This window comes from Dreissena polymorpha, chromosome 5 (assembly GCF_020536995.1).
Source record: "Dreissena polymorpha isolate Duluth1 chromosome 5, UMN_Dpol_1.0, whole genome shotgun sequence".
NCBI lineage: Eukaryota > Metazoa > Mollusca > Bivalvia > Myida > Dreissenidae > Dreissena > Dreissena polymorpha.
Window position 1 is genome coordinate 5431705 of NC_068359.1, and position 253590 is coordinate 5685294.

At 36.4% G+C, this 253590-nt stretch overlaps 3 protein-coding genes and 1 long non-coding RNA gene across 12 annotated transcripts; 2 read left to right on the top strand and 2 right to left on the bottom strand.

Moving 5' to 3' along the window:
- The first annotated feature begins 23491 nt into the window (after positions 1-23491).
- On the top strand, positions 23492-138145 carry LOC127882338 (filamin-A-like). Of its 8 annotated transcripts, none has more exons than XM_052430908.1 (57): positions 23492-23879; positions 28159-28620; positions 45899-46150; positions 49932-50029; positions 61292-61558; positions 62523-62763; positions 63389-63409; positions 65631-65972; positions 66513-66776; positions 67431-67624; positions 67856-68113; positions 69264-69384; positions 70682-70906; positions 72398-72679; positions 72987-73301; positions 73665-73946; positions 74226-74513; positions 75059-75142; positions 75571-75852; positions 76061-76342; positions 76674-76952; positions 77352-77648; positions 79313-79609; positions 79859-80134; positions 80485-80769; positions 81164-81448; positions 81686-81970; positions 83812-84096; positions 84936-85220; positions 86561-86845; positions 86980-87561; positions 88963-89136; positions 89737-89900; positions 90165-90324; positions 91664-91834; positions 98105-98228; positions 98707-98863; positions 99407-99596; positions 100231-100475; positions 113108-113149; positions 115508-115631; positions 115897-116037; positions 118101-118229; positions 119485-119658; positions 122274-122429; positions 123989-124192; positions 126074-126226; positions 129162-129290; positions 131102-131143; positions 132088-132354; positions 132835-132972; positions 133149-133279; positions 133719-133839; positions 134213-134383; positions 134884-135099; positions 135629-135826; positions 136494-138145. In XM_052430908.1, the coding sequence occupies exons 2-57, from the start codon at positions 28287-28289 to the stop codon at positions 136679-136681; spliced, it is 11982 nt and encodes a 3993-aa protein (XP_052286868.1). In that variant the 5' UTR covers positions 23492-23879; positions 28159-28286; the 3' UTR covers positions 136682-138145. The 8 variants fall into 8 exon arrangements, with proteins under 8 accessions (XP_052286868.1, XP_052286871.1, XP_052286872.1 ...); XM_052430909.1 differs by lacking the exon at positions 23492-23879 and adding an exon at positions 24137-24261; XM_052430911.1 differs by lacking the exon at positions 131102-131143.
- Positions 101890-103954, bottom strand: LOC127882346 (uncharacterized). Its single transcript, XR_008050510.1, has 2 exons — positions 103738-103954; positions 101890-102315 (listed from the first exon to the last, which is right to left on the bottom strand). It is a non-coding gene; the product is annotated as an uncharacterized LOC127882346 (long non-coding RNA).
- A 17987-nt stretch (positions 138146-156132) lies between the features above and the next one.
- Positions 156133-171418, top strand: LOC127881329 (uncharacterized). The gene is made up of 3 exons (XM_052429088.1): positions 156133-156166; positions 169717-170700; positions 170838-171418. Exons 1-3 carry the CDS (start codon positions 156133-156135, stop codon positions 171416-171418), a joined length of 1599 nt encoding a protein of 532 aa, XP_052285048.1.
- Positions 171419-243958: 72540 nt separating this feature from the next.
- LOC127882345 (uncharacterized) lies at positions 243959-247475 on the bottom strand. 2 transcript variants are annotated; one of them, XM_052430927.1, is made up of 4 exons: positions 247381-247475; positions 247031-247156; positions 246672-246785; positions 243959-244268 (listed from the first exon to the last, which is right to left on the bottom strand). In XM_052430927.1, the coding sequence occupies exons 2-4, from the start codon at positions 247100-247102 to the stop codon at positions 244152-244154; spliced, it is 303 nt and encodes a 100-aa protein (XP_052286887.1). In that variant the 5' UTR covers positions 247103-247156; positions 247381-247475; the 3' UTR covers positions 243959-244151. The 2 variants fall into 2 exon arrangements, with proteins under 2 accessions (XP_052286887.1, XP_052286888.1); XM_052430928.1 differs by having other exon boundaries at positions 247404-247418.
- Between the last annotated feature and the right edge of the window lie 6115 nt (positions 247476-253590).

A 253590-nucleotide genomic window follows, 5' to 3' on the forward strand; every position in this document is an offset into this window, starting at 1 on the left:
TTTTAAGAAGCTCAAAACCACACATTTGGCCCAATTTTTTTTACACGGACTAGGTTATTCAATTAAATAGAAATATTTCAAAACTGGTAGTGTTTATTTTAATTTTGAACGCGATTATTAAAATCGTAGAGTTTTCTTCCACACTTACATAGCGTTTTTTCAATTCAATTACCGTTACGGAACGGTACACTTGTGTCCACAAGGTACGCACGTTCGGTAAATTCAAACAATGTTTCAACGTTTTAAAGAAAACTTTATCAACGCATAAGAAAACAATTCCCACACATTTGCATCCCTAATAAATAATCTATTGCAACACAATTATAAGTTTGGAAGTGTTATGTAAGTCATGATATAATCCTTAAAAATTACTAGTGTAGAAAATGATTTCTAATTATATAGATAGCCCCATAACTACAACCGCTCCCGTTGATGATTAGGTGCAAAAATCCCTGGTCGATTTTCAGTTGTACGCCATTCAAACATTATACAGATTTGAAAAATAAAGAGAGTGACTCAGATACATAACACGTGAAATTAATCAAAATAATACAGTAAAAACAAAGTGGATAAAACGTACTTATTTCCAGCGATAGACATGTTTTAGCCGAACCTCACAGTCACCCCAGAATCAATCGCAAACCAAACGCGCTACTAAAACGAGTTGATTATATGGAAACAATTAAACCATTTTGCACAATTTAAGGAAAAACTGGAAGAAAATTAGAACATTGTAAAACCTACGTTCAAAAGTTTTGACTGGCACATTCATTACGCTGGCGGTTTAATCGATTCATTAAACTGAAAGTAAGGCGCATTGACTTACCAAGTTATTAGTCTGGTGTTTGCTTCAGAAGGATTAGAGAGGGGTTAGGTCGTGAGCTATTTTATACAGAGGCCTATTAACAAACTCATTGTTTATTGATAGATCGTTGGTTATCGAGTATATTTTTGTGAATTGACCGTTTGTAAAATGTCGTCATCATCATTATCATCATTCTCTTTACCGGTCTGGTCGTTGGGGTGCCGCATGAGGAAAGACGACACAGTGACCCTCCGCCAGTATGGCCGTGGGCTGATGGGAGTATATCATCAATGGTGAGGGACATTAAGTCTTTCACATTGACAACACTGCTTTTTCTGACGACCTCGGCGGTGACTTCCTTCTAGAGTGCCCTGGAGCACAGTCTTGCGCAGAGAGTCGTGCCTGGTAACGGGTTTCTTGTGGGAAAACACGTGCTTTTGTGATGATTCGGACGCACTGGTTAATGTTGTGCTCTATGTAGCAGATGCGGAGCAGTCTTGGGAGACACTTGTGTTCAAAGGCCTGTATCCTGCGTTCTTTGTCAACATGAAGCGTTCATGCCTCGCAGCCATACAGTATGATGGAGACTACGAGGGACTTGTAGAGCCTGTACTTTGTAGGGAAGCTTATGAAGATGTATGTCCACAGCCTGCGAACGCTGGCCATTTCTGTCGCCATGGCATTTCTGATTCCTTTAAGAAAGTACCGTAGTCAATTAGTCAATTGACATGACATTTATTTTTTACAACCGACTCGTGGATGTAACTTTGATTTGACATTCCCATAATTTCCATTTTTACAAAGCCTTTTTTCATCAAAAGGTTTTATTAAATTGTTTTTTAGTTAAGGTTATAAATCGTGTTTCGTGCTTTTGTTTAGAACTTTGTATTTATAAGTAATGGTGTATCAGATAATTGTGTCTTTCAAATGTTGGTTGGTTCTAACGTCGAGCTCGTCTTGTCTTCACCTCTCATTCTCGCATCCGCCTTCTTTTACCCCCGGGCGGGTCTGATGGTTGGTTCTACGTCGGACTCGTCTTGTCTTCACCAATCATTCTCGCTTCCGCCTTCAAGTGTTCTCTTGGGCTGGCCTGATGGTTGGTTCTACCGTTGGGCTCGTAATTTTTGTCCCCTGTCAATCTCGCTTCTTCAATCACTGTCCTCGCGGGCGAACCTGCTGGTTGGTTCTACCGTTGGGCTCGTCATTTCTTCAAATTTCATCATCGCTTCCGTCTTCACTTTCCTTTCGGGCAGGCCTGATAGTTGGTTCTAACGTCGGGCTCGTCTTGTATTCACCTCGCATTCTCACATCCGCATTCTTTCCTCCCGTGCTGGCCTGATGGTTGGTTATACCGTTGGACCCGTTTTGTTTTCACCACTCATTCTCGCTTCCGCCTTCAGTTTACTTTTGGACGGGCCTGATGGTTGGTTCTACCTTTGGGCTCGTCATTTCTTCACCTCTCATTCTCGCTTCTACAATCACTTTCCTCGCGGGCGGGCATGATGGTTTGTTCTACCGTTGGACTCGTCATTTGTTCAAATCTCATCCTAGCTTCCGCCCTCACTTTCCCTCCGGGCGGGCCTGATGGTTGGTTCTAACGTCGGGTTCGTCTTGTTTCACCTCTCCTTTTCTGATGCGCCATCGTTCATCCCGGGCGGGCCTGATGGTTGGTTCTACCGTCGTGGCCGTCTAGTCTTCACCATTCATTCTCGCTTCCATCTTCAATTTCCTCTCGGGCTGGCCCAATGGTTGGATCTTCCGTCGGGCTCGTTTTTTCCTCGCTTCATATCCTCGCTTCCGCCTTCACTTTTCTTTCAGGCGGGCCTGAATTTTTGTTTAACCGTCAGGCTCTCATTGTCTTCACCTCTCATCCTCGCTTAGCCTTAAATTTTCTCCCGGGCAGGCAAACAAACAGTAGTTGGTTCTACTACGGGCTCGTCTTATTTTTACCTTTTATCTTCGAATCTGCATTCTTTCTGCACTGGTTTGTCTTCACCTTTCATCTTCGCTTCTGCCATCACTTTCCTGCCGGGCGGCCCCAATGGTTGGGTCTTCCGTCGGGCTCGTCTTGTCTTCACCTCTAATCCTCGCTTCCACCGTCATTTTCCTCCTCTGAGTGCCTGATTGTTGATAATACCGTTTGACTCGTCTTGCCTTCACCTCTCATCCGTTCTTCCGCCGTGAATTGCTTCCCGGGCGGGTCTTATGGTTGGTTCTACCGTCGGGCTCATCTTGTCTTCATCTCTCATCTTCGTTACCGTCGTTACTTTCTTCCCGGGCGTTCTAGACGGTTGGTTCTACCGTCTTGCTTGTCTTTTCTTCGCCTCTCATTCCCGCCTCCGTTTTTACTTTCCTCCCGCGCGGCCCAATGTTTGGTTCCACCGTCGGGCATGTCTTGTCTTCACCTTTCGTCCTCGCTTTCGCCTAAACTTTTACTCCTGGGCGGGCCTGTTGGATTGTTGTACCGTCCGGGTTCGTCTTGTCCTCACATCTCATCCTTTCGTCCGCCTTTAACTCACATTCCTCCCGGGCGGGCCTGATGGTTGATTCTACCATCGGGCTTGTTTTGTGTTAAACTCTCATTCTCGCTTCCACCTTCACTTTCCTACCAGGTGGGCATGATGGTTGGTTCTACCATCGAGCTTGTCTTGTCTTCACATCTAATCCTCGCTTTCGCTTTTATTTTCCATGCTGGCGGGTCTGATGGTTGATTGTGTCGTCGGGCTCGTCTTGTCTTCACCTTTCATCCTCGCTTCCGTCTTCATTATCCTCCTAAGGGGGCAAGATGGTTGGGCCAACCGTCGGCTTTTCTCGTCTTTACCCCTTATCTTCGAATCCGCTTTCACTTTCCTACCGGGCGGGCCTGATGGATGGGCCTACCGTCGGACTTTTCTTGTCGTCACATCTCCTCCTCGCTTCCGCCTTCACTTTCCTCCAGGGCGGCCTCATAGTTGGTTCTACCATCGGGCTTGTCTTTTCTTCACCTCTCATCCTTGCTTCCACCTACACTTTCCTCCCGCGCGGGCCGATGATTGGTTCTTCTGTCGGGCTCGTCTGATCTTCACCCTTCGTCCTCGCTTCGCCTTGACTTCCTCCCGGGCGGGCCTGATGGTTGGTTCTACCGTCGGGTTCGTCTTGTCCTCACATCGCATCCTCGCTTCCGCCTTTGCTTTCTTTCCATACGGGTCAGATTGTTGGTTCTACTGTCGGGCTCGTCGTTTTTCACCTCTAATCCGCGCTTCAGCCCTCACATTCCTCCCGGGCCGGCCTGATGGATGATTCTACCTTCGGGCTCGTCTTGTCTTTACCTTTCATCCTTCCTCGCTTCCGTCTTCACTTTTATCCCGGGCAGACCTGATGATTGGTTCTTCCGTCCTGATTGTATTGTCCCTCTTCAGTCTTCCCTTTCTCCCGGGCAGTCCTGATTCTTGGTTCTTCCGTCGAGCTCGTCTTTTCTAAAACTCAAATCCTCGCTTGCACCTTCGCTTTTCTGGAAGGCGGGCCTGCTGGTTGGGTCTACCGTCGTGCTCGTCTTGTCTTCACCATCATTCTGGCTTCCGCCGTCATTTTCCTCCTATGCGGGCCTGATGGTTGGTTCTAACGTTGGATTCGTCTTGCCTTCACCTCTCATGCATTCTTCCACCGTGACATTCTGATTGGTTCTACCGTCGGGCTCGTCTTGTCGTAATCTCTTATTTTCGTTACCGTCTTTACCTTTTTCCCGGGCGTTCTACCGTCGGACACGTCTCGTCTTCACAAGTCATCAGCGCATCCGCATTCACTTTCCTCCCAGGCGGGCCGATGGTTGGTTCTACCGTCGATATCGTCTTGTCTTCACCTGTCATCTTCGTTTCCGCCTTGACTTTCCATCGGGTGGGCATAATGGTTGGTTATACGGTCAGTGCCGTCTTGTTTTCCTCTCTTATGCTCGCTTTTGCCTAAACTCCCCTCCCGGATGGTCCTGATGGTTGATCCTACTGTCTGACTCGTCTTGTCTTCATCTTTTATCCTCGCTATAATCTTCACTTTTCTGCCTGGACAGTTTGATGGCTGGTTCTTCCGTCGGACTCGTCTTTTGTCTTCACCTCTCTTCCTTTCTTCCGTCTTCTTTTTCTTCCCAGGCGGGCAAGATGGTTGGTTTTACCGTCAGATTTGCCTTCTCTTCACCTCTCATTCTCGCTTCAGCCATAACTTTCCTCCCGGGCGGACCAGATGTTTGGTCCTATCGTCAGGCTTGTCTTGTTGTTATACTCGCTTTCACACTCACTTTCCTCGCAGGCGGGCCAGATGGTTGTTTTACCGTCGGGCTTGTCTTGCCTTAACCACTCATCCTCGCTTTCGCTTTCACTTTCGTCGCGGGTGTGCCTGATGATTGGTTCGACCGTTGGGCTCGTCTTGTGTTCACCTCTGATTCACGCTTCTGCCTTACCTTTCCATGAAAATAGATACAATGAGGATTTTATTTATAAGTTCGAAAGAAGAGCTTTCTTCTTCCGTCACATAGTCAGTAAGATGGTGCAAGTTATAATCCCGGAGTGTCCAATTGTAGTCTCTGAAATAGTTTTTATAATTTTGTATATATTAACGCTGACTTGTCGAGATTTTCTTGTTAATAAATTGTGTTTCCTTTTGGCTGTTAGCTTGTTTGCATTGGATAAGATGCTGTCACACAGATCTGGAATCTGTCTGCTCTTTTTGCAGAGAATGATTGAGGTATGATTGTATTGTTAAAAACTGTTAACAAAGATATAAATTGAGCGTTTATGTAACACTAAGAGCTTTCTTTTGTTGTCATACATTGTCCGTAAGATTGGGCAAGTCCTAATCCAAGAGTGTCTTAAGTGTAGTCTCTGGAATAGTATTCGTATTTTGTATTGATTTACGCGTACAAGTCAAGACATACTTTAAGCATCATAAGTATCTTTTCTTTGTGGCTATAAGATTTACTTTCAGCATAAATTGCTATTAGATGCAGGAATTGGATGCTAGCATATATACACGTAACCAATACATAAATACACAAGCATCACGAACAGCAACATCAACACAAACAACATTAGCAGCAACACCAACAACAAAACCAACAGCAACACCAACACAAACTGCAACACCAACAGCAATACCAGCAACAACATCCAACAGCATTCTATCGTCGGGCTCGTCTTGTCTATTTTTATCATCAGTACCAACTTCACTTTCCCCTCCGGGCGGGCCTGATTGTTGTTTCTTCAGTCGTGCTTGTCTTGTCTTCTCCTCTCATCATTGCTTCCGCATTCAATTTCCCCCATGGCGGGCATGATGGTTGGTTCTTCCGTTTGGCCTGCCTTGTCTTCACCTCTCATCCTCACTATCGCCTTCCCGTTTCCCCTGGGCGGGCCTGATGGTTGGTTCTACCATAGGGCTCGTCTTCATCTCTCATCCTCGCTCCGGACTTCACTTTTCTTCCAAGCGGGCCAGACGGTTGGTTCTTCCATCGGACTTGTCTTCACCTCTCATTACTGCTTCCGCCTTCACTTTCCTCCATGGCGGGCCTGATGGTTGGTTTTTCCGTCGTTCTCGTCTTGTCTTCACCTCTCATCCTCGCTTCCGCCTTCGCTTTCCTCCATGGCGGGCCTGATGGTTGGTTCTTCCGTCGGACTCGCCTTGTCTTCACCTCTCATCCTCACTATCGCCTTCACTTTTCTCCTGGGCGGGCCTTATGCTTTGTTCTACCATCGGGCTCGTATTGTCTTCTTCTCTCATGCTTGCTCCCGACTTCACTTTTCTTACAGGCGGGCCTGATGGTTGGTTCTTCCATCGGGCTCGTCTTGTCTTTACCTTTCATCATCGCTTCCGCATTCCCTCCCCAAGGCGAGTCTGATGGTTGGTTCTTCTGTCGGGCTCGTCTTGTCTTCACATCTTGTCCTCGCTTCCGCCTTCACTTCCCCCCTGACGGGCCTGATGGTTGGTTTTACCATCGGGTTCGTCTTGTCTGCACCTCTTTTCCTCGCTCCCGACTTCAATTTTCTCCCGGGCGGGCCTGATTGTTGGTTTTACTGTCGGGCACGTCTTGTCTTCACCTCTCATTCTCGCTCTCGCCTACACTTTCCTCAAAAAAGATATTATGAGCATTTTATGTAAGAGTTCTATTGAATGGCTTTCTTTTGTGGTCATATAATCTCTGAGATTGTGCAAGTCATAATCCTGCTTTGTTTTAGTGTAGAGTGTGGAATAGTAGTAGTATTTAGTTTATGTTTACGATTACAAGGCAATACTTAATTTTTAGCATATTATATGTCGTGTTTTTGGGGATTCTACATGCTAGTATGTTTTAAGCACTGGTTTCTACTAGATGCAGGAATTGGATGCTATAACACAGAACGTGAAGCTGTTTTCTGTGTTGATAGATAATGATAAGGGTAAATTATTTTGTGAACAATTGTAAACAAATAAATAAATTGAGCATTTTAGGTAAGAGTTCACATCAAAAAGCTTTTTTGTGGTCACATAGTCAGTTTAAGGGTTTACGTCATAATCCCGGAGTGTCTAAGTGTAGTCTATGGAAAATTACTAGTATTTTGTATATATTTACTATTATTTACGCTTAATAGTCGAGAAAATATTGTTCTTAAATTGTTTTTCCTTTTAACTGTAAGCTTATTTATGTGCATGTTTATATTAAGTGCAGTAATTAGATGTTATTACACAGATCGGGAACCAGTTTACTTTGCTGTGTTTACAGAGAATGATTAAGGTATAATTGTTTTGTAAATAACTGTGAACACACATATAAATTGAGCATTTTATTTGAAGAGTTCATATGTAAAGATTTCTTTTGAGGTTATTTATTGTACTTTAGATTGTTCAAGTCACAATCCTTGAGTTTTAATAGTGTGGTCTCTGAAATAGAATAAGTATTTTGTATATTAACGCTGACATATCAAGACTTCATTTTTGCATGCTCAATGATGCTTTTTGACAATGCTGCTTCAGCATCCAGATCAGCCTGCGGTCGCTTGAAAGCTGTTTGCTTTAAAGCGGTTTTCTGACAATAACAAATAGTTGAATTGGATACTGATTGGACTGCGCGTTGCCTGTGACCTGGCTCAAATAATAGAATTGTCATTAATCAAATGATTTACTTCGAACATTAATCAATTCAATGACTCCATCACTTTCCAGTTTAGAATTGAATACTGCTTAAGGCGATGCTAGGAGGCGTGAGAGATGTTGCACCTTCCATTATCGCTCGATTGTTCATTGTCGGCTCGGGTACTACTTACATGTACCCCGGGTACTCTTAAGTATACTTACATGTACCCCGGGTACGGTTAATATACTAAAACGTACCCGGGGAATTTGACGCTTAATCGGTCGTTGGTGGCTATTTTTTTATTCATTATATATTCACATTCATGTCAATTTTCTGTAAAATGGCCTCTATATTATCGGAACACATACTCAAAAAGCATGATGATGCAGTTTTTGTTTTAAAGAGAAGTTTGTTTAAGATAATAGGTTGCGCGTTTTACGACATCGGATTTTGGGCGGGAATAAAACTCGGGTACAGTCTAATATCGACCGAGTACGATAACGTATATTACCCGTACCCGGGGTACATGTAAGTATACTTTAGAGTACCCGGGGTACATGAAAGTAGTACCCGAGCCGACAATGACCAATCGAGCTCCATTATCTCTCATGAACCGACTCAATAAAACCGAATCGACAATATTTGACTAAATTTTAGGTTTGGTTGCTCTCGATGGATCGAACAGTTTCAGAATCTTCCTAAAAGCCTAGTGGTAGAGTGTCTACTTAGATTGCAGGAGGTTGCGCTGCGGGTTTGATACCCAGAAGCGACATTGGAAACTAGCCAACTTTGTTATCTAAAAGGCTGCTAAACCTGATATACTAAGATAATGTGGATTTTCTCTCACATGATAGTCATCAGTTATATTATATACAAACTCACAGCAGTAGTAAACAATTTGGGCAATAGTTAATAAACGCATCTTTCATTTGTCTTTGACACTTTGATTTTGACATGGCCTAGATTTAAATATGCGACTTGACTTTACCAGCACTCTTGTAACAGAGCTCAAGGTTCAATGTACCATTGACGATCACCTAAATCCAGATTTGCTATTAAAGAAGTGTGGAAAGTTTTAAGGGTGTGACACGTAAGCAAAAATGGGTCATTACCAAGAGGCCACAACTGATCTATGACTGTTTTTAAACAAGAAAATCAGTGCCTGATTTAGATTTCCTTACCTAGTTCAATAAAAACTAATTTTAGAAGCCTGGTAACATGTTAACGTTAATGTTACCAATGTGTCAGACCAGGGCCTTGATTTTTAAATCTAGGACATGCATGGTCAAGTCTTCATTAAATCAGGACAAAAAAAATGTATTTTAAGTCCTTAATTGACCTGGCTATAGTTCTCGGATTATTATAAGCTCAATCAGTATATTTATATCATTATTTATGCGTTGTGTATTGTAAACATATACACAATCATGCATTAACATGATAGCAATACATAATAAGAAAGCCACCCATACTATAAAAGGTCATTGACAACGCATATGGTCAAAATGTGAACACATTGAGTGTAATCGCCCTCTCGTGCCAGCAAAAACAACACGTTGACAGGTTGTCATTTTGACAGTTCTACTTTCACTTTTATTTTGTGATATCAAACTATTAACAAGTATGTGGCTGAGAAAAATATCGCCATTGCTTATTTAATATATTTTATGCACATTTCTTAAATTTTTTTTACATCAATACAAGATTTTCTTCGTTAATTCAAACATTCCCGACAGGCTACCGCTTTGTTTACATATTTCGCTTACATTTTGACGCGCGTAGGTAGGACCGCATTACCCTCTCCGAAATGTGTATTCATATTAATGCCTTCGAGGTTTTTGACGGAAAGGGCCGTAAATGTGCGATTGTGGGTCAAGTTCTCCACAGGTACCTCTTCCCCGTACCCCCAATTTTTGTTCCGTACCCAAAATTCTTCGTACCAAATTATTTTTCGTACACAAAAATATGTTTCATACCCATTTTTTTTTCGCATAATGTACCCAAAATTTGTGTACCCACATTTTTTTCGTACCAACATACACAATTGTGGTGATGTAGATAAACTTAAATTGATGCTTTTATATCCATCCTTTTCATACGCATCGTCACACCAGTACGGTCAGTACTTTGATTGGCTTCTACAAACGTCCTAATAGGTATATGAATTGGATGCTGTGACACAGATCGGGTTTGCAAAGAATGATTGAGGTATGATTGTTTTGTTAACAACTGTGAAAGCATATATACGTTGAGCGTTTATGTAAAAATGCGCATAAAGCGCCTTCCTTTGTTGTCACACTTAGTGCGTTAGATGGTTAAAAGTCACAATTCTGGACTGTATGTTTAATCTCTGGAAAAGTATTAGTATTTCGTATTTTTTACTCTGACAAGTCAAGACATAATTTAGCATGAAAAGTATCGTTTCTTTCTGGCAATACGATTTGTTTTCAGTTCACGTTTCTATAAGATGCAGGAATGGAATGCCATCATACACACACATAACCGATTAATATCTACATCCTCACCAGCACTATAAGCACCACAAGCAGCAACACCAACAGCAACACCAAAAGCAATGTTCAGCAACACCAACAACAACACTATCAACAACAACATCAACACCAATAGCAACACCAACAGCAAGACCAACAACAAAAACAACAGACGTTTGTGGCTTGTCTTGTCTTCACAGCTCATCCTCGCTTCCGCCTTCACTTTGCTCCTGGGCGGATCTGATGGTTGGTTCCACCGTCGGGCTTGTCTTGTCTTACTCTCTCATCCTCGCTTCCGCCTATACTTTCCTCCCGGGTGGACCTGATGGTTGGGTCTATTATCTAGTCGTCTTTACCTCTCCTCCTCACTTCCGCCGTCAATTTCTTCCCGGGCGAAACTGATGGTTGGTTCTACAATCGGACTCGTCTTGTTTTCACTTCTTATACTCGCTTTCCTCATCCTCGATTCCACCTTCACTTCCCCCCCCCCCCCCCGGGCGGGCCTGATGGTTGGTTCTTCTCTCGAGCTCGTCCTGTCTTCATCTCTCACCCTCGCTTTCGCCTTCACTTTCCTCCCGGGCGGACCTGATGGTTGGGTCTTCCGTTAGTATTCCCGCCAACTATAATAGCACATGATAAATACAGCAGTAAAATAATATATAATTCACACACATTAACTATTTAGAGGCCCATGTGCAATGCTTTTTGCTGATTTTACAGATTGCCATTTGCTGCAGTATAGTTTCTCATTGCCAAATGACAATTGCTGATAGCGAATTGTTACTTGCTGATTGAGAATTGATGATTGCTATTTGTCACACACGGAAGTTACTTAATGGCATTGCTGATTTCAGACTTTTCTTTGATTATTGACAATGGCTAGTTGCTATTTTTCTCATGCCCATTGTTTATTTCCAAATGACATTTGCTGAGTGCTGATTTTCTTCGACGTTTGACAATTGCTAGTTGTTATTTGCCACATACCAGTTGCTAGTTACCAAACGACATTTGCTGATTCGTATGATGTTTGCTGATAATTATTTGATAGTGGCAAAATGTCAGTTGCTAATAGCAGTTAATTCTTAAATTAGCAATAAGTAACTGGCATATAATAATTTGCCTTTAGCAACTGGTCTTTAGCAACTGGCATTTAGCAACAAGAACTTAGCAACTATATTGACCCACCGGCTTTCCGTAATAAAAACATAAAATTATCATTTATCGCCCGGAGTGATGATCTTAGGTTTAGAATTGTTCTACCTCAATCCATGTAAAATTGTAATGTTTGTTAATTTTATCAACTCGCAGTTCACCTTATGGCTAAACAAATGTAAGTGCTATTCTCATATACGATCAGTATATAATTAACATTTTGAGACGCATAATTTACAAAAATGTATTTCTCGCCTGATAATTAAAGTAAAGGTTGTTATAGTGAAACATTTAAATTCTACAGTTTCATAATATATCATGTAATCGTTTGCCGGACCTGATTGCACATATAATTAGCCGAAATCAGTTTCCGCATTTACTTCATTTGACGCTAGTTTACATTGAAGTTATCGCAATTTCACATAAGTAATTATGGCGAAAATTTCAAATAAGGGTGGATACAGAATGGTTAAAGAAGTTTGATAAGAAGGCGGGGAATATGTGTATTTGTTTACTGAAGTCTTTCTATGGGTACAGAATCATAGATAGTCGCGTTGGTGGGGTAAAAGTGACCAAACTGAGGTAAAGCAAAGCTGAGATGAATTCGATTATTGTTACAGTATAATAAATGGCTGTACTCTAGTGAAAGTCACAGTGTCTAAAATCTGTATACGCTCTGTCATGGATAATCTTGTGAAATTGTGCGTGTTATGATTTTTAAGAGTTTTATTGAAATATTTCGACTTTAAGAGCTAAATATCTCAACCGAATCTATATAACGTTCCGGTGTACACTCGGAGATTCATCTAACGTGACTGACGACTGAACAGTTTCAACTTGAGAGGTACGTCTCCTTTACAGGCTCACTATGGCATATGGTCATGGATGATTGTACGAGTTTTTTTTTCAAACCATGTATAATATTTGTCATTTTGATCCAGTCCAAAGTAGTACCATGGATTCTCTTCTAAGCAAATGGATGTAACATGGTCAGATGAAACGAGTTAACGGATTGGGAGACCATTTCATTGTGAACATTATGAAATTCTAAACATATGCGCACGTTCAGGGCAACGGTAATATGCATCCATAATACGCGTAACAATATGTGTCGCGTTCTGAGAAAACTGGGCATAATGCATGTGCGTAAAGTGTCGTCCCAGATTAGAATGTGCAGTTCGCACAGACTAACCAGGGACGACACTTTCCGCCTTAACTTGATTTTCGGTTAGAAGAGACTTTCTTGAAACGAAAAATATCATAAAAGCGGAAAGTGTCGTCCCTGATTAGCCTGTGCGGATTGCACAGGCTAATCTGGGACGACACTTTACGCACATGCATTATGCCCAGTTTTCTCAGAACACGACTCATATTTGAAGCGAGATACTAGTATATGCCTACGCATATTAATCATTCGATGCGCCCGTGCACACTGATAATAGCATACATTCATGCATATTCAGTAAAATATCAGAACATTCACATTAAGGGAACATGAATATTAATTCTTACACATGTTTCTATCCGTTCAAATTTTAAGACATTCATTTATTCACGGCTATTACTACGATATACGTTTACTTCAATTTGCAGTGTGAATTAACGGATCATATATGCAAATATTGACGATAGTTTGTTCTTGCTTTGAATGAAAGAATTATTAAAAATCCGTGTAGATTTAACATAAACTGCATAATTACGCACATTACAAACATTGATAAAATGTATGCGTCTATGCACAGCTATAATTAATAGCGCCCCATGCACATGTTTACTGGTATTCTTTAGTATAATTAATATATATATATATATATATATATACCAATATATAGTGCCAGTTACGCGGTCTCGGTAGTTTTCAGACTGTACTTACGAGGTCAATATAAAAAACGGGGTCTATATACAACCCCGCATTCTAGGCTCCTTTAATTACTATGAGGGGGGTGTAGGGGAGGTAATGCAATCAAATCTCACAATAAGGTCTTAAATCGAAAACCACAATCACGTCTGAAATTGAAATTGTATATACCTCGCAAATAAGTTCGCTATATATTTCCTTGTATAAGACGTTAAATAAATGACGTATTTATATACAATAATATAGTAGGTACCCCTATATACCTTAATTCGTGTTTATATCGGATAAAAAAGGGTATGCAGATACATGTATTTAAAGTGGGAACCCCATAACCTATTTCTAAATCAGAGACCCCGTAACTGGCCATATGTGTGAATATATATATATATATATATATATATATATATATATATATATATATATATATATATATATATATATATATATATATATATATATATGTGTCTTTCCCATTCAGTTTTGCGATAACATGCGATAATGTGCAGACACATGCGTCGTAAACAATATGCTGTAAGATTTCTTGAATTCGATATGCAAAAAAAAACCCGCCGCCAACAAGTTGAATCATAAGAACTGCATATTTGTGTTTTTCTAATTAACGAATACCTCTTATCTGGTATAGGAAGTATGCATTACAGGTTGCCAGAGAAACTCTGAATAGAGAATTCGATGACTCCACGGGAGACAACTCATGACTATAACGTAAAGCAGCTATATACATTTGTATTTTCTATGTACAGTTGAAGACCATTAAACTAATATTGGATTGTCGAACTGTTTGTTCTTTCCCTGTAAATTAAGGACGCCAAGCCTTTAGTTCTTATTATCTTAATATATACTAAAACATCGGTGTGTATTTGCAGATAAACAACTATATTCCGGAACAAGAAATATCTTTAAAAAAGATATACGGCGTTGATTGTGGTCGATGTTTATGAACGATCAAAAGTTATCTCTATGAGATAAAAAGTAGCGGATGCCTTTTTTCTGCGCAGTTGTTAGCTACATCATAAGCAAATCAATTACGGGGTGTTGCGCCAGATTTCGTGGCTTATTTTGCTTTATGTGATATTATTACTCAGATATCTATATTTACAGAATAGAAAAACACAAGAAACATGAATATAAACGAGTGCATATAGGTCAGCCGGCAATACTCGAATCTTATTTAATTGCATAATTATAGTATAGCGAATTATTGTGGTCATGCTTAATAAACTGGTCTAAATGGATAAATATTTCTAATTAATTTTATCAAAATTGGTCCTTATCATGCAAATTTTGAAACCATATTAAAAATCGATGATTGACATACCACAATAATATCGCCGAATATCTTTATTTAGTATCTTTCTGATCAAAACAGACTTCAAGTGCACAAAGTTTACGAGACGGCGTTTATATAAAGATTTCTGCAACTGACCGCAAACTGACCTTGATACCTTGCGGATTGGAATGCAATGCATTACAGTCACTACGTTATTGTCAGTAAGACACAATGATCGCAACCCCTTTTGCGAACTCCGGTGATGAACTGTATATAAACTCTGACTTTCACAAAATGACCGCGTATTGACCCGAAACCTCGCGGGTTGAAATGCAATGCAAGTAAGTACTAAATATGACAACATAGCCTTTAGTTAAACGCTTTTGCGCTGGTAATTCTCTGAAAATAAAAGGTGAACGCACAAACTGTATTTATGTCGAAAATTGATTGTAAAACTGTTTTATCTATTGGGCCTTTTCATTAGAGATAAAATTGTTTCATGCAGTAAAACAGTGTTACAAAGACGCGGATATGTTTCCAATGTTCTGGTGTTATACTCAAATCAGCCAATGGAATAAATGAAGTGTATTCATTCGTACCTAGCCGCGGGAAATTTTATTTGAGTATTATTGGACACTAACAAAGGTCAAGTCAGGGTGAAAAGCTGGCTTATTCAGCTTACGCCGAAAAAAAGCTCTATATAAATTGACCTGATAATAACATCCATTGGATTTCGGAGAGTTAACTACATCACCTTTTATCTGTGGGCATTTCGGATAATGTATGTTAGTCTTTAAAGAAATGGCAAGTTCGTTCGGCTCATGGCTCCGTTACCTTACGTCTCATTCTGACCTAGTGTACCGAACCTCAATCATGTATATGCTCTAGTCTAAGTGGTAATTCTGGCTTCTCAGTGAATTACAGCAAAAAAAATAAACACGCAAAGTATGCTCTAAGAGCGAAAAGTGCGTTTCTTACACTATGTGCTAACAAACCGGTCGATATGGAAACCCAGAATATTCTACTACCTACCAACTATTTGATTGATGGGCGAGAAATGATATTGGGCAATAAAAAAGACAGCCCCCGCACAGAGACAGTCAAAATATGCGTATATACATACATTTATGTACATAGAATCCGAATAATAGTATCGGTGCTTTTTGTTTTGTACGTAAAAAGATATTCGAATATGCTTTTTTTCTTTGATCTATTGTTTTGTTTTGTTTCACCGTTTGCAACAGCTAGTCTGCCATATCGCGGCGGTAAGTTCACCAACTCGTGCATTTCCTGGGTAAGCTGGTTTAGTTACTGACAACTCCGCTACATGAGACAGAGGTATGCGGAAACGGCCGTAGAAAGGATTTAATGACGAATCCAAAGACAAGTTATGTGCCTTAACCCGGTATCGAACCCGCTATCATCCAACTACGCTAGCGGGCCCGACAATCATGTTAATTCAATTTAATTTATTTCACGAGGTCCGATGAATTCTCTTTTTTCTATGTTCCATTTTTTAAATATATTAGTAACTTAGTAAAAATAATTCATTTTATTAAGGTTTGAGACAAAAAGAAAACCACGCAAATCGTGTAAAAAGTCTTGTTTAAGAACGATAGCATTAATTGCTAATTCAAACTCACATTTGTGAAAGTTCAGTTACCAATCTCTTAAGTGTTAATGAAGCAGAAGAAGTTTTCAATCAGTCTGTATGTATCAATTAGTCTCAGGACACATCTATCTCAACAAATGTTCATTTTATTAGCCATTCAAAAATAATATATTCCCCGATGTACTCCTCGCGACCGGTCAACAACATTGGGAGCTGAAATAAAAAAAGTAAATAACTCAGTTTAGACGTACGTAGTACAAATCGTTAATTGAAAGACCGCAAAGACTTCAGCACACGCACACTAAGGCTTATCAGCTTATCTGGCCCTCGACGTCATATAAGCCTCACGTGCATGTATGATCGTGTGATACAAATTATAAACAGTTGTATTTATGTTTTGTTGTACATTTAAACCTCTCAACAAACATGATTACGTGTAAACATTAGAAACACGAATAAACAACTGACTTTGTGAAACAAATTACATGTATTGCTAAAAATGTGTGCCCTGCGTTCAGATATTTAGCAATACAAGTGTTAGTATTTAGCAATACAAGTGCAAGTATAGCAATACAAGTGTTAGTATAGCAATACATGTGTTAGTATTTAATAAACCTTAATATGTATCCTCATAATTAATGGCAATTAAATTGCATAATACAGCAATTAACGTACATATATGTCACGCATTATTTATTTAAAAAATCAAGAGCAACTCGATGTTTTTATTGCCAGGGAATATATGACAATAAGTTGCATTATATAATTTTAATAAGTAGTCAATATAGGAAGAAATGTTAAATTTATACTGGCAATTAATACGCTGTCGATTATTATTGTATTACTTTAATATGTGATTTTTGCCGTTTTATGCACTGTTTTTCAGAGGGGCGGGGGGGCATTTTTATGATTTCAGTTTTAAGATAAAATGGAATGTGGTGTCATATGTGTCGGAACAACACCTATTTAGTTGAAACTATATCCAGAATTTTCTTTAGGTATTTAAGTGCAATGCTCGAGGAGATAAATCTTCCGGCGTACCACAAGATTCGCCCATTAACATAGTACAGTGATTTATTATCTCCCTTCCTCTCCTCCACATAATTCCGTAATCTAGACGACCCGTGACTGACTGTGATAATTTATTCTGATAATTGTTTATAGCAACATCAATAAAATTGGCCAGCAGGCCTGTGCCTCATTAAAAATACATGCATAATTTGTATCGTCCCTTTATCTATGAATAATAGTACATTTCTAAGTAGAAGGAGACGTTACGATAATCTTTTAAATAAGTTCAATTTCAAATAAACAACTTTTAATTAAAGTAACTATAACTATATATAATGTAAATCGGCTTCTTTAGAAGTTTCTTTGGAATTGAATGATATGCATCTAACAAAGTACATAACTATGACATGTATGTGAAAATCCAATGACCAATTGGGTAATACATCGTCGGGCAAGTTAAGTTTCCGCATTTTAAGCTGCAAACATTCGAAATATGTAAACAATTGAAGTTTATTGTCTTGTAACATTTAAAAGGTTGCACATTTTGAATGACAAATCGTGGTTAATATATGCAACGTATGTTTTGGAAATTCTGTAAAAAAAACGTTTTTGAAATATGGCTTTGCATGCGAAGGTGCAGACTGTTTAACTTGTGGCTTCATCCATCCCCACCCCTTTCCCAAACGACACGTTGGAACCTCAGCCACTCTCTGACCCACTACCGGGTATATAGCCTTGAAAGTTGACAGCTATGAATTGAATCTCATAATCAACTACTGGAACAGGACGCTGTTTAACCCTTTACCACTCAGAAACGCACTTTGAAACATTTGATCGAAGTCCTTTAGAAAATCAAATTAAATTTAAGTTCTTTTTTAATATATTCAAGTTTGAAAAATTTCTTTTCCAACCCTAAGATACTGATGAGTAGCAAACAACATAAAACCTGAACAGACTGTGAGTTACTCGCAGGCTGTTCTGCATGGTTTTATGCTGTTTGCACATAGCCATTTTCACTTTGCTTCTGATTGGGAAAGGGTTAATTCGATTACATTTCGGTTCACTTGTTAAAAACTGTTTCTTGGAAACAAAACAGGGGTTTGTGTTTGTGTGCATACGGTAAGCTTATAAAAAAAAAACGTATGTTATAAGTACATTTTGAATGGTGATCTCGCTTTAAACCAATCGTTTTGCTCTTAACACTCGCTGCAAATGTTTGACTTGTGATTGTGATCGCATACAGGGGCGCGGTATGTGGTGGTCATGCATTCCAGCATGCCCCTCACACACACAGTGCAGATGTTTTGGTGGGTGTAGTGCATATTGCAGATACGCCTGTTTGTATTCTTAATTCTTTATTAACACTCCTCTCCACTTCTCTTCACTTACGCATTCTACTTCAGCATTATGCCTGTCATGGAATGTTTTTGACTATTTAGATCATTAAGGCACGTTGGTTTAAATAAATCGCACAATGCTGTTATAACTTAATTACAACATACATACTTAACTAGTATTTCACGGCGAAACGGTATTTGTTCGGCGTTTAATTTTGCTAAGCTGCTGTTATGCATAGACCGCTGCATACAAATAAACATAATGACGCTATATACATATTTTATAATAAATAAATTGTCTAGTACACGTTCATTTAAAAGAAAACCAACCATAGTTAAATGTTCAAACGAAAATTATAACTATTACATAAAAGAAGTTATGTACGGCCAAAAGGAAAATGCCATAAATATTGCTTCTATATCTTAACGTGTTGTGTTTTTCATTTACCTTACGATTTCCCAGAATAAATAAGAATGAGTGCATTTCGAAGTTTATGAGGTTTTTCCGCGTCTGGGCTGCATTACGTATCGATTACCCAGAGTGTGTCCTAGCACTCCTACATAATTAATTATTTGACATACGAAAATTGTGAAGCATTTGGAATTAAAACAGCAACTTCCAGGCATTTGTTCACTGAGATTATTTATATTTTCGGTGTGGTCTTGTGCTGGTTGGAGAAGCCGGAGTATGCGGGCAATACCCCATCTTTTCGGTATGGTGATCAATAACCAAACTCGCATGTTTCCGTGAACGGGGATTGAACACTGGTCACTTAAGTGAGAAGCGCGTGTACCGGTCAGGTACGGTAATAACCCTATGCAATCATATACAGAATTATCTTACCAACACCTATTTAACATTCTTATTTAAGCCTTTTTGATAGCAATTTAGATAAGTTAGGGAATAGGATCGAATGTAGTAAAAATGTTCGCAAGATTCATATTTAATTAGTTAATGTGAAAAAATTAAGCCAAAATGATCGAAAACACATCATTGAATACCAGTAATTGTAACGTTGTCGTGGGCATAACAAAATAAGATCGATCTGATTTGTGGAAACAAATTACTGGGTTGACGCCTTATGCAAGGGCGAAGCAAGTAAATAGAAACAAACGTAGAGCTTTCAATTATGTTTCCAACTGACAACGTTTAAGTGATTAATTGTATTTTTAGAATTGTTTGTCAAAAATTGACTATTGAATTAAGTTCCATTTATGCAACCAGTTTAAAATGTAAAAATCAACATAAAAAAACTTGTGAAAATGCGATGTTTTAACTATGTTGATGGAAGCTTTTGTGCATGTCAAAATATTAACTCCAATAATGTATGATTTTTTTTATTCAGTTTGATTGACATACTATTGAATATAAGGCTTGACCGGAAAGAGTACTGATCATGTACGTCTCTTATCCTGTCAACTGTAATCATGGCATTCCAGCGCTAATTAGAACACTAATTTTCAGAATTATAATTGGCGTATAATTTTCATCAAAACCATTTTTTACACACATTCTGGTTTCCTAATGTATTAGTTTTGGAACCATTTACAAATTCGAAATGTATCCATAAAGGGAAAACCATGAAACTTTGGCTGAGGAGAACTTACATATTTCTAGAAAATATTTATTCATAATCAATTCTGATAATAATAGCAATGACGTGTATAGGTATAAACATGAGTCGTGTTCTGAGAAAACTGGGCATAATGCATGTGCGTAAAGTGTCGTCCCAGATTAGCCTGTGCAGTCCGCACAGGCTTATCAGGGACGACACTTTCCGCTTAAATTGGATTTTTGCTAAGAAGAGACTTCATTTAAACGAAAAATGTCATGCAAGCGGAAAATTGCGGATTGCACAGGCTAATCTGGGACGACACTTTACGCACATGCATTATGCCCAGTTTTCTCAGAACACGACTCATATAATTTGTAATTCAATACTGTGATAAATCGTTTAAGTTTCTTTTCGTCGCATGGTCGGATTTAAAGGGACCTGTTAACAGTATGGTAAATTGACAGCATTGAAAAAATGGTTTCAGATTTGTATTTTTACGTTGAAGATATGTTATTTGCGAGGAAACAATAATTCTGAACATTTAGCACGCTCTAAAATATCCATTATATCCATCTTTTGACGATTTAAAAACCTGAAAATTATAAAAGCGTTACATACGCGAAATGATTGAATAATTTGGAGAGTTCTGATGTTATTGTAATCTTTTGTGACACTACCTGGATTATGTATACAGTTATCAAGTAAAAAAAATCAGCTTGATGTATATCAGCACGGATGGCCGAGTGGTTTCAAATAGACCTTTACTCAAAGGTCAGTGGTTCGAGCCCGGGTTTCGATAACTTTTTGTTCTCTTTAGACCTATATTTTTCGTGTGTTATGCTGGCCCTTTTTAGTTCCGATGTTTACATTTATCAATTTAAAGCTTCTTATTACAAACTTAAAAAACTTTCCAAAATCTATTAACAAGTCCCATGAAGAGATCTAGGTACTAGTATTTTGCTTAATATGGTAATTAGTGATCATGCATCAATCACCAAAATTTCGCCGCGAAATCAAATGGCGGAATAAGAATCAATAATCATTAACTGTGAAACCATGACGTACATACGTTTAAGTAAATGGGTTATACACAATTTGTCTGGGGTGAATGAACGTTTCTTTTATAATGCTCGCGGACCCCATTTCCGTAATACAAATCACAATAAACACGGGCGCCATGTTACCAAAACGTTTTATAAATGCATGTTTTATACCATGAAACATTACTTCTTACAAGTTTATGACAATTTCATTTGTCAGATTACGCTCACAAAATGTAAAAAATAATAATTTAAAAATGTAAATGTATGCGTCGAACGTGTGGCTTGTTATTGAATTTTGTAATCACAATCGTTGTGCATGTCTCCTCCCGCATGATTCTTGATTGCGGTTCTCGCCTGCATTTCGCGGATCAAGATCATCACATAATTATGTCCATAGACAATCCATATTAAATCAGCGCTCTTATGCCTTCAGTCATCATTATATCTAATGCTGATAAGCCTGCGGTTAATCACAAAAATAAAGCGGCCGCCAGATGCTTGATATGTACCCCTGGATGAGTCAGATCTGGTGATAACCAGGTGCATGCATCACAATCAACGTGATCAGCATCACTACCACAACAACAACTACTACTACTGCTACTGCTCATGTTGGTGCTGATACTGCTGCTGCCTCTGCTTCTGCTGCTGCTACTGCCTCTTGTAACTGCCTCTTGCTACTGCTACTGCTGCTGATACTGCCTTTTACTACTGTTGCTGCTACTGCTATTGCTGCTACTACTGCATCTTGCTACTGCTACTGCTGCTGCTACAGCTACTGCTACAGCTACTGCTACAGCTACTGCTACAGCTACTGCTACAGCTACTGCTACAGCTACTGCTACAGCTACTTACTATTGCTACAGCTACTTCTACTTCTACAGCTACTTCTACTGATACTCCTAAAGCAATTGTTACTGCTACTTCTACTTCTACTACTACTACTGCTACTACTCCTTCTACTGCTACTACTACTGCTACTACTACTGCTGCTGCTGTTGCTGCCGCCCTCGGTTCGCAACCACCAACGACCCTACCGCCGCATCCCCCCCCCCACACACACTACTATGATGACCATTACAGCGATTACTGCTTCTACTTCTTTTTCCACCACAAGTTGCAACAGCAAAAGTAAAAGTGATTTATGTATATGCTTATACCGAATGACTGTTCAGTATCAGTCTTGAGCGTTTTCAATGCATCCTTGACTTTTCCTATGAATACATTCTGAGTAATAAACGTTTAGTAGCATCAGTAGACAGAAGGAATGACGTGTGGAATTATGTGATCATGTCTGACCTTGGTGCTTTAACTGAATCACCAGATAACAGACAGGGAAACTTGTTTATCTACATATAAATTCTGTCCATTTATCATCCGCTACTTACCTATTTAAAGTTTAAAAACATCTTATTGTCAAGCCATGCTTTGGCAGGATTTTTTTTGTCTGTCCTTGGTGCCTTAACTGTTTCTCCAGATAACAGACAAGGAAACCTTTTTATATCTGCATATAGTTGCTGTCCATGTATCAACCACTTTGTAAAGTTTGAAAAAATAACACTTGTTGTCAATCCATTTTTGTCTGACATTAACAGTTTTTTCTCAGTTTATAATAAATGAAAAAGGTCAAATAAAAGGAAATGCGTTGGCTGGTACTAATAATGCGATATGCACGTATAAGTCTAACAAAACACTCATATTTAATTATTAAATTTCAGGGCAATATAACTTATTTTTATTGATGAAATTTATGCATTTTAAAATATTTTTTTTATACATACATATTATATATGAATGTATTTTATAAAACATAACATGCATTACAAACTCTTCATACATTTTAAAAATATTTGTCATGCGAGTTAAATATCCGTGTACGTGTATTTCGAGCATTAAGTCTGCTTTCGGCTTAGTTTGAAAATAAGACAAATGAATGTCGTAATTATATTGTTTTAATTGATCAAGGTCCGTCTTACTAATAACTACCGCATCACTCCATAACATCTTCACCTTGTCCTTTTTGTATCAATTCCAAACAAACTGTTGTTAATTAATCTATCATCGATAAAAATGGTTACCAATTACCATATATTATTACCTATTATCTGCAAATCCCCGATCCCTAGTCATTCACGCTTACGGTTCGGGTCCATAACTGATACCACATGTACTGACCACATGATGCACGACACGTGGCGCGTTTCCCAGTGGAAGCACGCGCTAGTAGTTCATAAATACGGGCAGTACCTTAGCACCATGCAAACACCGAAAGTTATTGGGTCGATGCAGTAGGCAGCGACACTACATCGGAACGGATATCGGCTTTCAGGGATCTTCCAAATTTGGAGTACCATCTCCCGTGAATCGGATAACTCAGCCCACATCGCCCGTTGAACAAGCCTACTGGCTTATCAGCCAAATATCTAGGTGGAAAGCAGACTGGTTATGACTGTTCGCATTTCCAGGTGAAAGCCCGTACTGAAAACAAATAATTTATGTAACCAGTCTACTGAATATTAAGCACCGATAGTAAACTGTGTTCAGGAAACTTCCTCTGGAGTTTAACTGTGCCCCGGAACTGCAGGACGGCATATTTCGAGATAAGGAACTAAGCTGGGATTGAAAATTAAAATTTAAGGAGCGATTATTACAGGTAGACTCAAGATTGTATTTATCTTTATTTAATGTGAGAAATGTGAATTGTATACGTGCGATGATTTAAGGGTTTAATGCTTCGTTTATAAATATATCTAAATTTCTGTGTAAATAAGCTTTTTCTTTCTCGTCGACTTGTGCTTCGTTCGGTATCGTTACGTTTAAATACATTGTGGTATTCCGCATTAGCCATGCGTGCTAATTAGTTTAAACCACTTGTTGCATGTGCGCGTGCATTCTTTACGTAAGTGTCTGGAGAGGTTAAGGCGAGTATATAAGAGTGCTGTATGATTTCATTTGATAAAATAGTTTCCTAAGTACCTTAGGAAATAAGGGACATAAGTTTGTGTTTGATTCACGGCGTTTCCGAAGTTTAAACCGTGAGTATGTTTTGTTTAAGTAATAGTATTGCGAAGATCCACAGCGCTTAAATTTAATAAATTGTGTCTTATTGCATAAAGCATAATTTATCATGGTGGTGTTTTCATCAATTTTGACGTTCCTTACACATTTTTTATAACAAAGATTGTAGTTTGTCGATACTTTTCCCTTAACTTTCACCGAGAATGGAAATATGGTATCCATGTATTAAGGGAGGTAACTTTACACATATATGCTGTTGATAACTTTAATTATTGCATGAGTTGTTTTTCTTCTTTTTGCTAGAAAAGCGCGTCGCGTTGTGGTGTTTATGAAAATATATATTATGTTCATCCATATATTTTTCAAATAAAAGTGTCTTCGAACATTGGAGAAAAGTGGCAAAACATTACTTGAATCGCCAAACTTTTCGGCAACCATCGTTATCATGTTTAGGTTCTCGTCCGCTTGCAAGACACATGTTTACGTAACTTATAATTTGCAGGATTCATTAAGACAAACTCTAAATCTGTTCTCTATTTAATCTGAAAAGAAAACAATCATTAAAAACACTAAGCAATGGTTGAACGTGCTATTGGTTTCCAGTAGGACAACAGGCGGAAGTTGGATGTGCATGAGTGAAATATGTTGATGGCATTTACCTGTAGCGATATAACCACCCGCCGACACTCTCACTAATCTAAACACGGACTTTCTCACTGCAATATGTTGGCACATGCACAAGACGGTGCATTATTTGTATTCCTTCCTTGAAACTTTCAGTACTGCTGACTCTGCTCATCATTAAATAAACGTATCTTTCCTAGCAACACATCATAATTCTTTATTAATTCGGAGGTTTGTTTTACAGCTCATCAACAATTATTGTTTGTTTCACTTCTGTAAAAAAAAGCCCAGCTCAAATGTGCAACGAACGACACAGAACAAAATAGGGGGTTCGCATGTGCAGTAGTGGCTGGTCTTAGAAATGTTGAATGGTTGTTGACATGTATTAAGCTACGTATTAGCAATTGTTAACCGAATCGTATTGATTTCAACCAGTGATATATTTGAGTCGCGTTCTGACAAAACTGGGCATAATGCATGTGCGTAAAGTGTCGTGCATTATGCCCAGTTTTCTCAGAACACGACTCATTTTACCCATTTATGCCTAGTGGACTCTCCCATCCTTCTAAATTGGATCAATTTATTTCCAAAATTAGGGATGTCTAGTATATTTATTTCTATATTTAGAATATTTCTTACAGAAATTCCTTTAAGCAAACAGCGCAGACCCTGATGAGACGCTGCATCATGCGGCGTCTCATTTGGGTCTATGCTGTTTGCCAATGCCTTTTTTCTAGACGCTAGGCATAAATGGGTTAATGATCGTTGTTCCATCCTGCCTCTCGTTACCGACGCTAACTACGTTGGTGCGACCGGCAAGTCCCTGACTCGATCACCAGCTCGACAGCTTTCCAAAGATCTTTCAAAATAAATTAAGTACAGGATCGTCTCATGAAACAAACTCGAGTGTGTCTCTGTGTTAGCCAAAGGTTTTCGATGTAGTTAAAATGAATGTAAACTAGTCAGTATCATTAAAAAAAGCCATTCATATTGCATATTGACACCGTTCTATACACTGGTTCATAATACACCTTTCTACCAGATATTTTATCCAGCAAAACACGCATTTGTTTATCTCGAGTTTCAGGTTCTGTCGCTTAGTCATATTAAGATCTCACACTTTGATCTACGCAACGTTTTTTTTTAAAGAATCGTTTCCTGTCAGTTAAAAACCCATTGCCCAATACCCCCTCTGCGATCGATTTGTTAATATAAATTATAATGCTTATATGTGTTGTGAATGATGATGTTGGTGGCGATGATTGTGATAGCTTCGATGATGATCCTAATGATGATGATGATGATGAGAAGGAGGAGGAGGTCGACAACGACGACGAAAACGACGACGACAATGTGATCAGATGATGATGATGTTGATGATGGTGATGACGACGATGATGGTGGCGGTGGTGATGGAGATAATGATGATTGTGATGATGATGATGATGATGATGATGATGATGATGATGATGATGATGATGATGACGACGACGACGATGACGATGATGATGATGATGATGATGATGATGATGATGATGATGATGTTTGTAGTGATGGAGATTATGGTTCTGCTGATGATGACGATGAGGATGGTGTTGGTTATCATGAAAGATAGCAGTGAATTTCAAAACATAGATGACGATGGCCATTGTTTAATAGGTGTAAGACCGTTAGACTGATGCTAATCACCTCATCCGGATAGTGAGAAATGTTTCGGCTACAGCGGATTCCATATGTGCTGTTTTACTGACAAACGCTGGTAAAAATGTCAAAAACTATCGTTAGCAATAATGTTGTTAATTTGCGGCCTACCTTGCATTTAGTAAATATACCGTTTTATGAGTTTTCATGAGTAAATTATTCACTATATACCTAAAAATGTATTAGCAAGATATGGCAAATAAGTTCTTCTAATAGTTTAGTTTTGCGTATACATGATGTTCGGTTTTCAATATTACGGTAACGGCATAAAGCTTTTTAGAGATAAATGGAATTTTCTAGTACAGTTTTACTAAGCTGCGACACATATGACCCGCGTCATGCGATTATGGGTCTTATGCCATATGCGGCCAGCGTAGCTCAAAACACGCTTGCGCAAAAGCGCAGTCTGGTCAGGAGCTACACTGTCTGATACTTAGTCACGCAAGAGTTAGTGGTCTCAATAGCGGATACCGGAGCCACTGACTTGTCTGCGCGATTTCGCAGGCTGGTCTAGAGCTACGCTGGCCAAATAGGATAGAAGACCCATTTTCGTATGATGCGGGTCACATGAATCATATTAACTTAGAATTCGCATAACATTGAACTGACCTCTAATAAATCTCTTAGCACAAAAAGTGTTCCGTCTGATTTTAAGTATAACGCCTTCTGTCGCTTAAATGTATGGCGTGTTGAAGAAAGAGACCGAAACAATGCACTACGAAATATAACTCATTAAAATATTTATTGTTTCTAAGAACGTTCTTGTTTTTATAATTACCCATTAAATAATTTTAAAAGGTTGTATATAAAGTATATACAGTCTCATTAGGATCTTTTTCTAAGAGAAAAGGCACATGAGTTCCTTACAACGTTTTAAACTCGGCTTAAAGGTCGCAGTGTTGTAGTAGATATGGTGTCCGCCTAGCGATATAGAGGTCACGGGTTCGATCCCCACTGTGGGGCGTTCTTTCGATTTCCCCATAGACACCAAGTGCCGGTCTTAGTCCCAGAAAACGGACTCGAGAGCGTTTCAAATAAGCCTTATGCTTTCTATGCAATCGAGCTAAACAATAAATAAATAAGTTTAAACTAAACTAAATTAAACTCGGCTTTCATGTCATGTCTTCCGATCCGTCACTTTACTTTCATGCTCGGATTTTTTTTGCCGGCAACGATCTAAATAAGAGATCTTTTAGCAAGAGTAAAGTATATATTTGTTTAGTTCATCAATCAAATATGTGCGCACGTGCGCGCTTGTTGAGACACCTATGCCTACGTGTGAGTGTGTCAGATGATTTTCTTAAAAATAAAGTTTGAAAAGGTTATGCGAATTTGTGTTTCTGTATGATGAATGAATGTTTGAATAACTTTTCAGTGCCGATGGTCAATGTCAAATTTATTTGTGCAAATGTCAACAACAACGCTACTCCACACGTACGGCCTATTTGCACTCAGATTTCGTGGTTAATATGTACAATACATGTAAACGACTTCATGCATTAATGATTACAAATAACAATGCTGCACCTCAAATTATATTTTAGTTATGTATAATTTTCATATTTATACTTAAACATTATATTTTTCAGGTACAAATCGCACATCTAGTAGGTGTAGGTGCAACTTTAGAACCACCGCCATCCATTCATTAAAGTAGAACGACCGCTGATTGGTCAGTTAAATTTACATCGGTTGACACGCCCACTTAACCGTAAACATGAGTGCATTCGACGACGAGTTTTTGGACGAGGAGGAGGAAATGGCGCTGAAGGAAAGAGATTTAGCAGACGACGCTCAATGGAAGATTATCCAAAAGAATACATTCACAAGATGGGCGAATGAGCATTTAAAGACTGTCAACAAAACGATCGCTGACTTGGAGAATGATTTTAGCGATGGTTTGAGGCTGGTGGCACTCGTCGAAGTGTTGTCTGGAAAAAAATTCAAGTCTGTAAACAAGCGACCAAATTTTCGCACACAGAAGCTAGAAAATGTCACAATGGCGCTGGAATTCCTGGAAAGAGACGAAGGAATTAAAATTGTCAATATCGGTAAGTCAAAGAAATGTTTTGAGCAATTAATTAACGTTGTCACACCTGTCAAAGGTGCATAACGTGCGTCGACTGTAGTACTTATTCGGACAGGTATATGATTCGGACAACAGCTTTTTTTGACGCATGGGTTTGTAAAAATTCAGCGAATATCGTTTATCAGTGTCACGGTAGTATAAGACATGGGCGAAAACACAATAGGAATGATAACTAAGTACATACAATGTGTTTTATTAAATTTAAACAGAACATTTATGCCATTTAAATTTAACGTTTTTTACAAACCATCAAGAGTGTTTGCTCTTTCTATAAACTAAAACGACAAAAACACTTTAAAAAACGTAGGTCATGTTGCTACAGCAAAATCAAATCACAGTGTTTCACAACTCACTCCATCTGATTGACCTAATTAGGGCATGCACACACTTAGGAAAATGTGTATTGATCCATTGCCATAACCCTACTATCAACTGCAGTGTTTATCCATAATACAGGTGAAACAGCAGCTATTTACCTTTAAGCTTTTAAAAGGTGTGTAATGAACTTTTAATAGTATTCATTGAAACATAGCCAAAATATGCATTTTAAAAACTAAGCTATTGAAATTTCAATATAGTGCTGTATCTTATTCTTTCTTGCAACAATGTGAACAACTTATATATTTGCTGTGGTAATTACAGTTTGTGCTAAATAGTTTAATATTATGCTTTGCAGCACTATAAGTATGATAAAGAAAACTTAACACTGTCAACTTTTTTATGCTGTTAACTTTTGTTTGAATAAAGTTGATGCAAACAGATTTTCCGTTTCAAGGAAAAATATCACCTCAGCTTGGGGCAGTCTTTATGGTCACTGTAATGAAAGGGTGTAGTACCATTATCAGTGATGCACCGCTGTGTTATTACTTCACTTCCCATACTTGGGTAAATCTATTTACAGTGTGTTAATTAATGGTTCTGAATGAAGATGAAAAAGGTAGAAGAAATATTTTGTAGATTTGGACGATGCATTATCAGGCTAGCGTTAAAACTTTTAACTTAAACAGGAGTTATTGTTATATATCATTAATATATGGCTCTTTTGGTAGTAACTAGCATTATAATGAAAAACAATTCTCAGCAAATACTTGAAAATAAAAACTTATACCAAATTCTTAAATGTAGACTGTACGGCTAAATTTCTGCACTACTCAATTCATTGTAGAATAACATGTACTTTTGTGCCTCGTTTATTGAGTTAAGACATTTTCTTGTAAACATTGCTATTTGAAAGGAAACTTAATCATTTACCCGGGAATTTAATGTGCAAAATTAACCTTGCAACAGTTCTTCTCAACAGAGGTCTCCCTCCCCATTGCAGGCCCCCCTGTCCCTTTTCAGGCCCCCTCCTGCCCATTTTCACACCCCTTACCATGACAAATGAAGATTGTTAACATTTTTATCCAAGATCAACATCATCTGATTTTTGTGATTTAATCCAAACCATAAATGTAGAATAAAGTCTTAATACCATTTCTCTTGTAACTTAAATATGGTTTAAGAAAACTTACGAAAACCTCTTTGAACAGAGTGAGGTAGTTTACTATTGTAGTATTTATCTTCCTGGGTGGTATTATTGACATCATTACCAATTTGAATACCCATTGAGCTTGATTTGATGGCTTGAGAAGTGACAATTTCATCACTTAGTTGACCTAATGGACCCTATGCTATACACCATATTTGCATGAGCAGGAAAATATATTGTATCAGATGTGCATACAATACTGTATAACCCCTAATAAGACAATTTCTGGTCATTAATTTTAGCAATTTAAGGTAACCACAAGCTTGGGAGTGTGTAAATCGAGGTCTTTATTATTTTCAAAAGACTGATTTAACTCAATTAAACTTATAAAGTTAAACTTCTATGATAATCTGTTCCTGACTAATAGTGTATGCTAATGCCAGTGAAAGAAGTCATTTTAATGTTAAATAGGGGTTTCTTGAAAATTAGTTTCTGGCCTTGGTCTTACAGTGCAATTGTTAATTTGATAAAAAATGTATCATAATTGCATGTCAAGTAATTAGGGTTGAAACTATTCAATACATACCAGTAGTCTCATCTATAGAAACCTTTAACATCCACAGGTATGTTGCAAGTCACAAATAATTAATCACTTGCGTACTGAGTCATTGCTTTAGACAGAAAAGTCATTTTTCAAACATTTTGTAGTATTTTCTTCTACCAAGTGCTTGAGCTTTCTCATCTTTCAAATAACCACAGGGATATTGTTTGCTTAAACTCTCACAATGCCTGCTATGTTTCTTTAATCAAGTTTAATTTCATGGCAAATCTCACCTGATTAGACTCATTATTATGACCAAAGGTGTGCTTGATGCAATATGATACATGTACTAAAATGTCAACCACACACAACATGCTGTATACTGCAGTTCTGTTGATGGATGGATCAAGTTTTCATGTTTTATGTTGAAATGTTAGAGATAGAATCAATACTTTTGCATCTATTTTAATGGAGATTACATTATTTTTGAAACTGTTTACTAAATTTAATACTGCATGTCCAGGCAACTGTATCTTTGAAATTGCAATTTAAATGGTTTTGACAGTCAGGTTTAAAATTTATAATCATGAATGTAATAAAAGAATTGATCTCATTTTAAGCAATAAAGTCATGAACAAAATTTACTTAAATTTTAGCAATTGACAAAAAATATTGACTGTTTGAAAACGAAAACATTTCTTCCATTGTGTTAAAAAAAACAGTGGACATGACAATAACACTTGCACTAAAACTTTGTTATTGGAAGAATGATTTATTGTTAAAGAAATGCCATTCCCAAATTGCTTCAGTTGACATAATGTTATTCATATAGCATAATTACTTATTGCCTCTAATAATTTTATTGTTACTGTTTCTTTGTGTTATGATGTACAATCAATGTATAAATGATCAAATGAGTAATTATTGGTAGATCATTGACACACAAACAATTTCATGTATTACACAAGACTGATGGACTAGATTCATTACAAAAACACATAAATCATGGTCATTGATCTTACCTGCTTTGTGCGTACCTAATCTTTCCTTATTATAAGGTATGTATTATTATTATTATGTATGAATTATTTGGCATTTCTAATTTGTGTGCGCCCTCTTACCCACTTTCTGGCAGAACATTGATGCAAGGTTCCCGCTCTGTAACCAATTGGGAATTGGGAAGGAGCAACAGTATATTTAAATTAGATTTAAAAGACATATTTCAAGAACACCTTAGTGGAAGAGAACACCTTAGTGGAAGCACATTAACAGACCATCATTCTGCAAACTTTCTGAATGCTGCATCATCACTTTAAGGCCTGCATTGAGGTTTGGGCATAGAACTATTGTATCATATGTAGTAGAACTGTTAACTCTTACAGTGCTGGAACCGAATTTTGAAAGCCTTTGCAAACAGTTTGGATCCAGATGAGACGCCACAGAACGTGGCGTCTCATCAGGATCCAAACTGTTTGCTATTCTGGTAGTATTCTTTGAAAAAAATCAAAGAAAATGCTAATTTTAGAAATTCAGCAGACAACATTTTAGCAGCCGACAAATTTCCCAGCATGCAAAGGGGTTAACCCAGATACAACAATATTAGGCTAGGTTTGTGTCCAGAAAGGAGGACAGTGACTGCAAGTGTAGGGTACAGATGATGACATGAAGGTTGCTAAATTGTAAGGATGATTACTCAGTCTGCTAGCTTTATAACATGTTGGTTTTATTATCCTTGAGATAAAATAATTTATTTAATTTAGAATAAGAAGGTATTTAGCAGCTGTAAGAACATGATTTATGTGATGCTAAATGTTGTTTTTCCATGTGTTTAGTTAATCGTCTTTCCTTCTTTGCCTTGTTTAAAACCATACATCACAAATACAGTGGATTTTAGTGTTATGTGAAACTTAAATAAAAATGTAGAAAGAAGTAAACATAAAGATTTTAAGTGGGGATTATTATAATTTCCCATTCATACAAATAACTTTGGCATACATGCTAATAATAAGATTTAAATTGGCATACATGCTAATAATAAGAATTAAAATGTAATCATTTATTGGCATGTAAACATTAAAAGGAAGGTATTTTATTCATATGAAGAAGTTCTAACTGCAACATGTTCACAGTTTATTTTCTCTTATTTAAAAAGTCCTGATGTCCAGAACTGGTAGCACCTATGTTTGTGGTAACTTGAGTTATTGTCTGAACATTCTGATGTATTGGAAGCTATTAATTTTCATATTTTTGACTCACTATCAAAGGCATTTCTGTACAGCAATTAGATACCATTATAAATCACTTACAAAGGAACACATGCTGGTATAAGTAGTGGTATAATCAAATCCCCCACCCACACATAAATGCTTTCTTGAGTAGCCAGAAGATAAGAAGGAAATTGTTGATGAATTCGGAAAACTTGTGTGACCTTTCGGGATTGGGATCTATGTAATTCCCTACTGTACAAATTGCATGCCAAACTTGAATGGAACTTTTAACAGAAATACTTGCCCAAACAAATGCAATAGATGATAAATCAGGAGGGTTCTGGAAAACGTCAAAGCCAAGCAAATACCTGGGATATCAGTTGAGCACTTGCACAGTTTATTCAAGAAAGATAACTTATCTAATTGTAGCACTTATCTTTGCAGATACAAGTTGTTTGTTGAGTTATTTGCCTCATTTAACACATGCCATCATGCAGTCCCTATCTTGCTTATGCTTCTAAAATAAGAAATAACATGCTTTGCTGATATTTAGACTAATCTGAAATCAAGTCAATACCTGGTGGAAATTGCTGTCTTTAAAAACTGACCATATAAACCAACTTGATTTGTCAATGTGGTCTCAAATTACCTGCTGGAGTTAAACTTAACATCTTGTAAGAATTACAAGTCAATGAAGTGATGCTTGTTATGGGCCTACAGAAGGTGTGTAGCTGTGTATGTTAGGCTGATCTGCTCTCCCACACCAGGAAATGGGTTTGATAAGGGGCTTGAGGTTGTTAATTACTAACTGGGGATTATATCATGCAGTGTCCCTATTGAAAGTTGACCACTCAGGGGTTGGGGTCAATGGCAACCTGTTAGCCAAGTGTGGGTAGGTGACTTGTTTTGTGTGGGAAATGAAGCATCTTACATTTCATGAAGCAGCTAATATTTATCATGTTGGTTGTTGAATAAACCCCATTGGTGCAAAACGATACCATGTGACATTGCAATCATAAGGCACATGCTACCTTTTTGAACCAATAAGGTGATATGGTCTAAAAGAGGGTTAAACAAATAGAAATCAAAGTGATTAAGATTGCGCCATCTTTGTCAATTCTTACATTTTTCATATTTGCCAAAAACATCAACAAACATGAACCTTGTAATTAATGTAGTAAATAGCACTGTCTTTCAGATACCTGAAATACAATTTTGGTTATCCTTGGGATTTTGGTTATCCTTGGGATTTTGGTTATCCTTGGGATTTTGGTTATCTTTGGGATTTTGGTTATCCTTGGGATTTTGGTTATCCTTGGGATTTTGGTTATCCTTGGGATTTTGGGATTTTGGTTATCCTTGGGATTCTGGTTATCCTTGCAAGTTTAGTTGTAATGAGTTTGCTATTATAGTGGACAGATATAAAGGTCAGTTTGGTCATTTGTATGGCTTTAATAGCAGGGGAGGATTGTCCTTAATTGATTATCATGATGATACAAATGTACCCTATCAGTATGGCTCAAGGCTGGATGGTGTAGTACAGTCTGTTAATCTTTGTTGCCACATCTCTGTTTGTCAACTGTCTGTTTTGATGTGGCCTGAATCCTCCCATGAAAGGGAAAGCAATTTTTCTTTAATGGACTAAATATTTTAACTTAGTTTTAGATCTTCGTTTAGATATATCAATTATGTCATAGTAACACAATTTTCATAATCTGGTAGTTGAATAAAGCATACATGAACAACCTGAAAAGAGCTTAAAAGTTCTACAAAAAATAAGGTGTTAATTGAAGAAGTCTGATAAAGACCATGTCAACTAGCATTCATAAATGGTATCATTTAACACATTCTAGTACTTTATTTAGAAGAGCACCTGTCAGGAAGGTTTTTTATATGGAGATTGATAGATGGCTTGTAATTTCTGCCAGGAAATTCAACTTTTCTCGAGTGAGAAAATGATTTCATCAATAAATTCCACATTTATTGATCTGATTGCAATCAATATGTGGAATACCAGTATGTTTGGTATGTTTTCGCTGTTTCATCTTAAGAAGAAAAGCACCCCTGTTCATAATGAATCACCTTTGGTGAAGTTGGTGTCGGAGAACACAAAACAATTCAACTTATATTCTTAGTGGCCTTGTGTGATGTGACACAATCATTAATTTAACGAAAAACTATACCACTTTTCAATGCAGAGCCATATTGCATAATTGTATATACCATCAGATGTCCTTGCCTGTCATATCAGAGTTTTTGTAGCCATTTTTTGTATTCCTGTAGCTTTTCTTCTTTTGTTTTGCTATTTATTTTTGTAATGAATTATTTTCTCATTATCTCATCTCTAAGTCCATTTATTTTCATGGTTCTGGAGTACTTTTTATGTTCTGAATATTACCTGTTGATACTTACTGTTTTTATCTCGATTCACACTGTGTGATTCACTGAAGCATTAGATCATGTACATCTGCATCCATTAACTTTAATGGATAACATTAACTTGTACACATTCAGGGCTTTTTCTGGCTCAATTTGTTTTAACCAAATGTGCAGCACTTGAGCAGAATTCTTCTAAACTTGTTATTTATGAAGATAAAAGTTGTAACCAAATATAATTTTTATAAGCTCTGCGTTTTCGGAGAAAACCCGTGGTATTTTCATAGCCAGCTCGTCGTCTGCCGTCCGACGTCCGCGTCGTGCTAAAACCTTAACATTTTGTTTAGGTTTTGAACATTGGCTCTAAAATCAAATTGCTTCCACCTACAACTTTGAAACTTCATATGAAGACGCATCTTGATGAGTTCTACACGCCACACCCACTTTTGGGTCACTGTACAAAGGTCAAGGTCACTTTGACCTTTAAAAAAAATAATTCTGACAAGCTTTCATTTATTCAAAAATGCACCCGTAGCCGAGCGTGGCACCCGTTATGCGGTGCTCTTGTTTAGCCAAATATGTTGGTTTATAGCTTTTGTCTAATATGGAGAATGAAAGAGTAAGCCCTGCCATTTTGGAATGCACATTTAAGGCTTGAATTTCGTTAACATTTGGTTCAATCTTTAGATTGTTGTGCTTTTTATAATGTTTAAACATTAAAAACACACAATTTAAAAGTGAACAAAAATTACTGGTGTTGTTTATTTTGATAACATGTTTAAATGTTTAGGCTTAAGCTTTCTGTTTTATAGGTCTATGAAATACTCATGCACATTAAAAACAATGGGGGTGAGAAAATAGTGGATAAATTAAATGGAGATTTATTGTTTTAAACTGATAAAAACCTAGCATTTAAAGACAGACAGACAGACAGACATTTTATTTGACTTGCACAATGTACATGATGTCATCAACACATGTGGTTGGTATTGATATATGTCAACATGTATATGCGCAGAAAACAAGTGTCAACAAACATGAATATTTACAAAACAAATATATACAGAAGTACAGAGGATGAACAATTTGAAAATTAAGTTATACGATTTAACAAATTTAATCTAATACTCAACGAATCCTTAACAAATAAACAAAGTTTTATTATTTCAGATCTATTGGTTCAGAAGCAATTGCACATATATACTTCATAACAGATGGATTATTATAGTAATATTTTTTAATGTATTTCTTTCTTATATCAACAAATGTTGAACAAATACATAAAAAAAGAAATTCGTCCTCAATATCCGTGGCATTAAAACAAAGACAATATCGTTCTTTAAAACTGAGGGGGTTCCCTATATTGTTTACTCAAAATACACTCCCAACTCATTGATAAAACTGCACTTTTTCCATCAATATCACCATATAAGGAGACGGTTGGTTAAGATTGAATTTCGCTGATCTTGTATAAACCATACACCCTTCATTGTAAATTGTAGTTGCGTTTTCAGAGGTTACTCATGCATATCCATAGACGATGAAGAAGCCATTAAATTTGCATTAAACCACATACGGTAGTAAATGTATATGGCCGGGACTGATTCATTGAAAGAATATTTTGCCAACAGTCCTTGATTTGTTTGTATTTCAAGTTTATGTGGGCAGGTTGTTTTCGTCAAAATATTTGTCTAGTAATTTCTTTTGCACACAGTTTCAAATTTCATAATTTATTATCAGCAGGTAGTGAATAAATTACACAATTATTTGTCAACATAATTTCATAGATTTCAAGAATATTAACATAAGTTTTCAGTTATTGTCATTGCTGTTGACCATACTGTTTTCTGATACAATGGTGAACACAGACAATATTAATGTGTTGTTGCACTGGTTTCAAGTAAACATGATGATACAATGGTGAACACAGACAATATTAATCTGTTGTTGCACTGGTCTCAAGTAATCATGAATGTAACCCCTGTGGTGTGAAAAATGACCTCTTCCATGTACTTACTTATATGCAAGGAGTGTAAAATTACTTTTTACATGAATGAAAGAGAATCAACTTACCATCAAGTGAATCAAATGAACCCAAAGTAAAAGCCTCACAACAATGAAGTATTGAGACCAGCAGGCAGTTAACAGGGTACACTGCAATAACGAACATCTATTAAAGAAGCCAGTCATTGTGTGGCCGTGTGATGGAGGAAATGGTAGTGGACATACCACAAGAAACACTTTCGCTTTTTCATCATTCAAGTTTTACAAGCAGTCCATACCTAATTCAACCTCTCAGAAACCACAGAGTGTAAGCATTTTCTGTTGATAAGAAAGAAACAAACTATAATTTTAGCTGAATTGGCAGGCAATATATGAACGTTTTCTTTCGCAGGAATATTATCTGAACTGTTTACTGCAGAACTATTGCCATCATAGAAGAAACTTTTAATGCATCTAAATTGTACCTCCCACAGAATCTTGCCATGATGTCTCAGGGACAACTGTTTGGCTGCTGTTATCATTTCTCAAAGGTTCATTCTGATCTCACATTAAAGTGCAGAATTCATTTTAATCAATACCACTGCTTTATTCATTGCAGATAAGAACTGCTGATAAAAAGTTTTGTACTGTGAACAGGCAAACACTAGGAGTCACCCCCTCCCACACAAATACCTGTTGATAAATATGAGTAGAATATGGTTTACAGTGCAATTCATCTAACAGGTGAAATCATTTAATGATTAAAATCATGTATAAATATTTAACAGATACTGTAATACACATAACTACAAGATTTTGCTCATCCAATTTCTTTGCATCACTGATTAGATTGTCAATACAGATTCCTTTGGTTACAAACCTAACAATAAATAACTATGGCCTTACTTGTAATTAATCGCACCTATCCTCATACCGGTGTCTGCAAAATTACTTGTACATAAATATATGCAAAATTCATAAGAATAAATATTTGGCACAGCAGGTGGGTGGGTGTGAATTACAGAAACACATTCTCGAATACTAAAGGTAGCCTCAATATATGTGTCAGACCTCTTAGTTACTTGACACGCTGTACTACTCATCAAATATTTATTTTTGATCATACCATATGCCTTAAGTCTTCTCCCATATTATAACTTTGAATCACTGATTGGTTTTATAATGCAGATTTCTTTGGTTACAAAACTAAAAATAAATAACTATGGCCTTACTTGTAATTAAGTGCACCTATCCTCATACCGGTGTCTGCAAAATTACTTGTACATAAATATATGCATAATTCATAAGAATAAATATCTGGCACAGTGAGTGGGGGTGCGGGAATTACAGAAACACATTCTCGAATACTAAAGGTAGCCTCAATCTATGTGTCAGACCTCTTATACTTGACACACTGTACTACTCATCAAATATTTATTTTTGATCATACCATATGCCTCAAGTCTTCTCCCATATTATAACTTTGTATCATTTTGTACACATTTTGCTGAGCTAAATATGTGCTGTTGGCATCCATTCAAGAGAAAAGTGTTAAAACATTTTTCTTTCTCTCATGCATAAGTTTTATTCAGTTGTAGTGTTTTATAAACGATAAACTGTGGTTTGTGTTATGTTGATGTGTAATTAATATGCATATTAGTATAGCAATCAATGCAATTTATTTAATATAAATGGAATATTTGTTGTTGTAACATTGTTTTCACTCTTTGGCAGTAATCACAACTCATGGTAGGTTGTTAGGAATTTACCTGTCTTTCTCTCAAGCCTTAAATGAATAACCATAGCAACTTAGTGTAGTGAAATTGCTTTGTTTTGTCTGGGATTGGATAATGCACACATAAATGTAGAACTATAACTATATATTCATATGTGTCTAATTTCACTGTGACGAAACTGCTGGTGAGGGGGGCTACACATTGAGTGATTGCATCATAGGTCTAACTAGAAATTGTCAGATTTTTCTGAAAAGTGATGCTCACTTTGATCATTTAAGTTGCCATTGTGGTTGAGTGTGTATAAAGGACCATTCCATGTTAGAGTTGAGCTTTGACAGCAGTTTTATCACTCGGCTGCAGTCATTATAGCTGCTTATTAAAAATATATGCACTGGACAGTGTTTTTAAGAGCAATATATAAGAGCTAAACACTTTAAAGACGCCCTGCAGGGTATTTCTAAGTCAGACTTGAAGTACACTGGGACTTGGGTGTTAAAGCAGCCTTGGGAATGCTTTGATTGGAAATACAGTCAATCTTGTGCTTGCGACCACTTAAATTAAGCGACTTTTGTCTTATGCGACCACTTTAAATCCCGCCCGAGCGTTTTACCTATATTTTCATATTGTATTAAGCGACTTTTGTCTTACACGACCAGAGACCGCTGATTTTAGTGTATTTTGATGCCCGAGTCTTGAATTAAGCGACCGCTTTAAGGTAATGGTAAATCTGTTGACCGTTCAGGGACAAATCAGTGTTGATTGTTTATCTAAGCCGATAGCATGAACGTTGACACCTTTGTTGTGATTTCACACCAGCCATTTTCCTTTGTTTCGATGACCGGTTTTGACCGGTGTTAATGCTGACTGTGTATCAATTTTTGGTGTCAAATAATACAGTGAGGTATTGCCAACAGTGTACGGGTTAAAGAGTTTACTATCTGGGACGTTAAGTGACAAATTTGATCGCCAATTTTATTGCAGAAACAATGCGCCGACGCGACAAACATTCTCACAGTGTTCTCGAGAGGTGTAAAAAATAAACTTTTAATCGGTAATATGTAGCGAAATCTGTTCATTAAAAAATGTAATTGTTATTATGCTAATTAGTTTGTGTTAGCAAATTTTCCAATCAGGCGTGTTTATTTAGTTTTCAATCAAGGTGTTTTATTTATTTCCCCATGTACCATAATCGAGTCAGATATATATAAGCTAACATGCAGAAATTAAAATGTCAAAACGGAATGTATTAACGTTAAATGAGAAAATTCGGGTATTGGAAGTGTTGAAGAGTAAAAGTGTGCTTAAATTTAATCGGTAATGAGTTTGGAGTCGGAAAAACCCATTTTCCGTGCAAACCATTTACATTCTATTTAGAATTAGAGAGAACAAATACAACTTATTTTAAGTAAAAAATTGTTTTATTCATTTTATTTATATTAAGATTCATTTGATTACAAAAGCAGAAATCGCTGTGTCAAAAAGAGATAATCCGATATCTGGATTTAATATCAAATCCGCATTCATCACAAATGGCCTTTTTTTAATTTAAAGACCATTTTATTAAGAGACCACTTTTGGTTACTCCCTTTAGTTGTCTCTAAATACAAGATTGACTGTACTATAATTATTCTGTTTTTAAGTGAAGGCATATGTTTTTAGTCCCCTACCGGTTTCACCGCAGAGGACTTATGGTTTTCGCTCTGTGTGTCCGTCAGTCTGTCACACTTTCTGGATCCTGTGATAACTTTAATCGTTCTTAATATTTTTTCATGAAACTTGGAACATGGATAAGTGGCAATATGGACATTATGCATGTCATTTCATTTTGTTCCTACGTCAAAAATTATGGTTGCTATGGCAACAAATAGACTAGAAATACTGCTGAAAATTGTGTTTTTTCTGGGTAACCTTAAGGTCACCTAAGGTCAAAAGTGACGTTAATCAGCTACGCCGAAAAAATATTCTGACAAAAGTGGAGCCGGTAGGGGACTTTTATTGCTTGGCAATAGTCTTGTTGTTTTTGTTTTATATATACAGTAGACTCTCTGTAAACCGGACGGTCTCGGGACCGGCCTGATCGTCCGGTTTTCAGAGAGTTCCGGTTTACCAAGAGTTTCATATTGCCGAAATATACATGGTATGCTTTGTGTACAGAATCACATAAAAATAAAACAAACCATATACATTTACATGTACCATGTGATAACTGTACGCAGGTACTGATGACGTTAATTGCATTCTTTAAAAATGTGTTTTTAATCGATTAAAAGCCAAAAAAAAATCCGTACCGACTTGTTTTGATTAATCCCAAAGTGAGCGTGGTGCTTTATACATGTACGTACCTGGCATTTGTCATATAGGCGAGTGCCGACACAAATAAGATTGTTGTAGATACACGATTTATTATTCAATACATAAATGTACCACATTTCATAAAACATACACAGAAGCAAAAAATAGCGTCATAATTATTTTTTAAGATATTCATACTCTCAAAACCTACTAATTCTTGAAGTTTACGATTTCACGAAAAAGTCCAAGATCTCTCTGTGCTTGAAAGCACATTTCTCCTTTACGATCTTATTAGTTGGAGGCTGCGACATTTTAGATTCGTTCGAAATTAGTAAACGGCAATGAATGAATTTGCATACAGATGGATGGATATTTAACAGTCATATTTCTAACAGTTTATCTGACAAACAAACAAACAACCATTTCAGCGTTAAAAACATGGCTATAAGATCGTTTAAAATACCCTAGAAGATCACAAGAAAGTGATCGTCGCAACGGCATGCATTAATTTTTTAATAAAATTGTTTATCATAGGCGATAATAAATAATTAATAAAACGATCGAGTCAATCACTTTTTGGTGTTACCGCACGTCTATTATAGACATTCACAGTTTGTTTTACATTACTTAATCGGACTCCAATAGCGCGGTAACGACTTGACACCTTTATGGTATGTTTAATCCGATTATCGATAATTGCGCGAGCAAAATGTGTGACACCGCACTCGCTGTGCTGACTAGGTATTGTTATTTTCACGCCTCGGGCATCTTGAGAATTTAGACCGTCCGGTATACTCAATGTATTTTACGTTGAAAATGACCAAATTTACGGAGATACCCGTCCGGTTTCCGGTTTTCAGAGAGTTCGTTTTATTCAACATTTTTTAACAAAGAAATAGAAGGAGAAAATACGGGACTGGCCCGACCGTCCGGAATCGGGAGAGTTCCGGTATTCAGAGAGTCCGGTATTGGCAGAGTCTACTGTATTGCCTTAAAGTCCAATACAAACTGCTAGCAACTGTGCCATATAGTAATGTTGAAAGACAAACAATTTATAATAATGTTATCAATAAAATGTTTACTGTGATACACATGTAATAATGATGATAAATTGACAGTTTGATTTGCTATTATAAACTGTTCATTAAATTACATACTACCCAAAACAGCGGGGCAAAAAGGCTGAAAAACAAGGTCAAGGCTACAGAAAAAAAACTTGCTTTTGTAGGTATAAGAAGATATATACTATAAAGTGCTAAAGACTACAGCATGTTCGACAAGAGTTTGCTTGTTTAACTGGCCCAGCTTCTGCTTGTTTTGCAATTTTGAAAACACTTATTGATGGGTGGATATCAGAGATAAGATCCTACAGCAGCACACATGTTTTTTTGGTTGTTAGATGTTCGAGTGGATTTTTGTGTGTACACTTCACATGTGGAGAACTTGCATCCTCAGTACATAAATGTTTTCCCGCTTTGTAGCATTTGGAATGCTTAGCTGTATTTCATTTCAAAACAATTTTCTGTTGACCATTTTTTATATTCTCATCTCTTGACAGCACATACTCAGGGACATACTTAGGGGATGGATGAGCGACATGACGGGTTGCTGTCAGCTCAGTCTTACAGTTGTCATCGAAATGTTCACTAAAATTTTAATCACCAAGCACTGACTGGCAATGTTTAACCCATTTATGCTTAGTGGACTCTCCCATCCTTCTAAATTGGATCAATTTATTTCCAAAATTAGGGATGTCTAGTATACGTATTTCTATATTTAGAATATTTTCTTACAGAAATTCCTTCAAGCAAACAGCGCAGACTCCGGTTGATTAGACGTGGCATCATGCGGCGTCTCATCTGGGTCTGCGCTGTTTGCCAAGGCCTTTTCACTAGACGCTAGGCATAAATAGGTTAACAACATAAAATGGAGTCCTTGTAAGATAACCAGCCTGTGCACACCAGGAAATTAAAGATTATTTCAATTGTGACAATTTAAGAATCCAAAATTCTGTGTCTCCACTCTTTCTGAAAGAGTTTTTATGCCCCCAGATCAAATGATCAGGGGTATACTGTTTTTGGCCTGTCTCTCTGTCTGTCTGTCATTCTGTCTGTCTGTCATTCTGTCCCAAAACTTTAACCTCTGTTAAAGTCAAGGTTAAAGATTTGCAATAAATTTTGAAATATTGAAGATAGTAACTTGATATTTGGCATGCATGTGTACTTCATGAAGCTGCACATTTTGAGTAGTGAAAGGTCAAGGTCATCCTTCAAGGTCAAATATATGGCTTCAAAGCGGCGCAATAGGGGGCATTGTGTTTCTGACAAACACATCTCTTGTTTTAGAATGTTGAACACCAAACTTTATGGTAACGTGTGTTTACATGAAATTGGGGCCAATGTTGATAACCAGCCAAATCGTACATTGGACATCAGAGTTATTGGCCTTTGTTTACACACAAAAATTAAAATTATCCTTTTTGCTCTGTTATTCATACATTTTTTATCAAATCTTCATCATGCTTTCTTCAAATGTTTGTGAACATAAAATTAGCGTCATGCAAAAATGGGCCTTATGACATATAATAAAATTATGAACAATGTAGCTGCACATATGTCTCTGCGTCAGCATTCTCTGAGGAATCATAATGTCCGCTGATGAGATTGCAACTCTGTGTGTGACTTTATTGCCTAATTACACTTGATTGGTCATTGTCGGCTCAGGTACTACTTACATGTACCCCGGGTACTCTTTAGTATACTTACATACATATACCCAGGGTACGGTAAATATACTTAATCGTACCCGGTTGATATTAGACTGTACCCGAGTTGTATTCCTGCCTAAAATCCGATGCAGTAAAACGCGCTACTGATTATCTTCTCTTTAAAAAAAACTGCGTCAACATGCTTTGTGAGTATGAGTTTCGATAATATAGAGACCATTTTACAGAAAATTGACAAAAATGTTAATATAATTAATTAAAAAAAAATAGTCGACAACGACCGATTTAGTGTTAAATTTTCCGGGTACGTTTAGTATATTTACCGTACCCGGGGTACATGTAAGTATACTCAAGAGTACCCAGGGTACATGTAACTAGTACTGGAGCCGACAATGACCAATCGAGCCCTACTTACCAGACTGCGCAGACTGGCAATATGGCATTAAATCAACTCATGCTGCTGAAATTGAGGCCAAGTTGGATTACCAGCCAAATTGCGCCTGGCACTTCAGATATGTTTGTTCCCTTAAAATTTAAGTCAGATTTGTTAACCAGCAAAATATATTGCATTTCATGGTGTCCATATGTTTATGACAGGCGTATATTTTTGACCATGACCTTGTTCTTGGTGTAATTACATTAACTGACTCGTGATATTTAGTATAATTTAAGTTCTAACACAATGCTATTGTTCTCAGTTTCTTGTAATGTAACCATAGTTCTAAATTAATATCATATATATTAACTTAATTAAGCTTGGAATGTTCTTTGTCAAAATACATAATAACTTCAGTCATGTGAACAATTGTCCAAATTTCACAGGCACAAATCTTGTTCCCATGTAAAATGTACACACACAATCGTAATTAACTTCCTCATAATTTTTCTGCCAAAATTTGAATTGAAACCTGTAGAAAAAGCATTAACACTTCTTTTTGCTCTTGTCTGATCTTCTAGGAATGTGATGGCCAATGGTGAATGATATATTTGGCATGCAACAATGTAATTAGGAAATTAAGGCTGGGCAATGGCTGGTAGAGATTGTTCCACATCTTGTTTTCGTGGGCATAATAATGTACACTTTGTGTGCAAGTAAAGTTTATGTGGTCATAGCAAAAGTCTTGTGAAACTAAACACAATCAGTATCATTTTCTGGAAACAAATACACCATTCACAAACTTATGTCTATCACTAATACTATATCAAACATGCATTATATTCTCATTTCAAGTGCTTTATAGACTAATTGCAAAAGTTACAGATAAGAATAAGGGTTAAGTTGGCAAAAAAGGTCATATCAGTACTACCTATTTATCTCAAAAACATAGTGGATTGCAGCTACATTGTTTTAGGAGACAAGGTTTTGATTTTAATTAATACAAAGTGAACCATGAGAGAGCAAATTTAATCTTAGGGCCTTACATTTTATGGCAAGGAAACATTTAGCTAAGGATGAGACAAATAACAAAGGTACAAGTAGACAAAAAACACACATACACAACAAACACACAAAAATGAACAAAACTGGGATCAACCCCTTTAAACAGTCAATGCAAAGAATCGGGGGTTTAAACCAATTTTAAAAGCACCAAACCTTAGGCTTGGTCCAGAATTATAAATAAAACATTTAAATGTTGTTTTATTTATTCCAAGATATACTCTAAAATTGATGATTAAAGTGTTTTCCGTTTTATTTTACTTAGCTTTATCTAATAGAGCTTGAAAAGGGAACTTAACTAAATGTTGCTATTACATTAATACAAAAAATGTTTGTTTTTATCTTTCAAGTGAAAAAGTTTGCAATTAATTTAGGAAATATATATACTGTGTGAGACTCTGAATGTGGCATAATTTCAGCCAGAAATGTCACCCAAAACTCGCCATTTTTCATATATATCGTAATTCTCTGCAGATTCTGGAGACATCGTGGACAGCAAGCTGAAGCTGATCCTGGGCCTGATATGGACCCTCATTTTGCACTACTCCATCTCCATGCCAATGTGGGAGGGGGAGGAGCCCCAGCCCCAGGAGGGTGGACCCACGCCCAAGCAGCGACTGCTGAACTGGATCCAGGGCAAGGTGCCCGACCTGCCCATCAAGAACTTCACCTCCGACTGGAACGACGGCAAGGCCATCGGAGCCCTTGTTGATGCTCTTGCTCCAGGTAAGAGACATGTGGTGTTACTTTGTGAATCAAACATGCTTATAGATTTGTCAAATATTTGTGCTCTTCTAACGGATTTAGCACCTGGGGAAAAGTGTCCATAAGGCTTCAAAGAAAATCTTATCTCAAGCCATTTTAATAAAGTTTTTGTATGGAATATAATTTTGTCAAAATACATGTTTTGAATTTCAAGAGTGATAAAACACATGATTTTTTTACTTACGATAATAAAGCCTTGGATTGAAAATTTACAGTAAATAACTGGATCACATTCTTAGGTTATTTACTTATGGACTTTTATATCTGATCCTTGAGAGAGTAAGTGCCAATCCATTGGCCAATTACAATAATAGGAATAACAAACAACAACAAAAAACACACAAGTGTGATGGGTTTAATCGAATATTTATGATATCACTGCTGTAATTTTAGGTATTTGTTGTTAGATAAAGGGAGCTGTGTCAGTCTCTGCCAAACTTGACCAGATCCATAGCAATGTCTTATACAAAATTGTGGGGTCACGTCTGTTGGTCTAATATACACAACCATTTTTCGGGTAAAGAATTGACTACGAATTGTTTGGTTTTTAACGTCTGTGAATGTAAAGTCAACATCTTGCAAAATTTTTGATTGCGTCTGTATACACACTTTTACAAAATTCAGGGTTCTCAATAACTTTTGAGCCATTAAGAGGCCAAAATGTGAAACCAACATGCCTTTTAGGGGGGTCTGGGGGCATGCTCCTCAGGTAAATTTTAAAATTGAGCACTTGATTTCCTGCATTTTGGGCCATTTTATGGCTATTTTAATGGTCAGCCTGGCATTTAAATTTGAGCATTTTTTTCCATCAATAAATTCAAGTTTCTTTAATAAAATTCTGATTGTCTAGTTAGTTTCCAACAAAGGATTGCCCTAATTCATTAAAAATATGAATGTTCACAAATTAAGTGTATCATAATTCGGATAAATACAGCTTTTGGATACGTAATTGCACTCGATTTTTAGGGTCAATGTTTATGATTTTGACGTTTTTATTTGTGCATGTTTGGGACATTTTATTCTGATTAGGAAAAAACTTTGATTTTGGATTTGGAATGGGGCTGAAATTCGGCTGTACAGGAATGGGCAGAATGTACAGGCCTGATTGTCCGTCTACCGTGCACATTTTGCGTGACTCTTAGTTTGAAATGTAACTGAATTAAAACAAACTTTCACAACAACAAAAACTTTGCATTAACACAAAAAAACACAAGCACTCGGGAACAAAAATTCACCATGTTATGAAAAGAACATCAAAACATTTGACTGCTTTTTGACCGATTCCAATTTGCGCCTTTTCATTGTTGTTGTTGTTGTAATGCGTTAAGGGAGATTATCAAGCGACGTATTTGCTTAATAGCAAAAAGGAGCAAAATTACTGAAAAGACACATTTTCTAAAGTCAATTGCCGATTTTCCTAATCTGAGAGATTTTCAACCAATCATAATCTGATTTCAAACAGCCGATTATGCCGGCGGCCGGCTCTTATTGAGAACCCTGAGAATTTTCCAAGGGCAACTGAATGGTCCATTTTTGTGCATCATTATTATTTGATACATGCTGGACAAGATGGTACAAATCATTGACGGCCTTGTCGCTTAGCAAGATGATCACATTATTAAGGGATACATATATAAATCTGTGTGTTTTGAATCGCAATAGTAATTTATTATAATGCTCATCGTCATTTGCATCATCATTATCTCGGCTGTATTTCTCTAGACACGAAAAAGGCTCAGTTGTCATTTATCTAGGCCGTCATCGGTTTAGGACATCTTAACCAGACTCCTATCTGACATGCTTTAGTATCAGCCACTTGCATTTTTGGAATGCTGACATATACTAAATAGATACATATTTAGGTAATTATTATACTGGTAGGAAACCAGGTTATTTAAAAAAGGAGGAGGTACTGTATTTGTGCCCATTTTACAGGACCTTTTGTCATTTATAAATTTGCCTAGTTAGGAATTTACTGCATAATACCACCAAGCTATTAAAATATGCTGGGTTTCTAACGTTTGTTCAATTATTAAATGCTGGTTTATTTAGATTGGATTGTTAAATGCCCATGCAGCTGTTCATGCAATAAAACAAATACATGGTATAGTATCTTTGTCACAACAATCAATGGAAATGTGAAATAAATTGTCATGTAGGATACTCTGTACTTAAGATATGGCTTTTTTAAGGGCAATTTTTGTAAAATAATTCATATAATGCCAGAACTATTTGTGACCAGACTATTATGCACATTTTGACTCTGGTGATTATCGATAAATGGTTGCAAATAGTTGACACTTGAAATGGTAAGAGGCAGAAACTAGACACATACTTGACACTTACAAATAAACAGCAATTGTATGTTTAAGTATATTGTGGTAAGTAGCCTGCCTGTTTGCCTCACCTAGACTTGAACTGGTAAACAAAATAATTTTGCTTCACTCAATTACTTAGCTAGGATTGCCACAAATGTGTCAAACAAGGCGTAAGTATCACTGGAATGTGTCTTTTGACTGACAGCTTATTAAAAAATTAACAAGGAGCAATTATGCCCATGTCTTTTAAAAGGCCTTTGTCAATATAATCTTGCCAAAAGAATTTTATGCACAACTTTATGAATATTTCTAAAAGTGCTTTGATTTTGTTGATTCGCTAATTTATAAAACTTCCCAGTCCCAGTAAAAGGATGTTCAATATTTAAAAGTTTTGCTTGATGATGAAAAATTACACGTCCATCACTAGTTTGACTGCTGTTTTCAGTTGAACTGTTAACAGTTATGTAATGAATTTGTGGTGACATGGTATGTCAACAAGATATGATACATGCAGCTAATCTGGATTTAAAGCTCATATAGTATGCATGGACTTACTTAATGGTAGCCATTGTAACACCCGAGGGTGATTTCAGCACACGTTTCTTTTTCACCTATTACACTGATTGTCAATCCTTTTTCTTGTTTCATTGTATCAAGTTGATTTGTTTGGGAGAGGTAAAGGATACTTTCTTAAGCAAGGTCAAAATAAACATCACTTTATACAATCAGGAAATTTGGAGAAAACTTATTATAATAAATTCAATACATGTCAGAATTGACTGTTTCAGTTTGTTATATGCCCTTTATAAATGATTGTTTTTAGTTTTGTGGCTATGCTTACATATATGATTACCCTTAAGTTACATCTATGATTGTAACAGTAACATGTTTGGTTCATTATTATGGTTATGTGTGTTTTTGCTATAGGTACATAATGTATGGTTGCTATGGTTAATTTAATGTTGCTATGATTACATAATTATGGTTTAGCTTTTTATGGTTACATCTATGGTTTCTATGATTACACATACAGTTGCTATGGTTAAATACATGGTAGATATAACGGTTTCTTGTATGGTTGCTATGGTTATCTGTAGATATAATGGTTAAATGTATGGTTGATATGAATACATGTATTGAAGCTATGATGGTAACATGAATGATTGCTATGGTTCCTTGTTCAATTGCTATGGGTGCATGTATGGTAGCTATGATGGTAACATGTATGGTTGCTATGATTACTTGTACAGTTGCTATTGTTTCATGTATGGTAGCTATTATGACTACATGTATGGTAGCTATAATGTTAACATGTTGGGATGCTATGGCTACATGTGTGCTGGCTAGTACAGTTACATGTATGGTAGCTATAATGTTAACATTTATGGATGCTATGGTTACATGTATGGCTGCTATGGTTACAGGTCTGTGCCCAGACTGGGAGGACTGGGACCCCAAGAAGGCCAAGCAGAATGCCAAGGAGGCCATGGATGCTGCTGAGAAATGGCTCGACGTGCCACAGGTAGGATTAATGCTCACGTTGATTATATGAGCTTTGCTCTGGAAAAACTGGGCCAAATGCATGTGTGTAATGTGTTGACCCGGATTTGACTGTGCAATTTGCACAGGCTAATGAGTGAAGACACTCTCTGCCTAAACAGTATTTTTTAGCTAGAAGATATTTCTTTTAAACAAAAAATATCCGTAAAAGTGGAAAGTGTTGTCCTTTATTAGCCTGTGTGGACTGCAAAGGCAAATAGGCAAAGGCTTACTAAGCCATCAAGCTACAGTAAATATATTGAATGTAAATTCAGGATAATATTCAGGAAGCTTCTTAACTTATTTTTTAAATGATTGGCACCGATCTGTAAACCCCACATTAGTCAATTTTGAGGTTAACTTGCTTGATAACTCAATTTCATACAGACATACCTGGGATGTTGATTCAAAGTTAAAATTTATGGAGGGTAAGAATGAGAATTAAGAGACCATAAGTATGATGTGTGACAAGTGTCAGCTGTAGTTTAGGCTTATAATTTGATTCTTGACATATCCATCAATGATGGCATAACAGATGACAAGAATGTTTCTGAATTGTTCAGTGTGTATAGAGAGGAGTCAAATGAATGAAGAGTGCATGAAATATGAACCAAAATGATACATGAATGTTACATGTAGGAAAGCTGAACATACCAAAAACAGATAACATGTTGTCCCATGACCTTTATAAATGAGTTTGTAGTTCAAAGGGATGCTCCCTTTAAATCCCTCCCTTTTACTGTCTGTCAAAAATGTAATTATGAGATAAGAGTTCACCATGGCTCACTTATATAAACATTAAGTGACAGTCTGACAATGCATGTAAGATAATGTTAGAAAGATGATCTGGATGCTTGGATGGCCTCATTCTGTGATGAAATAATTAATGTTGAAAAGCCCACTATGGGACATAAGACTGCTGGTTGGCAGAGTGAAATTTATCAAATCTTACAGGTAGTAAATTTATGACATGGAGTGTAACTTTAAAAGGGGATAGCCTAAGAATGCATCTTGCCAAATATTGATGGGGTTAAGTTAGGTCACCTGGTTAGCAAACCTTTTGACTAGGTTTTTAAATTGATTCTTTTTTTGCTCACTGGTAGCATTTATTTGCATATCATTTAAAACTCGTAGACTGAAAAGATCTTTAATCCAAAACATAAATACTGAAAACTGGATTGTCAGGCTTTGGTGATTTTCAATGCAGTTGCAAGCTAATGCTTTATTGATAAAACTGCATAACTTGTTTGGACTGTTTATTTTATTGAAATTAAATATAGCTGTATCAGTGATCCACCATGATGAATATCTTGAAAGGGTCTGAAAATTATCTGTAAATACATGTCCAATTAAACTGATGCAGACCTTTTAAGAACTTTAACATTGAAGCCGAATGAACATGCATTCAAAATATGTATTGACATTACATTCATTAAAGGGGCCTTTTCACAGATTTTGGCATTTTTTAACTTATTCATTAAATGCTTTATATTGATAAATGTAAACATTGGATCGAAAAAGCGCCAGTAAAAAATCAAGAATAAAATTAAAAAAAGGAAAAGAACATTGCCCGGAGCAGGTTTCGAACCAGTGACCCCTGGAGTCCTGCCAGAATCCTGAAGTAAAAACGCTATAGCCTACTGAGCTATTCCGCCGAGTACACGTACTTGAAGTATTTTATACCTTATATAAGCAATCTTCGTAGTTGCACACAATTTAACGACAAAAACAGAACTCTCCAAATTATTCAATCGTTTCGCGTTGCAACGCTTTATAATTTTTTGGTTTTAAAATCGTCAAAAGATGCATATAATGGCTATATTAGAGCACGGTAAATGTTCAGTATTACTGTTTCCTCACTTATATCATAACTAAAACGAAAATTTGCGAATCTGAAACAACTTTTTTCAATTTTGTTAATTTACCAAAGCGTGAAAAGATCCCTTTAAATGATCATTAGGAAAGCAAGGATTTGTCAAGCTTTAAATGTGTTAAAATGAGCTTATGTAACTAAGTTTGGTTTGGAACAATATTTGTTCCCTGTTTAACTTGTAATTTTAACATTTATGAGAATTCAAAAAGTAGTTTAAATACACTTTGACATTTTATTTAAGAATTGTAGGTTAAATTTGAATGTCATTTTGGTACTTGCTAGCTATAAATAACATCAGAAAACAGAAACTCTACATCATGTGTTTGATGGAATGAAGATTACACAAATGAAAAAATCACCTGAAATAGTTCTTGGACACGTGTCATTAATTATAGACTGCTGTTACTGTACACAGGGTATGATTATAGAGCAAATGGATACATGCTATTACATGTACTTGTCTTCCCATGGCTTTGTCTTTTGCTATCAATCATTGGCACTATTATACCATCTTGGCTACAGAGGGTAGAAATTAGCATAAAAATGCTTTTACCATGCATATAGCAAAGAATTTTTCACAGTGCTTACCTAAGAACTGTAAGTGCTTAATATCTGTCCTCATTTTGATAAATACTTTGCAAACATGATAGTCTGTTTTCTATTGTGTTATTTACATCCTGGAAAAAAGGAGTCCATGATACTATTTATAATTATTATACACATTATAATCACATCAAGCAAGCAACCTTGTTTACTCATACTATGATTCATTTATTGAAAGTTTGTGAAAAGTTAACAATTTAGATGGGTGCTTGTTAAATAAGGTCATTATAATAATGATTAAATAATTTAATCTTTTCAATGTTTGTAGTGGAGAAATATCCATTTAATATGTATTTTGAAAGCTGCATCGTAGCAAGTTAACCACAGAAAAATGGGACTGAACTTTAATAAGCAAGGATTTGTAACATTTTAAACCTTTACTGCTGGTGAAAGCAATGTGATCACCTGTATACAGATAGCTTACAGTCAGGTCATCAATGTAGCCACTATTTTAGTCATGCGTGTGCAACCAACCCAGTTTTCAAGGCCATGAAATCTGTTTAAAAGTTGGTTTTGCAGGCTTTGCTGCATTTCTCAAGCAATGTTATGATAAGATTCACCTTGAAAGATGCATTTATGTAGGATGCCAAAACATTTTTTATGTCCCCCACTATAGTAGTGGGGGACATATTGTTTTTGCCCTGTCTGTCTGTCTGTTGGTCTGTTGGTCTGTTGGTCTGTTGGTCTGTTTGCGCCAACTTTAACATTTTGCAATAACTTTTGCTATATTGAAGATAGCAACTTCATATTTGGCATGCATGTGTATCTCATGAAGCTGCACATTTTGAGTGGTGAAAGGTCAAGGTCATCCTTCAAGGTCAGAGGTCAAATATATGTGGCCAAAATCGCTCATTTTATGAATACTTTTGCAATATTGAAGATAGCAACTTGATATTTGGCATGCATGTGTATCTCATGGAGCTGCACATTTTGAGTGGTGAAAGGTCAAGGTCAAGGTCATCCTTCAAGGTCAGAGGTCAAATATATGTGGCCCAAATCGCTTATTTTATAAATACTTTTGCAATATTGAAGATAGCAACTTGATATTTGGCATGCATGTGCATCTCATGGAGCTGCACATTTTGAGTGGTGAAAGGTCAAGGTCAAGGTCATCCTTCAAGGTCAGAGGTCAAATATATGTGGCCCAAATCGCTTATTTTATAAATACTTTTGCAATATTGAAGATAGCAACTTGATATTTGGCATGCATGTGCATCTCATGGAGCTGCACATTTTGAGTGGTGAAAGGTCAAGGTCAAGGTCATCCTTCAAGGTAAGAGGTCAAATATATGTGGCCCAAATCGCTTATTTTATGAATACTTTTGCAATATTGAAGATAGTAACTTGATATTTGGCATGCATGTGTATCTCATGGAGCTGCACATTTTGAGTGGTGAAAGGTCAAGGTCATCCTTCACAAGGTCAAGGTCATCCTACAAGGTCAAACATCGTATAGGGGGACATTGTGTTTCACAAACACATCTTGTTTTCAGAAGTTTCCTTTACTTTTTATACCTGGTAATCAAATAATTCCGTAAAAAAAGTTAGTAATGGTATCTGTTTCTGTCTCCATGCCTTTCCAACAAATAGTGCTAATGTTTTGGGCAGAAATGAACATCTATTATTATCTTAAACTAAAACAGCAGTGTTTGATGAAAAAAGTATAATGACAGTCAAATATCTTTCATTTTCAAAAGTATTTCCATGATCAAATATCTTTCCTTGGTGTTTTCCCTGCTAGCAACCAGTGTGATTGGATCTGAGATGCAAACCCTGATCTGCTAGTTATCTCAAAATTTATTGCAGGTATCATTACATATGCCAGGTTAGAAAATTAATAAATAGATGCTCTGTCTTTGATTATTGCAACTTGATCAAATGTTGCATTGCATACAACTGATAATATGATTTGGAGGCTGATAAATCCATGAAATATGTGTTTATATTCATGTCTCTAAGTACAAGTTTTTGAATACAAAATTTTTGTTGCTTATAATCTGATCTTGCATGCTTAAACTCTTTTAAGTATACTTATAATGCTTTAAATTGAATTAACTATACTTATAATGCTTTAAATTGAATAAACTATAATTATAATGCTTAAATTGAATTAACTATAATTATAATGCTTTAAATTGAAATAACTATACTTATAATGCTTGAAATTGAATTAACTATAATTATAATGCTTAAATTGAATTAACTATAATTATAATGCTTTAAATTGAAATAACTATACTTATAATGCTTTATATTGAATTAACTATAATTATAATGCTTTAAATTGAATTAACTATAATTATAATGCTTTAAATTGAATTAAATATAATTATAATGCTTTAAATTGAATAAACTATAATTATAATGCTTTAAACTGTATTAACTATAATTATAATGCTTTAAATTGAATTAACTATACTTATAATGCTTTAAATTGAATTAACTATACTTATAATGCTTCAAATTGAATTAACTATAATTATTATGCTTTAAATTGATGTTATGTTCAAAATGATTAACAAGCCATCAGGCGCAAGCGTCTTACATTGTAAACATGCAAATAACATTAGTGGTAAAAAAATGTTTAAGTTTACACATCGCCTTTTGTATGGTTCAGTAAGTAAGTAGAAAATGTGCATTACACACATGCGTGTTTTGTTCGGTCTCTTATTAACTTTAAAGCCACAGAGTTTCCTATTACAACAAAATTACACATTGTAAGTTTACATCCCTTCATAATATATACATTAAAGAGTGATAAAAATGCAAAATCTAAAAAATTAAAAGGTATCATTATCAGTACAAGAAACTTGATACAAACCAAAAATCTTTGACCCTATGAGTGATGGAGGGTCTTTGGTAAGATGAGTTATAAATAAAGAAATAAAAGTCGAGTGAAGTGGGAGGGGAGATTCCTTTTTGTACACCCATTTTTCAGTCACCAAAGAGGGTCATTTGTGACTATGTAGGGATCAAATTTGACACTTTGTCTGGTTGCCATGTCAGCATTAATATTTTTATCAGTAATCACTTATACAAAAATCCCTATGAAAATACACTGAAAATGATGAATAGCAGTCCACTCTTAAATAGATTAGCTTGGTGACCTCAGGTGATCTGTTTGAACTCTGTTAAACAGCTATGCATGGTCCTTGTTAATTGCCTCGCAAATGAGTGGCAAGATGCTAATAAAAGAAGACAGGTGATTGGTTAATTACTAATATTTCCATGTAAAACCAGGCTATAAATCCATTAAATACATGATAAGGACTTGATTTAAATGTCTTGAAATGAGTATCAGATGCATTCCTACACCCATGAAGTCTTTCAACTTCCAGAATGTATATCTTTAGTAGGGACCTCATAGCAAGTCTGGACTGTCCATAAATATTTTAAAACTGGCCTGCACATGATAAGCAAAACTTTCTGTGTGTGTGTGGACAATCAAAACATCCATCAACTAAAAACCTTTTCACCTTTCTGCAGTTGTGTGCAGTAAATAATGTGGCATTTTAGTAACAAACTATAACATATAGTTGTGAAAAAATCATGTATCAAAACAACAACAAAATGTTCTTCTGACCTTGTATTCATAATTCAGAACTGAGATGGAAAACACCAGTTCATTGTTTACACATTTGTCTAGCAACTGTACCTTAGCTTGCTAATGAATGTCTATAATCTGTGCAGGTATACACTACACTGTTCAATTTATAAAACAGCTGAGAAGTTGAGAGGGCTGTTGTGATTTAAACATTTCATGTTAAGGGAGAGAAATCATAAAACATTTATGTTTTACAACATACCAATGCAGAGTTGTCTTTCTTGGAATATACCCTGCCTTCTAGTGAACACCTGAGTGGTGAGTCACACCTACAAGAATGAGAAAAACACAGCTTGATTAACTTAGGAGTTACATTAAATCATCACAATAATGAGATTGTTGTTCCTTTAGACCATACCATGAAAGTAAGGGGTTGGAATTCCATCCCTGCTGAATTACTCATACACATAGTATTTCCAGTGATGCAAATAATCAGTTTACTTGTAGAAATACTTAGTTTATGAGGCACATCATGCCAAAATGGGTCTTATGCCATTTGCAGCCAGCATAGCTTCATACCAGCCTGCACAGTCACACAGACTGGTCAGGAGCTAATATGCCTGCTAATAATAATATAAAACCTGACTTTACAGCGGAAAGTGTAGCTCCTGACAAGACTGGGTGATTACGAAGGCAGGTCTTGTATGCTGTATGGCATAAACCCCATATTTTCTGATGTGTTCATGCGTTACGACTTGGATGTGTTTCCTTGTATTGTATATTCCACTCAAATTATTTAACTAGAAAATGCAGTGATGTCAATTACCACAAGCTTCCAAGCCTAGCTTTGGTACATTTTAAACAAGGCTTACACCTATTTCAGTTTCATATAGATTTGTTACATTTTCTTGGTCATTTTAATAGTATGAGACTTCAGGCTTGCTTATCTACTTACTACATAATTGTATAATGTTTGTGTTTTGATCATAGAACCTATTCGCTGCTGTACCTTCTTCTTGTAAGATGTCATCCCATTCAATAAGGCTACACCCATATGATGCATGTTGTGTTATCAGCAGCAGATTCATCAATATCATTTTTGACCTGCCTTTCAAACTGCAAGCATTTAAATAACAATTAAACACCGATTTGGTTAATGAGCTGAACAATTATATTTAAAAAGAGACACAAAATGAAATATTGAAGAAGTACACATTTAAGTGGGCATGAACAGTTAAAAAAAAATTGCTTGACTAGTACATGAATTGTTGAAGAACATTTGTAGAATGTTCATGATTTATAAATGAGGCAAAACAGAAAACAACAGGAAACATTCACGAATAACAAAATCATAGATAGGTCAAGAATTATGGATAAAATATTGTGCTCAATAAGTTGGTAAACGGTTAATTAACAGTTCATTAACTTTCAGAAAAAAAATTAACAAGTTTATTATTACAATTCATGCACAGGTCATGAACTGCTGATTCAAGAACCGGCCGGCCATTTTGAGGTGTTATTTGGTTGTTTTTCGGAGCTGTTACCTGTAGCACCAATTCGATTGCAATCCTCTGGTTCCATAGGACAATGGCAGGTTCCTAATTACAAGAGATGTTAGTGGTCCCCTCACCAATTCTTTCTTGGAATGTTACATGCTACCTGTCTGATCTAGCGGTATGTCTTTACTGGAATTCTGCTGATAGAGGCATTCTAGACATAACCATCATATATAGATTGGAAGATTTCGTATATACCTTGGCAGATTTCGCCAATGCAAGGTTTTTTGCTTGAAGGATTTTTTTGCAAGTTTTTTTGCAAAAAGGAAGCAGGAATCATTCATTATAAAATGTTTGTCTGTTTTGCGGTATGGATGTTCATTTTTAAGCGAGGCCTTTATCGGAGAAAACCTGAGCTATTGTCATAGCCTGCTAGTCGTCTGCCGGCCCCCGTCCACCGTAGGCATCGTGCTAAAACCTTAACATTGGCTCTAAAATCAAAGTGCTTCCACCTACAACTTTCAAACTTAATATGTAGATGCACCTTGATGAGTTCTACACGCCACACCCATTTTTGGGTCACTAGGTCAAAGGTCAAGGTCACTGTGACCTCTAATATCAAACTTTAACATAGGCTCTATAATCAAAGTGCTTCCACCTACAACTTTGAAACTTCATATGTAGATGCACCTTGATGAGTTCTACACGCCACATCCATTTTTGGGTCACTAGGTCAAAGGTCAAGGTCTTTGTGACCTATAATATAAAACTTAAAGCAAAAACCATAACATTGCCTCTAAAATCAAAGTGCTTCCACCTACAACTTTGAAACTTCATATGTAGATGCACCTTGATGAGTTCCACACGCCACACCCATTTTGGGTCACTAAGTCAAAGGTCAAGGTCACTGTGACCTCTAAAAAAATTAAAAAATTCTGACAAGCTTTCGCAGCCGAGCGTGGCACCCGTTATGAGGTGCTCTTGTTTAAGCAACTTACACAAGCCTACTTGTAATTATATTTCTGTCTTCACAATTATATTTTCCACTGCAATGGTTGTTTGCTTTTTAAGATAGCAAACTAGTCAGATAGATATGGTAAATAATGTTTGAAACTTCTCAGATTATGTTTGTTTATACCTGGACCCTGTTTTCAACCAAGTTTATATCACATACATATTTATGAAACATGTTCTGCCTCTGATGTTATCAAATATACATATCTTGATGTTGAAAGCGCATTAATTCCTGGTATACTGAGAAACCATCTGTTGAATATAGACCGCCACTAGCTTACTTGTTTGTTTTAACGTAAATGGGAACATTTGATTCTGATTGTCTTATTTAAATCAACAAACGTTTCAAAGATGCAATCTTAGACGTTTAATTTCAATTTTCATTTATGTTAAAGCCTTTTCATATTGCGTCTTTTATTTTGCATTTATTTCCAATTGTACATTTTGTAAATTTCAAGCTTTTTAAGATCAAATGCAAACCATGGTTGATGTTTGTCTCACAATGCAAATGCAGTAACATTTTGTTGGTCAGTCATAACAAAAAACATAAAAAATGAAATAAAGCAAAACATATATATTACCGTAAGTTAACGCTCATTTTAAATAAGGTGTGCTTTTCAAGCACTTCCCAAGTCTTTCTTTGGTAGAATGTTCACATGTTTCAATTTTTCTGCAAATAAATGGATTTATGCATTATTAAGTGCATGAAGTTTTGCACTGGGTCCTTGATATGAAACCTAACGTTTTTAGTAATATGTACTTGATAAACCCGGCTTCACCACAAGTTTGTTGGAGTCATGATGGCATGTGTGAGATAGGTGATCTTGGGTAGGGTTGCACTTTCACTAGGCGGTATCAACTCAACCAAATCATTAACCCTTTGCATGCTGGGAAATTTGTCGTCTGCTAAAATGTTGTCTGCTGAATTTTTAATTTAGCATTTTCTTGGATTTTTTTCAAAGAATACTATCAGAATAGCAAACAGTTTGGATCCAGATGAGACGTCACGTTCTGTGGCGTCTCATCTGGATCCAAACTGTTTGCAAAGGCCTTCAAAATTCGGTTCCAGCACTGTAAGGGTTAAGGTTATTTCACAAAATCATTGAAACAAGTTTACCAAATCATTGAAGGCAGTTTACCATGATGGCAGTTTACCAAATCATTGAAGGCAGTGTACCAAGTTATTGATGTCAGTTTACCAAATCATTGAAGGCAGTTTATGAAATCGTTGAAGGCAGAATAAATTCCACTTTAATATGCACTGCAGTAAAGATGCAGATTCAGGTACAATGTATAAAAAAGTGCACACACTTATGTTTTATGGTCAGGCAGCAGCTTCCTAAGTTCTTTTAATAAAAGAGACCAGATGCAATAAACTTAAGTGTATGTAGTACATGTTTTTTAGTTTCCTGAAAAAAAAAATACTAAAAAAAGCTGTATGCCTGTGTCGGTTAATCCCCTAGTCTAACCTTGACGGCAATGCTTTACCAAAAATAATTTTTTTATCAGCCAATGAAAATTAGTTGTTAAAGTAATTGTTGGACGATGACAGGAACATGCCACCAAACAGACCATCACACAGCAACCAAATAATATCTATTTATATAAAGAATGGATATTATGTGTAACATATATACATGTATATAGCCTAGGCCTTTTGAAATATTTTGATCTCAGAAACTACATTGGTTTACTAATATAAATTTTAATGTTCTAAACAAAATCTCAGGAAATTTTATAAATTTACTTTTTTTGCATGTATCAGAACAAAGCAGAAAAAAGTAATAATATGATGAAATTTTGAATTATTGACTTGAAAATGTCTATAAAAAATCCTGATTAATGAAATTGATAATTTTTTAGATTTTAAAAGTGCTGACTTAATGAAACATAGATTTATTAAGTTGTGTGTAACTTAATATATATCACTACTGACAGGTTTTATCAGCTATTTGTACACAAACCGTTTATTTCTTTATTGTGATTATTTGTTCAATATATCGAACCAAGGCTTGAAAGGATCATGTTACTAAACATTTTAACAGTTCAATGTTGTAAAGTCTTATATGATGTTCATAAAACCATGAATAATACTCTGTACATTTGCAAAATTTATGGTGCCCAATTTATTTGAGGGATATTTTTGTTGAAAAGTGGATGTGAATTATAAGAAATTATTTAGGATAAACTAAAATGGATAATGCAGAAGTGCCTGAGGATTCTGCTAGTGGGGTATGCTTATAATATTGTTTTAAAGCAATCGCATACTATGTATTTCTAATACTACAACCAGGATCCTACAGCATTACTGTGTTAAACAAGTATGATATCAGCTGATATACTAATACTCTTTGCTATAGACAGTGATCTTTGATAGGGTCTATACCATATAGGGAACTAGTGTATTAAATGGACCTCATAACTTCATTACTTCTTGGAATGCTTACATGGATGATCATATGAAATTGACTGTAATTGAATGCCTAGAAAGTGTGACCAACAAAAATTGTTTTCATAGCACTAATTTGCAAAATCAGAAGTTAGGTTTGAACACAACTTATAAATAAATGCCACTTGTTACACATTAACCTTAGCATAATTTTCTTCTTAGTCAGTATTAACTTAATTTGAACAATGACTGAATCTTTAGCATTGTTAGTGACCAAAGCTTTCCTCCAATATCACCTGTTACCATGGTTTCCTCCACTTTCACAGCTGATCAAGCCAGACGAGATGACCAACCCCAAGGTGGATGACCTCAGTATGATGACCTACTTATCCCAGTTCCCCCAGGCCAAGCTCAAGCCTGGAGCTCCACTCCGACCCAAGCTCAACCCCAACAGGGTGCGCGCCTGGGGGCCGGGTCTCGAGCCCAAGGGTAACACCGTGGGAGCACCTGCAAAGTTCACAGTGGAAACTTTCAGCGCAGGAAAGGGCAGCTTGGAGATCATGGTTCTGGACCCGAAAGGAAAGCAAGCAACTGTAAGTCGGAACTAGTACTTCAAAGTTGATGAAAGTGGAAGTGGTGCAGATTCTTTGAATGTTTAAATTGTTCATCAGATAAAATCAGATTTTATGTATTCCAACCTGCCTGAAAGAAACTGTGATCAATGTGGCTCATTTGATAATTTTAAAGATTGTTAAGTGTTGCAGCATACTAAATTGAATTTTGTTTAAGAAGTGTGCAAATGAAATGTTAATTTCTCTCTTCCATTAAAAAACAATAATAAATTAAAGAAAGAAAAAAAGTTATCCAAAACTTGGCTTGAACCACTAACCCTTAGAGTAAAAGTCTAACACTTAAACTACTCAGCCGACTGTGCTATTACAATAAGTGCTGTATTTTATACTTTATATAAGCAATTCTAGTAATTTCACATAATATAACGATAACAACAGAACTACCCAAATTATTCAATTGTTTCAAGTTGGTAACGCTTTATAATTATTATGTTTTTAAATCTTCAAAAGATGCATGTAATAGATATTTTAGAGCATGGTAACTGTTCAGTTTTACTATTTCCTTGCAAATACCATAACTACAACGAAATTGTTTGAATCTTAAACATTTTTTTTTCAATGTTGTCAATTTACCAAAATATAAAAAGGTCCCTTTAATTATGTAAGACAATACATTTCCTGGTTTCATTCTGTAATGAATTTTTAACTGACATTGTATTAATTAATTTTTTGATGAACTGTAATGGTTTATATTGGTAGATAGGTACAAGATACCTTCAGACCATTAAATTTCACATAAAACTATTTAAATAATATTTTACAATGAGGGCAATTAAATCTTTTTTGAATCTATATTAAATATTTTATTATTTATTTAATATTATGAATCTTCGGCATTTGTTATATTTGTACAATGCAATTTCTTTTGCAATCTTTATAACAAAACCATGACAATTCAAAACAACCTTATGCCGATATTTTTTAGTGCGAAAGCGTGTTCAACAATGACCGTACGATGACATACTCCTGCCAGTACGTGCCCACAATGGAGGGCGAATATCGTGTCATCATCAAGTGGAGTGAGAAGGAGATTGCTAAGTCCCCGTTCAAGGTTCTTGTAGAGGGAGCAGCAGGCGATGCTAGCAAGGTCACGGCTGCAGGACCCGGTCTTGAGAAAACTGGGGTCACAGTGAATAAGAAGACATACTTTGAGGTGTTTACAAAGGGTAAGTGTTTTTTGTATGTATTTTCATGTCGCAGTACTAACACTTACTGTATAGAATATTATACTTTATACTTAAAATTGAGAGAATATTGTTCTGTATAATTTACTATATTCCTAAATATGACATCATATTTCACTTTATCCTTTTGTATATGACAAATACTGAGGCAGGGCTTTTTTTGATTCTTGGGCATAAGGACCTTGGCCATTGTTATAAGGGGAAAATGATTTTATTACGCGCTTTCGGGGAAACAATATCATGGCAGGGGTATGAACAACGTTTTGAGATGAATCGTTTGAGGGAAATATTGAGGGTGATGTCATCATAATTCTCTGTTTTAGAAGGAAAAAAAATTTTTTTAATTAAAACAGAATGAACCAATGTTTTCATGTGCTTGTATATCAGAATAATGAGTAGTGTTCATAAAGTAGTTTTGAAAGGGTATATGCTGAAATATGTATGCATATTTATGTAGAATATACTATATACATATTTCAACACAATCAAGAAGTATTTATTTTGCAAAAATGTATAACTGTAGTATTACAAGGCAAATATGTGCAAGTTACTTATATGTAGAACTTTATTTAAATATTTATATTTTACTTCTACATCAAAACTATAGAAACTGAATCATTCACAATCGGTAAGCGTAAGCATGTTATTTCTAAATATAGAGTTGAAGATAAACATATACAACATTTTCATTCATATTCATTTATATAGAACAAATGATCAAGGATATATTCATTGTATACACTGTGATTTATTGCTATCAACACAATATTATACTGTTTTGTCAAACCCATCTAAGCCAACTGATAATGTGTTGTAATAATTCAACCTTTAATTGTCGTTAAATTCAGTAAAATGGTATGTGCAACTTTATCTTTTGCAATATTAATTTTTTTAAGTGTAATTTTTATGAAGTTAAAGGGCTTTGTACATTATGATAGTAAGCTAAAACATTAAAGCTGAAATGTCATTCTTCATCATGAGTCATAAACCTTGTTGTTTTGAAAGGTATCCTATGGAATGTGAAATCAGCTTTCATATGGTTTACTATGGAGTTTTGCTTTAAAAAAAGAAGCCGGTCTTTGAAAAAACTGGACTTAATTCGTGTTGTATAAAGTATTGTGCCAGATTAACGCTCCTTTGGTCATTGTCGGCTTGGGTATTACTTACACGTTCTCCGGATACGGTAAATATACTAAAAGTACCCGGTAATTTTAACGCTTAATCAGTCGTTGTCGGCTATGTTGACATTTATGTCAATTTTCTGTTAAATGGCCTCTATATACTCAGGTACAGTCTAATATCGACCGGGTATGTTTAAGTATATTTACCGAACCGGGGGTACATGTAAGTATACTTAAGAGTACCTGGGGTAAGTAGTACCCGAGCCGACAATGACCAATCAAGCCAGATTAATCTGTTCAGTCTACGACATTACTTTACACACATGCATTAAGCCCTGTTTTTACAGAGACCAGCTAGTATATATTTAAAAAGGAGCTCAGACAAATGTATCATACTGTTCGGCATGAAATATGATTTCAAGATTGTAGATGCACTCTATGGAAGTTTCAATATTTTGTGTAGTCAATATACAATTGGAAGCATGCTGTAGACATCATGTAACATTCCTTAAACATTTTGTATTGGTATTTTGATTTAACATATTCAGTGCTTGCCTGTGTTTCTCCAAGTCAAGTTAATTTACCATATTCAGATATAAATGTTGAAATGCTTTTTGGCTACTGTAGTCTGTCCAATGTGTTAAAACATTGTTGAATAAATTACTGATGATAAAAAACAACTGAAATACAAGCGATATGTGTGAAACTTTCAAGATGCATTTGTATGCAGTAGTTTTAAATGGCTTTTAGGATGCATCTTGTGTAATAGCAGCTAAGAAGTTAAGTAGTGTATGTTAACCTGCAATGTTATTTTAATTGCTATGGTAACCAGGTCCACCAGTGAAAGGTCGGCTACCAACCAGTAAAATGGAGGTTGTTGGTAAGATAGAAACACATCATGAGACAGTTAACCTTGACCTAAAACCTTTACTCCATTCATGTTGTGCCTTCAATTTCCAAGACTCACGGGGCTTTGAATATCTAAACATTTTGCCCTTGACAAGAATATATGACCCACTTCGGTGTGACACTGTTGAGTCTGATTTTCTCTTGAAAACAATTAATTTACACTCAGTCTTAATAGTTTGCTTATCTTTTTAATTTGTACTAAATACGTTAAGAAAAATAATTAATGCATGGAAATAATTATATCATTTGGAACATTGCTTATTGCTATATTGACCAGTCCATGAGTTTTGGAACGTACAGAATGCTAAATTATAACCCTAGATGTTGTGTACAGTTTAACAGGGTTGATTTCCCAATATGCAGGGACTGGACATCAACAAAAGCATGGCAGATGAAATCTCATCTTTGCTATGTGAAGATACCCCTTGTAGTAAATACCGCATCAAATGCATGCAATAGATATTGGACTTCATGATTCCCTGCCTTTTAAATTGCTCCTTAGCCTGTAGCCCATATGAGGAAAAAAAAGTAAAATTATTGTTGCTTTATATATTGTGGCTTAACAGTAAACCATTCTTTCACACCATGCAACAACATACCTAAACCAATAAACTTCAAACAGAAAGAAAACATTAAATTATTCTTTTTCATTTAATAAAAAATTAAGCTGCCCTTCTTAGCAGTTTTATTAAACATTGTAAGGACAAAAAAAGGTATGAATAGGCTATTGAAAATGATACAAATTGAAAAAAAATTAAGGACTGTTCTTTGAAATTTATGAAGATCTATTAATACTTACCATTCTTCACTTTACTTCAGATGCAGGTCGGGGCACAGTTGAGGTCACCATCCTGGACCCCTCAGGTCACCGCGACAAGGTCAAGCCTACCATTGCGCCAGTCAACAAGGATGGCGTGTATCTCGTAGAATACACTGCCACTGAGGTTGGTCTCCACTCGATCACCATAACCTTCAGTGGTGTAGCAATCCAGCAGAGCCCATACGGGGTGAATGTTGGCCCAGCAATGAATGCTAAGGCTGTGTATGCCACCGGGCGGGGCATTCAGCCCAAGGGTGTCCGCGTGAAGCAAAACGCTGAGTTCAAAGTGCACACGAAAGATGCTGGAGTTGCAGAGGTCAAAGTTCAGATCATTGGACCAGGTATGTTTATCTGTATTCATCAGCATGTATTGACATTTTATAGCAGTGGATGAACAATAGAAGTGTTTACAGAACAGTATACTTTTTAGTTTTATAAAACAATTAGAAAAAATAATGCACGTTTCTTTATGTGATGAAATAGAAAATTTAGAAATAAATTGAGAACCAAACATACTTGAAATTATAGTGTTACAAATATTCCTCTGATTGTTGTTTTGTAACACAATTTAGTAGCACCTATTTTTTGACTCTACTAATTGAACAATTTCAAGGTTTACTCTGACATTTTCCAAATAATCCATTTTATGTGGCTATAGAAAATCTTTTTTTTTTTATAGAAAATCCTATTTTGGCCACAACTTTTTCTAAATTTAAAATTGCAAAATGGCAAAAATGAAAACAAAATTACCATTGCAATTTTAATTGACTGAGAACATTTTGATCCAGGAGAAGCCATGAATTGAGTAACCTCATTTTATTTGCTTATAGAGCTTGATAGAACAATATATGATAAATAGCAGCACATGTTTTCTTTTAAAGGTGGTGCCAACGTCACCTGCAAGTGTGTCCCATCAAAGACAGAGGAAGGCGTGTATGAGTGCGTGTACGTCCCTCCCAAGGTGGGCCAGTACGTTATAAACATCACGTTCGGTGGCCAGAACATCACCAAGAGCCCCTTTAGGGTGGACGTAGGACCAGAGAAGTTCTCAAAGGTGGTGGCCTATGGGCCGGGTCTGGAGGGGGGCGTGGTCAACCAGCCGGCATGCTTCACTGTGGAAACCAACGGCGAGGTTGGAGCTCTAGGTAGGGCAGTAGGTTAAAATAAAATAAGTAATCAGAATTTGTAACTTGAGCAGTGTTATCGCCTATTTTACATGTAAAATAGTAGCAAATGGGCTTGTGTAATAATAGGGTGTTGAGATATATTATACAAATTTTGTTTCAATACTTTTGTGAAAGTTAAATCCTGTCTCTAATAAAACACATAATTATGCCCAAATAACATAACAAGATGGTCGATATTTTTTTATAATTTACATATACTTTCAAAAAAAGTTAAACAAATGTTTAAAAATAGTATTTTTAAGCCCCCGAAGGTTGGCATATAGTGATCGCATTTCCATCCATCTGTCTTTCAGTCTGTTTGTCTGTCTGAAAGTCCGTCACACTTTGCGTTTAGGTTTCGAAAATTGCTCATAACTTCTATGTCCTTTCAGATGTAACCTTCATATTTGGTATGCATGTGTATATGGACAACACCTTTCCATACGCACACAAATTTTGACCCCTTTGACCTTTACCTTGAACTTGGGGCCCGCGTTAAGGTTTCGAAATCTGTGTTTAGGTTTTGAAAAAGGGTTTTTCAGGGGCATATTTCATCCCATGGTGACAGCTTTAGTTCTGGAATTGTTTTAATACTTGTTTATGTTAAACTGAAGTTTCACCTGTTCTTTCAAGGGTTCTCAATTGAGGGCCCATCACAGGCTAAGATTGACTGCAAAGACAACGGTGATGGTTCGGCAGACGTCACTTACTGGCCAACCATGCCAGGCGAGTACGCAGTTCACATCCTGTGCAATGAGGAAGACATCCCACAGGCTCCATACATGGCCCAGATTCAACCAGCCACCAGTGCCTTTGACGCATCCAAGGTATGACGTTTGCTTCGTAATAGTTATTATGATATTTTTTTAGTGGGTGATTTTTCGCTAGCCAAAGGGACTTGTTCATAAGAATCATGTACACAATTTGTTGATTTCTAAAGAATGGAAATTTATCATTAACAAAAGCATGGGAAACAGGTAATTAAAATTGTGTGTGGCTAAATAATAAATCTGTAGTCTTAAGCGAACTTCTATCTTTGTTGTTCCGGTTTGTACCAGGTGATTGCTAAGGGCCCTGGCCTGGAGAAGGACGGAGTGACCGTGGGTCAGCCTGCGGAGTTCACAGTGGATGCCAAGAAGGCCGGCAAGGCTCCTCTCAACATCACGTGCATCGACGCCACCTACAAGCCTGTAGAGGTTAGCGTGAAAGACAACAAGGACGGGACGTTCTCGTGCGTCTACCACCCCAAGAACCCTGTACGACACACCATCATCATCACCTGGGGAACTGTGGGCATTCCCAAGAGTCCATTCAGGGTGAGAGTTGAGACGAGAATAGAGTTTGTTAGTCCCCTACCGGTTTCACTGGAGGGGACTTATGGTTTTGTCTCCGTCCGTCAGTCCGTCCGTCACACTTTTCTGGATCCTGCGATAACTTTGTAAGTTTTTAATATTTTTTCATGAAACTTTTAACATGGATAGATGGCAATATGGACATTACGCACGTCATTTCATTTTGTTCCTACGTCAAAAATTGTGGTTGCTATGGCAACAAATAGACTAGAAATAGTGCTGAAAATGGTGTTTTTTCTGGATCCTGCGATAACTTTAAAAATTCTTAATATTTGTTCATGAAACTTGGAACATGGATAGATGGCAATATGGACATTATGCACGTCATTTCATTTTGTTTCTGCGTCGAAAATTGTGGTTGCTATGGCAACAAATAATAAAAATATTCTGACAATGGTGAAATTTCTGACAATGGTGGAGCCGGTAGGGGACTTTTCTTGCTTGGCAATAGTCTTGTTGGACCTATAATTTCAATACTTTTTTTTCTGATTCATTTTGCTTGTATAATGTTTTATGTGTTTGTCACCTGCAAAATGTTAAAATGATTCTAATACGGCACATTTTTTCATTTATCAGGGTCCACTTTAAGAGCCTTTCTACAAAAAAACTTCTTTAAAATGATGCAATTTTGCCCAAATTTCAACTTCACCAAGCAAACTTTTTTCCACTTTTACAGTTTGTTTGATAAATTATTCGTCAAACGTATACCCATATCAATAAAAAGACGCCCCTTTTTTAGGTCGCAGTGGTATCGTGAATATGGTGTCCGCCTAACGATCGGGAGGTCATGGGTTCGATCCCCACTATGGGAGCATTCTTTAGATCTCCCCTATAGACACCAAGTACTGGTTCTAGTCCCAGGAAAAGGACTCGAGAGCGTTTCGAATAGGCCTTAGTCTTTCTATGCAATCGAGCTAAAATAAATAGGTTTAAACTAAAAAGACACCCTGACGTAAATAATGTTGTGCCATATTATTTAACAAGTGGTGAGGCTGTTCCTGAATTTGTAATACAAAAAATGTCCAAATGCATGTGAATTATATCAAGATAAAAACCATTGCAAATTCTTTACACAGAAGTCTTTAAACACTGCTTAAACACCTGATGTTTGCAGGTGAACGTGAGTCAGCCTTGCAAGCCTGGCAATGTGAAGGTTTACGGACCTGGTGTGGAGAAGGGAGTGAAGACCTTTGTCAAGACACACTTCACGGTGGACTGCAGGAGCGCTGGACCCGGTAAGGGGCTGTGTGTGTTCATTCAAGGGTTTATTTGAGACTCATTTTGGGAAGACTGATCTAAATGCATGTGTTTAACCCTTTCAGTGCGGGAACCAAATTTTAAAGGCCTTTACAAACAGTTTGGATCCAGATGAGACGCCACATAATGTGGCGTCTCATCAGGATCCAAACTGTTTGCTATTCTGATAGTATTCTTTGAAAAAAATAGAAGAAAATGCAAATTTTAGAAATTCTGCAGACGACATTTTAGAAGACGACACATTTCCCAGCATGCAAAGGGTTAAGTATCAGCCCTAATCAGTTACTACACTTACGCATTTTATAGTATTTTTTAGCGAAAATCCAATTTAGGCTGAAAGTGGTGTCTATGATTTGCTTGTATTAACCCTTTGCATGCTGGGAAATTTGTCTTCTGCTAAAATGTCGTCTGCTGAATTTCTAAAATTAGCATATTCTTCGATTTTTTTCAAAGAATACTATCACAATAGCAAACAGTTTGGATCCTGATGAGACGCCACGTTCTGTTTCATCTGGATCCAAACTGTTTGCAAAGGCCTTCAAAATTCGGTTCCCGCACTGAAAGAGTTAAAGTATCAGCCCTAATCAGTTACTACACTTTCTGCATTTTATAGTATTTTTCTAGCGAAAATCCAGTTTAGGCTGAAAGTGGTGTCTATGATTTGCTTGTATTAACCCTTTCAGTGCGGGAACCGAATTTTGAAGGCCTTTGCAAACAGTTTGGATCCAGATGAGACGCTACAAAACGTGGCGTCTCATCAGGATCCAAACTGCTTGCTATTCTGATAGTATTCTTTGAAAAAAATCGAAGAAAATGCTAATTATAGAAATTCAGCTGACGACATTTTAGCAGAAGACAAATTTCCCAGCATGCAAAGGGTTAAGTCTAGGTTTCCTATAACGAGGCTGATATTGTCTTTCTGCCAAGATTCAAGCATTTTATAAAAGGGGTATGTTTTAAAGAGCTGCTTAGGATATATGTCACTAACTTAAATGTTTTTGTTGGTTTAAATAAATTGTATTTCATTTACTTATACTTATGAGTGTTTTTTTTAAATTGATAATTAGGGAAGAATAGGTGAACTTGTCTGAATGACTAGAGATTTAATTCCATTGTCCTTTTATCTGAATTTTAAATTTGATTGTCCTTTCATCTGAATTGTGCCTTAAAGATTTCAATGTTTGCATACCTAAAGAGCTGCAATTTGTCATAATATTAAGCCGTGTAATAACCAGAACGTAAAGTTATTGTAAAACTCCATGAATTCTCATAAAGGTGATGTTGCCATTGCCTTGGTTGATGAGCGTGGGAAAGACGTCCCATGTAGCACCATTGACAACAAGGATGGAACGTTCACTATCGAGTACGAGCCCAAGACGCCCGGCACATATACCATTCAGGTCTACTTTGCCACAAAGGAAGTGCCTAAGTCTCCCATCAACGTCACCGTTGAATCCAGCATTGACCTTAGCAAGGTCACCGTGAAGGGCCTTGAGACTGGTAAGTTAAGAATATCGCTCTTAGTGAAGTGGGATTATCTGTTGCTACATCGGGCACATTTTTAATGACAGATTTAGAGAAGATTGAGAGAGTATTTTTGGAAGCTTCAAAAGCACATTAAATGACTTATAATCAAATTGAAATTAAAACATTCCATCATACTAAATTGACTAAAATAAAGTTTTGATTGTATGTGTAAAAGACACATTTGCTGTGAACAGCTAATGATCCCCAATTGTTACACTGTACCACTGTCTGTTCATATATATATTTTATATGTTTTATACATATCACATTTTTGTTATATATTGATATAAATTATTTTTCAGAAAAAATAATAGAATCGTTTATGTCTAAATATAATTGCAATACATACATCTGTTTTCAACTTTTGTGTTACAGGTAACTGTTATTTTTGTGCAAAAACATTTTGTTTGTATTATCTAGTTAGTTTGGTGTTTGATGTGTGTGTTGTAATGTCGTGTTTAGTTCAACCTATGATGTATTCATGTATGTTTTATTCCTCCTTGAAAATAGCGATAAAGATAACAGAGACCAGGACCATCTATGTTGTAACCACACATGTTCAAAAGAAAGATGCGCCCTGCACAATCACCATAGAAATGCCCTCGGGCAAAAGGCTTGAGTTGACTTTGACCCTAACGGTTGAAGGTTACACGGCCCATTTCACTCCTACTGAGCTTGGTGAACACAAAGTGTATGTCACGTACGCTGAGCAATCCATACCTAGCTCTCCCATAAAGGTCATGGTAGAGATTGTCATTGACGTGTCTCGCGTGATAGTCAGAGGATTAGAGACCCGTAAGTAATGTGCAGCATTCCGTCCTGTATCCCACGAGCGTTCTGCTAGGTTGCGCCTCATAACGAGTTTACCACCAATACTGATAAAAACTTGGCTCCTGCTTCAGTTGTATATATAGCGCAGCCCTCACATTGAACACTCTATGTATCTCATGTTGCCACCTTGCTTTTTGGATATGTTCCAATCACTTGTATTACCACTTTGTATTAAATATAATAACCTTTAAATTCATTATTTACCAAACTTTTCATTTTTCAGCCTTAGTTAATGTGTGTTATTGTTGTTTAAAAATAATGTTTGACTTGCAAAGAGAAATGTCTATCAGATCTTTAAATTGAAAAGAACATTTTTATAAAAAAAAATTGTTTTTATTTTCATGTCCCAGAAATTTTTGCAAGTCACAATTATTTTTGGATAGCATGTAGTTAATAGCTTAATGCTGCCTTATAACATTTATTCACCATGAGTTTCTTTCCAGCAACACACGGCAGATAACTGTAAACAACGAGTTCAGTGTTGTATTTATTCAGTATCTGGTATTTGTCTTGTTGTTTGTGTGTAAACCATGTATGCTATTTTCTGGTCCGGTCAGTTTGTCACAAATTTCCAAAATCAGAGGTTTTGTAGTGTACTGGTAATCAGATATGTCACCGAGTGTCTTTATTTAGCCATTCTTCTCGGGGAGACGCGAAAGATAAGCATTATAACCACCCAGGAGCGTAAAAAGGACCTGCTATGTGTTGTTACTGTGACAACACCAAAGAAGAAAACCGTTGAATTGAAAGTTGACAAAGTTTCGGATGGATACACCTGCGATTTTAAACCCACTGATGAGGGCCCTCACCAGGTCACAGTGGTTTATGATAAGAAACCTGCTCCTGGATCGCCGTTCGACGTGGACGTTGTCGGAAAGTTGGGACCTCAAGTCCTGGTCAAGGGACTTGATGAGCGTAAGTTTGCGTGTTGTTGTGGGAAGAAGCAGGGTTTTTTTCTTTTAATTACTTGGTTTCAGTGCTTTTGCGGCTAGATTTTCACCATCGTCTAAAAAAGGTCAGTCTTTGTTATAAATTTACAAATGTGTAGATATTTTAATCTTTAAATATCTTTCATAATCAGAATAATACAAAATAATTAAAACTGATAAGATATTTGTCATTATTTGAAGATATTTGTTCTTCATAATTTGCTGAAGAGAATACTGTGTAACAAAATTCTGCAATTCTTTAAATAATACCAGGTTCACTTCTTTATGAACAGCCATTGAAGTTGGAGAAATGAGACCTATTGAAATTATCACGTCTTCTATGCCAAAGAAGGATGCCCCTTGCAAGGCAACCTGCACCTCCCCAAAAGGAAAAACTGTAGAATTGCCGCTTAAAAAAGGTCCCGAGGGCTACACTACATCTCTTACACCTACGGAGAAAGGTCCACATACAGTTACAATTGAGTTTGACAAAAAACCTGTTCCGAAATCTCCGTTCACGGTTGAAGTGTTCCCCAAAGGTGCTAAGCCCACATCAAAGAAGGATGATGAACCTAAAGGAGAAATTACCGTAATGGGACTTGATACTCGTAAGTTTAGATTTTCTTTGAAACAGAATATAGCCAAGAATTTTGTAAAATTTTCAAAAGCTTTAATTTTTGTTGCTTTTGGAATTTGTCCATGTATATATAATAATGTTCTAAGTTCATGTACAATAGCCATGTTACAAAAAAAAAAACAATTCACAAATAGTTTTAAGCAGCAAAGTGTATTATCCTGTTTTCACCAAAGACTTTTGAAAATTGTCATTTTTAAATGCTTTGCTTACATATTTAATAACATGTACTGCTGACCAATTTTATAAAATGTTATGTTTACAAATTTGTTGTGGCTTGAGCCTTATTTATATGCAAAACACTTCTTAGATAATAATTGCCGTGGCCTTTCTTCAGCTATTCAGACAGGGGAAAAGAGAACTATCACCGTCATTACCCATAAAATGGCCAAGAAAGATGCACCATGTGCCATTACTATTCTAAATCCAAAAGGTAAAAGTACCAACCTGAAACCCACCCCCTCAAAGGAAGGTTATGAGGCTGTGTTTTCACCATGGGATACCGGAGTTCACAAGGTCAAGGTTGAATATGATGGATCAGAGGTCCCGGGGTCGCCTTTTGATGTGCAAGTGTTTAAGATTAACCTGGCTGCCATTGTTGTCAAGGGCCTGGATAAACGTAAGTTTTTTCGCTGATAATTACAAAACATGACCAAAAAATCATGAATGTATTTCATCATTATTTAACTGCATTGCAATCAGTTATATCTGTATCAACTTGACAGTCACACATTTGAGCATGGTTATACAAATTCTTGATGGCAAAATCTTTTTGTATGATATTTATACATTGAATATATAATTAAGATGCAATTCCCAGGAAGTGGATTAAACTCAAGAGAAACAATTCAGTCAGTCTGCATGCAATATATTATATCTCTATATTTACTTGTTTCAGCCATTCCTCTGGGTGAAACAAGGAAGATCAGCATCATTACGAAGGAGTGTGGCAAGGCTGACCTCCCTTGTCAAGTCACGGTGACCAGCCCTCAAGGCAAAACCACAGACCTCCCAACCAAGCCAAACCCCGACGGCTACGAGTGCGATTTCACGCCTGAACAGCCAGGAGAATACAAGGTCAAGGTTGAATATGCAACCAAGGAGGTGCCAAAGTCGCCTTTCACAGTTTCCGTCGAAGTGTCTGAAAAAGTGCCATCAAAGTTGGCTAAACCAGCTGAGCAGACACGTATGTTTCTTTTGAAGTCACTTTTGAAGAAGACAATGTTAAAATTCAAAAATGAGTTAACATATATAACAATTAACTGAATGTTGTGTAAATTAATGTTTTACTAGATGGAGACGTTGATAAAAACTGTTTATGAAATATAAATCATATCAATTAAGTGAATTTTGATGTTTGTTATAGAGAAGATGTTGATGAAAAAGGCTCTTACTTCATTCATGCTCAACCTTGTATGCATTTTGTTGCTTTGTCAATGATATTATGAAATTCCATAAGATATGAAGCATAACAAATTGACTTACAGGTTTACAAAGACACTTTATAACAAGATTTTAAAGCTTGCTCTAAAAGCCTTTGGTTGTTGGATGCTATGGAACATTTTAAGCGGATGATACATTTTTTTTTCACCTTGGTGCAATAAGTGATTATCTGCAGTGTAAAATCACCTTGTTAATTGTATAACTGACTTTCTTAATTGGAGAATACCTAATAAGTTCTTTGCCTCAGGTGATGCCATATAATAATTCATTATTGCATAAATCTTTCAGCATCCAAGATAGAGCCCTCAAAGGCAGCTCCCTCCCAGGCGGCCCCTGGGTCAGGACCTGTGACAGTGAGGGGACTAGAGACCCGTAAGTGACACACGAATTGATAGGGGCTTATATGTTGGGTGAAAGCAAGGAACAAGCATGTGTTTGTGTGTGTGGGATAATGTACGCTCAATGTGTATTTAACCATTTTAAGAAGTGATACAGGCTGATTCATATAATGATACTGACACAAAAGTTGATTGGTCTATGCAAATATTGTCTTGAAAAAAAGATTTTGTAATAATTTTATTTAAAAACACAAGAATATGGTTATACTAATGCAAACACGGGGTCTATAAGCTCACTTGTAAGAAAATGGTTCTCAATTTTAAAAACAATTAATATTCATTATATTGACAAGGTATGAATAAATGTAGTATAATGCTTTGTTATGTATTAAGTATGCAATATTATAAGAATATATGGTGTTATGACTTTTATTTTATATTCAATGTTGTTTCTTTTAAAAGCTGTGAGTCCTGGGGAGAAAAGGCCAGTCACCGTGGATACCACAAAGGCTCCAAAGAAGGACGCACCAGTGAAGCTGTCAATGACAAATCCCAAGGGCCGTACGGTCGAACTGAAGACAAAGCCCATCCCTGAGGGATTTGAGACGACCTTTGCATCCTGGGATAAGGGACCTCACTCGGTGAAAGTGGAATATGACGGAAAGGAGATCCCAGAATCCCCTTTCACTGTCATGGTTGAAAAAATTGATGTCTCAAAAGTGGTAGTCAAGGGGCTTGAGAAGCGTAAGTTGTAATAATTTCTTTTTTAAATTAAAAATGTTTTGATTTATTTACTGATTTATACCTGTAAGGTCAACAAACTTCCATTCTTTTACACGTATCATGATCAATGCAAAACCATAAAATATACAAACTGATGAAGGTATTTTTACGATTGACACATTTTTAACATTAACAAAAAAATATTATATCTCTGTTAATTTTACCACAGCTATTCCATTGGGAGAATCAAGAAAGGTGACAGTGTTGACCCATGAGACTGGAACAGCAGATGCACCGTGTGGCGTTGTGGCAACCTCACCAAAAGGTGTTACACAAGATATACCTGTTTCCAAAATACCCGAGGGATATGAGTTGACCTTTACCCCGAAGGAGGGTGGTGATCACAAGGTCAAAATCACATATGCTGGACAGGAGGTGCCAGACTCACCATTCAGTGTCAAGGTGGAAACACTGGATGTGTCTGGAGTAGTTGTGAAAGGCTTGGAAAAATGTGAGTTTGCTTGAAATTATAAAAAAAAACACTGAATATTTTGTTGTCTTGCATACTCATCATAAAATACTGTTTGTTTTATATTCTTGAAATGAAGATTCATTCAAATGGTATATATACAAATGGTAAACACACGTTTTTGTGATATAGTGGTCTTAACTGCAAAAATTGCATTATTGTGCATTTCTAAATTTGTTTGACACAGATTATCAGAGTTTGCTTTTGTTTTAAATTGTATATTCATCGTCCCTATATTTCACTGCACAAAGTTTTCAATTGCGCTTAAGATGTCTTTTATGTTTTCTAAAAATAATTATTATGTTCTTTTTAGCAATCATGGTTGGTGAAACGAGAAAGATTTCGATTATAACAACCAAAGTTGGCAAAAAGGATCTTCCTTGCAAAGTTTACTTCACCAATCCCAGAGGCGTGGTCACTGAACTCTTCACAACCACAACCGCAGAGGGTCACGAGACCTTCTTTACCCCAACTGACCTCGGCACTCACAAAGTCAAGGTTGAGGTCGCAGGTCAAGAGGTGCCAGGGTCAGAGTTCACTGTCAATGTGACCAAGTTTGAACAGAGAGTGGACATCGAAGGACTTGACATGCGTAAGTTTGCTATTTATGTGATTTTTCTTCCGGTCTAATTTTGTGCTTAATTATGGTATATAATATAACATCAAATTTTGATTAAACAAAAATCATAAGCATATTCTGAACATGATTTCTTTTCAATTGTAATTACTAATACTGTGAAACTTAGTACCAATATTTTAGCAGACCACTTATTTGTAACAAAAAATCATTTCATTGAAATCAATACTATTAATGTTATAAACAAATATGATCTTTGCAACATGCGTTTAATAATATATAGAATCATTCAATTTTATTTTAAGTGGAAAAAAATATTGGGTTAACAATATCAGCTCTAGGATAGTTCCTTCCCAACCCTTTTTCATACCATAATTATAATATTAATAATAATATTAACACAATTGATTTCAGCGATGACTATGGGAGAAAAGCGAATAATTAGAGCTTTGGTAACTGCACCAGCCAAGCCAAACAAATTTGCTCCTGAACCGACCTGCAAGATCACAGTAACCAATCCAAAGGGCCGAAACTTTGAACCCAAAGTGGACAAAATACCGACAGGTTTTGAGACGTTTTTCACGTCCAATGAAGCCGGTCCCCATGTTTTCAAGATTGAGTATAATGGCAAGGAGGTTCCTGATTCCCCAATAACCTGTGAGGTGGAGAAATTAGAGACCAGAAAGGTTGAGGTCAAGGGGCTTGATACACGTAAGTGGAATTGAATGATTTTTGAGAACGTTTAATTACTGCGCTGTCTGATTCTCAAATTTATTATGCCCCCCTATAAAGAAGAGGGGGTATATTGTTTTGAACATGTCGGTCCGTCCGTCCGTCAACCAGATGGTTTTGGATGATAACTCAAGAACGCTTAGGCCTAGGACCATGAAACTTCATAGGTACATTGATCATGACTTGTAGATGACCCCTTTTGATTTTGAGGTCACTAGGTCAAAGGTCAAGGTCACAGTGACTCGAAGTAGTAAAATGGTTTTCGGATGATAACTTAAGAATGCATATGCCTAGGATTATGAAACTTCATAGGTACATTGATCATGACTCGCAGACGACCCCTATTGTTTTTTTAGGTCACTAGGTCAAAGGTCAAGGTCACAGTGACTTGAAATAGAAAAATGGTTTCTGGATGATAACTCAAGAACGCTTACGCCTAGGATCATGAAACTTCATAGGTACATTGATCATGACTGGCAGATGACCCCTATTGATTTTCAGCTCACTTGGTCAAAGGTCAAGGTCACAGTGACTCGGAACAGTAAAATGGTTTCCTGATGATAACTCAAGAATAATTAGGCCTAGCATCATGAAACTTAATAGTTACATCGATCATGACTGGCAGATGACCCCTATTGACTTTCAGGTCACTAGGTCAAAGGTCAAGGTCACAGTGACAAAAAACGTATTCACACAATGGCTGCCACTACAACTTACAGGCCATATGGGGGGCATGCATGTTTTACAAACTTCCCTTGTTAATTTAAGGTGCGTGTTATATGTGAAACAATTGAATTGTAACGTTTCTACTCAGAAGTAAATATCCTTACATTGAGGGTATAATTATTTTCAGTCAAAGAATTGTTCTTATTGGAAGCATGTTGTTGAACTGATACTCTGTTATGTCTTAAAATATTGCCTTTGTTATGTCTTAAACATTTACTTTTAGCATTACATGTTAAACAAACCAATGATAGTTAATTAAGGTCATGTTCAATGACAGTTTTTACATAGCATGGTGTTAATTTTCAGACATTCAGTTTTGGAAACTGCAGCAAGTGAAATTAAAAAGTATATATATTTCAACATTAAAGTGATATTATGGGCATGTTTCACTGTTGAATTGAGCTGAAAAGAATTAACAGGTCAAAAGAGTTAGTTAAAATGTGGTTACTGACCAATTATCTCCTACTCATCTTGCTACCAGTTGTTTATAAAAATATATTTTATATTCGATATTTTACGTGACTGGTGAGTCCTTTAAGCCGAAATGATAGGTAATTTTTTTTTATGTCTTTGTGTCGTATGAACGAATCTGCACTAAAACTTAATTTAGTATCACATCGTACATGCATGATCAGTTGTCAAACGAAAGTAAGGTTGATATTCAAATGCATTATTTTTTTCTTTCCGGGATATTATTTTAGTATGTTGATGCTGCATTAACAAATATATGTGTATATGAAGTGAAAACACCAAAAATAAACAACGGTTGCGATAGACACCTATAAACTGTTAGATGCCCATAATATCACTTAAAAGTTTTGGTATTCCTGTTTCATCAAATGTTGGTATTTATTGTAGCTATTCAAGCTATTACAACTGATAAAGACCAGACATTTAATTTTGGTATTTTATTGCAGCTATTGAAGTTGGGGAAGTCAGACCCATTGAAATCGACACAACACAGGCTGGCAAGACTGATGCCCCGTGTCAGGTGACAGCTATCGGACCCAAGGGAGATAAGAAGGATCTTCCCACCAAGAAAGTCCCCAAAGGCTATGAAACAACATACGCTCCTTTGGAAGTGGGACCACACCAGGTCAAGGTTGAATACGGCAACAAGGAGGTGCCCAAGTCACCATTTTCTGTGGATGTTCAGCCTAAGTCTAAGGATAAACCTAAACTGGCACCCATTGAAGTCAAGGGTCTGGAAACACGTAAGATATTTTGAGTTGCCTTTATTTGTATTTGTGTGTGTGAGTGAGATAATGCTTTTGAAGTTACCAACAATATATTAAACCTGATAGTGATATAAATTTCATTGGTTTAAATAAATGATATGTTAACAGTCATAGAGATATATTTGGTATTTTTGTGAAGCAAGACCTAGAGAAATGAAAAAAACAATAAAAAAACAATAAATTTACATGTGAAACCAAATTTCAAAGACCAATCTTTCTTTTCAGCTGTCACTGTTGGTGAAAAGCGTCCCATAACAGTGACCTCACCTAACCCGGACACCCCCAAAATCACAACGACAAATCCAAAAGGCAAACCAAGTGACCTACCAACCAAGAAAGTCAAGGATGGGTTTGAGGCCTTGTTTGCTCCGCTGGAAGAGGGACCATACAAGATCCGGGTTGAACAGCCGGCGGGCAAGGATGTGCCAGGCTCCCCGTTCAGTGTGGAGGTCACACCGAAAACTGATGTTACCAAAGTGGAAGTCAAGGGCTTGGAAACACGTAGGTTTATTGGATTTAACCTTTCTCCTGTTCGGATTGATAATGATATAGCCATATTTTTGTTATGAATAATTAAAATTAGCAATTTGTGGTTATGATTGATTATACTATAAGCATTGTTTTATTATTATGGATTATACTGTATTTTTTTGGTTACAATTGATTGTAATGCTACCATTTGTCATATATTGTTTAAAATATATATTTACAATTAAAAGAACTCAAGCTTATGTTATTTTTATTAAAAAGTACATGTACAGATTGAACAAAAATTTCTACAACCTATGTTAAGTTGTACATGACTTGTTTCTTATATCAAATATATGATACGTCTACTCTCTTCTGAACAGCCATTAGGCCCGGGGAGAAGCGACAGATCTTCATCATTACCAAGGGAACCAAAACCCCCAGTGCCCCCTGCGGTGTGCAGGTCACCAGTCCCAAGGGCAAACCCACCGACCTTCCCACAAAGAAAACGAGCGAAGGATATGAGGCCATTTTTGCTCCTCTGGAGACTGGCCCGCATGTTGTCCGGGTGAATTTCGATAACAAGGAAGTCCCGCAGTCACCCTTCAAGGTCGATGTTGTGGCCCCTGCAGATGTGGCCAAGGTCGAAATCAGGGGTCTGGAGAAACGTAAGATTTTGTTTATTTTTGTTGAAATAACGTTTTTTTATTATGATTCCTTTCAATTGTTGAGATGACTTTTGTTTGTTAAGGGGACTCTCCATACTTCTAAATTAAAAAAAAAATAGTCTTCATATTTTTGTGAAGTCTTGATTAGGTTTTGTGACATATTGCAAGAAATACATAAGTCTCATTTTTCAGCGAATCTGAATTATAATTCTTTGCCACCATGCAAACTTTTGTGAAATATTTAAGAAAATTCATTTAATTTATCTTTAAATGAAAAGTTCCTAAGACACCACGTATTGGTTATTCCAAGATAGTATCTGTAAGGCTTAAGTTTTTTTCATGCAATCATGCTAAAATATTAGGTTAAAGCTAGAATACTGGATTGTTTTTCTAGCTATTGAAGTGGATGAAACAAGGCCCATTACAATTGTTACCAAGGCAACAGGCAATGAGGATGCCCCATGTAAAACCACAGCAACCACGCCAGACGGGAAAACAATGTTCTTACCCACAAAGAAAGTACCTGGAGGATATGAAAGCACTTTTAGTCCCAAACAGACGGGTCCACACAAGATACAAGTGGAAGTTGATGGAAAAGAAGTGCCAAAATCGCCAGTCACTGTAAACGTGGAAGATAAATTAGATATCAAAAAGTTACTGGTGAAAGGGCTGGAGAAGCGTAAGTTTGTGACTCCCCCTCCCAAAGTGATGTTATTGTGTGTAACGTATTCAATTATATCATGTTTGCTGTTGAGAATCATAATTTGTGTTTTTATTTTGATTTTGTTTCAAGAATGTACCCACTTAAAGTCCTCAATACATAAAAAAAATTGTGATTTCAACAAGATGTGTTCAAATGTTAATCTTATAAGTTAAAGAAGAAAAAATAAGATAGTCCTGTAATGTTTTCATTCAGCAATCAAGCTTGGAGAAACAAGGCCTATCACCATAGTAACAAAGCCAACAGGAAAGCCCGATCTTCCTTGTCAAGTCTTTGCCAAAGGTCCTACAACTCCTTATAAAGAACTCCCTCTTAAAAAGGTCCCAGACGGTTATGAATGTGTGTACACCCCTCAGGAAGGCGGTGACAACTATGTTAAAGTTGAATTTGCGGGTAAAGAGGTCCCTAAATCTCCATACCACGTTCAGGTGGAGAGCCCTGTCGATGTAACTAAAGTTGAAATCAAGGGTCTTGAGACTCGTAAGTTTGCATCTAGTATTGTCAACGGAACGCGCACTGCAGTTTGTCATTTTCATTTCTGTGCTTATTGCTGAGCAGTCTGCTTATTAAATGTTGTTATTTTTTCCTTTTTAAGACAAAGAAAATATTTTTTGTTTAAAGAAGCATGTGAATTTGTTACTGAAACACTAATAAATATACAATTATTAGCCCATGATTGCGTTTTAGTGCATTTTTCAGAGATTTTTTTCTGGCTATCATGAGGTGTTCCAAACATAATATTGGCATATTGTTCTGTTTTGTGGTAAATATTGAATAACAAAAATAACACAGGATCTTTGGCAAGACTGATGAAGCACAAGGTAAATAGAAGGTAAAATCTTCGTAATTTTTCCCTTATTTCCCTTGTAAACCCAAATTTATTTTTCATAAACAGCATACATGATAATATTTTGAGTATTCAGAAAATAAAAGAAATCAAATTTTCCTGAGTTTGTTATATATATTCTAAGCAAGTCTTGTGTTTTTGTGACAAATGGACCAATCAGAAAGAAGCATACTTGTGCAAACAAGTCATCAATGCCAAAGATTTCAAATTTACTAAAATATTTAAGTGTTTGGGAAATTTTGTGAAGTTTGCATCTCTGGAAACAACCTATAGGTTGTGATGCGCATAACTAGTTGTTTGCAGTAAGAAGTATGCTTTCTTTTCCTTTTCAACTGTGTGCTTTGATCGTGTTTATAACTAACAATTTCAGAATTTCAGGTTCAATGAAATAAAAAACAATTCCATTTCAGGTTATATGGTTACGTGTAGAATTGCTAATCCACAACTGTAGCATTTACAATTTACACTTAAACACACTAGTATTATTCTGAACCCCAATTTTAATTACCAGCAATTGAAGTGGGTGAACCAAGGCCTGTAACAATCAACACATTATCCACCGGCAAACCCGACGCCCCTTGTGTTGCAACAGTGACAACGCCCAAGGGCATGACCTTTGAACTGCCAACTGAGCGCATTTCTGAGGGTTATGGGACCGTTTTTGCCCCTATTGAGCCTGGGCCCCATCAAGTTAACATATATTTTGCGGGAACGGAAATCCCCCGATCTCCCTTCCCCGTAAGAGTAGAACCCCGCGCTAATGTCGGGGCAGTCCGAGTAATGGGATTGGAAACTCGTAAGTTTCCGCATGTTGATGTCAGTGGAATGAATATTCTTAATGTTGTGTTAACTTGCAAGCTAGTCAAGTGTGAGATATGGACAGTGGGATGTGTAAGGGTTTGGTTGATAGTCCACTAAAATCAGCATGTTTAGAGCAATAGTTGCCTTTTCTGAGATAAATATTCTAATTTTATTATTTGATCATTTTACAGTCATGTTCTTATATTCTCTTATTTTTGTTTATCTTTAAGTGTATAATATATATTTTTTATTTTCATATAGGTTTTAATTATTTTTTGTGAATTAGCATGTATGTATAACATACTTATATAAAATAACTAAGTTATATAAAAGTGTGATTTAAATTGTATAATTATATACAAGTTTACAAACACTGTCAATAACGGTAAAGAAACTATTGCACTTTATTGGGATTGTAATGTTGTACATATAACAGTAACAAGTTTGAGTTTGTAAGAGATTTCAGATTTGAAAGTATTTTGTTGTTTTGATGTGTAACAATTTAACTTGTCTAGTTGAGCGTAAGTGACAAATGTGTTGGCACAATGTAAATAAAAGGAACTAAAAAATTGTAAGTCACCACGTTTGATCAATTTACGTCTCAAAAGCTGACAGTGGTTAAATTGTGTTTGACTCTTGATGGTTTGGTCACTGGCCTGCTTTTATTCATCAGCAATTGAAGTTGGCGAGAACCGACCAATAACAATTGACACCTCATCCACTGGAAAACCGGATGCACCTTGTAAAGTGTCTGTCACTAACCCCAAGGGTAAAACCATTGAACTTCCAACAAAAACAAAGCCTGAAGGCTATGAAACTGTGTTTGCACCTCTGGAACCTGGACCACATAAGGTCAACGTTGAGTTTGCGGGACAGCCTGTCCCTGATTCTCCTTTCAAGGTCGACGTTAAACCCGCAGTGGAGGTCGGCTCTGTTCAAGTTGTGGGATTAGAGACCCGTAAGTGACGAGACTGCACGGAACCTGGCACTTGAAGCCATACACTGGTTGCTGCTCACTTTTCGGCCTTGGCTTTTTTGTGTTCTTATATAGTGTAGCAGTGTGAATTGATATGTTGAAAGATTGGCCTCAAAGAGAGTAGAGTTTACTTTGTTCTCTTAAGGTTGTACTGTTGCTTATTGTGTCACTTTTTTTTGCAATTTGTGTTTAATGTGTGTGTTTAATAAGACTGATTTGGTAGTTCTTGTTATAGCTCTTAACATGTTTTTGTATAATACATGTGTGGCATGTAGACTAGAAACTTATCCAGAACATTTGTTGCAATAATTTATCTTTCAGTTGAAGAATATTTTCCCTTTTTATCCAAATGCTTAAAACATGCTTAGTTTGAAATTTTGAATGATGCAAAAAAAAAATTGACAGAAAATTGCTTATTTTGGTGTGTCATATGGCTAAGTAAAGTAACATTAATCAGGCTTTTTGTTTGCAGATTTGCAGTCTTTTGTTTTTGCACGCTTTGCAAACATAAATATAGATGAAGATAATTTAGACATTAATCTTTGGTCATTATTAATAGTATTGTTTATTTATCTGATCACTACATATTTTGAAATTTTTATCAAATGTTAAAAAAACAACAGAAAAAATGCAGATACAATCTGCAAACTGGCTTTGACAGCTAACTATGGGAACTATGGTTGTGTTTGATGATTTTTTAACAACTTTTACAGGGGCATTCTTAGCGATTTGGTTTGTTGATTGTGATGTTGCTTAACACGATTAATACTGATTGATGTGGCAGGCCTAAAATTTGCAAGACACAACTGTTCTGCTTATAGCGATTGAAGTGGGAGAGATACGCCCAGTACAGATAAACACTTCCAAGACTGGAAAGCCTGACGCCCCCTGCCGTGTCACCGCCACTAACCCGCAGGGGCAGACGGCTGAACTCCCAACACAGCAGACCCCAGAGGGTTACCAGACAGTGTTTGCCCCGCTTGAGGAAGGCCCACATAAAGTGAATGTTGTCTTTGCTGACAAGGAGATCCCGAAGTCGCCGTTCAATGTCAAGGTCGAGCCAAGAGTTGACGTCGGTGCTGTGCAAGTGTTGGGACTGGAAGAGCGTAAGTAGCAAGCAGCCTTCATCCTGCCATCGGAATGAACAACCAAGTAGAGCTCTCCTAGAAGCAGATGTCTGCTTTTTCTTAAAATCTTTCTCAACTGCTGCATGGCTTTGGCTGCTTTGAAGAGAATTCTGAAAACAAATCAGGACTTTGCTTTGTGACAACCACCCAAGCTTGCTCTTGATCTGGAGGAATAGTTTTCCAAGAGCTGCATGAACTTGGATGATTAAAAGAGAGACCTGAAGACCTGAGCTTGCGCTTGATGTTAATGAATAGTTTTCCAAGAGTTGCATGACCTAGTGTGACTAGAAGAGGGATCTGACAACCTGTAATCAGAAATGCATGATATTTGTTCTTCGATCTGGAAGATTGAAATATCAGTATCAGGTGCATCTGTAGTGATGCATGAAATGAATTTGTGTATTGCGATTTGCATGATTGAGCAGAAATCACTGTTGGAATGAAGAATTATGACAACTTTGTTTTGCTTTTACATTAATCTTGGAATTTTGTTGGAACAGATTGTGGTTGGTAAGACCAATCTCTGACTCTCGCTTCTGTTTGGAGTCTTGTATTATGCAGATATGTACTGTGGTCCAGATTGAAAACACTATCAAACATCTTCCTCAATTATCATAGACCATTTCATCCATTTTTTCTCATCCATTTTTCTTTCTTAAGTTTAATTATCAGCTTTGAGCAAAGCACATTTGTGGCATGTTAACTGCTAAGAGATGGAGATGACAAAAACTATGTTTTTTTCTGCATGATATTTCAACTTTCTGATCTTACCAAATCTTATGTAATGGAGATTGGCCATGTTAAATAAGCTTTGTCACACCATGTTCATTTTCATATGGCCTTGTCCTTTGTCCTATGGCATTTTCTAATCATTCAATGTTTGACATATTTTGTTTGTGTAGAACTTACTTGTAGATAGCCTGTGTGTGCCTGTTGTTTGTGAGTACAGAGAATGCTTGAGGATGCTGTGCTTGAACTGGTTTTCAAGTTCTATCCTTGTTCCAATCATGGGCATTAAATAATATAACAAGCATGGAATTCTCTTTTGATGTGCCATTTATTATTGAAAACTATTAATTGTTGACACCAGTAAAATGTTTTATTATCTTGCTTTTACTGTTATTATTTTAAGTATCTGCAATTAAGAGGAGAATTTTTATGATAAATTCCATAATTGTTTGGATATTTTGTATGATAAATTCCATAATTGTTTGGATATTTTGTATGATAAATTCCATAATTGTTTGGATATTTTGTATGATAAATTCCATAATTGTTTGGATATTTTCCCATTATGACATTGGCATGTGAATTTGTAGCAATCAAGGTCGGTGAACCACGCCCTATCACTATTATGACCTCCACCACCGGCAAACCTGACGCACCTTGCAAGGTCAAGGTCACCAACCCTAGGGGTCAAACAATTGAATTGCCCACCAAGAAGATCCCCGAGGGTTACACTGCTACCCTTGCCCCACAGGAAGTTGGACCTCACCGTGTCAACGTTGATTTCAACGGAAAGGAAGTTCCCAAGTCGCCATTCAATGTTATGGCTGAACCTGCCATTGATTTTAGCAAGGTCAAGGTCACTGGACTTGAATCTCGTAAGTTTTAAGTTTCAGTGTTTATGTTACAGGATATATTTATCAAAAAAGACACGATTGTATTGCTTTTTTCCATCATCTTTGTAAATAAAGAGTTAAACATGTCCTTCATTATTTATCGAATTGTTTTTCAGCTGTTGAGGTAGGAGAAATCCGTCCAATCACCATAGATACAGCAGAGACTGGTGTTGTGGACGCCCCATGCCAGGTGATCTCCACCAACCCTGCGGGTCAGGTCAGGGAACTCCCAGTGAAACCAACTGGAAGGGGATACCAGGCACAGTTTGCTCCGTTGGAAGATGGGCCGCACATGGTGGCCGTCAAGTATGCCGGAAAAGAGGTGCCAAAGTCGCCTTTCTCAGTGAAAGCCATCCCACAGGGGCCGCCAGCTTCAAAGGTGAAGGTTTATGGACCAGGTCTGGACAGCGGAAAGGCCACAGAGCCAGCAAAATTCACCATTGATACAAGAGAGGTTACTCAGCCTGGAGGAATCGGCGTCACCGTCGAAGGACCTGCAGAGAGCAAGATAGAATGCGTTGACAACCAGGATGGAACTTGCGACGTCACTTACTATCCTGAGGTTCCAGGGGAATACAGCATCAATGTCACATACGCAGATGAGCATGTACCAAAGTCGCCATTCAAAGCGAAGATTACCCCAAGTGGTAAAATTGACCTTAGCCGTGTCAGGGTCTATGGACCAGGATTGGAACGCGGTAATTATTGTGTGCAACCCCCTGCATGAATTACCCAGAATGCCTTCTTGAATTGTTTGTCTAGTTAATACAAAAAATAAATAAATACAATATTAGTTTCTCTGTGTCTAACATGTACCATCGCATGATGTTTACTGCTGTTTTTTACAGATTAACATAGAAATAAATTTTATGGAAAGTTGAATGCCATTGTTTGCCTTGTATTTTATACAAACATCTTATTCTCTTTCTTTCATTTTTCTCAACTATAGAAATAACCTTTTAATTTTATTTCCTGTTTTGAAAAGCTAGCTTTCCCTTTTCCTGTTATGATTTCATTTTATCAATTTAGTTTTTTATTGGATGTTCTTTGTATATATGATATGCAAGCCCTCCTATGTGATGTACTTAACATTGAATGCAATTTATAAGTTTTTAGCTGATCTCTAGGAAAAACCAGGCTTAATGTAGGTGCGTAAAGTATTGTCCACTCCCAGATTAGCCTTTGCAGTGACATTAAGTTTGCACAGGCTAATTAGTGACAACATTTTCCCCTAGATTGGAGTTTCGATGAATAGAGACTTCTTTAAACAAAAAATTCCATAAAAGACAAGTGTTGGTCCTTATTTGCTAGTGAGAACTAGCAGTCACTTCACAGGTTTATCTCGGTAAATACTTTCAGTGCGGGAACCGAATTTTAAAGGCCTTTGCAAACAGTTTGGATCCAGATGAGACGCCACAGAACATTGTGTCTCATCAGGATCCAAACTGTTTGCTTTTCTGATAGTATTCTTTGAAAGAAATAGAAGAAAATGCCAATTTTTGAAATTCTGCAAACAACATTTTAGCAGACGACGAATTTCCCAGCATGCAAAGGGTTAATACTTTACACATTTGCATTAAGCTCTATTTTCCTGAGCATTGTATGATGTAGATAGTATTTGACGGTAATGAAGGATGTTACTGTGAAAAAAAACCTGTACTAACTTAGCCCTGCTTACAGATGCAGCAGCATACATTTACGAGAGTTGCTTTTTAACATTTTTTGTGACATGTATTAATATTTACATTTAATTCCAGAATATAAACTTTCTTTTTGAAACAAAAATTATTTAACATGCTATCATTCCTGTTTAGTTAGGTGTGATTTCCTGTGTTTATGCAAATCCAATGTGCAATAGCTGTGAAAAAGAGTGCTTAGATGTTCAATCTCACTGTGATGTCACTACAATTGTACCGGTATTATATTAATTGCAAACACGATTCATTATTTTTATACTGTTAACATTTTTTTGTGCTCATGTTCTATCTATTTCAGTCGTACTTTTGTACTTGCAGACTGTTTTGACACATTTTACAGGTGTTCTTTTTTATGGTATTCCAGACTGGTCAAACTAAGTTCTGACTGGTGTTCTATTTCAGATGTCTTTTTGGAGTCTCCGACTGGTTTCACTGTTGATGCAAAGTCTGTGACGCCAGTTGGCGAGGGCAAGGTGCGTGCGATAGTAACCAGTCCGTCTGGTCAGCGTACTGAGAGTCTTGTGAAGAACAACAAAGACGGAACATATGATGTTCTCTACACTCCGTATGAACAGGGTTGGTAGCAATGCCTCAATCTATTTTAGCTTATTCATAATAATTATAAGGCTTGTATATGCTGCAGCAATTATGTGTAATTTATTGTTTTGTATTATTTATTATTACTTAATTATTAATTTAAATGTATAACATTGTCATTTAATGAATGATTTGATAAAAATCATATTTTGAAATTTATTAAATATTTTTCATAAAACATTTGTTGTATAAATCTATCTGTATTTAGAAAAGTCTACTACATAGATGTTGTTTGTGTGTGTGTGTGTGTTTATACTACAAAAGATTTTAGATTTTGTTTGAGGAAATAAGATTTTGGTTAAAAATTACCAACATTGATTAACATTTTATGTAAGGGCCAAGAATGGTGTAAATATTCACATTAAATCAGCATTTCTTTGTTAAACAGTTTAAATGAAGATATAAGTAATCAATTATATCAAAACTATTGTTAAATGCTTTGTTTTCCTTAATCAAAATCATGACTGAACAGATTCGTGGAAAAAACCTGGCACAATCAACGTTTGCTGGTGTAAAATATATTTTATAAGTGGCTGGATATACATTTTAAGAGAACTATGTATTTGTCTTTTCATGTAGGCCCGAATACCATCGATGTAACATATGAGAACTGCCCGATTCCCCAGAGCCCGATCAAGGTCAGCGCAACCCCTGGTTGCGATGCCAGCAGGGTCAAGGCATACGGTGATGGCCTTACGGGAGGATATACAGATGTCAAGCAGGTCTTTACTGTTGACGTCAGGGTAAGTCAACGGGAAATGCATAAATAATTAAAGTACTCAAAATTATGTTTTTTAGTTGGCTCTAATGTAGTCACAGATTTTTTTTCCAGTTGAATTTTGTTAGTCGGTGTCAAACAAAGCGATCATGTAAAGCATCATTTTAAAAGATTGGTTGTTATCAAATAAATTAAGCATAATTTATTGTATAAATTGTCTTTCTTGTCCATAACCTAAATTACATGTGCCCATAACCAGCTTCACATGCCTGTCAATGTTCCTCTCTAGGGAGCCGGTCAAGGTGGCCTGGCCCTGGCCATTGATGGCCCCGCGGAGACCCAGATCAACTGCAAAGACAATCGCGATGGCACCTGCGAGGTTGAGTACATCCCCATCAAGAAGGGAGACTATGACATCACAGTCAAGTTTGCTGATCAGCACATCAGAGGTCAGTGAACCTGGTGATAATACATAACTAAAACGAAAATTTGGGATCTGAAACAACTTTTTTCAATTTTGTCAATTTACCAAAACGTGAAAAGGCCCCTTTAAAGCCTGATGGGAATTTATCTGCACATCCCTGGTCAGTTATTTCAAACATATTTATGAGTGTAATTCTTAGGAGAGATGTTAAGTACTAGTACAACGTGCTCAGTTTACCATCAAACAACTTTTCACAAAAGAAGTCATACTTCCCCATTTCACACACCCCTGGCATTTTTCTAGTCCGGCTTAATCACTACAATGATATTTTATGAGATGTAAGAGTTTTACAATGATATTTTATGAGATGTAAGAGTTTAATTGCTTGAAGTAGGGCATACTTTCAAGTACATTAAGTGCATCTTAGCAAGCCTGCGCTGAGTGAGGTATTCAGATCTAAGGGCAATATCTAATTTACTCAGTTTCTTTATTAATAATGGATTGTGAGTATTTTCCATCCACAAAGCATACACCAAGACCTTATTGTTTGGTTTGGACAATAAACTTCATACTTCATGAACAAACCCTCCAGGCCAGTTTATTCAGCTATTTGCACATAAAATGGTATATTAAGTGTTATTACCTCCATGTTTATCTTTCTTTGTAATTTGACCTGTAACTGAAAATAATTACAGCAATGTAATTGTATATGTAAAAAACACACTGTTTTTGTTAGGGTTATTTTTCTTGATATTTGATACTTAATTATACACCATCATGAATACATGGTATCTTGTAGCTGTTACTATACTTTATACTGTGAGTAAACTTAACAAAAATCTGACTTTAAGGATATGAAAGGCATTTTGAACTGTTTTGCTGCAAGAATTTACTTTCTTTTTCAATTTTACTTTATATAGGCCTCAATGTTTGTGAAATTGCATGGATACATGTATAAGGATTATTGTGAAAAAAACCAATATAGTTTTATTTTTGTTGGTGAAACATTTCATAAATGTGATCTGATTATTAATACCAAATCAACTCATTTGTCATAGGAAATATAATTGTAAAAAATGCAGTAATGGATAATAATTTTCTGCTGTATATGTTTAAAAACAAGTGGAGGGTTTCCATAAACTGAAACTGAATAAAGCAAACAACAATGGAAAAATTGGAGTGCACATGTGAAAAATGTGGGAAAAAGTCCTCTCAATTCCCCAAATGTTTTCGTTGGTGTGGACCTTACAGGCACCAAGAGCAATGTTCATGTATACAGAAGCTTGTAAAACAACCCTCTAAGAGACACCTGTCACCACCAAGGGACACAACTAAATCTCATGACTCTCCCTCCGGGTTTCCAGGTTCCCCATTCAATGTGCCCATCGCTCCGACTGTGAATGCTTCCAAGGTCAGGTGCTACGGCCCAGGGCTCGACTCAAGGGAGGTCACCGCTGGCAAGCCGGCAACGTTCATCGTTGACACCACGGAGACTGGCGAGGCTCCTCTTGATGTGACGTTCACTGACTCTACTGGTGAGTTGTGGTCTGACTCTTGATGTGACGTTCACTGACTACTGGTGAGTTGTGGTCTTACTCTTGATGTGACGTTCACTGACTACTGGTGAGTTGTGGTCTTACTCTTGATGTGACGTTCACTGACTCTACTGGTGAGTTGTGGTCTTACTCTTGATGTGACCTTCACTGACTCTACTGGTGAGTTGTGGTCTTACTCTTGATGTGACCTTCACTGACTCTACTGGTGAGTTGTGGTCTGACTCTTGATGTGATGTTCACTGACTCTACTGGTGAGTTGTGGTCTTACTCTTGATGTGACGTTCACTGACTCTACTGGTGAGATGTGGTCTTACTCTTGATGTGACGTTCACTGACTACTGGTGAGTTGTGGTCTTACTCTTGATGTGACCTTCACTGACTCTACTGGTGAGTTGTGGTCTTACTCTTGATGTGACGTTCACTGACTCTACTGGTGAGTTGTGGTCTTACTCTTAATGTGACGTTCACTGACTCTACTGGTGAGTTGTGGTCTTACTCTTGATGTGACGTTCACTGACTCTACTGGTGAGTTGTGGTCTTACTCTTGATGTGACGTTCACTGACTCTACTGGTGAGATGTGGTCTTACTCTTGATGTGACGTTCACTGACTCTACTGGTGAGTTGTGGTCTTACTCTTAATGTGACGTTCACTGACTCTACTGGTGAGTTGTGGTCTTACTCTTGATGTGATGTTCACTGACACTACTGGTGAGTTGTGGTCTTACTCTTAATGTGACGTTCACTGACTCTACTGGTGAGTTGTGGTCTTACTCTTGATGTGACGTTCACTGACTCTACTGGTGAGTTGTGGTCTTACTCTTGATGTGACGTTCACTGACTCTACTGGTGAGTTGTGGTCTTACTCTTAATGTGACGTTCACTGACTCTACTGGTGAGTTGTGGTCTTACTCTTGATGTGACGTTCACTGACTCTACTGGTGAGTTGTGGTCTTACTCTTGATGTGATGTTCACTGACTACTGGTGAGTTGTGGTCTTACTCTTGATGTGATGTTCACTGACACTACTGGTGAGTTGTGGTCTTACTCTTGATGTGATGTTCACTGACTACTGGTGAGTTGTGGTCTTACTCTTGATGTGACGTTCACTGACTACTGGTGAGTTGTGGTCTTACTCTTGATGTGACGTTCACTGACTCTACTGGTGAGTTGTGGTCTGACTCTTGATGTGATGTTCACTGACTCTACTGGTGAGTTGTGGTCTTACTCTTGATGTGACGTTCACTGACTCTACTGGTGAGATGTGGTCTTACTCTTGATGTGACGTTCACTGACTACTGGTGAGTTGTGGTCTTACTCTTGATGTGACGTTCACTGACTACTGGTGAGTTGTGGTCTTACTCTTGATGTGACGTTTACTGACTACTGGTGAGTTGTGGTCTTACTCTTGATGTGACGTTCACTGACTCTACTGGTGAGTTGTGGTCTGACTCTTGATGTGACGTTCACTGACTCTACTGGTGAGTTGTGGTCTGACTCTTGATGTGACGTTCACTGACTCTACTGGTGAGTTGTGGTCTTACTCTTGATGTGACGTTCACTGACTACTGGTGAGTTGTGGTCTTACTCTTGATGTGACGTTCACTGACTACTGGTGAGTTGTGGTCTTACTCTTGATGTGACGTTCACTGACTCTACTGGTGAGTTGTGGTCTTCCTCTTGATGTTACGTTCACTGACTCTACTGGTGAGTTGTGGTCTTACTCTTGATGTGACGTTCACTGACTCTACTGGTGAGTTGTGGTCTTACTCTTGATGTGACCTTCACTGACTCTACTGGTGAGTTGTGGTCTGACTCTTGATGTGACGTTCACTGACTCTACTGGTGAGTTGTGGTCTGACTCTTGATGTGACGTTCACTGACTCTACTGGTGAGTTGTGGTCTGACTCTTGATGTGACGTTCACTGACTCTACTGGTGAGTTGTGGTCTTACTCTTGATGTGACGTTCACTGACTCTACTGGTGAGTTGTGGTCTGACTCTTGATGTGACGTTCACTGACTACTGGTGAGTTGTGGTCTTACTCTTGATGTGATGTTCACTGACTCTACTGGTGAGTTGTGGTCTTACTCTTGATGTGACGTTCACTGACTCTACTGGTGAGTTGTGGTCTGACTCTTGATGTGACGTTCACTGACTACTGGTGAGTTGTGGTCTTACTCTTGATGTGACCTTCACTGACTACTGGTGAGTTGTGGTCTTACTCTTGATGTGACGTTCACTGACTACTGGTGAGTTGTGGTCTTACTCTTGATGTGACCTTCACTGACTCTACTGGTGAGTTGTGGTCTTACTCTTAATGTGACGTTCACTGACTCTACTGGTGAGTTGTGGTCTTACTCTTGATGTGACGTTCACTGACTCTACTGGTGAGATGTGGTCTTACTCTTGATGTGACGTTCACTGACTCTACTGGTGAGTTGTGGTCTTACTCTTGATGTGACCTTCACTGACTCTACTGGTGAGTTGTGGTCTGACTCTTGATGTGATGTTCACTGACTCTACTGGTGAGTTGTGGTCTGACTCTTGATGTGACGTTCACTGACTCTACTGGTGAGTTGTGGTCTTACTCTTGATGTGATGTTAACTGACTCTACTGGTGAGTTGTGGTCTTACTCTTGATGTGACCTTCACTGACTCTACTGGTGAGTTGTGGTCTGACTCTTGATGTGATGTTCACTGACTCTACTGGTGAGTTGTTGTCTGACTCTTGATGTGACGTTCACTGACTCTACTGGTGAGTTGTGGTCTTACTCTTGATGTGACCTTCACTGACTCTACTGGTGAGTTGTGGTCTGACTCTTGATGTGACGTTCACTGACTCTACTGGTGAGTTGTGGTCTTACTCTTGATGTGACGTTCACTGACTCTACTGGTGAGTTGTGGTCTTATTTTTGATGTGACGTTCACTGACTACTGGTGAGTTGTGGTCTTACTCTTGATGTGACGTTCACTGACTACTGGTGAGTTGTGGTCTTACTCCTGATGTGACGTTCACTGACTCTACTGGTGAGTTGTGGTCTTCCTCTTGATGTGACGTTCACTGACTCTACTGGTGAGTTGTGGTCTTACTCTTGATGTGACGTTCACTGACTCTACTGGTGAGTTGTGGTCTGACTCTTGATATGACGTTCACTGACTACTGGTGAGTTGTGGTCTTACTCTTGATGTGACGTTCACTGACTCTACTGGTGAGTTGTGGTCTTACTCTTGATGTGATGTTCACTGACTCTACTGGTGAGTTGTGGTCTTACTCTTGATGTGACGTTCACTGACTCTACTGGTGAGTTGTGGTCTTACTCTTGATGTGACGTTCACTGACTCTACTGGTGAGATGTGGACTTACTCTTGATGTGACGTTCACTGACTCTACTGGTGAGTTGTGGTCTTACTCTTGATGTGACGTTCACTGACTCTACTGGTGAGTTGTGGTCTTACTCTTGATGTGACCTTCACTGACTCTACTGGTGAGTTGTGGTCTTACTCTTGATGTGACGTTCACTGACTCTACTGGTGAGTTGTGGTCTTACTCTTGATGTGATGTTCACTGACTCTACTGGTGAGTTGTGGTCTTACTCTTGATGTGACGTTCACTGACTCTACTGGTGAGTTGTGGTCTGACTCTTGATGTGACGTTCACTGACTCTACTGGTGAGTTGTGGTCTTACTCTTGATGTGACGTTCACTGACTCTACTGGTGAGTTGTGGTCTGACTCTTGATGTGACGTTCACTGACTCTACTGGTGAGTTGTGGTCTTACTCTTGATGTGACGTTCACTGACTCTACTGGTGAGTTGTTGTCTGACTCTTGATGTGACGTTCACTGACTCTACTGGTGAGTTGTGGTCTTACTCTTGATGTGACGTTCACTGACTACTGGTGAGTTGTGGTCTTACTCTTGATGTGACGTTCACTGACTACTTGTGAGTTGTGGTCTGACTCTTGATGTGATGTTCACTGACTCTACTGGTGAGTTGTGGTCTTACTCTTGATGTGACGTTCACTGACTCTACTGGTGAGTTGTGGTCTTACTCTTGATGTGACGTTCACTGACTCTACTGGTGAGTTGTGGTCTGACTCTTGATGTGACGTTCACTGACTCTACTGGTGAGTTGTGGTCTTACTCTTGATGTGACGTTCACTGACTCTACTGGTGAGTTGTTGTCTGACTCTTGATGTGACGTTCACTGACTCTACTGGTGAGTTGTGGTCTTACTCTTGATGTGACGTTCACTGACTACTGGTGAGTTGTGGTCTTACTCTTGATGTGACGTTCACTGACTACTTGTGAGTTGTGGTCTGACTCTTGATGTGATGTTCACTGACTCTACTGGTGAGTTGTGGTCTTACTCTTGATGTGACGTTCACTGACTCTACTGGTGAGTTGTGGTCTTACTCTTGATGTGACGTTCACTGACTGCTGGTGAGTTGTGGTCTTACTCTTGATGTGACGTTCACTGACTCTACTGGTGAGTTGTGGTCTTACTCTTGATGTGACGTTCACTGACTCTACTGGTGAGTTGTGGTCTTACTCTTGATGTGATGTTCACTGACACTACTGGTGAGTTGTGGTCTTACTCTTGATGTGAAGTTCACTGACTCTACTGGTGAGTTGTGGTCTTACTCTTGATGTGATGTTCACTGACACTACTGGTGAGTTGTGGTCTTACTCTTGATGTGAAGTTCACTGACTCTACTGGTGAGTTGTGGTCTTACTCTTGATGTGACGTTCACTGACTACTGGTGAGTTGTGGTCTGACTCTTGATGTGATGTTCACTGACTCTACTGGTGAGTTGTGGTCTTACTCTTGATGTGACGTTCACTGACTACTGGTGAGTTGTGGTCTTACTCTTGATGTGACGTTCACTGACTACTGGTGAGTTGTGGTCTTACTCTTGATGTGACGTTCACTGACTACTGGTGAGTTGTGGTCTTACTCTTGATGTGACGTTCACTGACTCTACTGGTGAGTTGTGGTCTTACTCTTGATGTGACGTTCACTGACTCTACTGGTGAGTTGTGGTCTGACTCTTGATGTGACCTTCACTGACTCTACTGGTGAGTTGTGGTCTGACTCTTGATGTGACGTTCACTGACTCTACTGGTGAGTTGTGGTCTGACTCTTGATGTGACGTTCACTGACTACTGGTGAGTTGTGGTCTTACTCTTGATGTGATGTTCACTGACTCTACTGGTGAGTTGTGGTCTTACTCTTGATGTGACGTTCACTGACTCTACTGGTGAGTTGTGGTCTTACTCTTGATGTGATGTTCACTGACTCTACTGGTGAGTTGTGGTCTTACTCTTGATGTGATGTTCACTGACTCTACTGGTGAGTTGTGGTCTTACTCTTGATGTGACGTTCACTGACTCTACTGGTGAGTTGTGGTCTTACTCTTGATGTGACGTTCACTGACTCTACTGGTGAGATGTGGTCTTACTCTTGATGTGACGTTCACTGACTCTACTGGTGAGTTGTGGTCTCACTCTTGATGTGACGTTCACTGACTCTACTGGTGAGTTGTGGTCTTACTCTTGATGTGACGATCACTGACTCTACTGGTGAGTTGTGGTCTGACTCTTGATGTGACGTTCACTGACTCTACTGGTGAGTTGTGGTCTTACTCTTGATGTGACGTTCACTGACTCTACTGGTGAGTTGTGGTCTGACTCTTGATGTGACGTTCACTGACTCTACTGGTGAGTTGTGGTCTTACTCTTGATGTGACGTTCACTGACTCTACTGGTGAGTTGTGGTCTTTAGTTGTTGTTGTTTTGAATCCTTGAAATTATCCTCACATATATGAGGGTAATTAAAATAATGAAACGCCAGAAGCATGATAGACGGAGAAATTTTTGTTAACATACTTAACTCTTTAGTCTTTATTTAATGGCATAAAACTGATTGCGTTTACAATGAGGACCAATGCATCACAATATTGAAAATAAAAAAAAAGAGGAATGCTTGAGTGACCAACTTGAAATGAACAATACAAAGCATTTTGTATTTAAAAAAAAAGTCAGAAAAACAGAAGATTATATCCTGTTTGCATTTACTGCTTTTATTTATCATGAAATAATTTTTGTTTCTAACATGAGTTATGAAGTAATTAAACTATTTTGTGTGTGCAGCATTTTAACATTTCAACTGTTATGCAAATTTAATGCGAGACATTTTAAAACATTAAATATCACATATACATCGTAGTTATTTGCTTTATCATGTTTAGGTACACGCCAGCCAGCTGACATTATTCCAGTGGCCGAGGGCAAGTTTGAATGCACATACTACCCAGTGGATGAGGGCAAATGCACTGTGGATGTCAAATATAACAACCAGGCAGTGCCAAACAGGTTTGTACTTGCAGCGTAGCATTCATGGAAATAAGGGTAACAGGTTTGTACTTGCTGCATAGCATTCATGGAAATAAGGGTTGGCGCAAATGTTGAATGCATTTCTTTAGAACTAAATACGATACCAAGCTCACCTGTACAAAACTTAAAATCTGTGCAAGGCCTTTTAAATTTTCACCATGGTGCAGCATGTGCTAATTTTGATAGAACATTTTTTCCATGAGAATCAGCATTATTTTCTGCTCACAATTTATTTTAATGTTAGTTTAGTTTGATAAAAAAAATTGCTTTCACAAAAGTTTGTATTTAATGACAAGGCAGATTATAATTATCCCTGATGAATTGCTTTATTTATGCTCGATATCCAGGTACTCTTTAGGTTAATTTGACAAAATCACTTTTATTTCCTAACAAGAATAGAAATCCAGTTTAGTTGAAATCAATTCAATACATTCGTAAATTTCCAACTGTATTTCAGCCCATTCAAGGTAGTCGCTCAGCCAGGCTCCCCTGCAGACAAGGTTCGAGTCTCGGGAGACGGTATCAAGCCCACGGTACTGGCCAGTATGCCAGTACAGTTTGTCATCGACACCCGCGACGCTGGGGTACCTGCTGACGTTGATGTTGTCATTCAGGTAGTGTGACCTTTTGATTTGTATGCAGAGAGGTTGTGAAAAAAATCCTTAGTTCATAAGTACTGTAACAAAACTTGGTCTGCCATTTTAAATTTGCATGCTCATCTTGAAAACTGTGGTTTTTAAATGGAATATTACATAACTGTAATATAATGTTGGCTTATTTTGCTTAAATATGTATTTAACAGTGATGAACATTCATTTAGTATTCCATTTGTTACAAACAATGTGACACTATACATCATTTAGTATCCCATTTCTTACAAACACTGTGACACTATACACCAAAACACACAAATATTCATAGATAAACCAATAAAATAATAAAAATATCTTGTTAAAGAAAGCACAAGAGTTAGTCTAATAAACACCAATGACAAATTCAAATTCATGTATATCATTGCCATTATGCCTTGTTTGTTTGTCAGGGTACCTCAAGATTGCCTTCCAATACAAATATGTTTTGCTACAAGAGTATAAAGCAGCTTTTTTATTGACAAAAGTATCTAACCAATTGTGTAATTATATCCAATGTCTCTCCAGAGGCCAGATGGCACCTTTATTCGTCCGATGATCCAAGACAATGGCGACGGAACATTCACGGTCCAGTACACGCCAGAGGACTGTGGCCCATACATCATCAGCATCACGTACGGAGGTGAACCAGTGAGGGGGGTACCATTCAAGACCACCGCCATTCCCACGGGAGATGCATCCAAGTGCAAGATCACTGGTATGTGATGCTTACTCATTAATAATCATAATACTTGTCAAAATTATGGTTATAGGTTTATAAATATTGTTATCATACTGCATGCACTTAAATGTTTCCACATGTGTCATTGGCCTTCTGAAATTGTTGTAAATAAATCTGAAAATCTTTTATTCAGATTCAGAGATATTTGAATCTGTTACTTGAAATACATTTTCTGACAATTCTTACTATTCTCAGAATTCATTTTTTATCTAACGAAATGTTACTTTCTTTGTAATGAACAAATTCATATAGATAAAAATTGAAATACTTCTTGAGGAAAATCCACTTTAGGCGGAAAGTGTAATCTCTGGTTATCCAGTGTGAACTGCACAGGCTTATCTGGGATGATACTTAACCCTTTCAGTGCGGGAACCGAATTTTGAAGACCTTTGCAAACAGTTTGGATCCAGATGAGACGCCACAGAACCTGGCGTCTCATCAGGATCCAAACTGTTTGCTATAATGATAGTATTCTTTGAAAAAAAAATCGAAGAAAATGCTAATTTTAGAAATTTAGCAGACAACATTTTAGCAGACGACAAATTTCCCAGCATGCAAAGGGTTAACACTGTTTTCTCAGAGTATGACTTAATTTCTGTTTTGGTTGCAGACGGTCTGCAACAGACAATACCAGTTGCCAAGGAGACAGTCATCACTGTTGACGCGTCACAGGCTGGAACAGGCAAGGTGACCTGCCGTATCCGCAGCCCGACAGGCGCTGAGATCGACATCGATATCATCGAGAACACCGACGGCACCTTCAGCATCAACTTCACCCCCGCTTTCCAGGGTGACTACAGCATCAGCATAAAGTTTGGTGGCCAGAGCATCCCGATGGGAGACTACATCATTCAGGTGAGAGTACTCTCCCTTGCATTCGCATGGTATTTATATAAACTTGTTCTGGGAAAACGGTGCTTTATGCATGTGTGAAAAGTTTTATTCCATATTATCCTGTGCACCAGCCTATCTGGGACGACACTTTCCGCTTTAATGGAAATTTTTGTGTTAAGGAGGTCTGTTTTAAATGAAAATTCAGTGTAGGCGAAAAGTGGTGTCCCTGATAAGCCTATGCGGAGTGCACAGGCTAATCCTGAATGACACTTAACGCGCATGCATAAACCCCAATTTTCCCAGAACAAGTCTTATATGTATAAATACATTGTCTCTCTTGTGTATCATGTGTATCTCTCTTGTGTATCATGTGTATCTCTCTTGTGTATCATCATTCAGATCTGGCTTCTTTCCCTTGCAATTCCATCAGCAAGGTAGATTTATCTTTCTTGCCTTTTATAATGGCAAGATTTCCTTCCCTTCCTTGAAATGCATTTACTTTGTCAGTAGTAAGAGCTATCTTTCATCATATGTACAAGTAGTAAGAGTTGTTGATCATTAAATAGGTATGAGTTCTCGCTAATACATCCATTACATATTGGTTATTTTTAAGTCTTGCATATGTGCATGTCTTACATTGTGTAGCACTTTGCTTCACAGGATTTATATCAAAACTAACTCATTAATTCTTAGTCAAATATGCTGAGATATTTAGCTCTATGTGAGTTGTTTTTGCATAATGGTATGATTTACATAATACATTTATAAGAAGATGAAAATGCTATTACTGAGAATTTTATGATCTGGTGCTATTTAAAGCATATTTGCGATGTATTGATAGGAAGAATATCTTGTGTAATGTGAAGCGCTCTTTTCTTATTACATTTTGAGAGATGAATGATGTGAAATCTCTAGGAAGGGCTCTTGAGATCTTATTTTAAAGACTCCTGGTTTCCTGTTCTAAGTACAGTTTCCTGTTCTAAGTACAGCAGATTATGAATACATTTGCACCTGCACAAAATACGCATAGATCAGTTTGCATGTTCTGTTTAATATATGCATGAACATTATACTTCTTTTATTAGAGTTGTATAATTAGTGCTGTAGAAGCTTGATAAATAATATGAAATGATATGTTTTTTTAAATTAATATACCTATACCTGGTTTTTTACCTATCCAGAAAATGATACAAGGATTGTATTCAGTATTTTCCGAAAGCATGACATGATATTTTATACATATAGCTTACTCATTTAATTATACAAGGCTATCAACAATAACAAAGATGTTAACAAATGATATGTTATTTATGATACTTGAAAAAAAATTCTGCATGATATAAAAGCAACAAGTAAGTTTGGCAGACTTGATTGCATCATTTTTTGCAATTATTTTAAGACATAAATGCATAGTAAGAAAGAACACAAAACAAAATTAAAAGTACACAGTCATTTTATTCATGTTTGTATGAATACTGTTAAATAACATGTATTGGTAATTTAGTGTAATATTTTGGCAGTTTATTGACCGCAGTAAAAGATAGTTAGAATTCCACTGGTTTTCAAGAGTTGCCACATGGAATTTTTGAAAAATCTAGGCATCAATGACAGGATGGTGTCACGCTTGCTTAAAGTAATTACAATTTATTATTATTATTATTTTACATATGTACCACGCATAATCTAGTATATATATAGCTCCATATATACTATATCCAACCTCCATTGAAAATATCAATACTCCTCAGTATATATATATCTCCATATATACTGTCCAATCTCCATGTATTATACTCCTGAGTATATATATAGCTCCATATATACTGTGTATAATACTCCTCGTATATACTCCATGTATATACTTATCTCCATAAATCCGCTTCGGGTCGCCTTTGTCCGAGCAGACCCAAAGCATCTAAATGCAAACTTAAGAATGAACATTTTGAAATGAAATTTTGTGAAATGTGCCAAATATAGGATGGCTTCCCTCCAAAACTGATTATCTCCAAAAGGAGCCATATTAAGGAGAGGAGAACCACCCATACCTATATAAAATATTGTTAACTTGTGAAATAATGTATAATTGTTGACAGTGACACCATCCCATCATGAGCGGCCTAGAATTTTCCGTGGATATGTAACTGCGGCACCTAACAAAGATTAGAATATATAAAATAGTAACCTTTTATATGAACAAGCATTTAATAGAAGCAAACACAGTTTCTACATTCATCTTTAGCATTTGATATTAGCAAACACATGATCTCCATAAAACACAGACAGTTCTCCAAAGAAATTTTGGTAGTGATGGAGTCTTTGCAACAGTGAAGTCAGTGTTCAGATCCAATCGTCACCAGGTCTGCTGCAGAGGTTTGAGCAACACTTGCATCTCAGCAGCGTCTAGGTTTTTTGATGTTTTTGGTGACCATCTGGAACTGTTGCCTGTGCATGGAGCCATGGCATGTTTTCTGAAACATAAATCTCAAGCGCAGAGAAAGTAGGATTCATACAAAGCATCCAACAAAACAATATTTTTTCTGGAATAAGTATGAAATTCAACAATATCATGAATGGGTGTGGCGGGTGGGTTTTTAAAAAATTTCAGTTTTTTCTGTAGGTTGAAGCCTTGGAATCCAATGCCAGGAAGGAAGTGATCTCAGAACTATTTATAGAATGGGCATTAACTCTTTTTAATCAGGAAAGAGAACTCTAGTTCATCAACATATAGTATGCCCAAGATACTCTCCCTTGAAGGGTCCACATTTCTGCTAAAATAAACTGGGTTTTATTGTTTAATACAATAACCCACATTATTTTAAGACATAAATGCATAGTAAGAAAGAACACAAAACAAAATTAAAAGTACACAGTCATTTTATTCATGTTTGTATGAATACTGTTAAATAACATGTATTGGTAATTTAGTGTAATATTTTGGCAGTTTATTGACCGCAGTAAAAGATAGTTAGAATTCCACTGGTTTTCAAGAGTTGCCACATGGAATTTTTGAAAAATCTAGGCATCAATGACAGGATGGTGTCACGCTTGCTTAAAGTAATTACAATTTATTATTATTATTATTTTACATATGTACCACGCATAATCTAGTATATATATAGCTCCATATATACTATATCCAACCTCCATTGAAAATATCAATACTCCTCAGTATATATATATCTCCATATATACTGTCCAATCTCCATGTATTATACTCCTGAGTATATATATAGCTCCATATATACTGTGTATAATACTCCTCGTATATACTCCATGTATATACTTATCTCCATAAATCCGCTTCGGGTCGCCTTTGTCCGAGCAGACCCAAAGCATCTAAATGCAAACTTAAGAATGAACATTTTGAAATGAAATTTTGTGAAATGTGCCAAATATAGGATGGCTTCCCTCCAAAACTGATTATCTCCAAAAGGAGCCATATTAAGGAGAGGAGAACCACCCATACCTATATAAAATATTGTTAACTTGTGAAATAATGTATAATTCAGGGCTCGAAATTAACACTCGCACACTCGCAAAATGCAAGTGAAAAATACCGATTGCGAGTTAAGTTTTAAGCCACTCGTATTTTTTTGCGAGTAAAGAAATAGTGAAAAAATAGTAATATTCAGGGCTCGAAATTAACACTCGCACACTCGCAAAATGCGAGTGAAAAATACCGATTGTGAGTTAAGTTTTAAGCCACTCGTATTTTTTTGCGAGTAAAGAAATAGTGAAAAAATAGTAATATTGCTTAATGCGTTCGACGTCATGAACGCTAAACCGTATGTCAATTTATAGAACGTCCGAATACCCGTATGCTTAAGCGCGCACCTTGTATGTAGACTGGTATAATATAGTACAGATACACAGATGGTATTGGTACATAGAACGTGAAACATTCGATTATTCACACGTGTTCATTGAACTTGAACAGCCATGGCGTTGAAGCGAAAAATAACTTGTTTCTTTTTGCCCACAGACGGAAATAACAATATAAGTAATAAGATAAAGCAACGTTAACCGTTGAGTAAAAAAACCCAGAAATTAAATCCTTCTACGAAAACATTAAAAAAGTGGGAAAAAGAACTTAATAAATAACAAATATTTGCAAGAATGTTTTTGATTTTGCGAGTTAGTATTAAAGCTGCTCGCAATGTTTTGCAAGTAGAAAAAAAAGTTAAATTCGAGCCCTGAATATTGCTTAATGCGTTCGACGTCATGAACGCTAAACCGTATGTCAATTTATAGAACGTCCGAATACCCGTATGCTTAAGCGCGCACCTTGTATGTAGACTGGTATACTATAGTACAGATACACAGATGGTATTGGTACATAGAACGTGAAACATTCGATTATTCACACGTGTTCATTGAACTTGAACAGCCATGGTGTTGAAGCAGAAAATAACTTGTTTCTTTTTGCCCACAGACGGAAATAACAATATAAGTAATAAGATAAAGCAAAGTTAACAGTTGAGTAAAAAAAACCAGAAATTAAATCCTTCTACGAAAACATTAAAAAAGTGGGAAAAAGAACTTAATAAATAACAAATATTTGCAAGAATGTTTTTGATTTTGCGAGTTAGTATTAAAGCTGCTCGCAATGTTATGCAAGTAGAAAAAAAAGTTAAATTCGAGCCCTGTAATTGTTGACAGTGACACCATCCCATCATGAGCGGCCTAGAATTTTCCGCCACTGCAAATTGGTTACAATTTGTCCCCCAAAATTATAGGCCTTAGCATTTAATAAACTTAATGTCGCTGCCAAGAAAGCTTGCGATTGCTTCACCTATACTGAAGATGAATAGTTCATTGCCAACATCTGACAAATGGACTTTATCAACATGGAACATTCCTGGGGTACTCAAATCAATTGATTCTATCAAAATTGCCCTTCCCCTAGCAAAAGATAACACATAATTTGAAATTGTGCGATTGATTTTTTGACGTTTGGAATTCATTTTCTTTTGATAAGAATTGTCAACCACTTCCCTAGTCCAAGATAATCTGGGAAGAATGAATACCCAAACAATCAATGAGTTAGGAAATATATCGAAAAGATACTGCAACTCAGATTTAATTATTCTTATAGTTTTACATTGATTTGTACTTGTGATGTTATTTCCCCCAACATGAAGGAAAATAATTTCAGGAGTTCGGCCTTTAATCATACCAAGTTGGATTACTGGATGCAAATCTTCAACTCTCAAACCACTCTGACCATCCCAGGAAATGGTGAAATTTTTAAACGTGTCCCTGTGTCTTGAATGGAAGCGTTCCCCTGCCCATCGAATATGTGAATCCCCTACCAGCCAAACTGCTCTTTTGTTGGTATTTTCTGATTTGTCAGAAGCCAGCAGTTGGATAAATTCTGGCACATCATGGTCAGATGGAACTTCATCTCTTTGCCTTTTTTCCTCATTTTCTGTCAGGTTTGTCTGAGCTTTTCTTTTTCTTCCAGCAGGTTTTCCTCTTCCAGACATTTTGAGATGTTTTTGTAATATAACTAATTATATCTCTGCAGATGAATGTAGATTTTTAAAAAATTTCAGTTTTTTCTGTAGGTTGAAGCCTTGGAATCCAATGCCAGGAAGGAAGTGATCTCAGAACTATTTATAGAATGGGCATTAACTCTTTTTAATCAGGAAAGAGAACTCTAGTTCATCAACATATAGTATGCCCAAGATACTCTCCCTTGAAGGGTCCACATTTCTGCTAAAATAAACTGGGTTTTATTGTTTAATACAATAACCCACATTATGTCAAATCTGAATATTCTGTTCTCTGTTAACCCTTTCAGTGCGGGAACCGAATTTTGAAGGCCTTTGCAAACAGTTTGGATCCAGATGAGACGCCACAGAACGTGGCGTCTCATCTGGATCCAAACTGTTTGCTATTCTGATAGTATTCTTTGAAAAAAAATCAAAGAAAATGCTAATTTTAGAAATTCAGCAGACTGCATTTTAGCAGACGACAAATTACCCAGCATGCAAAGGGTTAAAGTTTATGAATTTTTCATTGGCCACAATTATACGTTCCAACAGATTTTTAATGAGTAACCCACTGAACTATCATTCCACTCTATATATCTACTTGCACACTGATAAGTTACTGTGGGATATCATGCAACCACCAAGTAATTACCTATTTGGTTATGAAATGGTCAGAGGGATATCAACTGGCATGGCCTATCAGTGGTGTTTTTATCAGGTTATACCTATGGGTATGGGCCACTATGGAAGGCATTGCTAGAAAGAATGGAATACCAATGAAGTTTGGAATTTAGATCATCAGGTTAATGCTTGATTTTATGATTTTCTTGTTGCTAAAGAAACACTTGCATTGACCAATAAACTAGTTTATTGCTTTCTTATCATTGAACCACTGTGTAAACTGGCATTAATGCCAAATTCATGATCAATTAGAATTTTTAAATGATTTTTGTAGCTCCATTTGTTTTGCTTTTAGTTGTAAAGATTCATTAGAAACTGGGTCAGTCAGTAAGTTTGAAAGAGAAATTTTGTAAAAGAATATTAAGAAACAAAATCTGCATTAAAAACTGAAGACAATATTCATTCTATTAGAGAGTTATAACGTAATATAAAGAGTCACAATAAAATAAAAAAATCAAGTAACATAAAACATGAAGAAATGCATTTGGAAAGAATCTTGTATAGTATTGAAGGAACTCTTTCACAAACGAACAAAATCCATATCATAAATTAACAGATATTTGTTGGTTTTCGGTTTCACTGTTTAATTATAAGACGCACAAGTCCCTTAGACAGCAAAATTAGTATAAAAATATGAATTTAATGAGATTTTTTTTCTTTTGAATTTTAATTTTAAACTTAACTCGGGATCCTTTTAGACATAAAAAGTTCTTAAGCTATGTCATTTAATCTTTTGGAGATCCTGCTCTTATTCTTGTTTTATCAAGTATTAATGGGATAGACTGAGAGCTGATTTATGAAATGAAGTATACAGATTCCTTTTGTCTGTAAAATTTCATAATTAATTTTATTTTGTGAATTTGAATAGTTTTGGAAATGAGTTGAAACAAAAATACTTACATGTGTTTTCAGTAAATATCAAGCCTGTCAAGTATTGCTATACACAAATTCTGCTATGTAATTTCTACAATTTTCCTGAACATCTATCAACAAATTGTTTTAGTCTGCCAGTTTTTGTGGGGTTGAAAATTCTTTGAAATGAATGAGTTACAATTATGAATAACATGTGCAGTGCTTAGTTTTTGTCACTAAAATATGCAATCTACCGGTATATGAAATGCTGTTAATAAGTCTAGTTACTCAATCATCACATAAATTTATCATTTCTGTCAGTTTTCCTGAATGACACATGAGTGAAGAATTTTCATCACATGGCTAGACTTTGCATTTAAAAAAAATGCTTACACATTGGTAGTAAAAAAACCGTCTCTCACTATTGGCTTGCGATTAATTATTTTAATGATTGGAAGACCTGCTAACAAAAAATGCAACTAATGAAGTAAAATTGATTAATATGCCACCTAAAAATAAAATTGCTTTCTACCACCTAAGAATACCAAAAATTAGCATCCCTCTCAGAAGGAATATTAAAACAAAAACAAAGGCTACATTGCACTAAGAATCCCATGATCCTCTATGCCGTATTCCAACACAGGTATTGCATCGACTTCTTAGGTAAATTTCTTTTGAATGAATATTTGCTGAAAACTTCTTGAAATTGAATATCTGACATATGGACTAGTCTGGTGATACTACAGAAAAAAAACTTAATGTAGAATGAAAGAAAGGATTATATAATAGGATTATATAATTTTATTATTAACTTTGATTGCCTCAACTTTTTGTTTTAAATACATTCTTCAACAAAGTAATACTGAAGCTTAGAGGATTTATTAATCATAAAGGTATAGAAGGTGTTGTTGTGTTTTTCTTTTCTCTTTGAGATGCAACTTTTAATTTGTTACCTTTTCATGGATTATTAAATTATTTATTACTGATAGCGTGTTCAAATTCTTTAATTGAAAGTTCTTTAATTGAAATGCATTAATAGTAACAAGTATTTTCAGTATAAGTTTGTCATGTGTTTCAGGGTTTAAAATGGAAATTATTCAGATTTTCAAAATCATACTTTAGATTTTTACCAAAAGATATTAAATTAATGTACTTTTTAACTATACAATGCTGATGATCTTTTTCAATTACAATATAATTTTTTTGAATGTATCTCTTCGTACATTTAAAGCAAAGCGAAATATAATGTACACGAAGACCTCTTGTCATGAACATCTCAAAATGCAGTAGGAAGTCTATACTATTAACATTTGTGTTTATGAAATTTAAAGCTTCTTAAATTTTTTTTTTTTGGCTGTGCTTTAGTTTGAGTACCGGGTAAGACGTTCAGAAGTTATTCATTGCACATCCTGCAGGCTTTAGAATAAGGGTTTTAAAAGTTCTTTCAATTTGTATTCATCAAAGTCTTCAGTATTTAATTGCTTAAAAATTTGAGTAATTATAGAAAACTAAGTTTGTTTGTTTAATGAATGTCCTATGAGTTTAGAATTGGAATTATTATGTATTCAAGGCAGGTTTGTTCAGCAATTATTGTTTTCATACAACTGTTTGTAAGCATGCAACATTTGAGTTTTCCATTTAAGATCTAGATTTTTTAGTAATGACAATATTCATTTAGATAAGCACTAAACAGCAGATAGATTAGCTACAATTTGTAATGCTTTTACATCCTCATGTTCAAAGAAATTTGCAATAAGTTTAGAATTGCGATTAAGATAACTATTGCAGGCAATATATGCAGTATGGAAGGGTGTGCTTCTGACGCCAGTTTTGTGATTAAAATGGTATTACATCATGCCCCAAGATCTACAGGTTTTAAGTGCCCATGTTTATCAGCTATCAGTTTGCAACATAGAATTTTTGATAAAGTTGTCTGAGGTAACATTAAATCCAGAAATCATGTTGGATTTCCTACTTAGCAAGGATAATGCAGTCAGCATGGTACCAAGTTGAAAGATAACAAATGGTGCTGTTTTCGCCAAATGTTTTGCGATTTTAAATTAAGATTTCATAATGTATTTCACCAAAGAGCTGTTATAAAAATGCACAGTTTTAATGTAAGGTATAAATTGATAATAAAATTGAAGTTCTCCTGAAGGAACATCCGTAAGGGCATAATCCACTTGTGCACCAGACGGTGTTTTGGTTCTACAGGTTTTGTGTAAATAGATAATATATATTTAGTGTTGACTGTAAAACTTTTGTATATGATACAAAAATAGTATTAATTTAGTTAATAAAAGCAACAGTTTTTACACTAAAGTCACAGTATATGCCAATAATACAAATTACTTTAGGAAAGAAATGAATAAAATAAATGAAATAATGCGATGATCATTTTTTTGCACAAATTTTAATATTTTAATTCATTTTATGTATTATTTACAATTCTTATTACATCTTTTGCTTTGTTTGGTATCTTAGGGTTCCTTTATGGTAAGTGTGGTTTCTTTGGCCTCTTTAAGTCAGTTTGAAGCCTTCATTCAACTTTCTGTTATTCCATGGTCTCCTCTTATTGTCATCCATCGTACAAGTATACATGTATATTTGCATTATGATAACTGTTCTTGCTCACATGGTGTTTCCACTTAAATTTTGTCAAGTATTGAGCCCTCACTTATGTCTTTCATTTTGTTCATACTCAGATGAGCAACCATTTTCAGGAGATGATAATTTATTGACATGTCCAGTTATTTTCAAGTTATTATTGTATTCCTTGTACAGTTAATTGTTCAGGGTTTTTTCTTCGCATGTTGTTCTAATACCTTGGAATTGTGGCGAAGATTTTTGTGTGATTTGTGTGTGTGCATTATTTTTTCTTGCATAGTGCTTTCTCTCAAATTTTTATATGAAGTTTAATACTACATGTTGAAAGGTGAATACGGTGATACAATTCCCAGAAAGAATGGAAGGTACAAAAATCTTTAATGGCCAACTTAGCAATTTTTTTTCTCAGAAGTGTTTTCTAATTGTTATTTCCTGGGTCTATAAATTGTTTGGAATGTTAAGAAAACAAAAAAGTGAGCTAAAAAATAGACTAAAATATATTTAATTATCTCTGTTATAAATAAACACTTACTGCTCTTGATGTTTAAAATATCAAAGGTAACAAATCCCAGACACACAGGAGTTTTCTATCCATTTGAAATTGGGTTCCATTCGAAATTAAAACCTATTTGCAGCCTATAATGTTAATACAGTTGGCATAGTGCATTCAGGAAATATTACATGAATTGAAAGAGTTTAAAAAGAATTATTGTACAATAACTGCACCCATTATTTAATGATAAATATTGTTTGAATTGTTTCCTATCATTCGTGAATAAAAATGCATCATTATCTCTGGAAAATAAAATTATTTATATGTTATATTTCTAATTCGCTTTCTAAGTAATAATGGACTGAATGAAAAATAAAAACATTATGAAAATATTAAAAAGGATAAGTGTAAGATTTGCACATTAATGAATAGTGTGTATTATTCCTAACATTTTGTAATATTTTGAGTACCAATTAACCTGTGGCATCTTGACATGTAATTGGGATATGCTTGAATTTTTTGTAAATATCAAATGCAAATATAATCATCCAACTTTGAACAGGTATAGCTATGAATTCATAATAACCACATATCCTGGGATGTTATGTATGGAAAAAAAATACAAGAATGTTCTAAACCAAGATTAGACGATTTTATCTTTTACTTTATGTATGCATGTGTGCAAAGAGAAGTTTGAAGATCATTAAAATAAATGTTGTGGTGTTTAAGGTATATTTACAGAAAAATGTCTCTTAGTCCAATGATACAGTTATATCACTTTTGACCTTGTATTGTAAAACATTTAACAAATATAAACACCTGTCTGTCTGACCTTGGATATTGGGTTACAGAGTTAGATTCCTACCATAAGGTAACACATTTATAGTGAAAAAGTAACAATGTATTTTTTCCTTACAAGCACACATACAGATGAACTCTGATCAATGCCCGATCTTTCAAGTTGTTAGTTACATTTTGTGTATGCCTAGCAAATATGCTTTTGTGGCAAATTATACATAAATAATGATGATATTAGTTTGTTTGCCAATTGAGTGTCATGTAGCCTCCATCTTCATCTTTCCTCGTAATCTCGTGCTGAATGAGCATCTTTAGCAGCGTTTAGACTGGTACCTGGAATCTTCTCCAAGCAGTCTCGATTTTGCATCAAAATGTCAGAAATATTTCTGTGAGATGCTTGAAAATGTGAAATCTATTGCCACTCTTTCTTGATGAATCGCTGCACAGTGGCATTAATTGTAGTGAACTCTTTTGTGTCTGACAGGAGCATTGGTGCCAACTTGTAAGTTATTTTGACAGTGATGAAGAGCCGTGTTGAAATAGGGAATTCATAGCAGTGCTTAAGATATTTCGCAATCAATTATATGCTTTTCGGATAAATTCTTAATTTTTTGGATTTAAATTTTAATGATGGAATCATCGTCTAATTGGATGTATGTGAAGAAAACTGTTAGGACATCTACAGTAAGTGCTTGATTAGCTGGGTTGCCAGTCTAAGCTATTAAATATGTTGCTTATATGAAACTATTTTGAGACAGTGTTCATGACTAAATTATTTGAAGACATAATTTTTGTATCTTAAAATTATTTCTTAAATTATTATATCAATCCAACTGTTTATAAATTCTAATTGCCTGCGTCATTATTAAAGCCAGGAGTACAGTTTTGAAAAAAATATTTAAAACAAAATAATGTTAACAAACCCAGCATTAATAAATATAATGTTCACCATGACTGTCTTCAATTTCGTTGGGTTGATTGTTACATAATTTATTTTTCATCAAGATGGTTCTGTAACATAAGGTTTCTGTTTTGAGATTTTTACTGCTTCCACAATGGTGATAAGTAACTAAGATAACTGAGTAGTCCTATCTTGATGTGATTTCCCCATCTTTCAAGAAGGTATTTATCATTCTAGCAGACACTTAATTTCTTTGGGATGAGATGGTAAAGTTGTGTTCATTTTCATAGTCTTTCATGTTCTTGGTTTACTTCTTCCACTTGATGAATATGACCTTATATATAAATTCATGATGACATTTTGAACTTTTCCACAATGCCTCTGGTCAACCATTCTCCTCCCACAGTTTTGACTGTTCACATTGTTGAGGAAATTACTGTATATTGTTATTTCATAACAATGAAATGTTAATCTAGATTTGTAAAAACTCATTTGGTACCCCATACTGTGTGTTATAAATGGCTTTGTAAAGATTAATTATTGTAAAAATTAAAAAAATTACCAAAAAGTCTTTTCTAGTGTTGCAGTAGTTAGTATCAGTAATTAGTCTTGGATGATAACAATCTCTTCAAGTTAGACAAAAGTGATGTGCCTACAACTTTTGTAAATTATTTACAAAATATAAAGCAAATAGGACAGTTTCACACTCAGTGTTGACACTAACAACATAAACTTTTTATTTTAGATATGCATTTTACCCCAGCATTGCATTAGGTGCATGTTGCATGGATGTGTCTATATGTGTGCATCTTTTTGCATGTTCTAGGCGCTTGATGATGCCCAGTGGCAAGACAGGGGGATGCCTGAGGTATGTGTGGAATTCTTACATAGCCTATATATAGCTCAACACATTTCCTTACTCAGAAAAGAACTGAAAATGACTATATCTCTTTCAGTGCTGGAACCGAATTTTGAAGGCCTTTGCAAACAGTTTGGATCCAGATGAGACGCCACAGAACGTTTATCTGTGGCGTCTCATCTGGATCCAAACTGTTTGCTATTCTGATAGTATTCTTTGAAAAAAATCGAAGAAAATGCTAATTTTAGAAATTCAGCAGACAACATTTTAGCAGACGACAAATTTCCCAGCATGCAAGGGATATGCCAACAGCATGAAACCAGAACTGTAGGTAACTTGCAGACTGTTCAGGTTTTATGCTGTTTGCTGCTTAATTATCAGTATCTTAGGTTTGTGAATGAGTAATAAAAAAATGTATCTAGTAACATAGGTCTTTAATTTTATTTTTTTACAAAGGGACTACAAATAGGTAAAAGTGTGTATCTGAGAAGGAAAGGGTTTAATACTTCTTTACTAAAATTGCTGAAATCTTATTCAGGCGTCAAGTTGCATTGTTGAGTTTCACAATAATTCTTTTTGAAAGCAGCTTCAAAGAGAACCAGTCCTTTGTTTTTAATAAGTGTAAATGATGCTTTTAGAACTTTAGTGAATGAAGACTACTGTTTTTGTTATTCAAAGTATCTTGAGTGATTGCATGCAAGTGTGGGTTTCATTCTAATAACTTGTAAAAAAATATAGGAAAATTGAACTCCTGAAAATTTATCTGGATAGAAATTGTAACCATCTGCAAGTCTTTGATATAAGGCAAGTGACCAATTGCCTAAATGATTAAGCCATGCTGATATATATTTGCGTGATTGAGACCATTTTAACATCTTGCCATAGATCAGGACGCACACATTCTGCTACATGCTTATGAAGTCATAAAAGTGTCTATTATGTAATCATTCATATCACTGTTACTCAAAAGATGGCATTTTTTATTCCGTGGCTGTCAGAATGAGGAATCTCATAGAAGAAGGAAGATTGTATGGGGGTCTGTTATAGACTCAGCAAAACACCTTGCAATATTATCCCTCCATCAAGGCTGCCTGGTAAACTAACATCATGTATACTGGGGCTTATCAGTTGGAAGCTGGGCAGCCCTTTTGACATGTTGATGCTGCTTTCAATAGCTTGAACCCAAAACATAATGTTGTAATTCTTTAGTAACACTATTTTGTGGGCATCAATATCATCACTGTATTAATTCATGTTTGAACGCTTCTATTCCTCTCATGTTGGAAAGCCTCAATTCCTGACTCATGTTGACACGATGTGATAAGATTCGTTGTCTTGATATAACCAAACTGCTTTTGGCATTCAATCTTGTACTGCATGTTTTAACATTCCATAACACTTTCTTTGCAAGTAATTTACAACTTGATATATATTTTTTTATTAATACGTATAAGATTTTCTTACTCTTCATTTCACCAATTATATGCCCTGTTTCAATATTGCAGGATAATTAACTACTTTGCTGGTTCAATGTAACAGAGACTCAATTGTAAAGTATCTCACAGGTTTTTCTTGGATATTGAACAAAACCTTACCCTGGAACTGGATTGCATGATACCATTTCTTAATGACTTGTCAATTTACTTGTTCATTATAAGTTAAGTTTATAGATGCATCTTCAATGTTCAAGTTACACATTATGCAGCAAAGTGGAAGGTCTTGGTGTATTAGTTGATCTCATATTCTATTAGTTGCCCTTAGTAAATGTAAATGTAACAAGTCTTACTGTATAAGGAGACACATATACTCTTTGAGCCACCCATAGGACTCATAGTTTACACTTAAGTAAGTTTCACATATGAGCAGAGTCAGGTTAAATGGGTCATGCCAGACCAGCATAGCTCCAAATCAGCCTGGGTCCAGTCAGAAGCTATGCTGTCTGTTTTGAAGTCATGCAGGGTTTTGTGGACTCAATTTTGACGGGGATGTCTGATGCGCAGACTGGTCTGCAGCTAAACTGGCTGCATTTGGCATAAGACCTATTTTCTCAACATGCCGCTCACATATAAGACCATTAGACCTGTCGCTGCTTTACCTCTATAATGAAACTGATGTGTTAAGTGCTTTATGCTCTTGTGATTCCAGCAATTATATTTGCCCAATTGTCATACTGAGGAATGTATTTGTAGATTATGTACGAAAGTATCAGTTAATGTCGATGTGACACTTGTCAGGGTACCAAATTTACCTGTGATTTATGATTTGCTATGTGAGCGGCCCAGTTAATTAGCTTACACCTGAGTTCCCTTGGTGGAGCACTCGCCTTGATTGAGTGAGGCGGTTACACTGTATTGTCCATGTCTGCAGGTTGGTGACGACCTGATCACACAAGACCACATTGACAGCGTACACTCAGCCGCCCCAGGAGCAGGCCTCTATCAGCCACAGGAGTTCCGTATCCCAGTTGGACCCATCTTCAACTTTGTCACTGGTACGTGTTGCTTACTGTGCATGCACACTTTGTTTTAAAGATTTCAAAAATATTGTTTTAGTTTCTTCTTTTCTCTTACTGTTTCAATTGAATCATTATACTATTCAACCCATTTGACCATTGTGCAAAAGCTTATTTTATGTATTATTCATATACAAAAGCTTTCAAGATAACAGCAAGAGATGACAATAAAGTTTCTACAAAGATGAAGCTTAGTAAATGATATAATTATACATATTTAAGGCTTATTTCTTGTGTTTCATAGCTTATGTGATCATGCCGTCTGGAAAGAAGGCCTACCCAAAGATCGAGGACAACAAAGATGGCACGGTTACAGTTAGATACCAGCCCCAGGAGACTGGACTGCATGAGCTGCACTTGTGCTACAACCAGCAGGAAATACCAGGTATGGGGCTTTACCCTACAAGTGTGAGATACACACTAAACGTTTGGGCTACATGCTACTATTTTTGGGATTACATACCATTAAGTATAGGGCTACACTCTACCAGGTATGGGGTGATACGCTAGTGGTATGGCCCACACCACTGAATTTGTGGTTATACTGTACTAGATGTGGGGTTTGATAGTAGTCTGAATGGAGATGGGTCAATGGTTAGTGGATGTATAACTTGGCCTTCTAAATTTAATAAATAAATTGAACAACTTTTTTTCCATCAAACAATTAAGACCTTGCTTTTCAACATTAGGCATATTTTCATAAATTGGTGAATGGAGTCAACTTGTAGAATGATGTCCACCTTAATTATTTACAAACTTTAAATTCAATGTATTGATATTCATTTTCCCTTTATGAACATTTAATGCTTCAGATATTTTTTTCTATACAAAATTTCATTCTTTTATCTCCACAAATTTTATTAGATTCATAAAATGGCATGAAACCATGATTCATGTTCAAGTGTGTCTTTCAATAAAATGGAAGATCCATCCATCATATTTATTTTTGGAAATTATATGGTTTTCATAAAAATGCAACCGACTTTCTGTGAAGTAGATAATATCTAATTTTTGTACAACCTGGAAACAGAAGAAACTATATAAAGAACGTTTTTAATTTTTTACAATGAGAAATACACTATCTTGTACTATAAACTGTATGGCATGCCTGGTGAGCCATTGATACATGATACATGGATGGTTCCTGACAGTTTCCGCTCATAAGCAACTTCCTGAAAGTGTAAGGCATTCTGCACAAGCTTCTAAATATTGATTAGACATGATCTTATCATTGCACATACCTGTAGTCAAAATATCTCATTACCTGGCAGTGCAATATGCCATTAACTGAACAGAATTTGTTTGAGGGATGGTGTGTTTTTTAACCAAAGGGCAAAATCAGAGATAAACATTTTCTGGAATGCTGCATATTCCTACTCTTTGATCAAAGGTTACAAGTTGGCCAAACAGATCATTTTATCAGTCCTTATCAATTTTCTTTTCTACCTCCCAATTTCCAACATATATTCGAAATGAAGAAGACCTGGTTAACATGAATGATTGTGGGGGCGAGTTTCCTGAAATTCCTCACTAGTCTGATTTTTTTTAGCAAGAATATTTCTTAATAGGCTTGTTCACAATAGTGAAGGATGCTTACAATTTCAGTTAGTAAGTATGCTTGAAATAATACTGATTGGGAAAATTAATTGAGCCACGCTCTGAGAAAACTGGGCATAATGCATGTGCGCAAAGTGTCCCAGATTAGCCTGTGCAATCCCCACAGGCTAATCAGGGAGGACACTTTGTGCCTAAACTTGATTTTCGGTAAGGCGGGACTTTCTTGAAGCTATAAATACCATAAAAGTGGAAAGTGTCGTCCCTGATTTGCCTGTGCGGACTGCAACAGCTTATCTGGGACAACACTTTACGCACATGCATTATGACCAATTTTCTCAGAACACAACTCATATTTGTGAAGATGTGTTTTACTTACATTCTTATTTTTATGTTAAATTTCAAATAAACAATAAATTATTAATACTTATGATAAGTTTTATGAAATGTATGTTATTTTAAGTATAATTTGTTACTACATGTATATCTGATTTTGGATTTAAAAAAGATTCAACTGATTATTATATCTTAGAATTAATTAATTTATCACTTTCCGTAAATCATTTCACAATTTATTAAATTCGTTCTTCCTGTCACTTGTTTTATCCGAGGAGTGCTTATCCCAAAAACTGTGGTTATGATTTTTGTACTAAATGCAATTAGTTTTCAAATCAGTGTATAATAATCCTGTATGACAACATTTGTGAAATATAAAGCTGACAATTTATTTCTGTATGTTATTATATTGGGATTATCTCCTTCTGTTTACTTCTTTTTAACAGAATGTGCTAATGTAAGCTTATGCATGATATTTTATGTTGCCTGGCACCCTACCCTTAGGTTTTTCAATTCGCTCCTTACCTACCTAATGCACATATATTGTTGTGTTTACAGGCAGCCCCTTCCAGTTCCATGTGGATGCAGTCAACAGTGGTTTTGTGACCGCCTATGGTCCAGGCTTGAGCCATGGTGTGGTCAATGTACCGTGTGAGTTCACCATCGTTACCAAGGATGCAGGAGCAGGTTGGTGTTGCTATGGATTACTGTTACCTAAGGGAGTGAAGTAAAATTATGGAGTGGTTCAAGTAGGAGAAGAACCATGGTTGGTCAATCTATCATGTGAGTTTTTTCCATTCTTAACAAGAATGCAAGAGCAGTTATGTGTTGCTATGAGTTACTGTTGTTAGGGAGAGAGTCACCTAGGTGTTGCCCATTGAGATAATGTTGCATTTGTTCTGAACTAGTCAGTTACATATAGCCTTTAATTGATATATGTATGATGAGTATTTGCAGTATTTGTTTTACTTAAACTTTCTAAGTTTGTCATATCTTCATATTCCTGGCAGCATCAATCTAATATTTAATAAATCAAGATTGCAATTTAATTAAATGTATATCACTCTTCTAAGAAATTCATAGATCATTAAAAGTTAATTATTTTAATTATGCAACGATGCTATCCAGAACCTATTCACTTGAATAAACAGGCACATACCAATACTAGAAATTGGTTCCAGTTTGCTGTTGTTTATTGAAATGGTTAAGTGTCAAGCTTTCAGCCAAATATCTTTTTACTTCCTTTAAATCTTCAAGGGCTTTTGTCTGAAGTTGTAATAAACAATCGCAGACTTGATGCACATACAAACTTTGATTTTTACGGAAAAACAGAATGAACAACTCGAGTACCGTTCAGCAAAGGCTCTGGGTAATGAGTTAACTCTTAATGTTTGTGTTTCATGTTACATGCCAGTGCAGTTTTTGATGAGTTGGTTGATTAAGACTTATGTTCATTTTATTTCTTGTGCCTTTATTGGCATTTTACATAAAACTTAATGGTTTGAAGTTTAATCTGTTGAAAGTTTAAATTCGGTCAAAGATGGCTTATTATTACACGTGTTCTTACACAAAATATGCTGGAATGCAGTTAATGAAGGGATAATGTCTTTGTGTGAAGAATTTTCATTACAAATAAACAAAGTACATTTATTATTTTATTTGTATTTGTCTGTAATTTATGCAATAGTTTTGTTGTTTATTGTTTTAACACCAGTTACTTGTTTGTTTCCACAAGTTTTTAAGCTCTTCCCACGATCTACTAAGTTGTTGGAACATGATAAAATGGTATGCACATATCACATCAGTACTGCCATAGCTCTCAGATGCACACACAATACTATTATCCATTTATTTGCCATAACTTCTTAGCACGGCTCAGATACTATTATCCATTGATTTGCCCTTACCTCTTGGATTACTTAAGCAACTCAATGTCGTGTAGGTGGCCTTGCGCTGGCTATTGAGGGTCCCTCCAAGACCGAGATCAAGTGTAAGGACAATGAGGACGGGACTTGCACAGTCACCTACCTGCCAACCGCCCCCGGCGAGTACAACATCACTGTCAAGTTTGCAGACAAGAACATCTCTGGCTCACCTTTTGTCGCTAAAGTCACAGGTAATGTTGAAAAAATGTGTTCATTTACTGTCAGTGTGTTACAGATAAATACATTAGTGAAGATTAGTTTGTAACAAATGAGTGGAAAGTCAATTGTAGATGAGAACATTCCCCAAAATTGCTTTTGTTTTGAAAATCTTACCTACTGTTTAAGGGTCTTACAGGTCAATTCTTAAGTAATACAAAATAGATGCCAAAGTGAACAAGGTTTTCTTTACAGCCATTAACTACATTTCTTCAATGTTCTAGTGTTAAGTTAAAAAAAAAAACATATAACATTTCTGGCAATCAACAATAACATGGTGATTTTAATGGATGTAGTCTATATGAATTTAATTCGCAAAGGAACCATAAAGATTAGAAACAACGCCCGAAATATTTGTTTGTTGGCAACATTCTGAGCGTGAATGTTAAATATTGATAAGTTATCATGTGCACACTTGTGCATGCACAGTTGTATCTTGGGTTACTTGGGGAATATCTAAAAAAATTTGGGGGGGGGGGTGCAAAGAGGAAGGTTGCCATACTAAAAAATCTTGCAACACAATTTATGCACTGAAATTATGTTGCAGTAAAAGTTGCCTTTCATTTGTATTATAAGTTTGTGATCAGACAGTAATTAAATAATGCCTTAAAGGGATCTTTTCACGCTTTGGTAAATTGACAAAATTGAAAGAAGTTGTTTCAGATTCGTAAGTTTTTGTTTTAGTTATGATATTTGTGAGGAAACAGTAATACTGAACATTAACCATGCTCTAATATAGCCATTATATGCATCTTTTGACGATTTTAAAACCTAAAAATTATAAAGCGTTGCAACGCGAAACGATTGAATAATTTGGAGAGTTCTGTTTTTGTCGTTAAATTTTGTGAAACTACGAAGATTGCTTATATAAGGTATAAAATACGTCAAGAATGTGTACTCGGCGGAATAGCTCAGTAGGTTAAAGCGTTTTTACTTCAGGACTCTGGCAGGACTCCAGGGGTCACTGGTTCGAAACCTGCTCCGGGCAATGTTCTTTTCCTTTTTTAAATTTTTTTCTTGATTTTTTACTGGAGCTTTTATGATCCAATGTTTACATTTATCAATATAAAGCATTTAATGAATAAGTTAAAAAAATGCCAAAATCTGTGAAAAGGCCCCTTTAATAACAGAACTGTGGTAATTTCTTGAATTTACTATAATTGGTGTATTCCAAACTGTTGGGCAGACAAAGGAATATATAGCTAAAGCTGCTGTTGAAAACTTAACCAATGTAACATATAAACGGCTCAATTTGTATCTTTTAATTGACAAGGAAAAAGTTTAATATCATTTACATTTATAATTGTCGAAAGTTAAATGCTAATCAGTAGTATTCAGTAATGCGTCATGAGAAACCTAAAATAACACAATTATATTTGAAGGGTATAACTATAATGTTATATTTTAATACAATTTTATATCAAATGTCACAGAAAATGTGTACATGTATTTCACTTCTTTATATATAAATGTTAGTAAATACCAGAATACATGTAATCTCTGTAAATATAATGAAAAATTGCAAGAAACTTTTAGCATTGTCAAACAAAGATATGCATCGGAATATCAAAATCACATATTTTGTAATTTAGGAAGGTTTTCTCATGATGAAACACAATTCTATTCTTCATGTAAATGTTAACACTTTCAATGGCATGTTTTTTACTGTGGCTATTTTCGCTAAAAACATAATAAACAAATGCATTTATATAAACGTATTTATTTCAATTTATAATTACTAATTTTATGGAGTTTAACTTTCATTTTCCGATAAGCCCAAAGGGGTGTGTATAAAGATTGTAATTATGGTAAAGAATGTCTAAAAACTATTAAAAACTTCAAAATTCAATTTTCTTCACCTGAGTTGTTGTGGAAGGAGAAGATACTTCACAACTGTTAATGTGTAGATAAAAACTGTCTGGAATTTCTAAAATGTTGGCATGAAATACTGATTGACATGGTATTTTTGAGAGTTTTTTCCCCAGCAAAATATTTTGATAAAGATGTTGTATTTTACCTGTATTTTACACACAGAAATCAATTTATGTATATTAACGAATTCTCTAACAACCAATATTTTTGGAAATAATTGTGATAATTTTGTTAATAAATAATGTCCTTTCTAAGAACCAATCAAAAGCTGCATACTTTTCAATAATGATTTGAAATGACTAATGAACTTGATGCACAAAATAATTGCATCCTTCATTTATGACTTCAATGTACTCGTAATCTAAGTATTGTGATTAAATCTGAGTCTGTATTTAAATACGTGTTATGGACCAGTTAATCGAATATCTCATATGAAATTACCAATGTAGAAGAGGTACATGTTTCCCCTGCAACAAAATGATGCCATCAAATCAATAACACATAACACAAACAATCAGGTTTGTTTAGAGTAAAACATAATTAAAACATAATTAATTTATTACAAAATACATTTATATTTGAAAAAAAAAAAAGAACAGCAAAATGATGCAATCTTGAAATTATCAGAACAAAACATGGACAATATATTTTTAAATGAAATATTTGATAGTTAAATAATATGAAATCAAGTAACCAAACCAATTAATTGTCACTTCAGCTGGAGAGCCTAAGCAGAGGGCCCAGATTGGTCGCAGCAGTGAGGTCTCTCTGAAGGTGACAGAGACGGACATTGCCAACCTGACTGCTTCCATCAGGTCTCCATCTGGCCACGAGGAACCATGCATGCTCAAACGCCTCCCGAATGGACATCTTGGTATGTACAGCATTTGAGCCTGCTTCTGCGGACTGCACGGGCTAATCTGGGACGACACTTTACCTCCATGTATTAGACCCCATTATTCCAGAACGAGGGTGGTTACATTTACAACATGTTCTGATAGGGCCATCTTTGTATGTTATTGAATATATGTGTCTTGTTCTGAGAAAACTGGGCATAATGCATGTGCGTAAAGTGTCGTCCCAGATTAGCCGGTGAAGTCCGCAAATGCTAATCAGGGACGACACTTTTCGCTTAAACTAGATTTTCGGTAAAAAGGGACTTCCTTTAAACGAAAAATACCACTAAAGCGGAAAGTGTCGTCCCTGATTAGCCTGTGTAGACACTTTACGCACAAGCATTATGCCCAGTTTTCTCAGAACGCGACTCATATAATGGACGTATTGGTTCCCTCATCATAACTCAGCAGGGAAGAGGTATATTTCAGTTGCACTGTCAGGTGGTCTATTAGCATAAGATGTTAAAGTTTGTGCAGGGAATTACTTTCACATTTCTCATAGGATTCAATCAAAATATAAAATATATGAACATCATGAAGTGAAGATTTTTAAGATGCATTGTTAATTCCCGATGATCACACATTTCTTTGTAATTTTCCCTTGATCAGGAAATGGGTTGCAGCTGTATTAGTCACATTTGTGACAGAGCTATAGCTAATTTAGGAAGGACTTAAATGGCCATTTTATTCTGTCATGAATAAGAAAATAACAGATTGAACATTTCTTATAGAGCCTAATCATACCTGTTCAGGAAATATAAAGGTTCAATATACCCCCACAAACGAAGTTTAGGGGGGTATTTAGGAGTGAACTTGTCTGTCGGTTGGTTGGTCGGTCTGTCGGTCTGTCTGTCAGTCCGTATTAAGTGACCGCGCTCTAATTCAAGTAGTTTTCATCCGATCTTCACCAAACTTGGTTAGAAGTAGTATCTACATGATGTCTAGGCCAAGTTCGAACATGGGCCTTGCCGGGTCAAAAACTAGGTCACAGGGTCACTTAGTGCGTTTTAAACATTCAGCATGTTGTCCGCTCTCTAATTCAAGTAGTTTTCATCCGATCTTCACCAAACTTGGTCAGAAGTTGTATCTAGATGATCTGAAGGCCAAGTTTGAACATGGGCCTTGCCGGGTCAAAAAACTAGGTCACGGGGTCACTTAGTGCGTTTTTTAACATTCAGCATGGTGTCCGCTCTCTAATTCAAGTAGTTTACGTCCGATCTTCACCAAACTTGGTCAGAAGTTTTATGGAGATGATCTCAAGGCCAAGTTAGAACATGGGCCTTTCTGGGTCAAAAACTAGGTCAAGGGGTCACTTAGTGCGTTTTAAAAATTGAGCATGGTGTCAGCTGTTTTTTGTGAAGACGACATGCAAAATATCATGTGTCAATGCGGCATGTGGGGGTATTCGTCACGTCTGTGACAAAGCTCTAGTTCCTTCTGCTTATAAAAATGAAAAGTAATGCACACAAAAGGACATTGTTGAACAATACAGTTTTTAGGCTATGCTCATGGCATACCTGTAATTTGCAAATTTCAGGAATCTCATTCACGCCACGTGAGGTTGGGGAGCACCTTGTGAATGTCTACCGCAATGGACAGCACATCGCCAACAGCCCATTCAAGATCACCGTGGGAGAGACGGAGCTGGGCAATGCTGACAAGGTCAAGGTCTACGGCAAGGGATTAGAGGAGGGCATGGCACACGAGATCAACGAGTTTATTGTTGACACCAGGGAGGCAGGTGAGTGGGCACCGTTACCTAGATTATAACTGCGTGATACTTGCTGATACTAATTGAAGTTCCTTTAACGTTTTAATGTTTGCGGATAATTTATGAAATAGAAGGGTATTTATGTTTATTAGTCCCCTACTAGTGAAACCGGAGAGGGACTTATGGTTTGCGCTCTGTGTGTCTGTCAGTCTGTCACACTTTTCTTGATCCTGCTATTACTTAAAAAGTTCTTCATATTTTTTCATGAAACATGAAACATAGACAGATGGCGATATGGAGATTATGCACGTCATTTCATTTTGTTCCTACGTCAAGACTTCTGGTTGCTATGGCAACAAATAGAAAAGAATAATTGCTGAAATGGGGGATCCTGTGATAACTTAAAAAAGTTCTTCATATTTTTTCATGAAACATGAAACATAGACAGATGGCAATATGGAGATTATGCACGTCATTTCATTTTGTTCCTATGTCAAGAATTCTGGTTGCTTTGGCAACAACTAGACTAGAAATATTGCTGAAAATGGTTGATCCTGCAATAGCTTTAAAAGTTCTGCATATTTTTTCATGAAACTTGAAACATGGCCAGATGGCAATATGGAGGTTATGCACATCATTTCATTTGTCATTTAGACATGAATAATTAACAAGTAAACTACAGTCTTTTAATTAAATTTAACAAAGACAATCTCTCTAAAATAGCTACAGGTTAGGTGACTTTATTTTTTGGCAATAGTCTTGTTTTTACAATAGCTCTAAAGTGGCCATGTCTTGTTTAAAACTTTGGTTTAATAAAGTAGCCTGATTCAACTGTGATTTACCGGCATTAAGATTTTTATTAAAACTGGAGTTATCTTAAGACAACAAACACAGTTATTATTTAAACTCCCTTCCTGAAACTGCAATATGTCGTAGATCCAGTTGTACAGGAGTGTCAATTTTCCGGATTATTCCGGAAATCCGGATTTCAGCCGACCAGGGTCGATTTTGAGATGAATGAAAATTCTATTAGATATTTTTTTAATTGGGGAGGGGGGGGGGGTAGGGGAAATTCGTTTGAAAGCGCGATAAATTGAGAACGAAATTAATATTTTGTTAAAGCTTCATCGTCTTTGCGCTCGGTACCGACTTTGCCCAGTATTTTATTTATTCATTTCTGATTAGCTAGCCGATGGCACGGACATAAACGATAACTGACAGTATATCGTCGCTACTTTCTGAAGTTATTACAAGTCAACGAAATGTTGCACATGTCCACTATCATGAAATATTCTAAGTGATCAATTAGCCAAGTTAAACAGCTCAATAGCATATTGTAAAGCAATATGTTTACCCAATTATATTTTGATTACGTATTTCTGAGGTAAATGGTTTTTATTTTTTGGCATTTAAACAATATGCACATTTTATTTCATGTGCAAAACACATACATTTTTCGGATTGTCGTTTTCTGATACATTTTTCGCTGATATAATTTATTTTTTATGTCCATTATAAACAAACCTATAATGACGAATACACATGCAGTGATATGGACGCTCTGATGGATAGTATTTCGCATAGTGTTCACCAGAAATTGCAACTAGAAAAACAATAAAATAGTACAATTAGAGAATCAACATTATTGTTTCAGTGTCATTGTTTTTTGGCTCATAAACAACTCATTTTAATTTTTGGTTTAATCAATATTCTTAAGATGTACACTTTTGTTTATTGCTACCATTAAAACAATTATTAAACAAGTATGTAAATAAAAAACTTACCTATTTTATTGTTCCTGAACTTTCCAGCTTTAATAAAATATGTAAGGATGATAGAAAGGCATAATAAGACAACAGTACATTTAAAAGCAAGAAATGCCACTGATTCCCTGTTCCCTGTATTCCCTAGGTTACGGAGGTTTGAGCCTGTCCATCGAGGGCCCCAGCAAGGCTGACATTGAGTGCCATGACAACGAGGACGGTACCTGCAGGGTCACATACAAACCCACCGAGCCGGGAACCTACATCATCAACATCAAGTTTGCCGATGAACACGTCAACAGTAAGTTTACGGGCAAGGGTGGTTGTAACTGGTTCTGACAATGGTTGATATCTCAGACAAAGCTAACAGACCTTTAAGGGAAAACTGGGCTTAATGCATGTGCCTAACGTGTCATTCCAGATTAGCCTGTGCAGTTGTTTAGAAGAGACCTCCATTAACCCTTTGCATGCTGGGAAATTTGTCGTCTGCTAAAATGTCGTCTGCTGAATTTCTAAAATTAGCATTTTCTTCAATTTATTTCAAAGAATACTATCAGAATAGCAAACAGTTTGGATCCTGATGAGACGCCACGTTTTGTGGCGTCTCATCTGGATCCAAACTGTTTGCAAAGGCCTTCAAAATTCGGTTCCAGCACTGAAAGGGTTATCTGGTATAATCTGCACAGGTCAAACAGGGACAGCACTTTCTGCTTTTATTGAGTTTTTTGTTTAAATTATGTATTTTCTAAACTAAATGATCAGGTCTGCACAGGCTAATCTAGGACGACACATTTTTGTTCATGCATCAAGCCAAGTTTCTCCAGACCGCTGCTCACTGGTTCTAACATTGGTTGATATCTCAGACACTGGTTCTAACATTGGTTGATATCTCAGACACTGGTTCTAACATTGGTTGATATCTCAGACACTGGTTCTAACATTGGTTGATATCTCAGACACTGGTTCTAACATTGGTTGATATCTCAGACACTGGTTCTAACATTGGTTGATATCTCAAACACTGGTTCTAACATTGGTTGATATCTCAGATACTGGTTCTAACATTGGTTGATATCTCAGACACTGGTTCTAACATTGGTTGATATCTCAGACACTGGTTCTAACATTGGTTGATATCTCAGACACTGGTTTTTACATTGGTTGATATCTCAGACCAAGCTTAAAGTCCTATTAAGACTAAGAAACAAGAGTTTTGTTTTTGGTGCCCTGACCTTCTTTACTGCAATTAAATGTTTTTGTTAAATGTTAAACTAAAATTGCTCATTTACATGCATTTTAAAGCTCCCTAGAAATCTCAAAACAAAACTGTTAAAACAAAGATGTTAGATATTACATTTACACATTTGTTTTTAACTGATTTGAAACTTCCACTGAGAATACAAAAATCATTTGATAATCTTGTAATCAAGAACACAATACATTAAATATAGGATAGTGTCCAAATTGGAAATGTGGTTATGCAAGAAGAACATAATGTTCTATTATCAGAACAAAATCTAATATATTGAGCATCTCAACATGTGGCTATCACTTTGTCTATAATAGCTTGGAGGGTAGTGTGATACAGCATCATCCCATGTTTGCTAAAATTGATGTGAACTCATGTTTTGTATCAGTACAACATTGATATATGTATATATACACTACTTCTACACTGATACTGCATTGAGTCTATATCTTAAGATTCTCTATGGAATCCAGGTAGAGGTGTTATATATGTAGAACACTGGATTATCTGATATAATTCAATCTTTGGAATGTTCTCAGTCCTTATCTTGATTACAGTGCCAATATTCAGTTGCCTACAGCAATCTTGAAAATTAGTTGAAGTATAATTTGTGAATCTTGTAGTTACACTGTAAATCCAATATAAGGCGCTCTGGTACAACGCTGAATCCAATAAAAAGCAAATGGGTCTTGTCTTCCATTTTTATCCAACCTACCGTTCTTGTCTTAAGTATTTTTTTAATTCACTTAATATGGCGCAGTTAATTGAGCTGATATATAGTCTATAGTATAGGCTATAGTATATTTCATGAGGCTTTCCCATGCTCGAGCATTACAGATCAAGTGTAATAATCTATTGTTTGATGCAAATAAAGGTGTGAAAAATAGCATGTGTTTATATGTGTTGCGCGTGCTGTTTCTATTTATGTCCTATCGATCTTTTGAATTATGGACAGGTCTGACAAGTTTATCTAGGCATATTTCATTTCATTGTTAATAGTAGACAATAATTATTTAAATACTGTCTGCTTGTAATGCAATGGAAAAACCTAACAAGCAAAAAGATATTAAATTCGTATTTTATTTTCTCCCTGTCTTCAGATAATAATTTGAACATGTTGCACCTTATCTAAATTTGAATTCCCTTATTTATTGCCTGTTAAAATTAATTGTTAGAAGTGTCTGATGTGTGCACATTTCATTTTTTTGATTTGCATATGTTCAATGTAAAAAAAATCCTGTCTCATAATTAACTGTACAATAAACACTTCTTAAAAATAATGCATGTCTGTGTTTATGAAATTCCTTAAGACATTTATCGTCAAAAGTGGCCTGACTTGTTATTTCTTAAATTATGGGATTATCAGATATAAATACACTCAAAAATGGGTATGAATCCAGTACTTGATGTGATAGGGTTTATATGCATAATGGGTATATTGGTTAATGAAAATCCACCATGGCAAAAAAAAAGAATAGAATATGCAAAGCAGTCAGTTTATAACCTGGGTTTGCGGCTTGGATATCTATCTTGGAGTTTCAATGTATATCAACTTTTGAAGCTTTGCAAATAATAATTGCATGTAAATAGCTTCTTTTAAATGGAATAAAGAGCAGAAAGTATAAATAAAGTGATGTTTGTATAAAAGCAGGTTGTAAAAGGCAGACCTCTGTTTGACAGTTTTTCCACAATAATGGGCCTTTACCCCTTCTCTGTATATGTAACTTTGTCTTTAGTGACACAATAATACATGTATTTTGTCTTTGTTTTGCAATAAGAATGTTGTTTATTCAAGGAAAGTGTACCGGTTGGCGAAAGCATATTGAGATACTTTTACAAGACATGAGTTATTGGCGCTATGACGTTAAAAAACACACAATTGAAATAAAATTACATGTGTAAAACAACAGCAACAATAAAAAACAAAAGCAATCGTGAACTAAAATTTTACTTCAAGAAAGAGACACATTATTTCATTGTACTACAGAGAGTCCATTCAAGGTGAAGATAGGAGGCGAGCCATCAGAGCGTATCACTGAGCGAATCATGCGTCACCGTGAGGCTGTGGATATAACCCACGTGGGCAGCGAGTGTGAACTCAGCCTCAAGATTCCAGGTATGTCTCTCATATTTCCCACAATTGAGTCGCATTCTGAGAAAACTGGGCATAATGCATGTGCGTGAAGTGTCGTCCCAGATTAGCCTATGTAGTCCGCACAGGCCAATCAGTGACTACACTTTCCGCTTTTATGACATTTTTCGTTTAAATGAAATCTCTTCTTAGCAAAAATCCAATTTAGGCGGAAAGTGTTGTCCCTGATTAGCCTGTGCGGTCTGCACAGGCTAATCTGGGACGACACTTTACGCACATGCATTATGCCCATTTTTCTCAGAACACCACTCAATATATTGTCAAGGGCATCATGATGTTGCTGTAGTGACTGAAGGGCATGTAATCATTGGGTCAAATTAGAAACCGCGGTATCTGTTGATTTTATACGAGCCAATCTTGTGCGTAAAGTATCGTCCCAGCATTTCCTGTGCAGTCTGCACAGACTAAACAGGGACAACCCTTTCTGCTTTTGTTGAATTTGTAGTGTAAACAAAATCTCTTTTAAACAAAAATACAGGCTCGGCTGAAATCTGGAAAATACTTTATGCACATGCATTAAGCCCAGTATTCCCAGAGCAGGCCTCATGTATATTAATTGCTGTAGTCTCACACTCAGGCCTTGGTCAACATGCTTTAAGTTGTTAATTATTTTCAATATTGCATCGTTAATGATTTTTTCGGAACTTCAATCACATTTACATCATTCTATTCTAGTCAAGATTGACAAAACTTGTTGACTGTAAAATTGATTTCATAAGAATAATTGTAAAACATGAAAGGCATTATACACTCAATGTTGCATGTGATATTACTTGTAGGGGCACAACAAATGAGTTACTAGACTTTAGTGATAAAAAATTTAAACAAATGATTGCAAACTTCATTCAATGTTTTAATGTAAATATATTTCCTAGGAAGCATGGAATGTAGTTAGTGCTCATTAAAATACACTCCATCTCCTCTGATCAGGCCTCCAACAGTTTAATGCTTGTATTAGCTCGGCCATTTGATGGGGTTATCACTTAGCAAATGTTTCAGCATATTTATTCTTGTGTTTTTGTTTTGGTCAGTTTTTGAAAATTATATTTAGTTTTTAATTTAATAAATGAAAGTAGTGATATACATTTGGAATTGAATTGGACGTAAAGAATTAAAAATGTATCTTGATAGGTTATTTTCGTCTGAATTTGTAAATTTGTTCAAAGAATTTATTGGTAAGAATGCTTGCTTATTTATGTATTGATTATTATTATTCTGTGAAGCATACATGTGGAATTGGAATAATAACAGTAAGTTGAGATACTTCCATACACAATGCATGCATGAAGTTGCTTTATACATGAATTTCTGTTGATAAGGATTTTTTCTTGCAAAAGGAAATATTTCCATTTAGGAAATATTTTATGTTGATTACAATAAGGAATACACTGCTGACATTTTTTTGTAGCGGAGTACCTTAAATTTAATGCCTCAATAGATGCTTGGTTTTTAAAGTTTGATTTTCATTCTCTATCTACTCAAACTTTTGAGTTGCCCAATCAATCAGTTGACTTCTCTGTGTGTATTGTACCAGTATTATGATTTTCTGCTCCACAATCAGATTCATCATTTATTTGCACCTTGTTTAGTGTGTTTTGTAGCTATAGTTATGATAAGTGTTATAATATAAATATGAATAGATCTTATTTTCCTTTCATGTACACACACACAAAAAATCTAATCATGTGGTGGTCGTAAGATTGAAAAGGTTCTTCTCAAAATTGCTAATTTCTCAGGCAGGTCTTTGAAAAGTTGCTGTTTGACTCTCATTTTAGTTGCATTCCTGACTGGGTATAAATCAGCCCAGCCTGAACCAGGTTTGTAGAGGGAATGCCCTTGACCTGACCCAGTTTTATGTCCTTTACCAATATTGACCTTTACCCTCATTTATTTGTCATGATGTTTCAACTTACAAGAAAAAACAAACTTAAGCAAGTTTGTACTACTGAGAGTTTGCTTTATTTTCAATAACAATGTTCTTTATTATTGTTTAATTTTTTTCTGTAAAGATTTTTGCTGTGACTTACAATTGGAAAGTGAATGTTTAAGTAATATAATTTTATCTGATTGTAAGCCAAATGGTTGTTGGAGATATCAATCACATGGTATGTGCTTTAAAGATTAGCTGTAAAACAATGTATATCTAGTCAACAATGTTTAATATACAAACAAAACATGTCATATTGGGCAGATTTTTTTTTACCAATTAAGGGATGCTTTAAGTAATGAAAACATTGAACCTGTAGGCATTCTGCAAAGACTTAAAAACTGATAGTATGACTGCTCCAGTTATATTTAAAAGAAACAAAGAAACCACCCAAGGTTAGCCATGTACCATCCTGAAATATTTGATGTTGTCACCCCATGCTTGCCATTCCTCTTTATTTGTGTATCAATAAAACTTCCATTCCACCTTTTGTAAAGTTGTACTCAATTTTCTTTTTTTAAGGTTCATTTTAATGTTGATTAAACTTTTATTGATTAGTAATGTGCAATTAAACATTGATTAATTATCTATTTTTTTGTGATCATACAAACATATGCAACTCAATGATTGAAAAGACATTTGTATCTTTATTTTTGACACACATATTTATTTCTATGTCTCACAAAGATTACTGAAATTCTAAAGTAAAGAATTGTAATTGTTTACATGTCCAGATGTTTTTCATCACATGATATGAATACAGATTCAACTGAACCCAGCTCCTCCCCAATTCAAAGAATAACCAAACCTCTCATAATTTGTCTCAATTCACAGGCACAAGCCCGTTTGACATGACGGCGTCAGTTACAAGCCCGTCAGGTGTGACAGAGCTGTGTGACGTGGTGAGCCTGGATGACAGCCACTACAGCATCAAGTTCGTGCCCAAGGAGATGGGTGTGCACACTGTGAGCGTCAAGCACAAGGACATGCACATCCCCGGCAGCCCCTTCCAGTTCACCGTGGGGCCCATTGCGGGTGGAGGCGCTCACAAGGTGCACGCTGCAGGGCTGGGTCTAATACGTGGAGAGGTTGATATGCCGAGTAAGTGGCCTGGATTTTGATTGAATTAAGTTGAGCAAATGAATCTCCTTCTCTATGGTTTTTGTTAAAATATTAGTTAACTGCATATTGAATATGTTTGATATCAAAGAAAATATATTGTTATAAGCCTTTGGGGTATTAATTCTGTTTGCTGAAATCTGAATACTTGGCACACATTAAAACTGTGATTTATGTAAGTAACTGTGTTAAGATTATATTTGAATTATTTAAATAGGTAACTGTTGTGATATTATTCTAATAATTTATTTTAACAAATGAAAAAATAACAATGTTAAACTTATAATAACCAATGGCAATGATAAGTAGCAGCTTAAAATAGCATGTGTGTAATGTGTATTAGGCTTATATATATTTATCTGGGAGTAGATTGTAAACAAATTGTGTTGTTTTTTTATATTTAAATTTTCAATATAAAAAATGATATCATTAAAACATGAACACCCTTTATTTCCTTTTCAGATGAGTTCAACATCTACACACGTGAGGCTGGAGCTGGTGGTCTGTCCATTGCCGTGGAGGGACCTTCGAAAGCAGAGGTGGACTTTGAGGACAGAAAAGACGGGTCTTGTGGCGTCACGTACAGCGTCAGTGAACCAGGTAACAACATTTATTTGTTTCTAATATCATGTATTATCACTGCGTTATGTCTTTATTTCTGAAACATTCATGTACTATGTTTAAATATTTAGCAAATGATGATGTCAAGAGCATAAAGTATACATTTTCTCGGAAGTAGGAATTTCTCAGTTACATTTTTGTCACTCTGTTCACAGGCGAGTATCTGATATCAGTCAAGTTCAATGATGAACACATCCCAGAGTCTCCGTTCCGCATACCAATCACCCCAAGCATCGGGGACGCAAGGAAAATCTCCGTCAGCGCTCTCCAGCACAAGGGACTGACAGTGAGTTTGGGGGCTTAGTTTATTGCAATATGTAGTAAAAAAGATAAGGATTGTGCTCTGAGCATGCGACTTATTAAGGGTGCTAATGTTTGAATTTACCCGGAAGATTAATGAAAGGGTAAGAACGTTGCATTAGATATCATACAAGTAAAAGTGAGTCGTTTATCTTGGCAAACCTGTACAAATGTTTATATTTTTCAACACATTGAATCAACTTATTTGCAAATCATATGTTTTCTCATGAATGGCTAGCTGAAAAGCAAGTTTAGTTTGTTTAGTTCTATAGAGGCAATGATTATAAACAATGTGATTGTAATTTAGAATACTAAATATTTCACAGGATTAATATCTTTCAGATTTAAAAAAAAATCATAGGTCTTGTTATCAGTCTTGTAAGAGAAGAAGTATGAACCATGACCTTGTCTCGGTATGGTTTCAGATTGGCAAGCCCTGCTCGTTTGTGGTGAACTTCAACGGCGCCCCTCGCGGCCGTCTGCAGGCCCGTGTGGTGTGCCCCTCGGGAGCAGAGGACGATGCTCTGGTTCAGGAAATTGATGAAGGTACAATGGAGTGTATGTAGATGGAGATTATATTGGGATTGAAGGCGTTTAGTGGTAGTTGGTGTTGCTCGTAAGTGCTGAATCTTTACAAGTTGTTCACATTTTCGTGCTAATCAAATCAACTTATTTTATTGAATTACTTTGGAATATCACATTTGTTTTTTAAAGTTTAAAAAGTATGGTTAGTAATGAACAATAAATAGAAATATAACATGACTTTTGAAACAACAAAATGTTGCAAGAGATTAGTGACATTTAGAAAGAATTTCTTTTGTCAATACAATTTAAAAATCCTTCCAAAAAACTATATATATATGTTTCACAATATAATTCTTCATGTGTGATTACATAAGGCTGTATGGTTGTCTCTCAGGCGAGTATGCAGTTCGCTTCATCCCCCGTGAGAACGGCCCCCACCTTGTGTATGTGTCGTTTGATGGGTGTCAGATCCCTGACAGCCCCTTCAGGATCCAGGTGGGAACCGTGCACGCTGATCCCGGCATGGTGCAGGCTTATGGAGACGGACTCAAGACTGGAAAAACTGGTATGAGTCTGGCAGCGATGGTGGCGTTATGGTGTCGATTCTGCTGCTAAAAAAATATTCTGGGCAATATTCAGGCATTATAAGTTGAAATAACAGTGTTAATTGGGTGATCATGTTTTAAACTGATGCACACGAGTATTCAGGGATTATTTGGTGCAGTGATGAGAACAACTTTTACCTTTAACAATGATGATAATTTTACTGAAATTATTCATTATGGTCTTATAATTGTTACCTGTCAACATGCATGCAACTATTGGTCTAAAATATTGTGAGTTCCCATTTCTACTAACGAAAACTTTTCAAGTTTTGAAATTGAAATTGGTAAAATAACAATTACTAATCATAAACTGATGAAATTCTGCCCTAATGCAAAAAGGTAATTTTATTTAGGCTGCCTTGCCTTGTTTCTCTAAGGAAAACATACAATCCTTTCTTAGCATTATACAGTTCTGTTTCTCAGAAAGAAGTTTTCAGCTCTTCTGTTCTCTGTTTTCCAGATCAGACAGCCAAGTTCATTGTGAACACAGTGAATGCTGGCTCAGGAGCGTTGTCTGTGACAGTGGAAGGCCCCTCGAAGGTGAAGCTGGAGTGCCGCGAGGTGGAAGATGGCTATGAGTTCTCCTACACACCCACCGCCCCTGGAGACTACCTTATCTCCATCAAGTACGCTGGAACAAACATTGCCGGCAGTCCATTCAAGGCTCGAATTGAAGGTTTGCACAACATGCTTTATGGAAAACTGAATTTTTCTTCAATTGTACTATAGTTACTAGCTATATTCTGTATTATTGACCAGGATTGAAATATACAAAGATTGAAGTATAATTTATTGTTAAATTTGTATGCCCCCCTTCGAAGAAAAGAGGGTATATTGTTTTGCACATGTCGGTCCGTCTGTCCGTCGGTCGGTATGTCGGTCCGTCCACCAGATGGTTTCCGGATGATAACTCAAGAACGCTTACGCCTAGGATCATGAAACTTCATAGGTACATTGATCATGACTGGCAGACTATTGATTTTCAGGTCACTAGGTCAAAGGTCAAGGTCACAGTGACAAAAAACGTAATCACACAATGGCTGCCACTACAACTGACAGCCCATATGGGGGGCATGCATGTTTTACAAACAGCCGTTGTTTATGTAATAAATTAATGTAAAAGCATATATTAATGATATGGTTTAATTATGAAGGAAATAATTCATGAAGTACTTGTAAAAGAAGTATTTAATTTTATTTTCAAGGTAAAGGTAAACCAAGTGGATTCCAAGAGCAGGCTTCAGTTGTCGTGGAAACTGTTACCAAGACAAGCTCAATGAGCAAGTTTGCCTCGTTTGCTCCATTTGTGTCTGATGCCTCAAAGGTTACGGTGGAGGGCAATGCCTTGAAACGAGGCTACAGGAACAAGCAGTGCGTGTTCAGCGTGGACACATCTAATGCTGGTATGTGAACATCATGTATTTTACAATTAAATCAAGAAGTTTTGAGATCTATATTGAATGTGCAATAGCATTACTTCTTAGGAATCAGTAGATATCAGTCGGTATATTTATCAATAATTTGGTGCACTTGCATTCTTATTATTAAAATATTCTTACTTATATCCTGGTTTATCACTTGATTTGAAAAAAAGTTTATAGACATGTTTACCCAGTATGGCTTTCCATTTCACTTGATTGTGTGTTGCTCTCACTCACTGTTTATTGTTGTTTGTAAGTAATTCTATTTACATATTTGACAACATCTAAGACAATAACATGCTGTTTATCATATTTCTTATACAATTAAATGCTTTTCATCATATTTCTAAGACAATGACATAATTCTTGAGTAATAACATGCTGATAATAATCTGTTTTGTCTCTCAAGTTATAAAAATCTGTTAATATTTATGACACACTGTCAATAATATTTTTTAATCAGGCATAACATGCTTTTCATGAATGTGAAACACTGTTCATCATACTTCTTTATAACGCATTTCATGCTGTTGATCATTTAATTTCTCTGAGGGCTACAATATGCTGTACATCATATTTTTAAGACTGTAACATACCGTCATAATATTTCTTAAGACAATAACACGCTGTTAATCCAATGTCTCTCCAGGCAACAACATGCTGTTCATCGGTATGATTGGACCTAAGGGCCCCTGTGAGGAACTCTGCGTGAAGCACTACCCCGGCCAGCCCTACAAGATCAACTACCTGGTCAAGGAAAGGGGCGACTACATGCTTGCAATCAAGTGGGGAGAGGAGCACATCCCTGGCTCGCCTTTCTACGTGAAAGTGGAATAAATAATTGAACATAATCAAAACTCAAAACTATGATTTTTTTCCCATAATATTGTTGTTCATATCTTGTTTCTGGGTTATATTTGTTATATTTGTAGTGTGAGAAAGGGATATTTGGATACTTTTTATAGACTGATAGACACAATCATTTAGTTGATTGGAGAGCTAAAAATGTATGTGGAGAGGATAATACAATGATGTGCATTAAATGATTGTGTACTTTTTATAATTGGTGCTTCCCCCATGAACCTACTTTGTATGCCCATGAGGATTCATGAAGATTATATAATTTTTCAAATGCTTTTATTCTGTTGGAAAAGTGTTTGTAGTTACTGTTGCACTATGCAATGAGAACTATTGGTAATTTTTTTAGGTTTGTTTTTAGGAAATATGTAAGTTAGTTTTTGCGTAGGAATTATACATTAACATGATATAAATATATTCCATATGGGGCGTTTAATGCTGCTGCGTGGTTGAATCTCTTATTTGTTTATATGATGTGATTTATGTTTAGAAAACTTATTTCACTTTGTGCTTTTTATATCGGCCAGTGCAATGTAAAGGACACTTGTTAGGTCATTTAATAAATTTACAACAAAAATGTTCACTATTACATTATTTGCTATACTTAATGCCGATGTCGTGCGTATATATCTTTATGAACATTATGTGTTTTGTTTTTTTGTATTTGAATTGTTTTGTATTTTGTTTTGTTATGTATTTAACATTTTTGCTATTACATTTCATATGTTTTTTTAGGTATTCATTGTAAGGCTGTATAATATTGCTCATGACGTCATAAATTATGCAGAATTTCACAGGAACAAATCCTAAGGTCAAGGTTGCTGAAAAAAATACTGAAGAATGTTATGATAAATAATAGAAATTAAGTGTGTTTTAAAAATGCAAATAACACATTGCATATAGATGATGGTTAAACGAATGAACCATAAACACATAGCTTTTATACAGCTGGGTTGACCTTGACCTAGGGTCTGTAGCTTCTTTATTCATGTATTTGTATATAAATATTAAGGACTGTTCTAATATTTTTGTTTGAAATGTTTGCAACTTGTTACCCTTCCAGCTTATACTAGGTGAATGTATTTGTAACGGCAACTCCCCAAGATGTGTCCACTTGTTCATATCATTATTAGATATTTCACGTTCCCTAAATTTCTGATACTCAGAATATCGTTTTTATGAATAGAATAGGGTAGGCGTTTTTTGCTAAATATTTGCTGCATTCAGTAAATATTCTTCTTAACTAGCAGTGCGGGACTTGATGTTGTGTTTGGACTTTGGACTGACAATAAAAACCTGGCACAAATTTGAGACTAAGTGTCGAACAGAGCTATCTGTATTCAATATAAATGCTAGTGTAAGAATATTTACTCATGTATTCAGCCAAGAAGCTTATTTAGAGCAATTTATATGTTACATTTGTCAATAAAAAGTGTAAAGTTAGTAACAGTTTTTTTTGCGCAACATTCGCGCGTTGTGGCCACATTATATCTTTACATATACGCACATGGCTGTCTGGAAAGTCCGAACGATGTGTTTTTCTGTTAGTCCACCAACACGACTTTTATACATTTATTCCGACACGTATGTATGCAGTGATAATGGGAAACACGATGAGTGTATCATCTGTATTCTGATGGTCGACCGGTGCCGGCTTGACCAACATTTAATAGTTTGCAAATCACTTTGCTGCATGTTTTGGGGGATTTGTTTACTTTAAAAAAATTATAATCTTCAAATAAATTTACAACTTAAACTGTCACAATTGAATAGTTTTCAGTACTTGATTTATAATGGAAAAAGATACAATAATACATCATGTACCTATTCAATGGTTCGAACCCGGGACCTCTCGACGCGAAAACTAACGACACCGCGCAGGCTTTTAAAGTTGAAGGGTAGTTATAACACTTTGTCGGTAATACACGTGGGGAGCGTTACAAACGCTTTATTCCTGAATTCCGATTTATGACAATTACTAAAAAAATCTAATCTCAAACGGTAGTGTAATTTTACGTGCATGATTTTAAAGCACACGTTCTTTATTGATTATGGCTTTTTAAAATTATAATTGTTCCAAAACTGTGAACAAGCCTTTTTAAACCGTTATGTACAAGATCATGTTCACTAGTTTAAAATCCCACTTAACAATCTTACAAAGTGCGCCTGTCGATTGTATAGGAATTGTGTAAATAACATTCAGTGAGATATTTTCTCACGCGCATGTACCGAAAAATGTAAGCGCGATGAGCGTTTTCCTCTTTATTTATTTTATTTTACGAGGTCCTGAGATCCATCTAAAAAGTACTGGTACATTCAGCTTATTTGGTACTTGTACAAAATTTAACTTGCAACATACAAAATGTGCATAGGGAATATACTTTTACTATACTCGCCGGAACAGTTTGATATGAATTTATCCATTTTACTTCAGCCGTTAGATTTTTATATTACCGGTAATTTTAAAATGATACTTCATTAAGAAACTTAAGTAAAATTACAGTTTAAGGCTAGGGTAGATATGGACTTTTCAATAAGAAAAGTATGCCAGGGCCTGAAATCTTTCAAAGTTTCTGTACTGAATATCTTCTGAACTACTTCAGTTAAAATCGCTAAATTTTCTTTCGGCTATAGCTTTTCAAATTACCTCTAAATATTAAAAAATGAAATCTTAATTTAGAAATACATGTAGTGAAGTTTAGGGCAAAGGCAGAACTTTTTCAATAACAAAATATGCATCGGCCTGAAATGTTACAAATTAAGATTCGCTCGTGAATATCTCAAAGACTATTCACGTTAAAATAAAAAAGTTTCGTAGCCGTCTACAATTTTATATTACCTTTAAAATTATACGTAAATCAGAAGTACTTATAAAGAAGCAATACAGTTTTAGGCAAAAGCGAAAATATACTTTTCAATAAGAACATCTGCATCGCCATGAAATGTTACAAAGATTCGCTAATGAATATATTTGAGACTATTCACGTTAAAACCAAAACGTTTTCGTAGCCGTGTACATTTTTATATTACTTTTAATATGATATGTAAATCAGAAGTACTATTTATAAAGAAACAATGCAGTTTTAGGCAAAGAGTATACGTACTTTTCGATAAGAAAATCTGCATCGGCCTGAATTTTACAAAGATTCGCTGATGAATATCTCCGAGACCATTCACATTGCAATCAAACAGTTTTCGTAGATTTGTACATTTTATATAACGTTTAAAATAATACGTTAGTCAGAAGTATTTATAATGAAACAATACAGTTTTAGGCACAGGCGTATATATATTTTTCAATAGTCTAACTCGGCATGATTTCTCTCAAAGTTTTGTTATACCTACGAAAACATTAAAGTTAAAAGCACAAAGTTATAGACTATCTTTGAGTCTCCGGCAGATGCCCAAATGGTCTTGGAAGCGTCCCAGACTGTCTTGGAGTCTCCCGCAGGCTCACCGACGGTCTCGGAAACTGTCTTGCACCGTGGTAGACTGTATGAGAGTCTTCTGCAGGTGCCCAGACGGGCTTGACACCGTCGCAGACTGTCTAGGAGTCTCCTACAGGTGCCCAACGCTCTGGGAGACTGTCTTGCACCGTCGTAGAATATGCGAGAGTCGAATGCAGGTGTTCAGACGGTCTTTTAAACGTCGAAGACAGTCTGGGAGTCCCCAGCAGGAACCCAGGCTGTCATGGTAACGTCGTAGACAGCCTGTGATTCTTCTGCAGGTGCCCTGACAGTCTGTGATACTGTCTGGCACCGTCTGGGAGTCTCTTGCAGGTGCACCGACGGTCTGGGAAACTGTCTGGCACCGTTTGTGGGTCTCTTGCTGGTGCCCCAACGGTCTGGGAGACTTTCTGGAACAGTCTGGGAGTTTCCTGCAGGTGCCCAGACGTTCATAATACCGTCGCAGACTGTTTGACAGTCTCCTGCTGGTACCCTGACGGTCTTGGATACTGTCTGGCACGGTCTTGGAGTCTCCTGCCTTCGTCAGACGGTGTTGGCATCGTATCAGACCGTCTGGGAGTCTCCTGCGTATGGGAGAATGTCTGGCAATGTCGGAAAGTCTCCTACCGGTGCCCAGACGCTCATGGCACTGTCGCAAACTCTCCTGGAGTCTCCTACAGGTGTCCCGACGGTCTGTGAGACTGTCTTGCACCGTCCGGGAGTCTCATGCATGTCCCCAGACGGCCTTCGCACCGTCGAAGACCGTCTGTGAGTGTCCTGCAGGTGCGACGACGGTCTGGGAGACTGGAAACATCTTGGAGTCTGCTGCAGGTGCCCCCACGGTATGGTAGACTGTCTGGCGCCGCCTGGGAGTCTCCTACAGGTGCTCAGACGGTCATGGTACTGTCGCAGACTGTCCTGTCTTTGAGTCTCCTGCTGGTGCCCAGACGGTGTGGGAGACTGTCTGGCACCATCAGAGAATTTCCTGAGAAGTTGTTATGGTCTTGGCATCGTCGCAGATTTTTTGGGAGTCTCTTGCTGGTGCCCCGAATGTGTAGGAGACTGTCTGGCACCGTCTGGGAGTCTTCTACAGGTGCCCAGAAGATCATGACACTGTCACAGACTGTATCCTGTTGGCATCGTCGCAGACCGTCTTTGAATCTCCTGCAAGTGCTCCAACGGTCTTGGCATCGACGCAGACAGTCTGGGAGTGTCCTGCAGGTGTCCCGACGGTCTAAGAGACTGTCTGGCACCGTCTGGGAGTCTCCTGCAGCTGTCCCGACGGTCTTGGCACCGTCGCAGACAGTCTGGGAGTGTTCTGCAGGAGTCCCGACGGTCTAAGAGACTGTCTGGCACCGTGTGGAAATGTCCTGCAGGTTCTCAGATATTCTTCGTACCCGCGCATCTTCGGGAATCTTACGCAGGTGCCCCAAAGGTCTTCGAGACTGTCTGGCACCGACTGGGAGTCTTCTGCAGGTGCCCTGACGGTCTGGGAGACTGTCTGGTACCATGTAAGAGTCTCCTGCAGGTGAACAAACGGTATTGGCACTGTCGCAGAATGTCTGGGAGTCTCCTCCAGATAAACCGAAGGTCTGGTCGACTGTCCGAAACCGTCTGGCAGTCTCCTAATGGTTCCCCGACGGGTTTGTAATCTGTCTGGCACCGTCAGGGCGTGTCCTGTAGGTGAACAGACGGTCTTGGCACCGTCACAGACAGTCTGGGAGTCTCCTGCAGGTGCCACGACTGTCTGGGATACTTTCTGGCACCGTCTGCAGGTGCACAGACGTTCTTGAAGACTTTCTGTCTGGAAGTCTCCTGCATGTGCCCAGACGGGCTAGGAAACTGTCTGGCATTGTATGGGAGTCTCCTGCAGGTGCCAAGATGGACACGCATGCGCAAGGTTCGATGGCCAGTTTCGGTGCCGTCGTTTCCGGTGAAAGTGTCGCCGAAGATTCGCAATACGCCCTTTATTGGCCCCGTTACCTAAAATGGGAGCCTTATAACTCATTTATGAGTCCGAGTCTGTGTCCGAGAGCGACGAAACTTGGCAGACTTGTGAGTCCCAGTGGGCCACGCTTGCGCCAAGTTCGAACGCCCGCCTCGGTGCCGTCGTTTCTGGTTAAAGTGTCGCCGAAGGTTCGCTATACGCCTCGTATCTGCTCCGTTACCCTAAAATGGGATACTTATAACGCACTTATGTGTCCGAGCATGTGTCTGAGAGCGACGAAACTTGGCAGACTTGTGTGTCCCAATGAGTCACACATGCGCCAACTTCGACCGCCCGTCACGGTGCCATCGTTTCCGGTGAAAGTGTCGCAGAAGGTTCGCTATCCGCCCCGTCTTCGCTCCGTTATCCTTTAATGGGAGCCTTATAACGCACTCATTTGTCCGAGTATGTGTCCGTGAGCGACGAAACTTGGCAGACTTGTGTGTCCCAGTAGGCTACTCATGCGCCAAGATCGACCGCCCGCCACGGTGCCGTCGTTTCTGGTGAAAGTGACGCCGAAGGTTCGCTATACGCTCAATATATTTTCGCTTCGATACCCTATCATGGGAGCCTTATAAGTTATGACGCAATTATGTGTCCCAGTATGTGTCCGTATTCGCTCCGTTACCCTAAAATGTAGGGCTGATCACAAATATCCGGATATCCGAATACTGGTCAAGTATCCTGATAATAAAAGGGAATCCGAACACTTGATAAAATGAAAATATCCTCGTTGTATACAAATTATTCTGCTTGAAGTGATCCTTAATCTGTATACATGTACCAGAAATCGTTGACAAACGGTCAAAAAATCTTTTAGTTAGTTTTTGCTCAGTGGGTGCTTGTAACAGTATAACCCCCATCACCTTGGTGATAATGACTTTGTTGCCTAATTGCCCAATTGTACCCGCGTGTTTTGTTTTATGGTCTTTTCTTCCAGATAATTGACATCAAGTGTTTGTTTTTTGTTTCGATAAACGAGTGAATAAGTGTGAAAACATGTGCTTCACACCGTATTACGCGTCACGTCGATGACAGAGTGTGTCGTCGAAGACAGACAGTTGGACTCGACCGCGAACAATAGGTACTTTATAAATTCTGTCGGTATTATAATATCACGCAAGTAAGGCCAAAATCATTGCTACGAACATATTGTAAATTGACTGATGACGCCACTAGGTAATTTTGGACTCGTTTTTCAAGTTTTTAAAGAAATGTGAACGAGTAAAAGTGACAGTTTCCGAAATATCATTGAAAATTACTGTTTTTTGTTCACAATATCTCAAGTTTGAAATACATGACTTTGACATAAATGACTGGATTTTGTGTTATATACTTACGCATTTATCCCTTGGGGATACATGGGCCAAATATCCGTCCATTGAGTTGTTTCATGAACATGTCACAGGCGTCCAAACTGACCCCGTCGAAAAAAAAGATGCCGTAGTAGGCAGATATGTATTTTAAATGATGCCAATGATGGCAGATACGCTGTAGAAGATGCCTACGAGGATGACAGATTGTCATCTCTTATGTAAAAATAATTTAAACAAAACAACGTATAAATGCGTTATATTTTTTATTATGATGTTAAAAGTGCTAAATAACGTTTCGATGTGTTGTGTTGTTGGTAGTAATGTTGGTAGTAATGTTGGTAGTGGTCGTTTGTAAGTAACTTTGAAAAGTATACGGATATCCGGATATATTTGGATACTAGATACGGTTATCTGAATACCGATTTATGATACAATGACCATCCCTAGTCATTTTATGTACTTCACAAATTTATTATATATACATTTGGTACCTTATTAAAGGTAAAACGTCAATTAACTAACTAATGACTTGGTGTTATTGCGTTTTTATGAGTGATCGATGTAGCCATAAGTTACAAATTTGCCAACTGTGACCCGATCGAGAACATGGCATTATGTCAACACAATATTTACAGTTTTAACAATCACTTTGAAGTTTAAAGTACAATTGACCATAGAACCCACATTACATCGACGTTAATCAAATGAGTGTAGTTCAAATCGAATGCATGTCGTCGCCATTGACAGACGGGTGACTCAATAACATAATTTATAATGCGTAAGTCCTGTTACGTTTGGAACTGCAATACAAGTGGAGGTGTGCTGCCCTGAAGTATTGCACAGGTGTTCTTCCCACGTTAAACAGTCATGTTTATTATAATCGTGACTAACCCAATCGAGTTTAATCATTATTGCTATCAGCGGCACGATGAAACCAGAAGTGTCCGGCCAAATAAATGTATTTGCCGATTACGAAGGTCGTAACAAATTTGCACGGACAAGTGATTATAATAAATAATAGAAGCGATACACGCCACAGTGGACGTTGTTGCAAAGGTGCCACTTTGTCATCGTCACAGACACCCTTGACTCCAGACTAGCGTTATTCTTTTTTTAACAACAATACGACTCTGTGCTTCGTTGAACAATATTGTGTTTATGAAACCACATATGATGCAAAGGTTTCGTAAAGCAATTTTTAACGGAAAATATCAAGCTTGTATTATGCAAAAAAATAAAGTATAATTATTCCTAGTTCAAAATTTATACCGATGCTAATGTACTATGAATTATTCCAATTGAAACAGCCAAAGTATAATTATTCCTTGTTCAACATTTACACATTGTTTACCTACTATGAATTATTCCAATTTTATTTTATTCACTTTTTGCAAATTAAAGGTTGAAAAGTATAAAGCACCAACTTCAACTGTGTTCAAAAGCAGCCCTGCAACCTTCCCCAGCCCGCAACCCGAAATAAGGTTTTAACATCTCTTAAATGTTTCACTGCGCAAGAAGGGATTATTGTGAGAAAGATGCCATTTTCAACAGGGAATACCATTTCGTATGGAAGGGAATATCCGCCAGTCCATGCATGATGTGAAATGACATTCTCATTTTAACTTCTGCCATACGCTTTCTGATACATGGTCTTTGCATTTTGCCTAGTTACATTTGCTATGAAAACATTTCATCTTAATGTCGCATGTTGATAAGTTTATAATTACTTCATATATATCTTTACTTCGTGTGTGTTATTGACAACTGCAGTTGAACTTTTGGAATTTGTATTAAAGGGATCTTTTCACGCTTTGGTAAATTGACAAAATTGAAAAAAGTTGTTTCAGATTCGCAAATTTTCGTTTGAGTTATGATAATTGTGAGGAAACAGTAATACTGAACATTTACTATGGTCTAATATAGCCATTATATGCATCTTTTGACGATTTTAAAACCTAAAAATTATAAAGCGTTGCAACGCGAAACGATTGAATAATTTGGAGAGTTCTGTTTTTGTCGTTAAATTTTGTGAAACTACGAAGATTGCTTATATAAGGTATAAAATACGTCAACTACGTGTACTCGGCGGAATAGCTCAGTAGGGTAGAGCGTTTTTACTTCAGGACTCTGGCAGGACTCCAGGGGTCACTGGTTCGAAACCTGTTCCGGGCAATGTTCTTTTCCTTTTTTTAATTTTATTCTTGATTTTTTACTGGAGCTTTTACAATCCAATGTTTACATTTATCGATATAAAGCATTTAATGAATAAGTTAAAAAATGCCAAAATCTGTGAAAAGGCCCCTTTAATGCTTATTCTAACGGCGTTCTTTGTTTAACTATGTGCATTTGGCTATGTTGCTACTAAATTTAACAAGCTGTTAATATCTGTGTTGATCTATATTACTTCTTAAGTCGATTGCTAGTGCGTCTTTGATTAAGAATTAGTCTTCGGTTTTGCATATTACTAGTTCACAATCCGAAAAGGGGAACCAGTATTAAAAAACCTAATTCCAGCGCAAATTGCAGCGTAAATTACTATTGCCGGGAGATCACTCTTAACATCAAAATCAAAGTCTCCGGTATCAACCGTGATTTCTGGAATCCTTCGTAAAAAGCGGTGATAGAGTAAACAAGAAATATCTTTAAAAAAGATATACGGCGTTGATAGTTCAATGAATGAGATAAAGGATAGCGAATGTCTTTTTTCTGTGCAGTTCTTAGCTGCATCACACGCAGTACGGGATGTTACGCGGAGTTTTCGCGGCTTATTTTACATTATTACATATTGCTGGTCATAAACCTATAGATACAAAACAGAAAACCAAAACAAGAATGGAAGTGAAATTAAAACATACGAGTCAACCGGCCACACGAGAAGTATCCGTATTTATAGGCGCGTTCTTCAAACAAATCGGTTTCAGTGGTTTGTCGGGTATTGCTATTTGATTCGATTATTAACAGTATCGATAATCATCGCGCTCATGCTTAATACATTGGTCAATATGGTGGAATAATTATTGTTAAATTAATCAAAAACAAGGGCTGTTTGTAAAACATGCATGCCCCCAATATGGGCTGTCCGTTGTAGTGGCAGCCATTGTGTAAATACGTTTTTTGTCACTGTGACCTTGACCTTTGACCTAGTGACCTGAAAATCAATAGGGGTCATCTGCGAGTCACGATCAATGTACCTATGAAGTGTCATGATCCTAGGCAAAAGCGTTCTTGATTTATCATTCGAAAACTATTTTACTATTTCGGGTCACCGTGACCTTGACCTTTGACCTAGTGACCTCAAAATCAATAGGGGTCATCTGCGAGTCATGATCAATCTACCCATGAAGTTTCATGATCCTAGGCATATGCATTCTTGAGTAATCATCCGGAAACCATTTTACTATTTCAGGTCACCGTGACCTTGACCTTTGACCTAGTGACCTCAAAATCAATAGGGGTCATCTGCGAGTCATGATCAATCTACCCATGAAGTTTCATGATCCTAGGCGTATGCATTCTTGATTTATCATCCGGAAACCATTTTACTATTTCGGGTCACTGTGACCTTGACCTTTGACCTAGTGACCTCAAAATGAATAGGGGTCATCTGCGAGTCATGATCAATGTACCTATGAAGTTTCATGATCCTAGGCCCAAGCATTCTTGAGTTATCATCTGACAACCACCTGGTGGACGGACCGACAGACCGACCGACAGACCGACAGACCGACCGACATGAGCAAAGCAACATACCCTCTCTTCTCCGAAGGGGGGCATAATAATATTTATAATTGTATTGTTGAAAACACATTAAGAATCTACATATTTCTGGTCTAAAGAAAATTCCAGGTCACCTAGTTCACGGATAGCGTATTTATTATATAACTATTATTTTACTTGCCGCGAACTCCGGTGATGACCTGTATATAAACTCTGACATTCATACACTGGCCGCGAATTGACCCGGGTTGAAATGCAATGTATTAAAGTGAGGCCTCGCTTCCACTGCTCTTTTATACTTTTACATGTTAACATGTTGACAAGAATATGGAAGTAAGTACTAAATATGAGAACATAGCCTTTAAATATAAACGCGTTGCGCTGGTAATTCTCTGAAAATAAAAAGTGCACGCACAAACTGCATTGATGTCGAGAATTGAGTGTAAAACTGTTCTATCTATTAAGCCTTTTCATTAGAAATAAAATTGTTTCATGCAGTAAAACAGTGTTACAAAGACGCGGATATGTTTCCAATGTTCTGGTGGAATACACAAATCATCCAATGGAATAAATGAAGTGTATTCATTCGTACCTAGCCGCGGGAAATTTTATTTGAATTTTATTGGACACTTACAAAGGTCAGGAGAGGTGAAAAGCTGGCTTAATACAGCTTACGCCGAAAAACTTGCCCGTCGACATAATGCCTATTGCTTGGATTCCCACTATCGACACCTTATTGCTGTTGTAAACGCTTTGAGAAAAATGGTGCAACGCTTTGAGAAAAATAATGCCCTGGTAAGTTCTACTTTTTGTGATTTATTTACGCTATAAAAGGAATTAAAAGCTTAACGTGTCTCTTTTGTAACTAGCTAAAGAAACTTCAGCGTACAGTTTATTTAGTATTGACAGACCTGACAGACAGACAGACAGGCCAAAAACAATATACTGTGAAACCATTATTATTCGTCACACATTCATTTTCGTTTTTTCTTCCTTCGACCGATGGACGAATTCAAGATCCTAACGAACAATCATGTCACATATTTGAAACAAATAAGACTGAATTACCGTAGGCATGAGGCATTTAAATCCAGCGTAATCCACGCATATACACAGGGCTCGAAATTAACACTCGCACACTCGCAAAATGTGAGTAAAAAAAGATTCCAAGGTAAGTTATAAGCCACTAGTATTTTTTGCAAGTAAAGAAATAGTGACAAAAACGAGTTATATTGCTAAATGCGTTCGACGGCGTGAACGCTAAACCGTAGGTAAATTTTTTGAACGTCCGAATACCCATATGCGGAAGCGCGCACCTTGTTTGTAGACTGGTATACTTAAAGTACAGATACCCGGATGGTATTGATACAAAGAACATGAAAAAGTCGACTATTCACACTCAAGTTAAATCCGGTTTTGACACAAAGGGATGTACATTATACAGTGTACTGACAACTGACATTTCCTGTAAAACGCGAATGCAATAAGTCTGTATCGAACGCGTCGACTTCGTTTAGGTAGAATAGTGTTGATTAGCGCTAATTGTTAACAACTTTATTACCCATTGTGTGTATTGTGTTTTTCAGGGGTGTTGCAGATTATACAGTCAACACGCGGCGAATCCGGATTAAAGACAATACTATTAAACGCAATTAAAATATGACGATGTGTGATCAACACCTGACTGAAATATATTCTGCGCTTTTATTACAAATTAATAAAGAACATATTGATTTGTGTTTGGCTGTTTGGTTTGGTTGGATCAAATATTTACGATGCAAAACGCTTGAAACTTTAATGAAATATGACCAAAATAATGTGCTTACGCTAATTATAACCCATAATGTTCGCACCTTCTCTAATTGGCGCCGATAAAGGTAAGATTGTAATCAGTTTGACCGTGATAGTAATGGAAAAAGACTAATTGGCAATTGGCTTCGTTGTTTAAAACACTTACGGTTATTCAGTCCCACTTATCCGCTAATCATAACAAAGAACGTGTCAATGACATAAAATAATAAGGGACAGTTACTATCACCTGAAATAACAGACTTGTTAATTGGCATATGCCAAACTAGGCCCACCTCCTGCAAGTGACTACCAAGTGTCACCCCTCCTTCCCCAGCACGATTTTTTCGCAACCGCGTATTATATGTATTACAAACATAACAAACAAATCGGAGGCTTTTTTTTTCAAAACCAGAAATGGACGAATTTAAGTGCTGACGAAATAGTCATTTTTTTTAAAAGGACGAAATTTCGTGCCGACGAAAATAAATGGTTTCACAGTACCCCCGATCATTCGATCCTGGGGCATAAAAATGAGGTACTATGCGACATGTTTAAATTTGAACAAGTGCATAAAGTGAATTAATCATTCAAGTATTGTTTCTTTGTCCCTTTAACATGAATGAAAGACATTGAAGAGATGAGTAAATTATATATATATAGTCATGTTCTTGCGTAAGTGTGAATGCCATCAAAAATCCATATGTCTGCTGTGTAATTGCAGGTCCGGCTGTGTTCAATGCTGCTTGCCAAGGTTCTAAACATGCGTTTAGGGCGATGCTGATCTTCTAAAATGTTAAACCAAGGCCCTGGTGTCGTTTAGGGGGCTCCATCCAGCAATCACTCCAATGGTGGATTCAGGACACCCTTTATGACCAAGGGGAGTGCATATCTTGTATGTGTGTTTGTTTTTAAAGTTTTGTCATGACAATGCGGCATTGAGTGAGGATCACCTAAGTAAGCATTCAAGATACAACTGCAATAATCAGAACATCCGCATCCAGCTATTCTTGTGAAAACAATAATGTTAAAATGGATCTATAGACTAGCCCTTAATCATTTTACGAACGATTCCTCTGTTATTAGTGCATCTGATTTTATTTTTTTTTGTATTTTTTGGTTTATTTTCCGTTTAATAGTATATTCTACCACATTTCAAACAAGTTATAAACAATATATACCAGCTTGTTATCTTTGAGATTTTGATCACAAAAAATGTCTAAAGGAGAAATTTACTTCAGAAGCTCATGCAAAAATGGGTCTTAGGACATATCAGCGCGGTGCTGCAGATATGCCTCTGCCATCCGTACACTCTGATAAGGAGTCATAATGCCCCCTTATGAGACCACGAAACCTTACGTGACTTTATGGCAGACAGGTAGGCAGATGCACAGGCTGGTCTGCAGTTTTTCAGGTCGCATCTGTTGACAAGGCTCATAAACATTAATGTTCAACATTGTAGGACCTGGGTCTTGCTCAAAACGAAGTGATGGCAGTGAAGTGACCGACACCATATGGATCTCTTTCTCATCAGATTCACCGCATCATGACTAATCACGGGTTTGGTGGAAAAGACATCTCGTCTGCTTTTAAATTATTGCTTGATTAGAACAAGCAAAAGACAGGATAAATAACATCATTATGTACTATTATTATTTTCTAAATGTATACACTAAAAATCATGTAATTACATGAATGAACATTTATTAGAAAACTATTGTGAATGATTCAAGAAATTTGAAAAATGATTTTAAAATGATTTTTTTTATATAGATTATACAAGATTTTGTACACTTGAGGTAATGATTTTGTAAAAAAACAACAACAACCTTTCCTAAGATATAACTTACATAATTGTTGATATTTACCTGGTGGAATATGTTTTTATGCCCCCGGTAGGGTGGCAAGGTAGGTGAAGGACAAGGTCATCCTTCAAGGTCAAATTTCAAATATATGGCGTCTGTCTGTCCGTCCGAAAACTTGAACATTGGCCATAACTTTTTCAATATTGAAGATAGCAACTTTATATTTGGCGCTGCACATTTTGAGTGGTGAAAGGTGAAGGTCAAGGTCATCCTTCAAGGTCAAAGGTCAAATTTTGTAATATTGAAGATAGCAACTTGATAGTTGGCATGCATGTGTATCTCATGGAGCTGCAAATTTTGAGTGGTGAAAGGTCAAGGTCATCCTTCAAGGTCAAAGGTCAAATTTTGCAAAATTGAAGATAACAGCTGATATGTGGCATGCATGCGTATCTCATGGAGCTGCAAATTTTAAGTGGTGAAAGGTCAAAGTCAAGGTCATCCTTCAAGGTCAAGGTCAAAGGTCAAAATTTTGCAATATTGAAGATAGCAACTTGATATTTGGCATTCGTGTGTATCTCATGGAGCTGCACATTTTGAGTGATGAAAAGTCAAGGTCATCCTTCAAGGTCAAGGTCAAATTTGCAGTATTGAAGATAGCAACTCGATATTTGTCATGCATGCCTATCTCACGGAGCTGAACATTTTGAGTGGTGAAAGGTCAATGTCATCCTTCAAGGTCAAGGTCAAATTTTGCAATATTGAAGTTAGCAACTCCATATTTGGCATGCATGCGTATCTCATGGAGCTGCACATTTTGAGTGGTGAAAGGTCAAGGTCATCCATAAAGTCAAATATATGGCTTCAAGGCGGCGCAGTAGGGGGCATTGTGTTTCACGAACACAGCTCTTGTTTGTTATAAAAAGCTTTTGTTCAGCCATAAATGTCTTAGATAAAATAATATTTTTATGTAATTTTCAAACTGTATAAAGGGTGTTTCAGCAGATAATCAGAAATCAGACTGCATGTCACCGGTTGTTACATCAGTATGAGTTTGTGTTTATTTTGTATGTATCAATATATTTTGAAGGAGTCGAAGAGGTACTGTAATTTTCTATCTTGATTACTAAAAAACGTTCATTTTAAGAAAAAGCTTTGTACGACAGTGCCTCTTTAAAAGTCAACATTTTGTTTCCATGATAGGTTGTGTTTTGAAATAGCATTTAAAAAACTTGTTCCTTTTAAAAGATGCAAATGGGAATGTCGTTTATGGTAGTTGTTGTTGAAATCAATATGAATTTCTATTAATAGAATAGTGAGAACTGTATGTGCTTCTTTAGTATGGTATTGTTTATAATAAATACCAGTTTAATTTATCATATAGTGTGAATAGCCTTTTAAAGTTTACAAGAAATGCCAATTGTGTTGTTGTTATGGAAAGATGATTGCATCTTGTTGTTAATAATGAATAATGAATTATTATTAATTATTAATAATGAATACATCTTTTTTATTTGAACAATTATGAGATTTTCAATAAATTGCAAACCACTATTGCTGCTCTTCATTGAATATAAATTTTAATAGTGCATTGCTTTAACATTTGAGTCTGGCTCTGGGAAAATTGAACTCAATGCATGTGTTCAAAATGTTTTCTCAGATTAGCCTGTACCATCAGCACAGGCTTATCAGGGACGACACTTTCTGCCAGAGACTTTTTTATCGAACAATTCCATTTAGGTAAAATGTCAGCGCTGATTTGCCCTGATTAACACTTGACACACATGCATTAAGACCCATTTTCCCAGACCTTGGCTCAATTACGTTGTTGCTGTGTGTCTTGCAATGACTGTGGATGAAGCCATCCATCATGAAATAGCGTGTCAACATAATCTTAATACTGAATAACGTTTTTGTTAAATTTAATTAGGAAATATATGTATTACATGGCATACTGGTTAAATAAATATTAGGATGAAACACACATTACATAAACATCATCTGAAAACAAAATGATCACTCTGGTCCTGTTGCTAGTGTATCCCACACATACTGCTTATGACAAGACATATGCAACTTTAACATGATCATACAATTGTTTTCAAAACAATCTATACACTGGTGCAATATAAGTTAAAAACCTACATATACATGTGAGATTGCACTACTGTCTGGTTATATGTATATGCCTGGATGAACATTAAATAAACTGATTTATATTTGTTAATTACATATACTTCATCATGGTTTTAAAATTTATGTAAAATAAATGCATAGAATCACAAAGAAATTAATACCCATCATTTTGTTTGCCAAACTTTTTTTTTACACATGTTAACTTCTTTCATGTAAAAGAAGTAATATATATGGAAAACATTTTTGGTAGCAAATTATATTGTTGCTAGTGTTCACCTTTTGTTTATAAAAGACATAGAATTAGTGTGGAAAAGCACATAACCTCATTAAATGCTAGAATTCAGGGCCCTGTCTTAATAAAGATCTTAGACACTTTGGTTATACCTGAATATTCAGCATACAATAAATAGGCATTTAGAATCTGTATGATCCTAAAATAAAGGGCATGTAAATACTGAAAGGAAATAAATACAATTGACCCTTGCTTTTGGGAAAATGGGGTTTAATGCATGTTCCTAGGGTGTTGTCGCAGATTAACTTGTACGGTCCGCACAGGCTTACCAGGGAAGACACTTTCTGGTTTTATGAGATTTTTTGTTCAAAGAAAGTAATTTAAAAAAGAAAATCCAGTCTAGGCCGAAAGTGTTGTCCCAGATAAGCATGTGTGGACCACATAAGCTAATCTGGGACGACATTTCACACACATGCATAAAGCCAATTTCCCCAGAAAGCGGTTCAATTTGATTGAATACATGTACCAGATCTTTAACCTAGCTAGGCTGTTTACTGCAAAAAAATTATAACTAATGTCTAAATGTCAGCACCACACAATAGAAAGGCAAGACATTTTTACTAAAAAAACTACACCATTGAAATCTAGCAAGAACATATCTGCTTACCAATGTACAAGATGTGTGAAAAAGATGCTTGAAAAATTATTGCAAGATAAGTAAAATAATGTAAAATAAATCAATTTCTCTTATATTATGTTGAGCTTAAGCATGCCAAATGATCAAATGGCAAACAACAAATTTCTGCATGATTAAATAAACAGTTCAATATGTTCCAGCAGAATATTTCTTATTAAGATTGGCCTTATTATTTTCTAAATCTTAATAAAATACCACTTTAGATATTGGATACAGAGTAGCCAAAATTCTTAGCAATAAACCACATAACACACTATTATCATTATCAGAACATTTAGACTGGTCCCTGAAGGTTTTTCTTAAGCTGCTTGTAGCTCCAGTTACTCTGATTCACCTTTGTGCTGGTGTCTCTCCCTGGTAACATCTAGCTCCTTCAACAGGTGGTCATTAGTTGTAACCAGGAACCTGCATTTACAGTAGGGAAGTGAATGCAACACATTTGTCTTGTTAAGGTTGAAATCATTTAATATTTAGCTTGATTTATGCAAGAGCTTAGGCCTTATTAAGAAACGTTAAGTATATGCAATTGTATAACTGATAACTTATTATAGTTATTTACATTGGATTTTACAGGCAAAAAACATTTTAATTCTATAACTGATACCACCAGAGTTACCGGTATAAACTGTGCAGTTTCAACATGACTCAACTTGATACACATGTTAATTTGTATACAGTACTTATAAGTGCCGTGATGTGGAATCTGATTTTCTGTATTGCAGCGATGTCTTTGCCCAATTGGAAAAAGGACGGTACACATGGGAATTATTTTTTGTAAATTCAAAAGTTTTTTAAATATCCTAAACTATGGAACTCATTCCATAAACCTTTTTAGAGTTAGCTGCTAAAAGCATTTTTCCTAATCATTAATTATGTACTGTAGGGACTTTCAAGAAAAATTGAAAGTACAGGAAGGTCTTGTAAACAATAATTAGGAAGTACTGTATTCAATAATAAATGACTTCGATTTGATTAGATAAATGACAGTGTTACGAAGATATGCGATGAAAACAGAATGAAATCAATAGTTAAATTCAAACAAGCCAACAGTTAGACGTTTTGATCATCATAACCCACTTTCGTTACAACAAATGGGACGTTTGACGTGTTTACAAATGAAAACAAGATTACGACCATTAACTTCAAATAGACCTTAATCACAAACCAAATGACAACTCAACGTTCGAAATGGGGATTACAATCGTATGCTATTTACCTAATAAACAAGTACACTAAACAAGTATCCCGGTGTGACCCAAATTCGACGATATAACGGTTACATAAAGCAATATTTAGCAAATAATGAAAGAACTTATATAGCACAAAATAATAATTTTGAACTCGGCTATAATACTTTTGAAATGATTCCAAGACAATAGTCATCCATTTAAATTTAAATCGATAAAAATAGAACATCGTCGAATTAAGGTGTCGTCGAATTTGGATTACGGTAGGATAACCTTTACCTGAACAAGAACAGTGGAAAATACGTTCGAAACGACGCGGTAGAGTAATTCATCTGATATATAATACAACACCGTTCTAACTATTAACCTTTTACGAAAACTACCGTAAACGACCGACAACTCTGGTTCTCCGTCGTGTATGAATTCAGTATTACTAATGCATTCGTCTTAATGCATTCGGCATTAGGCTTACTTCATGTGAGCTGCTGCCCTGTGCTTATTTATTTCGATTAGTAGAACTTACAAAATATGCCATTTTCTAGCAATACTAGGTATTGAAATGATAGTATTTCAGCAACAAGAAGATAGCCACATGAACAATTTAACAGAAATAATTAATTTGTCATTTACTCGAGCGAGAGAATACATGATAAACAAACATCGAGTAAACATTAAAACGAAGCATGCAATCAATATTTCACTAACTGATAGAAACAAGCGTAAAGACGTAAGGAAGACACAATTATTTTGTAACAAATAAAATAAAGCAAAATACAATTGTAATTTAGCAGTGTGCAATTGTCATTTAGCAGTATGCAATTGTAAATTAGCGGAGACGTAGATCTAGTAATTCTATATATGTTCGACAAAATGATAGAAAGTGCATCCCCGTCATGTTCCTACGGTTTCACAGGCTTGCCGTCCACGTAGAGGGTAACATAAACGATCCAAGACCGCTTACCCTCTTTTTTGCATTCTTCATTTTGGGCACTAATTTCCGACGTTTCTCCAGCACATCCGGTGAGAACTGTTCAAAACTTGACGACAGGTTCCTGACATGATTTTCCATTGTCTACGAACCATCTCCCGGTCCTTAAAAGTAGACATTAAAATTTGACAACGATGTTGCGTATCTTACCGGAAACTGGCTGTCCAGGTGAGCGATGGACGCGCTCAAAGCGGATCGTGTCTGCAATGTCCTTTGCAATTTTAAAGGTGTCTTGTAAATGTTTCCGTAACTGTATTTCCGTTATTTCCGTCGTCTCTTTGCCGCCTGAGTTGTCTGTCTTCTTGCACATTGGTGAACACTAAATTGCGACTTTGGTACGCAACATCCCGTTGCTCCTCCCGCTGTTTCTCTAACATACCATCGTCTCGGCCATCTGCGCCGCCACCGACGTCTGCGGACCCACTCTCTCTTCTAGCGACAACACTCGCGCGTCGATGCGTTTAACGCGGTCGTCAAGCGCTGACCAAATTTGCTTTAGCTCTTTATCAAAGTCCATAAATTTCCTCTCCAGGTTTTCAAGAACGCTCAATTTACGTTCCATGCATCCTAATCTAATGCCTAATGCGCTCATGGAGTCCATCAAATCTTTGTTCGTCGGCTCGAGGCCTCCGTCCGCCAAATTGAAGCAATCAATTTGTTCAGATTTAGAGTTAGAGTTATTATCTGATATCAAAACTGAAGTGCTATTACATGACGCGTCCGAACCAGGAAATAATACAGCGCTAGCCTTACTGGCTTGGTAGCTTTGTTTACTTTTCCACTCGCACTCCCGCTACTATTTCGAGCTTTTCACTTTCTTGTCATATTTTATCATCGCTTTTTGGTGAAATGAACTTGCTTACTAAATAAATTGTCACATATAACTTTTCACACTAACTCCAATATAAATTTTAGCACTTAACAATCTTAAAACTTAAACAATATCCAAAATACACACCCTAATTTAAAGTACGTCTTTCCGGGCCATAACACGTGACCGATCAGTATATGACTATGTCAGTTTCTACTGTCTCTCGTGCATAGGGATGTTAGTTGTGTCCGTTCCCAACATGAAAGCACAGTCCGTCTCGTGCATCTCGTTTCCGGTCCGGAAAAGGGTGCCGTCGTTTGTTCGCCAGTCAGAGTGGTTTCTACGACACCAAAAGCACTTCACCGTAACGCCTAATCCCGTGTAAAAAAAACCCGCTTGGGCCATTCTTAATCCAGATACATTTGCACACTGAGGAAATGCTGAAAATGAAATAAATCTCTGAAGTTCAAAGCGCATATCACGGTCATCCGCATCTCGTGGTGCCAGAGGAAACACCATCTTCTCAAATCAAGTCTTCACTCTTTTCGCAAAAACTTGTTAAAAAATCTCTTAAAAATATTTCCAGCCCTTTCCTCAAAATTTATTTATATTAAATTATGCTCACTGATTTGAATTATTAATAATATTATATTGACTACATTTAAATAATTAGATTTATTGCAACCAGGTTAACAATTTATGCATAATTGTTATGTTACAATCATACATTAAACCGATGCGATTTCTATTTTGCATATAACAAAAGTCTAGTTTATAAGCAAAGCACAACAAACCTTTAACATGGGTGATTGAAGTTTAATGAAGCAAAGCACAAAGAACAAACCTTTAACCTTTCTCTGCCGATATTCTACTTGGGTTCCCAATTGTAATGAGTAATGAACTTCGGGCAATATCGCCTAATTTTGTACATATCCGTCACTCCGATTTCCAGTTTGAAATCAAAGCGCCGTAGGCACTGAAGGCCTGGGGCTAGATTTAGGGTGCTTGGAAAGAAGTGTAGTGACTAAACTGAAGTAAATGTAAACGGATCCACGCTATTTTGCTGCCAGATACAGTGTACATATATGCTGATGTTATGAAGTTGAAGGTTTAATATGTTACTCGTGCTTAATATGTCTATCTAGTTTTAAACACTTCGACCTTTAAGCTAAGGTCATTCAATGGTCAAGGTCATCATAAAATAGGTCAGTGGAAAGGTCTTGTCCAAAGGGGAGTTATGGACAAAAATAAAGTAAATCCAATCATGAACCACAAAGTTATGGTGAATGTTAAGTTATTGGGTGCTTTGACTTTTGAGTTCAAGGGCCAAGGTCATCAAGAAATATGTCCGTGGGAAGGTGTTGATCAAAGAAGAGTTGTGTACAAATATCAAGTGAAAAAATTATTCTGTAGTATGGAAGTTATGGCAAAAGTATAATTTTTCGGACAGACAGTTCAGAAACCATATGCCTGTCTTTGGGGCATAAAAACAATGTATGTATGAACAAGTTTAAATTAAATACAGTATTAGATTTATGGTTGTATTTAACAGACAAACATTTTCAAGAGATGAAGAGGAAGATTCATAAGTAAGGCTAGATTTCTTTAACTGAAGTGTTAATCGGATGTCAAGTTTCTCATTTATACTCTGGACAAGCAGTATCAAGTGTTGACAAGAGCACTGCAAACGGGTGCAGGACGCTGGAATACAAGTACTTGACACAGACTAAGTTTCAAATCCAAAAAGAGGAATAGTTTCCTCATGTCAATAGAAGAAGGTCATCACATAATCATTCTACAAGAGTGTTGAATTTCAAGTTGAAAGCTTTTAATGATTGAGAAATTGAAGTCGGAAAAGGGGAATAACTCTTACAAAATGGTGAATAGTTGTCTTCTGTTGTCAGTAGATGAAGGTGTTGATATTCTACAAGTGCATAGACTTCGAAGTTGAAAGCTTCGATAGTGTTTGAGAAATTGCAAGTTGGTAATAACAAGGGCTGTTTGTAAAACATGCATGCCCCCCATATGGGCTGTCCGTTGTAGTGGCAGCCATTGTGTGAATACGTTTTTTGTCACTGTGACCTTGACCTTTGACCTAGTGACCTGCAAATCAATAGGGGTCATCTGCGAGTCATGATCAATGTACCTATGAAGTGTCATGATCCTAGGCAAAAGCGTTCTTGAGTTATCATCCGGAAACAATTTTACTGTTTCGGGTCACCGTGACCTTGAACTTTGACCTAGTGACCTGAAAATCAATATGGGTCATCTGCGAGTCATGATCAATGTACCTATGAAGTTTCATGATCCTAGGCGTAAATGTTCTTGAGTTATCATCCAGAAACCATTTTTACTATTTCGGGTCACTGTGACCTTGACCTTTGACCTAGTGACCTGAAAATCAATAGGGGTCATCTGCGAGTCATGATCAATGTACCTATGAAGCTTCATGATCCTAGGCCCAAGCGTTCTTGAGTAATCATCCGGAAACAAGCTGGTGGACGGACCGACCGACAGACCGACCGACCGACATGTGCAAAGCAATATACCCCCTCTTCTTCGAAGGGGGGCATAATAAATGAACAAGTACGTAGATCAATTTAATGAACAGAATGTATCAACAACCTGTAGGACATGGAAGGTTATTGTTTTTAACGTCAAAGCGTGATATAATTTTGCATAATTTAGAATTAACAAATAATCTAGCTCTACAAAATGATTTTAAAATGTTAGAAACAAGAAAAGTGGCATGTATTTCTCCTCCTTTTGTATGAATATTAACATATGTACTCTAAATGTAAAAGGGCTAAATAACAAAGACAAACACACTTAAATTTTCAAATGGTTAGACGTAAAAAAGTCTTTTACAGGAAAATCACATCACACATACCTTCGCACAAACATTGAAAAGTGCATGGGACGGAGATATTTATCTTAGCGGACAACATACAAATAAACAAGGCATCACTTTACTGATCAAAAGTAATACAGGAATAACAGTGGATAACTTGAAAGAAATAATAATTGTCAGACAAGCAAGTATAGATATAACAAGCAAATTTGTTGAATTGATATCCCCCGCCAATATGCTTCTGGACACAAAAGTGTTATATTTGACACTCAAAAAAGCATTTTTTCAAGATAAAAAGGGCCATAACTCCATTATTAACAGATAATGTACAATGCCATTTGGCGTGCATTATTATCTTATCAATATATATACTCATTCCAAGTTTCAATGAAATCCGCCAAAGCACTTCCAAGATATGGCTGCCAACACGCAAACAAATGCATTTTTTCAAGATACAAAGGGCCATAACTCCGTTATTAACAGATAGTGTACAATGCCATTTGGCGTGCATCATCCTCTTATCCATATATATACTCATACCAAGTTTCAATGAAAACCGCCAAAGCACTTCCAAGATATGGCTCCGGACACAAAAGTACCTATAGTAAAAAGCATTTTTTCAAGATACAAAGGGCCATAACTCTGTTTTTTTACAGATAGATGGTATACAATGCCATTTGGCGTGCATCATCCTCTTATGCATATATATATACTCATACCAAGTTTCAATGAAATCCGCCGAAGCACTTCCAAGATATGGCTCCGGACACAAAAGTGCCTATAGTAAAAAGCATTTTTTTCAAGATACAAAAGGCCTTAACTCTGTTTTTAACAGAGGGTGTACGATGCCATTTGGAGTGCATCATCCTGTTATGCATATATATACACCCAAGTTTCAATGAAATCCGCCAAAGCACTTCCACGATATGGCTCCGGACACAAAAGTGCCTATAGTAAAAAGCATTTGTTCAAGATACAAAGGGCCATAACTCTGTTTTTAACAGATGGTGTACAATGCCATTTGGCGTGCATCATCCTCTTATGCATATATATACTCATACGAAGTTTCAATGAAATCCGCCAAAGCACTTCCAAGATATGGCTCCGGACACAAAAGTGCCGGACGGACGGACAGCTGGACGGACGGACAACGCCAAAACAATATCCCTCCGCCTCTGGCGGGGGATAATAATACACGAAACACAATTAACATTAATAAACGTTTACGGCCTGAATATAGATGAATCCAAATTTTATGAAACATTACATTCCAATAAAATAAATAACAAAGATAAAAACATTTTAGTTGGAGGTGTTTTCAATATTGTTCTTTATGGATAATTAGAGATAAAAATAATGGAAATCTTTATACTCACTCCAAAAATAGGAACATTTTGAATATCATAGTTGAAAACTACAATTTGATGGCATAATACTTCGTGCACGGGCACAGCATGTTGAACACAATGAAAACAATACGAAATACTTTGCAAACAATAAAAAACTTACAAACGAACAAAAAACTATAAAGAAACTAGTAGTTGATGGCAAAGACATTACAAATAGAAGTCAAATACTAGAAGAACGCATATTTTTTAAACGATCTATAAACAAAAATGTTGAAAATAACACCCTCTTAAGAAATACACATCATGCTTTAATTGAAGAGGAACACACAATAATTTGATGTGCCTGCACTTCCAGCTTGTTAAGTGAACAATCAATCGTGTCACATGTTATCTCACATGATGACTCGAATAAACAGCCTCAGACAATGTACAGGAGCAAAATTTAAGTGTACAATTTCGAGTATTGAAAGTCTCATTCTTTAATCAACCATAATCTAATCTAGAAGTAAAAGTGCACTTTTGCCTTTCATAGATAAACTTTCAAAAGGACTTTTCGGCACTACAACAATGGATCAGGTCAATTTCCTTGCTTATCACATGAATAAACTAACCATTTATAAGAATGGACAACTGCATGTCAGGTATTAAATATAACATGCTACCAAACAAATTTATTGGCTGTGGATTGCATTCAACATCCTCATACATGCACCAAGTCATTGATTATATTACAAGTATTCTTATGGATCAAATAAGAGAAACCAGTAGCATACATGATGAATTAGAAGAATTTAAGTTAGGAGTTCCAGATTTAATCAATGGAAAGACATGTACTCAATGAATGATTTTCTGTTTGCAAGAAATGAATCAAGCTTGTTTGTAACTTTAAAACTTCCAATTTTATAACTGAAAGATCCTTTGCATTAATACAAGGTCGAGTCTTTTCCTGTACCTATAAATCCTACATCTCATGATCTGTAGATGAAACTCAAATATTAAATCTTCTTGCTTTTTTATTGATAACTAATGAGTGGCTAGATCCAATTAAACTGAATGTGTAGGGTCCAGCCTCAAGTATTGTAAAAATAATTTTGCCTAATTACTTCTCCATGTTGTATATTGGCAATCTTTGCAACTGACAAAATCAGGCAATTATATGCGTAATTTCAGGTATGTTAAAAATGCCATTATACCTACAGCAAACACAACTATATTTAAAACACTATGAATACATGTATACATATCCAGGTGACATCAAATTAACAAAACCAAATATTTTTTTTGCCCATTAAAAGTTTTTAAGAGTTGTTACTTGAAAAAGAACAAGGGCTGTTTTTAAACATGTATGCCCCCCATATGGGCTGTCAGTTGTAGTGGCAGCCATTGTGTGAATACGTTTTTTGTCACTGTGGTGGTAGTGGAGGTGGTGATGGTTTCATGATACCAGGCGTAAGCCTTCTTGAGTTGTCATCCAGGAACCATTTTCCTATTTCCAGTCAACCATTTTACTGCCTCATTTCACTGTGACCTTTGACCTAGTGACCTGAAAATCAATAAGAGTCATCTGCCAGTCATGATCAATGCCCCTATGAGGTTTCATGATCCCAGGCGTAAGCGTTCTTGAGTTATCATCCGGAAACCATTTTCCTATTTCCAGTCAACCATTTTACTCTTTCAGGTCCCTGTGACCTTGACCTTTGACATATTGACCTGAAAATCAGTAGGGGTCATTTGCTGGTCATGACCAATGTCCCTATTAAGTTTCATGATCCTAGGCGTAAGCATTCTTGAGCTATCATCCGGAAACCATTTTACTGTTCCGAGTCACTGTGCCCTTGACCTTTGACTTAGTGACCTGAAAATCAATCGGGGTCATCTGCCAGTCATGATCAATGTACCTATGAAGTTTCATGATCCTAAGCGTAAGCATTATTGGGTTATCATCCTGAAACCATTTTACTGTTTCGAGTCACTGTGACATTGACCTTTGACCTAGCGACCTGAAAATCAATAGGGTTCATCTGCTAGTCATGATCAATGTTCCAATGAAGTTTCATGATCCTAGGCCTTAGCATTCTTGACTTATCATCCGGAAACCATTTTACTATTTGGAGTCACTGTGACCTTTACCTTTGACCAAGTGACCTGAAAATCAATAGGGGTCATCTGCCAGTCATGATCAATGTACCTGTGAAGTTTCATGATCCTAGATCTAAGCGTTCTTGAGTTATCATCCGGAAACCATCTGGTGGACGGACCGACCGACGGACCGACCTACATGTGCAAAACAATATACCCCTTCTTCTTCGAAGGGGGGGGGGGCATAAAAATTAACAAACAAGTGATGTCATCATCCTTCGAAAACGAGAAAAATTGCCATATCTAGTCACGAGTCTTTTTTTAAATAAATTGTCAAACAAGAGCTGTCACCATAGAATGACATATGCCCCCTATAAACGGTTTGATAGAAGTTATAGCATTTTTCGAAACCTAAACGCAGATTTCGAAACCTAAACGCGGACCCTAAGTTCAAGGTCAAGGTCACAGGGGTCAAAATGTTTGTCCATATAAACATGCACACCAAATATGAAGGTTATATCTCAAGGGACATAGAAGTTATGAGCATTTTTCAAAACTTAACGCAGATTTTGAAACCTAAACGCAGACCAAAAGTTCAAGGTCAAGGTCACATGGGTCAAAACTTGTGTGTATGGAAAGGCCTTGCCCATATGCACATGCATACGAAATATGAAGGCTTTATCTCAAGGGACATAGAAGTTATGAGCATTTTTCGAAACCTCAACGCAAAGTGTGACGGAAAGACGGACAGTCCGATCACTATATGCCCCCTTTTCTTCAAAAAAGGGGCATAAAAACATAGCAAAAGGAAATTACAATCTTCGAACATAGAAATCATCTGCAATGTATGCTTGAATGAAAAATAAAGAAAACAAAAGCGTCAGAGGACAGCGCGCTCGACTATTCGAGTGCTTGACAGTATAACATAAGCCATCATGGGGAAATTAATCAAATTAATCAATAAGGTCAAGGTTATTGTTCAGGTAAATTTTCAACAATCTATTGAGCATTTGTAAAGACATAAAACAAACTAATAAGATTTTTTTCAAGTTTGATAGCAATAGCTTGAGTGGGATGTTTGGCTGGTCCTTCAAAAATAAAGTAAATAAACATTTGTTTCTTTTTTTAAACCATGTTTCAAAGAAAAGAAAAAAAATCTGGGTTGGGTAGGGGGGGGGGGGGGAGGGTTGAGCGGGGGTATAATGTGGAGCGTGGTCATTTATTAGAAAGTCTTTCATAAATATAAAAGGAAAACAAAATTATTTTTTTTTATTTTTTTATTTTTTTTTTGGGGGGGGGGGGGGGGGGGGGGGGGCTGCAGGGATTCTGAGTTGGGGCTTTGGGTATTGTTTTGTTTGGGTGGAGTCCATTGTGGTATTTAGGTAAGTGTCGTATTGTCAAATTATAAATAAAATCTTATCATACATTAAGAAGTTATGGAAATTTAACTAAAATTTATTCTTGTGACCTTGAGAGTCAAGACATTCAAAGGTTGAGGTACAATTTAACTTGCAAGGTACAGTACCCTGATGGTATTAAGAAAATATTTGAAGTTTGAAAGCAATAGCTTTGATACTTTAGAAGTCAAGTAGATCTAAACACAAAATGTAAGAACATATTCAGTTACTTAGACAAAAAAGGGCCATAATTCTTACACAATGCTTGATACAGTTGTCTGCTTTTGTCTATAGATTGGGGTCATGTTGGTAAAACAGTTTGCAAAATATGAAAGCAATATGTCATGGGATATTGAAAATATTTGAGTTGGTACGCAAACTTTAACATAGATTTATCAATAATATGCATATTCTAAATGAAGAAGGGCCATAATGTTACAAAATACTTCATACAGTTGTCTGTTATTGTTTATAGATTGGGGTAATGTTGTTAAAGAATTTTGCACAATATGAAAGCAATAGGTCAAGGGACATTGAAAATATTTGAGGTGGTACGCAAACTTTAACATAGATTAAACAATAATATGCATATTCTAAGTGAAAAGTGAAAAAAGGGTCATAATTTTTACAAAATGGTTGATACAGTTGTCTGCTCTTGTTTAAAGGTTGGGGTCATGTTGGTAAAGAAGTATGCAAAATATTAAAGCAATATGTCAAGGGACATAGGAAATATTTGGGGTTGTACGCAAACTTTAACATTAATAATATGCATATTCGAAGTGAAAAAAGGGCCATAATTCATACAAAATGCTTGATTCAGTTGTCTGCTCTTGTTTAAAGGTTTGGGTCATGTTGGTAAAGAAGTATGCAAAATATTAAAGCAATATGCCAATGGACATAGGAAATATTTGGGGTGGTACGCAAACTTTAACATTAATAGTATGCATATTCTAAGTGTACAAAGGGCCATAATTCTACAAAATGCTTGATACAGTTATCTGCTCTTGTTTAAAGGTTGGGGTCATGTTGGTAAAGAAGTATGCAAAATATTTACCCCCTAAGCAATATGTCAAGGCACATAGGAAATATTTGGGTTGGTACGCAAATTTAACATTTGTACGCTCACGCTCACGCCGACGTGAGTAGGATAGCTCCACTATATATTTCATATATAACAGGCTTTATAATAATAAGCTAAAAATGGGGGTCACCAGTGAAAACGAAAAGTTCCCGCTTTACAATCAAGGTTACCCTCCTTTTCCAGAAACGCCATACTGAATTTGAGATTTTTATATGTGAGCATTAAGATGAGCTAAATGTTCAAAAATTATTATAAATAGATAAAAAAAGAGGAAAAGCCTAAAAAAAACCCATAAACATATAAACATACATACATCTCATATATCATGTGTGAGATGGAACCTACTCAGTGCAGTAAGATTTGCTCACCTTGTTTGAAATTGCACGTGAAATGCGTTCTTCTATAAATAAGACTTGAAAATGTTACAGAGAAATAAGAACATTAATAATTAAGTAACAAGGCACATATAATCATTCAATCAAACACGTTTAAAGGAAAATAGATTTATCAATGTATCAATGACTAGTGATACTAGTGATATTAAACATTAAACTTATTATGACAAACAAAACAAATACACGATTGTCATGGTAGTTCTTTGAAGAACTTCGACAGGTTGGAATAAGTGTCTCCAAAAGACGCTTGGCGTTGGTGACCCTGCGCTGACCGTCAAAGTTATTCATTATAAAAATGTTCTTGAGACCATCACGTTCAAAGATCATTTTAAGATGCATAAGGTTGAGTCCAGAGCCAGCTATAATATTTATGTTGTGGCAGCATTGAACACATGACTGTAAACAAGAACACTCAGTGACCGCAAGTTCCTAGGTTTTTTACGGGTTGAATTTGAGTCCATTATCTGTCTGGTTTCATTTTCCTCCTGCACAGGTAATCAGCATACAATGTATCACTGAAATGTTGAAGTTGATATTTGACTAGTACATGTACTTATATTCAGACAGGTTCATAAGATCATCAATAAGTTTCAGTCGAACAAAATTATGCACAATTGCAAATTGTGTATGAATAATTTTAACCATTTGTATTTATTAAAATAAAAATATTTGGTCTTTTCTTATTAATTTGGCTTCAATAAGCCTTCTCAAAGTTGTTTCTATAAATTGACAACATTTTCTTCAAGTTATTTAACAAAATAATTATATGCAGATGTCAAATACACAAGCACTTGTATAGGAGTAAGAACTGATATTAGTGTTTCATGAGCAGTGTGAAATGATCCATTATGATATGCGTCATCGTTTTTATTTATTCAAACATTCACGACATAGCATGTCATTACTAGTATTTTATATGATAAACCCCTTTAAACTGGATTAATAAGTAAGTGTAAACACCACATATCCAGTAGGGATAATACATGTATTTGGTATTAACATTTGGATGAAGAATGTATATATACACATTCTTCATCCAAATGTTAATACCAAATACATGTATTATCCCTACTGGATATGAAACTGACTATTAACGTTTCATTTTATTTATTACTTAAAACATTGGTTCTACATTAAGAATCACATAAATCAGTGAAATATCTACTTCGTTTCCATCTTATAAGCCTGTCTGCTATAAAGGAGATAGTTGAAACTTGATGAATGAACGTCCTTCCCGCATGTATTTCCATTTTCTTTAAGTTTAATTGATCATTGGAACATACAGTGTTGACAAAAAGTAATTAACCGTTCCTGGACAACCAATGTTGTTGATCATTGCTGAAAAGATAATAAATATGCAGCATTTTAATTTGAATAACCATAATACATAATTTAGGTGATCACACAAAAAGTATATCATTTTCAGAATAGTAATTTTTGTATTTGGGACATAATATACTTTTTTGTTGTTTGTTTGAGGAAAACATCAATACTCGGTCATAAAATTCAAATATGCTGTCCTTGATTTCCATGCATTTACAACACAACTTTTTCCTTACATGGCACATTTTTTGGTATCGGGTCCGTTCGCCCTAGTTACACGTTCGCCCTGGGTCCGTTCGCCCTGGGTTCGTTCGCCCTATATTATCATTTCCATATCGGGGTATGAACACAATGTACACAATATAAAGTGCATCATTTATTATTTTATATATAAGCTGTATATATTAAATTTATAAATTATTTGTACATTAATATGTGTATTATAATCATTAAGATTATGAGATTTTGAGTGTAACTTCTTGCGTTGTTTATGGTTCTTTCATTCAGCAATATATAACCACCGTATGTCGGATTATCTATATTCTTGTAATCTTGTCGATCCCTGCATAGGCAAATAAATTTAAAATTCATATAAACATCATTAAATCTCAATAAAAACATCATCAATATTAAATTTACTAAACTGATCAATTTCCAATAATTCTCGCGTGTATTGCGCTGTGTGAAGTAGCAACTGGCCTTTATTGATCGTTGCCGATTAATTAAGAGATTAAAGAGATAATGGTCTGTGTTAATTGATTGATTGAGTGTTGTTTTAACCTAATTTAGTTAACATTGAGAACAATTACTAAATCATATAGAAATTAGTTATGTAGAATATGATTATTAAGTTGAAACTAATATCCTAAAGAGTATACTAAATATTGATGCATGCATAAATCATGTTTATAAAACAGAACTGTAATTATTATTTTTTTTAGAAATTATCTTTAATATGATTATTAGCGTATGATTAAGTAAATAAACATAAATTATGTAAATGAAACAGAGCAGTATATTTTAAATTGTGTAGAAAGAGGCCTCAAAGAAAATGTTCAATTATAATAAATACATTAAGGTATAAGATTATTATTATTTAATTATATAAATATTAAAATGGTAAGCAGCGCAACTTAAAAGCCAATTTCGTAAATTATGTAAACGGTCTCCAAACGGAGAGATAAAATGTCAATTTATATTATAACCTTAGTCGATTTCGTCCGCCTTTTTAATTAAAAAGACCATTTATTGTATAAGCAAACCAAAAAGACCGATATATATGATAAATGACGTCTTCGGTGATAGGGTTCTCTTCCGCAATGAGGCCTATCATCAGGCCCAACGGAATGATGGTTTGCATTTCATATGCAAACAGTGTGAGGAAAGAAACTGGCCAGAAATCACCGGGAGGCGGAAAACGACAACGGGCGAGACATGGTATGGTATTGCGCAAGGGGGTTTGGGTTAGTGTTAGGGGTCGGGTTAGGGTTTGGGTTAGCCTAAACCCAACCCTAACCCTAACCCGACCCCTAACCCTAACCCTTACCCTTACCCTTTTTTGAGGTTATCACCCCTGACCATGCCTCGCCCGTTGTAGTTTTCCGCCTCCCAGAAATCACCGACACCGATGCGGATGAAGATGAAAGAGCACTCACCAACACTGACCAACAATTGATGGGCAACTCAATTCACGAGAACGCTACATTAATGATTATGAATTTCATAAAATGTGCTTAACTGTATTATACTCGATGGCCATGTAAGATAATACACATATTTTCAGAATGCTAACAAGAGTTCCACATTCTGGCGGTGTAGCGTGCGAAGTAAAAAAATGCGTTGTCACGGGACAGTCCTACAGAAAGGCAGTGACTTTCGTCTATGCTCCAATGCGCACGTGCACCTAGCTGACCCGAAGCTTCCTCTTCGAGCGAAGTCTTCCACCATTGTAAGTTATTGTAAATGAAACGTAATGTTTTAACATATTTAAATTATTCATTAAAACATGGGACGACAAGTTCAGCTTTTATGGAATTTTTCGTTAAAATGATGTCTCCAGTTAAGTTAAGGCGGAAAGTGTAGTCCCTGATTAGCCCGTGCGAACTGCACAGGCTAATCTGGGACGACACTTTACGCACATGCATAATTCCCAGTAAAGCATTATCGTATTTATGTTTTGTTATAGGTCAAACAGCGTATCAAGGAACAGCCTCATGCCCGGGCAATAAAGGTGTAACATAAAGTTTTCATTAATTAATATAATAAACAATTAGAGAAAATTACTGGCCTTTGACGGCTTTGTTATAAACACGCTTACACGTTAAAGAGCGCCGTCTTGATTTTTCACACATGTTGGCAAGTTTGAAGCTTAAGTTGTCATTTAGATATTAAAATGTTTAAAAGATAACAAATTTCGTTATATTTATTGCCAGTAAAAGAAGCACCGCATAAGACTCCACCAGCAACACCAGAGGAGGAAAAGAGACCAAGAATAGAGTGGCCAAAGACTTCGAATAAAAAGGCATGGACAGACTTTGATCACGAGCTAGATCTTATTCTGGAAGCAACTCTACAAGGGGCAGTTGAGAGAAAACTAGTGGCCATGACAAGCCTAATTTACACGGTTGGCAAAGAACGATATGGAGTCTATGTACCAAAACATTCCAAACCGTCAAGTCAACCCAACAGGAGAGAGAGGCAGATACAGGTCATTAGACAAGAGCTTAAGAAACTGAGAAAGGCATATAGAAACGCCAAAGACGAGGAGAAACTTGGATTGCAAGAGCTACGAGACTTGCAGAGAAAGCAATTGAGGGAACTCAGAAAAGCAAAGACAGCAAGAAAGAACAGACGAAAGAGAGCACAACAAAGGACTGCATTTATAGCCAATCCATACAAGTTCTCCAAAAAGTTGCTAGACAAGGAGAAATCATGCATCCTCAACAGCTCAATGGAGGAGATACAGACCCACCTGAGGGATACACACTCTGACACCAGAAGAGATGACCCTTTGGGCCCATGTGCACACATCATGCCTGAACCAGCTCCAACTATAGCACTTGACAGTAAAGAACCCACCCAGGCTGAGGTGAAAGATGTAGTGAAGAAAGCTAGAGCTGGCTCTGCCCCAGGACCTAATGGAATACCATATAAGGTCTACAAGATGTGCCCAAGACTGCTTCGTCGCCTTTGGCGCCTAATTAAGGTGGTATGGAGAAAAGGACAGGTACCCGAGTGCTGGCAGAAAGCAGAAGGCCTATTTGTTCCTAAGGAAACAAACTCGCACAACATTAGCCAGTTCAGGACAATATCACTTTTAAATGTGGAAGGCAAGATTTTCTTTGCTGTTCTCGCTAGAAGACTGACCACATACCTTACTGCTAACAAATATGTGGATACTACAATCCAAAAACGAGGTGTGCCTGGATTCTCTGGTTGTGTAGAGCACACAAGCGCTTTAAGCCAGCTGATACGTGAAGCGAAAGTTAACCAACAGGATTTGACAGTAGTATGGCTAGACCTAGCCAATGCATACGGCTCCATTCCACAACAGCTAATACGAAGAGCGCTGGATCACTATCACATACCAGCACATGTACAGAAGATTGTCCTGGGTACCGAGACAACATTCAGCTGCGCTTCTCAGTGAGAGAGAAGATAACAGAGTGGCAGAGGCTTGAGAAGGGAATCATTACTGGCTGCACCGTTTCCGTTGTCCTATTTGTCATGGGCATGAACCTCATCCTGAATGCTGCCAAGAAGGAAACCCGTGGACCAAAAACTGCGCCAGGGATCTACCGACCAAGCAACAGGAGCTTCATGGATGACTTGACTATAACAACCCAGACACATGTGCAGGCTAGATGGGTCCTCTCAGCTCTTGAGAGTACAACATATTGGGCAAGAATGAAATTCAAGCCAAAGAAATCCAGAAGCCTTATCATCAAGATAGGACAGTCAATCAAGAAGTTCAACCTCCAGGTACAGGGAGAAGACATACCATCTATCATGGATAGTCCAATCAAGTGCCTGGGCAAGTGGTATGATGCCAGGCTCAACGAAACAAATAATGTAAAGCGCATCAAAGGCCAGCTAAATGAAGGGTTGAAACAAATAGACAGGTCTTGGCTATAAGGAAAATTCAAGGCATGGTTGTTTCAACACGGACTACTACCTCGCCTGATGTGGCCCCTTATGTTGTATTAGATAGCAACATCAACAGTGGAGGGCCTAGAAAGAACCATAAGCAGGCATCTTCGAAGATGGTTAGGGTACCACCAAGCTTTACAAACATAGGTCTTTATGGAAGATCCAATCAGTTACAACTCCCGCTCTCATCATTAGTGGAGGAGTTCAAGGCATCAAAGGCACGGCTGGTGGTAACTCTGAAAGAATTCCCGAGATGATAAGATCAAGAAAGCTGGAATAGAGACAAGAACACGGAGAAAGTGGTCAGCCAGCCAGGCAGTGACCCAGGCAGAAAGTAGACTTAGGCAGAAAGACATTGTTGGATCAACCACTAGCGGGCGCCAAGGTCTTGGAATCTCAACATGTCCTAGATGGAGCCGAGCAGCCAGTGGGGAAAAAAAGAAAAATGGTAGTAGATGTAGTGCGGAAGATGGAAGAAGACGAGAGAAGATCTAGAGCAGTAGCCATGGATTCACAGGGGGCATGGACAAAATGGGACACCACACCAAGGAAGATGACATGGGACCAGATCTGGAAGTATGAGCCTTTGCAAATCAGCTTCTTACTGCGGTCGGTATATGATCTGCTACCCTCACCAGCTAACCTACACAGATGGGGAATACAAGACAGCCTATCATGTCAACTGTGTAACAGAACTGGAAGCATGAAGCACATACTATCGGCATGCAGCACAGCACTCACGCAAGGCAGATATAGATGGCGCCATGACCAAGAACTTCGAGATATGGCAGACATTCTTGAAAGACAGCGAATGAAGAAGAGAAAACAGCCACAGCCAAAAACCATCCACTTTGTCAAGGAGGGCCAGTCAGCACCTAAAGGCAAAAGAACAAAATCTTCAGTACTTGACGAAGCTGACAATTGGAATATGGCTGTTGACCTACAGAAAAAGCTTGTCTTTCCGGAGGTAGTACAAACCAATCTCAGACCCGACATTGTCATCTGGTCCAACACTGCAAAGCACCTGGTGATGATTGAATTGACAATCCCATGAAACAAGTTGTGAAGAAGCCTATGAAATGAAGAAAACCAAGTACTCTGATCTCATGGACCAATGCAGACAACACGGATGGAGAACCTGGCTGTTCCCTGTTGAAATAGGAGCAAGGGGTTTCCCAGCCAATTCACTATGGAAGATGTTGGGCGCCATGGGACTCAACGGCCATGAGAGAAGGACTGCTGTGGGCAGACTTAGAACAATCAGCTGAAAGGGCATCCAATTGGCTATGGTCTCGAAGAGATGAGAGGAGCTGGAAGCCAGTCACCAACACGTAGTGGACTGATCACCACTGCGGACCCACCACCTGGAGAGTGTACCAGGATTAAAGGGTCGAAACACTTGTTGATGGGTGGATCCTGGCTGATGATGTTGGTGACTGATGCAGTGACATCACTGTATTACACACATCGCTTCCCTGCTTTGATAATAAAATTTAGGGCGAACGGACCCAGGGCGAACAGGATTTAGGGCGAACAGGAATTAGGGCAAACAGAAATTAGGGCGAACGGACCCGGATTCTACATTTTCTTTTTCAAAATGAAAGCAAATATGAGCCTGATTATGTGGTAAAAATCACTGACAGGGTGCACTTTTCCTACAAAATCTACTTTACTCCAATTATGAATAATGAAACTGTTATACTTGAAAAAAAAGCAAAATCTATGTACCTTCCTGTTCCGAGCTTTGTGTTGATAGCAAAACAAGGCATTCCTTTCTTGAAAAGTTGAAGACTCTTCTTTACGTGATGGGTTTTGCAGTACGAAAACCCGTTCACATGGCTACAGTCATCACACAAGCATAAATCCACTTTATCCCCTTTTACTTCTCACCAACAATATAAAATGTTGTAAGTGACACGGGTTCTAAACGTTATTCTTCACAGTGGTCAAAATTTTCAAGCGTTTCCAGGAATCGTTTTTTTCATAAATATCAACACTGCCATGCATTAGTTGACGTTTATCATTAACTCAAGTCACATTAATATGACCAATTATAACACTTTTATTAATCTTTCTCTTTCAATATAGCAAATTGTTTTTTCTTTAACGACCAATCTGTCAGGTACAATATCGGTCATATTTGTTGTCTTTGTATTTAGCGGATCCTACATTTAGTATTTCATAGCGTATTTATAGAATATTCGTAGTTTTCAGCACATTCCCGGATAACGTTCGGATTGACGGATATGCACGAAAGAAGGAGATATTGCACGAAGTTCATTAGAGTGCTAATACCTTTAAAAAATGTACCAGAAAAAAATCTTCGTACTGTCTCCGTAGACACTCGTATATTTTCGGCCTAGACCGTCAAGTGAGGAACTTATTCTCGTATGAATACGCAAACAATAATAAAAACTATGCCGTACCCAATGCTTAGGAATTTTGCTTCAATAATATCTTTTTACGTTTTATGACACTTTCATGTTATATAGTGATGTTCTGTATTCACAATGCGGGTTATTGAGAACTTCTTTGCAGGGACCTATTTGTTTGTATAGGTCCCTCTTCTTTGATTGCGCATGAATTACCGCCAAGTGGTAAATCTGACTTTTCCAAATTCATTCATTCGTGGTTGTTTTGGCAGCCAGCCAAGTCAGCTTATCTCAAAAAACGGTATGAGTACAATGGCCTAGGGGCTTCGCCCCAGTCAAAAAAAACCCTGACTACCGGTATTTAAAAATGGCCTTTGAAATACGATAAATTCAAACAAAGAATCAATCAGAATCTTACGACAAACAACTAATAATTGGTTGGAGAGCATCTATTCTTGGTCTGCTCTTATGGACTGTTTGTGTTCATTGTTCTCTTTAATTACCGCTTAATTCAATGAACGATTTTACCATTTATAACATTACCACATTGAGTATATGTATAGAAATCTTCAGACCCGTATACTCAGCCATTTTCCGATATTAACACGTCTGAGACAGATTTTGTGTCATGGGATGACGAGCATTTAAATCTGGATTTACTTCTAGTTATACCGATTATTATGAACATTGTGATAGTGAATTTGTTCAGGACATTACTCAGTCAGTTGTGTATGAGTGCCCAGAATGCAAAAGTTAATGAAAAGAACATATTATGGATTCCGTGTGTTGTAAAAAAGCATAATCTAAACTTGAAAAGTATGTTCTCTCATGTACATTATGATTAAGTGTGTCCCGGTTTCTACAGAGGAGTCTATGCAGCCATTTATGTGACACAGTCTCTTCATAAACCTCTTTAACTAGTAACAATTTTGTCTGTGCAATAAAAGAATGCATGAACGTAGTCTTTACAGTTTAATGCTATTTCATCAAAACTTCATAATTCATGAACAAATATCAATACACCTGGCATAACAAAAATTAAACAATTCATAAATAATAACACATATTAAGCAAATTGTTGATATTACAAATAACATATTGGAAGAAACGACTACGGTAATATTCTGCAGTTATGCAGGCAACACACATGTAAGCATAAGAGCCATTATCGTATGAGGCAGGGTATTGATGTTTCTGAAGAAAAATCATAATCACATAAGAATTTTTCATCATGGAAATTGGACTATAAATCTAATTAAGAGTGTTGACTTGTTTTTACCATAGCCATATATGGAAAAATGCTCCGCCGCCTGCCCATGTTTTTAAACCGACTGGAACCATTTTCAAACTTGTCCGAGATATCATTGGGACACATTGTTTCACCAAGTTTCATGAAGACTGGACAATAAATGTGGCCTCTAGAGTGTTAAAAAGGTTTTTAATTGGCCATATATAGCCATATCAAGAAAATTGCCCCACCCCCTGGTGCCAATGTTTTTCAACCAACTGGAACCAATTTTGAACTTGCCCAAGATATCATTGGGCCATATCTTCTGACCAAGTTTCATGATGACTGACAATAAACCAGAACCATTTTTTAACTTGTCCAAGATATCATTGGGACAACTGTTCTGACCAAATTTCATTAAGATTGGACAATTAATGTGGCCTCTAGAGTGTGAACAAGGCAAATGTTGACGCCGCACAACACACACCACACGACGGACAAAAGGCGATCACTAAAGCTAACCAATAGAACATTGTTCTCAGGTGAGCTAAAGGGCAAAAAGATAATCACTAGAAATTTTGTTCCACAAAAAATGGTCCTGGGCAACTTCCTAACCATGAACGTACACAGTAGTGTGTCCTGCTTCATACTTTCATACTTAAATGTTTTGCCATTGCTTTGATCTGAGTGTAACCAGAGCATATCCATGTCTCTTGCTTGCGTAATGACAATATGTGGCTTTGGATCACTTCGTTCAGTATTAACACTCAACCCTGATAGGCACAGTCAGTGATCTCAACTTGACAGTCTCCAACGGCAGCTGAGTCAGAATCTGTTTTTGACGATGACGAACCACACTGAGTTGCTTTGTCTTCATACAATGCGGCGTTGAGAGAAGTTTCATCCTCAGTTCTCAGTTATGGATTCATCCTCATCGAGCAGGAAACCATCGTCAAGTGCTGTTGGGGATGATTCACCAAGTAAATGATCGCTTGTGCTGCTTCTGCACCCCATAACTGAGTCGCTCCCTCCTGGGCATAGCCAAACTGAAAATACAAATGAGCATATCAGATGAACACCAAATCATATGATTTGTTTTATATGATATTCTGAATTTAGATAAACAAGAGCTGTGTTCGTGAAACACAATGCCCCCTACTGCGCCGCGTTGAAGCCATATATTTGACCTTTGACATTGAAGGATGACCTTAACCTTTCACCACTCAAAATGTGCAGCTCCATGAGATACGCATGCATGCCAAATATGGAGTTGCTAGCTTCAATATTGCAAAATTTGGCCTTGACCTTGAAGGATGACCTTGACATTTCACCACTCAAAATGTGCAGCTCCATGAGAAACACATGCATGCCAAATATCGAGTTGCTATGTTCAATATTGAAAAAGTTATGGCCATTACATTTTTCAGACAGACTGACTGACTGACTGACGGACAGTTCAACTGCTATATGCCACCCTACCGGGGGCATAAAAATATCATGGCATAAAAATATCATGAAATAAAAATCATGGAATTTATAAAGCAGACAATTAAGCATGCATTTTATAATGTTGCATAGGTGAATTCTTTTTCTTTCTATCAGCAACCTGACAACATTCAGGCTGTTCAATTGACTTGTTACTGCATATTGTAATAATGGCAATTTCTCCATAAGATATAACTGACTACTGAAGTTAATGTCCCCCAAAGCCAGTTACCTTTAACATAGTATTTATGCGTGTTACATGACATTGTAACCTAAAAACACTTCCATAATACAGAATTCCCTTTTTTTGTAAAAGAATCAGCCTAATTTTTATAAATTCATTTTATATTTCAGCAAATGAACATCTAAAGACAATAAACAACCAATCCACCATTTACACCACACAATACCTGGTAATAAGACAAAATTTTGTCTTATTACCAGGTATTGTGTGGTATTAAATATTACCTGAGCTAAGACACCTTATTAAATTACCTTCCAATATTACAAATTGATCAACAAGCACCTGTTTAAAATTAAATTCTTAGCATTAATATCCCTTGATCACCGGATTAATATTACATTATTAAATTCCTATATTAATTATTAAATGACTCTTGTATCAAAACTAAATTTATAAATTAAATCATATATTAAATCATCAATTAATTAAAACCTTCCTTAACTTATAAAACTGATGCACTCTTTAATTAAGCACATTCTTCAACGCTTATCTCTTATCTGTTACCATACTGTTTCTGCCATAATAAATTTGAGATATATCCACTGATAACACATTTTAACACTCATATAGCCATGAACTAGATGACAAAATTGGCAGTTCTGTTTGGAATATTACATAATATTAGTAAGTTGGTGTCAAGTTGACATCTTTCTTGGGTGGTTTTATGGATATTCGGGAAAGTTAAAAAAGGAGGAAAGGAATCCATCTCTGTGAGCACTTAAATTTAATCCAGGTAATTTTAATTACAGAGATATGGTAAGTTTTATTGTTTTTTAAATAAATACTAATGAGGCATTTAACCATATTCATATTATACTTAAATTTCTTTATTGTAATTAACATGCACAGGTTGAATTTGAGCTTTAATTTCATTCAATACTAGCCATAAACTTTGTAAACTGTCATCAAAATGCTTGAAATCAAAATTTTCCCATAATCGTTCTCCTCGAATTGCCAGCATGAGTCCTTTTCTGTATAACAAATTGATTTTTTAATTCATTTTTGTATAATTTCAATCATATTGGGATATAATTATTTTAAAATAAAAAGCAATTTTAACACTATCTTCAAGTTTTGTTGCAGAAAAGCGAAAAGGCTAAATGAAAATGTCTGAAAAACTGGGTCAATTAAAAATGGCACAATTCCATTATTTAAAGGAAAATCACAATGAAAATATGGGCAGCCATAAAACTCTATTTCAATCTGGAATGTAAAATAATAAAGTTTATGTTACAGCTCATAGTATATGTTTTAAGTTTTAGTGGGTACAACTATTTTGGATTAAAACATGCACCTGCGAAATGGGGTGTATAAAATATGGTGTAACTTTCTTAAGCAAAGAAATATCACAATGAAACTGTGGAGCTAAATAAAGTTCAATCAGCACTTTAGACAAATATCATTTATTATATGAAGCAATGCACCCTTTTTAGCTTTGGTCACTCAAAATATGCAATTTTTGTGGAAAATCGAAACGGCTGAATGCAAATATCTGAAAAACAGGTGAAATAAAAACGTGTGTAATTTCTTTACTTAGAGATATATCAAAATGAAAATATGGGCAGCCTCAAAATTCAGTCTGCACTTTAAAATGATACCATTGATGATATGATCCATAGTACATGTTTTCAGTTTTAGTCGCTAAACTATGAAGAGTTTGGATTGAAACAATGTTTGGCTTAACGAATGCACCTGCAAAATGGGGTAAATACAATCTGGTGTTATTTTCTTATGCAAAAGAATATCACCATGAAAATGTGGTACTATATAATATACAATTAGCACTTTTTAAAAATATAAGTAATGATATAATGCAATGCAAATGCACCCTTTTTTAGCTTTGTTCACGCAAAAATGCAAGGTTTTTGCGGATTTTTGGCTTTAAGCGTGCACCCACAAAATGGGGAAAATAAAATCTGGTGTAAATTTCTTATGCAAAGGAATATCACAATGAAGATATGGGGCTTAATAAATTACAATTAGCAATTTAAAAAATATAAGTTATGATATGATGCAATGCACCCTTTTTAGCTTTGGTCATGCAAAATATGCAAAGGTTTTTGCGGAAAATCCAAACGACTGAATGCAAATACCTGAAAAACACGACAAATGAAAACTTGGATAATTCAATATTTAAAGGAATATCAAAATTAAAAAAGAAAGGCATCTTTAAAACTCAGCCTGCACTTAAAAATGATACCATTGATGATATGATCCATAGTACATGTTGTCAGTTTTAGTCGTTAGAACTCTGATGAGTTTGGATAGAAACTTTTCTTGGCTTAAAGCGTGCACCCCAAAATGGGGAAAATAATATCTGGTGTAAATTTCTTTTGCAAAGGAATATCACAATGAAAATATGGGACTCAATAAATAACAATTAGCACTTTAAAAAAAATATAAATAATTATATGATGCAATGCACCCTTTTTTAGCTTTGGTCATGCAAAATATGCAAGGTTTTTGCGGAAAATCAAAACGACTGAATGCAAATACCTGAAAAACACGACAAATGAAGACTTGGATAATTTCATTATTTAAAGGAATATCAAAATTAAAAAAGAAAGGCAGCTTTGAAACTCAGTCTGCACTTTAAAATGATACCTTTGATGATATGATCCATAGTACATGTTGTCAGTTTTAGTCGTTAGAACTCTGATGAGTGTGGATAGAAACATTTCTTGGCTTAAAGCGTGCACCCCCAAAATGGGGGAAAAAAATCTGGTGTTTATTTCTTATGCAAAGGAATATCACAATTAAAATATGGGACTTAATAAATTACAATTAGCACTTTAAAAAATATAAGTTATGTTATGATGCAATGCACCCTTTTTTAGCTTTGGTCATGCAAAATATTCAAGGTTTTTGCGGAAAATCAAAACGACTGAATGCAAATACCTGAAAAACAGGACCAATGAAAACTTGGATAATTTCATTATTAAAAGGAATATCAAAATGAAAAGAAGGACAGCCTTAAAACTCAGTCTGCACGTTAAAATGATACCATTGATGATATGATCCATTGTACATGTTGTCAGTTTTAGTCGCTAGAACTCTGAAGAGTTTGGATAGAAACATTTCTTGGCTTAAAGCGTGCACCCCAAAATGGGACAAATAATATCTGGTGTAAATTTCTTATGCAAAAGAATATCACAATGAAAATATGGGACTTAATAAATAACAATCAGCACTTTAGAGAAATTAAAGTTATGATATGATGCAATGCACCCTTTTTTAGCTTATGCCACTGGAAATATGCACGTTTTTATAGAAAACCAAAATGGCTGAAAGCAAGTATGTGAAAAATAGGGTAAAATTAAAACTTGCACAACTTCATTATTTAATAGAATATCGTAATGGAAATATGGGCAGACATAAAACTTAATCTGCACTTCAAATGATACCACATATGATGTGATTCACAGTTTATAGTCGATGTTTTAATCGCTAAAACTATGAAGAGTTTAAATTGAAAATCAAATGAATCGGCAAAATGGGGTAAATAAAATCTGGTGTAATTTTATTATCTATCAGAATATCACTAAAAAAAGTGGCCAGTCATTAAACCGAATCAGTACTTTAATAAAGACGTCAAATTCAATGATATCCAGAGCATATTTTTTTAGTTAAATTTGTCACAAGTTTACTGACATTGCAGTAAAACGCGAGTTTTCCGAGAATAGCGTAAAAATGCAGCAATGTTTGTAACGATTCTTACCGTAACCTCCAATGATGTCGATTGTTTTCTGAATCTGGTGAAAACATTACCCAGCAATTGAAATATAACATTTTCAGGCAACATGGTACTCGCTCTAAATTCGCCCTTAAGTTTGTAGCTTTTACCCACTTCGCAATCAAAATGGCGTAGTCCAGATTTTTCTTTAAGTCTCGCGAAATCCCGTAACGTGTTAGAACTCGCCAGTGCGCGATATACTCTAAGAACCGACCTGCTTATCTCTTTTATCTACGTCTCTGCAATTAGCAATATGTAATTGTCATTTGGCAACATGAATTTGCTGGCAGATATTCCCTTCCATAATTTCGCGGAACCAACCGAGGGCATATAACCGTAACCAATCCGACTTTCGTTGTGGATATTTTCAATGAATCTTCCGAGTTTCTGGTGTCAGACTTGATACTTGCCAAAGGTGGTGTTTCAGTATTAAACTATATTTACGAATAACGTAGGGCTCTTCACATCTAATAATTGAATCATTGGCGTCGCTCTGGAGAGCGGCGACTAGTATGTAATGCATTTTTTTTCGCTATGGGAGGAGAAGTTATTTTACGGATCAATGTATTTATTTTTGTTTTAAGAATATCGTGCATAGTGGTGATTTTTTGTGTAAATTATAGTAAATAAGTTCTGCATTTGTGCCTATTACATTTATTACAACATTTATTGCCAATAATGCAAAGCTAATTGTTTTAAGTAATAACTGATCCACAACTGATCACAGGGGAAAGATCACAGGGACTTGGAAAATACGCGAAACTTTCTGGTTTTGTATTAAAACAAAACATAATCAAAATATATTTATTTTGTGGTTTTTCTAATTTTCTTATTTAGTGGAGAATCAATGTAGTACGATATTTGACGACCTATCGCGCAAGCAGGTTTATTGGAAGGCGTAGTGGTAGGAAAACGTGCAATTTATTAGTTTATTAATATACATATTATAACGATCGCTATACACAACTTCACCAAAAAGCAGTACAGAAATGATGTCGGCCGGAATAGCTCAGTTGGGAGAGCGTTAGACTGAAGTGGTTTACGCAACAATCATCAAGGGGGCCCCCGGTTCACGAACGGAACAATTCGGCGGCTGACATTTTTTTCAGTCAGGTTAATAAATATAATAAAGCTTTATTTTATGTTGGCATTTTTAAATCCATTTTACTACAATTGGTCATTTTTATTTAAATTAATGGTGCCGCGTGGTGAATATCTTATAAAAAATACACGTGTTTTTATATTAACAAATAAATGCAAACAACACATCTATTATCCATGTATTTTTATGTTTGTCTATCATAGGCCCTGAGTACTATCCCTACCACATATAGAGCGCGAAGCGTGACACGTATTATTGATTGTAACAATGAGTTGCGATAAAGGAAGCAGCCGCTTATCAAGGAGGAGCTGTGTCCCAGCTACCCGTTTCCCTAGAGTCAAGCATTCCTCGGAGTTTTTTTTTTAGAACCACATAAAGAGCGCGAAGCGCGACACGTATAACTATCCAGGTGGTATGGGCCCTTTTGCATTATCCGACCATTACGTCCATAGTTATCTTCCTTAGAAATTGAGAATTTTGAAATCGTTGTTCGAAGTCCAAAATTTTCATCCGATTGTTCCCAAACTTGCACAGGTTTTTTTTATCATTGAGGACCCAACCCAAACTCTATATGAGCAATATCGGACCATAAGTCTAGAATTATGTCTCTTTGAATTTAAAAATAAAAGTGAAAAACTGCTTGGTTAGGTGATTATGTCAACACTTTTCATCAGATTCTTTCCAAACTTATAGTGTCTTCATATCAATGAGCATTTTTACCTCATTTAAAATGAGAAACATCGGGACAATAAGTTCAGAATTTTTTTCTATTTAATTTGACAAAATAAACAATTTCCACTTGTTTAAAAGTTTTCACAACTTTCGTCTGAATCTTTCCAAACTTGTGAAGTGTTTTATATCAGTATTACTCGAACCCTATTGAAAATGATAAATATCGTAGCAATAAATCTATTATGATCTTTTACTGAATTTCAAAGTATTGTGAAATGCAGCTTCTTTATGCAATGTTCAGTTTTCATTCATTTTTTTCAAACTTTTACAGTGTTTTCATAGCAATGAGTACTCAACCCCTATCATAAATGAGCAACGTAAGAATAAGTTCAGAATCATCTCCACTTGAAGTTTAGAAAAATATGAAATCACTCTTACAAGATGAAGCAGATTTTTTAAAACCTACACAGTTCTGTTCCATTAATGAAAACTGCACACGGATGCCAGTAAAATAAGGAAACCAATGTTAATAAAATGAACTATGAAATATTTGGGGGTTACAACACAAAATCATAGATAATGGTTATTTGGGTGCTATAACACAACATCATAAATAATGTTTATTTGGGGGTTATAACACAAAATTATAGATAATGGTTATACCAGTATCTTTTTCTTTTTTGTTTAAAATACTCGGCCAATATATTAATATTTACAGTAGAAAAAAAATCGTTCCATGTAACTTCATTGAGTGCCTTTTACACTGAAATTCCCGACGCCCTTTGATGCTTTGCGTCAATACTTATCTTGTACCAAGTTGATGTATGTTTATGTAATGTTGTGTAAAATCGACCTCGTGGTAGTATATATAAAATACCAAGAGCCGTGATAAAACATTTGGTTTAAATGAGCATATGAGCAAGTATATAAATGACATTAAAAACAAATTCTGCTTATTTAATGTCGAGATTTTCAGATTTACTTTTACAAAAATCGCCGAACTAAGTAAGGTTTATAACACATATGTACTGATATCAGATTTTAAATTCAGATCTCATATACATACTGCGTGTATGTCCAAAACAGATTTGCTCTCTCCAAATTAAGAGTCTCTTCCCGAGGACTTAAGAATGACAGAATGCCATTAACCAAAACCAAAACCTTATGAGAAAAGTAAATGTCCTCCATGCGATGTCCAAGAATACCATATGATGATTATGTAATGTCCTATAATTATATACGATGAATAACAATGGACCCTTGAATATATATTATAGTATGATCTTAGCAAGATTAACGTAAGTAAATGTTATTATTTTTTACTAAATATTATACACATACTAATGTTTCAAATTAGTATTGTGAATATAAGTTAGAAATTTATATTTATAATGAGTTGAAAAAGTTGAAGTATTCATATTATGAGTAATGGTTGATATTTTATTAAAAAGGATGTCTATTTCTTATTGTGTTCGGAGTAATTAAACAAATCCAAATCTCTGTTTAATTTATACGCCTCTTTATTAAATTGACACTATATTCATTCAGTTTTATTATTTTTCTTGAACAATATGTAACTGAACATATATTGATGAAACGTTTAGGCATTTGTTTTTTGTATGAACATCTTTAGAATATGTGTGTTTACCCATTGGCATATTGCCTTCTATATAATTCAATAAAAAACTCGAAAACTCTTTACATAGAACTGTTTAGAGATTCAGTGCTTGTCATGATAGCAAATTGAATCACGCTATATATTTCATGATAACATGGAAAGGCGAGTATCATAGACATAGAATACGAGTATCGTAGTTAAGCTTCCCGGCTTCCCGGCTCACAGCGCACAAAGAAGTCCGATTTTGACTGGACAAAGTCAATAAAGTTCGCTATGTAATGGCCATCTTGCCAGAAAATACATTCGTTTACATTGTTTTTCCACTTTGATAAATAAGGATGTTTAGTTTGTTATCAAAATGCTAACACGATAATGTTATTTAACATACGATTTAAACTATTTGCGTAAGTGAGCGGAAATCGAACTATCCTGAACGATTCCCGGCATAAAAATTAAGTGAAATCCGAGTGAAATTCCAACAGAATGGAAAGAGGGTTACATCATCAAGCTACCCAAGAAAGGCGACCCCAGCTCCTGCTCCAACTACCGAGGAATCATACTGTTGTCCATCCCAGGAAAGGTGTTTAATCGCATCCTGCTGAACCGAATGAAAGACGCAATAGACCCGCATCTCCGTGACCAACAAACAGGTTTCCGAAAGAAGAGATCGTGCACGGATCAGATCGCAACCCTGCGCATCATAACTTTAACAAACTCTGGACTGGAATTCGCCGTTGTATGTCAACTTCATTGACTATGAAAAGGCGTTCGACAGCGTTGACCGGGAGTCCCTCTGGAGACTGAGGCACAACGGAATGCCAGAAAAGATCACCAACATCATCAGGAAGTCTTATGAGGAATGGCCTGCAAAATAGTTCATGGAAGACAGCTCACGGATGCCTTTGAAGTGAGAACCGGTGTGAGGAAAAGCTGCTTACTCTCACCTTACCTGTTCCTGCTGGCTATATACTGGGTAATGAAGATATCGACGGAGCAGAAGCGGAATGGAATTACATTCTGGAAACAGTTGAAAGACCTCGACTCTGCCGATGATTTTGCTCTCTCCAACACCCAACAACAGATGCAGGAAAAGACAAACATGGTAGTGGACAACTCCGCTAGACTGGGCCTCACCATCAACAAAGGGAAGAGCAAGGTATTCATGACCAACGCATCCAACAACACACCCATCACAGTCCGATGCGAGGCGCTGGAGGAGGTAGACAGCTTCACCTATCTCGGCAGCATTCTGGACAACCAGGGAGGAACGGATGCAGATGTAAGAACATGCATTGGTAAAGCACGAGCAGCCTTCCATCAGCTAAGGAATACTAGTATTTGGTGATCCAGCGCAATTGGCATCTTCAATACCATCGTGAAGCCACTACTCCTCTATGGAGCAGAGACCTGGAGAACCACTGTCACCACCATGAAGAAAATACAGGTCTTCATCAACACCTGCCTCATGAAGATCCTCAAGATCCGCTGGCCAGACAAGATCTCCAACGAAGAATTATGGAGAAGAACAAACCAGCAGCCAGTTGAAGAAGTCATCCTTCAGAGACGTCGGCGGTGGAATGCCACACCCTTCGTAAGCATGCATCCAATACGACAAGGCAATCTCTCACATCGAACCCCCAAGGGAAAAGGAAGAGAGGGCGGCATAGAAACACCTGGCGCCGTGACCTGGATGAAGATGCTAAGCAGATGGGCCAATCATGGGGGCAGCTGAAGAGACTCGCCCAGAACCGAGACGCCTGGAGGCAGCTTGTTGGCGGCCTGGGACCACAGGCGAAGATGAGAGATGAGATGTAGCTTTTTTACTGTCTATAACTCACTAACGCATACATATACGCACGTTTATTTATTATACATGATGAAATATTCTTGTAAACGGTGTATTCGTTGATGGTTTAGTTGTGTGTCTTTCTATCATGTCTGCCCTACGTACTGACGTCGGTTCTATCGATGTCGCTTCCGACAGTCTCGCAGATTCTCAGCACGTAAAATGATGTTTCCAAAAAATCGTGCAGACGAAATGACAGACCGTCATAATGATCCTCACAGAAAAGCTATTCTCGAGTAATAAAGCTTAGCGATATTGTCAACGATTTCAAAGATTAAAAAATTACTTGTTTATAGCAAACATTTATATATTTAGCCATTAGAGAAAAGTGGTTTAGCAGGTTTTGTGTATATTCCTACGTAGGAAGAGTATTCATCTTCAATAGCTGCAACAAGCACATTTAAGTACTGACACATTGCACATGCAACAGAACTACAATCTACTTCTAGGGGTTTTCGGATAACGCGATACGAATTGACTTCGTGTCATTTACAAACAATTAGGCCCCTGGTGTCAGGACAACACCTGCATTCGAATGAAACCAAAACACATTTTCAAAATCTATCTTTTAAAATAACATTTCGTATGAAAGCCATAAACAAAAATGTATAGTTAAAACCAGCTGGTGATACGTGTCCCCTTCTAGAACATGTATGCGAGCAACTGATCATTACATCCTTTATGGACATTCTATGAAGATCTGCATCTTTCATTCAGATGCCATGTTGCAAAAAAATATGGCACGATTGGTGAACATCACTTAACATAAATATTAATTTGGGCCGTGCTCTGTGAAAAGGGGGTTTAACGCATGTGCGTAAAGTGTTGTCCCAGAGTAGGCTATGCAGTCCGCACAGGCTAATCAGGGACGACACTTTCCGTCTAAACTGGATTGTTGCTAAGAAGAGACTTTCTGTAAACGAAAAATATCATAAAAGCAGAAAGTGTCATCCCTGATAAGCACGTGCGGCCTGCACATGCTAATCTGGGACGACACTTTCCGCTAATGCATGAAACCCTTTTCACAAAGCACGGCTCATTTGATAAATTGAGTTATTCATAAGTATGGAAGCATATTTGTGCCACTACTTACCAGATGTAATAACGTGAAAATAATGGCGGATTTCGCGAAAAAAAAAAGTTTTTCTCGATAACAGATAAATGTTCACGAAAAGAAAATAAATTATGTTAACACGAATTTTTCCCTGTTAGTGCTCTAAACTGCCACCACATAAAGATAAATTAAAGTTTTCACGAAAATAAATCACTTATGTCGAAAACAGATAACTTTTCATGAAACCTTACTTTTCGTGAAAACTTTTCACGAAACCTTAAAAAATTCGCGAAAATTGCCAGATCTAAAAATAGATGCACTTCAGAGCCTTTAACGTGAATACCTAACGTGGTGTTCTACGCGTGGTCTGTTAGTATGTTTTAATTAACTTATACAAAATAGATCTATTAATTGTATAATATAGTGATATTAATTGTTATTAAAAATGTTTGAAATGTGTTTGTTCTACACTTCTTTTATAAATATAATTTGGGAAGGCACGTATTCATAAAAATCAATGTTTTCATTGGTAAACTTATATTTTTTGTTACAGCTGTCCCAGAGTGTTTTTTTTTACTTTTTGCTGTGTCTGAGGCACTTTATAAAACCTTGTAAGACCTAAATTATTTAACATGAAGTGTTAAAAGTGTTAGTATGGTCTTTTGTGAGTGTTTTTGTTTATTTCTTTTCAGAGTATTACCTATCCTAGAATTCCAACATGCCAGATTTTCAGAGATAGATACATTTTTAGACTGTGAGCACATGCTGTGCTACGTTTGCAGCTGCGAAGAAAGGGTTTCGTTATGCCCCATTTGCAGGTGTCAGTTCAACATGTCAAAAAACTGTTTTACTTAATAAAACTATATTTCTTGGACTGATTTATGGCGAGGGAGTAGTTGGGTACGATTGATTAACCAATGAAAACCCAGATGTTTTTTTTATACAACCGTAACCAAGCTCATACTATGTAGTTTTAATCAATATTTAATGAAAAGTATTAAGAAATACCCAAGGAGGGTGACACTCATGATATTATGATGTTTTTTTCCTTATTTTGGAAATTAGGTTTTACACACTTGAGCACAAAGTATTTCTTCTGTTGATTTCCTTGCTGTCCTGTTGGTAAATAGTTTTACATAGACTTGTTTAGCGCCATCTTGGCCTTGTTTATTTGACTTGAGGGTTTTAAACATGAGATGCCAGCATATATGTTCATGTATACTTGTGTACTGTTGGATTGTGTTTTATAATTGCTATGTTTTTACAATTCTTATAGAGCACTTATTAAACCAGGGTATCTTAAGTGTGGATATTAATTTGTTCAAATTTGGATATTGATTTCAAATTTCTAAATGTCAGATTGACATTACATTGGTAAATATTTGAATATTTCTATATATAACATAGTTTGTTGAAATTTTTCCAGATTTCATTTCTTACACAATGAAAGTGTATATTTTAGCAATAGTGTCAAATGAACAAATTTATGACAATGGAAGTCATTTCTGTATTATAAAATTAACTATAAAATACATTTTCAATTCACCCCAGACATTGCTTGATAGCTGGTAGAAATATTCCTGCTAATGAAAAGGAAACTGTGTCCCTTTATGTAAAACAGTAATTTTTTTAGAATTTTATTCTTGAGAACAAAGTTAAAACTAAAGTTTTCTGATAAAAAATGTATACTTTTAGTAACATTTAATACAATGTTAATGTATACTTTTAGTAACATTTTAATAAAAAAATAGCAAATACCAATGAACATAAATGTTATACATTGTCATCTTTGAGATTATTATTAAATAAATCTTACTCAGTTTAAAAGGCTTGTCTGTGAAGAGTTTGAAATAGTTCTGTATTACACAAATTTTCAAGTTTAGTTTTTTTCGCATTTTATATCCTTCAGTTTAAGTTGTTATCCCCCCTGATAGGTCGCAGGGGGATATGGGAATCGCGATCGTCCGTCCCTCTGTGTGTCCGTCCCGTTTTTGTCCGGATCATAACTTTGCCATTTATCACTAATCAAATTTCACTCATCCTGCAACGGAGGCTCCCTACTATTAGACGATGTGTCTCGCCGTAAATTAAGATTGCTACCCCCAAGATCAATGTCACACTTATAGGTCAAATGTCCATATATGACAATATGATAGTGTTTCGCGTCCAGAGCATAATTTCGTCATTTATCAAGCAAATATCTTTTAACTTGGCAAAAGTGATCCCCATCATAAGACGATATGTCGCGCTTTACAAACCAGGGTCCCTACCTCCAAGGTCAAGGTCACTCTTTATAGGTCAAATATCTATTTATGACAATATGATACAGTTTTTGGTGTCCGAAGCATAACTTTGTCATTTATCAAGCAAATTTTAATTTACTTGGCTCAAATGTTCCCCATTATTTGATGATGAGTGGAACATAACAACCATGTCCCATTCTTCATGGTCAAGGTCACACTAATAGGTCAAATATCTATATATGACTATATGATATAATGTTTTGTGTCCGAATCATAACATCTTCATTTATCAAGCAAATTTCATCTAACTTGGCACAAATGTTCCCCATCATTTGCCTATTTGTCGCGCTTAACACCCAGGTTCCTACCTCCAATTTCAAGGTCACACTTATAGGTCAACTGCCCATATATGACAATATGATATAGTGTTCCGTGTCCGGGGCATAACTTCGTCATTTATCAAGCGAATTTCATTTAGCTTGGCACAAATGTCCCCCATAATTAAACGATGTGTCACGTTCAACACCCAGGTCATAACCTCCAAGACCAAGGTCACACTTATCGGTCAAATGTCTATATATGACAATATGATACAATTTTTGTGTCCAAAGCATAACTTCGTCATTTATTAAGCGAATTTTAATTAACGTGGCACATATGTTACCCATCATTTACGATGAGTAACGCTTAACCCCTAGGTCCGTACCTTCAAGGTCAAAGTCACACTTATAGGTCGAATGTCTATATATGACAATATGATACAAGCTTTTGTGTCCTGAGGCTCACTTCGTCATTTATCAAGCAAATTTCATTTAACTTGGCACAAATGTTTCCCATCATTAGATTATATGATGCTTTTAACACCCAGGCCCTTACCTCCAAGATCAAGGTCACTCTTATAGGCCAAATGTCCATATATGATTATATGGTACAATGTTTCGTGTCTGGAGCATAACTTCGTCATTTATTAAGCGCATTTCATTTAACTTGGTTCTTTTTTTCCCCCATCATTAGACTACGTGTCGCTCTTAACACCCAGGTCCCTACCTCCAAGGTCAAGGTCACTCTTATAGGTCAAATGTCCATATATGATTATATGGTACAATGTTTCGTGTCCGGAGCATAACTTTGTCATTTATTAAGCGCATTTCATTTAACTTGGTACTATTGTTCCCCATCATTAGACAATGTGTCGCGTTAAACACCCAGGTACCTACCTATAATGTCAAGGTCACACTTATAGGTCAAATCTCCATATATGATACAGTTTCATGTCTCATTCGTGTCTGGAGAATAACTTCGTCATCTTTCAAGTGAATTTCATTTAACTCGGCACAAAGGTTCATCATCATTGTCCAATGTGTCATGCTTAACAGCTAGGTCCCTACCCACAAGGTCAAGGTCACACTAAGACTTTTAGGTTAAATCTCTATTTATGGTACAATGTTTTATGTCCTGCCTGCGTCCGCAGCACAATTTCGTCCGCGAAGTTCTTGTTTTTGTTTTTTTTCTTCTTATTTTCTTACTTTTTTGATAACATTGATTTCACATTGATTGCTATGCTGTGATATGACCAAAAGTCTGTCTTATTTTATATAAAACAATTCTAAAATAAACAGTGTCATTATTAATTTTATTTGCCCTTGCTTGACTTAATCATGTTAATGTGTTTTAGCTCTACTTTTCGACGCATGTTGAGTTATTGTTGTCAGACCATTGTAGTTGAGGACATCAGTCTTGTTTAAGTGTGTGACTGGTGTCCATTTTTCAACAACTATCAAAGGTTTTCACCTCTAACTTTGAACACTTGCAGCCAGTTGTGTAAACTTTGATAAAAGTTATCATTGGTTATCTTTTTCAATATCTCTGGTGTTTGGATAATTCAATTTGGATTCCAATTGTATAAAAAGATTCACGAGACCATCGCATGCTTTGGATATTATTTTGTTGTTGTTAAAGTTAACCAAGGTCTTAACCAATTTGGACAAATTTAAGCAGTGCGCAAAGATAACCGGCGGATAAGATATCCAAGTTTTATACAATGGGCTGTTGTTAACTATCAAAAGGAGAACACCAACTTGCAAGACAGATAATCCAAAAAATATTTTGGCAGAATTATACCCCATTTTCAACGTATATTTGTTCACTTAGATTTTCATTCTATAATAATAATCTAGCACTGCCCTGAGAAAAGTTGAGTGTGTGGATGTCGAACGGTTCTTGTTTAAATATCAGCTTGATTACCATCAAACAAATTCAACTAATACAGCCACCTCTGACTTACCTTTGCACTTTCGCATACTCTTTGTAGTTGTACCTTAACAAATAGTTAGTTGTACATAACTATTGATGTATTTATCCATGTTTACTGGTGTGTTTGAGGTATGTTACTCAAAGGTCAAGATCACATGTAGACTACTGCATAATAAAAATTAGTTTGGATATGAAACACTCTTATTGTATGGCATAAAACTGCTATTCTCACCCCACATTGGCGGAACAATGCAAGACGAGAAGTGCCTTATGACAACCCCTGCATTCAAGGGAACACGAGAAAATGACACCTGACAGCCCTCTGACACGACTGCAAGAAACAATGATATCAAATTTGACAGTCGTAATGAGTCAGTTTCTCTCGTTTATCTTTAGTCTTTACAGAACCGTCTCAAGGCTCACCTTGTGTTGCATTGTTCATACCGTATGCCCAAAATTTTTATAACTTTTTGACAGTATAAGGGCGATTACCACACATGGGCAGAACAGAAGCATTCCATCGTTCATATGACATTTGAAAGTGTTACGCAAACAGTGCAGTGATCCAGAAATTATATTTCCAGACACTCTACCCTTCGTGTAACAGTAATTCCCCGTGACGGTATTGATTCCATATACACCGTAACCTGGTTTGTGTTTTATTTTTATTTCAGGGTGTTCATAACAAATAAAGCTAGCATTTTGGCCACGTATAATAATGATATTTTAAAGCGAAACTGACAAAACATGTATTGTTTTATTGACACACAATCATACATTGCAATGACAGCGCATACAAAGCCAACAGCTTGTTTAAAACCAGTACTTGCTCTGCTTTCAGACGCAACTATATCTATTAATTGACATTTTGTCAACCAATGCACAAGTTAGCCAGCTTGTAAGGAAGTATTATTAAGTTCATTTTTGTTTCATTTCCGTGTTAAACGAGGCGTTCAATGTACATGATTATTGCAGCAAAAAGCTCTGTTCCTTCTTCTCTGTTTCTAGGTGGGTATTGAAGATTCAAATCTCCGACAGCTGCTCTTGCACTTGTCAGGAACTCTTGTGATACACCAAGTTCTGGAGGGCGTTGAGAATACTCCCGTTCCACATCATTTAATTCCCTTTGGTCAACCAGTGATATTTTACAATCTCTTGCACCATGTACTTCTGGCTGAAAGAACAACACCTCAGGTTTTCCTGCAGAACATGAAATTCGGTTATTTCGACGAACACAATGAGTATTCCAAATATTGCAAACTTCATTCAGGTCTTTACTAATGACAAGAAGAAAACAATATCTAATGCATTCTAAGTGCACACTATCAGATGTGTCCAGTAATCCGAAATCACTCATATCTTTAAAATGGTTCATCCAGACATTTCCACACATTTCTCTAAGACTTCACCAAAAGCTCTCAATTCAGACATTTCTGTTAGATGAAACATAGACGAAGCTTAGGATCCCCTGGTACTGATCTGCGTCTGTCCATCGTAATGCCATTTGCACATCACGGACAATAGAATTTTCTATACCGCGTCACCGTAAACCCGAACTGGAATGCCATTAAATTTCCCTAATGTAATCTAAATAAAAGCTAGATATGTACATCGGCAGCACCTTGTGAATCAATGAGTCCTAAAATAAGACGAACCATCTCAAATGTAGCTGCAAGTCCATGATTAATCAGGAGTCTTTGACGCATTTGCCGGTAACCAGCATTTTCACCGGAAGCTGATAACTCAAGCAATATTTCTTGAATAATTTCTTCGAGACTGTGCTGACTTTGGCCTCTAGTCAGGCGGTAACGTCTCAAGACTCGGAAAATTGATCGTTCGCTTGTTATTGTTCCATGTCGTATGGCCATAACTCCAAGAATTTCACGTATAGAATAACCTCTCTGACGATACAAAACAATAAGCTGTGATGATGACATACCCCGAAGATCGGCGTCCTGAATATCGTATGCGGGCATGATCTGGAATTACCATAAAGAAAATTAGAGATCTATTATTCAAATAAAAAATCCAAAGGTCTAACAGGTGGCTTTCCAAAGGGGGAAATTGGTACTGTACCGTTTTCGACCTTTGAACTCTAAATGTGACATTGACACTGTATAGACTGTTGCATTAATGAATACAGAAAAATCGCACATCCATTTCTCACCCAGTAATTTCCATTTTGTTGTCTGAAAATAAATATGTAAAAACAGCTTCATGTATTTTCGTCAACAAAGATGCATTTACATAAAAAATAAAACAATAAAAGGAAACTTACTACTTGCTATAGTATGCACGTACACTCCAGTTCTTGGTCTGTAGGATAAAGACAATGTTCACCGATTGAAGAGCATCTATTTTTATATAACTGGCATCTTTCGCGAATTAATATTCATAATTTCATGAAGTTATCTGATTTCGAGAAAAGTTATTTGTTTTTGCGAAATCTTCCATTATTTTTATGAACATTTTATCTGTATGTGTTGGCAGTTTAGAGCACTAACATGCATAAATTCGTGTTAACATAATATATTTATTTACGTGAAAAATTTTCTGTTTTCGCGAAAAGAATTTCTTTTTCGCGAAATCCTCCATTATTTTCATGTTATTTTAAGTTGTTAATTGGTGGCACAAATATGCCTCCATACATAAGAATTACACACTGTTTTTAAATGGCTATGTTTCGTGATTTTGTTTGATAGTGTTCAACTCATATTGTTTAATTAAATAACGATACTCGTCGATGGTTTTATAGACTTGCATAACAATTATTGTGGTCATGTTAAAGGGACTGTCCAACAGATTTTGGCATGTATTAAAGCTTGTCATTAACTGCTTTAAATGCTTTATATTGATAAATTTAAACATTTGAACTAAAAATCTCCAGTAAAAAAATAAGAATACAATTTTAACAAAGAAGAAAAAACGTTATCCTCCACAGGACTCGAACCACTGACACCTAGAGTCATGGAGTTTTGGCGTAAAATGTCTCCCGACTTTACCACTCGACCATCCACGCTCACGTGAAATGCGGAGGTATTTTTTTAGGTATATAAGCAATCCTCGTAGTTCGCCAAAATATCGATTCTCGTCGAACGACGCTTTTGACTGTTGGACATTCCCTTTACAAAATACTCAATGCAAAACATGTCCTGTTCGTAAGCGTTACCTGACAACGGAAGATCTCATTCCACTTTTTTATAAAATGACAGGTCAAATAAGAATTCGAGAAAAAAAAAACCAATTACTTTGTTTATCCCCCCATCAAGTACTTTATTGTACCGAGCCACGATAAAAAAAAAATTTGCAAGCATAATAGTTGAAGTCCAAACGGTCGCTTCTTTATTACTAAAGCAAACTAACGAATGTATATACGTAATTTCTAAACATGTGTATATTTTGAGTATTTTTTCGTGTTGAGATTAGGGTTCTTGTTACTTAGACGCTGATGGTGTATAATGTTGCTTTTACGTTGTGCGTGCCACAATAAGTGACGTCACGTTGGTCCAGCGTGTTGACGTCGATGACCTCAGTCGCGCTTCCCAGCGCCCCGAGTATTCTCAACTACAGTAGACGAAATAAAAATAAGAGTGACACGGGAAGTTGGTAGTTGGGCACGAACACAATCAATTATATAATAATAAAACTATTGTATGACTTCAACCTATGCTGCATCAAACAATTCGCATATACGATGTTCTTAAGACAAATTACACATTTCAAAAATACAAAAACACAATTTATGTACACATCCAACAAGAGACAAATAAATAAAATGGTGGCCATTACCATAGCACAGTCATTTCGATTCGGAACCATATGTGTACTTAAATCGCTGCGCCCACTGTATGTGCATCATATCCACCAGTTTGCGGCAGTAAATTAATGCGTTAGTAAAGCTTTCCCTACCTCGACGGATCTCATTCCGTAGTCGGTGTGGGTATTCGCATACTCGGCGTCGGTCAGGGTGGCGATGTAGCAGTTTACGGTATGTCTGTCGGTCTTGGTCAGCACCACGAGGTGGCGCTTCAATAAAAAAAAATACATTCACACTTTTATGTATAATGGAAACATTTTGTCCCTCATAACCGTACGCTAACATGTTCATCAAAAAGTAAGACATTTTGTTACAAACGTTAACCGGTAAGAGAATTGTTGTACTAGTTTCGTCAAATGTAAAGGCATTTTAAATGTTCATATAAAGAGAATAATAGGTTAGTGTTGATTATAGATCAGGTTTATCATGCGCGGCTTAGAAAACAAAAAGGCTCGTGCTTTTTCGTTTTCGTGCCGAGCATGATAAACCTGATCTATAATCAACAATAACCTATTATTATATTTATCCCACCTTTCATTCAGTAAACATTTTTATTTAAACAAAATTTATTTAACTGGATAATTTTGCGTTTTCATGAGTGTTTGTCGTACTTTACTGTAGTGCAACCAAGGTCAGTGTATTACTCCGCGTTCCAAAAATAACCGCTGATCAAATAATCATTTTTTTTTAAATTAGAATATCATTCTTTGAAAAAAGTCGTGCGTTATTAATTACAATTTTATTCATATTGAATTGCAAATGTAAATGTTTTATAACATCAATATAACATTTAGTTGTTATATACAAGGAACTACATTTGTTTACAACGTAGCCTAACAACGTAGCACATGCCGTTGATTATAGATGAACTTAAATCAACGCGGCTTTTATCAACCGAATTCGCTGTAAAAGTGGGATAAAACAAAGGCACTGATTTATGACAAAAACAAACAAGCAAACGCATATCAGCTATATCCTTATTTTCGTGTACATTTGTTCTCACATTATAAAGTACCGATCTGTTACTTACGGTGGCTGGATGAAACTGGAATGTGATCATGTCCGTTTCCGCTTGCTCCCTCGTAGTGTGGTCTGCACGCGTTAAGTGCGTATGCAGGGTGTGAGTCACATGGTTTGATTGGGTGGTTGTGGAGGCCTAAGGATAAGTTAAAGGTGTCGAAAAATACATCAAAGCACACAATTTTTATTTTGAAATGTATTTCAAATAATCTAATGCTATTTCAAACAGCTTAAACATGACATAAGTCTAGATGATTGAATGGAATGTTTTATTATGAACAATAGAAAGAAATTTGAAAAGAATCAAAAGAATTAAATTTTATTTTTAAAAGTATGGAACGGGAACACAATTCTACTTACATAACATGCCTGACTAACTGCCAGGAAAACACAGATGAATTGCATGACGACAAGAAAGCTTAATTCTGGCTGATTAATTTATACCAGTTGCTTTAGAACTCTCTTCGGTGTATGAACCTTGATAAAAGCGCGTACGTCAGAACTTCATAACAGTTTGTCGCGTTCGCTTGTCACGATTTACCAAATTCGGCTGTGGTTTAAAATAAATCTGGTTTAAACACGATACATAAAAAGTTGTTGTAATTCTTTTGGAATCGACACGCTTTACTTTCTTCAAAGCTACTAAACAGTTTGAGGGTGTTGTGGCATTTTGCTTATTCGGGTTAGTGTTCACAAATGTAGCAGTAATTTAGAAATTATATCATCATCATCATCATCATCATCATCATCATCATCATCATCATCATCATCATCATCATCATCATCACCATCATCATCATCATCATCATCATCATCATCATCATCATCAGCAGCAGCAGCAGCAGCAGCAGCAGCAGCATCATCATCAGCATTATTATACCCACGCTGATATTGTATTGATCTCCGCTTTCTTTCCATCTGTCCTGGACACTATCTCCTTACACTGTTGCACTAGAACATTGAAACTTACACATATTGTAGCTATGAGCATAGATGCGACGGTGAACTATTTGGAATTTTGATCTGACCCCTTGGTCAAAAGTTATGGCTAAATAGATGGGTAAAATGAGTAAAAAAGCCCTCATTTTACTAACAACATGCGACGCTCATGATAATAACTTAGGTACCCAAATTTATTTTCGTACCCAAAATTTTGTTTTAACATAACTTCTTCATTTATTCACCAATTGACTTCAAATTAATACTGAACATCTCTTATGACAACACGGTCTATCCCGATCATCCATGTCCACATTACCCACCCCGGGGCCCCACCAACATAGGCCTTGCCCACCCAATATTGCCTTTTAATATAACATCTATGCGGCGTGGGAATACGAATCGGCCATTGCCGCGCAACTTCTAGTTATAATTATTATTATTTATTTATTATTATTATTATTATTATTATCATTATTATTATTATTTTTATTTTATGCTTTCCGGTGGTTTATACAGAAATATCAGTGAATTAAAACTGATAATTTCACTGTTTTAAACAGTGAAAATTAACAGTGAATATTATCGATAATTTTCACTGTTTAAACAGTGAAAATTAACAGTGAAAATTATCGATAATTTTCACTGTTTACTGTGAAATGAAGTCATTTTTTTGACAACATGACGTCATTATCCCAGCCAAATTCTTTATTTAACTCTTTAACAAGGTAGATAAACTGTGAAAAAAAGCATTTAATAAAAAGAAAATTTGTTGGATTATGTGGAATATTGATTTTAATTCACTCGTGATCATAGAGAATATATATTTTCACTCGTGGCTGCGCCACAAGTGAAAATATAATTTTCTATGATCACCCGTGAATTAAAATCGATAATCCACCGAATCCAACAAATATCCTCTATATTATTTTCATTATTATTTATTTATTATTATTATTATTATTATTATTATAGTTATGTTGCTTTTGTAGTTATTTCAAGACTGACTGCAGTATGCTAGACATTGTTGCGTTATATTTATATATACTGTGTTTTTGAAGACCACATTGTAAAAAAGAAATGTCATTTCTTAATGTGTTATCTTCGTTAAATAAAGTTATTATTATTATTATTTTTTTTTTATCATTATTATGATTATGATTATTATTATTATTATTATTATTATTATTATTATTATTATTATTATTATTATTATTATTATTATCATTATTGAAAGCACATGCATGCGTCACCGATACACTTTTTAGGTGACTAGCTGTGTTGTTTTTATATGTATAGCGCGAAGTGTTAGGTGTATGAATATGGTATAACATGTTTCACTTTCGTAGAAATTGTAGTGTACTTGTTATGGTGTTCAATAGGTATGTTAATGTTTTTTCTTCAACTAGAAAAGGAAGTTTCTTGTATACTGACATTGAAATTTAAAGCTAATGCAACCTAAAATGTTTAAATATGACGTGGTGGGTTATATTGACAGAGGAATCTGTGAGGAAATTTGATCGTTTGGGTTTTGAAAAAAAAAAGATGTCTAAAATTGAAACCATACCTGTATAGAATATATGTTTGTCATAAAATAACAATTTCTATGTCGAAAAATGTATTGTTCGCAAGCTACTTGCTTTCCTTATACTGATAATTGGATAGTAAAAAAGGTGCTTAATAAAAATAAAATACTGTTCACAATACGTATGGGCAACGGAACGTGGCCTTATATGATGTCACAGAAGCTTAAATATATGAATATCTTAAGTAGGTACAATGATACGTACATGTTTCAAGGAAAGAGTTAACTGACTTTTTTACCAAAAGGGGCATAATTCGGCTAAAACGCAAGTAAATATGGACCAAGGCCAGTAACTCCAAAAGACCACGTGTGGGTGTGTTTTTATTAGAAAATCCCACGTGGGTTCAAACGAAAAAAGTTTTGGGCGCAATCTCTTTACCTTGAATGGTTTTAGTATTTAGCTCGACCACAATTGTATCCTGCATTAAAACCTCAACATGCCTTTACTAGGTACTAAAAGGTGCATAATTCTTATATAAGCATATCCAGATGTATAGATCTTAGTGGGGGACTCTTCACAGATACATTTGTAAACATTTGTAAAATTGTATTTGCCTATATTTTTTACACCGCGATGCAAATAACTTACGTCTGAACAAAAAGGAGCAAAATTCTGCAAAATGGCATCAAAAGTGGAATAAATGCAAAAATGCATGACAAACAAATGGATTTGGGCAGCCACATGCAAAACGCACAATAACAATTAACACATGTGTGAAGGTTAACAAATACATTAAATACAAACCAATATGTGGGTTATTTATAGGTCCGTCTAACCTGTTTAACATTCTGGCTTAAATTTGATGCTTTACTAAATTTCCGAGATCACTTACAACACTATGCTCAACATTGTGTTACGAATGTTTTTTGTCATTTGACTCAACAGTTTGACTCAACAAAGAGATTGATCAAGAATATGAATATGCGTCTATATGTAAGATATGATATTGTTTTCGAGCAGATTGAAATTCTCAGTCCTTCGCTAAGTTGAGTGTCAAAACTCATATTCCAAGTTGAGCAAACGAATATATTTTTCCGGATACTTGTCACAGAAATTAAAGCCGACCTTATGGCTGTACACATATTGATCAAACTATTATCTGAAGTTTCGAGCGAGCAAAAAATAATGTATTATAGAACATAAGAATACATATTTACTAAATATAGTATTTAGACAACAATAACAGTATCAAAAAACTGTTCTCGCCCAAAACCTTACATTTGCCTTGAGTAGATATTTACTTTATTTAAAAAAAGTGTAATCAAGAAGCGCAAACATCAAATAGTGCTTCACGAATTCTAATGAACTGTATAATCTAGATATTACTACTTTATTGGTTCTGTGGTTTAGTTTATGTAGATTTCCGATTACATGTATTACATGATCATGATGGTTATTGATGGTAACACAAATGCAAGGGTTTATTTGATTATCTTGGAAAATACATAATTATTTCTAAGAAGCAATTTGCTAATTTGTTATCCAGGTGCTGTGCTTATAATCTTTCTTTTAGTGTTTTGCTTTTCTTAAAGGGATCTTTTCACGCTTTGGTAAATTGACAAAATTGAAAAAAGTTGTTTCAGATTCGTAAGTTTTCGTTTTAGTTATGATATTTGTGAGGAAACAGTAATACTGAACATTAACCATGCTCTAATGTAGCCATTATATGCATCTTTTGACGATTTTAAAACCTAAAAATTATAAAGCGCTGCAACGCGAAACGATTGAATAATTTGGAGAGTTCTGTTTTTGTCGTTAAATTTTGTGAAACTACGAAGATTGCTTATATAAGGTATAAAATACGTCAAGAATGTGTACTCGGCGGAATAGCTCAGTAGGCTTAAGCGTTTTTACTTCAGGACTCTGGCAGGACTCCAGGGGTCACTGGTTCGAAACCTGCTCCGGGCAATGTTCTTTTCCTTTTGTAAATTTTTTTCTTGATTTTTTACTGGAGCTTTTACGATCCAATATTTACATTTATCAATATAAAGCATTTAATGAATAAGTTAAAAAAAATGCCAAAATCTGTGAAAAGGCCCCTTTAATATGTTTTGAAGAATATAAATGCAAATCAGTCTCGTGTTTTTTAATGTTTGACTCCTCACGCTAAAATGTTAATATATATCAACAATATTAAAACAAAGATTATAATATGTTTAAGCCGGCCGATTCTGAAAGGAAATATTTAAGCAACGTAATTACAAGTACATTTCGTATGAAAACGATTGACATGTCAATAATATCAAAGAAAAACATGGATCTTAATTTAATGTTTTCGGCAAGCCTCTCGCTACCATGGTTCTTAGGCTCGCATGATAAACATGATCTTTTCTGAAAACTCACATAATATTCTCTATACGTCTCAAAATAGCATTGTGAACAAAATGTTATTACTATATATAAATAAAGCGTTTACCATAACAAAAAAGAAGTATGTGTACAATCAGATATGTGTGATATTTAATTAACTAGGCTGTCTCTCTCTTATTTTGTTCGGATCTGTTGAAAAATACCGATTTTGTTTAATTTATACTATCTTTTTGAATCGGCATAATATTGATACATTTATTTTCTTATTTATGCTGAACTATGTGTAATTGAACCTATATTGGTGATACGTGTAGACATATGATTGTGTTTTATGTACCTCTGTAAAATCTTTTCGTATACCACTGGCCATGTTGCCTTCTGTATAATTCAATAAACAAACAGCTCAAAAACTCTATAAATGGTTATTTTTAGTGATCCAATGCTTGTCATTATAAATATATATATATATATATATATATATATATATATATATATATATATATATATATATATATATATATATATATATATATATATATCTTCATAATAACATGCAACTCAAGTAATATGGACATAGAGTACGAGTATCGTTGGTAAGCTACCCGGTATACACAATGAGCCCAAATAGCATGATTCTGACCTAGACAGAGTCAGTAAATTCTCTATTTTATTGCTATCCTACCAGAAAATACTGTCGTTTTTTTACGTGTATCAATAACGATGTTTAGATTGTGTTCAAAATACTGGCACAACCATTTTATTTATGATACGATTAAAACTATTCACGAAAGTGAGCGGACATCGTTCAATTGGCAAGTTATGCCCAAGTTAAGCGACTAAATTAAGTTCTAAAGGCGATGTGGATTCTTCATTATCGTAAGTTGTCGAACGCATATGCAACACATATTGTGAGGATATTTGATGATGATGATACGAGTTGAACTATTTTAGTTTCAGACAGTGTTGATTTGTTCATTTTTCATTCAAGGCCAATACTTTAGACGTGCTTCAAGCGATCTTACTGTTTATCGAACGTTGATAACACTGGCTTGGACAAAATAAGTGTTAATTGATTGCGAGAGCGGACAAATTTAATTTTACCTTTTGTTTTATAATTCAATGACAATTTTTCAGAATGCCTTGAGCGATCTAACATTTATTAAAATTGGTCGAGATTGCATCCCGACAAACTTTTCAACTTTTATGGTGATCTGATAAAAACATTTTGAAATGAAAAGCCCAACAATTAATTAACTTTTGAAATGTCGCTTCTTTCACTGACTATAACTCATTTACACTTGCATATGCGTCATGTTAAGTTACCATTCATGATCAGGTATGTGTACAAAAGGCTAAGACAATGAAGGCGCAGTAATTAATGAGTCTGTCTCTGTCTGGCATGTCTGTCTAACGTACTGACGTCGGTCACACTGATTGCCCTTCCAAAAGCGGGATTTTCGTAATTAAGAAGTTGTCTCCCATTCGGGAGTATCACGAGTATCCCGAGTAAAAAGCGGTCAGTCTAAAATGCGTATATGACTCATATCCGCGGATATGACCGAAAAGTGCGGATATGGACGAATATAAGCAATATCGACACTTGTTCTGCAATGTTCATGTCAATGTTCAATGAATAATATACAATATTTATTAAATAGGCAAGGTAAAATATCTAATATTTGTTTGTTACTATATATTATAGTTTATTGGTACGTTAAAATATGCACGTTATTGTATTTATTCAAATGAACAAAGGATATCGTAGTGCTACATTTAAATGTTTCAAGAATGATTATAACCATTATATAAGCGCTGTTATTGAAAAACAATGCATGTCCCGCAAATTTTTTAGATTTTTCGTTAATATTTCAACAGTTCAAATCCAATATCCCGAAAAGTTAAAATACGAAGCCTATATGTTTAAGATTAATATTACAGCTGTTACATTCACTTATAAAACATAATATTAACGAAAAATATAATATTTTAGCGGGACATGCATTGCTTTTCAATAACAGTGCAACTATAATGGTCATATGAACATGATGTGGACAATTTGGATTATGACTACAAAACATGCTACCTGTCTGGTACTTACGAATGTAAATGTAGGGCAGAGGTGACAAGGATATTTTCTGGAAGTGGCTGTCTTAATATACACTGCTTTCTTTCATGTTTTGTTACTACTTTGCGCTGAGTTTAATTTTCAGTAGGAATTTTGTTTCGGTCAACAGAGTTTGGACCGATTCCGTCTCGAAAGTGGTCGGAACAGACTTGAGTATACGCCGTTGGAAATCATTTTTTCCGGCTAATTGCTGTCATCCAAGCTTTTCTTGTAATGAGTCTTTAGGCTATTTATGTAATATTACTTTTGTTGAAAATGTACCTATAATACCGCTACAATTAAGGCATTTGACGATGGAACAGTAGTATTTCCCAATTGTTTTCCTTAACACCGGAAGAAGGTATACCTACCCGCACGAACGACAACTCTGTCAAGACGGAATTACGAAAATCGGGACATATTGTTTAAGAGTTTAACTAAAGATTTTCGGTGGGATAATGACGTCATTTCGTCAAAAAAAAATGTCGTCATTTCACAGTAAAAAGTGAAAATTATCGACATTTTTCACTGTTAATTTTCACTGTTTGAAACATTGAAATTATCAGTTTTCATTCACTTATATTTCTCAATAAAACACCGGAAAGCATAAAATAAATAGTAACAATCAAATATAAGATATTTTTACCTTGCATAAAGTTATTATAGCACTACAAATATAGATCCTTTATTGGATAAACCACATTCGTCGATTTTATCATATTCGCGCATTTGAAATCATCATTTATTTTCAAATGAAAATTGCCACTTGAAACAGTGACATTTCAGACAATATTTACTGCATTCATAACATTCAGTATATTGAAATAAACATTTTGAATTCAAATAAAAATATAACCAGGGAAAAGTAACATCATTAATTACTTGTTGTCTGCGATAATCGGCCCAAAAATATTTTAATATTTTATAAAGCATATTGTATACCTAAATACTAAAGTTTTGAGACGACATCAAGAATAATAATACATTCAGTTTATTATATAAACATTATGTAAACTTATACAACAGAACATATGTGGTGTCGGCATGGTTTTATTGTTTGTGGTGTGTAGCCCTAAAACAATCTTCTGGCACTTCGTCATGTTCGCGGATATGAATTAAGAGTTGGAAAAATGATAATGTCTATTAAATTGTTATATTTTGAGACAATACTAACATATTTAATCCATATTGTGTTTTTTTATTAAACATTGCAGACAAAGTGTCGATATTGCCTGTATTCGTCCATATCCGCGCTTTTCGGTCAATCCGCGGATATGAGTCATATTCGCATGTTAGACGGACCGCGTTTTACACGGGATACTTGTGATACCTACCCGAATGGGGGACAACTTCTTAATTACGAAAAGACCTAATACTAATCCTCATAGACTAGCTATTGTTGAGTACTGAGTAATAATTAATAGCCATTTTAAAGATTCATTGAGAAGTTAATGGCTTCTTCATAGCATGGACTCTAGATGAGACGGATATGAAACGGGACCGTATCGGCAAATATCTTGTCGTAACTTAGTCACGTGACCGGTAGCTACCGATTAGCGTACATCAAAGCGCCGAGGTTATACATTTTGATGTACCCACTAACGTCTTTTTTTAAATTATACTTTCATTTCTCGGCCGATTTTGACAAATTATATATCATTAGAAAGCCTACGTTTCGTAGTTTTCAGATATATAAATATATATGAAGATTTCTTCTAGTTTTGGCACCCCGGCGACACGGTTATAGGACGAATACCACAACTTTTCCGCTCACTGTCGAAATTTTATACTTCTGACAGGAGCACCGTATTCTTCTGTCAAAAACATGACCGAAAACATTTTGGCGAGTCCAGAAATGAAATAAATACAACGAGAAAAGAAGGTAAGTTGGTTATAAATAGATATTCCATCGAACGAAGTAAATACTTCACATCTTATTGTCGTTTACCGCATCAAAATTGAGTGGCTATTAACTTCAAAATAGTGAAAACGATTTGAGCATGTCGTGAAAGAAGTTACTTTCATGACGCGAAAATCGTATTGTTTGCAGATTTTAAACATTTTAAATGATTTTTTTTTGTTGAACGGTATATTATGGTAGAAGAATCAATTTACAAGACATTATGGCATTCTTTATTGAATATAACTGTGATTTTTACATTTACACGTGTTAGCAAGTATGCACCGCTTTAAACATATTTTATTTCCAAGTAATGACATTGTACAAATATATATATTGGTCCATACATACATAATGGAAAAAGGGTTAGACCTGAAGTTCTTCAACATTATCGGGGGTCTTTTCCTTGCAATAGTTTTAACATGATGTAATGGTGACAGACTTACATAAAGTATAAATCATGTCATTTACACAGTATACAATTGAGAACATAAATCTCAATAATTATATTTAATATATGATGACAACAGTACTACTAATAATAACAGTAGTTACCAATATAAAGAAGTGAAACTCCAGCTGCTGGAGCAGTATTGAATTTTCATTAACAACAATTAGTTGGTCCTTTATTTAAGGCAAGTGACCGATTGCCCAAACAGTACAAAACAGCACAATACAGCACAATACAAACCAACATAAACACAAAATATGAATAAAGCTGGGGTCACCGCCTTGGAACGGTCAATGCAAAGCATTGGGGGTTTAAACCTGGTTATAGAGCGCTCAACCTCACACTTGGCCAAGCAATATTCATAATACATTTAAGTGTAAATAAAATTTAACGTCATAGCATTGTAACTCAAATTAAACAATAATAAAATGGAATTAAAACGCATTCAATGTAATTACTATTTAATTACTCAATTGCATTGAAGATACAAGAGTAACAGAATTACAACTTTTTGACGAACGATCAAATAAAACTATTAACAATTGTCAACTACATTCCTTCTTTATAGAAAAGATTTGAGAATGTAGAATCATAGAGTTAATATCTCAGATAATCATCGCGCAAATACAGGAAGAAGCAGCAATAATGGGTGTAAAAATTCCATATTACATAGCTTGGTTGTTTATGTGACTGCTAAACAAATTAAAAATAACTAAATCAAACAAGAAACGCCTATCAGAGAGAAAATATAAATAAAATGGAACGTTATAAACCCAATGACCTATGCATGTAGATTACAACTGGGAAAGTCGGTCGTATGACGTCACAAAAATCCATAATGACATAATGACGTGAACAAATTCCAAGGGCAGTACTAAATAAAAATATTAAAGGGGCTGTGCTACTAATAAAACAAGTTTACGTGATTTAATATTAAGAAGCAAATGAATACAAATGGTAATTCCATTAAAGCGACATTATTGGAATCAAACAGTATATAGGTGTTTTGACAACTGAAGACAGAAATGACCTGATGTACGATTTGAGTCCAAATGTAGTTTACATGCAGATTTGTTCATACGACACAATGACACAATTTTATTCAACAGTGAAAAATGCCTATAATGTAGTATTCATGCAGATTTGTTCATACGACACAATGACACAATTTTATTCAACAGTGAAAAATGCCTATAATATCACTAATGATTCCAAATTTTAAGGGAAGAAAGATATAGTGAATCGAAAACCATCAAACACGTGTTTTTAAGTACATAAGCATCGTATCCTTTTGATAAAAACAAGTTAATTAAATTGGAAAGTTTAATATGAACATTTGGTTTAACATATTTTAATTTGCGGACACGCTTCAAAACATCTCCGTAAAATGATGGATGGGAGATTCCATTATTTAAATGCCATTTTAAAGAAACATTATATTTTGAAATTAAATCACCATACTTAGAGTAAAATCTAGCAAATTTATTTCTTAGGTTATGATACAAAAAGCCTTGTTTTAGCAATTTTTTAGTTAATATTAGATAACGATCATTAAAATCTTTAATACACGAACATGCTCTGGCATAACGTACCAACTGCGAAATGTAAATACCATAGAAAGGTCCTTTAGGGATGTTGCCATCTAGAAACGGAAAATTCACAATTTCAAAGTTAAAATCGTCCCGTTTGTCGTATAAACTAGTTTTGATCAAATTATTATTAATAGTTAAATGTAAGTCTAAATACGCAGCGTCTGTATTGGATATACACGATCTATTTAAGACTAGTTCTTTTGGGTAGATTTTGTGAATATATTGTTCAAATAATGGATTATCTAAATTAAGTATGTCATCAATGTACCTACTAGTAAGGTTAAAGCAATTAATCAAATCTACTTGCTTAGTTTTAGATAATTCTAACATAAATTCCAAGAATAGTAATACTAATAGTAATATTAATAATAAAACAATATAATAGTAATGATTTTATATAAAATATACAGATATCTTATACAATGAAGGATATGAATAATGATAGTACTAAAAATAGTTATATGGTTATAAGTAATAAGTTATAAGTCCTGTCCAGCAAAATGTAAAAAAGAGTTAGCTAAGTAATGAATCGCTTTGTCGTAGTAATATATTTTTTAACTTCTTTAAAAATGATGGTGTTGTTTTCATTATTTAGAGAAGGCTTACCATAAAGGAGCATCTCACAATTTAGGGGATGAAACGATCTTAGCGCAGTAAATAGAGCTATTCGCTGCAAATGGTATGTATGGCAACGAAAGAAGTAATGCTCAACATTTTCAACATCATTTCCGCACGCACATAGGTTTTTTTTTAATGATTATTGAATACGTCCGAGTTAAGGTTGCTGCAGTTATTTCTTAAACGGGCATGTAGAATTGATGAGTGTCTATCCCATGTGTAAAAGTATTGGGGATTATCTTCGCATAAATTAAATAATTGTTTCAATGAAGTTTTTAAATTCCAAAGGGTGTCAATGTTTCGTATATCAATAGGTAACGAATTCCATAGACTAATGGCAAATGGCAAAAACGAGCGCGAATAAAGTAAAGTTCTTTTTGATAAAATAGTATAGTCTTCCGCGTTTCTAAGATTACAAGAGGATTGTTCATGAACTGTTGGTGGTAGAAGGTGAGTAAGGTAATTGGGGCACTGGCCGTTATGCATTTTGTAGATATTAATTAGTTTCAGATAACTTCGTCGTTTTTCTAGACTTTTAACTTCAGTGTAAAGGTTTCTAAGGGAGACGGGGCTGGTTAGGCCTGAGACAATACGCGCGGCTTCATTTTGGATTTTTTTCAAGTATTTCCTTGTCGTACAATGTACAACCGTCCCATACAACACACGCGTATTCTAATAATGGCCGCAAATGTGTAAAATATATTTGATTTAGACATTTTCTTGATAGTTTGTACTTCACTTTACGCATAACGCCGAGGATTTTCGACGCGGATGTCAGACTATTATTTATGTGGTTGTTCCATTTACCATCGCTGCTAAGCGTAAGACCGAGATGTTTGTGTTCATCAACAAATGTTACGGGTACATTACCAAACATTAACTTGGGAAAAGGAATATTCTTTTGTGTTGTGAATAGAATAGCTTAGGATTTTTGGGGATTAAAAAATCAACAAGCCAACGTTTTGCCCATACGTTAATTAGGCATAGATCATGATTTAAAATACCCTCGAGATCAGCTAATACAGATGTGGTACATGATAATGAAGTATCATCAGCAAACAGTCGGGTAATACTTAAAAGGTTTTCTACAATATCATTAACGTAAATCAAGAAAAACAACGGTCCTAATACTTAGCCCTGGTGGACACCGGCATTTACTTCTAATGACTGCGACTTTGTTGAGCCGACAAATACTTTTTGGGTACGGTTAGACAAGTAACTCTCTATCCGTTGTAGTATATTTCCACTTATGCCATTTTGTTTAAGTTTGAATAAAAGACCTCGATGCCAAACACGGTCGAACGCCTTGGATATATCGCAGAATATCATACAATTAAGTTTCTTGTCGTCAATAAATCGAGCTATTTGATCAAATATATCAATGAGTTGGTAGACTGTTGAGTGCCCTCTAAGAAATCCAGATTGTTTGCAATAAATTAAAGTGTGTGCAATAAAATGGTTATACAAGTATTTATATACAGCATGCTCCATAAGTTTTCCTAAACAGCTTAAAATAGAGATTGGGCGATAGTTTGAAGGTATGTTCGAGTTACCCTTTTTGAATAAGGGCATCACAATTGCATTTTTCCATAATGAAGGAAATGTGCATTCTTGTAGTGATTTATGAAACAAAAGGCATAACGGTTTTGAAATAGACTCGCAATTACGCTTAAGAACAAGATGACTGATTAAATCTTCACCAACAGCTTTGTTGGTTATTAAAATTTTGAATAAATCGATTATTTCAGTTTCAGTAATGGACACATTTTGCAAAATGGCAAATGGAAACTGAGTAGGGACAGGAATAACTCCCGAAGATGAATCTAAAGTTGAAATGGAAACAAAATATTTGTTTTAGCACGTTGCTTTTTCTTCTTCAGAAGTATGTATAGTTACGTTTCCATGTAAGTCGACCGATTTTAGGGGTGGTATCACATCAGAGTGTGAATGCGAGTGTATGAGATGTTTTAACATCTTCCAGTATTGCCTGGAATTGATTGATTTTAAATCAGTTAATGTAGTTTCAATATTGGAGTAGCATTGTTCCTTTGCATGTTTAATCATATTGTTGACTCTGTTATGAGCGTGTTTGAATTTAGCCCAGTTGTTTTCAGAAGGTTGTTTTTATAGCGGTAGCTTTAAGTCGGTCGCGTTTACGTGAAAATGTACGTATCTACGTATCATAGAGTTGTACCAAGGTTTATCATTGGGACGGACTGTAACTAATTTAAATGGAATACATAATTTCATTAGTTCTAAAAGTTTGTCCGTGAATAAAGTGGTAGCATCTTCTACACTCATCATTGTTATACAATTCCAATTTTCGATGTTAATTAAATTGTTTAGACGTTGAAAATCAGCTCGTTTGTACAACCAAACATGTCTCTGCATCAGTTTACTTATGACTGTTGGGACTTTAATGTGCGCAGCCGTGGCATGGTGATCACTTACGGAATTATCAATTATAACCTCACTGTTCAATACAATTAAATTATCGGAGACAATTATAGGGTCAATTAATGTGTAAGTATTGACAGTGACTCTAGTTGCTTCAGTTATGACGTTTCTTAAATTAAATAATGCCAATGACTGTTTAAGACGGGTATATTTTTTGAGTTGGTCTTCGTTTATATCACCAACCATAATAACATTTTGGTTCATATCCAAGGCTTTGTCAATATTAGTTTCGAGGTCATTCCAAAAAGGTACATTTGAGTTTGGGGCGATAAAAGCAGCAAAGTAAAGCGGAAAAGTAGCCAGTATTAAGTTCAATCCATAATAAATGCACACTTGGACATTCTAACTCAATAACACGCCGCGACAGTAAAGACTTATTTACATTAATTAATAAGCCGCTGGAGTGAGGTGTATACTCTTTACGGTGAAAATCTGTATTAAAACCTTCAATTGTTAAAACATTATCGGGAACAACATCAGTTAGATGAGTTTCCGTGAAGCATAAAATATCAAAATTACACAGATTACTTGCTACATAATCAAGTTTGTTACGTATTGACCGCACGTTCAAATGCAAGACGCTGAGTGCCTTGTAATCCGGTCCTGGATTTAACTCAATATCCCCTGATAAAAATAAAAGAAAACGTAAAGCGTCAATTAATAACAGAATCATTTCAAAGACAAGCGGTCGAGTAATGCAGCCTAAAAAAGCGCGCGATAGCCTGAAAAGGTTGAGAAAAGTAGTACAAATTTGCTTTTTGCACTCCACATGTAAAAGATTTTTTTACGACAACAATATTTACTTGAATTAAATAACCCCACAGTCATTCGATAAGCAGCAATATCGTTACCCATTAGGTAAAAGTTTAACACACAAACATAAATGACTGAATGACCGTGAGGTTTTACCAAAATAAATTACATTTCGTGCAACTTCTTGACATATGCTGGACAGGACTAAAAATGCACAAAAAACAAAAAGGATAAGGAAAAAAAAAGAAACATAAAGGGGGTGAGACGGTTGGATAATATAGGTTTAGTAAAAATATTAGCATATTCTTAGCTGAAACCTAGCATAAACAACGATCTATAGCTTTTTAATTCTAGTTGACATAACTACAAGTGACAGGATATTTGAAACGAAACAATGGAAGAGAGTATTTTAAAGCGTATATATAAAGACTAAAGTCAATAGCGTACCCTGAGAAGTGTCGTTTAACATAACGACAGCAAAACGAGTAACAACAAGCATAACATCAATACACGGCCGTTAATCACGCGCGCCACCTCTTTTTTGCGATGCATTAATAAATGAGCCAATGCTACTTCCGAGGTGGCGCTAATGACAGGATGTTTTGAAATTTTATGGATAAATGTACAAGGTGATTAGGTTTTATATGTTTATACAACATATTTCGCATTATCTTAAAAATCGGGCAATGTAGTGCGATTCAGCGAAGATTTATTCATCAAAAGATGTACAGAAACATACAAACACAACCCATTTGGAAACGTGAGGACTTTTATAAGTTTTGACATGATTGGGGCTTTGAAATCAATCGATGTCTTTTGCCTATGCTACGAGCAATTTACCATCCGATTAACTAGCTAAGGACATCTAATGACTGCGTCTAACATATACTAGTTGCTGCATGCACAAACACATTGGCGTTTAATAGATATAAATGATTTTTTTGCAATTTTCCAAAAGAGGTGGAGCCAATGCAAAGGAGGTGGCGCTAAGGAAAGGAGGTGGCGCTAATGCTAGATATAATTTAACAGTCGTACGATGTCGTCATGAAATTTGTTCATATATTCACTTACATGTAAAATTATTTTGAACAATTGCTTTTCCATTACACCGACGTTGTTTAGAGCTCGATTGATGCTCATAAAATAATGACGCTTTTTTTTCAAATTTCAGCACGGACATGAATAAAGGAACTAAAAAAGATATGAATGCAAATCGTGTAACAAGTCATACACCACAAACAGCAAGCTGAATTTCCACGTCAAAAACGGTAATGTGATTTGTATGCAACCGTCGGTTTAGTTCCGTGTACAACTGAAAATGTACACCCAGTGCACCAGAAATATGTACACGCGGGTAAACGTGTAAAACGATTTTCAACGAAGACGGATTTGGGTAGTCAGTGTCGTCAGTATCACGGCAGGGAAAAACTGAAATGTGAACTTTGCCATGCAGAATTCGGCTATAGCCGAAACCTGGAAACCTAAAACGCCACGCACAGCATTGCGGTGATGGTCAAATGAAAACGCATACATGTGATGTTTGTAAAAAAATATATAGATCCAAACCGGCCCTTCACCAGAGTTAAAAAACCTGAGGAACATTTGCATATCAGATTTGCAGGAAAAAGTTTGAGAAGGAATACTCACTTTCTCGGAACTTGAAATGTGCACAAGTATTAACTTTTTAATAGGAGCAATTTGTAAGAGTTGTAAATTTGTTTATTTATGTTGTGCCTTTTTTTGCCCTGAGTAGGGAATTATTTTCCACAGTGACGGTGATGACATCAAGCTGTAATTACAGTTGTATATTTTATAAAACAATCAGAGAAGCATCTTTATATTTTGATATTTTCTTGCATCTCCTTTTATGGCTTTGATAAGTTCGTTTCCATTCAGTTATTGATTATGTAATCATCTTAATATCCCGATATATAAGTTTGCTTATTCATATCGCTGAACTAGATCGAACAAGTAGTTTATTTGATTGATAACGTTTGGTTAATATTGCATGCTAATTGAAACAAGTCTTCATCGTTACCACTTTTACTTACGATATCAAATTGTTGCTAGGCAGCGACGTGTAACTCATTATTGTTTTCGTTACTGAAATTAAAGTATAAACATACTTGTGTGCATATTAAAGGGGCCTTTTCACAGATTTTGGCATTTTTTAATTCATTCATTAAATGCTTTATATTGATAAATGTAAACATTGGATCGTAAAGGCTTCAGTAAAAAAATCAAGAATAAAATTAAAAAAAGGAATAGAACATTGCCCGGAGCAGGTTTCGAACCAGTGACCCCTGGAGTCCTGCCAGAGTCCTGAAGTAAAAACGCTTTAGCCTACTGAGCTATTCCGCCGAGTACACATACTTGACGTATTTTATAGCTTATATAAGCAATCTTCGTAGTTTCACAAAATTTAACGACAAAAACAGAACTCTCCAAATTATTCAATCGTTTCGCGTTGCAACGCTTTATAATTTTTAGGTTTTAAAATCGTCAAAAGATGCATATAATGGCTATATTAGACTATGGTAAATGTTCAGTATTACTGTTTCCTCACAAATATCATAACTAAAACGAAAATTTGCGAATCTGAAACAACTTTTTTCAATTTTGTCAATTTACCAAAGCGTGAAAAGATCCCTTTAACAATCAAAATCCGTTTTCACCAGCCCATTTTTATATTGGAGACTTAAGAATAAACTAAGGCGGAAAAATGTAAGGTGTTGACCATGAAGTATTTGATTACAATACGACGCGTTTTGTATTCAAACTTCATAGAAAAAACAGTTTATAGCACAATGTTTAATATTTAGTTCCAGTATATGAACATTTTGGTGAATACGGGCCTGTGTAGTAAAACATGGCGAGATGTAATTGTTTTGCTAGAACGTGAGGCTTGCCTAGTAGAGCATTGGGCTACAAATCCGAGGATCGGTTGTTCGCATACCGGCCCGGAAACGTAACTTGTGGTGGTTGGTCAAGCAATTAATTCTTCATTTATTCTATCCCTTATATAAGTTGGGCAGTTGTTCGTCACGGCATAAGTAAGCGCACTTAGTACTGGTAAACCCAGGAAAAGAGTGCGTATGATAACTGACGCTATAAGTCATTTCCGGCTCAGGGTCTACATTAAAGTACCCCGGGTAACTTAAGTATACTACAAATGACTCGGAGTACGGAAAATATACTAAAAAGTATCCCAGGGTTTGACCTGGTTCCTGTTAGCGTATTTTCCGTCCCCGGTGTACATATTAGAATACTTAAGAATACCCGTGGTACTTTTAAATAGTCGCTGGGCCAACAACAATCAATCGAGACAACCGCAATTGGTGATTGACAGCTCAGTAACTACTTAAAGAGTATCCCATTTACATCAAGTATACAACAGAGTATCCGGAGTAACGAAAATAAACTAAAAGCTACCCCGGAATATGGCCGTATCCAGGATCGATTGTAGTATACTCAAGACTACCCGGGGTAATTTAAGTAGGACCTGTGCTGTCAACGACCAAAGGAAAACCAAACTGACCGTCGTGATAAATCTGTATTACTTTTTAAAACGGCAAAAAACGACAAAAACATAAAAAAACAACAAACATAACAGTTTTAGCAGGACCTTCAAACGTGTACAGCTGACAAAATTATTAAATATATTATGTGCATTTTAAAGTGTTTTTTTAACAATAAATGAGTTTTGTATAAGCCGGTGCTCACGTCGCAATTTAATTCAAAGCCAAGTGGATTAAACTGTGATAACACACGTTTACATGTACTTGGACATGCAGAGTTTATTGTTGACGAACACGGATGCAGTTCCCCAAACAAGCGCTTTCCCAACTAGAAAAACTGCTTTGTCGTATCAATATAGCGCATGGTTCCTACGTCTTCACAGTCAAACCATTTGACAGCATCTAAAACAGTTGAAGCGCAAAATTGTCTAACGGAAATCGTCCACTTGATTATAAATTTAAAAACGACACCATTTACCATCGACACTTTCCTCAAGGAGGATCTTCATAACGTCGTTAAATATTATGTACCTAGTTTCACCTGCCGTTAATTGTTCACACGTATTATCTCTTTCAATGACCGATATGCTTCCCGTTTCAGAGGTTATACATCACCTTCCATGACAGACATAAATCGCGAGTTTCCAAAGCCATTTTTTGAGTAAAGGTACGTCTCGTCTAATGAAGAATTAGTATTTTCTCTTCCAAAACTGTCATATGTTTCTGACATAAAGTCTAATTTTCTTGACAACTTCACCTTTGGAAAAAAATTGGAAACCGCGTTGTCGTACGATTTTTTTAGTTATCGTGAAAACGCATTTTATACCAGGGTTTCTTTCAGATGTTCTTTGTTGAAATTCAGGCAGCTTTCTCTCTTTACCAGCTGTATCTATTCCGTGAAGCAAGGACCAAAGCCTTTCCGTTTCCTTATTTTAAAAACCTCCACCTGTAAAAAGAGGAACATATTTATCACCAGTGACACAATAAATGATATATCGAACATTCTAACTAAGCGTTATATACAAATGCAGCTCGAACATGAGCAACGAGCATTGGTAAGTAGTTTTTAGTATTGACCAATATTGACATGTTTCTTTATTTAAACCATTCATGCAATTAGAAATAATGAAATAACACCAGTGAATGAAAAACATCAAATACGAACACGAACATATTTACTTTTTTAAAATTCGCCTGTAAGTTGCTTTTATTTACGAACATTTACTTTCAGTCCTAGAACAATAATACACAAAAACTGTTAAATAAAATAGGTCACTTTAAAATGACTGAAAATGTGCATTTGCGCCACCTCCTGTCCTGAGCGCCACCTCCTTGGCATTGGCTCCATCTCTTTTTGAAAATTGCAAAATTATGTAATAGATCGGCAAGAAGCCAGTGCGTTTGTGCATGCAACAAATCGTACATGTTCACAGCAATTGTTTGATGCCATTAGAGATTTCTTTGGATAGACATTTGCTCGTTACACAGGCAAAATACATCAATTTTCTGTTAAAACGTCACCATGCAACAACTTATAAAGGTCCTCACGTTTCCAAATTGGTTGTGATTGTATGTTTCTGAACATTGGTGGATGAGTAAATCTTCGCTGAATCGCACTACATTGTCCGATTGTTAAAACAATGCGAAATATGTTGAAAAAAAACATATAAAACCGTCTCACCTTGTACAATTATCCGTAAAATTTCAAAACATCCTGTCATTAGCGCCACCTCGGAAGTAGCATTGGCTCATTTATTAATGCATCGCAAAAAAGAGGTGGCGCGCGTGATTAACGGCCGTGTCAATAGCTGTAGTAAATAGTGGTCAGAATATCTCATGTGCGTTTACAGTAGAAGACTTAAACCATAGCTAGACTAAATCCCAGTTAAGACGACTATTATCTGTTGTATAAACTAACGTTAAATTAATATCGGAAAATTTACAGACGATATAGATTACTTTATGTGAATAACAATACTAAAACAAAAACCCCGTGGACTTGGATCATTACGTGAAAGAAGAAAAAAACAACAACAACGTAATCACTAAAATCCGAGAGTCCGAGAATGACTATTCATACTCAGTATATGTGATAGTTTGCACGGCAATTTGTTATTAAAGCTGATTGATGCGACCACGTAGTTCACATGGTGAATAAATATAATTTTAAATCACATGGTTAATCCCTAGTGAGTGTCAAGTTTCTCTAATACTACATAATTTTACTTTAGACACCCAAGGACTTAGGTAAAGCTACTTTGCAAAAATTGTATTCACCGAACTCCGAAAATTACTATTCTTACCCAGTAAAGTTCATTAATTATAGATGCATTTTAGGAAAAGCTGTTCAATGCGACCACGATGTTCACATGGTTAATACAAGCAAATACAAATCACGTGTGTGCTGACATAAAGAATATGAAACATAGGCTTAATCTTATTAACATGTCCTATACATTGACTAGATTACGAAATTATGATAAGATGTGTTTACTTAATGCATAGCCGTTAATAGTGGTGTTAGTAACATAATGCGTAAAGGTTCACACGATTTTTAGTGGAGTTCCACGTATGGATTAAGGGGGGGGGGGGGGGTAACAACCGTACATTACGAAAAAAGATTTAAGTAATAAACAACCAAACACGCGAATTACAAAAACGAGTACACGTGCATTAGGAAAGATGATTATGTCACATGATTTTTATAGACAACAAAGCACTACATCAGTTTGTCCAACAACAACAACAACAACAAAGTCCGTTCGTAGAAAATGTTTAAATTATGTTTATTTAATAATAACTCTGGGTCGATGCACCGGTCTAATTAAATTGCTGAAGATATAAGGCAGCATCCTCAAGTTTGATCATTAGTCTAGCTTGACAACAATTTAACATCGTTTTTTACGAAAAGAAATAGTTTTGGCAAACTAAAGAAGTAATGGTACCAATATTGATGTTGACGACGTGCTGTGATAGCATATTACAACAGAATCTTTGTCGCAATGACCATGACGCCCGTAAAGCTAACAACGATTAGTATAGAAGATTCACGATACATTGATCATAATGTGAGATTCGTTACGAACACAAACGGTCGAATAATGCAGCCTGCGAATAAAGCACACGAGAGCCCGAGAAAGAGGGAAAATAGTATTACAAATTTGCACTAAAAGTGTACAATAATAATAATAGCAACGAGCTATAGCTTTGATTTCCAATCAGCAAAACTACAAGTAAACAGGATTATTGATACAGCAAAAAAACCTTTACATACAACTACTCAAGACGAGTCGTATGGAAAATATACAATATAAATATGCATTGTCAAACAAAACTTACACATATAATTTCTAAGTTTACATTTTAAAGAACAACAACAGCAACAACAAACAACTATTAGCCTGACTGAAGAAATAACAGTGAACAAATTTTCGGATAAATCAACAGTATTGAAGAGTGTAAGAACATGAAAAAAAAGTTTGCCGTAATTCAATATCAAAATCCTTACGAATGACAATCTAGGCATGTCAAAAAGCACAGATAGTCAAGAATGATAAATACGGAATATTACGCTAGTCAATTGTTCCAAGAGTTTGTATTCAGTCGAGTGGCTTGTGTGATGACGTATCACGTCGGCGGAGCCGCGAGTGTGATGCGAAATAACACAAGCCACGAGACTGAATTAAACTCTTGGAACAATTAACTAGCGTAATATTCTGTTTATTATATACACAACTAACGAAAACAATTAACAATTGTATTTTTGCTTTAACAAAACTGACAAATCAATGACTTCAACGGTACGCCATTGTTTATTTAAGACGCGTATGAATACATTTAATGTAAATTACCGTGTAAACATTTGAACCGGGAAAACACAGGATTCCGACACGCTTACTTTAATGACATCGTTAATCCAATGTTTATAACAACTAAGTTGATCACTTTGATTCGATGTTTATAACAAAAGCGTTGAAACGATAATAGTTTCAGAGTATTATGTGGTGGAGAGAAGAAAGAGAAAGAGGTAGGCGGTCTAGATTCTATCAAAAGTCTATTAAGAGTATTGTACTAAGAAGAGATTGGCGTGTTCATACAAGAATGTGCTCCATCGTTGACTAAACAATTCATGTGTGTGTTTTATGTGTGGTATTGTTTCCTCCATTTTTAGCCTATGGGATAAGTAGCTCATATATTGTTGGAAAATAGGGGCGATGCTTTCGCATTTACATTTAAAGTATTTGGCTAATAGAATGATGAAATTAATTGCATTATATTTTTTTGTACTTGTGTGAACTTAAGATTACAAAGGGAAATTATTTCAAAGGTAAGGTGAGTGTTATGTTCCAAAGCAAATTTATTTTGTATCATGAGTGTTACTTCCGACCAGAAATGTTGAACTTTATTGCATTCACAAAACATGTGTTTTGTAGAATCGGTATTTGCCGAACAAAAATCGCACATGCTCGACTCTACGAGTTTACATTTAAACAGATAGGAATTATTTGGTATAATGTGTGTGATGTATTTGTACTGGAAAATTCTGAGTTTAGTATCTGCATTAAGTAATGGGGCTTTACAGAAGAGTTGTGTCTTGTGAATTGTATTTGTATTAAGTAGTTCTTTCCACTTTGTTTCACATTTAATTTGTGTAGGTTTATTTGCGATAAGAAGACGTTTGCACACTAGTTTGCATATTTTAGTCTTAACTGTTATATTATCAACAAAGTATTCCGGGGTTGTAAATGATATATTGCCGAGTGAAAGAGATTGTTTCCATTCTACTGAGATGCTCTTTACGAGTGAGTAAAAGTTTAATAAATTATGTGTGTTAATATCATATAATTCTTTGAGTTTTTCAAATGAATAAAATCTTTTATTTTGAAAATCGTAAATATGCTCTACAAATTGGATGCCTATGTTATGCCATTCTTTAAAATAGAACATTTGTTTGTTACATTGTATGTGCGAATTGTTCCAAATTATTTGTTTTGCAATGATATCTATATTTTCGTTATATGTTGTTTTAGACCAGGCATCCAAGATCTGTTGCAAAAATATTGACGGTACTTTGAGTTTGTTAACATCTGTTTGGTTTAAATTGCATTTGAAAACTAGGTTTCCTCCATGCGGTTTAAGCATCGAGCTATATAATTTAATTATCAATGATTTTTTTTTCGTGGATGAAACGTTTTACCCAACTAGCTTTTAATGCATCTAAAAATAATTCAACATCAAGCATTTTTAATCCGCCTTCGTTATATTCCTGTATTATTTGTTTCCTTGCAATTTTGTCGGGCTTTCCGTCCCAAACAAAATTGAAAAACGTTGTTTTAAGTTGGTTTATCACATGTAAGGGTGGATTTTGGAGAACGGTCAGGGGATACACAAGCTTTGGGAATGCAAATGTTTTTAGTACAGTGATTTTGCCTATCAACGAAAGATTCCATTTTTTCCAAGAGTTAAGAGAATTTTTTATTGGTTGGATTTTATTTATTATATTACATGCTATAGTTTCGTTGGGATTATTACAGAAAGTTATACCTAATGATGTCGCTTGGGTTGAGCTCCAATTAAAATGTTTCTTTTTGCAAAATTTAATTTCAGTATCCCTTAGAGATCCTAAACGCAAAATGGTACATTTTGTTCTATTTAGTGGAAGGCCCGATATTTGTCCAAAATTATCCAATGTTGAAATAAGTTTTTCAAAACTTGTTTGTGAACCATATATAAGAAAACAAGCGTCGTAAGCAAAAAGTGTCTATTTTGTTTCTATATGTCCTATTTTTATCCCACTTATGTTTTGATCATTGTGTATTGCGATTGATAAAATTTCAATGCAGATTATAAATAGATAAGGTGATAATGGACAGCCTTGTCGAACACCTCTTTTAATTTGGAACAGTTCTGATAAGTACCCTTTATTAGTACATTTTAATACGTGATTTTGCATTGTTATAGAATAGGTTGACCCAATTAATAATGTAGTCACTGACGCCAAAATGACGAAGGCATTTGAATATAAAGGCGTGATCTAAGTTGTCGAAAGCTTTATTAAAATCTGAGAAGAAAATTAAACCAAGTTCATTGTTTTCATTTACTTTATGTATCACCTCTTCTAATAGTCTAACATTTTCACCGATATATCGACCTTTCAGGAAGCCTGTTTGCGCATTGCTTATAATGTTGTTTAAAAGGCTTTTTATTCTATTTGCTACGCTTTTTGAGGCGATTTTATAGTCAACATTAAGGAGTGAGACGGGTCTCCAGTTATTTAAGGATAATTCACGATTTCGACATTGTTAAATCACGTGTAACGAGACTGCCGAGATAACGCGAGATTAAGGGTTCGGGGGGGGGGGGGAGGGGGTTCTGCCAGTATTCGCTCTACAGTATACACACCGTACCTATCCGTTATATTGACTTTATAAATAATATAAAAGCGATAAATTGCCGATTTGTAACTAATAAAAGCAATCTTTATTTTTATTATAACGTTCAACGACCATCTGCTCGATAATTGTTCAGTACCATTGTAATTAACGGCGCCGTAATTAACTACTGACAAAAATAACATGATCATACCTTACTGTACGGTGTGCAGAAACCTGTCAGAAATTAAAACAACCCCAGCGTATTATAATTTTTGAGTGCAAGTTAATTTAAACACACCCACTTATTAAAATTAAACCTTTTTTTATATTAGCTCATTTTTCTAAATTTTCAGAAATAAAAACCAATTGGTATTTGCACATTTCAGTAAACCTAAGACTACTTTATTGTTAAATATGTTTGATTTGTAAATTGTATAATAAATTAATAATCTATATATTATTATTAGTTCTGTTGCAAGCCTAACTTAAGTTAAATATGTTTGATTTGTAAATTGTATAATTATCTATATATTTTTATTAGTTCTGTTGCAAGCATAACTTGTTGTGTTTTTAAAATACATAAAAATCATATAGTTGACAACTATAATATTATTTAAGATCATTATTAAGCAAAAGTAAGTCCCCCGATTCCAAGCTTACCCCGGCAAGCTAAACCGGTAGAGTGCTGATCTCTGACTCACTCATGGGTTGGTAAGTTTAAGCCTCAACTCAGGTTCATCTCTTAGAAATAAATATACTATTAGATGTATCAAACAGACAAACCAACTAGTACCTACTAGTACTTTCATAAGGAACATCATCCATTAACCATCTATACTTCCAGGTCTTTTGGCTCTGCTACATCAACAGGAATTAGCGTTGGGTTCATTTTTTCTGTGTTAATCATAGGGATTACAATTTATAATATTTCATCCAAACAACAAAATCCTTACAATCATAGTATTCATTTTACAGTCAGGTTTTACTTCTATTAGGTTAAAAACTAAATAGTGAATCAGTTTTTGAGATGAGCTTGTACCAAACACACACACAAGCTCCTGTAAATTTTATACACACTTAATGAGCAAGTATTTGGACTGTCACAGTTATTGCTTGTTGGAATGTCTCAGACTAACCAGCATATACAAGGAGTCTTCACTTTAGCATTTTTAAACAACTAGCCCGAATCTTAATGCATTAATAGAACAGATTAAAATACCCACTAGCCCGACTATATGAATCAGGAAATTTTAAGTCAAGACTGTAAAAGCAATAACAGTTCTTCAAACATTGATACTTGTCTTGTTTTGAACAAATCTGCCATGACGGGTTGTTTATGGGGATAGCCCAACACACAACCAGTTAAGGATGACTGTGATACAGCTGAAAGTTTCACCCATATGGATATTTAGCCAATGGACATTTGGCCAGGTACACTTCATTTAATTCGAAGTAAATGTTTTCTTAGCAGTGTTAATAATCATGTCAACACATCAAATGTTATGTTAAATGACTACATGACAACATTGGATGTGTAGCAACTTAAACCACCATCCATTTTATTATATTTCTGAATGCGTAGGATATTTTTTAATGTAAGGGTATGAAGAAGACACACATCTGAAGTATTTTTTTTTTTTAAAGAAGATAGTTATGTAACTGTGGTGATGTATAATATTAATTGCAAGAGTTAATAACATTCCAGGTGTAGAAGTCTTGAGCCTCATGCAGAATGAGATACAGTATTCCAGTTTCTGAAATTCTGTTGACACTGTGATGTTCCTGAAAAAAAGGTTTCTATAATAATAATAATAATGCGCATGCGTCGTGCTACTAACAAGCTTCCTTCTCTCTCCTGAAATTTTCAATAAAAACAGTTGTTCTAGCGAAGTTATTCTGGTTCTAGTTGCGGTTTGAGAAATTTAAACACATTTTAATCTAACCTTAATTCAACTCAGGGTAGCTCAGGTCGCTAATATCGGTTTTGGTAGGTTTTTTCCACAGCCAACTGTTTTCCCGCGATACGTCCTTGACCTTCCAGCGAAAATAAAACACAAACAACAACAACAGGAAATAGCAATGTTTACAGGAATTCTCACATGTTTTGTCCTACTCTCAATTGGAAAATCGTTGTTTTATGTAGCCAAATGTGATCCTGACACAGGTGGATATTTCATCAGACCACACAACCATTCAGGTAACCCTCATCTGCGAAAGACCTATGTAGGTCGCCTAGTGAGCAAAGCAAAAACTCAAAACTTTGTAAGTAAGGCTAAACCAAATAAAAGCTATTTATTTATTCTAGTTTTGACACTATCCGCCGATATTGAACTCAATCCTGGCCCAGATTATCCATGTGGAACTTGTGGTTTAAATGTTCTTGAACATGACCCCGCCATTTTATGTGACACCTGTAATTTGTGGTTCCACATTCACTGCGAAGGATTTAGCCTGCCCGATTACTCTAACTTGGTATCTAGCAATCAGTCCTTTTCCTGGTTGTGTACAAACTGCGAGTCTACCAACTTTTCCACATCTACTTCATCTTTGTCGTCCCATGAATCCCACAATAGTTTTTCCCTATTGTCAGACTCAGAATGCCCCCAATCTGCGTCTCTTAGTACTAATCCCACTGTCCCCCCCAAAAATGTTAAAAATTTCTTCTCCAGCCTAAAAGTCATGACCATAAATTTTCAATTCATTGTAAACAAGAAACTAGAATTCCATGCCCTTCTTGATTCAGATAAACCTGACATAGTTTTTGGCACAGAGTCATGGCTTACACCCAAACACACTGATAGCGAAATTTTTCCCCAATCCTTAGGTTACACCCCATTCAGACATGATAGAACAACAGGTAAATCTGGGGGTGGGGTCTTTATCCTGGTCAAAAATACAATTGTTGTCTCAGAAATGAAAAAGTTGCAAACAAACTGTGAAATCCTTTGGTTAAAACTTGAAATATTTGGAGCTCAACCCCTGTACTTGGGATCATACTACAGACCCCACGAACAAGATGAAAATAGCATATTAGAATTACATAAGTCACTACAACTGGTTAACAAACTCAAAGGTAAAGTGTGGCTTACTGGGGACTTTAATTTTCCAAAACTATCCTGGGACAGCCAAGGTATTCCCTCAGCTAAAGATGGCTGCTCCCTTCCAAAACTCTACGATGACTTCCTATCACTTATAAATGACTTATCTCTCCAACAAATGGTCAGTTTCCCCACAAGGTTAACAAACACTTTAGATCTGTTCTTTACGTCAAACCCCTCTCTCATTAAAAATGTAAAGTTAGTAGCCGGTATCTCTGATCATGACATTGTTCAAATCACTTTCGATATCAAACCCCGACTAAATCGACAAAAGCCCCGCACTGTACACCTATTCCGTAAAGCAAATTGGGTCAACTTTCAACAATACATTGTTTCTAGGTCCCCTACCATGTTCACAAATTACCAATCTAAGTCCATCGAAGAGCTATGGACTGAATTCAAGGACCTTCTCCGAGAGGGATCAAACCTCTTTATTCCCTCAAAGAGGTTAGGATCAAAACCCTCTCTTCCCTGGATCACCCAAAGTATCCTAAGACAAATAAGAAAACGAAATAAATTGTATGCTAAACAGAAAACTGGCAGTCCCAAGGTCAAACAACAGTATAGAAAACTCAGAAATCAGGTTAAAAATAAAATAAATCAGGCCCACAACAGTTACCTTGAATACGTACTCGAAGCGCAGTCCGGTGATCCAGACACCCCCCACATAGGTCAAAATTTCTCCCGTAAGAAGCTCTTCTCCACAATCAAAAATGCTAAACAGGATACCCAAGGTATCGCTCCTCTACTGGAAAATGATAATCTTATCACTGATAGCAAGGGTCAAGCAAACTTCCTCAATCGCCAGTTTCAGTCCGTCTTCACCCCAATGAATCCTCTAAAATTAGGTCAACTCTGTTTAATGAAAGCCCAAACCCTGTTTAGCAACACCCCTAAGACAAAATACCCCAAAATGCCCGAAATCTCCATAAGTGTAAGTGGTGTCCAAAAGCTTCTGTCCAACTTGCAGACTGGCAAAGCTTGCGGCCCTGACAATATCAAGCCTATTGTCCTAAAAAATCTAAGCGTACAAATTGCCCCCTTGGTTACCAGAATCTTTCAAAAATCTCTAGACACAGGCACTGTCCCCTCCGACTGGATCAAGGCGAACGTCACCCCCCTTTTCAAAAAAGGCGACAAAAGTAACCCTGCTAACTATAGGCCGATTTCACTGACATGTGTTCTTTGCAAAGTCATGGAACATATCGTCGCCTCAAACATCACCAAACACTTTCAGGTCAACAACATTCTTTTCCATCTCCAGCATGGCTTTAGGTCAAAACTGTCATGCGAGACACAACTTATAGGACTTGTAGAGGACTTATCCAGGAACCTTATTCATGGTCAACAAACAGATCTAATACTCCTGGATTTCTCGAAAGCGTTCGACAAGGTCAATCACATGAAGTTACTCTACAAACTGCACCAACACGGCATCCAAGATAGCACATTACAATGGGTCAAATCTTTCCTTATAGGTCGACTTCAGTCTGTCTTGGTAAATCGTGACAATTCAGACGAGGTTCCAGTCACATCAGGTGTCCCCCAGGGCTCTGTTCTCGGCCCTCTCCTCTTCTTGCTCTACATAAACGATCTGCCAGAAAACATAGTGTCACAGGTCCGGTTATTTGCTGATGACACTGCTGTCTACATCACGGTCAACAATCCCACTGAACAAAATACCCTGCAAGAAGATCTAGATCGGCTACAAAAATGGGAACACACTTGGGATATGGAATTTAATCCTTCCAAGTGTACGGTTATGAACATCACCAGGTCAAAACGTCCCTACAAATCCACTTACACACTCCACGGTCATATTCTAGAAACAGTTAGTGATGCTAAATACTTGGGTGTTAGCATCACATCTGACCTCAGCTGGAATAAACACATAAACCAGGTTACTGCAACAGCCAGTCAAACACTAAACTTCATCAAACGAAACATTCCCATAAAACACCCACGCATTAGAGAATTTGCCTTCAAAACCCTGGTCCGCCCACAACTTGAGTATAGTAGCTCAGTGTGGAGCCCACACACACAACACAACATAAACAAGATCGAGATGGTCCAACGCAGGGCCGCTCGATGGGTTACAAATGATTTTTCATATCACAACAGTGTCACACACATGCTAGACAAATTAGGGTGGCGTTCACTTGAGAACAGAAGGTATGACTCCCGGTTACTGATGTTCTATAAAATTGTCCACGGACTGGTTGCTGTACCAATGCCTCCCTATGTCACTCCTCCGACCCGGCTCACTAGACATTTGCACCCTCTTTCATTCAGACAAATCCCCACTCCAAGCAACTACTATAAATTCTCCTTCTATCCAGCCACTATTGTCCTATGGAACTCTCTACCAGCCAATATTGTACAGGCACCTACCCTGGACCAGTTTAGGCTGGGGGTGACCAAACTAGACCACAGTTTCTAAGCAGGTTGGCTGTTTTTAACCTTTTATCTGTATATTCCTTCTTTTAACTAACACTATCACCTTTGTTTCTATGTCTCACAAATACATTATGTATTACTTTTATCTCCTATACACTTCTTCCTTAATTTCCTAACACTGACACGCACCTGCTTGTAATGCTAATTGTTGGCGACTAGCAGTATATATAGATAGATAGATATAAGTTATAACAATAAACCATTCAATAACATTTAAAGACAGCATAGTTATCTTTTTAAAATAATTGTTCTTGTCAAAGAAAAGTATTTTACCAAAGGTAATCAAACTTCTAATTTGCTCAAACTTAGCAAATAATATATTTTTCCATACCCCACCCGCTTTTGGCATGTTTCGTTTTTACCTACTTTAAACACAATAAAATCGAAAAAAAGCATAAACATGAACTACAATTAAATCAAAGATACTAAGCTAATAACAAATTACAAAAAAATCATACCATATAAGTTATATCTGCAAGTTATTGTGAAATTATAATTGCATCAACACAGAACTCTATGCAGACGCACTTCAGTAGATGATCGAGTACCCCCCCCCCCCCCCGACCTCACTTAATCCACTCAGAGTTGTCTCCCTTAAAATAATGTCGAAAAGGTCAATGTATCATTCCCTTTTTTTGGAAGAAGTGTACGTAATAATGCTTTGTTGTTGTAGATCTGTTAGGCAATTATTGTCAAGAGAGAAGTTTAGAGAATTAAGTAAAAAAGGTTTTATGTCGTTCCAGAAAATCTTATAGAATTCTACTGATAAACCATCTGACCCAGGACTTTTATTATTATTCATTTCTTTTAAGGCAGTCGCACATTCGTATTCTGAAAGGTGTACGTTTCAATTGTTTGGGTTATCATTATCAATTTTATTGCACTCATTGTGGAAAAAGGAAGGATGTACTGAAACATTGATGTTGTGATCTGCTTTATACAAATTTTCGTAATAATCTGCAATATGTTTTAGAACTTGGTTTTGGTTGTTCAAAATTTTCCCTTGTTCGTTTTTTATTTGGTAAATAGTTTTTTCTTCAGCCCGTTTTTTCTCCAAATTAGCAAAATATTTTGTATTCTTTTCGGCCCCTTCAATCCATTCTGACTTTGATCTTAATAAGATTCCTTTTATCTTCTCTTCCATTAAGTAATCATACTGTTTTTTCGTTTCGTTTAATGCATTGATTTTATCTTGGTTGAATGGATCTTCGGAAATATATTCTTTAAGTTCAGTAATTTTAGATTTAAGATTAGTTTCCTCGTGTATTTTGTTTCTTTTTAATTTGCTTGCATATTTGATTGTGTCGTCTCGTATCCGACCTTTAATCAATTCCCACAGTGTGTTAGGGTTAGCTTCTTTATTGATATTTGCTATTTTTTGAATAGACTCTTTGATTATGTTTTGATATTCTCTCTTTAAAATTATCGAATTGTTTATTTTAAAATATCCTGGCCTTCTCGTATTTTGTGTGCAGTTACAAGAAACAATGCAGTTTTAGGCAAAGAGGATACGTACTTTTCGATAAGAAAATCTGCATCGGCCTGAATGTTACAAAGATTCGCTAATGAATATCTCCGAGACTATTCACATTGCAATCAAACAGTTTTCGTTGCCTTGTACATTTTATATATAACGTTTAAAATAATAAGTTAGTCAGAAGTATTTATGACGAAACAATACAGTTTTAGGCACAGGCGTATATATATTTTTCAATAGTCTAACTCGGCATGATTTCTCTCAAAGTCTGTTATACCTACGAAAATAATAAAGTTAAAAGCACAAAGTTATAGACTATCTTTGAGTCTCCGGCAGATGCCCAAATGGTCTTGGAAGCGTCACAGACTGTCTGGGAGTCTCCCGCAGGCGCACTGACGGTCTCGGAGACTGTCTGGCACCGTGGTAGACTGTATGATAGTCTCCTACAGGTGTCTTGCACCGTCGTAGAATATGCGAGAGTCGAATGCAGGTGTCCAAACGGTCTTTTAAACGTCGTAGACTGTCTGGGAGTCTCCGACAGGAACCCAGGCTGTCATTGTACCGTCGTAGACTGTCTGTGAGTCTTCTGAAGGTGCCCTGACGGTCTGTGATACTGTCTGGCACCGTCTGGGAGTCTCTTGCAGGTGCACCGACGGTCTGGGAGACTGTCCGGCACCGTCTGGGGGTCTCCTGCTGGTGCCCCAACGGTCTGGGAGACTTTCTGGCACAGTCTGGGAGTTTCCTGCAGGTGCCCAGACGTTCATAATACCGTCGCAGACTGTCTGACAGTCTCCTGCTGGTGCCCTGACGGTCTTGGATACTGTCTGGCACGGTCTTGGAGTCTCCTGCTGGTGTCAGACGGTGTTGGCATCGTATCAGACCGTCTGGGAGTCTCCTGGGTATGGGAGAATGTCTGGCAATGTCGGAAAGTCTCCTACCGGTGCCCAGACGCTTATGGCACTGTCGCAAACTCTCTTGGAGTCTCCTACAGGTGTCCCGACGGTCTGTGAGACTGTCTTGCACCGTCCGGGAGTCTCATGCATGTCCACAGACGGTCTTCGCACCGTCGAAGACCGTCTGTGAGTGTCCTGCAGGTGCGACGACGGTCTGGGAGACTGTCTGGCAACATCTTGGAGTCTGCTGCAGGTGCCTCCACGGTATGGTAGACTGTCTGGCGCCGCCTAGGAGTCTCCTACAGGTGCACAGACGATCATGGCACTGTCGCAGACTGTCCTGTCTTTGAGTCTCCTGCTGGTGCCCAGACGGTGTGGGAGACTGTCTGGCACCATCAGAGAATTTCCTGAGAAGTTGTTATGGTCTTGGCATCGTCGCAGATTTTTTGGGAGTCTCTTGCTGGTGCCCCGAATGTGTAGGAGACTGTCTGGCACCGTCTGGGAGTCTTCTACAGGTGCCCAGAAGATCATGACACTGTCGCAGACTGTATCCTGTTGACATCGTCGCAGACCGTCTTTGAATCTCCTGCAAGTGCCCCAACGGTCTTGGCACCGACGCAGACAGTCTGGGAGTGCCCTGCAGGTGTTCCGACGGTCTAAGAGACTGTCTGGCACCGTCTGCGAGTCTCCTGCAGCTGTTCCGACGGTATTGGCACCGCCGACGACAGTCTGGGAGTGTCCTGCAGGAGTCCCGACGGTCTAAGAGACTGTCTGGCACCGTGTGGAAATGTCCTGCAGGTTCTCAGATATTCTTCGCACCCGCGCATCTTCGGGAATCTTACGCAGGTGCCCCGAAGGTCTTCGAAACTGTCTGGCACCGACTGGGAGTCTCCTGCAGGTGCACTGACGGTCTGAGAGACTGACTGACACCGTGTAAGAGTCTCCTGCAGGTGAACAGACGGTATTGGCACTGTCGCTGACTGTCTGGGAGTCTCCTGCAGATAAACCGAAGGTCTGGGAGACTGTCCGGAACCGTCTGGTAGTCTCCTGATGGTTCCCCGACGGGTTTGGAATCTGTCTGGCACCGTCAGGGCGTGTCTTGCAGGTGAACAGACGGTCTTGGCACCGTCACAGACAGTCTGGGAGGCTCCTGCAGGTGCCCCGACTGTCTGGGATACTTTCTGACACCGTCTGGGGGTTTCCTGTAGGTATAGACACGGTCTTGGCACAGTCGCAGATTGGCTGAGAGTCTCCTGCAGGTGCACCGACGGTCTTAAAGACTTTCTGTCTGGAAGTCTCCTGCATGTGCCCAGACGGGCTGGGAGACTGTCTGGCATTGTCTGGGAGTCTCCTGCAGGTGCCAAGATGGCCACGCATGCGCAAGGTTCGATCGCAAGTTTCGTGCCGTCGTTTCCGGTGAAAGTGTCGCCGAAGATTCGCAATACGCCCCTTATTGGCTCCGTTACCCTAAAATGGGATCCTTATAACTCACTTATGTGTCCGAGTCTGTGTCCGAGAGCGACGCCACTTGGCAGACTTGTGAGTCCCAGTGGGCCACGCTTGCGCCAAGTTCGAACGCCCGCCTCGGTGCCGTCGTTTCTGGTTAAAGTGTCGCCGAAGGTTCGCTATACGCCACGAGTCGCCTCCGTTACCCTAAAATGGGATACTTATAACGCACTTATGTTCCGAGCATGTGTCTGAGAGCGACGAAACTTGGCAGACTTGTGTGTCCCAATGAGTCACACATGCGCCAATTTCGACCGCCCGTCTCGGTGCCATCGTTTCCGGTGAAAATGTCGCAGAAGGTTCGCTATCCGCCCCGTCTTCGCTCCGTTATCCTATAATGGGAGCCTTATAACGCACTCATTTGTCCGAGTATTTGTCCGTGAGCAACGAAACTTGGCAGACTTGTGTGTCCCAGTGGGCTACTCATGCGCCAAGATCGACCGCCCGCCACGGTGCCGTCGTTTCCGGTGAAAGTGACGCCGAAGGTTCGCTATACGCTCAATATATTTTCGCTTCGTTACCCTATCATGGGAGCCTTATAAGTAATAACGCAATTGTGTGTCCCAGTATGTGTCCGTATTCGCTCCGTTACCCTAAAATGTAGGGCTGTTCACAAATATCCGGATATCCGAATACTGGTCAAGTATCCTGATAATAAAAGAGAATCCGAATACTTGATAAAATGAAAATTTCCTCGTTGTTATACAAATTATTCTGCTTGACGTGATCCGTAATCTGTATACCAGAAATCGTTGACAAACGCTCAAAAAATCTGTTAGTTAGTTTGTGCTCAGTGGGTGCTTGTAACAGTATAACCCCCATCACCTTGGCGATAATGACTTTTTTGCCTAATTGCCCAATTGTACCCGCGTGTTTTGTTTTATGGTCTTTTCTTCCAGATAATTGACATCAAATGTCTTTTTTGTTTCGATTAACGAGTGAATAAGTGTGAAAACATATGATTCACACCGTATTACGCGTCACGTCGATGACAGAGTGTGTCGTCGAAGACAGACAGTTGGACTCAACCGCGAACAACAGGTTGGTAATAAATTTTGTCGGTATAATAATATCACGCAAGTAAGGCCAAAATCATTGCTACGAACATATTGTAAATTGACTGAGGACGCCACTAGGTAATTTTGGACTCGTTGTTCAAGTTTTTTAAGAAATGTGAACGAGTTAAAAGTGACAGTTTCCGAAACATCATTGAAAAGTACTGATTTTTGTACACAATATCTCAAGTTTGAAATAAATGACTTTGAAATAAATGACTGGATTTCGTGTTATATACTTACGCGTTTATCCCTTGGGGATACGTGGGCCAAATATCCGTCCCTTGAGTTGTTTCATGAACATGTCACAGGCGTCCAAACTGACCCCGTCGAAACAAAATTGATGCCGTAGTAGGCAGATATGTATTTTAAATGATGCCGATGATGGCAGAAACAATGTATAGCTACGCTGATTATTGAAAAAAATTTCACCTAGTAATGCAAGCATGAAATTGGGCATACACTACCTTTAGGTACCCCTTTCTTCAAAAAGCACGTTAGCCACTTGAAAATTAAAAATGGCGGCATTTTTTTCAAGATGGCCGCCAATACTCTGTTTTTAGCAAGAAGTACTAGTAAGGTCAATATATGAAAAAAATATCTTCAACCACCCAAAAATTGCTACAAAGGGTATTTTAACTGATCCGGGTAGGGTAGAAGGTCCTTTAAAACATATCAAAAGTTTACCACAATCGGACCTCCGGAAAGGTGTTTTTTCAAGATGGCCGCCAAGATGGCCGCCAATTACCTATTAATGATCATAACTATGTAACTATACAATCAAATTTGATGAATGTGTTGTCTATACCTAAGTTTCAAGGGGCAAAGAAAACATAAAGATCATTAGACATTGTTTAAGTTTACAATAGTACACACAAATCCATCATGGCGTCTAAATTGGCCGCCAAGATGGCCACCAAAACCTATAAATGATCTTGACTATGTAAATATCCACTCAAATTTGATTATTTTGGTGGCTATACATAGGTTTCAAGGGGCAAAAAACACATTTAGATCATCATACATTGTTTAAATTTATTATATGACACACAAATCCAACATGGCGTCCACAATGGCCACCAAGATGGCCACCAAAACATATTAATGATCATAACTATGTAACTATCCACTCAAATTTGATGAATTTGGTGTCTATACCTAGGTTTCAAGGGGCAAAGAACACATAAAGATCATCAGACATTGTTTAAGTTTACAATGGTACACACAAATCCAACATGGCGTCTAAAATGGCCACCAAGATGTCCGCCAAACCCTATTAATGATCATAACTATGTAAATATCCACTCAAATTTGATTATTTTGGTGGCTATACATAGGGATCAAGGGGCAAACAACACATTAAGATCATCAGACATAGTTTAAGTTTATTATATTACACACAAATCCAACATGGCGTCCAAAATGGCCTTCAAGATGGCAACCAAAATCTATTAATGGTCATAACTTTGTAACTTTCCACTTTACCGAGGTTTCGAGGGGCAAAGAACACATTACGATTGTGAGACATAGTTTAAGTGTATTATGTTGTACACGTAAATCTCACATGGCGTCAAACGAAACAATACGAAGGACCACAAGTCCATTACTTTTGACGTGATGCTTGTTATGTGAAACGCTATAATTGGACCTGTCGTGATTTTTGGATTTTTACAAGAGGATCGATATTTTTCAGCTTCAGGCAACACCGAATTTGCAGAGAATGATGCGTATCTTGCACCAGAAAATACAGTACCCTGGGCTGCAATTGTCATTCAAACTCTTGCCTATGATTAATATGTACAATGGGGACAAAGCGTGCATTCTGTCAACATAAGCCTTAGTTTGCAAACTTGCCACAACATTCACACCATCGTGGCGTTTGACCAACCCTTGTATTGGAAGGCTGCCGAAATCATCACTGATGCGCCACAAAGTAGTTTAAAGGGTTGATTAGAATTTGGGATGTTTCATAAACGTATGAATTTGCAGGGGGGGGGGGGGGGGGGCAAAGGATCCCTCATGGCAGAAACCGCTCTCAAAAACATACTTGAGGCAGTCTTTAGATAAAATGCGCAAAATTGTGCACATTGTTACACGAAAAACTGTCCAGAGGGCTTCACGGGACCATCTTCTTGTTGAAAAGTGCATACACAGCCAGCTTACAGCCGAAATGACCCAGGAAGATCCAGACATTCAGATACGGCTGGATCATGCAAAGGATGTGTACTCTTCCCTTCTTAGGGGCAAAATAACGCTAGCAGATGATATGTTATGCGATTTATATCAAACCCGAGAGGGCTACAGAGAAGAAGAAACATGAACTTGCCAAGACCTCAAAGACAAGCATAGTATGGCTGAATTATCAGCTTATGATTAACAATTCAAGGGTGTTGATTAAAGCATATCGTACTGGGTGTTGGCTGATGCATTAGCAGGCAGTGCCCGATTTGCTATCTATCTTTGCTGCAAATAAGCGACTTAGAGGAATCGCACCCAGACGTTTATCGAAAGTTCGGTATTGTTTTTCACGTTGTTCGTAGGAGCCATCAGTGCTCTGCTGGGCTAGGATGTGATCTTGCCATTGAGCACACATTGATGATGTGTTTATAGAGCACATGTGGTCTTACTCGCGGCAGTGAAATGGCCGATGAAATGCAAACCCCTTGGACCCTATCTGCATCATCCGAGCACAACAGTGGGATGCAGGATTTCACAGATAGTTCACAGATCTGACCTATACTTCAATTCCACAACACAAAGATTCACTGAGGCGTGCATCAAAGGGGACTCTTTTGATCTATAGAAAATGCAGACACAGATTACAACCTGCTCTCCATACACAGCTAACGCTACTCTGAGAAACATGGTCAATAAGATAGTGGCTGGGTCAGATGTGAATGTTCATGCAGTTGAGGCGGTTGGGAAAACGATCATAAGAGATATCATAGGCAATTCGGTCAATGCTTATAAATTCACGAGAAAATACAGATCCAAAGCTCTTGTGAATAGCTTGGCTGTTAAGATCGATTCTGACCGTGCTTTTTATCCTGCTCTTCTGTTCCAGCGCTTCCTGGTGGTGTCAAAATCTGGAGATCCTTCCCTTGCAGTCGTATTGTCTTTTGAACTGAGCTTCCATCCTGCTGCCTTCTTTGAAACCAAGAACATACTGTGTACAGCAGATAAGCCTCAGATCGCTCAGGCAATTTGAGAGTTAGCTATAGACACATCATGTGAGGCTGAGATGAAATGTATTTATGAAACAGATGCATGATGGTGGCACTTTGCTGCATCCTTGACCATGGAGAAGGGCGACTTATATTACGCAATAGCCGAGTCTTATGTAGATTCATAGAAAATGCAATACGGACAAGCGACAGTGGGGTTCGATGGCTACGAAGACGGTCATTATAACAAAGACAACACGCACCGGAGACGATGAAACAAACGTGAATCATATTGTGAGTTTCAGCAAAGAAACAGAATGCTCATGTAAAAAAGGAAGACTTTTTGTCTCGTGACAGAAACAAGGCCGGCATGATTGCTCTGATCAGCACAACTCTGCCTTAATGAGATGCAATGTTGTTCTGTCTTCAGTGGATGCAGACGTTGAAATTGTTAAAGAAACAGTATAACGATCCCGTCGTTGGTGGGCGAGGATACAGATTTGCTCATCTAGATCCTGCATTACTCAGAAATGGACAATAAGACCATCTACTTCTGCTTTGATGTAAATAAATAGTCAAAGGATCACAAAGTGTATAATATTAACCTTTTGGAAGAACTCATGCTTAAAACAGGCTGTACTTAATATTCAATGATTTTCAGCAACGGTTAAAATGAAGTCTACAGAAGTTAGTATCAGGATCAGAATTTTGCTTCAACACTATTTTAGCATTTGTTTTACTTTTTAATGACACTGACATGTTATATAGTGATGTTCTTCTGTATTTACAAGGCGGGTTATTGAGATCTCCGAAGAACTACTTTTAGTGCGCATGAATTAAGTGGTAAATCGGAGTTTTGGGAATTTGTTTTTTTGCAGCCAGCCAATTCGAATAGGCTACGCCCCAGGCCAAAAAACGATGCAAATTTGGCAGTCAATTACAACTAATCAAAAATTAAGCAGCCCCCGTATACGGAACCAATGGATGTTTTCTGCAGCAAAACCATTCTGTTCAATCACTATCAATCATGCCAAATGTAAATTTGCACAAATTGTGTCTTGTGTGAGTAACAGCTCAACAGAAAGAGTGGGTAACGTGATTTCAACAACGCTGTAAGACACTTTTAACGGATATTGATGAGCATGCATATATGAGCAAAATTGATCGATAATTTTATGCACTCAAACTTGAAACATACTAGATCCACATCTATTCTTAATAAGGTTAAAAGTTAAACTAATTACAATGATAATATTCGCAACGTTGTTCAAATAATATAAGGTACACGAATATATCCTGACGAAAAAATCAATACATATCATATTACTCTACTTCAGTAAGCAAATGAAATGTACTGCAGGTTAAAGGGATCTTTTCACGCTTTGGTAAATTGACAAAATTGAAAAAAGTTGTTTCAGATTCGCAAATTTTCGTTTTGGTTATGATATTTGTGAGGAAACAGTAATACTGAACATTTACCATGCTCTAATATAGCCATTATATGCATCTTTTGACGATTTTAAAACCTAAAAATTATAAAGCGTTGCAACGCGAAACGATTGAATAATTTGGAGAGTTCTGTTTTTGTCGTTAAATTTTGTGAAACTACGAAGATTGCTTATATAACGTATAAAATACGTGAATTATGTGTACCCGGCGGAATAGCTCAGTAGGTTAAAGCGTTTTTACTTCAGGACTCTGGCAGGACTCCAGGGGTCACTGGTTCGAAACCTGCTCCGGGCAATGTTCTTTTCCTTTTTTTAATTTTATTCTTGATTTTTTACTGGAGCTTTTACGATCCAATGTTTACATTTATCAATATAAAGCATTTAATGAATAAGTTAATAAAATGCCAAAATCTGTGAAAAGGCCCCTTTAAATAAATGTATCGAGGTATTTATAGCGCCATGTATCGAGGTATTTATAGCGCCACATATCTTTCTACATTGGTTTCCGTTTATCAAATGAAACTTGATTTTGTTTACAAATTATGTAATAATTTAGTCCCGAAAGCTTATGTTTTCGAAAAGTGATTAAGAAACACCTGTTGAATGATCTGCCCAGTTTTTATATCTAGTAATCCATATGTTAGATTAAAATTGTTAGATTTTAGTATGTTGTTTCCATTTACTCTGTCCCAAAGCGTTGAGTTGAACAAACGTCAACACTTCAACACAGCATATATATACGAACAGTTAAGTGTTGCACTAATGGAGGTCCGTTGTGTGTGTTGGTAACAATCCTGATTCATTACAGTACATTTAAAGGCGTATGCAAATGCACCAAAGCAGGAAGTGTGGTCTCTGAACTGCCTTAGTTCTATGCCTTGACAAGGTTGTTGCACTAAACCTTAAATGTGACTCACGGCACGTACGCAAGTATGGTCCGTTGAGTGGACTCCTATGTCTACAATTGCATATGGTCTCATCCATGTAATGCATGTGTCTGGAATAGTGACACAAGCACGTCAGTGTAGACACCTACTATCGGGGATCTTGGCCCTATCTATGTGTCTGATTAAAGAGATACAACCCCATTCACTGATGTGCAGACCACTTAAGAGAGGGGCGTAAAAATCAGCATACACGTCATTTGACCTCCATTTTAAGAGATTGGAAAATATTACAAAACTCTGCATATATTTCGTAGATGTGAATACGTTACTGAAAAGATTTTGTACTTTTCCAAAGATAAAGCTATAGGAAGAAAGTAGCATGTGTGTAGAAAGCAACGAGTTGTCACTGGTTGAATCCGACTTCTCCACCAAACTTGAACTTCGTAAATAAAAATGAATTTACGTATGCGTCAATGCGCAGTAAAAAAAATCGGGGTAGTAAATTAAGTTTCGCGACTTTATTGGCGTCGCTCTGGAGAGCGGCGACTAGTATGTAATACATTTTTATTTCGCTTATGGGAGGAAACGTTATTTTACGGATCAATGTATATATTTTTGTTTTAAGAATATCTTGCATAGTGGTGATATTTTGTGTAAATTAGTGTAAATAAGTAATGCATTTGTGCCTGATCCTATTTTGAAGTCATGTGCTAGTTCATTCTCTCTTTCAAATGTCATAAATTGGAGTTTATGATTATTCAACTGCTTAATGATAACCTCAACTCGATTAAAGTGTTCCTTGTCTCCTAAACTATGGCGTTTTACATAACAACCATAACTTTTGAGTAACAAGTTATGGACTTGTGGCCCTTCGTATTGTGTTAATGGCCATTTTGGTCGCCGTGTTGGATGTTTGTGTAACATAATTAATCAAATTTGAGTGGACAGTTACATAGTCATATTTTATTATCATAAATAGGTTTTGACGGCCATCTTGGTGGCCATTTTGGATTTGTGTGATATATAATAAACTTAAAAAATATCGGATGACGTTAATGTGTTCTTTTCCCCTTGAAACCTATCTATAGACACCAAAATCTAGATCTAAAATTGAGTGGAAAGTAACATAGTTATGATCATTAATATGTTTTGGCGGCCATCTTGGCAGCCATTTTGGACACCATGTTGGATTTCTGTGTGACATTATTAACTTACACTTTGTCTGACGAAGTAAATGTGTTCTTTGCCCCCTGAAACCAGGGTATAGACACCAAATTCATCAAATTTGAGTGGATAGTTACATAGCTATGATAATACATAGATTTTTGCGGCCATCTTGGCGGCCATTTTTGAAGCCATTTTGGATTTGTGTGTACTATATTAAACTTAAACAATGTCTGAATTTAAATTCAAACTAGTCAAATTGTTGTGTACGAAATCAAAATCAAGTAATATTCACAGCAGTTAAACCTTTCAGAGAATTTGTTTCTTTTTTTTTCATTTTCAATCCTGACGGCGGCCCTCTTGAACACGGACGCCCTTTTTAAATTTTGTATTGGCTAACGTGCTTTATCAAATCTATAGTTCCTGAAGAGTATATGTGCCAAATTTGGTGCTTGCATCACAAACTGAAAGATTTCTTTATATATAGACTTAATCTGCTGAGCTAGTAGAAGATGCTTACGAGGATGACAGATTGTACTCTCTTATGAAAAAATAATATAAACAAAACAACGTATAAATGCGTTATATTGTTTATTATGATGTTAAAAGTGCTACATAACGTGTCGAGGTGTTGTGTTGTTGGTAGTAATGTTGGTAGTAGTCGTTTGTAAGTAATTTTGAAAAGTATACGGATATCCGGATATATTCGGATACTAGATACGGTTGTCTGAATACCGATTTATGATACAATTCCCATCCCTAGTCTTTTTATGTACTTCACAAATTTATTCTATATAAATTTGGTCCCAATTCTTTACCTTATTAAAGGTAAAACGTCAATTACCTAACCAATGACTTGGTGTTATTGCGTTTACATGAGTGATGTAGCCATAAGTTACAAAATTGCCAACTGTGACCCGATCGAGAACATGACATTATGTCAACACGATATTTACAGTTTTAACAATCACTTTGAAGTTAAAAGTACAATTAACCATAGAACCCATATTAAATCGACGTTCATAAAATGTAGTTCAAATCGAATGCATGTCGTCCCCATTGACAGACGGGACTCAATAACATAATTTATAATGCGTATGTCCTGTTACGTTTGGAACTGCAATACAAGTGAAAGTGTGCTGCCCTGAAGCATTGCACGGGTGTTCTTCCCACGTTCAACAGTCATGTTGATTATAATCGTGACTAACCCAATCGGGAGTTTAATCCTTAGTGCTATCAGCGGCTTGATGAAAACGGAAGTGTCCGACCAAATAAATGTATTTGCCGATTACGAAGGTCGTATCAAATTTGCACGGACAAGTGATTAAAATAAATAATGGAAGCGATACACCCCACAGTGGACGTTGTTGCAAAAGTGTCACTTTGTCATCGTCACAGACACCCTTGACTCCAGACTAGCGTTATTCTTTTTTTAACAACAATACGACTCTGTGCTTCGTTGAACAATATTGTGTTTATGAAACCACATATGATGCCAAGGTTTCGTAAAGCAATTTTTAACGGAAAATATCAAGCTTGTATTATGCAAAAAATTGAAGTATAATTATTCCTAGTTCAAAATTTATACCGATGCTAATGTACTATGAAATATTCCAATTGAAACAGCCAAAGTTATTCCTTGTTCAACATTTACACCATTGCTAACTTACTATGAACTATTCCAATTTTTTTTTTCACTTTTTGCATATTGAAGGTTGAAAAGTAAAAAGCACCAACTTCAACTGTGTTCAAAAGCATCTTGTAAATTTTGTGTAAAGCATCGGTATTTGAATGGAAAATATATAATAAATGCAATACCAGTGGCTATCAAATTATAAACAACAAATGTACACATAGCATATTATAATACGACCCCGCCCTGCAACCTTCCCCAGCCCGCAACCCGAAATAAGATTTTAACATCTCTTAAATGTTTCCCTGCGCGAGAAGGGATTATCGTGAGAAAGATGCTATTTTCAACAGGGAATACCATTTCGCGGAACCACACGAGGGCATATTACCGTAACCAATAAATCCGACTTTCGTTGTGGATATTTTCAACGAATCTTCCGAGTTTCTGGTGTCAGACTTGATACAAACAGTTCGACCACTTGTCACCGGTGGTGTTTCATTATTAAAATGTATTTACAAATAACGCAGGGTTCTTCAGCTCTTCTCTTTCAATAATTGAATCATACCAAGTTGATATGTTTTGTAAAATTGACCTCGTGGTCGTATATATAAAAGACCAATGGCCGTGATAAAGCATTTGGTTTAAATGAGCATATGAGCAAGTATATGAATGACATTAAAAACAAATTCTGCTTATTTAATTTCGAGATTTTCAGATTTACTTTTACAAAAATCGCCGAACTAAGTAAGGTATATAACACATATGTACTGATATCAGATTTTAAATTCAGATCTCATATACATACTGCGTGTATGTCCAAAACAGATTTGCTCTCTCCAAATTAGGGTCTCTTCCCGAGGACTTAAGAATTACAGAATGCCATTAACCAAAACCAAAACCTTATGAAAAAAGTAAATGTCCTCCATGCGATGTCCAAGAATACCATTTGATGACTTTGTGATGTCCTATAATTATATACGATGAATAACAATGGACCCTTCAATTTATATTATAGTATGATCTTAGCAATATTAACATAAGTAAATGTTATTATTTTTTACCAAATATTATACACATACTAACGTTTCAAATTAGTATTGTGAATATAAGTTAGAAATTTATATTTGTAACGAGTTGAACTTTAAAAAGTCGAATTATTCATGTAATGAGTAATAGTTGATATTGAATTTAAAAGGATGTCTATTTCTTATTGTGTTCGGAGTTATTAAACAAATCTCATTCTCTTAATTTATACGCCTCTATATTCAATTGACACTATACTCATTCATTATTATTTTTTTTCTTTTACAATATGTAATTGATCCTGTATTGATGAAACGTTGAGGCATTTGTCTGTTTCATTAACATATTTATAATATGTGTGTATACACATTAACATTTTGCCTTCTCTATAATTCAATAAAAAAATGGAAAATTCTTTAAATAAAAATGTTTAGAGATTCCCGATAGCATATTGTATCACGCTATATATTTCATTATAACATGGAACCCATTGATAAGGCGAGTGTCATGGACATAGAATAAGAGTATCGTAGTAACGATACCCGGATCACAACGCACAAAGGAGTCCTAGATACCCGGTTCACAACGCACAAAGGAGTCCTAGATACCCGGTTCACAACGCACAAAGGAGTCCTAGATACCCGGTTCACAACGCACAAAGGAGTCCTAGATACCCGGTTCACAACGCACAAAGGAGTCCTAGATACCCGGTTCACAACACACAAAGGAGTCCTAGATACCCGGTTCACAACACACAAAGGAGTCCTAGATACCCGGTTCACAACGCACAAAGGAGTCCTAGATACCCGGTTCACAACACACAAAGGAGTCCTAGATACCCGGTTCACAACACACAAAGGAGTCCTAGATACCCGGTTCACAACGCACAAAGAAGTCCTAGATACCCGGTTCACAACACACAAAGGAGTCCTAGATACCCGGTTCACAACGCACAAAGAAGTCCAAGATACCCGGTTCACAACGCACAAAGGAGTCCTAGATACCCGGTTCACAACGCACAAAGGAGTCCTAGATACCCGGATCACAACACACAAAGGAGTCCTAGATACCCGGTTCACAACACACAAAGGAGTCCTAGATACCCGGTTCACAACGCACAAAGGAGTCCTAGATACCCGGTTCACAACGCACAAAGGAGTCCTAGATACCCGGTTCACAACACACAAAGGAGTCCTAGATACCCGGTTCACAACGCACAAAGAAGTCCTAGATACCCGGTTCACAACGCACAAAGGAGTCCTAGATACCCGGTTCACAACGCACAAAGGAGTCCTAGATACCCGGTTCACAACGCACAAAGGAGTCCTAGATACCCGGTTCACAACACACAAAGGAGTCCTAGATACCCGGTTCACAACGCACAAATAAGCCCTACTTAAACCTAGTCAATAAAGTTTGCGATGTAATGGCCATCTTGCCAGAAAATACATTTGTTTACTTTTTTTAATTTGATCAATAAGGATGTTTAGTTTTTTTATCAAAATGCTATTACAACACTGATATTTAGCATGCGATTACATCTTTTTGCGTAAGTGAGCGGAAATCGTTCATTTCGCAAATTTAAATTTACTTAATCAAGTTCTTAAGGCGATCTGGCTGCAAAGTTATCGACAGTGTCCGACAATGTCGCATGCATAGTGACCGATTTTTATGATGATTCGGATTAAACTATTTGAGGTTTAGAGCGAAAAATGTTAAATTGGTCATTTTTCATTAAATACCCATAATTTAGACGTACGGATAGAAAATGGACAAGAACTGGTTGGACTTGGTAAACGTTATGCACATAAACTCTTACTAAGTTTTATGATTATACGATGATATTAATTGATTGAAAGGGCGGGGAAGGTTAATTTCATTACTTGTAATATCGTTCAATGGCAATATTTCGGACGTGACTTGATCGAGAAATTAATTGGCCGAGAAAGTATATCAACAAAACTGATTACCTACGTTCATGATGATCTGATTTAAACAATAAAAAAAGGGGTGAACTGTCCTGAACAATTCCCGGCATAATAATAAAGTGAAATCAGAATTGCCGTTTTTTACTGTCTATAACTCACTAACGCATACATATACGCATTTTTAAGTGATTATACATGATGAAATATTCTTGTATAAGGCTCTTTGGTGATGGTTTAGTTGTGTGTCTTTCTATTATGTCTGTCCTACGTACTAACGTCGGTAATATCGATGTCGCTTCCAACAGTCTCGCAGATTCTCAGCGAAGACGCAAGTAAAATGATGTTTGCAAAAAATCGTGCAGACGAAATGAAAAACCGTCATAATGATCCTCACAGACTAGTTATTCTCGAGTAATAAAGCTTAGCGATATTGTCAAAGATTTCAAAGATAAATAAAATACTTGTTTAGAACAAAAATTTATATATTTAGCCATTAGAGAAAAGTGGTCTAGCAGGTTTTGTGTATATTCCTACATAGGAAGTGTGTTCATATTCAATAGCTGCAACAAGCACATTTAAGTACTGGCATATTGCACATGCAACAGAACTACAGTCTACTTCTAGAGGTTTTCAGATAACGCGAAACGAATTGAATTCGTGTGATTTATAAAAAATTAGGCCCCTAGTGCCAGGACAACACCTGCATTCGAATGTAACAATTTTTTTTTAATCTACCTTTTGTAATTAAATTTCAAATGTAAGCCATAAACAAAAATGTATTGTTGAAACCAGCAGGTGATACGTGTCCCCGTCTAGAACATGTATGCGGCCAACTGATCATTACATTCTTTATGGACATTCTATGAAGGTCTGCATCTTTCATTCAGATGCCATGTTGCAAAAAAATATGGCAAGCTTGGTTAACATCACTTAACTGTTAAAAATAACAAAAATATTAATTTGGGCCGTGCTCTTTGAAAAGGGGTTTAGCGCATGTGCGTTAAGTGTCGTCCAAGATTTGCATATGCAGTCCGCACAGGCTAATAAGGGACGACACTTTCCGTCTAAACTGGATTTTTGCTAAGAAGAGACTTTCTGTAAACGAAAAATATCATAAAAGCGGAAAGTGTCATCCCCGATTAGCATGTGCGGCCTGCACAGGCTAATCTTGGACGACACTTTCCGCTAATGCATCAAACCCTTTTTCACAGAGCACGGCTCAGTTGATAAATTGAGTTATTCATAATTATAACACATTGTTGTTAAATGGATATGTTTCGTGATTTTGTTTTATAGTGTTCAACTAAAATTGTTTAATTAATCATTACGATACTCGTCGATGGTTTTATAGACTTGACTAACAATAACTGTGGTCATGTTAACAAAATACTCAATGCAAAACATGTCTCGTTCGTAAGCGTAACGGATCTCATTTCACTTTTTATGAAATGATAGGTCAAATAAGAATTCGAGAGAAAACACAATTTCTTTGTTTATCCGCCCTTCAAGTAGTTTATTGAACCGAGCCACGATAAATAAGAAATACAATTTAGCAAGCATAATAGTTGATTTAAGTCCGAACGGTCGCTTCTTTATTACTAAAGCAAACTAACGAATATATATACGTAGTTTCTGAACATATAAATATTTTGAGTAATTATACGTGTTAAGATTAGGGTTCTTGTTACTTAGACGCTTATGGTGTTGAAAGTTGCTTGTACGTTGTTTGGGCCACAATGAGTGACGTCATGTGGTCAAGCGTGTTGACGTCGACGACGGCAGTCGCGCTTCTAAGAGCCGCGAGTAATCTCAACTAGACGAAATAAAAATAAGTTTGACACGGAAAAGTGGTAATTGGGCACGAAAACATTCAATTATATAATTATAAAACTATTGTATGACTTCAACCCATGCTGCATCAGACAATTCGCATACAAGATGTTTTAAAACAAGTTACACAATTCAAAAATAAAAAAATACACAAATTATGTACACATCCCACAAGAGACAAATAAATAAAATGGTGGCCATTACCATAGCACAGTAAATTCGCTTAAGACTTGCATTCTCACTTCGTTTGAGTAGCTACCCAGTGGGAATCAAACGTTTTACGAACTGAAATGTGATATAAAGGTCGCAACGTCGGCAACCATTACCGAACGTTGCCATAACGTTGCATACATACGGAATATTACGCTAGTCAATTGTTACAGGAGTTTGTATCACTCGAGTGGCTTGTGTGATGACGTATCACACGAGAGGCGGAGCCTCGAGTGTGATGCGAAATAGCACAAGCCACGAGAGTGATACAAACTATTGGAACAATTGACTAGCGTAATATTCCTTTTATTATATACAACAACTAACGAAAACAGTTAACAATTGTGTTTTTTACTTTAACAAAACTGACAAAACAATGACTAAAAAATCGGTACGCCATAGTTTATTTAAGACGCGTATGAATACAGTTTATGTAAATTAACGTGTAAACATTCGAACCGGGAAAACACAGGTTTGCGAAACGCTTACCTTAATGCCATCGTTAATCCAATGTTTATAACAATTAAGTTGACAACTTTAAATTTTTATCCGATGTTTATAACAAAAACGTTGAAACGATATGCGATTCCACTTCTATCTTCCATGTCTTTATAGTTTAAACCACACTCTTTTATTGTATTCCTATCGAAATATACATTTATGCATGATAAACACACACTTCAAAATACGTTTTGAATTCGTTCTATGTTTTAACAAATAGTTTACTGTTAAAAAACACCACGTCCGACATGTCCTTAAATTCCAGAGAGTTTAGATAAAACCATTGTGTTTCGTCACAGAAATGACGTCAAACGATGTACTACGTAATATATTTCGTAATATAAAATATTTCTATTTTCGGTGCGCGTAACGTGACGTCATTAAATGGGTCGAAGTAGTCCGGCTAGTATGGTAATACGGAATTGGAAACAGCGAGTAGCGTTATACGGTTTTTTTTTATTTCAACGATTGATACAACCTGTATTTTTTAAAAAGCATTAAACCGGTATAAATAAAACAACGTTACCATGACGTTTCATCATAACTTTGCAAGAACGTTGCACGCGAAACGTCGGTCGAACGTTTGAGAAGGATGTTGCAACAACTTTGCTTCTAGGTAAGCACTATTTTAGCGGCTCCAGTTTTTCTGCGTTTTCTCCCTTGAATTCAGTGTCGTCGCTAGTTTTTCCCTTGAATTCAGTATCGCCGCTAGGTGGAATGTTTATAATTATTTTGCTTGTAGGATAACATAAACATTTGTTAACCATCGATCTGTGAACTTTTACAGTTCCTGCATCACATGAATCAAAAGATGATTTCTTGTAAATTTTAGAAATTCATTTTTTTAATTTTGCAGATCAGGGGGCCGTTTCATTAACGGTTGCAGCGCAGTTGCAGTTGCAATTTTGCTAATAATTGCAACTTGCAACCTTGTGTCCGTTTCATTTAAAAGTTGCTTAAATTTGAAGATGGATGAACGTTTACTCAAATTCGCTGGATAAAATAAATTGTTTAAGTTGCATTATGCATTAAAATGGTAGAATCTATAGTTTCAAAGTCCCCCCCCCCCAAAAAAAAAATATTAATAAAATAAAATATGTCAACAAAATTTGCTGAAACTTTCAAACGTCGCGGTGGTGTAGTGGGTGAGGTGTCCGCATAGCGATCGGGAGTTCGTGGGTTCCCCTACTCGGGGAGCGTTCTCTTAATCTCCTCCATAGACACCAAGTACTGGTTCTTTCCAGGAAACGGTCTTGACAGTGTCCATATCTGCCTATAATACTCACAAAAGCGGTTGGCAGTAAGCAGAGATAGATAAATGTGTTTTGTTTTTACATACTTGATAGTAAATATAACAGTTAATTTTAAATTTAAAAATACTGCAACGTTTAAATGCAACCTAAATACAACGTTGCAGCAACGTTGGCAAAAAACGTCATGAAAACTTTTATATACACCATTATGACAACCAAACTACAACGTTTGAATGCGACCTAAATATAACGTTGCAGCAACGTTGGGTGCCCACTGGGTAGGTGTGCAATATACGTGAACAGATAACATTTCGCCCATGATTCGGAGCTACATGTGTACTTTAATCGCACCGTCTACTGTCCGTGCAACACATCCACCAGTTTGTGGCAGTAAATTAATGCGTTAGTAAAGCTTTTCCTACCTCGGATCTCATGCCGTAGTCGGTGTGGATAAATGCATGCTCGGTGTCGGTCAGGGTAGCGATGTAGCAGTTTACGGTATGTCTGTCAGTCTTGGTCACCATCAAGAGGTGGCGCTTCAATGAAAAACAAAATTACATTTACACTTTTATGTATAATGAGAACATTTTGTCCCTTATAACCGTACGCTAACAGTTCATCCAAAACTAAGACAATTTGTTACAAATGTTAACCGGTAAAAGAGTTGTAGTTCTATTTTCGTCAAATGTAAAGGCATTTTGAATGTTCATATAATGTTCAGCAAATCCTTATTTTCGTGTACATTTGTTCTCACATTATAAAGTACCGATCTATTACTTACGGTGGCTGGCTGAAAGTGGAAGGTGATCATCTCCCTTTCCGCTGGCTCCTCCGTAGTGTGGTCTGCACGCATTAAGTGCGCATGCGCGGTGTGAGTCACGTGGTTAGATTAGGTGGTTGTTGCGACCTAAAGATAAGTTAAAGTTGTCGAATAATACATCGCAACACATAAATATTGTTTTGAAAGGTATTACAAATAATATAATGCTATTTCAAACAGTTTTAACATGACATAATTGTAGATAATTGAATGAAATGTTTTTTTATGAACAATAGAAAGGAATTTGAAAGGAATAACACGAATTAAATTTTATTTTTAAAAGTATTGAACTGGAACACAATTCTACTTACATAACATGCCTGACTCTACTAACATAACATGCCTGACTAACTGCCAGAAAAACACAGATGAATTGCATGACGACAAGAAAGCTTAATTCTGGCTGATTAATGAATCCCAGGTGCTTTAGAAGTCTCTTCGGTGTATGAAAGGGGCCGTCCAACAGATTTGCAATTTAAACATTTGACCTAAATTCTCCAGTACAAAAACACAAGAATACTATACAAAAAAAGGAAAAAAGTAACCCTCAAGAGGGCTCGAACCACTGATTCCTGGAGTCCTGGAGTAAAAAGACTCCCGCCTAGACCACTCGACCATCCATGCACATGATTATAGCGCATGTATTTTTTTACCTATATAAACAATCCTCGTAGTTTACCAAAATATAACTACAACAACAGAACTTTCCAAATTATTAAATCGTTTCGCGTCACACGACGCTGTATAATTTTCAGGTTTTCAAATCGTCAAAAGATGCATATAATGGATAGTTAAGAGCATGGTAAATGGTCGGTATTACTATTTCCTCAAAAATATCATAACAAAAACGAAAATTTGCGAATCTGAAAAAGCTTTTTTTAAACTTTGTCAATTTACCAATCTGTTGGACGGCCCTTGAACGTTGATAAAGGCGCGTACGTCCGAACTGCATAACACGTTGTTGCGTTTGCTTGTCACGATTTACCAGATTCGGCTGTTGTCTAAAATAAGTCTGGTTTTAACTCGATACATATAACAGTGGTGTATTTCTTTTGGAATCGACACGCTTTACTTTCTTCAAAGCTATTAAACGGTTTGAACGGTGGAAACTCAAACTTCATATTCTGAGTGGATGAAATCATGGAATTGTTCTTGATACTCCACCCAAATCCTAACTCTAACGATGTTGTTCAAACCAATCGCCGAATTTCGACATAGAGAAAAATAATACATTATTGAACAAGTGAATACAGATTTCCCCTAAATATCAGAAACAAATGAAAGCTCCTTGATTATGTGATTTTGGTTTACAGGGGCCTTTACATGTTTTGGAAAATTGACTCAATCAAAAAAATGTTTCAGACTCGCAAATTTTCGCTTTAGTTATGCTATTTGCGAGAAAACAGTAGTACTGAACATTAAACATGCTCTAAAATATCCATTGCATGCATCTTTTGACGATTTAAAAACCTGAAAAGTATAAAGCGTTGCATTGCGAAACGATTGAATAATTTGGTGAGTTCTGTTGTTATCGTTAAATTATGTGATACTACGAGGATTACTTATATAAAGTATGAAATACATCACTTAATGTATGAGCACGGGTGGCCGAGTGGTCTAGGCGGTATACTTTAACTCCAGCGGTCAGTGGTTCGAGCACAGTTCAGGGTTACTTTTTTATTTCTTTTATTTTTATCTAGTCTTTTTTACGGGAGCCTTTTAGATCCAATGTTTACATTTATCAATATAAAGCATTTAATGACAAAATTCAATACATGCCAAAATCTGTAAAAAGGTCTCTTTAATTGAAAGCACGAGAAAAACAATTGAGCCAATATATCTTTGGAAGATCAATGCACCAAGCAATGACTTTGACATCTGAACCGGAATGATGTGACAATAGTCAACTTCACGTGTACTTGAGCAACAAAATCAGGGGTGACCTTCATCCACACAGTACAACTTGTATTACATCACCCAGAAAATTGGGCTCAACACGGGGTTTGTTCAGCCAAAATTATTTTCATAGAAGACATGTGCATCACTGAGCTAGATTCAAGCTCGAGTATCTCGAGGAATGTAAATCAATATATATGAAGTCGAATTTTACTGTGTGTAAACGTTCACCCTATAGTGTGGGTTCATGACTAAAATTGCTAACAAACCATCGGAAAAAAACGTTAGCAAATGTAGGTTATTGTATCATATCACGTCTGTGGTTCATTTTCTTTAATTGCTAAGTGTTCTTTTAGGCCTTTCGTACAACAACGTGATCGCCCTTTGAAAGTTACCCCTTTCATTACAGACGCATAATAACATAACTTTTTGATAAAAATAATTTGCTGTGCGCCATGAAATAATATATTAAACTAATATAGTTAATTGTTACTTTTGTCGGATGTTAGATTGTTAACAAGGCTATGAAAAGATACGAATGAAGCTAACTTCCAAGTCTAGTACCGTTGATTTATCAATGCATTACTGATGTTTTCTCATTACATGTTAAAAATCTCTTTCTGAAGTCATTATACATCAAAGTCACGCGCCATAGGGTCTTATCAACACGCGATTACCACTGATCTGATGAAATATCATAATGCAGTTAACGATGATGATTGCGGCACGTGTTGCATAGGTACTATTTAAAGTACTGATTGAAATTAAAGTAAGAACATGCGTTTTACTTAAAGGAAAGCAATCAACTAATAAATCAACGTATCGAAACTACTGCAAGACAATGTACATTTTTTGCGCTCGGCATTCGTAATTTCCGAACATATTTTCATTAACATGAATACTTTTCACTACTGCAAGAAATAAGAAACTTTGGATGTTGCTGCCGAGAGAGTGAAAAGTTTTCAAGAAAGTACATAAACATTAGGAAATAAAGATTCAATCATTAAAGTTAAGCTCAATAGTTATTTGTTTTGACAACTGATCAAAATTTTACTTTAGATTTTTTGTATTTTACAGGTCATCGTAATCGAAGTCGGAAGTAGTATATAAGTTGATTAATTAAATACAAGTTTTATTTTTTAACACTGACATAATCTATATCAATTAGTGATGTACAAAAGTGTCTCTATAGCCACGCAAGTTTTATTTCTTATCGTTCGACACCTTTACATTTTGAGCACAAATTTAATTTAGATAATAACTCAATTAAGAACGATCAAATTATTAGGCTGTAATAAGTTCGTTAAGACCACATCCTCTCATGTAATGATTAAAAATGATGCATATTGTGTCATTGTTTTTATTTTTATAGGCAGATTTGAAACATACGTATAATATATAAAATTTAAGTCGCCGGAAATAAATAGATTAAAATCATTAACTTAAGGACACTACTATCGATGCTAAAAGATGATCCTAGCTTGACTTTGTACTTGTGGTGCGGTGCGGATCGACATTATGATGCCTTGATTGCATTAGACCTATCCGGAGAAATGAAAGGCATTAAGTTAACGATTGCTCGATGTGCTGCAAATAACATTTAGTGATTGCTGTATGTTACATATTTTGACTGTTGTAACAAAAAGTTGCATTAAATAGCTTTGAAAAAATAGTGTAAGCTTTCGTTCTGCATAATCGCTGCCATGTTTTGATTAAGAAAATTCCATTTGTCTTACAAGTACCTTATCTGTTATATGTATGCTTTTCTCTTCCTATGTATAACGATTGTAAGAAAGGCATAGACTTTCGTGAATTGATTGAATTAATTAAAAAAAGTTATTAAATGTTAAATGATTTAGAACGATTAAAAAACAAAACAAGTAAGCACGTGAACATCGTGTATTAACATGGTAGTAATGTAATTAGATATAATTTTGGTATAAACTCAATATTAAGGGCCATAAAACCCATTCATTTTGGTTATACACGTAAACATTCCTGACGAGCAGTCAATGAGGGCTTTTAAAAGAAACCCGTTTCCCACTGCATACCTCGAGGAACCTTAGCAATTTGGTGATTGACAGTGACATTAACTTATTGCGAATTATTTATAAGCAATAACGAGTTATCCACTGGCAAGAATAAAATTACAATCGACACATGATGATTCGCAAATGTCAATTTATAAATCGCAATTTACAAATGGCATTTCCCGTTTAGACTATTGGTTATCGGGATTACACTTGCGTAAACTTAAATGTGTAATTTTCTTGTTAATATTGTCTTTGAATTAAATGTCTTGTTTACTAAATAACTTAACTGTCGAACGAAAAAAACCTGTTCATAGTGCATAATTTACAATAAGTATGATAAATTATCAGATGGCAATGCCAATCGATAGATGCCATTGTGGTTTTTAGAAGGCCGTCGCGGGCGATGAGGCCGAGATCGCATCACTTTTTACAGCCGGTAAATGACAACTTTAACAAAAGTTGTCACGCGTTTCTGTATCACAACTATATCGCCCTTGCTGTCAACGTAAAGCCCCAGTGCCATATAAGCACAGATGGATTCGGAAGTCCCGGATCGTTCCGGAGTCCACCAGATCAAGATTCGGGACAATTTGGGATGATCTGCGGAGTAACAGGATTTTCGAGCGTTGACGGTCTTCCAAAGACCCTCATCCCGATGGCAACCTGGCATCAACACGGACCAACCTGAACCAACACGAACAGTTCCGGTAAAATACACAATCAACACGGCGCCCACACGGACGGTCCCGGACCAACACGGCAGAGACACGGATTTTCCCGGATGAACACGGGCCAACTCGTCATCCAAACGTTCCATCCTGGGCCTACACGTCATCCAAACGTACCATCCCGGGCCTACACGACAACGACCCGGATAAACACGGAAGCGATAAGAACCAAATACGATTTGCCACGTACCGCAAATAACTTGTATAAAAGCAGGTTGAATTTCGTTCAATTCGGCTCTCCGGTTAGCGCAGTTGTTCGTACCCGCGCTGCTCGCATAGGCGACACGGGTTGAATACCCATTCGTGGCAGCATGTAAGTTTAGTTGTTGGTCTCTAAACCGGACAAGTGGGGATTTCCCCGGATACTCCGGCTTCCCCCAACAGCACGAGAACTCGTCAATATTGAAATCTTTCAGTAAAACACTAACAGAAGAAAATTTCAGAAATAATTCAAATTTTGTCAAGAATTTCTGGATTCAAGAAAGTGAGTCGATTGTTCTCTTTTTTCGTGTACATTGCTTAATCGTAAAGATGCCAAACAAAATGAAACCTACTGTAAAGGCGGGCCTTCCATTTTCTAAACGATCGTTACGAGAACAGTCTGCTACCAATGAAGAACAGCAGAAACAAACATTTACAAGCTGAATATCCATATCAAGATCGCCATCACAATTACAACTTCACGCATCCGTAACGCCCGCATAATATGACGCTAAAAAGAACAAAGAAGACGCCCCTCGTCCTTTTAGATAAATATGGGGTCGACATGGCCGTTTGGCTCAAAGAGAACCTTATATTGTGCACGAAGAAAAAGTAGAAATACACATACAATGCAAAGAAGTCAGACGTCTTGTATTCAGAGGCAGACGAGCTAAATATGAAGTCCGATCCTATGTTAAAGACCTAGATCGAGATCGCCAGAATTGTTTGACAGGAAGAGAGGCTCGGTAACAAGAGACATGACTGACGGACTAAACTTCCTTGTGCAGAACTTTGTGTTTCTGGCGTTTCAAATAGCGAGAGGGGAAGTGTAGATCAGCGTGTAGTGTAAGCACACATTTATATTTCTCGTGTGGTTTTTCTTGACATTTAGTTTATTAAAGGATGTTATTATATCCTGTCAATATCCATATTTCAAGCCGGATAAAGGGGTGTGGGATAAATACAGTGATATACGGTTTGTTGACAAGTGATTGTGCATTGCCTATTTCACATGCCGGAACTAACTAATGACGTCCGCTATTAAGTTCAATCGACGGTTATAATTTGTATCAATGACAAGAAAAGCTTAACATAAAGAAAACAATCACAAAATGGAAGCATCAGTATCAACAGAATAGATGGTCAGTGTTTTGGATGGGGCATTGTATCGGGCGCGGATCACCGGATAAAATTCTTACGCTTTGCACGATAAAATTGTACCATTCAACACAGCACCCAACTTATCAGTGTATTAATTAAGGCCATTAAATAAAAGCGTGTTTAACTGAAATGGGTTCCCGGACGGTTAATGGCGTACACGAACAACAAAGGAACAAATACGGATGTCCCAAGAAACTCAACGACAGTTACGCGGACAATAACGGATGCTTCTATCTTCCCGGAACTTTCACGGATCAACGGGGCAGTTTTGAACTTCCAAAAACTTCCATGTTAGCCTCCCGGAGCTCAAGCGGCATTTCCGGACGTTCAATGTCATACAATGATCAACAAGGAGTTGCACAGCGGCTACATGGTTCACACGCCGGAGCATGCCGGATTTGATCCTTCATCTTGATGGGACTGGGGCTTAATAATACACTTCGATGTGCACGTTTTATTACAATTATCAGTGAAGAAAAAGAATACCACGGAAAAGATGATA

Excerpts from the sequence above, each read along its gene's own strand:
- LOC127882338 (XM_052430908.1), top strand. The coding sequence starts at position 28,287 with ATGAGTGCATTCGACGACGAGTTTTTGGACGAGGAGGAGGAAATGGCG. Across the intron at positions 81,971-83,811 it reads AATCAAGGGTCTTGAGACTC|CAATTGAAGTTGGCGAGAAC; the intron begins GTAAGTTTGCAT and ends TTTATTCATCAG. Across the intron at positions 87,562-88,962 it reads TGGACCAGGATTGGAACGCG|ATGTCTTTTTGGAGTCTCCG; the intron begins GTAATTATTGTG and ends GTTCTATTTCAG.
- LOC127882345 (XM_052430927.1), bottom strand. The coding sequence starts at position 247,102 with ATGCGTGCAGACCACACTACGGAGGAGCCAGCGGAAAGGGAGATGATC. Across the intron at positions 246,786-247,030 it reads TCCACTTTCAGCCAGCCACC|CGCCACCTCTTGATGGTGAC; the intron begins GTAAGTAATAGA and ends TTTTCATTGAAG. Across the intron at positions 244,269-246,671 it reads ACTACGGCATGAGATCCGAG|TTGAGATTACTCGCGGCTCT; the intron begins GTAGGAAAAGCT and ends TATTTCGTCTAG.
- LOC127881329 (XM_052429088.1), top strand. The coding sequence starts at position 156,133 with ATGTTGCGTATCTTACCGGAAACTGGCTGTCCAG. Across the intron at positions 156,167-169,716 it reads ACCGGAAACTGGCTGTCCAG|TAAAAGAAGCACCGCATAAG; the intron begins GTGAGCGATGGA and ends ATTTATTGCCAG. Across the intron at positions 170,701-170,837 it reads TACTACAATCCAAAAACGAG|CTAATACGAAGAGCGCTGGA; the intron begins GTGTGCCTGGAT and ends ATTCCACAACAG.